General features: G+C 43.7%; 3 protein-coding genes across 4 annotated transcripts; 1 reads left to right on the top strand and 2 right to left on the bottom strand.

Annotated features, from left to right (window-relative positions):
• The first annotated feature begins 33,400 nt into the window (after nt 1-33,400).
• On the top strand, nt 33,401-55,691 carry RELL1 (RELT like 1). The gene is made up of 7 exons (XM_083755064.1): nt 33,401-33,630; nt 45,247-45,474; nt 46,914-46,985; nt 47,635-47,692; nt 48,553-48,792; nt 50,344-50,600; nt 51,602-55,691. The coding sequence occupies exons 1-6, from the start codon at nt 33,540-33,542 to the stop codon at nt 50,561-50,563; spliced, it is 909 nt and encodes a 302-aa protein (XP_083611190.1). The 5' UTR covers nt 33,401-33,539; the 3' UTR covers nt 50,564-50,600; nt 51,602-55,691.
• Nucleotides 55,692-64,271: 8,580 nt separating this feature from the next.
• On the bottom strand, nt 64,272-128,539 carry PGCKA1 (PDCD10 and GCKIII kinases associated 1). Its single transcript, XM_083755063.1, has 4 exons — nt 128,347-128,539; nt 73,383-73,440; nt 68,181-68,235; nt 64,272-67,313 (listed from the first exon to the last, which is right to left on the bottom strand). The coding sequence occupies exons 3-4, from the start codon at nt 68,210-68,212 to the stop codon at nt 66,398-66,400; spliced, it is 948 nt and encodes a 315-aa protein (XP_083611189.1). The 5' UTR covers nt 68,213-68,235; nt 73,383-73,440; nt 128,347-128,539; the 3' UTR covers nt 64,272-66,397.
• An 11,225-nt stretch (nt 128,540-139,764) lies between these two features.
• NWD2 (NACHT and WD repeat domain containing 2) lies at nt 139,765-201,870 on the bottom strand. 2 transcript variants are annotated; one of them, XM_083754816.1, is made up of 7 exons: nt 201,474-201,863; nt 174,270-174,358; nt 163,984-164,100; nt 154,730-154,933; nt 150,605-150,749; nt 148,901-149,490; nt 139,765-145,191 (listed from the first exon to the last, which is right to left on the bottom strand). In XM_083754816.1, exons 1-7 carry the CDS (start codon nt 201,622-201,624, stop codon nt 141,253-141,255), a joined length of 5,235 nt encoding a protein of 1,744 aa, XP_083610942.1. In that variant the 5' UTR covers nt 201,625-201,863; the 3' UTR covers nt 139,765-141,252. The 2 variants fall into 2 exon arrangements, with proteins under 2 accessions (XP_083610942.1, XP_083610943.1); XM_083754817.1 differs by having other exon boundaries at nt 140,492-145,191; nt 163,998-164,100; nt 201,474-201,870.
• Between the last annotated feature and the right edge of the window lie 73,890 nt (nt 201,871-275,760).

Below are 275,760 nucleotides of genomic sequence, written 5' to 3'. Positions count from 1 at the left end.
TTTTCTGCTTGAGGTGAATAGCAAATGTGCAGAATTTTGGCATCTGCATTCTGGAATCTGACATTCCTACTGGAATTAAAACTGTCTGCCCGAATGCCTTAACAACCACCAAACGGAACTTCTCTTTTCTGCTCTTCCCTATACACACACGCCTTAACATGCTGTTGTGGAAGTCAATAATATGCTAAATTGCCTCGGAGCCTGGATTAAGTTAGCAAATTATAGACCATACAACACTGTCCAGACAGCAAGCATTATAATCAAGGACTTCCCCCACATACTTATTTTCAATTAATTAAGGGGAATTTTAACTGTAGAGGCAACGTGGACATTCCTATATTTTCCCTTATTTGTGTGGAGCCAGAGCAGGATGGGATAAGACATGATGGAATAAAATATTTCCACTCTGGGAACTAGTTTTAAGACTGCATACTACTGTGTTTGTATCTTGAACTCCATCCATAATAACAATCATAGTTTATAGATTGATATCTCTCTAGAATGTCTCCAGCTGATGGAAAATAATTATTTGGGGAGGTATCCAACTAACCTGTCCTGTCAGCACAATAATTTCTACTTGTACAACAGAACTTTCTTTTAGGCATCTGGTCCAATACATTTTTATTTACTCAGCCTTTTAATCTCTGATTAATCTTCCACCACACTTCCATGCAAATTTTGAATTGAAGGGCAGTATAGAAATGTTTGAAAGTGACCAAAAGTGGAGTTGACCTGTACAAATTACAGTACACACCTGCAATAATAATAATAATAAAATCACTGCTAGGGGTTATCAAGTGACCAAAGTCTATACCATGACTGTAAAGGTAAAGGGACCCCTGACCATTAGGTCCAGTCGTGACCGACTCTGGGGTTGTGGTGCTCATCTCGCTTTATTGGCCGAGGGAGCCGGCATACAGCTTCCGGGTCTTGTGGCCAGCATGACTAAGCCGCTTCTAGCAAACCAGAGCAGCGCACGGAAACACCATTTACCTTCCCGCTGGAGTGGTACCTATTTATCTACTTGCACTTTGACGTGCTTTTGAACTGCTAAGTTGGCAGGAGCAGGGACCGAGCAACGGGAGCTCACCCTGTCGCGGGGATTCGAACCACCGACCTTCTGATCGGCAAGTCCTAGGCTCTGTGGTTTAACCCACAGCACCACCCGCGTCCCTTCGGCGCCACCCAAGTGTGTTAATTATATAAAGACTATATCCAAAGTGCACAAACTCTGCCTGGCAAATAATACAAGAGAGGAGACAATCCAGCCTAAGCATCACACAGATCTTTATTGTGTCACTCAATAATTAGCAGGATTAGTCTTCCCACACATGGATCCTAGCTTCCTGTGCTTTGTAGATAGAAAGTGTGGTGTGGAAGAAGATTGGAAGAAATTTAAAATCTATTTACAGAAACATTGTAAAATTTTTGAATGTTGATGACATTGAAATGAAATGAAGGGGTTCTAGTAATAAGGTAAAATAAGAATATGTAAGAATGGATTGACATTAGATGAAAATTTGAAGCTATATGTGAGGAAAAATAATTAAGGATTAACTAACAGGATATGAATCTTTATGAACCAATCTTTAAATGGAATACAAAAAAGGGAGGCGTGAGGAAGTCAGGAAAATAAGTTAATCAAAGATGAAAAATTTAAAAAGAGGGATTTTTGCTTTTTCTTTTTTCTTTTTTTCTATGTTAAATGTTTGTATTTTTGTATTTTTGTACTCTTGTATTTTTGTGTTTTTCTATTTTTCTTGTGGTCTTTCTTCTATTTATTGTCTTATAACCTTTTTACTGTTAAAATGCAATAAAATATCATTTTTTAAAAAAATAGGAAAGCATGAGAAATTCAGTCTTTGTAAACTATCCTGCTCTGCAACCCCAGAATAGTATGTGAATGGCAACAAACTTTTCTTTTTTAAACTTTTCTTTTTTAAAATAATTTTTATTAATAATTTCAATATAACAAATTATCATAACATATCATCTTCATCATCCCCCAATTTTCCCCTCCCCCTCCCCAAAAAAGAACCCTCCCTCCCCTCCAAAACTTCCCTCAGTTCCTCTCTCTGATTTTTCCGCACATGTTGTTCTCTGCATATTGTAAAATTGTAAAGATCCTTAAATTGTCTGTCTATCATATTAACAGTCAATAAATTTGTGTATGTTTATTCAAAACCTGCCAAGGAGTCCAGTTCATTCTGTTGTTTTTTTTAAGTAGTTTGTAAAAAGTTCCCATTTTTCTTTAAAGTCACAGTTGTCCTTGTCTCACAGTTTGTATGTCAATTTCGCCAGTTCTTCATAATCCATCAATTTCTCTTACCATTGTTCTTTTGTCGGGGTTTCCTCTTGCCGCCGTTGTCACATACATAAATAAATTCTTTATTTTCCTTGGCAGGTCTTTTCCTACAATCCCTAACAAAAATGCCTCTGTTTTTTTTTACAAATGTTAATTTAAACACTTTCTTCAACTCATTATATGTCATTTCCCATAATTTTTTAATTTCTCCACATATGATAAAATGTCCCTTTATTTCCTTTACACTTCCAACATACATTTGACCCAGTTTTGTACATTCTTGCAATCTGTACTGGAGTTACATACATCTATACATCATTTTCATATAGTTTTATTTCAAAAGGGAACAGTCTGTACATTTTAAATCCATTCTCCGCAGATTTTCCCAATCTTCAGATTGTATATTATGCCCTATATCTTGTGCCCATTTGATCATGACCAATTTCACCTCCTCATCTTTTGTTTCCTATTCCAACAAAATACTATATGCGCCTTTCAGCAGCTTCACTTTCTCTTCTATAACTTCCTTTTGAAATCTAGGAATAACTAAATCCTTTCTTACTGTCTTCTTTGTATATCTCATGTAATTGCCTGTAATGTAGCCAACTCTAAAAATGGTCTTTTATTTCCTCGTACTCTTTTAGCTTCCATTTTCCTTCTTGGTCCTTTAGTAAGTCTGAATTGCAACAAACTTTTCAATCAAAAGTTTGCACTTCTCTGAATGTTACGATGCTGTTCATGGCTAACAAAGAGAGTATTAATTAATATGCATTTAAACGTGAAAATTTTGAGAAGAAAACATATTTAAAAATGCACATTTTGGGAGAAAATTGTTTGGAGAAAAGATGTTCAGAAACATGCATTTAAATAGGTTTTTAAATGTGGATTTTCATGCAGATTTGGTTGAAGAAATGGCAGATTAATGTGGTAGTGGATGAAATGGACCGATGAATGAATGAATACAAGCGAAAGTGACGTAGACTAGAAACAGAGGCATTGGGGCTATAAGTCACATAAGGCTTTATAAATCAAAAGCAGCATTATGAATTGAGTCTCAAAACTAATCAGTAGCCAAGGCAGTTGGGCCAGAATCAGTGTTATGCTTAGAGACCGTCTGGTCACAGTCAAAAATCTGTCTGCTGAATTCTGCACAAGCCGCAGTTTTCAAACAATCTGCAATCATCCTTCACCTGTTTTCTCCCGCCAGTGAGAGAGATGCTACCATCTCTCGAGTTGGCATCACCCTCTGTGTGCGAAATCCCCCAGCTTTCAGAAAGCCTAACAATTACATTCCATTGCGAAGAGATTTGGAATGGCTAGCCAGAAGCCATAACAACATATTTCCCATCACTGCTGCTCTGGGAGATCAGAACAGCTGAAATACCAAAGATCCTGGCAGCTTGTTGGTAAGGTACGAAGCCCAAGCAGAAAGCTAACAGCACATTGCTCTTAGTGCTAGGAGAGGACACCATATTATTTTCCTTCACACAGCATATATCTCCACCCCATCGTTCTGCCCGGACACTGAGGTCCAGCGCCGAGGGCCTTTTGGCAGTTCCCTTGCTGCGAGAAGCCAAGTTACAGGGAACCAGGTAGAGGGCCTTCTTGGTGGTGGCGCCTGCCCTATGGAACGCCCTCCCACCAGATGTCAAAGAGAAAAACAACTACCAGACTTATAGAAGACATCTGAAGGCAGCCCTGTTTACGGACACTTTTAATGTTTAATGAGAAGAGAAGACTCCCTGGAAAAGACCCTGATGTTGGGAAAGATGGAGGGCACGAGGAGAAGGGGACGACAGAGGACGAGATGGTTGGACAGTGTTCTCGAAGCTACCAGCATGAGTTTGACCAAACTGTGGGAGGCAGTGGAAGACAGGGGTGCCTGGCGTGCTGTGGTCCATGTGGTCATGAAGAGTCGGACATGACTAAACGGCTAAACAGCAACAACAAGTAGTAGCAGTTGCCTGGACATTGTCCTGTTTGCCTCTGAATAGTTCCATCCTTATTTCAGACATTGTGGTAGATTGCAATGTTTAGCTGGTGATATTGTGAGGTTCAGCTGCTGATAACATTGCAGTGTTTAGCTGGTGAGTTATCGCGATGTTGACAACCAGATATCACCTAGCCCTTACACACATTGCGATTCACGATATATTGCCAGCTCAAATATTTTGAAACAATTACCACGATGCAAAATTCAAACCGGTATTGGATGATATATTGATCAGCCCTACTCTCCATAGGCATCTGGTTGGCCACTGTAAGAACAGAATGATTAGTATCTCCGCTGCCCCACTGATTCATCATAAAGCCATACAAAGTAATACTGGTTTGTTCCACCAACTAGTTTTTGTTTCTAAAAGCAAGATGGTCAAAATTGCCGTTCTCTTCTTTTGGCATTTTGTATGCGCATTCCAGCTTTTTTTGAGTTCGAAGAAAAACAAGAAAATATTTAATGCAGTTTCCTCTTTTGTGCCTTGTAGCCTCCCATTGAGAAGGATTTTGTAAATACAAAATTGAAACAGTAATTATGAAAACTTCCTATGATAAATATACTTTGTTACCAGATTAAATCCACCCCCCCCATGCCATTCACAGAAAACTCTTTTTTCAACGTCACATGTCCTCCAAGGAAGATTTAAATAGCTTCCTTTTTCAAGAAAAGAAGACATGTAAAACTTTTTGAAGTGCTGGTTCTTTGGAACCAATAACATGAGAAGCAAAACCCACTGAACCAGTTATGCACAAAATATTTCGTGAAGAGTTACCATGTCCCCCTCTTTGTTTTTTTCTTAAACTGAACCCCCCCCCCCAAAATATTCTAACTTTTCCTTCTAGAGGAATTGTGTGGTCTTGCGAAATAAAATTGGTATTTAGGATTGGCTACTGATTACACATGGGTACCTGTTCATTACCCGAAAAAACCAAGGTCTGTCTTAGTTTTGAAAAACCTACCCAAGAAACTTGAAAATCTGCCAGTGACTTATGCATTTTGCCATGGCTAAATATATTTTCTGCCCCTGTACCAGGAAATAACAGTAACCTGGGCTGTCCCACATTGCCAATAAGTAGAATTTATTTCATCAACGGAATGTCCCCCAGCCAGTCCTTTCAACTGGAGATGTGAGAGTCACCTGGGAATGTCTGTAGCAAGAATCTTGATGGCTAAGTATTGGAAAGGGAATCAGTTACCCACTAGGGGAGAATGGTTATGTAAGCTTTCAGAGTACTTAGAATTAGCCAATTTGACAGATATAATAAGACAAAAACCTAAAAGTGAAGTGAAAAAGGAATGGGAGTGTTTAAATGAATACCTTAAAAGTCAAGGTTCAAGGACAGAAATCTGGCTGAGTCTGGAATAACCTTGTGAAGTGAAAGAAAGAGGAATTTATATCTAGATGCTAGGACAGAGATGATAAGGAAAACAGGAAGACACAATGAGAGGTAAAGGAGGTGTTGTGGGTTTGGTGGAAGTCAATGCTTGTTTTTCTTTTTAGTGTTTATATTATTAACTTGTAAGATATGGATTTGTGGTTTTTTGTATGTTGGTTTGTGTTTTGTGTATTGTTAATTTTCGATCTTTTTTGTGTTGTTGTTGTGTGGAAAAATATTAATAAAATTTAAATAATTAAAAAGAGAGAGAGAGCGCGAACCTGGGACCTTAGACATACAGTGGTACCTCAGGTTAAGTACTTAATTCATTCCGGAGGTCCGTTCTTAACCTGAAACTGTTCTTAACCTGAAGCACCACTTTAGCTAATGGGGCCTCCTGCTGCCGCCGCGCTGCCAGAGCACGATTTCTGTTCTCATCCTGAAGCAAAATTCTTAACCTGAAGCACTATTTCTGGGTTAGTGGAGTCTGTAAACTGAAGCGACTGAAGCGTATGTAACCTGAAGCGTATGTAACCCGTGGGATGTAACAGTGGGAGCTGCAGCAGAATGTTGCAGTGTGGAATGTTCCCCTTCAGGATTCCAGCTGCGGCAGATGGATCAGCCACACCTTCTCTCCAGATAATCTATTCCCCAACTTCCTACAGACTCTCAGCATTGCGTGCCCACTGCACATGCTCAGTACTCACTGGATTGTTTTTGAAGAGCTCCTTCCCCCCCAGGGTTTTTATTTTATTTTAATTTCTTACTTGTGCAAAAATGTTCCAAAGTATTCGAGCAGTGATGCTTCTGGGGCAGAATTCTGGGCAAATCCCGTTTTGTAATTGAAAGCGTGCATAAGCCAGACATGATGCTGCTTTGAAGGAATGTGCCAAGTCAGCTGCATGGATGCCATGAAACCACTGAACCATTGCACTTCGTCAAATGCTTGTTTTTTCGATGTCTGCTGTAATAATATAGTTGGTATTGATGGATGCAAGCCCTCCAAACAGCCTGCTCTTGGCTTCCCTGGATGGATACATTTAAAATAACGATAAATGATAAAATGAGAAGACGTGCCTCATTTTGGATTCATTAAAAAATAAAAAACATTACAGAAGCAAAGCAATGCTTAGGAATGTGAGCCATAAAGGAAAGCTCTTCTGGAAGCTACTGTTCACCTAGCAGAGTGCCTTCAGAAATTACCTAACATTTTAAAATACAGTGGTACCTCTGGTTACATACTTAATTCGTTCCGGAGGTCCGTTCTTAACCTGAAACTGTTCTTAACCTGAAGCACCACTTTAGCTAATGGGGCCTCCTGCTGCCGCCACGCCGCAGGAGCATGATTTCTGTTCTCATCCTGAAGCAAAGTTCTTAACCTGAGGTACTATTTCTGGGAGTCTGTGGAGTCTGTAACCTGAAGCGTATGTAACCTGAGGTACCACTGTCCAGTCGTAACTTGGTTCTCAAATGCCTTGTGAGCTGAACGTTTTGGCTCCTGAATACTTCAAACCTGGAAGTGAGTGTTCCGGTTTGTGAATATTTTTTGGAAGCCAAACCTCTGACGTGGCTTCCGATTGAGTGCAGGAAGCTCCTGCAGCCAATTGGAAGCCGTGCCTTGGTTTTTGAATGTTTTCAGAAGTCGAACAGACTTCCGGAATGGATTCCGTTCGAGAACCAAGGTATGAGTGTATATAGTTTAGTTTTAAGACCATAAGAAAAGCCAACTTTGTGTTTTCACAGTGGCCTACCAGATGGTCATGGGAAGATACGGAAAACAGGACCTGAGCGCAACAGAATTGTTAGAGGTTAGTAAGCTCCCTTGAGAAAGCCCCTGACTGAAAAGCAGCCTATGTGTTTGGTAAATGAGTAAAACAGATTCTGAGTGATCTGAAATACAGTGGTACCTCTGGATGCGAACGGGATCTGTTCCGGAGCCCTGTTTGCATCCTGAGTAGAACGTAACACGTGACTGTGTGTCTGCACGGTCGCGTTTCGCCCCTTCCGCACATGCGTGTGACATCATTTTGAGCGTCTGCGCATGCGCGAGAGGCAAAACCCGGAAGTAACGCATTCCGTTACTTTCGGGTCGCTGTGAAGCGTAACTTGAAAACACTCAACCTGAAGCATATTTAACCCGAGGTATGACTATATTAGGGGCACGGGTGGCGCTGTGGGTTAAACCACAGAGCCTAGGACTTAACGATCAGAAGGTCAGTGGTTCAAATCCCTGCAATGGGGTGATGAGCTCCCATTGTTCAATCTCTGCTCCTGCCAACCTAGCAGTTCGAAAGCATGTCAAAGTGCAAGTAGATAAATAGGTACCGCTTTGGCGGGAAGGTAAATGGCATTTCCATGCGCTGCTCTGGTTCACCAGAAGCGGCTTAGTCATGCTGGCCATATGACCCGGAAGCTGTACGCCGGCTCCCTCAGCCAATAAAGCAAGATGAGCGCCACAACCCCAAAGTCGGTCATGACTGGACCTAATGATCAGGGGTCCCTTTACCTTTACCTATGACTGTATTAGAACCCAGCCACCTGCTAACTCAAGCTAAATATTTTATTCTAGATAAACCGATTCAATGGACAGCAGCAGACCTCAATAAACTGAAAGAGGTTTGTTTCATTTTGCTTTTTAAAATGTGCTCTTAGGAGCATCACATTTTTCCTCTTAGGATTCATACAGAATGGAGACTATCTGTACACACAGATAGTCTTCTTTGTTTCCAACAGCATGAAGATCAGAAATTCTAAGGTGGGAGGACAGACAAAATCATCTAATTTCTGCCATAGTCGCAAAGTCTCACTTTTACTGGGCAGGGTGACTGGGCCAATCCTTTTAAAGAGGATAGTCCTCTATCTGAAGGTGCCGTGAAAAGGGAGAGCAAGGACCTTGAGGTGGGCTATCAGTGGTTAGCAGATGTGGTCAGTCTTTCCCACCATATAAATGCATTGTACAGTGGTACCTCGGGTTAAGTACTTAATTCGTTCTGGAGGTCCGTTCTTAACCTGAAACTGATCTTAACCTGAAGCACCACTTTAGCTAATGCGGCATCCCTCTGCTGCTGCGACACTGGAGCTCAATTTCTGTTCTTATCCTGAAGCAAAGTTCTTAACCTGAAGCACTATTTCTGGGTTAGCGGAGTTTGTAACCTGAAGCGTATGTAACCTGAAGCGTATGTAACCCAAGGTACCACTGTATTTAAATTTAAATTATAGCCATTATTTCTACGTTTGCATCTATACATTTACATCAGAATACAGTGGTACCTCAGGTTACATACGCTTCAGGTTACAGACTCTACTAACCCAGAAATTACTAACGAATTAAGTACTTAACCAGAGGTACCACTGTATGCACAATCTATGCAGATTTGGCTTCTCTTTTGTACTTTTGGGGGGTCATGTGATGCTATAGTGGTCACCAGGAACAGCTTACGCAGTGGGCCAGAGCTGCGCTACTATCCTCCTGGCAGGGGTATCACTCTTGCTTAGTCGAAGGAGGAAGGGCAAAGCATTGATAAGGCTGGGGCTGCAAAAACCCTTTGGTGGAAAAAACAAATTGGCTCCACCAACCTCGCTGCCGCCTCCCAGTCCCCCCACATGGTGAGTGGCAGTGACTCCGCTGCCGGGAAGCTATTCCTATATCTTAAAGGGATTACTGTATTTTTTGCTCTATAAGACTCACTTTTCCCCTCCTAAAAAGTAAGGGGAAATGTGTGTGCGTCTTATGGAGCGAATGCAGGCTGCGCAGCTATCACAGAAGCCACAACAGCAAAAGGGATTGCTGCTCTCGCTGCGCAGCGATCCCTCTTGCTGTTCTGGCTTCTGAGATTCAGAATATTTATTTTCGGACTTCCGGAGGCGGCGCGAAACAGCAATGGCGGTCCTCTTTACTTTGTGAAGAGGGGCTCCGCGAAAAAGGGTCGTCCGCTGCGGCAAAGCGGAGACCCATCAAGAAAAACCGCAGGCAGAGCGAGCCTGCGGCCGTGGGACTCGGCGGGCGCCTTGAGCCCCCCCAGAAACGGAGAAGGAGCCTCGTAAGAGGCTCCGGAACGTGAAAGGGGGAGCGGCGCTGTGAGTTCATCGCTCTTTTCGTGGAAGCAAAGCCGCGCTGCTGCTGCTGATGAGCGCTGACCTTTCATCTTGAAAATATCGGAATTGGAGCAACATACCCGTGAGTAAAGGGCTTAAATTTTTAACTAAATTGGAGAAATTCGGCTGAAAACGGGAGGCGAGTAACAGGAAGTCCGCCTCCCGACCCTGCTAATCAGATCAAAGCAAGGGCTCTGAAGCGAGCTGAAGTGCTTAAAAGGGATTGTAAAAGTGGAAGAAAGAGTGCATTGATAGACTTTGCATTTTGAGGATAAAAGGGAAAGAATTGTGAAATTTATGGACTTTTGCCATAAAGTCCCCCTATTTTTGAGCTAAACGGAGTTAGAAGGGGTAACCCCGTCGTCGGGCTGCCAGCGTATAGAAGAGAACTGTCAAACTGCTGTCAAATTGATGACATTGTAGCAGAGACTTAAACTGTTGCATAGACTGAGATACTAACGTTTAACATTGTTGCTGGGACCTCTCTTGACACCTTGTGGCTTGATTATAAGAAACTGGAAGCTTTGGAAACCTTCCTTTTGTGTTTTGGAATTACAAAAATCTAACATGGGGAATATAGGAACTTCAATGGCGGAAAATAGTTCTTTCTTTCTTTGAAACTTTGAAATACCCCCCCTAGAGGATTGTGGAAATATAGTGGCCTGGGAATTGAACTTTATTGAAACTCTTTGTGGTTTAATTGTTTATACTCTGGACTTGTCTTTCTCATGGGACAAAAGATTATTTGACCTTGAATAGAGGCAGGTGTGGAATGAGCGGCTCAGGGAGAACAAGAGCAGCTAAAGCCAAAGATAAAGAAAAAGAGAAAAAATCTGGGCAACTTATGCAAACAACTTTAACTCATCATCGCAGATCATCCGTCCCAACTGTGCTGACAGCACAGGAGGTGGAATTTGTACAGCCTGCTGCAGAAGATATGGCAACTGGAGGATCTGAAACAGTCTTGAAACAAATTTTGGAACAACTGGCAGTTTTAAATCAAAAAGTGGATAATCAAACATCAAAAATTGACCAAGCTACATCCTCTATTGGCACATTAACTGAACAGGTTTCGCAGCACACCCAGGCAATTGAGAAACTGCAAGGAGCTACGGGTGAAAATTACAAATTAGCTGTGGAAGCCAATCAAAAAGCAGAACAGGCGAACATAAAGGTTGATGAGATTCAAGGGGAAGTAAGGCCTCTGAAAAGACAGGTAGGGGAACAACAAGCCTACCTGTCATTGGTTGAATTGAAAAGTAAAGAAAATAATCTCAGGATAAGGGCCATCCCGGAACTGGAGAAAGACAACCTAGAGGGATTTCTGACACTTTTGTTCTCCAAATTCTGGGGAATTGAGGAAGATAAGGACTTTAAAATTGTGACAGCCTTTAGACTGGGAAGATCTGTAAAGAAAGACAAGTCCAGAGACTGCTTAGTTATCCTGAGATCAAGAGAAGAGAGGGATAAGATATTAGGCCTACATTTCAAGAAAAATCTTTGGAGATAGAAGGTAAAAAGGCTGAAATTTACAGAGATATACCCAAATATCTCTTGGATCTTAGGACCACCTATATAGACTTGACCAAATTGTTGAGACACAACGGAATTCCTTATAGGTGGGAGTTTCCACAAGGACTATCATTTACTTACAAAGGAAGGAAAATAAAAATTAAATCACCTGAAGACCAGCAGAAGTTCCTACATGACCACGAGGAGGACCTGCAAAAAGGAGCCGCAGCTTCTTGGCCTCCACCACCACCGGGACCACCTTCAAAAGTTACACCATCTGGATCTGGACCAGCACTACCACCTCCGGGATCGGAGGGAAACCTAGATACCCCATTGTAGGACCTGCCAATTGAACCAGGATGTCTCTGCAGCTTCTTAGCTGGAACATAAATGGCGGAAATTCCCCGGAAAAAAGAAGAAAAGTTTTTCATATTTTGAAAAAAGAACAATTGGACGTTATTTGCCTACAAGAAACACATGTGACAAGGCTCCACAGAAAAGTGCTAATTAATAAAAGACTAGGCCAAGAATTTATTTCTTCGGATAAAGTTAAGAAAAGAGGAGTGGTGATATATGCAAAGGAGAGCCTGTCACCGAAATTTTTATTTAAAGATGAACATGGCCGAATTTTGGCGATTGAAATACAGACACAAGGAGAAAAATTTTTGATATTAGGAATATATGCTCCAAATGAGGGAAAATCGGAATTTTTCAGGAAGCTGCATGAGACTATGCTGGATTACTTGGACTACAATAACATCATTATGTTGGGTGATATGAATGGGGTTGTGTCTGTAAACATGGATAAGTCACAAAGTGTCAACATATCGAAAGATGGCAGACTACCTAAAACTTTTTTTGAAATGACTGACAATATGGACTTAATTGACATATGGAGGGTTAAGAACCCTCTAGGGAAAGAAGGAACTTTCTTTTCTGAAGCTCATCTGACATGGACACGAATCGACCAAATATGGACAACTAGAGGACTGGCACCTAAGACTAGAAAAGTGGAAATCTGCCCAAAAACTTGCTCCGACCATAATGCTTTGAAAGTGGAACTGAGACTAAACACAACCGGATCCTTTAGATGGAAAATGAATGACACCATATTAAGAGATCAGGAGATTGTTAAGAAGGCCCAAAAAACTTTAAAGGACTATTTTGAGATAAATTTGAATACCACCGTGGAAAAAAGAATAATCTGGGACGCAAGTAAAGCAGTCATGAGAGGGTTTCTAATACAACAAAACACGATTAAGAAAAGGCTCTGGAATGAAAAGAAGGAGAAGATATTGGAGAAAATAAGAGAAGGAGAGAAAAAATTAAGATCTAGGCCTAAGTCGAAGGATGTGCTAAGAGAAGTCAAATTTTTCCAGGCGCAATATTCGAAATTGATAAATCAAGAGGTGGAATGGAAAATTAAACAAATGAAACAAAGATCCTTTGAATCAGCGAATAAGTGTGGGAAACTGCTAGCATGGCAGTTGAAAAAGAGACAAAAACTTAATACAGTTACAAATCTAGAGATTGAAGGGAGAATGGTTCAGAAACCTGAGGAAATTAGAAAGTGTTTCCAGAGATATTTCAAAGAACTCTACTCACAAGGGCCGCAAAAAGCTTCCGAGGTGGATCAATTTCTTAAAACTAATGGATTACAAAAAATACCCCAGGAAATGAGAACAACCCTGAATTGCAACATCACACAGCAAGAAATTGAAAGTGCCATTCAGAATCTTCAATTGGGCAAGTCTCCAGGCCCTGATGGACTAACCTCCAAATACTACAAGGTTTTAAAGGATTATTTGATACAACCCTTGATGGAGGTTTGTAACCAGATCATGGAGGGGAGGAAGGCACCGGAAACGTGGAAAGAAGCTTTCATCACATTGATACCTAAACTAGAAACTGAAAAGACTCAGCTTAAGAACTACCGCCCCATCTCACTCCTAAATGTGGATTACAAAATTTTTGCGGATATCCTGGCAAGTAGATTTAAAAAAGTATTAAATGAAGTGATCCATAAGGACCAGGCTGGCTTTCTCCCTGGTAGGCATTTGTTTGACAATACAAGAAACATTATTGATATTTTGGAGCTTCTACAAACAAATCTTAACACTAGAGCGGTCTTAATCTTTATTGATGCAGAGAAGGCCTTTGATAATATTTCTTGGATGTTTATGAAGAAAAATTTGGAAGGGATGGGAGTGGGGCGGGGGTTTGAAAATGGTATAGAAGCAATCTATTCAGAACAAAAAGCTAAATTGATAGTAAACAATGTGGTGACAGAGGAGTTTAAAATTGAAAAAGGGACACGTCAGGGGTGCCCCCTATCCCCCCTATTGTTCATCTCAGTTCTGGAGGTGTTGCTAAACATGATTAGAAAGGACCGGTTGGTCCAAGGAATTGAGGTCGGAGTGAAACAATATAAATTGAAAGCATTTGCAGATGACCTGGTATTAACATTACAGGAACCAGTCTCTAGCACTAAAAGAGTGTTAGAATTAATTTCTGACTTTGGTCGGGTGGCGGGGTTTAAGTTAAATAAGCAAAAAACTAAAGTTTTAGCAAAAAATTTGACAGTTACAGAAACAGATGAGTTCTCTAAAGAAACAGAACTAAATGTGGTTAAAAAAGTAAAATACCTAGGGGTGTATCTGACCTCCAAAAATTTGAATTTGTTTAAAGATAACTACGAGAAATGTTGGTCAGAAATCAAAAGAGATTTGGAAACATGGTCAAGATTGAAACTTTCCTTGTTAGGCCGAATAGCTGCTGTAAAGATGAATGTATTGCCGAAAATGTTATTCTTGTTTCAGGCCCTACAGATCGTGGACAAGGTGGAATGTTTTGGAAAGTGGCAGAAGGATATATCTAAGTTTGTTTGGCAGGGCAAAAAGCCCCGAATAAAGTTTAAAATATTAACTGATGTGAAAGAAAGAGGGGGATTTGCCCTGCCAGACTTGAGGTTATATTATGAATCTGCAGCCTTCTGCTGGTTGAAAGATTGGATTTTATTGGAGAACACTGATGTCCTAGATCTGGAAGGGTTTGATAATGCGTTTGGGTGGCATGCATATTTGTGGTATGACAAGGTTAAAGTGCACAAATTGTTTAAAAACCATATTGTCAGAAGAGCAATTTTGATGGTCTGGACAAAATATAAAGACTTATTGGAGAGTAAGACTCCGAGGTGGCTCTCACCGGTGGAGGCCAAGGCACGTAAGAGACTTAACATGGAGGCCCATTGGCCTAAATATTGGGAAATAATCGAAAAAATTGGAGACAATTGGAGGTTGCTGAGCTTGGAAAAACTGAAAACCAAGGTGCGAGATTGGTTGCACTATGCGCAAATTCAGGAGGTCTTTAAAATAGATAAAAAGGTTGGATTCCAGGTGGAAAAATCGAAACTAGAGACAGAATTGTTAGAGCCAAAAACTAAACTACTTTCGAAAATGTATAACTTGCTGCTTAAGTGGAATACACAGGATGAGACAGTCAAATCCGCCATGATAAAATGGGCGCAGGATGTGGGGCACAACATTATGTTTGTAGACTGGGAAAGGTTATGGAACACCGGTTTGAAATTCACGGCATGCACTGCCTTGAAGGAAAATATTATGAAAATGGTATACCGGTGGTACATGACCCCAGTCAAGCTAGCTAAGATATACCATCTGTCTGACAATAAATGTTGGAAATGCAGAGAGGCGGAAGGGACATTCTTTCATCTCTGGTGGACTTGCCCGAAAGTGAAGGCCTTTTGGGAGATGATTCATAATGAACTAAAAAAGGTACTTAGATTTACCTTACCTAAGAAACCGGAGGCCTTTCTTTTGGGCATCGTAGACCAGAGAGTACTTAAGAAAGATAGAATTTTTTTTATGTATGCTACCATGGCAGCTAGGATCTTGATTGCAAGGCATTGGAAGACACAAGATCTACCCACGCTGGAGGAATGGCAATCGCAGTTGATGGACTACATGGAATTGGCCGAAATGACTGGCAGAATCCGAGACTTGGGAGAAGAAACAATCGAGGAGGACTGGAAAAAGTTTAAGGACTATTTGAAAAAACACTATAAGCTGTATGAATGTTAAAAAAAATGCACCTTTTAGGAAACTCTAGCTTCAGCAAATGTAAGTTAATGAAATGGAAATTAAGACACAAGAATTTAGAGGTAAAATAATGAAACAACTTTATTGTGTTTAATATAAAACGTACAAGAATTGAGTTACAGTATATTTGAAATTAGGGAACATGATAAAATGGAAGATACAATAAGCTTTGAAATAAGTTAACAAATTGCTGATGTTTCATATTACAGAGAATGCAGGGTTTGGAGGATGCGGGGAAGTCCTTTAGATTTGATGAAAAAAGAACATGGAAATTTGTTATTCTTCTATTCTATTTTCTTATATCTATCCTTTATTCTTTTTTCTGTATTTCTTAAACTCAATAAAAAAATATTATGAAAAAAAAACACAGAATATTTATTTTCATGTTTTTCTTCTCCAAAAACTAGGTGCGTCTTATAGAGCGGAAAATACGATAAATATACGAAATAGCATATCTGATGATACACCGTTGCAGTTCAGACATACCTGCATTGTGGAAAATGGCAGGCTGTGCACTAAAATGAGACTGTGCATCACACACACAATTTTCTACCTGTGTTCTAGAGACAAGGAACAGCCATTGTCCACTGAGATCCTGCTGTGGTTCCACCCCCTCTGGGTGTCAATCCGTGCTAGCTTTTAAAGTTGTATCAGTGTCCCCCTAAACAAATATTAAGTCCTTAGAGCCATTTCCCTAAGGTTCCTTCTGGCTAGTAACGTGTAAATACTCGTTTCCTTCACTGGCTTCAGCCCAGCTGCCAAACTGGTTATCACTAGACGTGTGATGTGTATGTTCAGTAGCTGGGAGCCACCATTAAGCAAATGTCTCTAACTATCTGCTTAGCAGATATAGAAGCCCAGAGATAGCTAGCGCTTCATTTGGCACAACACAGCAGCACTCTAATTACATTTAAGGATGCTAAGCAATTGTATGGTTCTAAATTAAGAACAGTTTTCGGTTTCCTTTCAAGGGCAAGAGGGTTTGCAATCTAAATAGGGTACAGCCAGAGCCAGTGAACTCCGGCCCTCCAGATGTTTTGGGACTACAATTCCCATCATCCCTAGCTAACATTACCAGTGGTCAGGGATGATGGGAATTGAAATATACTCGGAGTCGAGAGTGGATTTCATGCTCTTTATTCAGTTCATAGTGGTGAGGAGGAATGGAAGTTCCCCCACAATGTCTGCTTTATATACATTATTTACACAATGGGCTGCACGTGATTGGCTAATTCCGGGATTCTCCTGTAGGCCAATCAGGTTGTGGATTCACTTCCACCTGGAGCTGGATTGGGTGGCTCCTGCGGACCAATCATACTGCTGCATTGTTCTAGGACCAATCAGGCTGCTGCATTCTGAATCCTATTATTCTAGGACCAATCAGACTGCTGCATTTTGGATCCTATTGTTCTAGGACCAATCCAGACTGCTGCATTTTGGATCCTATTCAACTTAGTACATAACAGGAATTGTAGTCTCAAAACATCTGGAGGGCCGGAGTTTGCCTATGCCTGAACTAGACTGATATTCCCAGATTTCCCACAGATGAAAATAATGACGCCTTTATAACACACCTCATACCTATGATCACAGCCTGAGGCCACCCGCAAGCCCTTACACAATACTGCAAGCTCTGTTCTGTTGTGTGCTGTATTCATTTATCCTTCTCCTCCACCAATTTGAAATCCAACCATACCATAACTCCAGTCTGTCTCTGACCCATCTGCACATGAGTTTTTTTTTTTGCAATGCCAAACTATGCGACCAAGAGAGCACATCTAGTCTTGCTCTCATCAACTGAGCTCTGTGATGCAGAAGAATTACCGCTCACTGATCAAGGCAGTGGGCGGGGTAAATGGAGAGATGGTTGGCTGGAGCCCTGCAATACCTGCAATACCTGGTCTTTGCTCCGCCCCCCAGCCAGCAGCCGATTGGGTAGCCAGGGAGGGGACAGAGCAACAGACAACAACAACAAAAGGGGGTGTCACCCTGGCTCAGGAAGACCCCACAGGGTTCCAAACCCCACCCACTGCCTTAATGAGTGAGTGGTAACTGTGGGCAAGCAGACCTGGACTAGTCCCTAATAATAATAATAATAATAATAATAATAATAATAATAATAATTTTATATTTATACCCCGCCCATCTGGCTGGGTTTCCCCAGCCACTCTGGGCAGCTCCCAATAGAATATTAAAAACACGATAAAACATTAAACATTAAAAACTTCCCTAAATGGGCTTCCTTCAGATGTCTTCTAAAACTCAGGTAGTTGTTTATTTCCTTGACATCTGACGGGAGAGTGTTCCACAGGGAGGGCGCCACTACCAAGAAGGCCCTCTGTCTGGTTCCTTGTAACCTCACTTCTCACAGTAAGGCTACCTCCAGAAGGCCCTCAACATCTCTCTAGGCACTTCCAGATTGTTGTGTGCTTATATACTGGCAAATTCAGGTTGCACATTATAGCTTACTTTGACATCTTGTGCAACAAAGCCTGCTGCCCCACAAGACTGGGCTTTTTTCAATAAGGAAAGTGACAGGAAACGGCACTGGAAACTGTGAGGTAAAACTAGTTTTGATGCAAAGTTGTCTAGCCTCTCCACAGAAAAAACCAGAATGAATACTCAATAAAAAGGTCCAGAAGCTCCCAGTATCTCTTCTTATAAATCCAGTCACAGTGCTAAGCATTCGCCCTGATTATCTGCAGAGATCAGCTGCAGGCTTTACATTTATTGGAATATAAAAATTGCAGCCAAGACAGTTGTTTAAACTGAGTGTTCTCACATCCAGAGTTCTCCTGAACCTTGTCACAACTTCCATGTGCAGTCCCTCCTAAGTATGTAAACATTTGTCTTCCAGGAAGGCTGCGAGGAATGTCATAATTACATAGCGGTGCACTGAACATTTACTCCTCACACCATGCTGCACGCTTCCTGTTTACTGGGCGTTCTAACATAGCTCTCATGGAAATGCCATCTTGAAGGAGGCAATTTAAGTCTCTTCCGTTACATGGAGAAAAAGCTGATTATCTGAAATAGAAGGATGACGAACATAACCGCCGCATCTCAGGAAAATTGCTTATAATAGATCCTTTATACTAAGAGCCAATTAATTATTTGAGAGTCTAGATCTTTAAGCAGCCAGAATCCCAAGATTTGCATAAGTACAGTGGTACCTTGGGTTACATACCCTTCAGGTTACATACGCTTCAGGTTACAGACTCCGCTAACCCAGAAATAGTAGAAGAAGAAGAAGAAGAAGAAGAGTTTGGATTTGATATCCCGCCTTTCACTCCCTTTAAGGAGTCTCGAAGCGGCTAACATTCTCCTTTCCCTTCCTCCCCCACAACAAACACTCTGTGAGTGAGTGGGGCTGAGAGACTTCAGAGAAGTGTGACTGGCCCAAGGTCACCCAGCAGCTGCATGTGGAGGAGCGAAGATGCGAACCTGGTTTCCCAGATTACGAGACTACCGCTCTTAACCACAACGCCACACTGGCTCTCTAGTACCTCGGGTTAAGAACTTTGCTTCAGGATGAGAACAGAAATTGTGCTCCAGCGGTGCGGCAGCAGCAGGAGGCCCCATTAGCTAAAGTGGTGCTTCAGGTTAAGAACAGTTTCAGGTTAAGAACGGACCTCCAGAACGAATTAAGTACTTAACCCCAGGTACCACTGTACACATTTTAAAGAAGATGAAAAACCTTAACATGAGAGGGACCACGTAAACAGGCCAAATGAGGCCTGAACATGCTCAGTGGAGAGAGAACGCTGACTGACCATTGCATGGGTAGAAAACCAGGAAGGGCAAATAGGATAGGATCGCTGGGATCCTAATGAGGAACACTAAATGCTACAAAATTTTGTGTGTGTGATTGTGCATATGTGTATGTGTGCAATAGTTACACACCTACCCCGTATAAAATGGGGCAGTGCAAGTGAGTGGACAGGGCTATGCCGCTTGGAGAAGGCATGAACATCGATGGCTGGGGCCATGAGACTATGAGGGATAGGGAGAAGATTTGTGAGGGAGCGCCAGCAATCTTTGGTGGTCAACAATCCCTCCCCGTGCTGGAGTGTGGGCCATGAAAGGTGCCTGGCAGTACAAGTCCCTATCACTAACACTCATAGCTGTCAACCGTCCCTTATTTGGCAGGAAACTCCTTTATCCCAGCGCCGTGTCCTGCTGCTGTCCCTTATTGATGATGTCCCTTAACTTTCCCGGGTTTCAAAGGAAGCAGCTCCTCTTCCTCCCTCCCTGCCGGCCAGGGAGGAGGGAGGCTCCAACTGTGTTGCTTGGCTGCATTGCTCACCCAATAAGAACGACTGGGGGTGGAGCTTGCATGCCTTGTGCCAATCAAATCGGCTGCGTTGCCTGGGGACTCGCCTTTGCTCAGTGCTTCCCAGCGGAGAGGTGACGGTGGTTTTCCTTGCTGCATCCCCTTTGGCGGGTTGCTGCGCTGTGGGAACCATAGCTTGAGGCTTCGTTTGGCTGCTGGCTGGGCTTTCTGCCTTTGGCTCAGAGGGGCTCAGAAGTTGAACATACCTGTGCTTGGAAAATCCCTTATTTTGGCTGCTGATCCCTTATTTTCGAGGCTGCTGGTCTCTTATTTTCAAATCTGTAAGTTGACAGCTATGCTAGCACTACAGAAACTCAATTCACCTGTCTACCTAGGGATGTCAGGGATTGGACTCAAGAGGGCGAGGCGGATGAGGAGTGGTGGAGATCACACACCCCCTTCTTCTGACAAGACAGGAGGAGAAGAATGCGGCATTGAATTACAGCAGGGGTTTGAGCAAGGACACAGCTCAGAGAGTTCCCAGAACTCAGCGTTCATTAAGGGTGCAGTAACAATGGAATCAGAGACATTTGGCCACAAGCAGCCACCGTAGAGGAAGATGTTCTTGCTAGGGAGGAGCGGGGAGGAGTCCAGTTTGGATCAATGCCATGTTAAGGCTTGTTGCGTTCTTTTGTCTCTCGCTATTAGGATTGAATGAAACTTATTAAAAAGGCCTCTCCTTGTTTTCTCTGCTTTCGCTGCAACCGGGAAGGAACAGCTTTCCCGAAGCCTTGGCAGAGCCTTGACAAGAGACTACGTTTGCAAAGTACAGTGGTACCTCTAGTTATGAACTTAATTTGTTCTGGAGGTCTGTTCTTAACCTGAAACTGTTCTTAACTAGAGCCGTGCTTTTCTAATGGGGCCTCTTCCTGCCACTGCACCGCCGGCACGTGATTTCCGTTCTCATCCTGGGGCAAAATTCTCAACTCGAGGTAACTCTTCCAGGTTAGCAGAGTTTATAACCTGAAGCGTTTGTAACCTGAGGTGTTTGTAACTCGAGGTACCACTGTACTTCCAACATGACATGCCCTCCAACATCTCCCAGAAGAAAACTGGGACAAGGCATCTTTTGGGATGTCCTAGTTAAATCAGGACAGTTGAGGGGTATTAGTATAGTTTGAATCACAGCACCATTAATGCATCATGGCACTGCATTGCATAGCAGGACAGGACAACTGCAATGATCCAAAAAGCATATTTTTATTTTTATTTCTATTTTTGAAAAGGCAGCTGAGTCCTGCAACATATCACAGAAGTACAGCACATATCTTCTAAGTACCCCACATGAGCCTGTCTCATTGAAACACACTCACCGTGTGTGTTGGCCCATCGCCATGCCACTCTCGCCTACTTTTTAGGGTTGCTGATTGCTGATATGTTAACTAGATGTCGTAATCTCATTCCATCCTGATAAGTCATGTTTGGGTGAGTGCCTTCCCCATGGCTCACATCATATATAACTCAGGTCTCCTCAGTAATCATGTTAACTTTGCCTGTGCACAAGGACTCCAGGTTCACAACAAAGTGTTCTGCCAGTGTAGATTCATGCAGGAGTAGAGCTTCATGCAGCATGAATTTTAAAGAACAAGGGCACAACCTGCATGGAAGTGCTCCTATAGAAAAGCAAAAACACCATTTGTTATGTACTGAAGTTCTCACCCTGGGCCAGCAGGGGGATACTGTAGATAGTTATGCAAATAAGGGACTGAAAGTGACGTTCAGTGATTGGATAGTTTTAGAAAATTGTTACAGTTACGTTGTACTGGAGCTCTATATAAGCAGGCTGGCTGAACCCTTCAGTTCAGTTCTGTTCTGGCCTGTGAATAAACAAGAGCTGTTTGAAGAATCGCTGTGTCGTCTGATATGTTCAGCCACAACTTAACACCACTGACATTAATGGGAACTGTAGAAGGACACAGCTCAGTGGGATTTACTTCAGTGGGGCTTAGGCAGGAAAACCTGCCAGGAGGTTATGGCCCTAAGTCAGCATGGAATAATTATATAGGTTTCTCTGTAAAAATATGTGCGTCAACTTAATCAGAACTGCTTGACGACAAACCCTTGACTATTTTATCAAGTATTTCCGCATACAAAATCCACTGCTTATAGTACCCTGTGGTATAACTTGAGGAACATTAAGGGATGGATCAAAATAAATAGATCCTATAAATCACAAGGGTCTCCTTTTCCTGCTATGAACTGGCCCTAAGTTCAGATCATGGACCAAATGTCTGATGAGCTTTATAGCTAGTGATAGCAGATTCATTCCCTGCGACTTCCAATGAAACTAAAACCAGCCACAAATCTTGATCTCTCATTTGGGATGTGTCGTCTCTTGCTGCTGTGAGTTCACTAGACTCACACCATGAAGGACGAATGGAACAGGACGGAACATTCCAAGAATTTTGCATTAAAATTTTCATGTAAAGGCACATTCGGAGCTGTAGGGAAACTTTTTCAGAGTATCCATGGTGTACTTTTAATAAAACGAATTGGAATGTAAATTGCACAGGCCAGTAGTTTTCCTTTCGATGTTCCCATTCTGTGGTATAGATCCACGATCATGGCAGAAATCCAGTTCTCATTATGAACCGGTAAATCCCTTCATCCTGAAGCAGGAAAGGGAAGTCAGAATTAAAGAAGGGTAGCTAAATTAGTAGCTTGCAACAAAAATACTTGGGACACTCTCAGCAAAAGATTTATTGTGACAAGGGACTACATCCAACAGATTAAAATATTATCTATTACACGGGTGGCGCTGTGGGTTAAACCACAGAGCCTAGGACTTGCCAATCAGAAGGTCGGCGGTTCGAATCCCCATGACGGGGTGAGCTCCCGTTGCTTGGTCCCAGCTCCTGCATACCTAGCAGTTCGAAAGCACATCAAAGTGCAAGTAGATAAGTAGGTACCACTCAGGCGGGAAGGTAAACGGCATTTCCATGTGCTGCTCTGGTTTGCCAGAAGCGGCTTAGTCATGCTGGCCACATGACCCGGAAGCTTCCTTGGCCAATAAAGCGAGATGAGTGCCACAACCCCAGAGTTGGTCACAACTGGACCTAATGGTCAGGGGTCCCTTTACCTTTACCTTTATTGCGATCCACAGGGATACCCACGACTGAGGAGAGGTGATGGCTTAAGCAAGGGGAGGACAATATTTCCTGTTTCCTAGGCAAGGCAAAAGGCAAACCAAGGATCAGCACCTTGAAAGGAAATCCAGCTGTGGGTGCAATATTGCAGAAAAGTGATTCTGCAGATGAGGACGAACACCCAAGTTGACTCAAGAAGGTCCTCGAGGGTTTTTGCAGGCTTTTTCAATGGTTTTCCCAATAGACATGATTTCCCTTAAATGCATGGTGCCTTAGAATGTAACTAGGGGTGTAAATATATACAATTTTTTATTGCAAAGGGTGTTTAAGGAGATAACAGAAATCACCGGGTTAAAGCTGACCAAAAGCCCAGAGCACTATTATCAACTTCCGATGGGGTGGAAGATTCGCAGGCTACGAAGGACTTGCTCACAAATTTATCGACAGCCACACGAGTTATTAAAGCTAGAAAGTGGAAGGGGCAAAGCAGAACATAAAATGGGAGAATGGTACAAAGAGATTTGGGATATAACTATTAACGATAAATTAACATGTGCCATTAAGGTAAGATGGGGAATATGTAGGAGAAATGATTTTTGAAGAGATACGGAGGGCGTTTGTAGAATTTGTATTGTCAAAATGAAAAGGGGTTAAAGCAGAGCAAGAGGTCTTAAAAGTTTGGGAGGTTGGATAGTTATAATGGCATGTTCTCGGTGGTGGGGGTGCACATTTTTATGCTTATTTGTGCATGATTAATGGTTAATTTAATAAAATAAGTTATTTATTTTTAAAAGAAAATAATGTAACTCCCGTGTAAATGGGGAGTTGCCTGTATTGACTCCTAGCAGAGTCAGACCAGGATGTTTTGCTGCCCGTGAGCATGCTCATTTGTTTCTAAAGATGCTTTTATTCATCTTGGGTTTTCCCCCAGTCTGCTAAAACAGGTGGTGAACATTTTGGGCATGTCCAAATGACACGTGATTGCTGACCCATGGGTCCTTTTGGACCTGGAAGAGGACAGATCGGGGTGGGATGGGCTTATGCATGCTCTGCCCATATGCAACCCTCACCCTCACACGAAATGGTCACCACCTGTAGCACCTCTTCTTCTTGGATGGTCATGCTATAGCTACATAAAGATTAGCATATGGAGAACTCTGATTGCGAATAGTACTATACAGTGGTACCTCGGGTTACAGATGCTTCAGGTTACAGACTCCGCTAACCCAGAAATAGTACCTCGGGTTAAGAACTTTGCTTCAGGATGAGAACAGAAATCGTGCTCTGGCAGCGCGGCGGCAGCAGGAGGCCCCATTAGCTAAAGTGGTGCTTCAGGTTAAGAACAGTTCCAGGTTAAAAACGGACCTCCAGAACAAATTAAGTTCTAAACCCAAGGTACCACTGTACATGTTATAGTCATCACCTTTCTAACCAATTGTCAAAAACTACTGAAGGGATGCGTCAACACACAAAGATTTAAACATAACCGTTACTGTTTATGTTAATGAAGATAGCTATTCAAAAATGTGTATATTGAAGGGGATGTTTTTATCTTGGCAACAAGGCTCTATGCAAATGAATGACCTTTACACATCCCAGGGAAAATAACTTTTCAGTGTTGGAACAACATGCAAGTCTTTGACCTAGCTAATTTTGCATTTCTGCATAGGAAGTTACCTTTCGAGTGCTGTTTGAAATACCCTTCATTTACAGAGAGTTTGAAAAAGAGTTTCAGTCTCGCTCATTGCACCATGCCAAGTCTCACATACATCTAAGAAATAGTGAGATCAAACATAACCAGAATGCTGGAGTTTTTACGATTGGACAAAGTAAGCAAACTGATGCCTGTTCATAGCAGAACTGCATTCCTTCTGTGCATCGGCTGAAGAAAACCAGCAAACATAATAAACGAAGGGCTTGCATCTTCTCCTATGTGCTGCTGTTTTTTATGACTGCAGAAAAAAGTTAATGATTCACTTAAACATATATTATGGATAAAACACTATGGCCTACTTGTTGGATCACAAGCTAACGAACACTATTAACGAGGTTCACAGTCTTCTCTCAGGGAACAAAACCAAAGGGATACATATGCCTCAGGGTCTTTCACTCACAGTTCCTACTATTTGCAAAGTATTTCCTACAGTGATTGGACTTGTGGAATCATTTTTAGTTTGGCACTCTGGTTTTCTTTGGCTTTTTAGAGTGGTTAGATGCAAAGAGGGAACGGGGTTCCTTCGCCTCTGATAGTTGTATAGAGGAGAGAATTTTAACAGACATTTGCATGACATGGAACACCTGAAATTTTCCCCTCCTCTGTGCAACTATTCCAGCTGATCTTCCTACTTTTTATAGATATTTATGTTTTTTTTAAGTTTTTTTATTAAAGATGTTCTTGTTTTACAGAAATATGTGTAATGTCTCTCGTATTTTTTCCATGTAACATTTTTACAAATCCATTTCATTTGTTGAGACATTAGGGGGAGGAAAAAAAAAGAGGTGTGGGGGGGAAGATGGGTGGGGTTGGGGTCGGGTGGCGATGTTTCTATTATGCTTAATGTATGTAGGGTTTGGTGTCAGCGCTGCTTGTGCTGTTCACTTGTGTTCCTTTGGTGGTGAGAGAGGTTGGGGTTGGCCTAGGGTGTGGTTGTTTGTTTGTGATTGGCTGTGGTGATCTTTGTTATCGTGTGTGAGTGGGGTGGGTGAGTGTTTTGGATCAGGTTAGCCATATTGATTTGTATGCTGTTGGTGGATTATTGTCATTGTCTTGTTGGGCTGTGTATGTGATAAAGGGGAGCGATACCGGGGTAAAAGCGTCTTCTTCTGTTTGTCCCCATGTTAGTTTCAGTTTATTGGTTAATTTTTCTAGTAGGGCTGTTTCCCATACTATTTGGTCCATGCTTACTCCTGACAGGTCTCTCCAGTGCCTGGTTATGGTGTTTCTGGCTGCTGAAAGTGGTGGGTTATGAGTTCTTTGTGGTGTAAATGGGCATTGTTGTCTTGGAAGATGTTTAGTAGGGCCAGACATCACAGCCCTCTCATCACGCTACAAACAAACAGAATCTAATAAACTCCTCAAACTTATAGAACAAAAAAGGAGAGAACTAGACTCCCTGGAAATCAACAAAACAATGATCAACATTCTATACTCTAAACAATGTTTCTATGAATATGAAGGGGAAAACTCCAGATTACTAGCAAATAGATGTAGGAAAAAACACTCAAAACAAGAATACACTGCATAACCAAAAAAGATGGCAATATAGATATTTATGTCTTCTCCCCTTCTGAGAGCTGAATGAGCATTTTCTTGACATTTAACTGTGCAGGAAGAGTGCTTCAGATTGCCCCCCTTTGCAGAGCATGTATGTTCATGAAGATAGCTATTCAAAAACGTGCATATTGAAAGGGATGCATTTATTTTAACATCCGAGGCTCTATCTATGACCTTTAGGCATTCTAGAGAATATAATTTCCCCTTGACTACTAATTTTAGTAGTCACCACCTCTCTCTAGGGAGCTTTGAGAAGCGCAGTTCTTTGAGGAGGCTAGGGATCTTGAATTGAGCTTTGTCAGCATGCTCTTCAAATTACAATACCCAGAATACTGAAGCCAAGTCATTTAAAATGGTATATAGCCAATATTAGCTTGTTCTAGAGGTATCTCTAAAGAGTAAACTCCCAACTTGCATTTTACTAAATTGTAAATGTAGGGATGAAGAAACGCTCCAATATTTCTCTGATGAAAATTGAGATGTCTCCTCCAACATTTCTCCCATGAAAATAGGGACGTCTTAAGGAAAAGCGGGACATTCCAAGATCAAATCAGAAACTGGGAAGGCTTCTGTAAATCTGGGAAATAGGCATAGCTGTCAAGTGTCCCTTATTTGAAGGGACAGTCCCTTATTCCAATGCCATGTCCTGCTGCTGTCCCTTATTGAACGATGTCCCTTAAATGTCCCTTAAATGATGTCCTTTAAATTTCAAAGGAAGCAGCTCCTCTCCCTCCCTCCCTGCCGGCCAGGGAGGAGGAAGGCTCCAGCTGTGTTGCACACCCAATAAGAAGTCTAAGAACGACTGGGGGGTGGAGCTTGCATGCCTTGTGTGTGGCTAGTTAATGCAAGCTGAGGGGTTTTTTGAATGCTGGACGCCATTTTGTTGCACGTGCTGCTGCAAACTTTGCAGTGCAAAGCCAGGCCAGGGAGCCATCTTAAGTTGAGGCTGCATAGGCCTTGTGGTGCATGTGATTCAGATTCTATTCAGTTGAACCTCTGGTTACAAAGTTGGTTGGACAGTGTTCTCGAAGCTACCAGCATGAGTTTGACCAGACTGCAGGAGGACAGGAAGACTGGAGTGCCTGGAACAGGTGAGGCTGCAGGTCCCTTATTTTGGCTGCTGGTCCCTTATTTTCAAGGCTGCTGGTCCCTTATTTTCAAATCTGTAAGTTGACAGCTAGGGAAATAGGGACACTTGGAAGGTCTGCATTCCTAATCGACAAAAACTGGATTAGGAATTTAAGGAATATTGGGAATAAGCTCATAGTTCTCCTAATCAACTGCTTATGTGTCCAAAAGACAGTTGCTCGCAATGAGACCATGTTCAAGTTATTGAATTATCACCTAAATAAAATATTTAAAGCTGCCTCAGAACAACAAAGCACATTTCATATGGTGTCTATTCAGTGGCGGTGGAATAAAAGGTGCTGCGGTTTAGACATTGCTGTTTGAAACACAAATGCATTTGTTTGGTGTCTAGTACCATTTCCTGGAAAATTTCCTGCCTGGGGACAATAGCTGATTCTTCCTCTATTACCGTTCCAGCCAATTTCTATGGTGGCAGGCAGCATGACCCTGGACGCAAATAGGCAGAAAAAGATTAGAGTCACGCTCTGGATTATGTGGTTAATTGGACCTATTAGACCCTATTATCATCTCGGGGGATGGTAAACTGTTAACAAGAGATTTGAATTGTTTATCCTTTCAAATAAGGGTCCATTCTTAAAGGCATTTGATGTGTTCATAATGCAGGACAGTATATCTGCTGTTCGTACCTCCCCACAGCTCTTTGTTTGGATTGCTCCCACTACTTTTCGCTCATCGCAACAAAGCTGTGAGAGGCTAAGTTAAGCTAAGGAAGGCAATTTGCTTACAGTCAACTAGTGATTTTCATTGGTGAGTAGGGAAGCAAAGTTCCTACGCTCCAAAGCCAGCTTTTCCCACCGCATCACAGTGATGATATCTTCCCTCAATATTTTAAAATTCACCCTGAAACACAATTATAACCCCGGGCATGATGAAACTAAATAAACTAATTTATTTCAAATATACTTGAAATATACTTCTTATATTGTAAACCGCTCTGTGATCCTCAGACGGAGGGTGGTATAAAAATTTAATAATTAATAAAACAATAAAAATGTATATAACCACTGCGATGGCTCCCTTTCAAGCCAATCTGACATATGGATGATTCTGTGGGTAACACCGAGATTTATCTCCACCTAGCAGTTGCTTTTAAAGGTTGCAATGTAAGGTTGCTCATCCGTTTTCTTACCAGCAATACAGAACTTAATTACATGATTTTCAGAACAGATAATGATAGTTTTTGAGTACAAATAATCCTTCTCTTTCCTCTTCCATTTCCGTTGATCTATACTTTGTGGTTTCTAATGATATAAACAATGTTAGCTATTGGTACTGTTCCAGACTGGTTGGTATGCAGCATGAGGCTATCAGAAAAATTCTCCCTTACAAGTCTGTTTCACCTTCCCCACTGGTCATTACTGGGCGCTACCAAGAGTTGCTAGACCTTTGGGGCTGACCTGAAGTCTCCAGGTTTCCCTGGCTGTCCCCAAGAGGCAGAAGGAGGTCCAGAGGAAGTGGGCAAGACCATCTTGTTTAAAATATGAACAAATATGAGCATGCAACTGGCAAACGTCAGCCTGGCCGGAGCCAAGTGCAAATTATTGCATAGACTCTGTGAGGAGTCTGCTGTCCTCTCTTCACCCAATTAACCTTCCCCTCTAAGGTGCTACGGTGGGAGGGAGTACAGAGGAAGAAAAAGAACTGGGATGGCCTCAAGAGAAGGAGGGAGTTTTCTTCTGTTTGTCCCCGTGTCAGTTTCAGTTTATTGGTTAATTTTTCTAGTAGGGATGTTTCCCATACTATTTGGTACCATTGGTCCATGCTTACTCCTGAAGGGTCTCTCCAGTGTCTGGTTGTGGTGTTTCTGGCTGCTGAAAGTAGGTGGGTTATGAGTGCTTTGTGGTGTAAATGGGCATTGTTGTCTTGGAAGATGTTTAGTGGGGCCAATTCTGGGGTGATATCTAATACTTGCTTAGTTATTTTACGTATTTCTCGTATGGCTGTTGTCCAGAATAGTTGGATTTTGGGGCATTCCCACCACATGTGGAGGTATGTCCCCCCCCCCCAATGTCTCAACAAATGAAACTGATTTGTAAAAATGTTACACGGAAAAAATACGAGAGACATTACACATACTTCTGTAAAACAAGAAAATCTTTAATAAAAAAAGAGAGAAAGAGAGAAGGAGGGAATTATAAGTGCACATGTAGACCTGAAACAGGGCTGCAAAAGCGAGCAGAACACATGAGCGGGAGCAGCCTTTCTTGCCAAAGAATCCCTTTGGATTAATGATTTGACAGGTGTATAAACCACATGTCTGAAATAGTACAGGAGAGCAATCCTGAAGCCAATTTGACTCTCCCAAACCATGTTGACTTTCCCAAATTAATTGACCTCAAATATTTCTCTGCAGGGAGAAAGGTTAATGGGAAAGCCTCCACATTGCCTTTTGCTTACAAATCCTGTCTCAAGGGCGCATTTGTGTATGAATAGTGTGAGCCTGTGACTTGGTTTCAGGAACTAACCTAACTAACATCACGAAAAAATGGCCAGGCTGCCCAGGTAAAGCAATCAGTGACCATTGTCAGGATTCCTGGCAAAACAGGATTTCTGCTGTAGACCGCCTCCTCTGCTGTAGACTGCCTCCTTCTGTGATGCATGTGTGATGTTTAGGGGGGTGGTCTTGGACTACAGGGTGGGCAATTTCAAAAGTCTATATAAGGGCTTGCACACCATCGTTCGGGGCTCTCCTCCCTCCCTGCGTGGGGTGAATGAGGACCCTGTTGCAACAGTTTAATAAAGATCAAGCTTACTAGTTGCTTTGCTTCTCAATATTCTCTGGTTGGACTCTGCTATTTTCTCCTACCAATAGTGAACTCACTTAAGGACTCTATACAGGCTCTTGGATACCCTATAAGGGGAAAGGAGCAAGTTTTTTAAAATAATGGTTAGGAGAAAGAACAGGCAATTTACTACCCTTTCCCAAGTTGCTCAGGGTTTTGTAAACGAATACAATATATGTGCAGAGCCAGCCTGCCCATGAGGCAGGATGAAGATTTGCAAGAGGCAGTGCCCCAGCCATCCCACCATTTCCACCACCGGCGAGAGGGAGGCATTCTGGTGTGTGGTATTGTCACTCGTCTTCTTTGCCTCTGGAGCAAAAGCCAAGCGTCTTTGAGAAGCGCCCCAGCTCCCGCCAAGTTCAGTGAGAGCTGGGGTGCTCCTGCATGCCATGTTGCTGATCAGCTCCCACCCAATCCCCGTCCTGAAGAGAAGCTGAGTGCCAACACTTTGAGGAGCACCCCAACTCCTGCTGAGTTTCATGAGCGTGGGGGCATGATGGTGGGCAGAGGCAGGGGGAATATAAGGCAGCGATTCCCATTTCTACTCTGGTGGCAAAACGGGATGGGCCACCCATGTATATGTTGTTGTTGTTGTTGTAGTCGTTTAGTCGTGCCCGACTCTTCGTGACTCCATGGACCAGAGCACGCCAGGCACGCCTGTCTTCCACGGCCTCCCGCAGTTTGGTCAAACTCATGCTGGTAGCTTCGAGAACAGTGTCCAACCATCTCATCCTCTGTCGTCCCCTTCTCCTTGTGCCCTCCATCTTTCCCAACATCAGGGTCTTTTCCAGGGAGTCTTCTCTTCTCATGAGGTGGCCAAAGTATTGCAGCCTCAGCTTCAGGATTTGTCCTTCCAGTGAGCACTCAGGGCTGATTTCCTTAAGGATGGATCAGTTTGATCTTCTTGCAGGACTCTCAAGAGTCTCCTCCAGCACCATAATTCAAAAGCATCAATTCTTCAGCGATCAGCCTTCTTTATGGTCCAGCTCTCACTTCCATTCATTATAGGTAAAGGTAAAGGGACCCCTGACCATTAGGTCCAGTCGTGGCCAACTCTGGGGTTGCGGTGCTCATCTCACTTTACTGGCCGAGGGAGCCGGCGTACAGCTTCCGGGTCATGTGGCCAGCATGACTAAGCCGCTTCTGGCGAACCAGAGCAGCGCACGGAAATGCCATTTACCTTCCCGCCAGAGCGGTACCTATTTATCTACTTGCACTTTTGACGTGCTTTCGAACTGGTAGGTTGGCAGGAGCAGGGACCGAGTAACGGGAGCTCACCCCACCGCGGGGATTTGAACCACCGACCTTCTGATCGGCAAGTCCTAGGCTCTGTGGTTTAACCCACAGCGCCACCCATGTCCCTACCCTTGTATATACAGTAATGTAAATTTCACTAACCTGCAACCAATTAGCAGGGGTGGGGACCCTGAGGCCAAAGGGCTGAATGTGGCTCCCACTCGATTACTGAGATTATCTGCAGGAGTGCCACTGGTTGTTCCTCAACTTGGTGAGGCTCATTTGACCCCCCCCCCAAAAAAAACAAGAAATGGAGCCTTTGGCGACATTGGCCCAGTCCTGTGAAATACTGTGCCAATAGAGATTCATTGGGTCTCTTCTGTGCCAAATTTTAAATGCCTGCCAAAAGCCTTTTCTATTCTGCCAGGCCTATGGAGGCAATCCTTCTACAACAGTTAACCGATGCCTGTTTATAGCTTTTAATGGTTTTTATTGCACCGTTTTATATTTAATTGCTGTTAACCACTTTGCTATATTTCTTATGACATAGCGGCTTATGAATATGCTTATAAACAAATAAATAATATTATATGGCTGGACTCTGCAGGCTTTTCATGTGGCTCCAGTCTCCCCCAGCAAAGTAGTTTTATTTGTTTGTTGAGAGAAGGGGGGAAGCATTAGAACAGAAACAGTTATCTAAATTGATGTTTCCTAGCTGAATATTATGCCTGCCTCTCTGGAAAAGTCTTGAGCTTCAAAAGAGGCTGTATCATATGAAATCTCCACCTGTGGCTTCATCCCTGTCTAGCTAGGCACAACACTGAGCTGTCAAATGTGAGGGATGAACATGCCTACAGTGGCATGAATTTGTCTCGAATGAGATAAGTTTTCTGCTCACCATCACTACTTAGATCCCCCAAAGGACAAAACCTTGATTGTAGACACACTCTTTTGCCAGAAACATATTTTCTTCTCCACTTCAACCCATTCCTCCTCCTCCTTTTCTTCTTCTTCTTCTTCTTCTTCTTCTTCTTCTTCTTCTTCTTCTTCTTCTTCTTCCTCTTCTTCCTCGCCAGCCACATCAAAGCTTAGCAGCTTTCCTAAAGCAAAGCCCTTTGAGGTCAATAGATGGAGGGACGCTACATAGGGATGCCATGGAATTAGTGCCCTGGTGGAATTTCAAAAATTGGCTGGATCTTTGAAATCCCCCCCAAAAGCTCAACAAACTGAAGAACTTTCATCAATGACTTGAGAGTTTCTTAACATTTCAGTGTGGAGTTTGAGGCGCAAATGCAGCATGTCCTGATTCACTCCTTGAGGTGAAATGGAATTTGCTGCCCTGCCACCCAAAAATGTGAATTAGCTCTTTGTGATGTGAGTGGACATTATGATCCTGGAAGATGTTTAGTAGGGCCAGTTCTGGGGTGACTTCTAATACTTGCTTAGTTATTTTGCATATTTCTCATATGGCCGTTGTCCAGAATTGTTGGATTTTGGAGCATAACAAATGAAACCGATCTCTTGAAAATGTAACTTGAAAAAAGAGCCATTGCCCAGACTTTTGTAAACCAAGCACTCTTTAATAAAAAATACGTTTTAAAAAATGTGTGAATTAGACACTAGTTTCCATTTGCAGAGCATGTGGAAGGCAGCAATGGGTTGCTTGACTCTTTAAATTAATTCTCTTTTCCTTCCTATAAAAAACTACACAAGGCACACTCTCTTTTGAAGGATGAACTAACATATTGTGTAATTTTTTTCTCAGTGTACTTGCAGTTGCAGATTAAATACATACAATGCAGGTAGGCGATACTGAAATTTGTGAAACGTCGTCACAGACTTGTTACCAGACACTCACAACCACCCCAAATCTCAAATATTTTATTCAAGTTGACACCCCTGCTCCCCAGAAAGTGCTTTAGGGTTACAGTTGCTGCACTCCTAACTCGAGCAAAGTAACTGACTGGGACTTTGCTCGCTCCGAGAGCGCCTGACTGGACAGCGCCCGACTGAGGCAAAAGCAGCCTGCTCGCCTCCAGCTGCCTTTTCCACAGTGAAACTCCGCCTTCCCCTCAGCCTTGCCGAAGAGCGGCGCCGTCACCGCGCATGCTCAGTCGCTCTCCCCCCCCCGGGAGGAATGGAGAAGAGGTGGGCGGAGCCTCGAGGCCAGAGCCGCGCCCGGGCGGACAGGGGGAGATTTCCTGCGCGCGCCGCAGACGCCCCAGCAGCCCAGGCGCCCCAGTGTCCCGGGACGCGGGTGGTCTCCTCGCCCAGGGATGGCTCCTCAAGGACCGGCCGCGACGCCCGCCTACCCGGCTGCTTTCTTCCAAGCCGCGTCCGCCCAGGCGGGCAACCTCTCGGCTCCCGGTGGGTGCGGAAAAGGCTTCCTCCTTCTGGGCACAGACTTTATATTTTGCATTTTGGGATGGGGAGGGGAAACATTGGGGTGCAGTTGCATTTTGCCCTCCATCGTGGGGGCTTATCTCTCTCTCTTCCCCATGAATTTCCGTTATTCATCTGCTTTTTTCCAGCACTTCCCAACTTGCTGTTGATTAATTTTTTATTTCCACTCCCGCCTGACTTTTGAAGCCCTCCCTCCCTCCAGCCCCGCTCCCTTGCTTCTCTCTCTTACTCCTTGCTTGAGGTTGGCGCCACCTTTTTTGTTTTTAATTTTCCCAACTGGGCCATCCTGTTATGCAGAAACTAAGCTTTTCCTGGCAGATTAGCAAGCAGAAGCTTATCCCTTAGGTGGATCTCAGCTGCTGTACGTCAGGCTGCTGTCAAACCCACAGCAATGGGGCAGTTGTTGGTGTATGTGTGTGTGTGTTTTAAATTGCACGTCCGATTCTAGTTCAGTCTTTTTCTTTATAGGGTTTTTTCTTTCTTTCCCCTAAATGGTTCTTCCTCAACCGGAAAATAAATACATGATCTCCAAGGGTTGGGCTTGTTACAACCTCCGTTGTGCAAAAGGACAACATCTGGCTTCGGCCGCTGAGTTCAAGTTCATTTCCAGAGGCTATTTTGACTCCCAGCTCAGCTCAGCTGTGAAACTGTGCTTCAGGGCATGTGCAAAGAGCCGCTAGCTTTCTCCAGATAACAACAGCTGTTCTTGCACTCTCTAGGATTAAGACTTTGAGACTGGTCGACTCTGCCTCACTTCATAAAAGGAGTCAAGGCGATATATACAGAACAATCGGCAAAATTGATAGTAGACTGTGCCTCACAGGTCGTTGCATTTTTCATTCTTTTTGCAACCAATCACTGTCTTCACCTAAAGCTTTGTTCCAAAGAAATTATCCATCCAGTAATAGCACTTTGGTGTCTTCTATCCCCAGCCCCCTATTGCAATCCTTCTGCTGTTTCTTGCTGTGTAATTACTTCTGAATAATTTCAGTTATCCTCATCTTATTACCAGATTTACAGTGAAATAGTGCCAGATGCCACTGTGAGCCCACGTTACAAGATTCCTCCACGGGAGGCACTTATTTGTAGGAATACTAGAGTGTAAATTATGTGTAAATCAATTCTCTGCAACAGTACCACATGTATGCATTTTTCTGTATGCAAGGAAGTTCCAACTGAGTGCAATGAAACAGATTGCTGCATTTGGGAAGACTGTCAGATTGCATGCTGATTCCTTAACATACAGGCTTTTTTTTTTTTTTTTTTTTTGCAATGCCTCCATTGACTTTTCTTCAGTCAAAAGTTCAGTCCACTTAATTGTGCCCCACTAGTGCATGTTCAAGATAACTAAAAAGAAATTACATAGCTGCTTTATTTTATGTGTTAACCACCTTTGAAGGGTAGTTAATAGTTGTAAATTGTATTATGTTTATCAATATATTTGTATGTGGAGCTGTGATGGAAAGATAGTTCAGTGAAGCAGCTGCAGAATTGGGTTGGTAAATGGTGGCAGATAAACTATGTTAATATAAAGTAAAAAGTAGCCATTAGTGTGTCCCTCCTTTAGTCTTTTTAATTCATTTCTGCCCTCTATCACCTTTTCAAGTTCTCTATTTTACAGGATACTAAGTCACGATGGTTGGACTCTGTCTGCTTTCATAACTGTCATTCTTTCCTATAACAGCAATAGATCATAGAACTGTGACTCATTGGTGTTGTGTTATGGAGGATTAAAACGGTTACATTCGTTGGTTAATTAGTTTTTTTGGGATGGGTTAATTTAGCGAATACTTTTTGTGATTTGCTGATAGTGTACTATGTTGCTGAAAATCAAGGGTAGTCTCTGTCTATCTCTCTCTCTCTTGCAATCTGCTAATTCCCTGTTCTGGATTTTAGACACAACACTGGTTGTTGGAATAAGGAAATCTGGCCTTGGAGTACTTGCATTAAAACCCAAACACTATTAAATTGTCTAATGTACAGCTGTTCCTTCTCTACCATCTCCCTTACTTTCCCTCACCCCCAGTATTTTGAGCTTCCCTGACCTTGTAGTACGCAGACCGTGCAATGAGAGCCTACTTATGGGCTGAAACTGTGTTGGGTTTTGAAAATGAAACTGCTCATTGGCTGAGTTACATTGGAAGTTGTTATTGGAAATCTGCAAAACTTTTTCTGTGGACTGATGTGGTCAGGGATAGCACAAATTGTTAAAAAGTGATTAAACTGGAGCTCATGCTTTTCTTGTGGGTATCTCGTATGGCTGTATTGACATGAAGACATTTCCTGTACTTTAAAAGAAGGAGCTTATGTTTTATGTATGCATGTAGCTGGCATATACATCTTTAGACTAAAGTTTCTTTTTAAAAGTCTGCTACAGTTGTTTCAAATGTATATAACTGAAAAGGCAGCTTCATCAAATAGCTCAGTCGGGTCGTGGGTTCAAGCCCCAAATTGGGCAGAAGATTCTTGCATTGCAGGGAGTTTTGAGTAGATGACCTTCGTGGTCCCTTCCAATTCTACAATTCATTGATTAGATGATTCTGTATGAGGGATCTGATCTGCCACAAAATGTTGTAGTTTGAAGTTTGCCTGCCAGCCTGGCCTTTTTTCAGGGCATTGCATTATATTTCTCCCCCAAACCCAGTTTTTCTATTTTTAGCCCTCACAACAGACACTTGACATTCTGAGCATGCTCAGTCGTTGTTTGGTTTTCTCCCAATTTAGGGTTTTTTCCCTGAAACGATTTCTATTTCTGCAATGACTTGGGCTCTCTCAGTCATTCTGAAAGCTCCTTGCCTTATTTCGGCTATATAATCATATTATTATTATTATTTTCTATACCACTTTATATTTTAAAGGGAAAAAAAATCTCAAAGCAGTTTGCAACACATCAAAACATCAAACCAAACAATCCAGAATAAAACAAATTTACAATGAAAATATTTCAGTGAAAATATTTTAGATCTTTCTCTAAGTGACATTTTGCTTTCCCCATATTTATTTACCTAATTAATTCATAGAGTTGCCCCATAGCAGAAGTACTCTAGGAAGCCAGTGTGGCGTAGTGGTTAGAGGGCTGGACTCAGACCTGGGAGATCAGGGTTCAAATCCTCATTCAGTCAAGAACATGGGTAGGCAAACTAAGGCCCGGGGGCCAGATCCGGTCCAATCGCCTTCTCACCCCGGCCCGCGGATGGTCCAGGAATTGGCTTATTTTTACATGAGTAGAATGTGTCCTTTTATTCAAAATGCACCTCTGGGTTATTTGTGGGGCATAGGAATTAGTTCATTTTTTCCCTTCAAAATATAGTCCGGCCCCCCACAAGGTCTGAGGGACAGTGGACTGGCCCCCTGCTGAAAAAGTTTGCTGACCCCTGGTCAAGAAGCTCACTGGGTGACCTTGGGTCTGTCACAGTCTCTTATCCTACCTCACAGGGTTGTTGTAGTAGGGTGTAACTGAGGAGGGTGTGAACCATGCAGCGCTTTTTTCCCTAGTAAAATAGGTGCCAGTTCTCACCATGTTGTTGCAGTGCCACACTTTTTGACAACAAAAAAGGAGGTGTGCTGGTACTGCATACTCTTAGAGTACTCCCTGGGGGGAAAAGGACTGTATCTATGTGATATAAATCAATAAATAAGCTTCTGCTTAAGAAAACTGGAGGGGCCGGCCAGCCAGCCAGAGATGTCAGTCGCCATCCTGGCATCCAGAAATCTCCACGTGGTTGCAATTGGACACATGCCAGTCACAAAACATGCCTGCGTCTGGCTAATTTTGAACACCGCTGTTGCCGTTTGTTCTGATTTGGTGGCAAACAGCAGGTTTTCCTGGGAAAGTGACTGGACAAGCCTTTGGACTGAATCTGTATATTCCAGGAATATACATGTTCCTTTACCTTTTTTTATTCCAGGAAGGTGTTTAGGGTTCTTGGAACGACGATCAGGAAAATGATTCTGTTTCCATTCTCCATCCTAATGAAAGTTAATTGGAATAAAAAGTGTGGCACTTAATAGTTATAGCAAGAAGGATAGCATTTCTAACTGGGCCTACCCTCTCTGGTTCTCCTAACCATGAATTAAAAATATTTCTGGGACAAGTGAGGTTGAATGAGAAGCAGTAACTGGTGGTGGGGAAAAACCAGGCCTTGTTTTCCTTAGATAAACATGGAACTACATATTGACTGCTTGCTTGGTGTCAAAATAGAGTTTTGCCCTTTGAAAGCGAACACCAGTAATTTCTAACAAGCCAGTGTGTGATTCTCAGGTTCATTTCAATTTTCTACTCCTTTATATTCAAGAATGAGGCGCTGAAAAATGTTGCTGTCTTTTTTAGCCTTCAGCTTTGCTCTTAAGTTTTCTTGGCATAGTTTGATCTAATGATATTCTGCAGGGCTGATATATTTCATAACATGCTCTTTTCGTTGTCGTAACCAGAATTTTGTTACGTTTGAAAGAAGAGCAGGATTTAAATAAAGCAATAAATGATTGGCCCACAATTAGTATGTTATGCATATGGCTGCTGAAACTGACACATGCTTAAATAGGAACTTGTTGTCCTTCTATGTACACATTTTGCATCAATCTATAGTATGCTCATTAATTTATTTTTTCATTAGGTACTTTGTCGCAAAGGAGTGCATCTCAGCAGCAGCGGGGGAGGGGAATGTGTGGCGCATTCTTTTTGCATTTGTTAAAAGCTCCGTCATTGCTTTGAAACTTTTGTAAAGAATCCTCGTCATGGAGAATTTATTTTTTGGTCCCATAAAATTATTGCATGTGCACGACAGATTTATGTACTGTGCTGGAACAGGATGTTTTAAGATGGGAAACTATCCATTATGTGATTTTTTAAAAAAAATCTATTGGCAAACAATATTTTTTTAAAAAATTGGAGGCTTTCTTTCAATAATAAGAGGACATGGAAAATTAGGAACAGCTTGATTTGCAAGGTTATTAATGGGGCACATGCCAGAAAATATGTGTCAGTTTATGATTAAGCGCTCTACATTGTAATTCTACAAAAAGCTGATTTGAGGTTTTTTTAGTGGACAAGTCTAGTCATATATTATGCCCACTGGCTTGCTTTGTTCACCTGAAATTTCATGCATGCTTATAAGTTGATGGTTCTAATATATTGCCATCAATGGGTTTATTAGGACAGGCTTGATAAGCTCTGTTCCACTTTTATAAACTATATGGATAATCGTGTGGATCCTCACCTCTCTGTACCACATCATGGGGGAACGTGGGTGTGTGTGAATGCGAATTTACCTGTGGATTGTGTTGCGTGGTGATCCTCGTAACAGGAACATACCTTACACATTTGTATGTATATCACCTTTCAAATCACATTGTAAATGTGTTGGGTTTGAATTGTGTTATTGTTTAAAAACCTTTAAATAATTACAGTTTCTTTTTTTGGGGGGGGGGGAGAGCAATGGGTTGGATCCAAAAGTTCTCTCCTTCCAGTGGAAGTCTTATGTCAGAGGAAGGGATCCTTTTGATCACCCGTTGGGCATGGTGCTTTACAACAACAACAACAACAACAACAACAACAACAATTTATTTATTTATACCCCGCACATCTGGTTGAGTTTCCCCAGCCACTCTGGGCGGCTCCCAATCAAGTGTTAAAAACAGTACCGTATATACAAACGATTTGATGACAGGTCCCTGCCCTGAGGAGCTTACAGTTTAAAATTTTACCGTGGGAAAAGAACCAAGGAAGGTGATGGAAATGGTAGGTGGGATAAACAGGGTGAGTGCGCATTTAATTCAGTTGCTGGGAGACTTTCTGGACAGGGATGTATCAGGATATAAAAGCAAAGAGATAATCAGGTTAATGGAAAGCATTGAAGAACCGTGAAACTATAAATGAGGTGCTTGTGCTGGATCTGGGAGTGAACAGGGTATTAGTGCAGGTGCTTATGTAGAACAATTGTGGTTGGAATGGGGGCTGAGGCGAGTGATTATGGTAGCTGAATTTTGAATAGACCTGGCGGCTGGAACGAGGGGAGGAAAAAACCCAGGCTTGGCCTTTTCACTTGTGGCAGCGTTAAAAGAATTGATTGCACAGAAATAAAATTAATGAAGGATAGCATCATGAAGACCTAGGGAACAAAGAGAGTTAGGCAAGTGATAACTTTGATCAATTATCAAAGGCAGTAGAGAGTTCAGGAAGCAGGAGAAGGAGGCCATAGGCTGCAGAAACCCTTGGATTTACCAGTGAGGAAATGGTTAGTGGTTTCTGTGAATGGTAGAAGCTACATTGCAGGGAGAGAACAGCTAACAGGGAGAGAAAAAGTTGAGACAGCAGGAGCAAGCAGCACATTTCTGTGGAGGCAAAGGACAGAAGAGAATTTGAATTTAACATAAGGGAGGTTGGGTCCATTTTAACCGTGAAGTCAAGTATGGATAACTTGATTACAGTTACCTTTTGAGACTCACGTTACAGCTTTTCTTTACTTGGCCATTACTTCCTGATCCTTAACTAACCATACAGATGTATTACTTAATCCCTATTGGGCTAGCTAAAGGATGCAAGATGAACTTCAAAGAGAGTTGTGATTTTATGGTTGGTTTATGTTTGTGTGAGAAGGGAAATCTAAATAAGTTCAAAGATTTGCTTTCTCTAAACATCAGACTGATTTCTGCAAATCTTGGCACTAGGGGAGAGGAATGTATCATTTACTGGATTTTAGCTTTACCTGGTGCTGATATGGTGTTTTTTTTTTAAATTGCAAAGTTTTTTTACTATAAAAAAAATCCATCACCTGCAATTTAAAGTGCTACAATCCAAGCGTGACTGTTTTGATTCTACTAGATCGAACACTTTGGCTTCATTTTAGGAAAATTGCTCTCAAAAATTCTCTTGCCTGTGTCACCCTGGTGCCCTCTGGTGGTTATGGGTTACAGTGGTACCTTGGTTCTCAAACTTAATCCATTCTGGAAGTCTGTTCCCAAACCAAAGTTAGTCTGGACACAGAGAGAGGAGAGTTTGGACTTGATATCCTGCCTTTCACTCCCCTTAAGGAGCCTCAAAGCAGCTAACAATCTCCTTTCCCTTCCTCCCCCGCAACAAACACTCTGTGAGGTGAGTGGGGCTGAGAGACTTCAGAGAAGTGTGACTAGCCCAAGGTCACCCAGCAGCTGCATGTGGAGGAGCGGGGAAGCGAACCCGGTTCCCCAGATTGCGAGACTACCGCTCTTAACCACTACACCACACTCGCTCTGGAGGGGTACCACATAGGCAGGGGCTGGTGTAAGAGGGCTGTCTCTGTCTATATGCATGTTCTTGGCTGGCAGGTGGGAGGCTAATGTTTACTGTTTCTTACTAGTTGATCAGTTTAGCTCCATGTTCATTCACTTCCCTCTCCTGTCTAGAGATGTGAATGTTCAGAAAAAAACAGCCTCCCTCTTTTCATCCCCCCAGGCCTCTTCTCCCGTCATATATTACTAGTGTTACATCAGATGTAGTCATAGTTTTCTTGGCATTTACAGTGGCACCTTGGGTTACAGACGCTTCAGGTTACAGACTCCGCTAACCCAGAAATAGTACCTCGGGTTAAGAACTTTGCTTCAGAATGAGAACAGAAATCGCGCGGTGGCAGTGCGGCGGCAGCAGGAGGCCCCATTAGCTAAAGTGGTGCTTCAGCTTAAGAACAGTTTCAGGTTAAGAACGGACCTCCAGAACAAATTAAGTTCTTAACCCGAGGTACCATTGTACTTAATGCCTTGTGTTAACTCGGTAATACTTATTAGCACCCTGTAAAATAGGCCACTACTTACACTTTTTATACTCACATAACTTCCCCTCCAAGGTGCTCAGCTATATATTTTTAAAAAGGAGCCACGATGCAGCTTCTGTTTCTGTCTGGTGTTTAGTGAATCTTGGTGTGTGTGTTTTTTTTTGGAAGAGAAAGATCAGCTTTGCTGAGCGTTGAATAGCGAATTCAGCAGGAACAGAAGCAGCGTGATACGCCTTACATTTTGCTGTTCTGTTAGTAAAGACAAGATCAGTTTCATCAACTATCTTTGTAAAGTCCAAAAGCTGTATTTATCAGGTCCTCTTAAAGATATTAACCACATGCTATTGGACCAACGTGGCTACTTTGATTTTATTGTTTTTTATCCCTCTCAGATTTCTCAATACTGCTTCTACATGATTTCAGCCGATTTGGTTAAATTTGGAGCACAAAAGAAAATATACAAATAAAAATGCCAGTAAACATCAAAGTTAAAATTTGTAAATTGATAGGAGCATAGGGGCCACTCAGCGAACTGCTTCGGTTTTTGTAAGCAGCAGCTGCTGTAGAGCACATGCAAGTTTGGGCATTTGATCAGTCAAAAATTAAAATGAAGTCAGCTGTGAATTACAGAAGGACAATTGTTCCAGGAAACTGGGAGATGATCTAGTATTCAGATCTAGTCCATTAGGCAGGAGTGATGAACTCCTATCGTCCAGTGGGTCAGATTATTATCTCCACCCAGCCCTGTGGGCCAACTTCTTCAGGTAGTTAAGACCACTCTCCTGTCCGTCATCTGGTGGTGGTGGTAAGGGGAGGCATGGCTTGTTCTCCACAGGGAAGTACAGAAGGAGCAGGGCGAGCAGGATTGAGCCCTCTGCTCAACAGCTGATGAGCAGAGGGTTCAATCCTGCTAGCTGGAGGGTTCTGCTTTGCCACTGCCTGGGTGATACGCTGGAGAAACAGTACCAGGATCAAACTACGAAGGCAGTGGCACCCACCCTGTGGAACGCCTTCCCATCAGATGTCAAAGAGATAAAGAACTACCTGACATTTAGAAGACATCTGTAGGCAGGGAAGTTTTTAATGTGTGACATTTTGATGTATTTTTAATTTTTGTTGGAAGCCGCCCAGAGTGGCTGGGGAAACCCAGCCAAATGAGCGGGGTACAAATAATAAAGTATTATTATTATTATTAGCTAAAAACTGTTTAATCCACTGACCGCCTTAAAGTAAAACACAAACATATATCTAGCGGCTATTCACTCTTGTTGCTTTTGTGACAGAACTTATGAACTTTATGAGCATCATTTTTCTCAGCCTGCGGAAAACATTTCTTGCCATTTGTCTGCCAGCTTCCCTTTTGTTTTCTGCTTGCAAGCTTCCTCAAGGGCTAGATTAGGAAGATGAAATGGCAAAGGAAAGCCTTGTGCCTTTACTTTGAGTGGAACTTCCTCCTGATAGAAGGGGCTAACTTTAGCCAGCTTGCACAGACAGACTTGTGGGTTAGCAGCATGAAAATCTGGCTGACTTTCATCACCTGTCTAATTTAGTTTGCATCAACTTAGGTCTCTGAGAGCAGCTTCTTCATATTTTAGTGGAAAAATAAAGATACTTGGTGCTGCAGAAAGTCTCATTTTTGCAATTATAGTCAGTGGTGCTGCTGAAAGTCTCATTTTTGCAATTATAGTCAGCCAGTCAAGAGAACTGTCTCCTCTTGGCTATACAGTGGTACAGCTATACAGTGGTACCTCGGGTTAAGTACTTAATTCGTTCCGGAGATCCGTTCTTAACCTGAAACTGTTCTTAACTTGAACCACCACTTTCGCTAATGGGGCCTCCTGCTGCCTCTGTGCCGCCGGAGCACAATTTCTGTTCTCATCCTGAAGCAAAGCTCTTAACCCATAGGTACTATTTCTGGGTTAGCGGAGTCTGTAACCTGAAGCATCTGTAACCTGAAGCGTATGTAACCACTGTACTTCAATATAAACATCTGTTTTGTTACACCTCTGCTCCACCCTAGGCATAGATCTGATGGGTTATATGAACCTCCAGGATGTATGGGGTATTAGGGAAGAGGAAGTGGTATTAGAGGGACGTGGGTGGCGCTGTGGTCTAAACCACTGATGTTGGGAACGATGGAGGGCACAAGGAGAAGAGGATGACAGAGGACGAGATGGTTGGACAGTGTTCTCGAAGCTACTAGCATGAGTTTGACCAAACTGCGGGAGGCAGTGGAAGACAGGAGTGCCTGGTGTGCTCTGGTCCATGGGGGTCACAAAGAGCCGGACACGACTAAACGGCTCAACGACTAAACAACAACAACTGCTGAACTGTCTCTGATGTGATTGACTGCGCTGTTGGATTCCTTATGTGATTCTATTTGTCAAAAAGAGAGAGGAACCCAAGGAAGGGGGTGGAAGCTACACATCAAAACCACAGTTTTGTCTAGGAATGGCTGTGAATTTTGGCAGCTCTCCTAATTAGCACATTGCAGATGAAGGGAAACCATAGCTATGAATTTCTGTCCACCTGCGGACAGACCGTTTGATCTATCCCAAACATCAGAAGCAATGCTGGATGTTCAGCGGGAAGTCACATTTGCAGTTTTTTTCAGAAATTGGGAATATATAAATATTGCTTGGGCTTTACCATTAGAAGCTCTGTGTAAATAAGTGTCTCTGCTGGTACTGTGGTTTTGTGAGGAAGGCATGATTAAATATTAGAGTGTTAGAAATTAAGTGGAGGTATAAAGTAGAAAGGGCTACAGCTTAGCTTCCTTCTAGAATAAGAGAAGAATTCAAAGAAGGTGTGAACTATTCCAGTTTTACTTAAAATGTCACATTTTCTCTTTGTGTACAAAGATAATCTGGTACAACTTGAAATACTGCGTACTACATTGTGGGCATTTCTGAAGCACTCAGAGGCTTTGTAAAGGCTCAGTTTTCTTTCTTTTTTAGCATTTGGAATAAGCAAACTGATTTACAGCTGCTTGTCTGCTTTCATTTCAACTCTTCTCAGCACTTGGCTTTCTTAATTTCACTCCTGTTTCCATGGTGCCTTTGGAGACGGAGGCATGACTGTGACAATGGTTTTTCCAAGGTTTTCTGGTGCTGGTTGTCATACAGAGTTGCGAACCATTGCTGGCCACTTTTGAACAAAGTAGAATGGTGTGATTGTATGAATTGAGTCAATAAGTTTGATTATATATTTCAGAGAGCCAGTGTGGTGTAGTGGTTAAGAGCGGTAGATTCGTAATCTGGAGAACCGGGTTCGCGTCTCCGCTCCTCCACATGCAGCTGCTGGGTGACCATGGGCTAGTCACACTTCTCTGAAGTCTCACAGCCCCACTCACCTCACAGTGTTTGTTGTGGGGGAGGAAGGGAAAGGAGAATGTTAGCCAATTTGAGACTCCTTCGGGTAGAGATAAAGCGGGATATCAAATCCAAACTCTTCTTCTATATATTTCCACGAGCAAGGCCCACTTCTTGTTGATTCGTTCTTTTAATGCATAAAAATACCAAAACATTGTAACACATAATAATGCAATGCAGTGGATAAATCAAATTTATAATTATGTTGTTAACTCTATAATTATGCTTAAGCAGAACAGCTAAATTAAAGTAATTTAAACAATTGCATTATAGAATTCAATTTTACTTGCCATCAAAATAAAATACATACTTGGCTACAGGATTCAGGATTTGCTCATCCGGTGCCTTGCTTTTGGGAAACATTTAGTTTCTGGACTGAGAAGCGCTGTAGAAAGCATAAAATATCAGCATTGCTGTACAAATCCCACTAATTTTGTAGTCTTTCTCCCCCCTTGTTTTCATAGGGGGCCCTCGTACCTTGGCAAGCCATAGCGCAGATGATGTCGCAAATAAACCTGAAAGTGGATCGTCAGGAAACGGGCAGCACCCCGAATATATTGCATATTTCCTGATTCCTGTCTTTTTCCTCATGGGACTCCTGGGGGTTTTCATCTGCCATATGCTAAAGAAGAAAGGATATCGCTGTACAACAGAATCTGAGCAAGAGGAGGAGCAGCTTGGGGAAAAGATAGGTAAGTGAGACTGATTTAAAAGACTGGTGCCTGTGCTAATGTGGAAATAAGGAACAGCAAACATTAACCCCATTTTTATAGTGCTTGGCTCAGAGGCTCTCAAACTATGGTCTATATACCACTGGTGATCTGCAAGCTCTGTTCAGGTGGACCTTGGAAACTTGCAAAACTGTGCTTAACCTTGCAATTGATTTATTTATTTCCCTGATGACCAGAGCCAGATCATTCAGCAGGTTAGCAAGGTTTTGGCCCAGGGCCTGTGATTTTCATAATATGATACGTGTGTAATAATAATAATAATAATAATAATAATAATAATTTTTTTAAAATTTAAATCCCGCCCTCCCCAGCTGAAGCCGGGCTCAGGGCGGCTAACAACAATAAAATAGTACAAAATCCTAAAATCATTCATTATAAAATTAATTCAAATCAAATTGATGGCAACCATTGGGCTACAGTTCTGTGAAGATTGCCAAAGGAGGGAGTCAGGCTGTGCCCTGGCCAAAGGCCTGGTGGAACAGCTCTGTCTTGCAGGCCCTGTGGAAAGATGTCAAGTCCCGCAGGGCCCTAGTCTCTTGTGGCAGAGCGTTCCACCAGATCGGAGCCACAGCCGAAAAAGCCCTGGCTCTGGTTGAGGCCAGCCTAACCTCTCTGTGGCCTGGGACCTTCAAGATGTTTTTGTTTGAAGATCGTAAGTTCCTCCGTGGGACATACCAGGAGAGGTGTGTAGTTTACTAATTTCCCGTATCTATTTCCTGGCTAAAGGTATTACAGTCGTACCTCTGCTCCTGAATGCCTTGGGAGTCGAACGTTCTGGCTCCCAAAAGATCAAAATCCGGAAGTGAGTGTTCTGGTTTTCAAACTTGTTTTGGAAACCAAATGTCTGCCGCAGCTTGTGCTATTGTTTCTGGCACACCTGCGCAATCGGAAACCAATTGGAAGATGCGCCTTGGTTTCTGAACGTTTCGGAAGTTGAACGGACTTCCAGAACGGATTCCGTTCGACTTCCGAGGTACTACTGTATTGCTGAACATAATCCAAGGCCAGAACTGATAAGCATTGCAACTGAACTTCACAGAATTGTCCACAAAAACAGGCCATATCCATCACACTGGAAAAGCAAGACTTCAGTTATTAAAATAGGTTATGTTCATACATTTTATTTTTATGGCAATAAAAGTAGTCTTACCTTTCACTCTGAGTAAATTTCATCAATATGTCAAATGGTAAAATTAAACAGTGCGTCTTATGATAAAGCAGCAAAGTAAGGTTAGATAAGGAGGAAAACATGGCATTGTTGCAATGTTTCTATTCCTCCCTGCTCAGGGAGACATTGCTCCCCAGCCACCATAGCTTTAACTATACCAGATTCTTTACATCTCCAGTCCTGGTTGGTTATTTATCCAGCCCACAAGCCGAATATTTCTTTCTCTTTCCAGAGCTGAACGAAAGTACGAATGATAATGGTGACACCGTGGGGAAAATAGTTGACTACATTATGAAAAATGAAGGTATGCGATACGGCTATTTAAAAAATATGAATGTGCAGATCATGAGGAGCCTCTGTCCCACAGCCTCCCCTCCTCACTATGCCGCCCATCTGCAGAATTTAGGCTCATTTTTATTAAGCGTCCTTTGGCTCCAGTTGGAGGCATCAGTTAGGCATATATCAGCAGCCAGAGGGAAGGGGGAGGAATATTTATGAACCACCCTACACCATATGCTGCTAGATCCACAATTATCACCCCCTGGCAATCATTTTTTCCTCCCCAATGCTTTTCTCAATCAAAATGGCTTCAAGATATATGTGTAAATGAGAGAGAGGTGGAATGGTGGGGGCCGGGGGGGGGGGGAGAGACCCCTCCCACTTTTTGAACTGCCTCTTATCCCCACCAATATGCAGCCTTTGGAAGTAATGAAGACATTTAATTTAGGGCTTTTAATTCACAGCACGCATCATATACACTTTCTCATTCATACATGCCAAACAGATATTTTCCCAAGGATTCAAACTGCTTTGGGGTCAGGAGTAGAACGAAAGTTATTTGTGGCATGTTACCTTATTGATATAAGTGTGCGTAATGTCCAAGTTAGGCCAACCGTGTTCAAAGAGATCAACTCCAAAATGTTAAGTATTTCTTATTTATGTCATTCTTGCAGCTAATGCTGATGTTCTGAAGGCCATGGTGGCAGATAACTCTGTATATGACCCTGAAAGGTAAAACCTTTTTTTCTTTTTATGCTCCACATTCAGTGGAGACAAGATGTTAGTGGTTTTTGAGGTTGTTGCAGAAATTTGAAGTTTGCAAACGCAAGCTTTCTCAGACAGATTGTACTGTAATAGTGAAGTTCTTCAAGTTTCATGTACGTGTCTTTAAAAGTTGGGTGCATGTTACATTAAGCCTTAGATAGCGGCATGTTTTTACAAAAATCCTGTCCGTGTGAGATAAGAAATATGCTCGCACATATGCATGGACCTATAATCGCATCATCAAGGTAAGTGTTCTGGCGAACTTTAACAATTGAAACATCCAGTAGAGCAGGAGAGAGCGTGAGGAGGCAAGGAAACATAGGTAAGGTGAAAGAATATTTCTGGTCACACATACTTGAACTTAGGCTGTGTACAGATGCAAACATTTGATGGGGGAGAGTTGTTCTGGAAGCAGACTCACTGTTCAAACCATTTTCCCTCCAGGGTCTTGCTCAGGAGAAACTGGCATTGCAAGTTTGTTGAGAAGCCAACTGTGGATTGACTTCTGTTTGTGACAGCACCTGCCCTCTTTAAATACAGTTTTTTATTGTTGTTATATTTTTCTAAAAGGTGATGAATGTGTACAAGCAGCACTGTAGATTGTTGTTGTTTAGTCATTTAGTCATGTCCGACTCTTCGTGACCCCCTGGACCAGAGCATGCCAGGCACTCCTGTCTTCCACTGCCTCCCACAGTTTGGTCAAACTCATGCTGGTAGCTTCGAGAACACTGTCCAACCATCTCGTCCTCTGTCCACCACATGTCCACCACCATACCACACTACGTTTCTGTCCTGTAACGTTTGCATTTTTTGCTCTTTAAATATAGCCCTACTAGTCCAACTACGCCAGGCAGTCCAACAAGTCCAGTGTCTCCCTCATCGTCCGGAGGTCCTCAGCTGAAACACACTTGCCGAGGCCGCCATTTGCATACGGTTGGTGGAGTTGCCGGAACGGGTGACTGTAGCCGCTGCAATCAGAAGAGGTGGCACCTGTTCAGTCCAGCTAAAAAAGCCAAAGAACCAAGGAGAGCCCGGCATGGGGAGGTTACAGTGTTGTCTGTTGGAAGGTGTGCCCGTTTATAATTTCATTTTAGGTGAAACCATGACTTGACTAGAGCCAGTGTGGTGTAGTGGTTAAGAGCGGTAGTCTCGTAATCTGGGGAACTGGGTTCGCTTCCCCGCTCCTCCACATGCAGCTGCTGGGTGACCTTGGGCCAGTCACACTTCTCTGAAGTCTCTCAGCCCCGCTCACCTCACAGAGTGTTTGTTGTGGGGGAGGAAGGGAAAGGAGAATGTTAGGCGCTTTGAGACTCCTTCGGGTAGTGATAAAGTGGGATATCAAATCCAAACTCTTCTTGATTCTCAGTACTGTGGTGGATTCGCAGTGTTGGTGGCGTGTGTGATCGTAGTGCACCTTCACATTTAAACTCTAGTTTAGGGTTGCCATACATCTGGGAAATCTCAGACATGCCCTCTTTTTGGTGGGGCATTCCCATGGGGGGGGGGATTTTTACATTTTAAAGGAAATGCCTGGGATTTTGGTATTAAAGGTCCATCACACTTTCTCCTTCTAACTTGAACATTTGGGGTGTTGTTTGTTTGTTTGTTGGGTGTTGGCTCAGGCATGGCTTCTGCCAGCCCAAGCTGGGGGAAAAGGCCTCAAGCTGTCCTCTTTTTTTTTGCTCTTCAAGATAAGGCAACCCTACATCTAGTTTAGTTCAACTACAATGTGAAACAGGCCAGTCTATCTCTTCAGCAGAAATTGGCCAGCTTCTTTTCTGTGCAGGCCTAGTCCTTTGTAATCCCAGATGCACAGCAACTGGAATATCGTTCCTTTTGTCTGTGGTTCTATCGAGGACGAACTGGTGCAGAAAATGAGTTTGGAAGCTCCATGTGAACGGAGAGGTTTCCCCGTTGGTTTTTGCGTTGGTGCAGGGAACTCTAGGGCATCCTGACTCTGTCGGGCTGGGCGTGCCCGCTTCAAAACTGAAAGAGGACACAAGACCCCTTGCTGCAACTGCTTTACAGGAAAAAGACAAAGACAAATTTGTAGGTGTGTTATAACACATTTGTTTCTGCGTGGTTTGTAAGCTCCAGCTTACAATCTACATTCTGATGAAGTCCCATATTTGTAGTGCTGGTAAGAACGGTTACTAAAGTGCAAAAGAGAGGTGGGGGAATAATATTTAGGGAATTAAAACAGTTGAATTGTGTTCCGAACTACCGTAGCAGTAGAATGTTTGAGACTCTGCTCTGGAGGGACAAATTCTTAAAAGAGCATCCATTAGTTTGGCAACAGAGTTACTCTTCTAGAATTTGTAATTGAAGCGCAGCCATAATTTCTAACCGCCTACTTCCTCACATACCGTTTAGATAGTTAATAATGATAATAATAATTTATTATTTATGCCCTGCCAATCTGGCTGGGTTTCCCCAGCCACTCTGGGCAACTTCCAACAAAAAATTAAAAACACGATAAAATATCAAACATCAAAGCAATAAGCCCCTCAGTCATTTCAAAACTAATACAATTGTAAATTTAGATAAACCTTTCCTAATTTTGCAGAGGCGGTAGTGAAATGCTGGATTGCTTTAATAGCTCAGCTTTGTCCCAACAGGTTTAGAGTCACAAAGGTTGAACACAAATCTGCTTCCAAGGAACGTAAGAATTTGGTGTCTGTCAGTGGCGTCGAAAGCCTCAATGGTGAAATGCCGGCAACCCCTGTCAAAGAAGCCTTGAAAGAGGCGCCAGGCAAACCTGCTGCCAAACAGGTATCAGATGATCAGCAGCGCAAACCTGCCAAGCAAGAGGATAGATCGAGATCTGGCTCAGCATGACAGTTGGACCCAGAAAGTGATGGGAGTCCAAGCAGAGGTCAGTATGTTGTCAGTTCTGAACGCAGGACTTGAAATAATTTATAGGTAGGTTTATAAAACACAAGATTGCCATGTTTCTGACAAAATTCAGGTCGGTGCGGGATAATATCATTACATAAACTCCAAAAGCGTCTTTTGTCTCTAGGTGTTAACGTTCTGGGACATGGGTGGCACTGTGGGTTAAACCACAGAACCTAGGACTTTCCAATCAGAAGGTCAGTGGTTTGAATCCCTGCAACAGGGTGAGCTCCCGTTGCTCGGTCCCTGCTCCTGCCAGCCTAGCAGTTCAAAAGCACGTCAAAGTGCAAGTAGATCAATAGGTTCTCTGGCGGGAAGGTAAACGGCATTTCCGTGCGCTGCTCTGGTTCGCCAGAAGTGGCTTAGTCATGCTGGCCACATGACCCAGAAGCTGTACGCTGGCTTCCTCGGCCAATAAAATGAGATGAGCGCTGCAACCCCAGAGTCGGTCACGACTGGACCTAATGGTCAGGGGTCCCTTTACCTTTATTAACGTATGCATGGAGATAATGGGTGGCATTATCACTTTGATTCAGAGCAGACCTGTTGGAATTAATGGACCTAGCGTAGTCATGTTAATTAATTTCAGTGGGTCTACTCTGAGAAAGTGTCCCTTGAAAATGTGAGCACTGAACTGCAGAATATTGATGCTTTGTACGATGATCAAGGTTATCGGGCCAAGTTTAATATTAAAGGAACAACAACAACAATTATTTATTCCGCACCCATCTGCCTGGGTTTCCGCCTACTCTGGGCGGCTCACAACAGAATATTAAACAGAATAAAACATCAAACATTAAAAACTTCCCTAAACAGGGCTGCCTTCAGATGTCTTCTAAAAGTTTCCTTGACATCTGATGAGAGGGCGTTCCTCAGGGCAGGCACCACCACCGAGAAGTCCCTCTGCCAAAGAGATGCACGTTGGAAAATGGCCGTTTGTCCCTTAAAGTGAGACACGTTTCTGTTTCTTTTCTCTTGCAGATGGAGGCTTTTAAGGAAAAGCACACACAATAGCTTTGGGGAAAATTCAAAACTGGGACACTGACGTCTCCGAAGAGAAGTATATAAATGCACTAGCGCTGCGCATAATTTTTGTGACTGAATCCATGCAGGTTTTGGTCCCAGGTATTTTACGTGCTCTAGTAACTAAAATTTTAAGGACAGTTTAGTTATTTGACAAGTTACTGGAGCACCCAGTCAGCAATTTTTATATTTATAAAACATTATGTTTTTCCACTTCGAATAAAGTTGAACCGAATGAAATCCTTCTTAGAAATGACAAACAATAATCAGTTTGCCAAGATGCCTCTGCTGCCATACTGCAATGTTAAAATGTGTTGTCGTGTGTTTGATGTACCAAGGAGCAAAGTCTTACATATTGGCTGTTTCTGTAAGGGAGGTGACCAAAGTCGAGCTATATTTTGCATTTATTGCTAAATGCCAATGATTGCTAAATTAAGCATTGCTTAATTGTCTTTTCTCAGTAGACTTACACAATTACCGTTTTTGTGCTCAAAGCAACCTCTACGACAGGCTTCCTCAACCTCGGCCCTCCAGATGTTTTTGGCCTACAAGTCCCATGATCCCTAGCTAGCAGGGGATGATGGGAATTGTAGTCTCAAAACATCTGGAGGGCCGAGGTGAAGGAAGCCTGCTCTACGATCTCTAACAAACCTGTTTTGGTCATGAACCTTGATAGATGTTGTATTAAATCCCCAAAACACCATATTCTGCTCCTGCAGATTTGTGATTGAATTACTGCGGAGGCAGCTGATGACTTTCTGCATGCATTGGCCTTAAATTATTGTCAATTTTTTAATTGATAATTTTATCTTTTTTTGTGTAAACCGCTATGAGGTTTTTGTATAATCAAGCGGCGTATGAATTTTATGAAACAAATAAACAAATATATATAGAGAGAAATATTTTTACTTTTGGTTGATGGTGCTTTTCAAGGCAAACTTTGAAGGCAATGAACCTTCTGAAATTCTCCACTAGTGGCATGTTTCAGAGAAGCTGCTACTGTTCATTGCCAAATGGCCTCTAAACTGTGAGGAATATTTTTCATGATAGTGGTAGGGCATTATCTGGGAAGATAACTGATTAGACTATCAGAGTTAAAAAAAAACCCTCATTCTTTTCTTTGCAACAGATTCGCTGTATATACATAACTAATTTTATAAATATGCCCAGATTAGGAAGCTGTCGTAACAGTAAATAAAATCTTGTCAGATTGAACTAAGCAAAAGTAGGAGGTTGCAATTCAGAGATTTGTGTTTTTTTTGGGAGCACTTTCCCTACCTCTATGTATTTTAAATTAGGATCTACTAGCAGAAATTGATTATTCATGCACATCAAAAAATATATTTGTAGCACAATGGAAATGGGCTCATATAAAAGGCGTGAGAAGTAATACTTCAACTTTAACCAAGGCTAAACCCTATAAATGTGTTTCAGGGAGGGGGTTATTGTTTCATTTTCGTTCTTGTTTTTATTACGCGTTTTGTGTTTTTTATCTTGTATTTTTGTGTTGTGAGCCACCACCAGCTCTATGGGTGAAGGGTGGTATATAAATTTAATAAATAAGGTAAAATAAAATAAACCAAAGCCTGTTTTGAAAATGCTGCATGTAGTTTTGTCCCTCCATTTAAGATTTAAAATAAAATAGCAAAAACAAAAAACAAACAAACCCAAAAGCCTTATTCACATAAGCATAATACAAGTTATGTGGGCTTCATAAACCTGAAATTTTATCATAATAACAACACTTAACAGTAATGGCTTCGAAGTAGACGAAAATATAGGTTGCACTGTATTGTGATAGTTCCCTTAAAATTAGGTATGACTTGGTTAAATAAACAGACCCCTTGCCAGATATCCATTTGTCTATTACTGAGCTGAAGGGAAGCACTTTTTGCAGAAAATGTTTGCCCATGGATGAGGGAATGAAGAATATCCCTTACCCCAAATTGGCTTTTTGATGTTGTCTCATACCTAAGATTGACAGTGTGGCATAGTGACCTTGCAGTGTCATAATAATTATGGTGCAAATACAAAGAAAGCGATTGTTTATCATAATTTTGTGAAGCTTGCTCCATAGTTCCTTCTCGTGCATAGACGGTATCCTTTGGGCTACACGAGGAACCAAACCCATCTCTTTAAAAATGGAGGATATGATGAATTAGTCACACCTACCCATAGGAGTTGATGCGGGTGGCGCTGTGGCGTAACCACTGAGCCTAGGGCTTGCCAATCGTAAGGTTGGCGGTTCAAATCCACGCGACGGGGTGAGCTCCTGTTGCTTGGTCCTAGCTCCTGCCAACCTAGTAGTTCAAAATCACGTCAAGTGCAAGTAGATAAATAGGTACCACTCCGGTGGGAAGGTAAACGGCACTTCTGTGTGCTGCTCTGGTTCACCAGAAGTGGTTTAGTCATGCTGGCCACATGACATGTACGCCAGCTCCCTTGGCCAGTAAAGCGAGATGAGCGCCGCAACCCCAGAGTCGGTCACGACTGGACCTAATGGTCAGGGGTCCCTTTACGTTTTACCCATAGAAGTTAAGGATCCGGGTGTAGTGTGGGGGTGCCAGGGGGGCCCAGGTGCACAGTTTTTGAGCAGGCATGGCCAGGTGACCCCACCTGCGGCCTGGTCAGGCTCCTCCTTGCCCAAGCAGCTCAGCATGGCCCTACTTTGTTCCGCTGGGGGATTGCTCTAGCAGTGTTGGTGGCAAGGGCTGGCGCCACCCTGGATGTTAGCAACAGATGCTACACCATTGTAAGGGTGGCCTAGGATTTTGGCTTATGCGATTCCTGGTTGGGTAGGATCACTTTGTCTCAGTACAGTGGAAGCTCGGTTTTTGAGCATTTCGGAAGCCGAACAATTCAGAACCTGAACACCGAGAACCCGGAAGTAATTCCTTCCGTTTTTGAACGGCTTCCGAGGCGTGTTTCCCAATTTTCCCCATTGAACTTGTTGATAGCCCATTGTGCCTCAGTTGTCGAATGGTCTTTCAGAACAGATTACGTTCGACAGCCGAGGTACCACTGTATCATAAATTGCTAATTTTTTTTTTAAAAAAATGGCCAGTAGAGGTGAATAAAGGTTGCTGAGAAAACATTTCACCCTCTTAAAGCACTACACCCATAACAGTCCTGCATTTTTAATGGGAGGTATTTTAAAACGCGATTATGCTTAACAAATGTGTTCGGTATGCAAAAAATGTGAACCCCAATTCCGGAGCCTAATCTACATGTGGAAACAGGATGCAATCCTACCTCTGAAGGGGAACCTTTGCATCTAACACCTGATTTATCCAATGCCTCTTCAGAAGGGTCTGATTCCAGATAAGGGATTGGTGAATCTGCTTCACTTTCTCAATTTACCAGTCTTAAATTCAGTTCTCTACATCAGTTTGCAATATATTTCTGAAAATTCACCAGCATTTTAGTGTGAATTTCTCCTACATGTATGTATGCGATTTTGCCTAATATACATATTTTTGTGAGCCATATTTTCCTTATATTATGATTTTCTAACATAACACATTTTTGCTCATTTTCACAATTGTATCCCCGCAACATGCATTTTTGTACAAATTACTTGGCTGGAGAACTGCTTTGCCAATTCTGGAAACGTGTGAATTTTGAAAGATGGCAGTTCACATAGCGTTTCGGGAAATGTGAATTCTCTTTATTTGCCTTTAAATGCGAACTGAATCAAATAGTTTCGCCATGCCTAATTCAGGTTTGTGATTGGTTGGGCCTAGAGCAGACTGCATTGAGGATCTGTTTAGTGGGGAAATGTTTGTGCATACTCTTGTGTGTGTATGTCTATTTGCTGAAGTTGACAAAAACATTTGGATTTCGGCTGTGGTGTCTGCTGCGCTTGAACAAGAGTGTTGCAGAACTGTCTTATAACACATGAAACTCTATTATGATTGTATGATAAACGGACTGACATAGTAAGGCTGAAGCTCGCTTTTCACATTGTGTTAAATGTATTTTAACAATACGGTTAGTATATAGATTTTGTACTACTTGAACAATAAAAATACAAAACTCTTTAAAAAAATGTTCTCCTGTTGCTTTTTTTCAAGTCAGACGTCATTTGCTTTCCAATAAGATGTTGACTTTTTAAATTCCTGGAAAAGCAGGGCTGGCCTAAGTGTTTTTTAACTGAGCCAAAGAAAACCCCTAGTACAACTTTAATTTAATTTAAACAGAAAAGACGGGGGTTGGAAATTGATCAAAGCAGCAGGACATAAAAACGCACATTTCATATAATGTGCATTGCCTTTCTAAATGAACGAACGTGTGGCGGGATTAAGCATGATGGATCTTGTTAATGTGGCAAATGAATAGAAACCGCACACTGAACAAATGAGCCTGAAATATGAGATCAGATGGGAGTTGAGCTCTTCCTAAGGTCTGAGGCAGAAATTGCTGTTTAATGAGACTTCTGAGGCCTTGCAATCCGGTCTGTTTCTGCTTTTAGCTTAGTCGGTGGTGGCTTCCATTCCCTGCTAGTCTGTTGCTTCAAGTGGCGGTTTGAAAATGTCCCCAAGACACCCAAAGGCCGATAGAGGATACTTTTTTCTGCCTTTTTGTTCCTTTTTCTCCTTTAGTCCCTGGCTCATTCCCACCATTTTGTTTTCTTATCAGCTTTTGCCTTCCCACTTGTTTGCTTTATGTAAAATACAAAAAAAGCACAAAGATTCCTCAGATTTTCCTCCCTTCTTTCCAACCCAGGCTGGAAGAAATTTGGCTTCACTTCTTTGTCTTCCCACTGCCTCCCGCCCCACGTCCTGCAAAGCTGAGAAGCAAGCCTCATTTTTGTGCTCTCATTTGCTCCCAAAGCTTAGCAGCATTGGGTAAATGCTAGCAAAAATGAATTGTGCCTGGAAAATTAAGCCGGTGTCTTCATGTCTCTCATGAACTGCTAAGTATCTAAGTATCTAAGTACTGCACTGTTCCAGTAGCAGAAGCAGTCGACTCTCTCACAGCACTGTGGCCTCTAGGAAATCTTTGTGCTCTTCCTTCTTTCCCTCTTCTCCCCACATCCTGAAGAAGGTGAGGGAGAAAAGGGAAGAAGACCTACTAGTAGCATCTTTTGGTCTCGGAAGCTTTGGTTTTTTCCCTCCTGACCTGTCTAGCAACGACTCCTCTGTGGCCTCTACCTCTTCAACACAACCCGTTGTTGCACGATCAGCTTCTCCATCCAGATTCAATGTAGTTGGACCTTCACGTTTGGAATTTGAACGAAAATGTTTCGTTGAGACTGGTCTCTCTACTTTGGTGGTACAAACTTCATTGTCTTTCAGACGGCCTTCCACACTTCATAGTTATGAAAGCACATGGAAACTCTTTTCTCAGAGGTGCTCATCACTTTTCCTTATTTTTACTCTTCTTCTGTGACTTCTGTTTCCTATTTGGAATTTTTATCAAGGAGTTCAAAATCTTTCTTAAACCCCATTTCCTTATCACAGTTCTCCTTTACATATCTGATGGTTTTTTAGGGTACAAATAATAAAGTTGTTATTATACCATTGTACCTCGGAAGTCAAACAGAATCCGTTCTGGAAGTCCGTTCGACTTCCAAAACGTTTGGGAACCAAGGCGCAGTTTCCAATTGGTTTCCGATTGCACAGGCATGCCGAAAACAATAGCGGAAGCTTCCAAAAAAAGTTTGAAAACTGGAACACTCACTTCCGGGTTTTCAGTCATTCAGGAGCCAAGGTACTACTGTATTTCATTACCCCTCTGTCCTCCAGTTTTCAGTTTCCTCGCCCTTACTGTTATTCAGCATTATGTACCCAATGCCCATAATCAGTATTCACTGATCCATAGCTGGTTTTTTTCTCCTGAGCTTCTTCACTCCCCTAAATATTTTCTTGTACTTTGCAAACCTCGAAGTTCTCCCAGGCCTGCTAATACATTTCTCTTTTGTGTGCATGATGCTACACTGACTACATATTTGACACTCAGATAGTATAATCAGAATTAAAATCTGTAGGGTAGCAAGGACAGCTAAATGGCACCTCCATGGTCAGAAATTATATATCCCCATACCACCATCTGTCGGGGATCAGAAAGTGACAACCATCGAGTACTTTCCCCGAAAAAAACAGGGTCCTTTCTGTTGGGGATAAGTCAGACTGAAATTCCCAGGTGTCAAAAAAGGTTATTTATGTATGCTGCTACTATGGCCCCTGTTTCGTTAGCCCCCAAATGGAAAACGAGTGAGGTCCCAACCAAAGAAGAATGGCAGCTTAAGTTAATATGCACAACTCGCAGCCTTAACAGATAGAATAAGAGAACAAGAAGAACATACGTTTAGAGAAGACTGGAAAACGTTTATTGAATATGTGGGAAATAACTGTGTACCGTTCGACTTCCAAAACGTTTGGGAACCAAGGCGCAGTTTCCAATTGGTTTCCGATTGCACAGGCATGCCGAAAACAATAGCGGAAGCTTCCAAAAAAAGTTTGAAAACTGGAACACTCACTTCCGGGTTTTCAGTCATTCAGGAGCCAAGGTACTACTGTATTTCATTACCCGTCTGTCCTCCAGTTTTCAGTTTCCTCGCCCTTACTGTTATTCAGCATTATGTACCCAATGCCCATAATCAGTATTCACTGATCCATAGCTGGTTTTTTTCTCCTGAGCTTCTTCACTCCCCTAAATATTTTCTTGTACTTTGCAAACCTCGAAGTTCTCCCAGGCCTGCTAATACATTTCTCTTTTGTGTGCATGATGCTACACTGACTACATATTTGACACTCAGATAGTATAATCAGAATTAAAATCTGTAGGGTAGCAAGGACAGCTAAATGGCACCTCCATGGTCAGAAATTATATATCCCCATACCACCATCTGTCGGGGATCAGAAAGTGACAACCATCGAGTACTTTCCCCGAAAAAAACAGGGTCCTTTCTGTTGGGGATAAGTCAGACTGAAATTCCCAGGTGTCAAAAAAGGTTATTTATGTATGCTGCTACTATGGCCCCTGTTTCGTTAGCCCCCAAATGGAAAACGAGTGAGGTCCCAACCAAAGAAGAATGGCAGCTTAAGTTAATATGCACAACTCGCAGCCTTAACAGATAGAATAAGAGAACAAGAAGAACATACGTTTAGAGAAGACTGGAAAACGTTTATTGAATATGTGGGAAATAACTGTGTATCGCTGGAAATGCTGGCAGCATTAAGATAAATTCAACAGTGTAAATAAGTTTTGATGGATGCAATAATGGCATACGGGATGGTATAGTTTTTGTAAAATATGCAGGGGTTTATGATATGTAAAATGAACCACAGAAAGAGAATAAGGGAAGTCATTGATATCTTAAGGATGTAAAATGAGTATTTTAAATTGTAAAACAGAAAATTTAATAAAAATTATATATATAAAAGAAGTGACAACTGTCGCTGCCATGGCATGCTTGAGAGCGAAGGACAACAAATGTTACGTCCACACCAGATTAGAGTCACCTTTCAAATGGGTTGCATTCGCAGGAAACCATGCAAGTTCAATTAAAACTGCCGATGAACTCCAACCATACCACTTCGTATCCTAGGGTGCGCATGAAGAAGGCTGATTCTGGGAAATTATGATTACCACCAGCTTCTCTTCCCGAATGCAGTCTTTTGGCTGAAGCAGGCTGCATATTTTGTCATGACGCAATTTGGAAGACAAAATGTTGCATGGGCCAAGCTAGAGTCCCTATGCTGTGTAATAGATAGATTTAGACCAGGCATTAAAAATAAGAGCAAAGGAACACTTCAGTCCTGTGGGATTGATTCATTCTCTCTCTCTCTCTCTCTCTCTCTCTCTCTCTCTCTCTCTCTCACCTTAAGGTCACTTTCTATTTTAAATACAGTGATCTTAATGTTGGAGTGAGTCTCGCAGGATTGAAATGTTCTTCTGCTACTTTCTTTGTGATCCATTTTTAACGTTTCTTCTATCTCCATCTATTACATAGAGAGACCCTACGCTGACCTGTTTAACCTTTCCTCTTCAAAATTGGCCCATGCCACAGATACAGTCTGCTTTAGCAAAAAGATCAGTAAAAATTAAAAAAAAACAACCTGAAATCGGCATTCAAAGAAATAATAATAACTGACACTTACCTGGTCCTGAACAAACGCTATTCCTTATTATTTGCAAAGTTTTTTACATTTGGTTCCTGGATCTCATATTAAATTGGAAGCCTGAGGCTGTGTACACACTACAAAGAACTTTCAAAGCACATTCTTCTCTCCCCGCCCCCCCCGAATTCTGGGCACTGTAGCTTTTAAAGGGTGGCTGGGAATGGTAACTATGTAAGTGGAAATTTCAGTGCCCAGGATTCTTTTGAAGGGAAGAAAGTGTTTCATATGTGCTTTAAATTTACAGTCGTACCTTGGTTGTCAAACGCCTTGGTACTCACATGTTTCGGCTCACAAACGATCAAAACTCGGAAGTGAGTGTTCTGGTTTTTGAACTCTTTTTGGAAGCCAAACCTCCGTGCTTCCGTGGCTTCTGATTGGCTGCAGGAACCTCCTGCAGCCTATCAGAAGCCGCACTTTGGTTTCCGAACGGTTTGGAAGTCGAACGGACTTCCGGAATGGATTCTGTTCGACTTCCAAGGTATGACTGTACAGTGGTACCTCTGGATGCGAACAGGATCCGTTCTGGAGCCCCATTTGCATCCAGAAGTGAACGCAACCCCATCTGTGCGTGCGCGGGTCACGATTTGCCGCTTCTGCGCATGCGCGTGACATCATTTTGACTGCGCATGCGCGAGCGGCGAAACCTGGAAGCAGCACGGAACCCGAGAATACTTATCCCGAAGCTACTTCAACCTGAGGTATGACTATATATTTAATAGCAATCAATAAACTTTGGTAATCATGAAAAAAAAACCTGTTCCAGTTGCTGCTTCCGCCTTCAGAAGGTTAAAAGTCCCATTTTCACAATAATGCCTCATTATTTCTATTTCCAGTGTTCAACGTGGATCTTTATATAGCCAAAGCAAGTGTCGTTCATGCACGACAGCTGTAGATGCACTTTTGTGACATTTTGGTTGGATTTTGGAGGGGGTTTTTTTTGCCTTCCTGTGAACCAGCACAGCTACCGTTTGCTTTTTAATGAACCTTTTAAAAGTAATTAATCCCAGCTGGTAGTCCTGGCTCTTGCTTTAATAAATGATTCACTGCTACCACATTAGAATTATTCCAGATGTGATAATAGCTGCAGTAATTATTCAGTCCTGCAGATGGCTCTGCTGTACACCTGCCGGGAGAAAAATGATCTGGAGTTTGGGCAACTGTGTTAACTTGTGTGGAGCATGCAAAAATACCAGGTGTTTTTATCCATTTTCCTTTTTCGTAGCATTGAACCGCAAAAACATTTTCCTACATGGCTTTTTCCTAGCGTGTAGGAGAGCGCTTTGAAGGAATGCTGGATGACTGGGCTATTTTAGGAAACAATAGTAATATTGGCCTTCCCCCTGTCCTTTCTTATACCGCCCCCTTCATTTATTGTCTGTTCCCCTTTTTCATGTATGGGGAAGATGGGGTGCAAGGAGTAATTAAAGCAGAGAAAAGGCAGTCATTTGTGAAATCGCTGCTGCTGGCAAAACAACTACATTGTCTGATACAGCACCATCAAAGTACGTGAGAGATCTGTATTCAAATCCTTGTTCAGTCATGAAAGTGACTGGGCTGTTGCACATTCTCAATCAATAAAATAGATTGGGGGAGGATGGGGGTGAAACACACACACATACAAGGACATTTTAGGGGGAAAAGAGAGGCTTTAAGATAAAAGTCAACTGATATCTCTTATTTATATTTAAAACAATTTATTAACAGTTTACAGTAGATTTTCTTGACAAATACAAAATCAGAGCTAACGAAAGGAGGTTAAATACAGTAGTTTGGAATTCCAGGGAATATCTGGCCAATAGAGAAGAAATATTTTCCGGAATGCCAAGTTGTCAGAGCTGCCCGAGGTCCCAGCTCACAAAGGACCAACGCCAGTTCCTTGTTATATACAAAAGTCTCTATTGAAGTTCAGTTTTGATTTCAAAGCCGTGGCGCGCAGCTCTACGTCTCAACCTCTAGACCGCTGAAGCTCCGTCTGAATCTCCTCCCCCCAGACACCAGTTTAAGACTCTAGCCTTGCTCCACCTCTTCCTTTGCTCTTTCCTCCTCTGGGCCCGTCTGTCCACTGGGGTCTCGCCCTTTCTAGACTCTTCTGACGCTGAGTCCCCTGAGTCTTCCCCCTCCCTCCGGCGGGCTTTAGGACCTGGTTCCCAATCCGGGTTTCCTGCTGTGCCGCTCGCCTGTACATTCGAACTTGGCGCGCGCGCCCAGCCGGCAACCTTCCTCCTGACCATTACACTGCTCCTGTCACTGCTTCCCCCTTCGGAGAGGCTAGCTGGACCTGACTTCCCCTCCGTTCCCTCACTCTGTGATGGAGGTGTGGCCAGCCCTGATTCATCTTCTCTCCCTGCTGGAGGAGAAGCTGGCCCTGATACATGGGACTCTTCCCCCCCACTACGCTCTGGTGGGGGAACTGGTCCTGATCTCCCGCTGCTGCTTTGGGAGTCCCCGCTGGCCCCTTGCTTCTGGTGTGTCCCCCCTGGGACCCCCCTTGCCCTGGTCATCGGCGCCCCCCTCTGGGAATCTTCTGATTCGCTGGAGAAGCTCATGGAATCTCTCGGGCTACTTTCATACTCCCCTACGCTGCCCTCCGATTCTTCCCCTTCGCTCTCCATTTCCTCTCTCCCCTGTGCCTCTGCTCCTGAGCCCCTGACACAAGTGTTTCTCAAATATCATCAGTAAATTAAATTTGGGACCAGGTTTCTATGGCTCTACTCTAACTGTCATAGGAAAACTGGTTCATGTCCTCACGAATCCTCATTGTACTGTTTTGGAGGCTGCTTTCATTGGGACACCCCTCTTGTCCTTGCCTACTCGCTTAATTTGCTGGTCAGCAACCCCCATTTTGATGCAGAAACCATGGAGGGAGGAGGGAGAGAAACCGGGAAAATCAGGCAGCAGGAGAGATCAGAGAAATTGGCTTTATCTTTGTCTCTCGGCTTCTAACCTTACTGCTTACCATTCTTCCCTTAGCCCAGACTGAAGCTGGTGCCACAATAAATTGGTTCATCTTTAAAATGGCCCCCAGACCCTTTCGTTAGTATTGTTGCTACACAGAGACTAACATGCCTAAACTTCTGGCAGTTTTAAAAACTGGGTGGTGGTCAACAGGTTGAGATTGAAGTAATGCTTCCGGGGGATAGGGATATTTCCAGATTCTGAACAGGAAAAATGTGGATCTAAAGGACCAGGTATGTGGCTGCATGCTCTAGTTATCGTCTGCTTGGACTACTGCAATGCGCTCTATGTGGGGCTACCTTTGAAGGTGACTTGGAAGCTACAACTAATCCAGAATGCAGCTGCCAAGTTGGTGACTGGGAGCAGCTGCCAGGACCATATAACACCAGTCCTAAAAGATCTACATTGACTCCCAGTACGTTTCCAAGAACAATTGGTTGGCGCTGACTTTTAGAGCCCTAAATGGCCTCGGCCACACCCATCGTTCAGCCCAGACCCTGAGGTCCAGCGCCGAGGGCCTTCTGGTGGTTCCCTCACTGCGAGAGGTGATGTTGCAGGGAACCAGGCAGAGGGCCTTCTCGGTAGTGGCGCCCTCCCTGTGGAACACCCTCCCGTCAGATGTCAAGGAAATAAACAACCACCTGACCTTTAGAAGACATCTGAAGGCAGCCCTGTTTAGGGAAGCTTTTAATGTTTGATCTTTTATCGTGCTTTTAATATTCTGTTGGGAGCCGACCAGAGTGGCTGGGGAAACCTGGCCAGATGGGTGGGGTATAAATAATAAATTCTTCTTCTTGTTGTTGTTAAAAATAATGTATTTTAGTTGGCCCTAAACAGGACTATTTCAGAGGGGGGAGGCACAGGAAAGCATTCTAAGGATTGCCCAGAGGATAATATCCTGAGATGTACACAATTTATTGTAATTGACACAAGTGCTAAATTCTCGTCCTCCATTGATTCTTGCTTTACTGAAATGTTTGTTTCTGTTTGTCGTGTTATATTTAAATTTCAATAAAAGCAAGTGTCTAAAAATGCTTTTCTGGGCATGTTTCTGCAATTGACAATGGGCTCTGATAGGGGGTAGCCCGGGGGGGTCTGAGGAATGGGTCTTTTGTGGTGGGCCCCAGAACATCTATCCCTTCCACTCACCCCCTTTAAAACTCAATTTAAAACATTTGCTTATAAGGGTGGCTAGGTGAGACTCCAGTCACCTGCCATTTAATCCCCCAGTCATCCATACATATAAATTAGCATATACAACTTCCTGGAGGAGCTGTGTCATGCAGCTCCATCCCAAGACTTTTAAGTACTGTATTTTTTGCTCTATAAGACTCACTTTTTCCCTCCTAAAAAGTAAGGGGAAATGTGTGTGCGTCTTATGGAGCGAATGCAGGCTTTGCAGCTATCCCAGAAGCCAGAACAGCAAGAGGGATTGTTGCTTTCACTGCGGAGCGATCCCTCTTGCTGTTCTGGCTTCTGAGATTCAGAATATTTTTTTTCTTGTTTTCCTCCTCCCAAAACTAGGTGCGTCTTGTGGTCAGGTGCATCTTATAGAGCGAAAAATATGGTGCTTAGCAGCACCTGTGGTCAACAGGCACCGTGATTCTGCAGCTTGCTGCTATCAGTACAGTTGCATGTGTGAATGTTCAAACACACACTGGAGGCAGAGCTTTCAAACTGTCCCAAATGATGCTCTTGGACGGAGTCCTTTGAGGCATTCCCCCGTGAGCGCACTGAGCGATAAGGACACCGGAAATCAAAATGCATGTGCAAACCTGCCCTGTGCTCGCAACCATCTGACATTTCGAGTTTCATGTTAATTTGCACTTAATCGCGCTTCCAACCGCCACATGAAAATACCTCGGTCTCGTGCTGTTTCATTCCACAGGGCGGATCTCGTGAGCTTGCTGGAATGCTCATTTCTGGCACTGCCAAGAATTAACACTTGTCATCCTTAGCCCTAAGGAACCTCAGTGGCTCAATGGCACTTGCTGCCGCACGAAGACACATTCCCAACAGCATGGGAAGCGCCATTAGAAATCGGCAGAAAGGAGGCTGCAATTGGGTGGAACCTCTGTAGCGCATAATTAGCTTGGATTGATACTTTGATACCAACTGGGAATGTGTAGGCAGTGGTTCAAGATAAATGTTTAATCAAGATTTTTTTTAAAGTACTTTTATAAGGGGGGAAATACATGGCACTAGAGCTAAATGTATCCAGCCCTGATTTTTGTGCAGCAATCAGCGAAGCATCTACTATTTCACTGTGGCAGAAGTTTCCCCAAAGCAAGCTCTGCGTGCATTTGGATGTGGGGAATATTGTATTAGTTTTCCTGATTATAATGCTAGCACTTGTGTCCTGTTTTCGAATGTTCCTTTCACACTGCAGTACCTGTTATGTTATGGAACTGTGGCTCTTCGACTGTCACGCTAAATTTCATTCACACCAGTGAACATACTGTGGCACAACAACAAATATTTTTGGACAATGCCACCACTCCCCTCAGCCTTTCCGCATGTGTGCTTTTGTTCCCCCATGATGCCTCTTTGACAACAGCTGGAAACAACTGTATGCCATCATACCAGCCCAAGTTTTTCACTTTACTCTTGCAATTTTCCAGGTTAAGGGGCCTCAAACATATTTTTTTCTGGAATCAAGTAACACAGAAATGGGCACTAAACATGGACCATATTCTGTTGGTTCTCCAGAAGTGGCTTTTACATCAAGCGAAAGCTCAAATATAATGTGTAAATTAACAGTTAGGGAAAGGTCAGGGCAGTGGAATAAACTATCATGTGAAGGCAGCCTTAGACCGTGCAAATATCCATTTATATACCTGATGCTTTTGAGCACCCTGGTTGCGGCTGCTTCCAGCTTTCGTGAGTTAATCATTAGTGACTGAGCAGCAAGTGTGATGACACCATAAACCGGCGCATTCAATTAGGTTTGTCTGTCTGGTGATGTCACTCAGGTCCTCGTAAGCAAGCAAACAAACATTTTCACCTGGAGCACGAGAAGAATGTCAAAAAGGCGAGGAACGTTTGGCACTGCTGAAAAATCTCACAAAGAGCAGCAGTTTGGGGTGAGCTCTGTTTAAAAGTGCCACTTTCCAGGTTTGCTTTGAGACATTTTGCACAGCCTAGCGTGTAAGCCCTGGTAGATCAAGAAAAGGACAAACCTTCAACATACTGGCTTCTCTGAGAGGTCAATATTACTCCCCGGTGACTGGACTAAAGGGAAGCTTGGGGTTTTCCTTAACCAAATATTTCCTCCTTTTTCTCCAGTTGGAAGCAAACTTGACCCAGAGGACAGTATTCTCCCTAGAGTGGGACATATTTGGTAACTATTCTTGGCAGCATTCATAGCAGCCAGACTGGTCATGTTGGCTAACAAGAGAGACTGCTTTGGCTGGCAGTAGCAGGTACCTCATGGTACAGGTGGGCTGGTACGTAAGCATTAGATCGGCTGATTTTAATTGTGATATATCAGCTTAGGTGCAATGCACCGGGCACAACACTGGCTGCTCTTGTTAGCTCACCTGGCCTAGTGATATATCCCGCTCTGCTATTTGTGGGAGTCCTGGGCAAAGGCTTACACCACAGTTGAAGGCCTCGGAAACGCATTTCACACAGCCCCAGAAGCGAGGCTTATTACTGGCGTCTTGGTTGTCAGCTAATAGTCCTCTTCCTCCTCAAAATCTTCTCCTGCCGTAGCAGCCTCCAGGGCTGCGAGAGCCTCTGCTACTTCGGCATCAACCTCCTCCTCCAGTTCTCCATTAATGTCATTATGGCAATCAAATCTAGCTTCTCGCACCGCATCCGCCTTGGTCCTTGGAGACGGGATGCCGTCGGATACATTGTCTTTGAAACACACCTTTAGCTGGCCTGTTCTACAGGCTTTGTCTGTTGAATCCCAGCTTTTAGACTCACCTAATGGCAGGTCCTGCTGGCTGCTTAACGTGGTGTGTTCTGTGCTTTGGCCTGTATGTATGTGGTTATTTGATGGACTCTCATTTCCCGCAGCTCTCTGTTTTCCAGCGTAGCCGCCACTGGGGGGATCAGTGGGTCCTGGCAGGTGCGTGTCATTTCCTGGAGCGCTCTGAGATTCCTCATATAGGGCACTTCTTTTTTCTGAAGATGCCTTTGCGAGAACTTCAGTTTCCAGAATCTCATGGTTATTGCGTGTGCTTGGCTGAGGCAACCCTTGGACTGAAAAACCGGCTCGCTGAGCAGAGCAGGTGTGTGTGCTGATCTCTCTGTTTCGGTTTGCGCTGGGATTGGGATGAAGGTTCGCACCAGAATGGGAATGGATCCCATTCACATTGAAACGGCACTTTTCGGCAAGATTCCCAAGTCCTTCATCACGAAGAGCGCCGCCTCTGTGGTTCAGAACGGCCTCTTTATTGTTGTTTAATTTGTGCCTGTTTGCTGCTGTTTGTAATTCCCTGGTCTGCAGCTCGTTTTTGTGTACTTGGATGTCGTTGTTCTGCTTGCATTTGAATTTGCCTCCGTCTTGCTCGTCGGACTTGAAGTTGTTTATTTCATTGATGTACCCAGATGTTGGCACGTCTTGGGGTTCAAAGATGTAACTAGAAAAAGGTTAAGAGCAACAGTTAGCATTTTCTTTTTGAGACAGATAAAAAAAGGGTCAGTTTCGTGCTTCAAACATGCAGTCTTTGTTGCAAGTTTCAGAAATGCCACCAATTTTTACTGTATTCTTTGCTCTATAAGACTCACTTTTTCCCTCCTAAAAAGTAAGGGGAAATGTGTGTGCGTCTTATGGAGCGAATGCAGGCTGCACAGCTATCCCAGAAGCCAGAACAGCAAGAGGGATTGCTGCTTTCACTGCGCAGCAATCCCCCCTGCTGTTCTGGCTTCTGAGATTCAGAATATTTTTTTTCTTGTTTTCCTCCTCCAAAAACTAGGTGCGTCTTGTGGTCTGGTGCATCTTATAGAGCGAAAAATATGATAGCTTAAAATAATGCTAGGGCATCCTAGACCCTCTAGATGCTGCTGTTCTACATCTCTATTCACCTCTCACCATTGGCCATGGTGGCTGGGGCTTATGGGATCTGGAGTGCAGCTTCAGAGATATCCTTACAGATATATAACTATTATCATTTTCGCCCTACCTCAAATGACACTCAGGACTCAGCTACACAGGTCAATATATAACATTAAGAATGCATTATAAAAATGTGACACTAGATGGCACTGTAGAGAGGAATCCAAAGTCAATGGCATACAGCAGGCATCCCCAAACTCAGCCCTCCAGATATTTTGGGTCTGCAATTCCCATCATCCCTGACCACTGGTCCTGTTAGCTAGGGATGATGGGAGTTGTAGTCCCCAAACAGCTGGAGGGCAGTATTGCCTTGGGAGCTCCCCCCCCCACAATCTTTTCTCCCCATAGCATTTTTTATATCTGTATAGATCCAGCCTCAGTCTGCCTGTACCTTTGTATCATTTTACAGCACCTGCAACCCATCTGGATTCTTCTTTGTTAATTATCTGAAAAGACAGAAAACAGGCAGAGCGGACATGAGAAATCTGGTATTTCATGCAGGATGTGAAATGTTGCAAAAAGAAGCAGCAAGAGCTGGTTCCTTATTTTTGAATGGGATTGGTGGATTATAGATTATAAAATAGTAATATTAATTTATTATTATTCATTAAATCTGTATACTACCCTCTATCCATAGATCTCAGGGCGGCTCACAACATAAAAATACAAGTTAAAAACAAAACAAAATACAGACTAAAACCAAGCCAATATCCCCCTCTCCCTACCTACTCCCACATCACATTTAAAAGGGTAAAGGGACCCCAGACTGTTAAGTCCAGTCATGGACGACTCTGGGGTTATGCCGCTCATCTCGCTTTATTGGCTGAGGGAGCCGGCGTACAGCTTCCGGGTCATGTGGCCAGCATGACTAAGCCGCTTCCGGCGAACCAGAGCAGCGCACGGAAACGCTGTTTACCTTCCCACCAGAGTGGTACCTATTTATCTACTTGCACCTTGAGGTGCTTTCGAACTGCTAGGTTGGCAGGAGCAGGGACCGAGCAACAGTAGCTCACCCTGTCATGGGGATTTGAACCGCTGACCTTCTGATCAGCAAGCCCTAGGCTCTGTGGTTTAGACCACAGCACCACCCACGTACCAGATGTTAATCAACCAAAGGCCTGGTTGAAGAGGAACATTTTTGCCTGGCACCTAAAAGTGGACAATAAACGTGCCAGGCAAACCTCCCTGGGGAGAGCATTCCACAAACAGGGAGCTACTGCTCTTTTTACATAACGTATCTGCCCCACTCCTTGCAATGTCAGTTGAATATGGACATATTTGGGGAATGATTTCCATGCTGGCAGTCGTACTGGACCAGTGAGATGAATTTAAGTCCAGCTGAAATCAATGGGAGAGTCCCAGGTCCATCAACAGCATTCAAGCGAAGTCCCACTGATTTCAACTTGTCCCAATGACAAGGCATGGTGGTTAAATTGGCTAGGTTAGTGTATGGGAAATGAATCTGGAAGAGAAAATGTATTGAGGAGCTAGGATCTGACAGGGCGCCCTTCCTTGCCTCTGTTCCTTCCCCCTCCCTCCCTCTTGTTAAGTTTGTTGATGGTGTGAAAACAGTCTTTAATGTCCTGAGAACAGTTGGGAGGAAGGGGAGTCCCACACACAGCGGCCTTAATCAGTTGGGAGGATAATGCTGTGCACCTTCTTTGATGTTGGATGTTATTTTGAGAAAATGAGGTATATCTATAAAACCAGACGGTTTGGGCAGAATTTATTGGAAGCTCTTGCAAAGACTGATCGGCCACAGGGCCGTGCAAACTGTGGCTACCTGGGGGAGTCACTTCCCCGCTTCTTGAGGACTGTATGTATACAGTGGTACCTCAGGTTACATACACTTCAGGTTACAGACTCCGCTAACCCAGAAATAGTACCTCGGGTTAAGAACTTTGCTTCAGGATGAGAACAGAAATTGTGCTCCGGTGGCGCGGCGGCAGCGGGAGGCCCCCTTAGCTAAAGTGGTGCTTCAGGTTAAGAACAGTTTCAGGTTAAGAACGGACCTCCAGAACGAATTAAGTTCTTAACCCGAGGTACCACTGCACATCACTTGCTGTTTTAGAATAACATCTTTAATCTTCTCACTCCCTTGTGTATTTTGTTTTGCTTCTGAATCTCATTTTAAAAGAACCACCTTGCCTTTGGCAAGACAGCTAGGGCCACAGCTTTTACAAAGGCTTGAAACTGTTGAAAATGTAGTTTGCATGTGTATGTTGCACTTATAGATGGTCAGAAGGCACAGCGCCACCCCATTGCTGAAACTAAGCAGTGTGAGGGTCTGCTCAGTGTTTGGATGGGAGACCCTCTGGAAACTATAATAATTAATAATAATAATTTATTATTTATACCCCGCCCATCTGGCTGGGTTTCCCCAGTCACTCTGGGTGGCTTCCAACAGAATATTAAAATACAACAACCTATTAAACATTAAAGGGACGCAGGTGGCACTGTGGTTAAACCACAGAGCCTAGGACTTGCCGATTAGATGGTCGGCGGTTCGAATCCCCGCAATGGGGTGAGCTCCTGTTGCTCGGTCCCTGCTCCTGCCAACCCAGCAGTTCGAAAGCACCTCAAAGTGCAAGTAGATAAATAGGTACCGCTCCGGCAGGAAGGTAAACGGCGTTTCCGTGCGCTGCTCTGGTTCGCCAGAAGCGGCTTAGTCATGCTGGCCACATGACCTGGAAGCTGTATGCCGGCTCCCTCGGTCAGTAAAGCGAGATGAGCGCCACAACCCCAGAGTCGGTCACGATTGGACCTAATGGTCAGGGGTCCCTTTACCTTTACCAAACATTAAAAGCTTCCCTAAACAGGGCTGCCTTCAGGTGTCTTCTAAAACTACATGGATGCCCCTTTGGGTTCCATGATGGAAGAAAGGTGGAATAGAAATGCAAGAAAATAATAAATAAATATATATATAAAAGAAGGGTGTTGATGAAGGTGGGAAAACACAGTGGGTTTCAAAGATTTCTGAGATAAAAATCTAGGGAAGCAACAATATGTGAGCACAATCAGGAAATCTCTTGACCGGCTGGTCCAGGGGTCAGCAAACGTTTTCAGCGGGGGGCCGGTCCACTGTCCCCCAGACCTTGTAGGGGGCTGGACTATATTTTGGAAGAAAAAAAAAGAACGAATTCCTATGCCCCACAAATAACCCAGAGATGCATTTTAAATAAAAGCACACATTCTACTCATGTAACAACACCAGGCAGGCCCCACAAATAACCCAGAGACGCATCTTAAATAAAAGAGCACATTCTACTCATGTAAAAACACGCTGATTCCCGGAATATTTCAAGGGTCAAGTAGGAGATGAAAAGCAAAGGTGTTTCCTTGTTGTGCAGTGGGAGAAAACTGAAAATGGAGAGTATTTCCTTGGTTAAATATTAACCAGCGCCACCTTGCAAACAAGCCCTGAAGCCGGAGTTCAGATTAAATAGAAGTCCTTCCTGAAAAGCAAGGTGGCAGTAGGGAGATGCACATTCAGACTTCTGTAATTACATGCATGCTAATTACATCACTGCAGCAACCATTAGGAACGTTCGCCCACTCTCATTAAAAAGCTGCTCTTCGCTTTACGTGGCGAAGGCCTGTTTATCTGCACAACACAACCTGCGGTTTTAAGATAGAAATCAGAGAGGGAGCGTGGCAAACGCAGGTATGGGGACTGGTTCAAATTTTAACCCAGGTTGGTACGAAAGAGCAGAATTCAAATCTGAAATACCGGCACAAACCGCTTCTTAGCACTTTGTGGCTTTTTGTCGGAAATGAAATAGCCCTCCAAACTTGGAAAGCTCTTCAAATTTCCCCGAGAACATTTTGAAAACATGTAATTCTGTCAGGTGTTCAGAACTAAGGGTTTATTTTTTTGGATTTTTTAAAGGAGCTGGATTTTTCTTTTTTATATTTTTGTAAGCCTTTTCCTTGAATACTCGGACTTCTGAGTAACCAACACCATGTTTGCATATAAGTTAATCTTTCACAGAGCTGCTGGTTGACCCACTTTTATTCCCACCGTAAAGCTAACAAAGGCCGGATCGTCTTTGCATCAAAGATGTGTCTAGGTGACATGGCCGTCCCTGGACCACCTTTGGCCCACTGCTTTGACCCTTTGGCTGACCAAAAAGCCCCCAGATAAGCTCTGTGTTGTTCACAAACATACATTTTGCCAGTGGGGCTACAGTGTCTAACATGGAACCTGAAAATCTATGGACATATTTACACCACAGACTTAATAGCTATTTCCTCTGCTCAGGGAAGAAGCCATCGCTATTATTTTGCACTTCAGCTATATGCCTTGGAGGCACATTCTTGCCCTCAAAGAATTCTGGGCACTGTCACTGAGAATTTTAACTCAGTGAGAGGTAAACCATGGCACCTGGGTTTTTTTGAGGGAAAGAATGTGAAAGGTAGAGAGTTTTCACAGCCCTGGAGTCTATTTTTTCTCTGCACCTAGGTAGGTTGAGAAGTGGTTTTTGATCCACAGAACTGCTTTCTGGGGAAATCTTCATACATTTTCTCTTTAGTTAGCTAGCTTTGGTCTTTTAAGAGGTGCATCATTTTGACTTTTCCTGTTACTTCTCAAATTTTTCTCCCTGAAATCAGTGGCTGCCCTAAAAAATGCTCAACAACAATTGCTCTAATCTGAGGGTCTTAGAGGCCAGTTCCTTTACTGTTTTCTTGTAAGGGATCTCCTTCAACCAGACATACCGTATTTTTCGCTCTATAGGATGCTTGGCACATTTCTCCTTCTGCTTGGCTGAAGAGGCGCTGTGCAGCTCTCCCTCTCTGCTGAAGCCAGGAGAGTCTTGCTCTCCCGGCTTCAGCAAAAGGAACCCAAAGCCTTCGGAGCGCAGCGTGAGTTCCCGCTGCGCTCCGAAGGCTTCAGGCAGCTATCCCTGAAGCCTAGAGAGCGAGAGGGGTCGGTGCGCACTGACCCCTCTCGCTCTCCAGGCTTCAGTGAAAGCAACGGGAAGCCTCTGGAACATGGAGGGAGCGCTCCCTCTGCGCTTCAGAGGCTTTGTGTTGCTATCGCTGAAGCCAAGGAGCTTGCATTCGCTCCATAGGACGTACACACATTTCCTCTTAATTTTTGGAGGGGAAAAAGTACGTCCTATAGAGCGAAAAATACGGTAGTTCACTTTTAAGACAACCCCTTTATTGAGCATTCATCCCAATTTGTTTGCCCAAAACGTTGCGGGAAGGTTAGACGGCGCCAGCTCTGTTTTGAGCATTCATTCTGATTAGTTTGCATAGAGGTCAGACACCATTACATTGGGCAATTGCTATTCATCACTTTCCTCTGCATTTTCCTGTCACATTGCCCTGATTTTTAGGGAAGTGGGTTTGCTGCACTACAGCACCAGAAACAGCTGTAGCTGCACCACTTCAATTTCCTGGTATGTGATTTAATTCTCTCCCCCGCCTCCAAAATAGCAGGAATTTGGGAAGAGCCAAGACTAGTGCCTTAGAGGAGGGGACAAACATTATTTCAGCAAGGCATCAAACAAGAGGGACAGCTGGAATTGTTCACAAAACACACACTTTGTGCAGGGCCACAGCAGATGTAATTTAATATCCTACTTACCAATAAAGCAGCGAGAGTTGAAGGACCATGATTTTAACTTCTGGCTGAGCAGAGGCATCTGAAATGACAGTGATGTGATTTGATTAGTAGATACCCATCTGCTGTAGGCATACGGTTACCCTCATGCAAGATCCCAAACTACGTGCCAGGGCACAGTAGCAAGTCACAAAAACGAAGTTATTCTATGCCTATTGAAGTCTGCCTGCATATTCTGAGATTTTTAGATTCCCCTATGTTACACCTGGCAGGTTCAGGTCAAATTTTCAGCATTGCCCAGTTCCTGAGCCCTGCTGCGCTAGGCAAGAAGTTGCGTGTGAAGAAGAAGAAGAAGAAGAAGAGATTGGATTTGATATCCCGCTTTATCACTACCCGAAAGAGTCTCAAAGTGGCTAACATTCTCCTTTCACTTCCTCCCCCACAACAAACACTCTGTGAGGTAAGTGGGGCTGAGAGACTTCAGAGAAGTGTGACTAGCCCAAGGTCACCCAGCAGCTGCATGTGGAGGAGCGGAGATGCGAACCCAGTTCCCCAGATTACGAGAATACTGCTCTTAACCACGACACCACTACACCACATTGGCTCTCCCAAATCCCAAGACCCAAGACCCCAAAATCCCCTCCAAAATAAATCACACAGGAAACAGAATATTTGTTTAAGATTTTTGGCATTAATTTGGCCAAAACTTTATTGTTTACAGCATGTGAGTGGTTGCTTCGCCATTGGTTCGGAGTACCTGAACCTGCACTGGCAAAAACAGGACTGACAACTGGAACTTCCAGAGGTCAGTAAGGGAAAACATACTGGAGGAGCACAGAGGCAGATTTCCGCCTCTTAGTTCCCCCCAGATGGTCCCAGAAACTGTGGCATGGCCCTACCCCTGAGAGGGGATCGGACAGAGCAAATCGAACCCCTAGATTCCTTTAACGGAATTCCCTAGCAGCAGCAACAACAAAAATGAGGGGCAGGCACAGCCAATCCATAATCCCCTCCACCAAAGAATGAACCAATGCCTAACCGCCAACCTTACAAAGTTGTGATGATTTGCTACATGGTAGGCAAAAACCAATTCATCATGCGAAATGCAGAATTCATCATGCGAAAGGCTGGGCTGGATGAATCCCAAGCCGGAATTAAGATTGCCGGAAGAAATATCAACAACCTCAGATATGCAGATGACACAACCTTGATGGCAGAAAGTGAGGAGAAATTAAAGAACCTTTTAATGAGGGTGAAAGAGGAGAGCCCAAAAAATGATCTGAAGCTCAACATCAAAAAAACGAAGATCATGGCCACTCGGCCCCCTCCTGGCAAATAGAAGGGGAAGAAATGGAGGCAGTGAGAGATTTTACTTTCTTGGGCTCCATGATCACTGCAGATGGTGAAATTAAAGCCACGAAATTAAAAGACGCCTGCTTCTTGGGAGAAAAGCAATGACAAACCTAGACAGCATCTTAAAAAGCAGAGACATCACCTTGCCAACAAAGGTCCGTGTAGTTAAAGCCATGGTTTCCCCAGTAGTGATGTATGGAAGTGAGAGCTGGACCATAAAGAAGGCTGATCGCCGAAGAATTGATGCTTTTGAATTATGGTGCTGGAGTCCCATGGACTGCAAGAAGATCAAACCTCTCCATTCTTAAGGAAATCGGCCCTGAGTGCTCACTGGAAGGACAGATCCTGAAGGTGAGGCTCCAATACTTTGGCCACCTCATGAGAAGAGAAGACTCCCTGGAGAAGACCCTGATGTTGGGAAAGATGGAGGGCACAAGGAGAAGGGGACGACAGAGGACGAGATGGCTGGACAGTGTTCTTGCAGCTACCAGCATGAGTTTGACCAAACTGCGGGAGGCAGTGGAAGACAGAAGTGCCTGGCGTGCTCTGGTCCAGGGGGTCACGAAGAGTCGGACATGACTAAATGACTAAACAACAACAACAGGCAAACATCAAATGGCACCAGCCAATCATCCAAGTGGCAAAATTCCTACCGGGCCCCTGCTCCAAAAACAGACGACCCCTAGACAGGCACAGCAAGGTCAAAAACACAACCTTAAATTATAGGGAGGGAGGGAGGGCGGGAAATCCACTGCATGATGTGAAAGAGGAAGCACTTTGCCTCGCGCAGCTCCTTAAATAGCCCCTAGTTGCCAATCAAACCCCAACCGACAGAAAATTTTCCCCAGTAACAAAGGAGCGACCAATGAGACAAGGAGGTCATCCAAACGGGCCCGCCCTATCAACAAGAAGGCAGTTTGGTGATCTCACCGCAACACATGCCTCCCCATGATTTGGAGGACATGATTTGTGGCAGGATGCTGAGAGGAAATAAACTGGGCTAATTTGCTGTTGCAAGGAGGATCCCTGCCCCGCATTATTATGAGAGCGGATGTCGAAACTTTGCAAAACATTGTCTTCAATGTAAAAACGAAGCAGTCACACAAGTTTTAATCCAGATACACCACTACTATGCCCCTAGTGACCAGGTTTGGAAAGCACAAGTAGTCTGAATTATGTATTTCCAACCCCACATATTTGTACAGTGGAACTTCTGGATTTATAGAAAAATAGAATAGAAAAATCATACAAGAAGGGGGTAGAACTCCCAAAAATCATGAAGTATTTATAATCCTGGGTCGACAAAAAGGTTTGTAAATTCAGTATTAGAAATTGTACCTTGGAGTCCTCAATCCTTTATTGCTGCGCTTTACTTCACCAGGAATTTTGGGGAGTTCAGAATTTTTTCTGAATACTTCAGAATTTTTGGGAGTTCTACCCCCTTCTTGTGAATTTTGGTCATTTAAGGTTTATGATTTTTCTCTTTCCTTCTGGGGAAACTGTTCAGTGAAACAAAGTTTGTAGCCGGCATCCCGTGAAGGCTTTGTTCTATCTTATTTTCCCCTTAAACTCTTTGATTATTATTATTTAGTTTATTTTCATAAGATAATATTTCTAGTCGATTCCTTCTCGTTTCAGGGATTTTCACAGTATTTCATTTGTTTTGTGCAATTTCTCCGTTCCGTGACTGTCTTTTTTCTACTGGACTTTGGAGAGGAAGCTTTTTCTGCCATGACCAATCTTCTCAGCCATGAGCTCCTACAGGCCCCAGGGTCACCTCAAACGCAGTTTGAAAAAACAACAGTAGTCTACTCAAAAGTCACTGCGATTGCTGGAAGCTCAGGCATGTGGTCTATGTAGACCAAGGGTGGTCATCAACATTGCATCAAAGCTCCAAAAATACATGACCGGACCGTGCAACACAGAGCCAGTTTGGAGGTGAACCATAGCTGTGCCAGCAGCACAGCCTGTTTGACTAGCATTCCTAGGAGCTGACAACACCAATATACTGCTGTCGTATCGTTTCACCTCAGAACTGCAAGTGCTAATGGACTCATGCGCTGCTCTTTTGTTCAGCTAACCTGTTTTTCATCGCTGTTTTGTTCATCGGAGAGCCCCATGTCAGGAACTGCAGAATAAAAATGGGAGCACTTGCAGGCCTTAGGAGCATTTATCAGAGTAAGGGTGGTGTTTTTCTAAATAAATACCTTGGGCTCCTGAACGCCTTGGGAGTCAAATGTTCCAGCTCCAGAATGATCGAAAACCGGAAGTGAGTGTGTTGGTTTTTGTATGTTCTTTTGGAAGCCAAACATCTGATGGGGCTTCCATGGCTTCCGATTGCAGTAAGCTCCTGCAGCCAGTCAGAAACCGCACTTTGGTTTTCGAACATTTCAGAAGTCGAACGGACTTCCGGAACGGATTCTGTTCCGACTTCTGAGGTATGACTGTAAAAGGACCCCGACCATTAGGTCCAGTCGTGACTGACTCTGGGGTTGCGGCGCTCATCTCGCTTTATTGGCTGAGGGAGCCGGCATACAGCTTCCGGGTCATGTGGCCAGCATGACTAAGCCGCTTCTGGAGAACCAGAGCAGCGCACGGAAACACCGTTTACCTTCCCGCTGGAGTGGTACCTATTTATCTACTTGCAATTTGACGTGCTTTCGAACTGCTAGGTTGGCAGGAGCAGGGACTGAGCAACGGAAGCTCACCCTGTCGCGGGGATTCGAATGGCCCTTTTCTGATCGGCAAGCCCTTTTCACAGCGTTTTTAATATGTGTGTTTTTAACCATGGTGTTTGGGGCAATTGTGTGGCTTGGGTAAAAGTGCAAAGATATCCACATTGCAGTATATATGTCCAAAGGGCGGCAGTGAGAACCAGCAACTCCACTCATGCGCTATTATCAACACTGCATTTCCCATTACAATGTGGACAGCCCACTTATAGGTGTCCCCCCCACAGCAAAGCACATAGGGGCAACACATGTAGTGATGCTTCTCCCAAAGAGCCATCCTACACAAGAAGCCTGACAACGGCTTCAAGAACTACTTGGCCTCAAATCATCACAGATCCCAAAATAAAAAATGGTAATTTCTGCACACACCTCATGCTGTTAATACGGTTAACATGGTCAATACGGCCTAGAACGCTTGCGGTGCAATTTTGTGTAGTTCGACTAAGCAGTTCAGTGGGGCTTACTCCCAGGTAACTGGAGTACAGTCTTAAAGCCTTTTCTGCATTTCCTCTCCCCGTTCAAAAGCCTTTGCAATATTCAGGAGGTCCTAGAACAGGCTGTCAGATGACTTGGGTCCATGAGAATGACAGCTTGGTTAAGGGTTCAGGACAACCTGTCTGTACGAATAACTTCTTCCTCTGCAAGCTCAGCTTGACGCCATCTGAAGCCAGTGGCAGGGCAATTGGGCTGCCATGTTGCAACCTGAGTGTTAGCAGCTGATTGTTGACTTTCCCCCCTCCGGGTAGCGAACGCTCCATCTATTGCAGAAATATGCAGCAGAAGGAATCTCTTGAAGGCGCAGGAAAGAACATAGATTTTGTGATCTGCTTGGTTTGCACAGGATTCCCATGCAGGGCAGTTCAACATTCAGCTTGAGGAAGTTTTAGCATTTTCAAGCTGCAACCCCAGCTTTAAACACTTCAGACTCAAACTCCCAGGTGTCAGAAAAGGTTATTCATGTATGCTACTACTGCGGCCCACGTTTTGTTAGCCCAAAAATGGAAAACAAGCAAGGTCCCAACCAAAGAAGAATGGCAACTTAAAGTTGGCCGAATATGCACAACTTGCAGACTTAACATATAGAATAAGAGAACGAGAATAACATACATTTAAAGAAGATTGGACAACGTTTCCAGCTTTCTAATCCTGCTGTAAATAGGCAAATGAGATGGATTCTATTTGGACTCTGCTGTTTGTATTATCAACAGATCACTGTCTTTATTTGCATTTTTGAAGCACCACGGAACTGTAACAGAGAAATACAGATTGTCCTAGAGGTTACTGAACAGAAGCAAATGCAGTGTGATGTTCAGCATGTAGCAGGGTCAGTTTTTAGCTCATGGATAAAGAATTAATATAAAGGTAAAGGTAAATGGACCCTGACCATTAGGTCCAGTCGTGGCCGACTCTGGGGTTGCGGCGCTTGTCTTGCTTTATTGGCCGAGGGAGCAGGCGTACAGCTTCCGGGTCATGTGGCCAGCATGACTAAGCCACTTTTGGCGATCCAGAGCAGCGCACAGAAACAGCGTTTACCTTCCCGCCAGAGCAGTACCTATTTATCTACTTGCACTTTGATGTGCTTTTGAACTGCTAGGTTGGCAGGAGCAGGGACCGAGCAACGGGAGTTCACCCCGTCACGGGGATTCGAACCGCCAACCTTCTGATCAGCAAGTCCTAGTCTCTGTGGTTTAACCCACAGCGCCACCCGCGTCCTTAAAGAATTAATATAAACAAGATCAATTTCTAATCTGATTTTGTTTAGAAATAGAAGGGTGTCAGGAATGGAATTTTTTTTCCAGCAGAAGGAGAGAATTGACCTTCAGGTGCTATTGTTCTCTCCCACTCAGACAAATAATTAGTCTGAGGTTCCACTGGCAGAAAATATATATAATCACGTATTCTATTCCCTGGACTCATAAGCACACAACAAACATCTTCATCAAGTAATGAGAGGATTTTGTACCGCTGACAACTTAGGGTGCTTCTTCCAGCAACTACATAGTTGCTGGAAATGACAGGCATATTCAGATCTAGTCTGAGATATCTTAACAGTTGCAAGTAGTTGCCCTGGGAATTAGGGTTCTGCAACCACTGCTTAACTCCAAGGGTTGCTGAGGCACAGCTCTTGGTCAATATGAGATTAATTGATGCTTCGCCACAATATTAGTCCCCTGGCATGGGCAGCTTATTGGATGGCTTAATTATTATATTATCCCTTGGCAGGCTGAATCAACCCCCCTGACAATATACAGTGGTACCTCAGGTTAAGTACTTAATTCGTTCCGAAGGTCCATTCTTAACCTGAAACTGTTCTTAACCTGAAGCACCACTTTAGCTAATGGGGCCTCCTGCTGCCGCTGCGCTGCCAGAGCATGATTTCTGTTCTTATCCTGAAGCAAAGTTCTTAACCTGAAGCACTATTTCTGGGTTAGGGGAGTCTGTAACCTGAAGCGTATGTAACCCGAGGTACCACTGTAAAGGTAAAAAGAAAAAGAAAAAGGACCCCTGGATGGTTAAGTCCAGTCAAAGGTGACTATGGGGTTGTGGCACTCATTTCGCTTTCAGGCTGAGGGAGCCAGCGTTTGTCCACAGACAGCTTGCAGGGTCATGTGGCCAGCATGACTAAACCACTTCTGGAGCAATGGGACACTGTGACGAAAACCAGAGCACATGGAAATGCTGTTTTCCTTCCCACCGCAGTGGTACCTAATTATCTACTTGCACTGTTATGCTTTCGAACTGCTGGGTTGGCAGAAGGTGGGACAGACAAATGGGAGCTCAGGGATTCGAACCACCAACCTTCTGATCAGCAAGCCCAAGAGGCTCAGTGGAAGGGTCAGCAAACTTTTTCAGCAGGGGGCCAGTCCACTGTCCCTCAGACCTTGTGTGGGAGGTGGACTATATTTTGAAAAATATATATGAATGAATTCCTATGCCCCACAAATAACCCAACTGTCCCTATTAACTATTGGGGGGTCTCTATTTTCTGGAGGTTGTCCTTGGTAACATGCTCTCTATGTCACATTTTGTGAAGATGTTGGGACACCTATTAAAAATTTGATCAGTGTGCATACAGCATGAGGTTGCGTTCTGCAGGTTTCAGCTTGCAATGCTGGTATCTAGAAGTTTACTTTCAAGAGGAGGGTTGTTGCTTCTTGACTCCAGCATTCATTTTATTTCTGTGTTTAGAGATTACACTTCCACCTTTACCAAATGGTCACAACACGGTTTACAAATTAAAAATATCATAAATGTATGATAAATCGGGTCCTCCCTTAAAGAGGGCATGTATTGCGGTGAGACCTGGAGAACCGACACCCTGTGTTGTGGGTGAGTATGTCTGGACAGACACAACACCTGACTGGTAGGTCCCTCAAAGCGGGGTGCAATCTGGCCAATGGGATGGAGGCTAAACGGATCAATGAACCTATGCACATGACCCAGAGCTTCCTCTTTCTGCTCACCTCTCCCTACTTTTAGGGCTTTGTGCTTGACCTTGTTATGCCGTCGTTGCTGTTTGTCGCTGGGACAGGGGCATGGCAGGAATTTCCCCCACTTGGATTATTGGCTGTTGCCATTTGGGTCTTGGCTAACTTGACTGGGGTCATGTACCACCGGTATACCATTTTCATAATATTTTCCTTCAAGGCAGTACATGCCGTGAATTTCAAACCGGTGTTCCATAACCTTTCCCAGTCTGCAAACATAATGTTATGCCCCACATCCTGAGCCCATTTTATCATAGCGGATTTGACTGTCTCATCCTGTGTATTCCACTTAAGCAGCAAGTTATACATTCTCGAAAGTAGTTTACTTTTTGGCTCTAACAATTCAGTCTCTAGTTTCGATTTTTCCACCTGGAATCCAACTTTTTTATCTATTTTAAATACCTCTTGAATTTGCGCATAGTGCAACCAATCTCGTACCTTAGTTTTCAATTTCTCCAAACTTAGCAACCTCCAATTGTCTCCAGTTTTTTCAATTATTTCCCAATATTTAGGCCAGTGGGCCTCCATGTTGGGTCTCTTACGTGCCTTGGCCTCCACCGGTGAGAGCCACCTCGGAGTTTTACTCTCCAATAAGTCTTTGTATTTTATCCAGACCCTCCAAATTGCTCTTCTGACAATATGGTTTTTAAACAATTTGTGCACTTTGGCCTTGTCATACCACAGATATGCATGCCACCCAAACGCATTGTCAAACCCTTCCAGATCCAGGACATCAGTGTTCTCCAATAAAATCCAATCTTTCAACCAGCAGAAGGCTGCAGATTCATAATATAGCCTCAAGTCTGGCAGGGCAAATCCCCCTCTTTCTTTCGCATCAGTTAATATTTTAAACTTTATTCGGGGCTTTTTGCCCTGCCAAACAAACTTAGAAATATCCTTCTGCCACTTTCCAAAACATTCCACCTTGTCCACGATCTGTAGGGCCTGAAACAAAAATAACATTTTCGGCAGTACATTCATCTTTACAGCAGCTATTCGGCCTAACAAGGAAAGTTTCAGTCTTGACCATATATCCAAGTCTCTTTTGATTTCTGACCAGCATTTCTCATAATTATCTTTAAACAAATTCAAATTTTTGGAGGTCAAGTACACCCCTAGGTATTTTACTTTTTTAACCACATTCAGCTCCGTTTCTTTGGAGAACTCATCTGTTTCTGTAGCTGTCAAATTTTTTGCTAAAACCTTGGTTTTTTGCTTATTTAACTTAAACCCCGCCACCCGACCAAAATCAGAAATTAATTCTAACACTCTTTTAGTGCTGGAGACTGGTTCCTGAAGTGTTAATACCAAGTCATCTGCAAATGCTTTCAATTTATATTGTTTCACTCCGACCTCAATTCCCTGGACCAACCGGTCCTTTCTAATCATATTTAGCAACACCTCCAGGACTGAAATAAACAATAGGGGGGATAGAGGGCACCCCTGGCGTGTCCCTTTTTCAATTTTAAACTCCTCTGTCACCACATTGTTTACTATCAATTTAGCTTTTTGTTCTGTGTAGATTGCTTCTATACCATTTTCGAACCCCCGCCCCACTCCCATCCCTTCCAAATTTTTCTTCATAAACATCCAAGAAATATTATCAAAGGCCTTCTCTGCATCAACAAAAATCAAAACCGCTCTGGTATTCAGATTTGTTTTTGGAAGTTCCAAAATGTCAATAGTGTTTCTTGTGTTGTCAAACAAATGCCTACCAGGGAGAAAGCCAGCCTGGTCTTTGTGAATCACTTCATTTAGTACTTTTTTAAGTCTATTTGCCAAAATATCTGCAAAAATTTTATAATCCACATTTAGGAGTGAGATGGGGCGGTAGTTCTTAAGTTGGGTCTTTTCAGTCTCTGATTTAGGTACCAATGTGATGAAAGCTTCTTTCCACGTTTCCGGTGCCCTCCCTCCCTCCATTATCTGGTTGCAAACCTCCATCAAAGGTTGTATCAAATAGTCCTTTAAAACTTTATAATATTTGGAGGTTAGGCCGTCCGGGCCTGGGGACTTGCCAAGTTGAAGATTTTGAATGGCACTTTCAATTTCTTGCTGTGTAATATTACAGTTCAGGTTTGTTCTCATTTCCAGGGGTATTTTTTGTAATCCATTAGTTTTTAGAAATTGATCCACCTCTGAGGCTTTTTGCGGCCCTTGTGTATAAAGTTCTTTGAAGTACCTCTGGTAGCACTTTCTGATTTCCTCGGGTTTCTGAACCATTCTCCCATCGATCTCTAGATTTGTAACCGTATTAAGCTTTTGTCTCTTTTTCAACTGCCAAGCTAGCAGTTTCCCACACTTATTCGCCGATTCGAAGGATCTTTGTTTCATTTGTTTAATTTTCCATTCCACCTCTTGGTTTATCAGTTTTGAATATTGCGCCTGGAAGAATTTCACTTCTCTTAACACGTCCTTCGACTTAGGCCTAGATCTTAATTTTTTCTCTCCTTCTCTTATTCTCTCCAATATCTTCTCCTTCTTTTCATTCCAGAGCCTTTTCTTAATCATGTTTTGTTGTATTAGAAACCCTCTCATGACTGCCTTACTTGCGTCCCAGATTGTTCTTTTTTCCACAGTAGTATTCAAATTTATCTCAAAATAGTCCTTTAGAGTTTTTTGGGCCTTCTTAACAATCTCCTGATCTCTTAGTATAGTGTCATTCATTTTCCATCTAAAGGATCCGGTTGTATTTAGTCTCAATTCCACTTTCAAAGCATTATGGTCGGAGCAGGTTTTTGGGCAGATTTCCACTTTTCTAGTCTTAGGTGCCAGTCCTCTAGTTGTCCAGATTTGGTCGATTCGTGTCCATGTCAGATGAGCTTCAGAAAAGAAAGTCCCTTCTTTCCCTAGAGGGTTCTTAACCCTCCAAATGTCTACTAAGTCCATATTGTCTGTCATTTCAAAAAAAGTTTTGGGTAGTCTGCCGTCTTTCGATATGTTGGCACTTTGTGACTTATCCATATTTACAGACACAACCCCATTCATATCACCCAGCATAATGATGTTACTATAGTCCAAATAATCCAGCATAGTCTCATGCAGCTTCCTGAAGAATTCCGACTTTCCCTCATTTGGAGCATATATTCCTAATATCAAAATTTTTTCTCCTTGCGTCTGTATTTCAATCGCCAAAATTCGGCCATATTCATCTTTAAATAAAAATTTCGGTGACAGGCTCTCCTTTGCGTAAATCACCACTCCTCTCTTCTTAACTTTGTCTGAAGAAATAAATTCTTGGCCTAGTCTTTTGTTAATTAACACTTTTCTATGGAGCCTTGTCACATGTGTTTCCTGTAGGCAGATAACGTCCAGTTGTTCCTTTTTCAAAATGTGAAAGACTTTCCTTCTTTTTTCCGGGGAGTTTCCGCCATTTATGTTCCAACTAAGAAGCTGTAGAGACATCCTGAATCAATTGACGGGTTCTACAATGGGGTATCTAAGCTTCCTCCCGATCCCGGGGGAGGTAATGCTGGTCCTGGTCCTGGTGGTATAACTCTTGGAGATGGTCCCGGTGGTGGTGGAGGCCAAGAAGCTGCAGCTCCTTTTTGCAGGTCCTCCTCGTGGTCGTGTAGGAACTTCTGCTGGTCTTCAGGTGATTTAATCTTTATTTTCCTTCCTTTGTAAGTAAATGAAAGTCCTTGTGGGAACTCCCACCTGTAAGGAATTCTGTTGTGTCTCAACAATTTGGTCAAATCTATATAGGTAGTCCTAAGTTCCAAGAGATATTTGGGTATATCTCTGTAAATTTCGGCCCTTTTACCTTCTACCTCCAAAGATTTCTTAAAATGTAGGCCTAATATCTTATCCCTTTCTTCTCTTGATCTCAGAGCAACCAAACAGTCTCTGGGCTTGTCTTTCTTTACTGATTTTCCCAGTCTAAAGGCTGTCACAATTTTAAAGTCCTTTTCTTCCTCAATTCCCCAGAATTTGGAGAACAAAAGTGTCAAAAATCCCTCTAGATTATTTTGTTCCAATTCCGGGATAGCCCTTATCCTGAGATTACTATCTTTACTTTTCAATTCAACCAATGCCAGGTAGGCTTGTTGTTCCCCTACCTGCCTTCTCAAAGGTCTTACCTCTCCTTTAATTTCCTCCACCTTTAAGTTCGCCTGTTCTGCTTTTTGGTTGGCTTCCACAGCTAATTTATAGTTTTCTGCCGTAGCTCCTTGCAATTTCTCAATTGCCTGAGTGTGCTGCGAAACCTGTTCAGTTAATTTGCCAATAGAGGATGTAGCTTGGTCAATCTTTGATGTTTGATTGTCCACTTTTTGGTTTAAGACTGCCAATTGTTCCAAAATTTGTTTTAAAACTGTTTCAGATCCTCCAGTTGCCATGTCTTCTGCAGCAGGCTGCACTAGTTCCACCTCCTGTGCTGTCAGCACAGTTGGGACAGATGATCTGCGGTGATGAGTTAAAGTTGTTTGCAAAAGTTGCCCAGATTTTTTCTCTTTTTCTTTATCTTTAGCTTTAGCTGCTCTTGTTCTCCCTGTGCCGCTCATTCCACACCTGCCTCTGTTCAAGGTCAAATGGTCTTTTGTCCCATGGGAAAAACAAGTCCCAAATATAAATAAAAAGAACCACAAAAAGTTTCAATAAAGCTCAGTTCCCATGCGACTATATTTCCACAGTCCTATAGGGGGAGTATTTCAAAGCTTCAAAAAAGAAAGGAACTATTTTCCGCCATTGAAGTTCCTCAATTCCCCATATTGAGTTTTGTAATTCCCAAACACAAAAGGAAGGTTTCCAGACCTTCTAATCTCTAAAATCCAGCCATAAAGTATCGATACAGGTCCATGCAACAATGTTTAATGTTAGTATCTCAGTCTATGCAACAATTTCGATCTCTGCAACAATGTCGTCAGTTTGACAGCAGTTTGACAGTTCTTTTTCTATGCACTGGCAGCCCGGTGACGGGGTTATCCCTTTCAGCCCCGTTTAGCCCAGAAATTGGAGGATAGTTCTAAAGAATGAAAGTCTATACAACCCACAGTTCTTTCCTTTTTATCTTCAAAATACAGAGTCTCTCAATGCACCCTTTCTTCCACTTTTACAATCTCTTTTTAAATACTTCAGCTCGTTTCCGAGCCCTTACTTTGATCTAATTAGCAGAGTCGGGAGGCGGACTTCCTGTTACTCACCTCCCGCTTTCGGCCGAATTTCTTCAATTTAGTTGGAAAATTTAGAACCCTTACTCACGGGTATGTTGCTCCAATTCCGATAATTTCAAGAAGAAAGGTCAGCGCTCATCAGCAGCAGCAGCGCGGCTTTGCTTCCACGAAAAGAGCGATGAACTCACAGCGCCGCTCCCCCTTTCACGTTCCGGAGCCTCTTACGAGGCTCCTTCCCCGCTTCTGGGGGGGCTCCAGGCGCCCGCCGAGTCCCACGGCCGCAGGCTCACTCTGCCTGCGGTTTTTCTTGATGGGTCTCCGCTTTGCCGCAGCGGACGACCCTTTTTCGCGGAGCCCCTCTTCACAGCGCAAAGAGGACCGCCATTGCTGTTTCGCGCCGCCTCCGGAAGTCCGCGTTCTGCAGGTTTCAGCTTGCAATGCTGGTATCTAGAAGTTTACTTTCAAGAGGAGGGTTGTTGCTTCTTGACTCCAGCATTCATTTTATTTCTGTGTTTAGAGATTACACTTCCACCTTTACCAAATGGTCACAACACGGTTTACAAATTAAAAATATCATAAATGTATGATAAATCGGGTCCTCCCTTAAAGAGGGCATGTATTGCGGTGAGACCTGGAGAACCGACACCCTGTGTTGTGGGTGAGTATGTCTGGACAGACACAACACCTGACTGGTAGGTCCCTCAAAGCGGGGTGCAATCTGGCCAATGGGATGGAGGCTAAACGGATCAATGAACCTATGCACATGACCCAGAGCTTCCTCTTTCTGCTCACCTCTCCCTACTTTTAGGGCTTTGTGCTTGACCTTGTTATGCCGTCGTTGCTGTTTGTCGCTGGGACAGGGGCATGGCAGGAATTTCCCCCACTTGGATTATTGGCTGTTGCCATTTGGGTTTTGCCTGCCGCGTAGCAAATCGTCACAACTTGTAAGGTTGTGGATAGGCTCTGGTTCAGGTGATAGGAATGGGAGAATGGTCTCGCCATCCCTATGTGAAGGGTATTCCGTTAAAGGAATCCAGGGACTCAGTGGTTTGGTCAACCCCTGAGAGGGGATTGTGCCCATGCCTGAGTCCAGGGGGACATTTGGGTGGCGGAGTTAGCCCGTTACTGGCTTTCCGCTTATCCAGGTGTTCACCCTTGGCTGACCTATGCTGGAACCCTGGGTTAGCGCTACCTGCATGGCAGGTAGCTAGTCGAACCACAGCCTATGCAACCAGTCATTTTCTGTAATCAATAAAGTTGTGGCCTAAATTCTGCCAAAAACCAAAACCAAAATTTGAGTATTGTGTGTATTTATTTCGGTTGGAGGTTTCTGGATCTGAACACGCACAAAGAAAGAAAAAGAAAGAAAGATTTATTTAAAAAAACCAGCAAACCAAAATATTTACAATATCGGCAACTGGTATTAGCTTCCAAGGTGTAGCCCGGGTTGTTTTTGTTTTTAAATCAAAACCACCACCAGATGACAGAGCCTTTAAAGCCCTCCTGGTGTCCTCCAGTTGATTATACTACAACTCCCATAAGACCAAGCCAACATGTGACGGCAGGAGGCAGTTCAGAACATCTTCATTTCGGCCATGACTTACACCAAACTCCTGTGCTGGGACACTTGTTCTTTGATGGATTTTCTGCCACATTTCCAGTACTGGAGCTCCCATTTGGCTGCCATCTTAAAGCACCACAGCTTTGTACCAGAGGCTAATCACTGTCAGGATTTCCAAGCAACAACTCTCACCACACACAAACACACAGGAAGCATTGTTCTGAACCTGTTGGGTCAGCCTCACTACTTCTGACTTCATATCGTCCTTTAAAAAAAATAATTCAGGATAAAGGTAGCAAAATAATCAGATGATTATTACGCTTGTCGCCTTCTGACAATATAATTTCAGACGTAAGGAATCTCAGTGATGCCTACACAAGAAGATCCTTGTGTGACAAAGGATTGGTTGTTGTTATTGTTGGCATGAGTCTGTCTCCAGAGACAATGGAGTGTGCCTCTGGGGGTGAAGTCAAACCTCTGGAAAATCACAGCACCTGCTGTAGCTGCAGAGACCTTTTGCATGTTGAGACCTTTAAACCTAGCATCATTCTGGGGCATTATGGGAAATTAAGAGATCAGCTAGACCTGAGTACCAAACATTGCTTGGTACACTGTGACTGCAAGCTAATTTAGCCTGCCAGGGCCCACTGACAGCAGGGGCCGGTCAGTGGATCCTTCGTATCTGCCATTTCCTCCATTGAAACATTTTCACAGAGGGCTTAATTGTGCGTTCAGACCCAGAAATCTCCCCCCTAAATAAATTCAAATTTTGGTTTGGTTTTTGGCAGAATTTAGGCCACAACTTTAGTCAGTCAGTCAGTCAGTTTTATTGCACATAGCCAAAGGCTGCCACAATAATTCGCAATCATAGAATCATTCAACAATTAAAAGAAAATATACTGGATTGATACAAAAGTGAATAGTTGCATAGGCTCTGGTTTGACTAGCTCCCTGCACTGTTGAAGGTAGCCCTGACCCAGGGCACCAGCATAGGTCAGCCTAGGGTGAACACCTGGATAAGCGGAAAGCCAGGAACAGGCTATCTCCGCCACCCAAATGTCCCCCTGGACTCAGGCTCAGGCACAACCCCCTCTTGGGGTTGACCAAACCATCAAGTCCCTGGATTACTTTAACGGAATACCCTTCATATAGGGATGGCAAGAGCATTCTCCCATCCCTATCACCTGAACCAGAGCCTATCCGCAACCTTACAAGTTGTGATGATTTGCTACGCAGCAGGCGAAACCTAAATGGCAACAGCCAATCAACCAAGTGGGGAAAATTCTGCCGTGCCCCTGTCCCAACGACAGACAACACACGACGGCACAGCAAGGTCGAGCGCACAGCCCTAAATATAGGGAAAGGTGGGCGGGTGTTCCGATGCACAAACCGAAAGAGGAAGTTCTGGGTCTTGTGCATAGGTATATATAGATCCCTTGATCTGTTTAGCTGGCGTCCCATTGGTCTGATTGAACCCTGCATCAAGGGACCTACCAATCGGGTGTTGTGGCTATCCAAATGTACCCACCCACCCACAACACAGGGTGTCGGCTGTCCAGGTCTCACCGCAATACATGCCCTCTTTAAGGGAGGACCCGATTAACTCATAACTGCCACCTCACGCACAAGCCTGGGCAGTGTGGATCGAAGCAAGCTCCTAGGGGCTGAGGTCCCTTCAGCCCCCAAATATTTGAGGGTGCCAGGTCCCCCCAAAGTTGATGGGCATTGCCATTCAAATGGTTTGTTTGCACCACATCTTGTGATCAATTATGTGTGATGGGACCTGGTAGGATCATATGGAGGAGATGGTTCTAAGAGCTTTAAAAGATTATAACTAAGCTAGGTCCGTAATATGCAACTGCACAACCAGTTTTGATTAAAAGGCTACAATATCTACAATATCTCCCAAAGTCCTAATCTTGCCAGTACTCCTTGATGTTCTTCCAGGAAGCTGATAAGAATAGCCTTGGGCCATTTTGACAAGTTCAGAGTTATCTAGAAAAGCTATTGTTGTCTTAAGGCATACCCATTATGTTGAATATTGCTTCCTGCAAGTTATAGACACAAACTTCCCCTGCTGATAAAATAAAAGATAAAATATGAAATATGTTCTTTCAGTTTCATTACAGCCCAGTGCTCTTCCTTCCTTCAAGCAAATATTCCACAGACAAGTGACTGACCGGGAACTCAATCGTTCATGTCAGAGAACTGAAGCATCCCCTCCAACTTTTCTCCGATGAAAAAGGACATATTATTATTACTTCTATTATTATTATTTACACCCCATCCATCTGACTGGGTTGCCCCAGCCACTCTGGGCAGCTTCCAACATCTATAAAAACATAATAAAACACTAAACATTAAAAAACCTTTCCTATACATGGCTGCCTTCAGGTGGCTTGGGGGTCAGATTCACTTCATATTTTCCAACATTTCTCCGATGAAAATAAGGACGTCCTAATTAACAGCGGGATATTCCTGGATCAAATCAGAAACTGGGATGGCTTCTGTAAATCTGGGACTGTCCCTGGAAAATAGGGAGACTTGGAGAGTCTGCTGAAGGCCTAACACAAGAGTTCTCTGCCCCCTACAGATACAAGAACATTTAGGATTACTCAGGGTGTAAAGAATAATATTCAGGTAACAGGGGAAACAGTGTTGATCAATCTCTCCGTTAAACAGGTGTCCTGAGAATGTGTAGGTGTGTTGCCTTGTTGTGATACTGTGTTGGAAATTTGTTTCCACCTTCTGATCCTCATTATTTTATTCTGACATGCTTATGAGCCCTGGAGGCCCCGTATGAGCCAGAAAAGTGAGGCATAACACATTATAATACATAAAACTCACCCCACATTGTCAATGAAAGAGAAAAATATTTATAAGTCTGAATGCCTCTGAAATATACTCGGAGTCGAGAGTGGAATTCATGCTTTTTATTCAGCTCATAGTGGTGAGGAGGAAAGGAAGTTTCCCTAGAATGTCTGCTTTATATACATTATTGACACAATGGGCCCCACGTGATTGGCTAATTCCGGGATTTTCCTGTAGGCCAATCAGATCACAGATTCACTTCCACCTGGAGCCGGATTGGGTGGCTCCTGTGGACCAATCAGACTGCTGCATTCTGGAGCATATTGTTCTAGGACCAATCAGACTGCTGCATTCTGGAGCATATTATTCTAGGACCAATCAGACTCCTATATTCTGAATCCTATTGTTCTAGGACCATTTTGGATCCTATTCAACTCAGTACATAACAGCCTCCTAGAAGACTCTTCTTTATAGAAAGAATGGGAAAATGTAGGTGTTGTTCAACTCCAACTCCCATTACTCTTAGTCAGTATGGCCTATAGACTGGGAGTTGGATGATGGGATTTGGAGTTCTGCAACATGTGGAAGGTAACAGGTTTGCCTTAAGGTGAATCATTTTCATTGGTAGAAATGTTCTTTCGTAGCTGGTGCTACAAAACCCACAACAGAAGATCTTCCATTCATCACTTGTTGGCAAATGACATAGAGTCACAGCAAATACTATACGCCAGCCACCAAAAATTGTTGAGTCACAATCTCTTGTCCTAAATATTGCACTATGTGGAAGTTACACGTCTGAAAAACAGGAAGCTCACCAGATCATTTGCTGACTACAAAAGCGCTGGTGCTAGACAACAGAGCAGAGTTGGGACAACAAACATTTGAGTAGAATAAACATGCTCAGAAATTATGCATCCTTTTTTGGGGGGGCACATTGGCCTCAAGATCACACTTGAGGAAATTTCTGCCCCTTCTCGCTCACTGCATGTTCTTTAGATTATATGTTGACAGGTTTCACTGCAGCTTAATTTGAACCATAGCTTACTCCTGGCATGAATGTAAAGATCTATATCTGCAATATATAAAGTAATAACAGAACATTTTTTATCTGAGTAATGCAGGTGAGCCTTTCAAGCATCATCGTTTAATAGTCCCTAGACCCCCACATGCTTAGGTTTAAAATGGAATGACTTTCAGAATAGAGGCCGGCTGACTTTATGCAGAACGGACCCTTTCCATCTTCACTTTTTATGACTCTGAAGAGTCTGAAGACTCTGGAGTAACCGACACGGGCTCCTCCAGTTGTTTGTGGACTACATCTCCCATCAGCCCCAGTCTGCATAGCCAGCGGCCAGGAATTATGGGCGTTCAACAAGCCCTAGACGAGCACCATGTTGGCTGCTGCTGCAGTGCATGTGTTAAGACCACATGGACCATGGATCTGCCTATGTTACCGTGTCAAAAGCCTTTTCCATCATTTGATCACTGCATGGGTGGGATTATTTTTCCTACAACCACTGGAAATGACAAAAGTCCCAGACACTCTCACAATGCATTTTGAGCAGTCTTCGCTGGTTGTGAGTAATTGCCTACTGGTGGGGCAACAGAAACCACTGAAGAACTCTGGCACGGCATCTTGACCAAGGTGTGACATGAGCGGCCGACATGCAGAGGCCCAAGACCTTTGACAGATGTTTGATGTCCATTGTCTTGGCCGAAATCAGTAGTGCTGCTGCTGACTTGATGTTAAGAGCACGTGACCAGGGAAATTTAAAGTTCAGATCAGCGTTGGATTTCAGGCAGTGTGGGCCGTTCCCCTGCACAGCGTGCCAAGCCAAGGAGAATTGAGAAGATCAATAATTGAGAAGATCCAGGTTTATCCTCCAGCTGGAACACAGTGGAACTCACCTCTCAGGTGGGCATCATTTCAATTACAAGAGAACAAGGGAGGCATTCATGGCGAGTTCCAGACCTCTTTTTCTAGAAAAATAGCACTGAGAAGATCCATTTGGGGACGCCAGATTTTGGCCTCACACAGGCATAGGCGCCGACTCCATGGGGCCTGAGGGGGCCCGAGCCCCCTCAAAAATTCGTTTGGGGGGGGCTCTGCCCCCCCAATAATTTAAGAAAATTATTAGTTATATTATGCTTTGTAAAATCACAAAATTATGTTGGTATTTTTTATTTTCCTTGTTTGACGATAGTTATCTTTTAAAATACATTCAGTAATGAGTTAAAACAAATAATTATTACGGTAGTAAAAGAGGCGGCGCGAGTAGTTTTGCTCGGTGCGTGCGACTGGCCCAGCCCCTCTTTCCTTTTCCTCTCTTCTGCTCTCCCGCCGGGCGCCTGAGGGAGAGTTACTTAGCGGTTCTAAGGAGCCGCTGTTGTTTCGGCAGGGGAAAAACCGCCGCCCGCGAACCGCCGACCTCCCTCTCTCTTTCCAGCCTCTCTCTCTCTCTCGCTATGGCCAAGGAGGAGAAGAAGCCCTTCAGCCAGTCTATGGCCGAGTGGCGGAGGTTCATCTACAACCCCAACAGCCGAGTTCCTGGGGCGAACGGCCAAGAGCTGGGGTGAGGAGGGCAAGAGAGAGCGCGCGCGCGCGCGGGGAAGGGAGGGGAGGGGGCGGCCGTCACGAGGGGCGGTGGGAGGCGAGGCGCGGCGGGCACTTGCCTTGCCCACCACGCATCTCTCTCCTTCTCGGTCTCTCTCCCTCCCTCAGCTGGCGAGGCGGCCACGAGGCAGGCGGCAGCAGCAGCAACGGGCCGGGAGCGGCTCTTAGAAAACTTCCCGGGGCAGGACCCCGGTATGGGCCCCCCAATATTTTTTATAAGTCGGCACCCCTGCACACAGGGCACCATATCACAAAAGATTATCCAAGTTCACCCCTGTTCAGATCTCACTTCAGCCATATTGGACCAGGTAGCCTTGCACCAGCCACTATTATCTCAGCCTCGGCCACATATCTGCGTTGAAGCAATGACAATCCTGATCTACCTTGCTAGAATGCTGCAAGGCAGGCCTGTGCAATGTGTTGACCCAGCAAACAGCATGCCAGACACATGCTGTGGAAGTGACAGGCAGAAAACCTAAGGTTTACAGAGTTCCTGGGAGAACAAAGTTCGTGCATGCAAAGCCGTGTGGAGAAGGGCCTAGGGAGCATGTGGTGTGTGGTGGGCAGGTAGACTATACTATGTATTATGAGCACATGCTCTAGATCAGGGTTTCCTAAACTTCGGTCTCCAGCTGTTTTCAGACTACAACTCCCATTATCCCCAGCTGGCAGGACCAGTGGTCAGGGATGATGAGAATTGTAATCCAAAAACAGCTGAAGAAACCCTGCTCTAGATCTTTGGTGGGAACTGTCAATGGTTTGAGAAGATGTATGGTGTGTGTGTTGTAAATGGCAGATATTTTTCTGCACCTTTCTATGAGGATTATATATATAAAAAAACTGGAATTCTAGTTGATGGCAGTTCCTAGCACTTGCTATAATCTTCCATTTTGTTCCTGAATAATATGTTCTCTCTATGTCACATGGTTAAAATCTCAATGAAAAATGCTAAGCCAGCTTTGGCACGTTCCTGAGCTGCACTGCACTAAAGCCCATGTCCCAGCCTCCCCTCAAAGCATAGCAATGAACTAAATTGCTGTCATCAAAGCCGCAGTTGACTTGGCATTTGACCTTTTGCAGTCTCTGGGGGCAGGGAAGACATGGATGTACACTGATGTGTTCAATTTTCACCTGGGATCAAATCCCAGTGTTTTGGATTGCTCAAGTTGGTCTCTCTTCTCTTGCAGGCTATAGAACGATTTCCCTGCTTTCCTAAAGGAATGCTTTTCTTAAGGAAGTCTGGCCCCAGACTGGGACTCCTTTGTTATGCACAGTTACATGAAACCAGCTTGTGCTTTTCCGCAACCAAGTAGCATACCAGAATCCCTTTGAGGTAAGGATCAAGGAGGAATAATAAAAGAGCTTAACATTTTCATCCCTGATGTTATGTGTGTTTGTGCGCACGCTTCAAAAATTTATACCCCACTTTTAAAATAAAACTCAAAGCAGCTTACAAAAAGAAATAAAATATAGTAAGTGCCATTCAAATTACTAAAATCAGCATCATAAGGTAAAAAGGTAAAGGAAAGGTAAAGGTCAAGGACCCCTGGACGGTTAAGTCCAGTCAAAGGTGACTATGGGGTTGTGGTGCTCATCTCGCTTTCAGGCCAAGGGAGCCGGCATTTGTCCGCAGACAGCTTTCCGGGTCATGTGACCAGCATGACTAAATCGTTTCTGGTGCAATGGGGCACCGTGATGGAAACCAGAGTGCACGGAAACACCGTTTACCTTCCCGCTGTAGTGGTACCTATTTATCTACTTGTACTGGTGTGCTTTCGAACTGCTAGGTTGGTAGAAGCCGGGACAGAGCAACGGGAGCTCCCTCTGTTATGGGGATTCGAACCGCTAACCTTCTGATCAGCAAGCGCAAGAGGCTCAGTGGTTTAGACCACAGCATCACCTGCATTCCTATCTAATATCAGCATCATTGAAACCAAAAGCATGAATAAAACAATTCTGCATAAAAGCAGAGAGGCTGTACTTTAACCAAATGTGGCAACGATCCATTTTCTATTTACACTTTGCTTGCAGTATTGCATTTTAATTGCTCACATTGTGGGAGGGTTAGTTATACATCAGCTTTTATAGCTCAGTCCTGAGAGCAAGGAACTCAATGTCATGGTCATGGGTTCAAAGATTACTGCATTGCTGGGGGTTGCACTAGATGCTCTCATGGTCTACAATTCTCTGATTCCTCCAAACACGTTTCACACATAACGTGGTAGGAACCCCAGGCAGCGGTAAAAGGTAAAGGTAAAGGACCCCTGGACGGTTAAGTCCAGTCAAAGGCGACTATGGGGTTGTGGCGCTCATCTCACTTTCAGGCAAAGGGAGCTGGTGTTTATCTGCAGACAGCTTTCCAGGTCATGTGGCCAGCATGACTAAACCACTTATGGCGCAACGGAACACCGTGGTGGAAGCCAGAGTACTCGGAAATGCCATTTACCTTCCTGCCAGAGTGGTACCTATTTATCTACTTGCACTGGCGTGCTTTCGAACTGCTAGGTTGGCAGGAGCTGGGACAGAGCAATGGGAGCTCACTCTGTAGCGGGGATTCAAACCACCGACCTTCTGATCAGCAAGCCCAAGAGGCTCAGTGGTTTAGACCACAGTGCCACCTGCATCCCAGGTATGCCACTAGGTAAACACCTGACAGCTAGCCAGAGCCAAACTTGCCCTCTGATCAGCATATCTGTGTATAATACGTATTTGTAACACTGTCATTATTGCATATTATCTTAAAATATCATATATTAAATGGCTACAACAAGCATTTGTTGCCTAATTTCATCAGGGAAAGGAGGGTTTGTGGTTTCTGGAGAAGACCTCTGGAGGCACATGTGAACCATGCTGCTGGTGTCTCCTGAGGTAGATAAATGAGAAACTGTTATGTACTGAGTTGAATAGGATCCAAAATGCAGCAGTCTGATTGGTCCTAGAACAATAGGATTTAGAATGAAGCAGTCTGATTGGTCCTAGAACAATAGGACCCAGAATGCAGCAATTTGATTGGTCCACAGGAGCCAGGTGGAGGGTGAATCCGCAACCTGATTGGCCTACAAGAGATTCCTGGAATTAGCCAATCATGTGGGGCCCATTGTGTAAATAATGTATATAAAGCAGACATTCTGGGGGAACTTCCATTCCTCCTCACCACTATGAGCTGAATAAAGAGCATGAAATCCACTCTCGACTCCGAGTATATTTCAGAAACAGAGTCCTCTCTTTAGTTTGTTAACCTTTTAAAAAAGCTCTCCCAGATAGCTCTCATCAAACCAGAAAAGCTGGAGCTGAAGAACTGGAGATGAGGGGGGCAGCAGGACAGGAATTGCTTTGTCATAAAACACACAGAGTATTTCCTGAAGATTAACGACAAGACTGTGAGAAGAATATGCCAGACCAATTTACAGCCAAGGGCTATTAACCCAAGCCTGCTGTAAAGTGGTACCTTGGGTTATATAGACGCTTCAGGTTACAGACGCTTCAGGTTACAGACTCCGCTAACCCAGAAATAGTGCCTTGGGTTAAGATCTTTGCTTCAGGATGAGATCAGAAATTGCGCAGTGGCAGCGGGAGGTCCCATTAGCTAAAGTGGTACCTCAGGTTAAGAACAGTTTCAGGTTAAGAACGGACCTCCAGAACGAATTAAGTTCTTAACCCGAGGTACCACTGTATTCTGATCCTTTTGGGTACTATTTTATGAATCGAAGCATCTTGTCCCCACATGTGACATTCAGATAGAGGCAGGAACAGGCGCAGTTGGAACTTATCCCCTGGAGCTAAAAGCAAAAAGAAGCACACCAAGCTGGTCAGACTGCTTTCACCATTTGGCTCCTCTTGCCTGACAGGGATAGTTGCTGCCTGGCCCAGTTCCATCCCCTTTCAGAACTGGATGAATACTTGTCTATAGCAAAGCAGCTATAATAGCTTGTGTACACAGACAGGGAGCCTCCTGATAGTTGCTGAAGATGCAGGCAGTGAGCAGGTCACAGAGACTAGGCTGTAGTCCTGAGGATTGCAAGGAACAGGATGTTACACTTGGTCTTTGCTCCACTTTTCTCCTCAGCGATCAGTTTCTACTGCTGTTGGTGAGGAAAAGAACCCCACAGCTAGTTGTGGAAACAGTCTGTGTAATAGTGGCACAGAAATAAGAGCAGCATTTAGAGAATATTTGTCTTTGAGGGGCTTAATGTGACCAGAGGACAATCTTGAGTGTCTAAATCACATTGCAGCATTGATAATTTATGTTTCAATGTTGGAAAGAACAGGAGACTAATGCCTCATTAGGTAAAGGTAAAGGGACCCCTGACCATTAGGTCCAGTCATGGCCAACTCTGGGGTTGCGGCGCTCATCTCGCTTTATTGGCTGAGGGAGCTGGCATACAGCTTCTGGGTCATGTGGCCAGCATGACTAAGCCACTTCTGGCGAACCAGAGCAGCACACGGAAATGTCGTTTACCTTCCCGCTGGAGCGGTATCTACTTGATGTGCTTTCGAACTGCTAGGTTGGCAGGAAATGCCTCATTACAGCAGATGAAATTCCCTTTTCTGGCAAAGCAGCCAGAGGCAACTTCACACCTATTCATAGTAATGGAATTATACTACTACTGCTGCTACTTTGTTATTTATACCCCACCCATCTGGCTGGCTCTCTCCAGCCACTATGGGCTGTTCCCAACAGAGGACTAAAAACAGAATAAAACTTCAAACATTAAAACTTCCCTAAACAGGGCTGCCTTCAGATGTCTTCTAAAAGTCAGGTGGTTGTTTATTTCCTTGACATCTGATGGGTTAGCGTTCCACAGGACGGGCGCCATTACTGAGAAGGCCTTCTGCCTGGTTCCCTGTAACCTTGCTTCTTGCAGGAAGGGAACCACCAGAAGGCCCTCAGAGCTGGACCTCAGTGTCTGGGCTGAAAGATGGGGGTGGAGATGCTTCTTCAGGTATACTGGGCCGAGGCCATTTAGGGCTTTAAAGGTCAGCACCAACACTTTGAATTGTTCAGATATATCTGTTCTTATTCCTGCTCCATATGTGTGTTCAGCCTAAGTTGTGGAAGGGCATATGACTTTAGCAAAGGCATTCTCTAAAGATGTGGACAGGTTGCATGCATGCAGGCTTACATGAGTAAAGAACAGGAGGGAGGACCACTCCACTCATGATAACATGTGTAGAGGACCTCCAACTGAGTGACTTGTGGCTGATAGCAGTGTAGAATTCTCCCTGTTCAAAATTCCAGTTTGGATCTAGAAAGTGGTGGATCTCCCATCTACGATTGCCCTTCCTGAATTTCCTAAGCACTGAAACAATGAGAAATCACTCGAGGTGACAAGTGCCACAAGTTGTGGCTAAGCTACATACTAGTGTCCTTGGATCAAATGTCTACTTTGTCATGAACCAGGTACAGTCAAACCTCAGTTCCGAAACGCCTCCATTTTGGAATGTTTCGGCTCCTGAATCCCAAAAACCCGGAAGGAAGTTTTCCGGTTTTTAAACATTTTTTGGAAGCTGAACGTCCAATGAGACTTCCGCTTGAGTACTGGAAGCTCCTGCAGCCAATCGGAAGCCATCCCTTGGTGGTGAATATTTTGGAAGCCGAAAGGGCTTCTGGAACAGATTATGTTTGACAACCAAGGTTTGACTGTATAAGACTATGGAATGCAATAATTTCCACATCCTCTGGATTAGCTCCTCCATGTACAGGATCACAGAATATTAGAATTGTAAGGGACCACTTGAGTCATCTAGTCCAACCCTCTGAAACGCAAGAATCATTCACCCAAAGTGGGGCTCAAAGTCTTACCATTATAGTACCATCTATCTACCTTTTATGTGTCTCCTTTTTGAGATAAGGTCATATTCGTTTCTGACAACAGCAGGGCGAGTTGTAAATGAGGTTCTGCAGATATTTATGTAATTCCCAAGAAATTACAAGAAAGCATAATCAAATTGGTTTGCTTCTGTGGGTGAGGAAACTGTATTTATGAAGGACCCTAAGATGTACCGTATTCTTTGCTCTATGAGACTCACTTTTTCCCTCCTAAAAAGTAAGGGGAAGTGTGTGTGCGTCTTATGGAGCAAATGCAGGCTGCGCAGCTATCCCAGAAGCCAGAACAGCAAGAGAGATTGCTGCTTTCACTGCATAGCGATCCCTCTTGCTGTTCTGGCTTCTGAGATTCAGAATATTTTTTTCTTGTTTTTCTCCTCCAAAAATTAGGTGCGTCTTGTGGTCTGGTGCGTCTTACAGAGTGAAAAATACGGTACTCTATTTTGGTTCAGCATGGGAACAGTTCACCTTTCAGAATGTAAGGTCAGAATTTTGCAATGAATTTTTTGGGGAGGGTGCACTATGCTGACTAGTAGAAAGGCACAAGGTCTCAATTGCTAGCTTCTATTGCAGCTGCATTTCAAAAGGAAAAACAAAACAAAACACCAGCATACATAAAAGTTGAAAGTTTGCTTGCTATGGTAAGGAAATTTATTTTGGGCACCAAGATGTTGCAAGATCGGAGCTTGCACATGTGTTCCATGGAGATTTTATTAAACAATCCACAATACATCTCACAGCTGTGGGGATAGTTATTTTTTTTGGAATGCGGAAAGAATATAATAGTTTTGAATTCCTCTGCTGAAGAAGCCGCTATCTCCCACTCCCATAACAGACTCTAACTGAAAAAGACAAATGACTGTTAATACACTGTGTTGTCCCATGGTCTTGAACACTTGCTAGGTATGTTTTAACACCGATCATAAAATGCTCAGATTTTATGTAGCAGTCTTCAAATCCTGAAGTGCTTTACGTCAATTGATTTAATAATTCTTGCAGCAGCCCTCTAAATATATAATCGTCCCCCCTATAGTGAAGTTTTTTCCTGTGTGTGAAAAAATGAATTGGCCCAGTTATAAAAGGAGGAAGCACCATGGGTTTGTATAGAGCAACATATAGGGAAGGAAAAAAAGTCTAATTTCTGTTCTCTTAAAAAATATCATTGCCAGGGTGACTGAGTGGAGACTTGGAGCTTTAGCATTTCTTTGCAAAGATATCACACTGGCTTTTTATTATAATAAATAACAAGTTCCTTGCTTCTGCATGGGAATTCCATGCTTTTTCTGCATTGTTTGCAGAACAATTAATAATAATAATAATAATAATAATAATAATAATAATAATAATAATTACTGATTTTGTTAAACAAACAAATAAACCACCACCATAGTGGGGACAAATGTTGCTCTTGTTTTACTATTTGAGCTGCTTTCGAAAAAAAATGTTTCCATTTCAGTACTAGTCAGAATACATTTAAAATAACCTCCCCCCCCCCCCGTGGATGAATAAATTAATATTTGCATGTAGGTAGTATTCTCTGCACTGTGGCTAAACAATAGCATTTGAACCATTTCTTTCCTGCCCTGCTGGTGTAAAAGGACCACTCGGGGCAGCTTGCAACATCAAACATTAACATTTCTTTTAAAAAATATATGAAACAATTGCACAGAAAAGATAAACTTAAAATAAAGCTCATAAAATACTATCTGCCTCATAAAGTAAAAGCCTCCTGGAATGGAATGGTCTTTAGTGACGTGTAAAACACTGTGAGGTGGGGGGGGCAACCACATTTCATGTGACAAGGTGTTCTATAACATGGGTAAAGTCACCGAGAAAGGTCTCAGACTCTTGCACACCCCGTCATTTTCACTCTAAGAAGAACATGGAGGCAGATTTCTCCTTCTGATCTTAGGAAACAGGATAGTATTGGGAGGGGGAGAATCCCTAAGGTAAAGGTCAAGGGACCCCTGACCATTAGGTCCAGTCGTGCCCAACTCTGGGGTTGCAGTGCTCATCTCGCTTTACTGGCCAAGGGAGCCAGAGTACAGCTTCTGGGTCATGTGGCCAGCATGACTAAGCCGCTTCTGGCGAACCAGAGCAGCGCACGGAAACGCCGTTTACCTTCCCGCCGGAGCGGTACCTATTTATCTACTTGCACTTTGACGTGCTTTCGAACTGCTTGGTTGGCAGGAGCAGGGACGGAGCAATGGGAGCTCACCCTGTCAGGGGGATTCGAACCGCCGACCTTCTGATCGGCAAGTCCTAGGCTCTGTGGTTTAACCCACAGTGCCACCTGCGTCCCTTAATCCCTAATGTATCCTAGAGCAAAGCCATTGAAGTTTAAATGTTTGCTTTCACTCTGAATCAAGTATGGCCGTGTGTAAACTTCAGGGGTAGTTTTTTTTTTTAAAAAAAAAACCCACCGCACAAAATATTGCCATTAAACAAGCTTCTCTATATTGCTTAGTTTAAGAGTGTTTGTTCAAAGTTCTCCTCATTAGTGTTGTCAAGCATCCGGAAAACTTCTAGCTTAGAGGGCTTAAAAGGGCACCAAGGCAATGTGGTTTTTCCCACGCTGGCTTATCAAGTAGAGCTTAAAATAAACATTTTCACATTTTTATTAAAAAAATTATGCACAGTCGCTTTGCATTAAGTGCTGGGCTATGGATCTACAAGTTGTTGTTGTTGTTGTGGCTGCTATTTTAATTTATTACCCAGCCTTCACACTAAAGTCATAGGGCAGGTTACAACAATCAAAACACAACATTTCCTGCATTCCAAAGGGTTGGACTAGTATGATCTACATTTCTATGATTCTAACTTACAATCACAAAAACAGAGTGGATCTTAAAACTATACACTGCAGACATCAAAATTCAGGGGAAAGAGGTGTGTTGTGCTGGAGACGTAACTAGGTTGAGGGTACGTTTTATCATATGTGGTGGACTTGTAAAAGGGCAAAAGAATATATATAATGAATTGAAAAAAAATGTTTAAAAGTACCTTTCGGGGAAAAACCAGAGTCCTTTTCGTTGGGGATAATTCAGAGGGAAATTCCCAGGTGTCAAAAAAGACCATTTATGTACGCTACTACTGCAGCCCGTGTTTTGTTAGCCCAAAAATGGAAAACATGCGAGGTCCCAACCAAAGAAGAGCGGACCTAGCATATAGAATAAGAGAGCAAGAAGAATGCACGTTTAAAGAAGACTGGAAAATGTTTACTGAACATATGGGTGAATATTGTGTTTAAAAATGCTGGTAGCATTAAGATAAATTCAACAGTGTAAATAAGTTTTGATGGATGTAACAACAATGGATTAATGAACAGTTTAGTTCATGTAAAATATGCAGGGATGTATGGTATGCAAAACAAACCACGGAAAGAGAAGAAGGGAAGTCATTGATTTAAGGTTGTTTAAGGGAATATTTTGAAATGTAATATAGAAAATTTAATAAAATATATATATAAAAGGAAAGGAAAGGAAGAAAAAAAGAAAGGTGTGTAATCAACGTTCACTGAAAATCATATCGTGAAGTTTCCAGTTGCCCTTCTGTGGGGAGTCCCACAACTTAAGAGTCTGCAGAGCAAATGCCCTCTTACAGGGCACGCCACCCCCAGGTTCTGATGGAGGAACCAACCAAAAGGGTTCTTTCCATTGATAGTAACTCTCAATTATACATGCTAAGTCGGGGCAGGGTCAAATCAGGAATCAGGGTCGGAGCATCCTGTTTTGCCACCAGTTGAAATGGGAAGTCTCCATTGTCCTGTCCTGGCTCACCTGCTGCTGTTTGTCCCCACTTCCCTGCCTGCCACCTCTGCCAGTAGTGGAGAAGCGCGCTAATTTTGGCCGAGATCTTGCTCGAGACCATATAACACCAGTCGTGAAAGACCTACATTGGCTCCCTGTACGTTTCCAAGCACAATTCAAAGTGCTGGTGCTGACCTTTAAAGCCCTAAACGGCCTCAGCTCAGTATACCTGAAGGAGCATCTCTACCTCCATCATTCAGCTCCGAGGGCCTTCTGGCAATTCTCTCCTTGTGACAAGTGAGGCTACAGAGAACCAAGCAGAGGGCCTTCTCGGTAGTGGCACCTGCCCTGTGGAATGCCCTCCCATCAGATGTCAAGGAAATAAACAATGATTTGACTTTTAGAAGACATCTGAAGGCAGCCCTGTTTAGGGAAGTTTTTAATGTTTGATGTTTTATTGTATTTTTAATACTCTGTGAGGAGCTGCCCAGAGTTGCTGGGGAGAACAACCAGATGGGTGGGGTATAAATAAATATATTATTATTATTACATCTCGCAAGGTCTTGCCCACTTTGAAAGATCTGACGTGATTTTGGCCAATATTGGCACCACTTCTGCATTGGCGATGGGGCTTGGACAGCCTCCTCAGTCTCCCTAATGGCTGAGCTGGCTCTGTCAGGGAAATAAATACTGTATTTTTCACTCTATAAGACACACCACCACAAGATGAACCTAGTTTTTGGAGGAGGAAAACAAACAGTGAAAGCAGCAATCCCTCTTGCTGTTCTGGCTTCTGGGATAGCTGCACAGCCTGCATTCGCTCCATAAGATGCACACACATTTCCCCTTACTTTTTAGGAGGGAAAAAGTGAGTCTTATAGAACAAAAAATATGGTAAATAATGTCAGGGTTTTTCTCTTAGCCCAAGTTACTGACCTACATAGACACTTGTCAGCTACACCTTTACACAAATGAATTCTCTGGCCTTGCTTCCTTGGAAAATAGGAAGCTGCCTTATACTGATTATTGGACCATGTGCTGGTGTTGATGCCATGCACTGAACTCTGCTGCTGATCTGCATCCCTTCCTTTCCTTCCAATCTGGCTCTGAAACCCTGCTGCATCTCTGCACGTGACAGTGAATCATTCGATCGCTTCCGGTGTAGAGATGACCCGACATCAAAGGAGAATGCCTGCCCACAGTGGCGTAGCGTGGGGGGTGCAGGGGGGGCCGGCCGCACCGGGCGCAACATCTGGGGGTTAGGGTTAGGGGGCGCAAATCTACGGGTTAGGGGGGGCAAATTACTTGCCTTGCCCCGGGTGCTGACAACCCACGCTACACCACTGCCTGCCCATCGTTTACCGAAAGTTTTAGACTTCACCTAGTCAGCAGGTAAGGGACGTGGGTGGCGCTGTGGGTTAAACCACAGAGCCTAGGAGTTGCCGATCAGAAGGTCGGTGGTTCGAATCCCCGCGACGGGGTGAGCTCCCGTTGCTCGGTCCCTGCTCCTGCCAACCTAGCAGTTCAAAAGCACGTCAAAGTGCAAGTAGATAAATAGGTACCGCTCCAGCGGGAAGGTAAACGGTGTTTCCGTGCGCTGCTCTGGTTCGCCAGAAGCAGCTTAGTCACGCTGGCCACATGACCCGAAGCTGTATGCCGGTTCCCTCAGCCAATAAAGCGAGATGAGCGCCACAACCCCAAAGTTGGTCACGACTGGACCAAATGGTCAGGAGTCCCTTTACCTTTACTAGTCAGCAGGCACACCCAGAACAGGGATCCCTGCAGAAACATGGGGGCAGCTCTTCTGAGTGTGTTTATACTCCCCAAAACAAGTCTTTCAGGGCATATGACTGAAGTGTGCTTCAAAATGTTAACTTAGAAAAGTATGCCAGACCCTCCAAGTGTCCCTATTTTCCAGGGACAGTCCCGGATTTACAGAAGCCACCTTGGTTTCTGATTTGATCCTGGAATGTCCCACTTTTCCTTACAACATCCCTATTTTCACTGGAGGAATATTGCAGGACATGGAGTTATGCAACCCCTGAGCCAAGGAGGTAAGTAACTATGCAACTTTTAGAAGACATCTGAATGCAGCCCTGTACAGTGGTACCTCGGGTTAAGAACTTAATTCATTCCGGAGCTCCGTTCTTAACCTGAAACTGTTCTTAACCTGAAGCACCACTTTAGCTAATGGGGCCTCCCGCTGCTGCCGCGCCGCCGGAACATGATTTCTGTTCTCATCCTGAAGCAAAGTTCTAAACCCGAGGTACTATTTCTGGGTTAGCAGAGTCTTTAACCTGAAGCGTATGTAACCTGGGGCGTATGTAACCCGAGATACCACTGTATAGGGAAGGGTGTTTTGTTTTTATAAAGTTTAATGTTTTATTATGTTTTTATATATGCTGGAAGCCACCCAGAGTGGCTGCGGCAACCCATTCAGATGGATGGGGTACAAATAATGAAATTATAAGGATTAGGATTATGAAATAGGCTGCTCCTCTTTTCACTGGAAGGGACGCGGGTGGCGTTGTGGGTTAAACCACAGAGCCTAGGACTTGCCGATCAGAAGGTTGGCGGTTCGAATCCCCGTGACAGGGTGAGCTCCCGTTGCTCGGTCCCTGCTCCTGCCAACCTAGCAATTCAAAAGCACATCAGTGTGCAAGTAGATAAATAGGTACCACTCTGCCAGGAAGGTAAACAGAGTTTCTGTGCGCTGCTCTGGTTCGCCAGAAGCGGCTTAGTCATGCTGGCCACATGACCCGGAAGCTGTACGCCGGCTCCCTCGGCCAATAAAGCGAGACGAGCGCCACAACCCCAGAGTCTGTCACGACTGGACCTAACGGTCAGGGGTCCCTTTACCTTTACCTTTTCACTGGAGAAATGTTGGAGGGCATGGTATACTAGCTCATAGGGGCTTGGGAAAAGCTGTGTACTGTTGTCTGAAGTTATGTGGTTACTGGAATCAGAGCTGTGGTTCATGACAGGCAAGTGTTTTCCCTCTCTAATTGTCTCAATTGCTTAGCAAGTCCGGCTGCATTCCAAGGGTGAAGCTCTCTCTCTCTCTCTCTCTCCCCAATCTCTTGGAGATACAATCTGAAGGAAACAGCTGCAGGCCCAACTGACGAAGGTGGTGTCCTCATTGTGTAAACAGCAGAGAATCAATTATCATCCCTTTAACCTCCTTCCATGTGATTCTCACCTGTTTGTCTCAAGTCACTCTTTGTACCTTGTCATTATCCTAAAGTGGAGAGTTATTTGGGGCGTGGACTGGATTCTCATTTTGTCGCTGCTCCTGTATTATTAAGAGCTCACAATTAAATAAAGTCATATCAATCATAATTAATACTTCAGCAGGGGCGAGGTATTTGGTATTTGGTTTCGTATCGTCTCTTTGAAGTTCCTCTGTTGGAAGAACTTCCTGTCTCCACCTTCCGTGAATATTCTGGAGATTAAGGGTGCAATTCAAAGTAGCTCTGAGGAGACTGTGCTTTCAGCAGAAGCATTTCTGCTTGCTCGATTGGAACAAATTCCCCTCTCTTGCCCCTGCATGCTGCTTTGGGGCTCTCTTGACCCCCCCAGAGCACATCTGGAGGTTTCAAAGGGGTGTGTGTGTGATGGAAGCTCTATTGCGCTAGTGCTGGGAACAAAGTACAGTGGAACCTTGGGTTACATACGCTTCAGGTTACAGACGCTGCTAACCCAGATATAGTGCTTCAGGTTAAGAACTTTGCTTCAGGATGAGAACAGAAATGGTGCTCTGGCGGCGCGGCAGCAGCAGGAGGCCCCATTAGCTAAAGTGGTGCTTCAGGTTAAGAACAGTTTCAGGAACGAATTAAGTACTTAACCCGAGGTACCACTGTAGCTGAAAGACTCTCTCAAGGCAAATCTTTAAAAATGTAGTATCGACAACTGGGAAACACTGGCCTGCGAGCGCTCCAATTGGAGAACAGCCTTTACCAAAGGTGTCATGGGCTTTGAAGATGCTCAAACTCAGGAGGAAAGGGAGAAACGTGCTAAGAGGAAGGCACACTTGGTAAACCCTCACCATGTTCAACTCCTGCCTGGAAACCTATGTCCCCACTGTAGAAGGACGTGTGGATCCAGAATTGGTCTCCACAGTTACTTACGGACTCACTGTTAAAACTGTGTTTATGGAAGACAATCTTACTCGGTTATGAGTGATCGCCAAAGAAGAAAGAAGAAGTTGAATCAAGCCATATAGGTTCACTCATCTAGGTACACCACTCGGTACACCACATAGAGTGTAGATTGAAAGCTGTAAACTCAGTTTTTCAAAATAATGTATGTGTGGAATGTTCCTGCTCAAAAGTTTTGGATTTCAGGTGATGTGAAGCAACACAGATACACCATCTTGTGAGCGACACCTGATGCATCCCATTCAGAAGTGCAAGCCTTCATCTGACGTTGCAAGTGATAAATAGGTTTGTGAAACTACACCAGGAGGAAATGTCAGTGCTGTGATATGTGGCAGCCACCTACACTAGAAACTTTTCTCGTGCTCTGTAATTATCACACATTGTTGGGACAATCAATTTCAGTTTTAGAAAGCTACTGTTTACTTCTGCAGAGAAGAAGAAGAAGAAGAAGAAGAAGAAGAAGAAGAAGAAGAAGAAGAAGAAGAAGAAGAAGAGTAGTAGTAGTTTGGATTTGATATCCTGCTTTATCACTACCCTAACAATCTCCTTTCCCTTCCTCCACCACAACAAACACTGTGAGGTGAGTGGGGTTGAGAGACTTCAGAGAAGTGTGACTGGCCCAAGGTCAGCCAGCAGCTGCATGTGGAGGAGCGGGGAAGCGAACCCGGTTCACCAGATTACGAGTCCACCGCTCTTAACCACTACACTACACTGGCTTTCAGTGTGGTGGCTCAAATTACAGTAACCAAAAGGATATTACCAAAAGGATTTGTTAATGCCACAACCCACCTTTTAACAAGGACAGATAGTGCGGTGAACATACATTGAAGGGAAGAGTCTCAAACAAAGATTTGAGACTCTGTACTGCATTTGCAACAGCTTCGCACTCCTGTGTCATAGCATAGATGTCTATCCTACCTTGGTCCTGTCTGCAGAATGGAAAATGGCAGGATCCCCAAAGGACATGCTCTATGGGCACCAGGCCCCCTGGCAGACCAACTCTGTGTCACAAAGATGTCTGCAAACATTACACGAAGGCTGGCAACATCGACCGTGTAGCCCTTGCAGCTGATCACAACACCTGGAGACAGACAGTCAGGTTGTGCATCTGCAGCAATGAACAGAGGAGGAATGGAAGGAAGGAAGAACTGGAAGGAGTGCAGAGAGAAGAATCGCCTTCATCTACCCCAGCTGCAACAAAACATGTCTCTCCTGTTATCGGTCTCTACAGCCACAGCAGGCACTGCAACCCCACAATGGTTTGACTTTACCTCTGAGACAGACTGATGCTAACAGCAAGTGGTCTTTTGAATATAGAGCAAGTCAATCCATTGCAAGTGGAAGAGAATGTTGGGCTTTGGGAATCCAGCTCTTCAGAGTTGGCTTTGAGAGAACAGACCCTTCTAGAGACAGCAAGACAGCAAGAAATATATCTATGCCTGCACACTTAATTCACACATAATTTTTGCTTCAGGTTTTTGGCATAATGTTTGTTTAAGGTTTTTGGGATAATTTTTGTTTAAGGTTTCTGGCATAATTTTGGCCAAAATACATAATCTGTGAGTGGTTGCTTAGGCATTGGTTATGACTATCTGTCCCCACGCCCAGGGACAGAACTGACTTCCGGATTCCAGCGAAAGCCAATAAGGGAAAACAATATTGGGGAGAGCGTGGAGCCGGGCACCAGACCCTCATCGCCCCTCCCCCCGCATGCTCCCGGGGGCTTCCCTAAGCCCCATTCAGGGGTACGGACAAAAGAATGGCAAGCCCCTAGATTCCTTTAACGGAATTCCCTTGCAGCAGTAGCATTGGAGGGGCAGGCACTGCCAATCCTTACCCCTCCACCAACCAATTTTAACCAATGCCTAACCGCAATCTTACAAGTTGTGACGATTTGCTACACAGCAGGCAAAAACCAAATGGCACCAGCCAATCAGCCAAATGGACAAAATTCCTACCAGGCCCCTGTCCCAAAAACAGATGACCCCATGACAGGCATAGCAAGGTCAACACAATAGCCCAAGATTAGGGAGGGTGGGTGGGTGATCCGATACATGCAGCAAAAGTCAGTGCTGCGTGACTTGATTTTATAACCTTTGGCCCATCCCCCTAAATGGCAACACCAAAATTTGCCCAGTAACCCAACTGCCCAATCACTGTGGATGGTCATCCATACTAACATGCCCAGCAACAGAGGGGTGGCCTGTCAGACCCCACCGCAACACGTGCTCTCTATAAAGGAGAACACACTTTCCCAAAATTTATCCGCCCTGGGAGACAGTTTGACTCCCAAAACGGTTCGAGAACCAAGGCGCGGCTTCTGATTGGCTGCAGGAAGCTCCTGTAGCCAATCGGAAGCCGCAGAAACTGTGCCGGATGTTTGGCTTCTGAAAAACGTTCACAAACTGGAACAATTACTTCCAGGTTTGCGGCGTTCGGGAGCTGATTTGTTCAGCATCTAAGCTGTTTGGGAACCAAGGTTCCACTATAGTAGGAAAAGTATAGCACACATAGTGCATTGTGGGAGAGGTGGTGGTGTGTGGCTTAATTCTCTGCATAGATTCCCATGTAACCTTGTGTGTGCTGTTTCCCTAGAAGTCGCCTGTTTCCGACTCATGAATATAATAGCAATAATTAGGAATGAAAGCATTTGTGATGGTAATCACGCATTTCACTGAATAATTACTACTGCTTTGGCTGTGGCTCTTGAGTAAAACACTGATTAACACACACTGTGCCTCAGGGAGCCAGGCCTATCAGAGGGTGCATTTAGTTAACAGATATTGTATGTTTCCTGATTCTTCTGATATTACAAAACTGCACATGATCCGCAATGGGTCAGCCAACCAAAAGACCTCTTCATAAGACCAAGGTCTTGTTCACATGTGTGTATACATTATTTGATCACTGCGACGTAATGCGATGGATTGCAGGTGCGAATGGTGAAAGGTCACAGAACAGAGCCTGCATCTCACATCATCTCCAAAGTAATGCTTTTCAGTGGAGCTGGTTCCACACATTCAGCTGTACATCATCAAATCCATCTCAATCTAGCCTAGGTTGTTAGAATAAAAATGGGCCAGTGTTCAACAGGGTTCCTTGGTCAGCAGGATAGTGAACCAGGCCTTTTTTATACCCTGAACAGCAGCAGAGTAAATAAGGCCTGGTTTTGTTGATTATTAATGAAGTGTAGGTGGGTTCCCATAAGGCAAGACACAGTGATAACAGCAAGAATCTGTATTGAACAAACAGAACTGGAAAACAGGGGCAAAGGAACTGCTTATATACATTTCTGAAGGCCTGGGCCACTCCCACTCCCAACGTGATTGGCTGTCCAAACTTCCAAGCTGCGAATCATAAGTCAGAATTTAAGGGCCAATGGCAGAGGCCCAAATCCTGAAATGTTCTGTGACTGGATATCATGAATCAGAACACAGGGGCTCGGATTCCTTAGTCCAGAGGCTCCAGACTCAAGCTCAGGCAAACACAGACCACTGAATACATAACAATTCAATTCAATTCAAGTTGCAACTTGTTAAATTGACATTTAATTTTATTTATTCCCTCTTTTGCTCTTATAGCAAAACGGTATGCCATGAAAGCTTAACTTAACAGAAAGAGAGACTAAATAAAACTGCTTTAGTCAAAGAAATATCTGTGATGAACTTCATTGTATTTTGAGAGCAAAGAGTCATTTATCTAGGGTCTTTATAGAACAGAATGCAACCATACTAGCTCTTTACAGTGGTACCTTGGGTTACAAACACTTCGGGTTACAGACTCCGCTAACCTGGAAGTAATACCTCAGGTTAAGAACTTTACCTCAGGATGATAAAAGAAATCACGCGGCGGCGGCACGGCGGCAGTAGGAGGCCCCATTAGCTAAAGTGGTACCTCAGGTTAAGAATGGTTTCAGGTTAAGAATGGACCTCCGGAATGACTTAAGTTCATAACCAGAGGTACCACTGTCCTTGGTTTAGCTCTCAACTGCTAGGAGATTATCTGCACCTATTCCAAATTGAAGGTTTAGAATAATTCAGTTTTAACTTGTGTTAGGAACATAAAATGAGTATTTTCAATTTTTCAGCATCTTCTCCACATCAGACTGGAACAAAATTGGGGGGAAGGGATTTGCCATGAAGTTTGCAGAACTAATGATTTGCAGACCCAAACATCATGAGACATGCTTTAAGAGACTTAAACAGGATTTTGAAAGGGGAGAAATAATCCTAACTCCCTAAAAACTAAATAGGATATATAGATGGAGGCAGTGAGTGTTAGAGAAGAAAACAGTACTTTTTGTTATTTTCTAAGGAGACAGAGATAACAGCTGAGATTGCATTTTCAGTGTGACAGATTGCAAAACTTGAGAGTGTACTGTCATTTACTATCAACTCTCAAAGCTGGAAGGTAAACAGAAATGAAAATATTTCTGGGGTTCACTGGAACGCACTGCGAACACTTTGTTCCACCTGCTCTAAACTTATCGCTTCTTATGCTAAGGAAAAAATGGGCAGGATAGTTTAAAACAATGGCAACAACAGCAGGATAACTTCAGCTGTATCTTTCCACTAAAGGGCACAAGGCATGGAACCAATAATGACCCTGAGGACACAACATTCACCCTCAACTTGGGTTCAGATCCGTGACTTAGCTATTTTCCTGTTGGATGGCCTCAGGCAAATTGCTGCTTTAGGCCATTCCTCTGCAGAGCAGGAAAACAGTGACAGAGTTATTGGCTATCAGGTAAGATAAAGACAAGCACTGAAGACATGTCCAAGTGCTGCATTGTTAACAAAGCCTGGTTCTTGCTCACACTCTGCAATTAAATTCTTTTTACACAGTGTACAAGCGCTTTGCAATGTGAATATCCAAGATGAGTCCATGATCCATTGAGCCTACCATCTAGGGATGCAGGTGGTGCTGTGGTCTAAACCACTAAGCCTCTTGGGCTTGCCAATTGGAAGGTTGGCGGTTCGAATCCCTGCAACGAAGTGAGCTCCCATTGCTCTGTCCCAGCTCCTGCCAACCTAGCAGTTCAAAAGCAAACCGGTACGAGTAGATAAATACGTACCGCTGCGGCGGGAAGGTAAACAGCATTTCTGTGTGCTCTGGTTTCCGTTATGGTGCCCCATTGCGCAAGAAGTGGTTTAGTCCTGCTGGCTACATGACCTGGAAAGCTGTCTGTGGACAAATGCAGGCTCCCGCAGCCTGAAAGCCAGATTAGGAGCGCAACCCCATAGTCGCCTTTGACTGGACTAAACCGTCCAGGGTCCTTTACCTTTTCACCTTACCATCTAACACAAAGGCCAAGAATAGCTCACAATGGATCACTCTGGCCTAGGAGACGTTACAGACTGGTGCTTTGGGATACACACAAGACTTTCCAATTCCTTCTCCATTTGGCACAATCCCTATGCATCCAGTCCGTCTACACACCAGCAACTGTTCAGCATGAAAAGAAAGATTGCATACCCTCCAGATGTCCCTATTTTCCAGGAAGAGTCCCGAAAATACAGAAGCCACCCCAGTTTCTGATTTGATCCCAGAACGTCCCGGCTTCTCTTTTTCCTCCCCTCTATATCTTGGAGAACAATTAAAAGTGGTTGTGTGTGTGTGTAGGTGCAAGAAACTGAGTTCTGTTTATACTGAAAATAAAATTCCTGAAAGCGTAGGAAGCCCTTCCTATAATTTTGAAGGAAAATGTCACTGCAATGCTTCAGCTGCCAGCCATTTTTAAGGAAACATGTGGAGTGTTTATTCCTTTATTGTAAATGGAGGCTTACACTGTCTACTGAGAAGTACCGTATTTTTTGCCCCATAGGATGCACTGCCCTATAGGACGCACCTAGGGTTTTTTTTGGGGGGGGAATAAAGGGGGGGAATTATTTCCCCCCCAGGCATGGGGCTGGTGCGGGGGAAGCCCGAGCTTCCCCCGACCCCAGCCCCCAGAACAGCCTGCTATCCGCAAGCCTAGGGAGCTGCGCCGGTCTCCCCAGGCTTGCGGAGAGCAGTGCGAAGCCCGGGCACGCTCTTCAGTGCACCCGAGGCTTCGGAATGCAGGCAGCTCTGTGCAACCTTTGGAGGCCCGGCGCGCCTTCCCGCCAGGCTCCCGAGGGTTGCGCAGAATTGCGCGGAGCCCGGGAGCACAGGCAGCTCTGCGCAACCTTCCGGAGCCCCGCGCGGCTTCGCGCCGGGCTCCCGAGGGTTGCGCAGAGCTTCCTGAAGCCTGGAGAGCGAGAGGGGTCGGTGCGCACCGACCCCTCTCGCTCTCCAGGCTTCAGCGAAAGCCTGTATTCGCCCCATAGGACGCACACACATTTCCCCTTCATTTTTGGAGGGGAAAAAGTGCATCCTATAGGGCAAAAAATACGGTAAGTCCCACTGTATTCAATGGAGCTTACTCCCAGGTAACTGGGTTAAGATTGTGCAGTCTTACTTTGCAGTCCCTAAAAATATTTTCCCTTAGAACTAAGTCCCACTGAGTTCAATAGGATTTACTTTCTGGTATGTTCCTGATCATTCTCACAGTTGCTTCTTCTTCTTCTTCTTCTTCTTCTTCTTCTTCTTCTTCTTCTTCTTCTTCTTCTTCTTCTTCTTCTTCTTCTTCTTCCCCCCTGCCATTTTCCATGACAGGGACTCAAGTTAGCTTACAGCTAAAGACTTTATTTCATTCCCTTCCCTTGTACATTCTGAGGTAATTTTCATTGGATAAATGTTGGAAGGTATGAGATTGTGGTCTCTCAATACTTTTTTCACGGAAATTGTTTCAAATCGGTCTATTCCCAGTCCAACATCACGTTCAATTTTGTCTCTTTTTTATATAAAAAAGACAGGGTTCAACAACTGTGTAGAACATATAATTTAATCTGTATCTCAGACCTAAGATACTTTCCCCCAATTGGTTTATCTCTCTCAAAAAGAATTTCCTTGACACATTTATAAGAGATGTGACAGGAGGACTTGCATTCTTATAAAGCCACAACCATTTGGAGTAAAATGTTCAAATCCAAGCAATTGTGTCTTAGTGAATTGCAAAGCCAATTAATTGACCCAAGGGGCAGGTTGCAATCCATATATACAGGGGAAAGACTATAACGTTGAGGCCTCTGTGAAGCACAGTTTCTATTTCCATCCTGCTATTGAATGGAAAGCTGTTTGATTTCTTTATCTTAATGCTATTTACAGTCTTTTGCAGTCCTGCAGTGGAACAATGCTTAAAAGCTGAAGAAAACATTTGTTCCTTTAAGAGATTTAGCATTGTCTGGAGTCCGGCCAACTAGCCATTTAATCCATTTTTCCCTCTCAAGAAGAATAGGCTCTCTGTTCACCTAAAGTTACCAACAAAAAGTGAGGCTCCAGCCCCTTGCGAGAGCAGTTTGTGATGCCACATGCTCAGAAGTAGTATGTAAACTTTTCCAATGAGATCTTGTTGTTTAACTTCACGGTGCCAATGAACAGGAGTGGCTTGTATACACAGGGAAATACTCTCCCTTCTCCTTTATTCCACTCCTCTTGTTTTTCTCCCAGCTGAGCCTTTAACAGCAGGTTGCCTCAAAACAATGAGGAGGGTTGGCTCAAGAAATTTTGCTGCCTGAGGCAAAGGACAAAATGGTGCCAAGTCAAGGCGCATATTACCCAAGGTCAACAGGGTTATTTTGGCTTCTGAGGCAGAAAAATAACTCAAATACTTCTCCCCACTACCTGCTGTTAAGGAGGCAACCACAGCTAGTAGGCAACAAAGAAATTGCCACCCTTTCAAGACATTCATCTATACCTTGGTTTTCGAACAACTTAGTTCTCAAACGTTTTGGCTCCTAAAAGCCACAAACTCGGAAATGACTGTTCCAGTTTGCGAACTATTTTGGGAAGTCGGATTGGGCTTCCGCAGCTTCCGATTGGCTGCAGGAGGAGAAGCCATACTTTGGTTTCTGAACGTTTTGGAAGTCGAACGGACTTCCGGAATGGATTCCGTTCGACTTCCAAGGTATGGAAGCTCCTCTCCACTTCCATCACGGCGTGTAATAGCTTCACTTACTTATATAGAGGGATGCAGGTGGCGCTGTGGGTTAAACCACAGAGCCTAGGACTTGCCGATCAGAAGGTTGGCGGTTTGAATCCGCGCGACAGGGTGAGCTCCCGTTGCTTGGTCCCAGCTCCTGCCAACCTAGCAGTTCGAAAGCACGTCAAAGTAAAAGTAGGTAAATAGGTACCACTCTGGCGGAAAGGTAAACGGCGTTTCCGTGCACTGCTCTGGTTCGCCAGAAGCGGCTTAGTCATGCTCGCCACATGACCTGGAAGCTGTACTCGGCCAATAAAGCGAGATGAGCACCACAACCCCAGAGTCAGCCACGACTGGACCTAACGGTAAGGGGTCCCTTTACCCTTTACTTATATAGATACCGCAGTATTTCACCTTAGGGTGCATATAATTATGTGCCTTAATGACATTTTCCAGGACATGCAAACAAATGATCTATGGTATGCCATGCTAGGCCAAAGGTTGGGAAGAAGTTTCATTTTTGAAATGAAGCGACTGTAACTTTAGTCTCAGGATTATATTGTTTTAAGTTTCTTTGTTGGAAGCTTATTTAATAGGAAATTGGGAGGGGGGGAAACCCAGTCTACACTGTGATGTTTCTTCCTTGTCACAACATGATACATTACAGGTTTCCAAGCCTGCCATTTCTTGCGCTGAAATGTGTGACACAAGGGCAAAGAGGAGGTAGATTCTGTTTTTAAAAACAATTATTTTGTTGAATGCTCATTCACTCAGATAATTCCTGTATTGAAACAGGGTTGCAACCCAGAGAGAGAAAAAGAAAAAGAGCACAAATATTTAAATTTCCCACTGTCAATGGGGATGAACACCCATGGGAAGAATGCCCCACCGTAACAAGGGACCTGCAGTTTCAAACCCACACCAAACTCTTGTGTGGATAAGCCTGAAAAAACTAAGTGGCACAGGATACCCAATTCTGCGTTACCAAAAAAGAGAGGAAACGCAACATAAAAAGGGGGGGAAAGGGAACCCAGTTTTGCATAAAATTTGCATATGCTAATTTATTTGGATAGACGTAAATTTATTAATATTTACAAAACTATATATATATATATATATATATATATATATAGTTCCATGTACAGTGGTACCTCGGATTAAGTACTTAATTCATTCCAGAGGTCCGTTCTTAACCTGAAACTGTTCTTAACCTGAAGCACCACTTTAGCTAATGGGGCCTTCCGCTGCCGCCACACCACCGGAGCACGATTTCTGTTCTCATCCTGAAGCAAAGTTCTTAACCCAAGGTACTATTTCTGGGTTAGCGGAGTCTGTAACCTGAAGCGTCTGTAACCCGAGGTACCACTGTATTCTGACAACTGAAACAAAAGCCTGACATAAATCCATCTGGTCAATTTGGGGGTGTGGGGCAAGTGAAGACAACATACAAGCGTGAAAAGAATAGAACCACAAGGCAGGCAAATATTGTCTTTTCCATGCCCCACCCAGAGGAGGCAAACCAAAAATACATGCTGATAACAAGGACCTTTTTTTAAGTTTTAAAGAGACAATAACCTCTTTCAGACAGTAGAAGTGAAGTTTATTTATCCAGCAAAACTTTGAAATCCAGGGCACCTTATTTGGCTTCTCCTTTATAAATTCTATAATCAGTGCTATAATCATGAAGGACGATTAGGCCCAAATCCAGTTTTCCAGAAAAGAACTCTGCTGAGTGGAGCTCTAGAAATGGAAACAGCATTGACTTCACAGCTTCTTTAGTTTTCTTAGGAACCTAAAAAGTACAGCAGACCAAGGGGCAAAAAGATGACATGATGACCTACGTCTCATGGAGGAAAGGGCTTCCCCAGGATGCAACAGCTTTGCCTGTTCAATTTCAGCTTGTTACACACTTGCTAAAAAGGCACAGGGGCCTTGCAGAAAAATGTGACTGTCTGCCCAAACCCAGAGAAGGATGAAGGATGCTCTCACTGAGGTTCTCCCACCACCTGACATTAGGCAGGTGGTAACTGGAAATGTAGTGATGTATGGAAGTGAGAGCTGGACCATAAAGAAGGCTGATCGCCGAAGAATTGATGCTTTGGAATTATGGTGCTGGAAGAGACTCTTGAGAGTCCCATGGACTGCAAGAATATAAAACCTATCCATTCTGAAGGAAATCAGCCCTGAGTGCTCACTGGAAGGGCAGATCATGAAGCTGAGGCTCCAATACTTTGGCCACCTCATGAGAAGAGAAGACTCCCTGGAAAAGACTCTGATGTTGGGAAAGATGGAGGGCACAAAGAGAAGGGGACGACAGAGGATGAGATGGTTGGACAGTGTTCTTGAAGCTACCAGCATGAGTTTGACCAACTGCGGGAGGCAGTGGAAGACAGGAGTGCCTGGCATGCTCTGGTCCATGGGGCCACGAAGAGTCGGACACGACTAAACAACAACAACTGGAAATGGCTTTCTTGGCGATTAAATATGGTAGCCTTCTTGAATTAAGTTTGTAACTAGAGGTACCACTGTACTCTTTTGTAGAATTACGTAAGAGGAGCCTGCTAGAAGGCCCTATCTAGTTCAGCATCCTGTCAGTGCAGTGGCTGAACAGTTTGAATATGGAACTAAAACTGAACTGTAATTCGCAGGAACGTGATTCACAGTCGTATAACAGTTCTAAAATAGTAGTATTGAAATACTTCCTAAATAAATTTAATATTAAAATAGGAGATGTAATGCCGAAAGCAGGTGAGGAAAAAAGGAAGCAAAACCACTCTAAATATACTAGCCCTCAGTGTTAGAAACTGAGATATGAAAGCTAGGAGCTATATGGCATCTTAAACCTAGGTTATGGGTGCAACAACAGAATGTCTAGGCGTGCTTTTTTATAACATGAATACGAAGCTGAAAATGAATGAACTGCAGCTAAAGGCTTATGTTCATTTTTCACGTGGTCTATTCCTCATCTTGTTATGTACTGAAGTTCTCACCCTGGGCCACAGGGGGATACTGTAGATAGTTTTCACTCAGGTCCACATATGCAAATAAGGAATTGAAAGTGACGTTCAGTGATTGGATAGTTACAGAAAGTTGTTACTGTTGCGTTGTAGTGGAGCTCTGTATAAGCAGGCTGGCTGAACCCTTCAGTTCAGTTCTGTTCTGGCCTGTGAATAAGCAAGAGCTGTTTGAAGAATTGCTATGTCGTCTGATACATTCACCCACAACTTAACACATCTGAAGACTGCAAACAACAAAGCCATACTTCCCCTTCCCACCCCCCTAATATTCTTCTGAGGGTCCCTTCTCTAGCCCTCAGAGAGTGGCTGGAAGTGGAGAGGCAGAAAAAGGTCCTCCTTTCGTTCCAGCAGTGGCAGTTTTAATCTGAAATCTTAGGTGCGCAGTACTGCTCCCAGAGCTCAGAAACTGCTCGCATTCATCAAATTCCCTGTCCCAAAACATGTGTAGAACAATGGGAGTTTCAAACGCTGCTAGCTCTGAATGGTCATCAGCTTTTTTCCCTGCCGGACTCCTGTGCCTTTAATAGCTGAATGGCAAGCAAAATACAAAAGACATACACTACAGGTGCAGTCTTACCTGGCGTGGGAATACAATGACAGGTAAAGAATCGCCTTACTGAATTTCTACCTGTCAGGCAACTGTTAAAGGAACTCTGCCAGAACGAAAACAAAGTGCTTGCTTTGCTCTTAATCATCAACTTGCAACCAGGAAAAAGTACGGCTGGGTAATCTGCTCAGCTTTTGTTTTCTGCTTTGGTATTCCGGCAGTAAGAAGCTATTCTTTGTTAATTATCACATTGTCTGCGACCATGCAGTTCACTTGCAGGGCTGTACGGTGTTACATTTGTTGTTTGGCTTTTAAAATGTGACAGGTGTGCGGTGTTACGGGAGAAAACCATTGCTAGGTGGGCATTAAGCTGATGTCACTGAGCAGGGAGGAAATAAGAACCGCTAAGGGCATATAGCAGGTCAAGAAAAGAACACAAAATTCTTCTTACCAACCACAGGTACCACAAACATCTCTTTAAGCAAAGGGATTTTGGGCTTTGGCAGACATTCCTAATCCATTTAATTGCTTACGACTGCAGTCACTCAGTGTGTAGAGTCTGCCTCATTTTAATTAATTCCTTTTATTCCTTTTATTTTATTTATTCCTTTTATTAACTTGCTTCAACCATTTAACACCAGTTAAACCATTAGCCAGCCTGTCATGCAGACTCTCTTAGTGTCCCTATTTTCCCAGGACAGCCCCGGACTTACAGTAGCCATCCCAGTTTCTGATTTTATTCCAGAATGTTCCGCTTTTGCTTAGGGTGTTCCTATTTTCATCAAAAAAATGTTGGAGGGAATGGAGTTATGTGACCCCCTGAGCCAAGGAGATAAGTAACTATACCACCTTTAGAAGACATCTGAAGGCAGCTCTGTATAGGGAAGGTTTTTAATTTTAAAAATGTTTAGTGTTTTGTTATGTTTTTATTATGTTGGAAGCTGCCAAGATTGGCTGAGATAAGCCAGTCAGATGGATGGAGTATAAATAATAAAGTTGTTGTTGTTGTAGGAGAGCGCAAAATATGGTCTGAAGCTCAACATCAAAAAAATGAAGATCATGGCCACTGGGCCCATCACCTCCTGGCAAATAGAAGGGGAAGAAATGGAGGCAGTGAGAGATTTTACTTTCTTGGGCTGCATGATCACTGCAGATGGTGACAGCAGCCACAAAATTAAAAGATGCCTGCTGCTTGGGAGAAAAGCAATGACAAACCTAGACAGCATATTAAAAAGTAGAGACATCACCTTGCCAACAAAGGTCTGTATAGTAAAAGCCATGGTTTTCCCAGTAGTGATGTATGGAGGTGAGAGCTGGACCATGAAGAAGGCTGATCGCTGAAGAATTGATGCTTTTGAATTATGGTGCTGGAGGAGACTCTTGAGAGTCCCATGGACTGCAAGAATATAAAACCTATCCATTCTGAAGGAAATCAGCCCTGAGTGCTCACTGGAAGGACAGTACTTTGGCCACCTCATGAGAAGAGAAGACTCCCTGGAAAAGACCCTGATGTTGGGAAAGATGGAGGACGACAGAGGACGAGATGGTTGGACAGTGTTCTTGAAGCTACCAGCATGAGTTTGACCAAACTGCGGGAGGCAGTGGAAGACAGGAGTGCCTGGCGTGCTCTGGTCAATGGGGTCATGAAGAGTTGGACATGACTAAACAACTAAAGAACAACAAAATTTTCATCAGAGAAATGCTGGAGGGTATAGCCATGCATTTCTTTCTCCAAGCCTCGCGCCTTTAACTACTGCACAATAACTTCTGCCATCAGTGGGTGCAGGGTTCCCTCAGCACACAGCAATAGGAAAATGCTGCCCCTGTTATACATCTGCCAGGAGTGCTAAGTGTACGGAGCCTTCGCCCAGAAAAAAAAACAGTGGCAGACGAAAGGCACCCTCGGATGATTCAAACCTAGAAACATTAAGATTGCAATGTTTAAAGGGCTCGGCTAATCGATTAAATCTTGTTTAAAAGTCAACCAGAGTCCGATGAATTTGGGCAGTAGATTTATATTTATAGAAATAATTAACTGAAGATAGCATGCGACAAGTTCCTCCTTTCCTCATACAGGTGACATCATTGAGCCCTACCTTTTGTATATAAAGTAGAAAGCCTGAAAAGGAAGATTGCTTGTGTACACGTACCTGTGTGTCTTCTGGGTAGCAAGTTCCCATCACACAATTTTTTATTGCTAACAGCATTTTTCTCTGCATGTTGAACCTGAACAGACCCTCCTTTAACTTAAGCCCATTAGATCCAGTCCAACAGAGAATTGCCCCTTGACTGTATTTAAGATCGAACGCTAATTTTTCCGTGGCACCTAGTTGGCCTATATAGAACTTTTTAAACCCTGCTTTGATTTTGCACACAGATGAGCGTTTCTGGAATTTATGACCGTGTGAAATGGAAAGGGTGATGCGTGAGTCACAATGGAAACAATTGTTAGCGATGACAGCAACAGATCATTTAGATTTCCCTCCTGCTATAAATTATGGTAGTGGGAAAATTAACTTGTTAAAAGAGAGAGCTCAGTCTTTAGAACACAAGCCTTTTAATCTCAGGGTTGTGGGTTTGAATCCCACACTGGCCAAAAGATACCTGCATTGCAGGGGGTTGGACTAGATTACCCTCGTGGTCCCTTCCAACTCTATGATTCTGTGAAACGGCTGCTTTTTGGCTCACCACAGTCTGTAGGAGAATAACAATCATAGATAGACTAATGTGAAAATCACAGTTGCGATGAAAGCGGGGAATTAGACCATGGGTAGGCAAAATAAGGGACGCAGTTGGCGCTGTGGGTTAAAGCCTCAGCGCCTAGGACTTGCCGATCGAAAGGTCGGCGGTTCGAATCCCTGCGGCGGGGTGCGCTCCCGCTGCTCGGTCCCAGCGCCTGCCAACCTAGCAGTTCGAAAGCACCTCCGGGTGCAAGTAGATAAATAGGGACCGCTTACCAGCGGGAAGGTAAACGGCGTTTCCGTGTGCGGCTCTGGCTCACCAGATGCAGCTTTGTCACGCTGGCCACGTGACCCGGAAGTGTCTCCGGACAGCGCTGGCCCCTGGCCTCTTGAGTGAGATGGGCGCACAACCCCAGAGTCTGTCAAGACTGGCCCGTACGGGCAGGGGTACCTTTACCTTTACCTAGGCAAAATAAGGCCTGGGGGCTGGATCCAGCCCAATCGCCTTCTAAATCCGGCCCCCGGATGGTCTGGGAATCAGCGTGTTTTTACATGAGTAGAATGTGTCCTTTTATTTAAAATGCATCCCTGGGTTATTTGTGGTGCATAGGAATTCGTTCTTTTTTCTTCAAAATATACCAGTAGTCCAGCCCCCTACAAGGTCTGAGGGACAGTGGACCAGCCCCCTGCTGAAAAAGTTTGCTGACCCCTGAATTATACAATCTGCAAAACTTTCATAGCACAGCCAACTCCAAGGAACCCTTTTCGTACATATGTACCACTTGAATAGGGACGCAGGTGGTGCTGTGGGTTAAACCACAGATCCTAGGGCTTGCCGATCAGAAGGCTGGCGGTTCGAATCCCCGTGACAGGGTGAGCTCCCGTTGCTCAGTCCCTGCTCCTGCCAACCTAGCAGTTCGAAAGCACCTCAAAGTGCAAGTACAGTGGTACCTCGCAAGACGAAATTAATTCGTTCTGCGAGTTTTTTCATCTTGCGAATTTTTCGTCTTGTGAAGCAAGGATTCCCATATGAATGCATTGAAAATCAAACTTGCAAGACGTTTTCGTCTTGTGAAGGAAGCCCATAGGGAAATTCATCTTGCGAAGCAACTTAAAAAATGAAAAACTCTTTCGTCTTGCAAGTTTTTAGTCTTACGAGGCATTCGTCTTGCGACGTACCACTGTAGATAAATAGGTACCGCTCTGGCGGGAAGGTAAACGGCGTTTCCGTGCGCTGCTCTGGTTCGCCAGAAGCGGCTTAGTCCTGCTGGCCACATGACCCGGAAGCTGTACGCCGGCTCCCTCGGCCAGTAAAGCGAGATGAGCGCCACAACCCCAGAGTCGGCCACGACTGGACCTAATGGTCAGGGGTCCCCTTTACCTTAACCCTTTACCACTTGAAAGCCAAAATAGCCTTGTTAAGCAGTCTACGTAGTATAAACCAGTTATGTGAACATCAAAATAAAAGCATCCATCAGTGAAACAGATCAAAAGGCCATCCACTTAAAACAACACAGCGAGTGGACCAGGAGGCTCAGGTTGAGAGATCAAGGGAATTCCTGTGTAAATAGGCAGCGTGAAGCAGCTGCCTCAGGGAAAAGATTTTGGACCAGCATTTGTTGGCACTAAAGTGCCAAATTTATCACTGTAATTCGCTGTAGTTCCAGTTCTAAGCATTCCTTTGCTCATGCAAGTGTAACCAAGTCACCAGTACCACCTTTGTCTAGGAGGAAGGTATTAGCAGACTCAGGGTCACTCTGAGGTTTTTTTGGGGGGGTACACACCTTTTATTTCTAAGGATAAAATCCTAAGGGCAGGTGAACCACAATAAATAATGCAATGAACAACATTCAATGGCCACAGAATGACAGCACACTGGCTACTTTCCACAACAGACAGTAAAACATGTTGGAATTGCAATTGTGCTATAACAGGTAGATCGTGATCTACTGGTAGATCACTGGACGTCTGTGGTAGATCACAGGTAGATCACTGGCTCTTAACTCTGTGAGTAGATCATAGTCTCTTGGGAGTTGGCCACCCCTGTGCTATAATAAGCACAAGCAATTTCATTGTGGGATTATGCATTTTCTTAAATGTTGGTAAGTTAAAAGCAGCGCTCACACACCATTATGGTCAGTTTACCAACACACTTTGCTCTGAAAGCCAGAGCAGAAGATGCTATTTATTTATTTATTTCACAAAATGTATGTACCGCTTGCTTTTGGGAAAACCTCAGATCAGTTTACAAAATAAAAATAACCGCTAAAAAATTGAGAGCCATAATTGATAACATACAGAAGGTTAAACCCGCAATAAAATAGACTAAAACAAATTAAAACTCCTACAAACTTTCTAAACATCTGGGTAGGCATGTTTAAATGCCTTCAGCAGGGACTCAAAAAAGTTTCGCTGGCGCAGAGAAAATGACTGTAAATGCATAGGAAGTGGAAAAGCGATTTCTGCAATGTGTAAGGAAGCCCTCAGGCAGGGAGAAAAGGAGAGTTACAAGTCCAGGAAGAGCACTCCTGGATAATATGCATTTAATATTTTCATAACGCTTTAGAGATAGTGTCCAAAAGAACTACAGTGGTACCTCGGGTTAAGAACTTAATTCGTTCCGGAGGTCCGTTCTTAACCTGAAACTGTTCTTAACCTGAGGTACCACTTTAGCCGCCGGAGCACGATTTCTGTTCTCATCTTGAAGCAAAGTTCTTAACCCGAGGTACTATTTCTGGGTTAGCAGAGTCTGTAACCTGAAGCATCTGTAACCTATAACCCGAGGTACCACTGTATTCCAGTATATGTTGGAGACGGTTTATAAAAAACCAGTTTATACTAAGCCCTGTTTGCCGCTTCTGAATAATGTGGGTATGAAATCCAGACTAAGACAAGATTAGTTTAGGAATGGTTTATCGGTGTTGTGCCAAAGACATTGAACAGTTGTATTTACCTCCCTGATCAAATATTTGCTATTCTCTTTTAAAGTGTTCCAGGAACATATGACGTCACTAAACATCTCTCTCACATTTACCTTTGAGTATCTTACAATGCTGGATGTCCAGGACCCACCCAGCCACTATGTACAGTCGTTATTTAAAATAAAAGTGAAGGCACAATAAAAGAGCTTGGTGGCCACTCCCTCCCCATACTGGCGACCTAGCAAGCAAACAGTAGCAGCAATCGTCTGTATTTCCTTAAATAGATATATATACGTACAGGGGCCATTCAGCTAAGCACTTCTTGTCCTTTACGTTTCAGTGGGAAACATTTATAAGTTTCAAGAACATAAAAACTGACTGAGAGTTCATTTGGCCTGGCATTCAGTGGCTAGCCACATGGTTCCAAATACCTTACAAATAGTCCATAGAAAAGACAACAGCCCATTTTTGATATTTATTCCCTGTACCTGGTGCTCAGAGACTATGAAAACAGAGATACCACTTCAGTATCATGCAAAACAGATTTTGATAGATATGTTCTTCTGTCACAATCTGCACCACCACCCTCCCTCAAAGTGAGTACAGGGGACACTTGGGTTGCGAACGTGACTCGTGCGGGAGGCATGTTCGCAACCCGCAGTGCCGCATCTGCACACGTGCGGGTTGTGATTCAGTGCTTCTGCACATGCGCAAAGCGCGATTTAGCGTTTCTGTGCACGTGCGAATGCCGAAACCAGGAAGTAACCCATTCCAGTACTTCCGGGTTTCAGCGCGTCCATAACCCAAAAAAAAACGCAACCTGAAGAGTCTGTAGCCTGAGGTATGATTGAATTTGATACTGGTTAATAGTTCCAGTCTAAGCTGAAACTGATCCTACGATACACCATCAGTTCTGGCAACAACTGCAGAGTCAAGATCACTCCAAAGTCAAGGCTTCATCCATAGCATGCCCTAGATTTGAGTAGATTGCCAGCTTCCTCTCCTGCTTTCTTTCCTTAGTACCAAAATGTGGAGCCGCCACCGAGAAGGCTCTGCCCTACATCAGGGGCTTCCCCTGTAGACCTCAGAAGGTTGGAGTAGGCTCCTCACAAGATAAGCAGAGCCCAAGCAATATAGGGCTTTGACAGACAAGACCAGCACTTTGAAACTCAGTTCCTTCAGCATTGGTGAAATACAGTAAGCAAATTTCTAATGTAGTTAGGTAAAGGTAAAGGGACTCCTGACCATTAGGTCCAGTCGTGACCGACTCTGGGGTTGCGGCGCTCATCTCGCTTTATTGGCCGAGGGAGCCGGAGTACAGCTTCCGGGTCATGTGGCCAGCATGACTAAGCCGCGTCTAGAGAACCAGAGCGCATGGAAACGCTGTTTCCCTTCCCACTGGAGTGGTACCTATTTATCTACTTGCACTTTGACGTGCTTTCGAACTGCTAGGTTGGCAGGAGCAGGGACCGAGCAACGGGAGCTCACCCCATCACGGGGCTTCAAACCGCCAACTTTCTGATCGGCAAGCCCTAGGCTCTGTGGTTTAACCCACAGTGCCACCCGCGTCCCTTCTAATGTAGTTAACAAGATATAAAACAGTCCTTTCACTTGGCCGCCACAAGGGGACCCATGAATACCAAGATGGATGCTGAAACTCATTTCAGGCTGCAGTTACCTCACCTTTGGAAGAAGAATGACTTCATCTAGAATGGTCAAGACCTCTACTCCTGAATCAGAAACCACCAATCACCACAATCTCGGGCATAACTAGAAAAAATGGCAGGAGGTTCATGACTGGATACCCCTCCCTTTAAAAATAAAAATAATCAGTAATACTAGGGTTTCTGATTCAGATCAGTGATCCAGGACATTTACTGGTTGGTCTGCAGCCAGCATGCCCATATTGTTTATTAAACTCAGACAGCAACACTTTCTTTTTAGAGTTTTGCAAACTTTTCTAAGATGCACACCAGAGCCACTACAAATGCATGAGCTACAGTATGTAACACACTGTAGCTAATTTTTCGAGGGGACACCTCAAATGTTTTATGCAAACATCTACAAGGCTGCACAGTATGTGCACAAAGTCTCTTTAAATCCCCAATGGAAATAACTGATAGAAAAATAGATACCAGGATTGTCAGACACAGCAACTAACAAGATCAGTGAGTGGAGCACAGCAAAACAGCATTGTGCTCTAGAACAATCATAGCATTAGATTTATAGGCCGCTCACTCCCAAAACAGAACTGTCCCGAAGGAGAAAGGTGACTGTTTTTTCCCCTGCAACAGAACTAAGAGTCTGGCAACATCTTAAATACTAATACTTTTATTATATATCACATGCTTTCATTGGTTTATGTCTAAAGGACAATGCTAGTTCGTGAAAGCTTATGCCATAATAAGTGTGTTTCAGAGCAATCCTAAGTACTGTATAGGAGGCCAGGGGGATTTATGCTAACATAAATTCATCCTATTCCAAACTCTATTCAGGATTGAGACAACTGACAGCTGAGGTGGCCCAAGTCTGGCAGAAAGAAAACAAGCCTTTCCAATAGAACTTGACGTACAGCACTCTGTTTGCCAGTATAAGTTCGGCTAATTTACCAGTTGTGCCTGATTTAGTGCGGGCGCTGTGGGTGATTTGCCCCTAAATTGCACTGAGCCAAGAGGGTGCCAAATTGAGAAGATCCATAATTGAGAAGATCTATTTGGGGGCGCCAAATTTTGGCCTCACACAGGGCGCCATATCACGAAAGATTCTCAAAGTCTACTCTTGGTTGCCATGTCACATGACTGAGCTAAAAGAAGTTTGGAATACAGTTGTACCTTGGAAGTCAAATGGAATCTGTTCTGGAAATCTGTTTGACTTCCAAAATGTTCGGAAAGCACGCGGCTTCCGATTGGCTGCAGGAAGCTGCTGCAGCCAATCGGAAACCGTGGAAGCCCCGTTGGACGTTCAGCTTCCAAATAGTTCGCAAACCGGAACAGTCACTTCCAGGATTGCGGCATTCGGGAGCCAAAACGTTCAAGAACTAAGCTGTTCGAAAACCAAGATATGTCTGTAGTTGTAAGTCTCTCCTTGCTCATCCTGCCCCTGCTATACCCCAAACCACACTTTTGGGGGACTTACTCCAGCGTAAGTTTCACTGGCTTAAGCTGGCTGAGCCAGTATAGACCTGGTTCAGCTGGGCTGAGCAAGTTCTGCCAATGTGGTCCCAGCTGAGCTCAGCCAGCACAGCCCGGAGTCTCTGTCTGTTCTAGGCTTGATCATGCCAGCAGATCTTGGCTATGGGTTGTGTGCTGTTAGGTGTAATTTTTTCCATTCCCAAAGTGGTCGTAACAAAAACAATCTCCTAAAAGACATAAAGTTACATAAAATGGAAAGCACCAGTGGAGGAGGTGGGAGAATCTCCCTTTCTCCCGCCATTGTCCTTCTTTCACAGGACATGTAGAACTTGACAGCAGCAACTCAAGACAATCATTGCCTAAGTTCACATTCGTACATCCACCTGATTTAGAATCAGAAGCGTGCTATTTTTTCAGACTCTATAATTATTCACTTTTCTTCCTTCCAATCCCATTTACACTCCAGCCACCAGCTTCTTATGCGATATATTTTCGCCCACGTTCCCTACCACCCACTCATCAGAGCCTCATCTGTGTATCTGTTATCACACACAAATTTGCAAATGTGCATTTAATGCATTCACTCCCCCCCCCCAATTGTAAGAAGAATTCTCTTGAATTTCATGGAATTTGAAATCAATAGGCAAAGCCACTTTTCACACAAAACATATCACAAACTTTCGAGATACATGTGCCAAATATATATTATCCCCCCCCAAGCAATTCCCACCAGTTGCTGCCCATCCCCATGCATGTTACAATTTAAAGTCAGGAGTCCAAATTTGGGGCTTAATTTGCAAACCGGTAGTATCACAAAGAGGTCTCCGACAACAGATGGTCTCCCCACTTTACAAGATCCCACCCCAAGGGTAAATCTGGATTAAAGTGCCAGGGAATTGGGGACAGGAAATATAGGCTGGCACCTGATGCTTTCAACATTGTGTGGGTGCTGTAAAAAGCCTTTCATGCACGAGTAGCCCTGCTCCCACGATAAACACCTGTCGACAGCGCCATTCAACCTCAACCCATCTGTTGAAGAAATGCACAAACGAGAAGTTTTCAAAAGTCTGGAGCCACTGATGGCTAGAGGAACGTACTTGCTGGTTTTAAAGTAGAACCAAACAGTGCTTCTTGCAGCAACAAGTGAAACTCTTAACAGGTTTCTATCCAAAGGTAGCATCACAGTCCTTCTGCTACAACACAGAACATTATGCCAGGTGTCTCAGTTTCAAAAGCCTCGCAGGGAAAGTGGCAGAAGTTTTGAAAGACAGAAGAGCTTCGCTTACCTGTAGCTTCTGCGCTGTTGGGGAAACGGAGTTGGCTGCTGATTAGGATCTCCCATAGCTTAAGCCCGGCTTCTGCATTTGAATGCTAAATATGTAACAAATGCCTCCTTTAGCAGGCGGGAGTTTGCATGACCTCCTAATGAGAGACACTGTCGCGAGTGTCATTGGGCACCCAGGAGTCATGTGACGGAAGATGAAAATAAAAGCCTTTAAAGTTTGCATTTAATACTTCCTAGACTCTGTAACCCTTTACCTGCAAGCTAGGAAACCTGCCAAACTTCATTGCTCCTGCAGGATGAAGGGGGGGGGGGGGGAGAGGGCAAACAAACCTCCAGCAGGCCACGTGATGGCTTTACTACACAATGGCTATTTCTGTAGCAATCCGAGCAAGGTTCTTGTGACCGTGCTTTTGTGTGTTTTCGGTACTTTCCTCCCTCTGGAAGTCACAAAATCGACAGCTCTCTTCCTGCTGGGTGAATTGAGCTCAGGAACTGGAAACACCACTATTCTTGGCAGTGCTCTATGGAAATAAAAGCTCCCCCATGATCTCCTTTCCACCCAAGGGGACACCTGAGCAGACAGGTGTAGCATTGGAGAGCACTGTCAGAAGTCTCTATTGGATATTTCCCTTCCAAAGAATACCACCGGCATTGTTTACATGAGGAGACCCTGGGACAAGAAGTGCCTTTGGAGTGTGTTATTTCCATCAGCAGCAAGTAGGGTTGTCAGGTGACCAAAACAAAACACCAGCCTGGACTTGTGACTGTTATCAGCAACCCGAGGGGCAGAAAATCATAGTATAGTGGTACCTCTGGTTAAGAACTTAATTTGTTCCGGAGGTCCGTTCTTAACCTGCAAGTGTTCTTAACCTGAAGCACCACTTTAGCTAATGGGGCCTCCTGCTGCTGCTGTGCCACCGCCGCACGATTTCTGTTCGCATTCTGAAGCAAAGTTCTTAACCCGAGGTACTATTTCTGGGTTAGTCTCTAACCTGAAGTGTCTGCAACCTGAGGTACCACTGTACAGTGGTACCTCGGGTTAAGTACTTAATTCGTTCCGGAGGTCCGTTCTTAACCTGAAACTGTTCTTAACCTGAAGCACCATTTTAGCTAATTGTTTGTATTTCTTATGTTTTTTGTTTTCTTTTTCTTTTTTATTGTTCTTTTTTGTAATTTTCAAAATTTGAATAAATATTATAAAAAACACATTTTAGCTAATGGGGCCTCCTGCTGCCACCGCGCTGCTAGAGCACGATTTCTATTCTCATCCTGAAGCAAAGTTCTTAACCCGAGGTACTATTTCTGGGTTAGCGGAGTCTGTAACCTGAAGCATATGTAACCTGAAGTATATGTAACCTGAAGCGTCTGTTACCTGAGGTACCACTGTATACACGTAACCACATGTGAATAACTCAAGGGCTGTCACATGGAAGACAGAGCTAGTTTGTTTTCTCCTGCTCTGCAGGGTAGGACTCAAACCAATGGCTTCAAGTTACCAGAAAGGAAATTCCGACTCAACATCAGGAAAAAAATTCTGACAGTAAGGGTTATTCGACGGTGGAACGGTCTCCCACGGGAGGTGGTGGACTCTCCTTCCTTGGAGGTTTTTAAGCAGAGGTTGGATGGCCATCTGTCATGGATGCTTCAGTTGGGATTCCTCCATTGCAGAGGGTTGGACTGTATAGCCCTTGGGTCCCTTCCAACTCTATGATCTGCACATCAAATTGCTATTAAAGACATAGCTACAGAGGTGATTGAAGAGCTGGCAAGCTTATGGGAAGCAAAGGCTGGCTTTCACAGCCTTGAGCCTAGCAATGATTAATCTGCTAATTATGTGCCATTGGTTTCAGTCACATACCTCCTTCCAGGTAAGGGCTGTAGCTTCAAAGAGATACACTTGAAGGGAGCAAGGTGCACACATCCCACAAGGAACTAGGCTGGCTGAGGTGTTCCTGTGCACCCTTCTGGCATGTAAGAGTTCTGCACGACTAGTTGCCAAAATTTGGGTGCTGGTTTTGGCAGACGGCATGAGAGCTCCTTCACTGTACGGACGGAAGAAAATGAGGACTGAAAATGATGTATAGGTGGTACTTAACACCAGTCAAGCTATCACAAATGTATAAATCAGAAGATAAGAAATGTTGGAAATGTAAAGAAGTAGAAGGTACATTTTATCATATGTGGTGGCAGTGTTAAGGCATAAAAATTTTGTGGGAAATGATATATAATGAACTGAAGAAAATGTTTAAAATAACCTTCCTTTAAAAAAACCTTCCTATTAGGAATTAAAGAAGCCTCCCTATTAGGAATTATGGGAAGAGAAGTACTAATAAATAAATAAAAATCATTTCATGTATGTGACTAGGTAAAGGTAAAGGGACCCCTTTAGGTCCAGTCGTGGCCGACTCTGGGGTTGGGCGCTCATCTCGCTTTATTGGCCGAGGGAGCCGGCATACAGCTTCCGAGTCATGTGGCCAGCATGACTAAGCCACTTCTGGTGAACCAGAGCAGCGCACGGAAATGCCATTTACCTTCCCGCCGGAGTGGTACCTATTTATCTACTTGCACTTTGACGTGCTTTCAAACTGCTAGGTTGGCAGGAGCAGGGACCGTGTGGCGGGAGCTCACCCCGTCGCAGGGATTCGAACTGCCGACCTGATCGGCAAGTCCTAGGCTCTGTGGTTTAACCCACAGCGCCACCCGCGTCATGTAAGTGACTACAGCCGCACAAATATTGAAAGCCCAATGCTGGAAAGAGGGAAAAATTCCCACATATTTTTTTTTGGGCAAATTAAGTTAATGGAATATGCAGACGTGGCCAAACTAACTGGTAGACTTAGAAATCAGGATCGGTAACAAATTTGAAAATGAATGGGGAACTTTTATTGCATATATGACAAAGCATGGTATACAAGTAAATACAACAGCAGGATTCTAAAAAAACACTTGCAATACTATCATAATAGATAAAAATAGATATTAATGGATGGAAATATGATTTGGACATGCTTGATTTAAGAATGAAATGATGGAGGGGGTAGAGGAAAGTCGGTGGATTGGAGAAATCCCATATTGAATGTACTGTATTGAATGTACATACATTATGCAAAATGATACAGTTGTTCAATTTGTTTATTTCTTCATGTTTATTGTTATGTTTGTTAAAATGAAAACCAATAAAAATATTATTTAGAGAGAGAGAGAGAGGGGGAGAGAAAAGAAAATGAAGACTGCAAGTGTGGAGTAAGAAAGGGCTACAGAATTGCAAATCACATAGCCATTCTTTCTGTTCATTGCTGTAGGCTAAGGAACTTCTACCCTCATGGGTTTAAAAAAAGCAGCTGTTGTTTTAATTTAGGTAATAATGCAAATGTTAAGCCTACATTGAGCTCCTTTGCATAAGCCATGGGTAGGCAAACCAAGGCTGGGGGCGGGGGCAGATCTGGCCCAATTGCCTTCTAAATCCGGCCCACGGGCGGTCTGGGAATCAGTGTGTTTTTACTTGAGTAGAATGTGTGCTTTTATTTAAAATGCATCTCTGGGTTATTTGCGGGGCATAGGAATTCATTCATTTCCCCCCTCCCCAAAATATACTCTGGCACCCCACAAGGTCTGAGGGGCAGTGGACCGGCCCCCTTCTGAAAAAGTTTGCTGACCCCTGCCATAACCAACACCCTGTCTCTGGTCCCCCCCCCCATGAAATCAGATGTTGGTGCAATTAGCATTGGTTTTATATATTTTCCCAGGTTCTTCCAACTCTACAGTTCTAAGATTCTATGATTCTCTCTCATAGAATCATAGCATAGTAGATTTGGAAGGGACCCATCTAGTCCAGCCCTCTGCAATGCAGACTATAGTGTTCTTATGTTAAATTGTTATGTTATGTTGTGGTGTTTTAATATAGTTTTTCCCCATGGCAATACAGTGGTATCTCGGGTTAAGTACTTAATTTGTTCTGGAGGTCTGTTCTTAACCTGAAACTGTCTTAACCTGAAGCACCACTTTAGCTAATGGGGCCTCCCGCTGCTACAGCACCGCCGGAGCACAATTTCTGCTCTTATCCTGAAGCAAAGTTCTTAACCTGAGGTACTATTTCTGGGTTAGTGGAGTGTGTAACCTGAAGCATATGTAACCTGAAGCATATGTAACCTGAAGTACCACTGTGTAGTGTTTTTATAGGGTTTTTAAACAGTATTTCGAGAAATGAAATGATTCCTTGGCTTGTGATGGTCAAACTGCACATTACTTTTTCCATGCTTTAAAAAGTGTGCTTTAAATTGGCAGGGGCCCTGTGCAAATTTCGTACTGCAAATAAACCTTTGCCTTGACTGTAAACTCTATATCTGACTTCCTTCAGATTGTTTTATTGATGTTTTAATATTCTGTAAACCACTTTGAGATTTTTCTTAAAAATGTAAAGCGGTACAGAAACAAAATAAATAAATAAAATAAATAAAATCCCCACAGAATAGTATTTGCCCTTGAAGTTGCTGTTACTGCAAACATCTTTAGGAATAAATATCAGACAGATGAGATTATTTTAAGCAGAACACAATTGGCATGGAGTCCCAATCTGAGAGCACATTGTGGGTTAAGGGGGCGCAGGGTTGCATTCAAAATAAAAGTGACATGTTAAGTATACTTTTAAAGAAATGCTTGAGAAATTTTAACATAGTTTGGCCATCACTGAGAAATTCTTCTCAGTGGAGCCACTGGGTTTCTAAAGACACTAAAAAAGCATTGTACTATAGATGGAAGAACGTGGAGGAAATTTACAGAATCCAAACATTTAATTTGGCCCCGAGAAGGCTGCGAACGGCACAAAAAAGTGATACCCAAGATATTGCTGTTACCTGTTTTGTCTTGTAGGGCAAAGGTGAAGAGGAGTAAATAGGGCAGAGCCAAAATTTGTGTTCAGCAACCAAACTGATGGGATGCCCTAGAACAGGGGTAGGCAACCTAAGGCCTGGGGGCCGGATGCGGCCCAATCGCCTTCTCAATCCAACCCGCGGATTATCTGGGAATCAGTGTGTTTTTACATGAGTAGAATGCGTCCTTTTATTTAAAATCCACCTCTGGGTTATTTGTGAGGCCTGCCTGGTATTTTTACATGAGTAGAATGTGCTTTTATTTAAAAGGCATCCTTTTCCTCCTCCAAAATATAGTCCGGCCCCCCACTAGGTCTGAGGGATAGTGGACCGGCCCACGGCTGAAAAAGGTTGCTGACCCCTGCCCTAGAACATGAGTAGGCAAACTAAGGTCCGGGGGCCAGATCTGGCCCAATTGCCTTCTAAATCCAGCTTGCGGACAGTCTGGGAATCAGCATGTTTTTACATGAGTAGAATGTGTCCTTTTATTTAAAACACATTTCTGGGTTATTTGTGGGGCCTGCCTGCCTGGTGTTTTTACATGAGTAGAATGTGTGCTTTTATTTAAATGCATCCTTGGGTTATTTGTGGGGCATAGGAATTTGTTCATTTCCCCTCCCCTCAAAAAGAATATAGTCCACCCCCCCACAAGGTCTGAGGGACAGTGGACTGGCCCCCTGCTGAAAAAGTTTGCTGACCCCTGCCCTAGAATATACTCCAGAATCCTCCATAAATGTTCCTTTGCAGAAAAAAAAAATGGAAATAATATTCATAGAAAGGAAGTTTGGAAATCTCTGGCATAACAAGGTATGGTTCTAGTAAATGGCACCAGAAGTTGCTTTCGGAAAGCTGGCTCATTCACTCAGCTTCTTGTTGTAAAGTAGGAATAGCAGCAACCAACGTCAATGTTGTTTTCCATGAGGATGAATAATGGAGTGTTATCTGCATACAACCTTTAGGATAATAGGGAATATGCCGCAAGTAATTTAGCTATGAGCAGGGCTGACCTAAGACATTTTGGTACTTGAGGAGAACCTCAAAATGGTGCCTCTCTCTCTGCCGGAGAAGAAGGGGTGAGTGAAGATTGACATCAGGAACAAGGGGATCTACATTGGGATCTGCTGCCTCTGTGGATCCTGCCACCTGAGGCAATTGTTTCATGGGTTGGCCGGCCCTGGCTATGAGAATTCATGTTTCTAGTTCTCCAAACTCAATTTACTACATCCTTGATGAATTAAAGGAATGGCTATCATGCCAAACTGTGGAAAATAAAAAAGCTATTAAAATTTACTCTTGCACGTGGCTGTTTTTATTGGCAGTGATAAAGGTTGAGTAGGATTTGACATCTGGTTCTCCCCATCTCCATATGGATATACAGTTGTACCTTGGAAACTGTTCTGTAAGTCCGTTAGACTTCCAAAACGTTCGGAAACCAAAGCGCAGTTCTGATTGGCTGCAGGAAGCTTCTGCAACCAATCGGAAGTTGCATCAGACATTTGGCTTCCAAAAACCGTTTGAAAACCAGAACAGTCACTTCCGGGTTTATGGTGTTCGGGAGCCAAAACGTTCGAGAACTAAGCTGTTTGAAAACCAAGGTATGACTGTATAGAATATTTCAAGGGCAGACCCAACTTGCTATAGTGTGAGTTTGGACACTGACTTCAATGGCAGGTAAGCAGTGCCCTTTTACTTGTGTCTTCAGTGAATATGCCCTGACAGGTGTTCAGAGAGGGGAAAACAAGTCAGCTGCGCCATCTAGCTGCAATATACAGCTGTTTACCTTTCCTCCCAAATTATGAAACCCAAACACTCCATACAAACTGGGGAACAAAATTATAATTGTGGCCACAATAGCAAATGTATTCCAAAGGTGGAGGGCAGGTTCTCGCCTCTGCTTGGTGTGACCCACATCTTCACTATATCTCATGGCAGTAGAACTCTTGACATGTGACCTCCCCACAGTTTCTTCTGCTTTCCCTCCTGCGAAGCATTGCTATCAGCCTGGTCTTAAGTCTACCAAGACCCAGTTCTCTACTGCAACCCACCGTTTTGCAAACTGTAGTCCAGGAACGTTTGCAGCGGTTCCATTTGTGAGTTGCGAAGTGGGAAGTTCACATCAATTCTCTGCCACCATCAATTCTCTTAGCCAAGCCCCCATGTGTTGTTGGCATCCGTCTGTCTCGAAAGACAATGGAGTGCGCCTCCGGGGGTGAAGTCAAACCTCTGCATTAGCAGCACTGAAGTCACCTTGCCAACAAAGGCCTGTAAATTAAGAGACGTCTGCTTCTTGGGAGGAATGCAATGACAAACCTAGACAGCATCTTAAAAAGTAGAGACATCACCTTGCCAACAAAGGTCCATATAGTAAAAGCTATGGTTTTCCCAGTAGTGATGTATGGAAGTGGGAGCTGGACCATAAAGAAGGCTGATTGCCGAAGAATTGATGCTTTTGAATTATGGTGCTGCAAGAAGATCAAACCTATCCATTCTTAAGGAAATCAGCCCTGAGTGCTCACTGGAAGGTCAGATCATGAAGCTGAGGCTCCAATACTTTGGCCACCTCATGAAAAGAGAAGACTCCCTGGAAAAGACCCTGATGTTGGGAAAGATGGAGGGGACAAGGAGAAGGGGACGACAGAGGACGAGATGGTTGGACAGTGTTCTCAAAGCTACTAGCATGAGTTTGACCAAATTGCGGGAGGCAGTGGAAGACAGGCATGCCTGGCATGCTCTGGTCCATGGGGCCACGAAGAGTCGGACACAACTAAACAACAACAAGTCTTTCCTTCCTTTCCTTCTCCTGAAGATATACCACAAGGTAGCAGAAGTTTAGGACCAGCGTTTTCCTTTTCTAAGAAGGGCTACCTTCCCAGGTTGATGAGCCCCATCTGCCCCTCATTTCCCTCTACACCATGTGCAGAAACCACATTTTTGACTGTTGGACCCACTATTGGCCATGTCTGTTCAATCTGTTGGAGCCTGTCTTTGCATGCGGAGGAAACCTGTAACTCATTGAGGGTTTGAGACCCATTGGCTACCCTTACCTGGTTTAGCCAACCAGTTGAAACTGTTCCTGTGATGCGGCCACTGTTGTACACCAACAGCTTCTAAGAGCCACAGGTGAGATCTGACTGCAAGGTGCAGACCAAAGGTGGACTAACTACCCCAGAAGAAGCACGATGTGTCCCCCACAAGAGGTACTAACTCTCCCCTAACACCCCCAAGTCACAATTAGCTCTTGTTAATATGGGCACAACAGCACAAGGCTTTCTTACAGGGTATTGTCGTGACTGCATATGTGAAATGCTTTGAAAAGTTAAGGAAAAGACTCACTGTACAAAAACCATGTATTGCTATTATATTTGCAACATGTCCAGCCAGGTATATATGATTTCCAGAGAAATCTTTATCAGGGAACAGCTGATCATTTTACAGTTATACCTCAGGTTGAAGTAGCTTTGGGTTAAGTATTTTCGGGTTGTGCGCTGCGGCGACTCGGAAGTAACGGAGCGCATTACCTCCAGGTTTCGCCGCTCGTGCATGTGCAGATGGTCAAAATGATGTCATGCGCATGTGCGAATTGTGACCTGTGCACGCGCAGACATAGGTTGTGTTTGCTTCTGGATGCGAATGGGGCTCTGAAACAGATCCCGTTCGTATCCAGAGGTACTACTGCAGTGTAATACACAGTGGGCAGATTCATCCTTCCACTGCAATCCTTAAGTGAAGTACTTTCTTTCCATAGGAGGAACTGGCGGCCATTAATTTATCTCGGAAAAGTAATATAGCTAGATCAGGAAGAATAAAAGTTGTATAGTCCATGAGCCGAGGGCTTAGCTTCACCTTAACCTTGAACCAGTGTTCCAGGTTTTTAAGAGGAGCAAGTGTACCTCCTCCATCTACAATCCGATACGGAAGGGGGGGGGCATGTCTTCTTCACCTTCTTCTTCGCTACAATATATCAATTTATTTCCAATTGTCAATGTCAAAAGGGACTAAAATCTATAAAATTCATAGAAAATCAACGTGCCAATTTGCTCAATTTCTCTAGGACTCCATCACACCTCCCCTGTCCTCCATAATCCCTCAAGCAAGGTGTCAAGACCCTAATCCTGTCAAATCACTCTGCTAAATCTTTCCTCCGGGCAATGCCAGTACATGGACCATTGTCTTCTCATCACCGGTACTCAGGATGTGCTTATCTGCGCATATCTCCAGCTCTGCATATTCCCCCCTCCCTCCTCCATATGTTAATCCATGTAACCCAACCTCTTCTTAATGTATTCCTGATGTAATCTGTGTAACCCAACCTCTCTTTAATGTATTCATGATGTAAGTGGGATGTATTTTGCACTGTATTCTGGGACATGGAGGGAAGTTTCAAAAGTTTATGTCACCCCTTTCTCGCTGTTCAATCTCGCCTTGAACCTGTTGCGCAATAAACTTGGATCTTCTGCTGCTTGCTCCTGTCTCCGGCTGAGCTCATTTTCCTCCGCAGGGACCCGTGGACTTTGTCCGACAAGCTGAGTGGCAGAGCAGTCTTGAACTCAGATTTTACCGTAACAAATCTAACCAGCTGTCATGTTCTCTGTCTTATAGAACTCACTGAGTATCATTCGGAACTATGCTCCTCAGCCGTCTGAAAATCCTTCCATTTGATTTCACACCTTACCATGATTTTAGCAAGTTACAAAGCCTTGGGAATGGGATTTTTTTCAGACTAAGTGATGATTACTGCTCATTGCCACTGGTCAGCAAAGCTGTGGGACACCGGCAGAGAACTTTGAAATTCCATTTGCACTGTGCTACTCATCTGGACCGACACCAGGAGGAAATTTGCTTTTTCGAAATAAAAAATCCCGCCCTAGTTTCATTATGTAGTTTATATTTATTCATACAAACAATGCATACACAAGACTGTATATTGTTTGAAGACAGCAATAGATTTCTAATTTAAACAACTCTGTAACAAAATTTAACTAAATTTAACATTTATGAAAATATAAATCTCTGATTGGGTAGTTCTTCCCCAACGATACAAAGTTTACATAAAAACATTCAATATGATCTATTGGTTGCAAACAAGTTAGGAAAATCATTCAAGTCACTTGATATATATATATATATATATACTAGATTGGCTTTTACATAGAATAGTCACACACTGTAGTTATTCCCTAGTTTAGGTATTTGTTTCCTGGAAATTTGGTCACTAAGACTCAAAACAGAAGTGATAGTGGCAGACCCATCTGTTTCAACTCGGGTCTGTCCCAAACATGCATAAAGCGTGGCTTGCGCATGTCCAAATTTTAAAGCCAACGGGTATATTATCGGGGATGCACCTATAGTTAACCTCTTTTGCCAAAGGTGTTTGTATCTTGACTTGACTGGTATTAAGAGCCCAGTTAAGGGAAAGAATTGACACTGGAGAAATAGTTGTTGGGAGCAAAGGTTTAGCACCTCCACTCCTGAAACCTTTTCCCTTTTTTAATAAATGAAAAAATCAAGCCACTTTCCGCCACTTTATATGTAATTAGGGCAGACTCCAGCCTAAACAAACAGGTACCCTACTCTTGAGTAGTGCCAGAGTTCAGTTTTCAACATCTAAGAATACAAGCAAATCGGTTTCATTCACATCCTTTGAAACGTGTGCCAAGGACATGCCACATTTAAGATAAGCAGTAAGGAAAACAAACTTCTCACCATTCCACAGCTCCATTAAACTGCCTACAACAGACACCCTGATCCTAAATTCTTGGCTCCATTGTTCTGCTGCTTACACCAACTCAATGCCCCTGTAATGCTAACTCTGTGTTTCAGTTTGCTGAACATTGTGCTGGTGTGCTTATCATATAAGCACTTGCAGCAAAATCGTTGGGCTGGTTCTCACTTGCATGTACACTGTCTGACCCCGCGTCACTTGACAATTCAGCACTTGATGAATCTTGGTGGAATGTGTGAAGTATCTGAATTGAAAAATACTGAGTTTGAGTTGTCGTCGAGTGGGAGACACGAATGGTCTGCCTGTGATGAATCTGTGGTTGTGGTCAATTAGTGACACAAATCCTGGTGGGACTCAGCTCCCAGGGCTGGGTTATTTGAAATTTAGAGATGGATATTCTACTGCAAAATGCTGCCTGGCAGGAATGGCTCATGCGTGCGTTATTTAGCTCTCTCGCTTTAAAATACATATGAGCTGTGATTAGGCCTGGATGAGGTCCCCACTCTCACACACAAGCCATTCAGGCTTAGGCAGCTCATGTAGTTTGCATCTCCCATAAGAAGCACCGTATTTTTCGCTCGATAAGATGCACCAGACCATAAGACGCACCTAGTTTTTGGAGGAGGAAAACAAGAAAAAAAATATTCTGAATCTCAGAAGCTAGAACAAGAGGGATCGCTGTGCAGCGAAAGCAGCAATCCCTCTTGCTGTTCTGGCTTCTAGGATAGCTGTGCAGCCTGCATTCGCTCCATAAGACGCAGACACATTTCCCCTTACTTTTTAGGAGGGAAAAAGTGAATCTTGTAGAGCAAAAAATACGGTACTTTCCCCTTAATAGAGCTGTGGATTGGGGCGTCAGAATGTATGTAGCTCGTTTCTGGGTTCAACTGAGTGAGCCAAGCAATCAGAAACAAAGAAAGGTATCCCACAACTTCTGCCTTGAAATTGATAAAGTTTTATAAAAAGGCCATGAAAAGTCCTACAGCAGGAGGTGAAGAGGCATAAACACTGTATACAGAAGTAAGAAATTCATTAGAAAGTCGAACAGGAAAGACCCCTTTGGGGCAGCCAGAATCTCGCCCCCCCCCCAGCACATACAGAAGCGTAATGTTAGTCCCAGAGTATTTGGTCATCTGATCTGTGTTTCACACAGGGAAGAACAGGAATGATAGTAAGGCAAACACTACAAGAATCAAGAGCGACGCACGGCATTTCTGAATGCTTCCTGTTCAGACTTCTGCAAGGAGTGGAATATTTGGGACAACAGAACTAATGATACCGTGTGGTTTTTTTGGACAACAAAAGATATAATGGAACAGGGTGGGTGGGTTTGACTCTTAATGCCCTTTTTCGTTGAAAATGTTATTTTATACACAGTACTAAAATACAGTGTGAAAGAGACAGAAAACAACACTATTTCAGGAGTTAAGTTCCTTTCTTACATGATCTAGCAGTTCCTATGATTTGTAATAGAAAAACTTGAATAGAAGTCCAAACGTAGAAACTTTGTAACTTTCAGTTTGTTATTATGACTGATTTGTTGTGTCACATATGACTGATTTGTTGTGTCACATGTGCCTATCTTTGATTTGTAGGTTATCAGGGTTGTAGCCAACCAAAGTTGTACTCAGAGCAGACCCACTGAAATTAATGGACCTACGTCCATTAGTTTTAATGGGTTTACTGTGTTTATTACTAGTACTGGACACAATGCTCAGCTTCTCTATTCTTTCCATACAATGGGCGCAATCCAAGCAAAGTGAAGTCTCACTGATTTTAGTGGCAGCGATTCCTATGAAGCATTTGACCCGAATGAAATCAGCAAGACCCTGGAGTTCTGTTTACTGACCGAATTGTGCTTGCCCCCATTTCCCCCCATAATACAAATAGCTACTACTTCAAAAGCTTACAGAATGCATCTGGACTGACATGTGACATTGTCATTTGCACCATCAGAAGGATAATTTTTTTTTTTGCACGTGATAGTAATTCGAAGTAGCCAGAGATTTAGGCTTATGCCCACCTGGATTTTAAAATTTTTGAACTACCTCATTCCAATATGAAATGTAGTTTCATTTCTTGTCAGAAAGCTTTACAACATTTTCTTCCTCCAACATTTTAGGTTGGCATAATAAATGATATTGCTAGAAATTTTCACTCAAGGCATTGCAGGAAGCCTTATATTTGAATATTTCTTTCTAAACTCTGCAGCCACGAATTAAACTTGCTTTAAATTTGCTCTTTCCCAATTTGTTGGTAGTAAAATATAAATGGGATAAGCAGAGATTTGTTGAACTAGTTTCTTATTAATTTGTGATCAGTTGTCAGGGGTGAACCCGTGGCTTCTGCAATCTATGGCAGAGCACACTTTGTCATAACAATAGTTGTGTTTTTTGGTTGGAGTTGCTTCACCTGCCTCGGGGTCTGTCACCGTGATGGGACTGTCCCTTGCAAACACCTCTGTAGACTCCCTCCATATACAGTCTGCTGTCACCTTGAAATTATAATTGTGACACTTCGGTCTAATCACTTGTGTTGCATTGCTGAAAATCTGTCGGCTATTTGAAGTAGCAATTTTAATTTTCAGCGCTGCATCCACTCGATCCACTACAGTATAAGTGCCTATGCTTCCATCATCAAAACCTACAATGATGTTCAAATGCCTCTGGGATAGAGCAAGGAAAGTTGGTGTTTTGTAAAGGGAACAAGCACCAATGTTTTTGCCATCTGCTAGTCTCATTACAATCAAGATAGAGATTGCACCATTATCATCATCCTCTTCACCAGTGCGAAAACAAATGTATACAAGGTAGCGGCCGTCCCGAGACAGCTTCTGCCTCCAGATGATACCAGAAGCATGGACAACGCGAAGTTTGCCACTGTGAAGATCAAGTACGTTGATATTCTCATCGCCGCGGGATATGATGCCCAGTTTTCCGTTGGGTGATATTTCAAAATCTTCCAAAGTCTTCAAGAAAGTGTTGGGCAGTTGCACACGTCTACAAATTACTTCTTCAGTAAGACTCCAGATGTTTACAGTTTCAGTAGATGTTATGAAGACTACAATATCAGGGCAATCTGGGATCAGTTTAATATCGACGATGGCAATGCCATCATCGCAACAGAACTTCTTGGTTATACTCCCTGTCCACAAACTCACTGCCAAGACTTTATTTTTTGTCATTCCAACTACAAATGTGTTAGCGGTAGTTATAAACGCATTCTGTAAGGCTACAAGAATATTGCAAACTCTGTGGCCTGTTGCCAGTCTCCAAACTCTTGATGCATTTTGCTCACAGAGGGAGACGACAAACTGATCGTTGTGTGTTATCAAGAGCTGACATATCTTTTGTCCGTTGATACGGAACAGATTTTCACCCGAACCAGTGTGCCATACATACTGACTGCATTTATCATCAGACGTAATCATCAAATCACCAGTGGAAGTCAGCACACAGTTTTCAACAATGCTTTCATGCTTAAACACAGCTTCAATGAACCCCGTGCCAAAATTCCACTTATGTATAGTTTCAGACCCATCGAGTGTATAAATCACTTCACCCCGGGCAGACAATACCAATCTTTGGATTGGCTTGCCTGTTTTGTCAATGTTGGACATAGCAGTTATGATATCTATATCCCATACAGAAAGGACACCACTGGTAGATAAGGATAGCAGCATGTTATGATGGTTGGATTTAATTAATCTGACTATGTTTCCTGAGATTTCTTGTAAGCTGGCCATGCACTGCCCCGTGTCTCTCCTCCAAACAAAAATGGCAGAGGTATTTTCAATAGAAGCAACAATGCAGTCACCATTTTTGGACAGTACAGCTGATACAAATCGCTCGTTATGTTTCGCTCTAAACTTTTCAACTATTTTCCACATGGCTGTGTCAAGAAGTTCTATATTGAGGGCCTTACATATTAAAATTGCACTTTGATCTTCAGCCAGTTCAAAGCTGACAAAGTCGCTGTCCCCTCTCTTGCAATCAAAGTCATCTGTTAGTTGGGGGTTGGCGACATCCTCCGTGTTCCAAATGGAAAGACCACCTTCGCTGTCCACCATCACCATTTCTTGAGCTGTATCTAGGACAAGAAGGAACTTGACAAAGCCACCGGAAAACTCAGAGGTCACAGTGGCCAGCTTGTCCCCACTACCTAAATGGAATATAGACGCAGTATTCAAGTACTGTCCGCAGAAAGCATACATTCCATCTGGGGAACACTGGACACAAGTCACTTCATACCAGCAATGGAACTGATAAAGTGGCCAGCCATAAAGTAGATCGATCACCGTAACATCTTTGCTAGCTTCCAGCCAAGACAGTGCATGGTTTACTGACAATGTAAATCCATTTATAAAACTAGAACCTACACCAATCCCACCGTGCTTTGATCCCTTAATCTCTACCTCAGACAGAAGGCAGGAATTTAGGTTGTCATAAATCAAGAGAGTGTTCTTTGTTGTGGCCACCACAAGGTATTTTTCATCACTTGTAAGCTTCATGCCCAATATCACTGACTGTGCTGTTGTAATTTGCCTCAGTAGCTGGCGGGTCTCTACATCCCAGGTACTGATGGAGCCGTTTTCTAGAGCCACAATGACCGTATTTGGATTAAAGGTGGGCAGGATTTCTGTCACTTGAGTGCAACTGGAGGACAAAGGCAATCTCTCGGGGCTGTAAGTCACATCCATAGAGGAATGCAACGGAACAATGGAACAATATTTAGGGCCATCTTTGTCACATTCCAGAAGAAGCTGCCTCAGTTTCGGCAAGGAGCTCGCAACTGGGAGAAGCCTCTGTTGCAATTCAGCGGAGAGAGTGCCTGGGTATTTCATCACTTTGTATTTTATAGCACGGAGCGTGGTTGCAAGGAACTTCAACTCTTTTTCCTGCGAGTAGTTATAGGCCAACTCCACATCAGAGAGGGCTTTGTCAAACTGCCCAATTTTGATCATGGTGTACAGCCAACTAAAGTTCATAATGACACCATACAACATGTCATCTGTTTTCCCACATCGTGTGAGGTGGTGCAGAAGCTCTGTCATTTTCCTGTGGTTGACAAAAAAGATGTCAGGCTCTAAAGGGTTGCACTGGAATACCCAAGGCTGATCAGGTGACTGCCTATCGAAATTTGTCTGGTCCATGATGTGCCTCTCGTCATCATTCATGCTCTGACTGTCGCTGTCAAGGCAACCATTCAGATATTGATCTTCACTGTAAAGAGATTTCCTTCTGCCTCCAGACCAAACACCCAGAAAATACTCTGCCATCACGGTATGCATTTCGTGAACGTCCTCTTCGTTGTGAAGATACATCTTTTGGGCTATAAGTTGCAGGTGCCTGTTTGCCCAGACTAGTAATGTAACGTTTTTTACTTGCCTTTCTATCAGGTAGCCTGTTAGTCCTTCTTTCAGCTTTGCAATGTAGATGTAAGGTACCCTCAGAGGGTTATGTTGCCTGATGCTTTCGCTTAATTCAAACATAACCGTGTTGTCAAGTGCTAAAATGTCTTCCAGTTCCATTTCACTCAGACCGGATTTTGCCATGGTGATGTAGCCAAGGGCTCGGGACAAAAGTCTTGGCCCACAACTGGTCTCTAGAGACCAGAACATCTGCTCTATGCTATCGTGAACAGTAACACAGAGAGAAGACTCATCAACATCCTTGTGAGATCTCCAGTTTCGGACTTCTCGGAAGGTTAGATTTACAAACATGGGCAGTGTGCATTTGGAAAAAGCTTCGTTGACATAAATTTGTTGGCCTGATGTTACTTTTCTCTTGACTTGGAGCAGCTGCTGCTTGAGAACTTGACTACACATCTTCCTGTCCCTAGGAGTCAACTCAATATAGTTATCATCGTCGTGTATAAGGCACCTCAGTTTTTGCAGTATTCCATGTTTGTTCGGCAGTGTTGACAAAATAATTCGGACCGAACGGGGCAGATGAACAGGGAGCCACCATAACTTTCTAGCATCATCGTTATCCGAAAGCTGCTCTAGAGCATCGAATATCAGAACCAGAGGTCTATGAAATGAAGACTCATTCAAAAGGTTTATAAACAAGTCCCGAAGGTCGTGGATTTTTTTGGGGTAGCTTTGTATGAGGCATCGGTAGTTAATTGCTAACTGCTCACAAATACTTTGAAGGAGATTCCTAAGATCTGTACTCATCTCTGTGGATCCCAAAAACCTTATAACTACCACAGGGTCAGATTCTGGTCCCATTTCTTCCTTTAGCCAAGCATAAGCCTACAAATGCAGAAGTATAAATAGATTAATATGTGGACTAGCAGAGCTAATGCAAATCAAACAATAAAGAAAGAACAATAACAATGTGACAGACATAAAGCAGTTCTACTCTGCTTTATGAACAAATATTAAGTAGTACAGATTTAAGGGTAATATCCAACTAAATCATATTCATCCAGTGATGTCAATGACTAACTTTCGCCCATTGATTCAAATGGATCTATTCTGAGTATGACTTAGTTAGGTAGTAGTAATAGTAGTAGTAATAATAATAATAATAATAATAATAATTTATACCCTGCCCATCTGACTGGATTTCCCCAGCCACCCTGGGCGGCTCCCAACAGAGGACTAAAAACAGAATAAAACTTCAAACATTAAAAATTTCCCTAAACAGGGGTGCCTTCAGATGTCTTCTAAAAGTCAGCTAGTTGTTTATTTCCTTGACATCTGGTGGAAGGGCGTTCCACAGGGCGGGCACCACTACCAAGAAGGCCCTCTGCCTGGTTCCCTGTAACCTCACTTCTCACAGTGAGGGAACTGCCAGAAGGCCCTTGGAGCTAGACCTCAGTGTCTGGGGTGAACGATGGCTGTGGAGATGCTCCACCCTTAGGTTGCAATCCTAACCCCATTTGCCTGGGAGTGAGCCTCAGTGAATTTAGTAGGACTTACTTTTGAGTCAAGGTGTGCTGTAAGTCTGTGTTGGGGTTTTCCACTCTACTATGGAAGTAGATGCTACTACCAAGTGATCCCTAGTACTTCAACCTTGTCAGCACCTTCTTACTTTCCCTACCGATAACTTTGGAAGCCATAACCCACCATTTGGCTGGCCCACTGAGCAGGTGAACAAAGTTGGGTGCTGGAGACTGCAAACATGATTATTATTCTATTCTGTGATATTCAAATGAGCGACAGGAATATTGCAAGGCATATTGTTTAAGTCTGCAGGTCGTTATTGCTAATTAATTACATCATGTGGCTTTCTCTTTTATTCTCTCTCTTTTTAATAAATGGAAAAGTCAGAGATGTACTAATTTTTTCTGGACATTCTATGCAAGACCTTTATATGAATTCATGTTTGGGCAGTGTAAATTCTGGCAACTAGACAGGAACTTAGGGCTTCACCGAATGGCAGGTTCTACATGGATCCTACTGAGGTAGTCATGTTGAAAATAGTGGGTTGGATCCATTTACTCATGCAGATAGATATAATTTTTAGGAAAGATAACCAAGTGGTGGTAGGACATTAGAGTTAAGGTACGTGGTTATTTCTGGGGTGGAAGACTCACCTTCCTCAAATTTCACATTATAAAAAATGGGGGAAATATCCTTATGTGCTACAAAAGGATTTCCATAAAGCATTGACTTTACTATATTGTGCAAGGTTATTTTAGGTCAGGAAAGCTGAGAAGGAAAATCACTTTGTGGTGCTACTTCCACCACACAATTGACTAGCATTTACTTCTTAACAGTATTTATAGGTTGCCCTGTGGCAAAAAACCACAACAACTCTTAAAGGTAAAGGTAAAGGGACCCCTGACCATTGGGTCCAGTCGTGACCGACTCTGGGGTTGCGGCGCTCAACTCACTTTACTGGCCGAGGGAGCCGGCGTACAGCTGCTTCTGGTGAACCAGAGCAGCGCACGGAAACACTGTTTACCTTCACGCCGGAGTGGTACCTATTTATCTACTTGCACCTTAACGTGCTTTTGAACTGCTAGGTTGGCAGGAGCAGGGACCGAGCAACGGGAGCTCACTCCGTTGCGGGGATTCGAACTGCTGACCTTCTGATCAGCAAATCCTAGGCTCTGTGGTTTAACCCACAGTGCCACCTGCGTCCCACAACAACTCTTAGGGTGGCTCATAAGAAGAAATAAAACCATTTAGAATTGAACAACAATAAATCTAAAGATACAATACAGATAAAAACATTATGTTTTTACCTATATATTTTCCCTGAAACACTCTCCGCCCCCACGTGGATGATCAGTCCCAATGCTAACCATTCCACCAGAATGATTTCAGGAGCCTGCCCACAGTGACAAATGTTGCATGGGAACCAGTCCTCTGTCACTGTTATATATGGCAAATCATTAAAAGTGCTACTAACAATTCAAGAGCAGCATTGTTTGCAATGGAAGTGTAATTCTTGTACATTTGATGAAGTGAGTGTATGGCTGCCTAGCTGGATTTTATTTTTTCTTATCTGCTGTGGCTTGAGCAGGTACTCAGTTCAACAGCGGAGGAAGTCTATACATGCATCTCCCTCACAAGAAATTGATGGATCACAGCATGCCAGCAATTTTAATGCCTGCAATAGAAAATAAGGGGGGTTTCTCAGTGATGAGAAAAATAATGGCCCGCAGGTTTTCCTGAAAAACAGTTTCAATGAAAGCCATGGTGGACAGTTGGATATATTCCTAGGTAAACGTTCAGTTCACAAATGGCTACGTTAAGGCATAAGAAGCCAGCATATTACTTTATGTGAACTGACTGGGCATCCTAGAACACACTCAAGAATTTTCTGTGCCAGATGAGCACATGCTCAGGGGTTTCTTGGTGCAGAAAAGATAAAGGTAAAGGGACCCCTGACCATTAGGTCCAGTCGTGGCCGACTCTGGGGTTGCAGTGCTTATCTCGCTTTATTGGCCGAGTACAGCTTCCGGGTCATGTGGCCAGCATGACTAAGCCGCTTCTGGCGAACCAGAGCAATGCACGGAAACGCTGCTTACCTTCCCGCCGGAGCGGTACCTATTTATCTACTTGCACTTTGACATGTTTTCGAACTGCTAGGTTGGCAGGAGCAGGGACTGAGCAACGGGAGCTCGCCCTGTTGCAGGGATTCGAACCGCCGACCTTCTGATTGGCAAGTCCTAGGCTCTGTGGTTTAACCCACAGCGCCACCCGCGTCCCTCTTGGTGCAGAAAGAATAGTATTAAAAGAAGGACAATTTGCCAAACTGCTGGATATTATATATGGGATGAAATGTACCCCTTCTTCAAAAAGATGTAAAGAAAGCAAATATGTCTTTACAAAACATACTTTTATTTTTTAGCAAAATGAAGAATGTGGTCACTAAAATGATCAACCCACCCTCAGAACTTCAGAGCATAGGAAAAAGAGGGTGTGTTGACGAATTTATGCAGCTGCAATTTTTGTACCAATCTGCTCTAAGAATAGCACACAGTGGGAAGTCTTTAGGAGCACCTATAATGATAGCTGGTCATAAAAATATATAGATGTAATGTACTCAAATTAAAACATAGTATTTTTGCAGTTGAGGGACACAGGTGGCGCTGTGGGTTAAAGCCTCAGCGCCTAGGTCTTGCCGATCGAAAGGTTGGCGGTTCGAATCCCTGCGGCGGGGTGCGCTCCCGCTGCTCGGTCCCAGCGCCTGCCAACCTAGCAGTTCGAAAGCACCTCCGGGTGCAAGTAGATAAATAGGGACCGCTTACCAGCGGGAAGGTAAACGGTGTTTCCGTGTGCGGCTCTGGCTCGCCAGAGCAGCGATGTCACGCTGGCCACGTGACCCGGAAGTGTCTCCGGACAGCGCTGGCCCCTGGCCTCTTAAGTGAGATGGGCGCACAACCCCAGAGTCTGTCAAGACTGGCCCGTACGGGCAGGGGTACCTTTACCTTTACCTTTTTATTTTTGCAGTTAAATTTACAGCAGCAAAATAAATACACATAGGTGTTTTTGTGTTTTTTACCTTCTTTGCCACTTCCGCTAATAAAAATGTTTTTCCTGTGCATGGTCCTCCATATATGACAAGAGGGTTAATGTGGCCCATTTTCCTAGGTAGAATGTATTTGTGCATAATATTCCTAGCATCACATCTGTACTCATAGAATGACGCGTAGGTTCTACATAGTGAGGAATGTTGAAGGACTTCATCATACAGCCAGTCTGTCTCTATGTCAAAATTCTGTTGCACGGTTGCCTGGATTATATCCACCATGTCTTCGTAGAACTGTTTGCCAAGCCCTTCGATATAGTGGTTCTCCACTTCTTGGGTGTAACCATGTTTGATGTCGCAATGAGTGACAGAGGTGTAGACTCTCAAATTCGATGAAGCAACAATGGTAGGAACAAATTCATCCCTGAGTTTGATGAGTTTCTCCAGCGCTTCCGGGTCCCGCAAAAACTTTCCACCCGTATGAAACACGTCCATGTATTTCTCCATCTCGGGAATTTTAACAAAACGTTCTATGTTTGCAATCTTCCGAATGTAGCAAACGCACTTCTTCAGGAAAGCTGGGGTTTGTTTTCCTAAGGCAAAATCAAATTCATCTTCGATAGCTGGGAGGGGAACAAAAGAGCAAAGAGGAAATCTAAAGTCAACGCAAAACAGAATGAAAAGTGCTCCGTCACATTCAAAACTGAAGTGGACCACCTAAGCTTCCTCCAACCCTTCCCTTATATTCTGTTGCTGGTGATAAGGTTCCACAAGGGAGGAATCGATGTACTTAGTAGTCTCTGCCTTGCCTTCTCTGTCTCTTGGTTGCTCAGCCCCATGACCAAGAGACAGAAACTAGGCATGGTCATAGTCAATTAATAATTACACACAAGTATTACATTCAAGGGGACGCAGGTGGCGCTGTGGGTTAAAGCCTCAGCGCCTAGGACTTGCCGATCGAAAGGTCGGCGGTTCGAATCCCTGCGGCGGGGTGCGCTCCCGCTGCTCGGTCCCAGCGCCTGCCAACCTAGCAGTTTGAAAGCACCTCCGGGTGCAAGTAGATAAATAGGGACCGCTTACCAGCGGGAAGGTAAACGGCATTTCCATGTGCGGCTCTGGCTCGCCAGAGCAGCGATGTCACACTGGCCACGTGACCCGGAAGTGTCTCCGGACAGCGCTGGCCCCCGGCCTCTTAAGTGAGATGGGCGCACAACCCCAGAGTCTGTCAAGACTGGCCCGTACGGGCAGGGGTACCTTTACCTTATTACATTCAAGGGACGCGGGTGGCGCTGTGGGTTAAACCACAGAGCCTAGGACTTGCTGATCAGAACGTCAGCGGTTCGAATCCCTGTGACGGGGTGAACTCCCGTTGCTCGGTCCCTGCTCCTGCCAACCTAGCAGTTCGAAAGCACATCAAAGTGCAAGTATATAAATAGGAACTACTCTGGCGGGAAGGTAAACAGTGTTTCTGTGTGCTGCTCTGGTTCGCCAGAAGCAGCTTAGTCATGCTGGCCACATGACCCGGAAGCTGTACGCCGGTTCCCTCGGCCAATAAAGCGAGATGAGTGCCGCAACCCCAGAGTCGGCCACGACTGGACCTAATGGTCGGGGTCCCTTTACCTTTACCTACTACAATCAAAATAAAAGGAAAATGTTTCCTTTTTTGCATGTACTTGACTGATCACAGAAATATATGTAAGACCATCTGTACCCTGCATGCCTGAATTCAATGTTTACCAGAGGAAAGATATCTCTTTGCTTGACTGTGTTTCATTTTCCCCTTTTCATAAAGCATCTTCACAGCTGTCTTAATCATCGTCTTAATCTCTTCTGATATCTCCTGCCATTTGCTGTCACTGACAGGGTTCGAAGATGCTTCCATCTTTAAAACAACAACAAAAACAAATAGTTAATTAAAGATGTAGATGCCAGCATCGATTTCTTCACCAACCACCAGGGTTGCATTTAAGAGATCAGGCAACAGTAGCTAAAATAACATAGCAAAGATGAAGTTCCCCCATAGTCAGACATTTCTCCTTTTTCCTTATTTCCAGGAATGCCTGGAATAGATGGGGCTTACACCATGAAGGTTAGGTAATAAGGAGTATAACACCTACTGAAAATAAGGAAAGTCTCATTACAGAGCTGGTCTGTACATCCATATCCCTAACAAGATTACTGCAACATCAAGTGACAAATTGAATGTTATAATTGGATATCAGATACTCTAGAGAGAACTGTGATATAATATTTCAGGCAGAACTTTCATGCTGCTTCATGTCACCTGATATGCAGTGCATTTCAATGGAGTCAGTTCATACATTTAGCTGCTGTTTATCAAAGCTGAGTCTACACACACTTCCAGTTCAGAATTCTAGTTCAGCATGAGGTGAAAGGGGTAACAGTACCACTTCTGCCTACACACATTGAAGACTCTCTCACATTAAAAAAATACAGAAAATAAAGGCTAACAAAGCACAGGGAAATGTTCTAGGTTAGCCCATTCCCTGCTGTGGGAGTTTTCTGTTTTCAGAAAAGCAATGCAAATTTCTCCCTCAGTTGCCTTGATTTTGAAGTGGCCCTATCTATTCTGCTGCACACATAGATCAATCAATGTACAGAAATTTGTACATGCAAATTTGAGCAAGACTTATGATTAGAGAGTGATAGGTGTGTGAGGCTTAACAGCACACAATAAATTACTACTGCGTATTATCATAAAATTGCACAATAACACTGTTTTAATGGAAGGAGTGAAAACCCAGTCTTCTATCTCGCACATTAAAATCAACATTGCATAAAAACCCTTATATCTGGCTAGTTTATGTCTCTAATGTCATATAGTGTTATTCAAAATACATCTACATTCAGCACAGACTTCAAGGGGGATTGCAAGGTAACACACAATTTCAGCAAACTTAACAAATGTGAAAACGAATAAAACATCTGGATAAAAAACCAGTAACAAACATAGCTGTAACATTCCTTTTTTTTAAGCAACAAGATTTATAAGTCCAAAATAACAGATGTGGGGAACCTCAGGTCAGGAGGTCAGATATGACCCCCCCCTAAAAGATATAAAAATCGTAATCCTAGTTGTTATATCAAGGAGTCCAGTTCATAAACTGTGCAGCAGCCCTGTACTCTCTATGCCTGAAAAAGAATCTGAGGCCTCAGTGTACTGGGGTTCTGTTTCAGACCTTAAATCTCCTGTAGCAGCTCCAGGGGCACCAACTTGCCCCCCACATTGAGGGGGTGCGGTCAGGCGATGTGTCACATGACATGTCACATGACGCATCATGTGATGCCGCCCAGATGATTGTGGCAGAGAGCGGCCTCTGTGCTTGTTTGTCCCAGCTGCCACCTGGCTTCTGGGCTGTTGGATGGAGGCTGGGGCGTGTGGTGGGCGGCGGTCCTCTAAATATTGGGGTGCTGCTGTTCTCTGCCCCAAAATATTGGGGCCACTGAGCAGCTCAAAAGCCTGACATCTCCGTATTAATCAAACTTAACCAGGTTAACTCTTGTTTCAATATGTGGTAACTGTGCCCCTGAAGGACCAGGTGCACAGCCTGGGAGTCATTTTGGACTCACAGCTGTCCATGGAGGCACAGGTTAATTCTGTGTCCAGGGCAGCTGTCTACCAGCTCCATCTGGTACACCGACTGAGACCCTACCTGCCCACGGACTGTCTCGCCAGAGTGGTGCATGCTCTGGTTATCTCCCGCTTGGACTACTGCAACGCGCTCTACGTGGGGCTACCTTTGAAAGTGACCCGGGAACTGCAATTAATCCAGAATGCAGCAGCTAGACTGGTGACTGAGAGTGGCCACCGGGACCACATAACACCGGTCCTGAGAGATCTGCATTGGCTCCCAGTTTCCGAGCACAATTCAAAGTGTTGGTGCTGACCTTTAAAGCCCTAAACAGCCTCGGTCCTGTATATCTGAAGGAGTGTCTCCACCCCCATAGTTCAGCCCGGACACAGAGATCCAGCGCCGAGGACCTTCTGGCGGTTCCCTCATTGCGAGAAGTAAGGTTACAGGGAACCAGGCAGAGGGCCTTCTCAGTAGTGGCGCCTGCCCTGTGGAACGCCCTCCCAGCAGATGTCAAGGCAATAAACAACTATTTTAATTTTAAAGGACAACTGAAGACAGTCCTGTTCAGAGAAGTTTTTAATATTTAACGCTGTATTGTTCTTAATACTTGATTGGGAGCTGCCCAGAGTGGCTGGGGAAACTCAGCCAGATGGGCAGGGTATAAATAAATTATTATTATTATTATTATTATTATTATTATTATTATTATTATTATTATATATTTCAATACAGTCATTCATGCATAAAACAAAAAATATATAAAAGAAAGCTGCTTTTGTGTTTGTCTAACAACTGAACAAGTTTGAAATCAGTTTGAAGTTCAACGGGATTTAGCTTGGCACAGTGTTATCGCCCTTTGAACCTATTAGTTTACAGATTTCAACTCTGCTAGGAGCTGTGGACAACTTTAGGGAGGGATCCCGTTCTGCTTTACAAATGTATCTTGACTCTGTAGCTGAATAAGAGGATAATTCATTCTCATGAAACATTGGCTGTTCTGCTGAGTGCCAGGAAGAATGCCAACCCTGGGATGGTGTGCATGTTTCTGTGTGTGCTATGGACTCTTGCCAGCTGAGAGCTGGATTGCAATCAACAATTTATTTTGCTCAACAGCCGCTAGATATGAATGCCTCCCTATCTCTTCAAACCAGCGCAGTGTTTGAACTTTTTATTCAAGGGTGGTCTGGCTTGGGCTCTTGAACTGCACTCACAGCTCCTGGCCAGCAAACCGATGCAGAAACAGATGGAGGAATAAGATGGAGATGTAACAGTAATAGAAGCTAGATTGTGATAACAGAAGGGCCTTTGAGATGTCTGTGTAAGCATACGTCTACACAGTAAGTTTACCACGACTTTAACTACTACGACTTTCCCAGTGGAATAGGATGCTGAGAGTTCTGTTAGAGACCTCTAGCTTCCTTGCAGTCCTACAATTCTGACAGATTCTTGGAGAGAATTGCCGAGTTCACATAACACGGTAAACCTCCTGGTCCCTTCCAACTCCAAAATTCTTTGGAAAAATAGTGGAGACATCACCTTGCCAACAAAGGTCCGTATAGTAAAAGCTATGGTTTTCCCCGTAGAGATGTATGGAAATGAGAGCTGGACCATAAAGAAGGCTGATCGCCGAAGAATTGATGCCTTTGAATTCTGGTGCTGGAGGAGACTCTTGAGAGTCCCATGGACTGCAAGAAGATCAAACCTATCCATTCTTAAGGAAATCAGCCCTGAGTGCTCACTGGAAGGACAGATCCTGAAGCTGAGACTCCAGTACTTTAGCCACCTCATGAGAAGAGAAGACTCCCTGGAAAAGACCCTGGTGTTGGGAAAGATGGAGGGCACAAGGAGAAGGGGACGACAGAGGACGAGATGGTTGGACAGTGTTCTTGAAGCTGCCGACATGAGTTTGACCAAACTGCGGGAGGCAGTGGAAGACAGGAGTGCCTGGCGTGCTCTGGTCAATGGGGTCACGAAGAGTCGGTCACGACTAAATGACTAAACAACAACATGGAAAAATATATGATTGCTAAGTCATAGGCCAAACTTTGCTTTACACATTGTGATTTGTTTGGTAGCAAAATAGATGATGACCCCCCAGTTTGGAGGCAATACCAAGCCATGAAGTTTGTTCCTCCTGCTCACACTGGGGAAGAAGCGAAGAAGAGGTTATCTCCATAAACATGGTAAATTGTTAACTATAGACAACTATGACATCCAATGACTATGAAACAAATGGAAACCTATACATTTCAGGAAGGTGATTTACCATGTTGGGATTGTTCCTCGGCATTTCAAATTTTGGTTTGAGGTAATACATCGGTGGCACTGAGTTCTCGTCTCTGCAATACCACTCTTCCAAAATCTTTGTTTCCAGCTTGGCCTCGATAGCAGCATCCAGAATCATTTCAAATTCGGATGCTTCCACTTCTCCTGGTATTCGGATGCTGCCATATTTTTCTCCCAGAAGGCCCTGTGGACGTGCAAGACAAAGTAAAGTTTAGTAACAAAGCTAAAGACATACTAAGTGATGTCTGAGTTACCTAGTTTGTGCATGGCTTGCTTGCTATGAAGATACTGTTGCCCACTGGGGAGGAAAAAACTCTTTGTTTCTGTTGTGGTGTTCTGTTCTGTATGCTAAAGTGTTAAGGTTTAGTCTTATTATAAGTACAGTTATACCTCGGGTTACAGATGCTTCAGGTTGTGTTTTTTCAAGTTATGGACCCACCAAAACCCGGACGTACCAGAACGGGTTACTTTTGGGTTTCAGGGGTCACACATGTGCAGAAGTGCTAAATTTCACCTTGCGCATGTGCTGTGGGTTGCGAACGTGCATCTCGCATGGATCTCATTCGCAACCCGAGCGTCCACTGTACAGTGGTACCTCGGGTTACATATGCTTCAGGTTACAGACTCCGCTAACCCAGAAATAGTGCTTCAGGTTAAGAACTTTGCTTCAGGATGAGAACAGAAATTGTGCTCCAGCGGTGCGGCAGCAGCAGGAGGCCCCATTAGCTAAAGTGGTGGTTCAGGTTAAGAACAGTTTCAGGTTAAGTACGGACCTCTGGAACGAATTAAGTACTTAACCTGAGGTACCACTGTATTGTAAGTTTCATTGTAAGTGCTGCAACTGGATTTTTATGGATTGTGCCAATCCTGAATGTATTGGATTTGTGACCATTATGCTCATTTGCCTTCAGTAGCAAGGAAAGCTCTGCTGGATGAAGTACAATTTCCTCTGGTCTATTTTTGGGGAACTCTGCATCATGTTCATGCAAACTGACAGATACAGGCCTGGTTTGCACATTATGCTAAACTAAGCCATGGCTGGAATGAACAAACCGTGGCACAACGTGAGTGTGCTGCTACTTTGCTTCTTTGGTTGTTGGTCATCCTCCCTCCCTGCAGTAAAGATGTATCAATAAAATTTAACAACAGACTGTTGCTATCGTTTAAAGCAGTGTTGCAAATAGCAATTGTTGTAAATAGCAATTGGGCTGCTTGTGTGTGGTAAGAAGAGACCAAGGAGGGAAGCTTCACAAGATAATTTTTCTACAAAGCGAAGGTAGGTAACTGGTGATTCTCTCGAGCACCTTCAATACTAGGTCACATCACACTAGATCATAATTTAAAACAAACCATGGTTTAATATGAACAAGCTGTGTGGTGATACGTGCTGCTCTGAAGTTCCCACACTTCTCTAAAGCTCCCACAGTGCTCCTCTTCTAGTTCTGCTACATCACAGATGAAACAAGATAGAAGATGATTGTCATGCTGTCCAAATCTGGGATCATGCTTTGTTTCCCCCAAACCACAGGTGGTAAGCTACGGACAAACCTTGCTTACCATTTGTGGTATTGTCAGGGAACTGCCATCGGCTCAGAGGCGAGAGATAGAGAGGGAGTTGTGTTACAGGGAGCCTCCGGAAATCTTGCGAAGCAGTTCCTCTTCTGGCGAGGAGGAAAGCCCCACCTCCAGTGGAGAAGAGGGGCAGCAACCAGAGGATGCTAGAAAGAGCCTTAACACTGCGACTGAGCAAGCCGGAGAGGCGGGGAGCACACCCTTGCCATTGCCCATCATGCGCAGTAGTTTGAGGCGCAGGGAGGAGCGGAAAAGGCAGGGGGTGACGAAACTTTTATGTTGGGGGAGGTTCAAGAACAGACCACTCCCGGATTCTGCTAGCGATTGAGCCAGACATGAACTTTTGATGCTCTTCACTGTAAATAGCTTGCACCGAAATAAAGCCTGTAAAAGACAGGTCAGAGTCCTGCCTGGTTACTCTCGAGCAATCACACGAGCAACTGACAGGTATGTTTGGAGGAAGCAAGCCATGCGCCTGAGCTCAAATGACATGGATGCCAGCCACTGGTTTGTTTTGGTAGCAGAGAAAGTGGGTGCTGTGGGAACTTTTAAGCACCGTGCGTTAGCACATTGCTCGTTCACATAAGCCCCATAGCTTGCTTTAAACCATGCCACTGTATTTTTATCCACCCCCTGCAACCTGGTGACATTTGATTTTCTGTCTGCCACTTAAAATCACAGACTTTTGGTTAGTTAGGAAAATGGCAAGTAATGGGAAATGGGTACTTCTGACTTAAACAGCCAAAGCTAATAACTACGAAATCTACTTACCTACCTACTTACATTTTAAAAGGCACTATTAAACAACACAGTGAATGCATAAAAGTTGAATTCCCAAGGATTTCTGAAAAGTGCCTCTTTGTCTTCTGGAAAAGTCAAACTGAAATAATTTAAAGTGCTAAGATTTTAAGCTGAAGACCATTGTTCAAAGCAATTAAAGCTAAATTACTGGGGAGCTTGAAATGACAATAGAAGTGGAATCTGAAGGCGCTTCCAGATTGTCAGTATTTTGGGGAAGGGATTCAAGGGTATAACCAGGATATTTGTGAATTAAGATGGATTAAGGTGCTCTGTTGCCACAGAACAACAAATACACTTAAAAAATAATAATCAACTTTTTGTGGTTAGGAAAGCAACAGGGAAACACACAGATACTCCACAAGTACCGTAAATCAGGATGAATGCTCTTTGCAATGTAACTTCCCCACAAACAATTCCAAAGGAATGCTCAATAAATAGGTAATCTGGATGAGCCCCAAGAAGGCTTTTCATCCTGAGGTGCTTTAATATCCCGGGTGAGTCATGATGTTGATGAAAAGCACCACACATACTCAACAGACTTTGAGGTAGATTATCTTCCTAATTTATACGCAGATAATAGTAGCCCCTCTTGACTTGATTCCTGTACAGTTGATTATTAACGAGCATAATCAAAGGGGAAAGTGGGACTACAAACAACTTAGCTCCCAATATAAAACCTGCCACAAATGTTCCTGACAGCGAAGTGAAACCAGAGCAGAATAAGGTTCAAATCTTCCAGTCACACACGGAACAGTAATTTATAAAAATAATGGAAACAATCCCATGTATAATTTCTTGCTATTGAGTAACTGCCACCAAGTCAGTGGCACTTACTTCTGTGTAAACATGCAGGATTGAGTAGTAAGAATAGCAGGGTAAGGAGAGCCTGAAAATAACGCCAATATATTTCAAATCTGGCAACCCTTTGGTTTCAGATAGTACATAGGTAGGGTCTAAAGAGCCTGGAACACAAATTTTCACAACCCTCTAGCAGCTATGGTGAATCATTTACCAGAAGTAATGTATTTAGCGTTAACTCTGGAAGTGTATAGAGCAAAATATGCATCAGGAGGCTTAGTTTGGTCAGAATCGAGTATACATTTCCAGTATTTAACATAATGAGCAGATTGGCCCTTAAACAAATTTTAAAAATTTCAACAATCACACATGGAACCAGCATATCATATTGAGCCACTAGATGGCACTCTATTAGAACTAGTTGATTTTTAGAAATTAGAAAAAAAATCATATTCAAAGCTAGTAGGAATGTCTAAAAGCTGTTATGTAAATAATTACAAATTCTTATTTATCTCAGCAACTGAGTTATTGAGGTGAAAAGGAAATGAGTTTCTTTCTTTTTAAACCAATTTATTATATTTTTATCTCACCATTCCTCCAAGAAATTCCAACACAATTTATGAGGTGGGTTATTGTGAGAGAACGTCACCAGTCCAAATTCAGCTACTAAGTTTCATGGTGGAGTAGGGATTTGAACATTCCATCCACTACCACACTAACTTTAAAAACGTAAAGATCATGGGAAAATGTTCCCACTGAACTACTGAAGTAGTTTTTCTTATAGAAGGTTTTTAATATAAGCTTTATATGCCACCTTTGTGCAGCTTCCAGAGTGATTTAAAAAAGCAGGATGGAATATGCAAATAACACATAGAATCAACATGTTAAAAAGAAAAGTACTTTCTCTAGCCATTGAAAAACTTGAGGAAATAAAATCTATTTTCTTAGCTACTTTGAAACCACCTGTAGCAAAAGCAGATGTTTCAAATACTGCCAAAGATTTGTTTAGAAGAAGAAGAAAAGTTTTGGATTTTAACAAGCTGAACTTGGAGAACATTACGCACAGTGACCAAATTTTACATGTATCTAGAGTCTGTTGAGAACACAATGCAGATGCCCCACTCTTCCCTTTTCTATTCCTTTTGTTTCTTGTCTGTTCCACAGCAACCAGCTAGCAGGGATTTATTTTCATTTCAATTGTTTAGAATTCAGAGCATCATTTAGCAGTTTATAAATAATAGTAATGGTTTTACAGAAATTCAATTTTTGACTTTTAATTTTTCACTTCCCCTCTCTAAAAAACAAAACACACCATTGTATATTTCTGCTTTGTCATAGTCTGGAGCAAACAGTGGACATGATTCGGAAAACAGCTGCACTGACTCTGTCTTCTGCCCAAACCAGAACAAGCAATCCTGGCAATCGAGGGGTTGAAGGATCAACAGCTCTCAGTTCCATTCCCTTTTATTTAGGGCTCACTGTTAGTATCCAAGCCAATGCTAAAGAGAGGCTTTGAATAGCAGGACATCATGACCCTTAAGCAATACTTTTCTGCCTCTTGGCTGTCAGACCAAAAGATGAGAAAATAGTGCTTGGTGTTTCTCTGTTTAATCATGTTTTGTTTCTCTGAAAATTCAGGCACATGTGGCCTGAAAATAATAATATTTTGCCTTCATATTTTGAAATGACATTTGATCAAAGTGAGGGATGGCTAGGCATCGACCTTTCTGCTACAAAGAAGAACGGAAGCATCAGTGTGTCCTTGTGACATACTGGTGTCTGTGTGTGGGAGAGAACGACGACTTCTGCACAAACTGAAATTGCGATGCTGGAAGAGCACGTGATGCTATACAAAAACCTGGCTCATAAAGAGATTAGCCTCTCAACAGCAGTGTGACCAAAAGCTTGTAGGAAATGACTACTCCATTTGAGCAGAGCTACGGTAGCCTTTGGGACGCGGATGGCATTGTGGTCTAAACCACAGAGCCTAGGGCTTGCCGATCAGAAGGTCGGCGGTATGAATTCCCGCGACAGGGCGAGCTCCCGTTGCTCGGTCCCTGCTCCTGCCAACCTAGCAGTTCAAAAGCATGAAGTGCAAGTAGATAAATAGGTACCGCTCTGTTGGGAAGGTAAACGGTGTTTCTGTGCGCTGCTCTGGTTTGCCAGAAGCGGCTTAGTCATGCTGGCAACATGACCCGGAAGCTGTACGCCGGCTCCCTCGGCCAATAAAGCGATATGAGCGCCGCAACCCCAGAGTCGTCTGCGACTGGACCTAATGGCCAGGGGTCCTTTACCTTTACGGCAGCCTCATTGAGGAAAGGAATGCCTACCAGCAAAGTTAAAATTATAGGCAGTAAAGAAGCAAATGGATCAAACAGCAATGGTAATGCAATTTTCTCGCCAACATTGCTGGTCCAAAGCTCCAAGGTGGCTGCCTAACTGCAGAAGATGGTAGAGGCATCTAACAATCAACCATCGGCCATGCCAATTACAATACATTTCAAAGATGGAGGTGAGCTATACAAGCAGCTCACGATTGTTGAATGTGTTGTGAAAGAAAAAGTCATTCCACTGAATTGGTGTTGCATTCATTGGGATGGCAGGAGGTCAGGAAATCTCTGGGTTAGTTGCACACATACCGTATTTTTTGCTCTATAAGACTCACTTTTATCTCCTAAAAATTAAGGGGAAATGTGTGTGCGTCTTATGGAGCAAATGCAGGCTGCGCAGCTATCCCAGAAGCCACAACAGCAAGAGGGATTGCTGCTTTCACTGCGCAGTGATCCCTCTTGCTGTTGTGGCTTCTGAGATTCGGAATATTTTTTTTCTTGTTTTCCTCCTCCAAAAATTAGGTGAGTCTTGTGGTCTGGTGCATCTTACAGAGCGAAAAATATGGTATCTGCAGGGAAGTTGCTGCTACCCACCCCCTGCCACCCAATTGCTTTGCTGAATTTGCTGCTATGAATAGAGAAGACACAACAAACATGAATAGAGAAATATCTTCTATTACTTTCCTATTATTCCCTGCTATTCTTTGGTACAGAGCCTTAAAGAAAAGAAAATTCACACAAAGCTATATTAAGTGCTTATCAGTGTCCCGTACTACAATTCTTCCTCCAATTTCTCCACTTTTTTTTTTTTAATGAAACGAATCTGTTGCTTACAACTTTGTAATCCAGGATGCCCATTAACAGATCCAACAAGGAAAAAATATGAAAGTATCTCCACAAAACTGAGCCTGTTCCAAATACTTCTTGAGATGGGATAATCTATGAATGGAATTGTTCTTTTAACAACCACTTTGATTCAGCACTCTGCTAATCTCTGCGCTCTGAGCATTCAAATTCTAAGTTGTGATTGGAAAATTGTTAGAAATGAGCTACAGCTCAACTTCTTTGAATGCATTAGCATAACCAGCAATTAAAAGCAAACATAAGTCTGCATAACACAAAAACTGCCAACAAGTGACAAAGGCAATTTCTACATTTTCCCTTCAGATCTGAAATTGGGGTGAAACTCTTTATGGCCACACAAAAATCTTAGCGAAGTTGTCTTGTTTAAGATAACTCACTGGCTAAGAAGCCTATGCTATATTTGGCAGTTTTAATATACTCCTATTGATGGTCATCTTCAAACAATAAAAAGCCAAGATGGTTCTTGAACCTTCCACAAAAAACAGGTGACTCTTTCTCCCTCTAATATTAAAAGCATATATCTCTAAAAGCCACAGGCCTACAGCATATGAAACAGCAAATTTTCACCAATTGCCTGCATGTGAGCAAACCATGGGTGACTAGAATATTTAGTTTATCCATTTTGATTTATTGCTTATTTGTATATTTCTCTCTCTCCCTCCACCAACTTCTTCTCTCTCTCTCTCTTCCCCCTTCTCTCTTTGCTTATCTGCTCATTTCTTTCTCTCTCTCCTCGCCTCATTTCTCACAGCACCTATTTTCCCAACCCCCTTTCCCCCTGATCTCCTTCTTGATACAAACAGTGTTTCTGGTAAAAATTCACTGCCACAAACACAATCCCTATGGTAACTTTTTCACACCTCCTGCTTATTTCCTGACACTCCCAATAGGTCCACCTGTAGTATGTTCACTTGCCAGATTTCCTCCCTCATCAAGCTGCCATAGGGAGAAAACAGGCCAAGGCGAAGAAGGTGGCCCCAGCTCCTGCTGTGGTCAAGAAGCAGGAGACCATGAGGGCCGTCAACACACTCTTTGAGAAAAGGCCCAAGATCTTTGGCATCAACTCCCATCTCTTGCGGGGGCGCAATTAGTGCCAGCACCGTCCGTTAAGAGTTTGGGTGTAATCTTCGATACCTCCCTCTCTATGGAGGCGCAGATTACAGCTATAACAAAGGCGGCATTTTTCCATCTCCGCCAAGCTAAGCAGTTGGCTCCTTACCTCTCTCACCCTGACCTAGCCACTGTGATCCATGCGGCGGTCACCTCCGGACTGGATTACTGTAACTCGCTCTACATGGGGCTGCCCTTGAGACTGACCCAGAAACTCCAGTGGGTGCAGAATGCCGCGACAAGACTCCTTACGGGGTCCTCGCCGCGGGATCACATTCACCCAGTGCTATACCAGCTGCACTGGCTCCCGGTGGAGAACAGGATCAGGTTTAAGGTGCTGGTTTTAACCTCTGAAGTCCTATGCAGCCTAGGACCCTTGTACCTATGGGACCGCCTCTCCTGGTATGTCCCACAGAGGACCTTATGGTCTTCAATCGAAAACATCTTGGAGGTCCCAGGCCACAGGGAGGTTAGGCTGGCCTCAAGCAGAGCCAGGGATTTTTCGGCTGTGGCTCCAATCTGGTGGAACGCTCTGTCTCAAGAGACTAGGGCCCTGCAGGACTTGACATCTTTCTGCAGGGCCTGCAAAACAGAGCTGTTCCGCCAGGCCTTTGGCCAAGGCACAGCCTGACCCCCTCCTTTGGTAATCCTCACAGAACTCTAGCCCAATGGTTGCCATCAATTTGATTTGAACTGATTTTACAATGAATTCATTTTAGAATGCTGTATTATTTTACTGTTGTTAGCTGCTCTGAGCCCAGCTTCGGCTGGGGAGGGCGGGATATAAGTAAATTATTATTATTATTATTATTATTAGGCAACATAGCCAGCCCAAATGGGATCTGACCCACTTTGGGAAATGGTCTTGTTAGGTCTGACCAGGGAACCATCCTCTGCAAAAGTCTGAAGGTGCCCCTGGCAGTTAAATAGCTCCCACAAGCTACTTGGCTTCTGAAACTGGCCCTCAAATACAGGCCTGAGAGAAAGCAAGAGAAGATGATTCTGGCTTGAGTGGAGCAAGACGCTGCAAAGAAAGGTCATGCTTCTGCCAAGAGGGCTCCTGGTCTCAGAGCAGGCATCAATGCAATTGCAACCCTGGAGGAGAGCAAGAAGATACAGCTGGTGGCGATTACAGATGATACAGAGCAGGGATGAGAAACATGTGGCAGTTGGAATCCAACTACTGTCAGCTCCAGCCAGCAAGGCCAAGTATCAAATTTGTTACAGCAAGACTTCTGCTGCTGAAAATTTGCTATTCTGCTGCATCTGTTTGTGGATTACCGCAATAGTTTTATTGTGGTGGCGGCTGGTGTGGTGTCTTCCAGAGGCTGCTATACTGCAACTCCCATCATTCCTCACCACTGGCCATCTTGGTTGGGGCTGATGGAAGCTGAAGTCCAGCCAAGATCTGTAGGATCTGTTTCAGCCCCATCCAAAACATCCAAAACCTGAAACAGTTGCTCTAAAAACAAATCTGCAAGCGTTACGTAAAATATATACTCCCTCCGATGAAGCAGCAAAGACTGAGGTCAGCTCCTGTGCAGCATAATTTACATAACTAATTTTCACAGGGGTGTCAGTAACATCATGAGGTTATTGGAAGGGTTGCTGATATATAGGCACTCTGTAGTGGCTGCAGAGTGAGGTTAAAATAAAGTGAACTATTAGGTTGTTTGTTAAAGGTATGTCCTTAGGAAAGCATCTATAACCACACTACGGCTTGTAGGTTAATTAGATAAAGCATTATTTTTATACCCACAACAAAACATGGACCTGCAGATGTTTTCAAGCAATCTTCTAGGAGCCTCATACGAGTTTTCTGCAACTCTGGTCTGTCCCATTCTTCTGGTTCCACACCCCAGTATAGGTCAATGACCTGGAAATCCAACAAACAATGTGGTTGTTAATACGCTTCACAATTTAACATTCCAACATGTAACAATGAAGCAATCAGAGATTTGGTGTTGACTTTGTTTACTTGTTTGAGCTTGATCCCTCTTTTAATCTTGGGTGGTAGGGGACTCCAAGCCATATCTGTCAACTTTTCCCTTTTCTTGCGAGGAATCCTATTCAGGATAAGGGAATTTCACTTAAAAAAAGGGAAACGTTGACAGCTATGCCCCCAGCAGCACAGAACAAGAACACTTTGGGGGGGGGGCCCTCCCAGAATCCTAGAGACTGAAGCTATTTACCTGTACAGTGGTACCTCAGGTTACATACGCTTCAGGTTACATACGCTTCAGGTTACAGACTCTGCTAACCCAGAAATAGTACCTCGGGTTAAGAATTTTGCTTCAGGATGAGAACAGAAATTGTGCTCTGGCGGCGCGGCAGCAGTGGGAGGCCCCATTAGCTAAAGCGGTGCTTCAGGTTAAGAACAGTTTCAGGTTAAGTACGGACCTCCGGAACGAATTAAGTACTTAACCTGAGGTACCACTGTACAGAGCCTTAATTGCTACCAGCAACCATTGATAACTATGAGGGCTAGAATCTTTTTAAATGGAAAAAAAAGATAAAGTTTCTCAGTATCTCAAGTGCCCATGAGAGAAAAAGTTCTTTGGTATAACATTTTGCATATGCCATTCAGGTCTTGAAATATATATATTTTTTAATGTTTGGTGTTTTCTGGGGCCTGATCTTGGTGTGGGTTCATTGGGTGGAACCACAGAGCTAGTGTTGGTTAGGTCTGAAGATGAAGTCCAGAATTTGGGGGCAGGTTTGAGTGTGGATCCCATCACTCTGGGGAAAGATCAGCCTCACGTCTGTCTCTACATTTAAGGCCAGCAGTTTGAGAAGAAAGAAACAGCCTTGCTCACTTTCGGCAGGTGGCTCAAAAGTTAAAAAGGAAGAACGGAGAAATGAACGAAGCAAAGGAAATTAAAAAGAAGCCAGGTTTGAAACCTCCACTGTACCTTCCATAGAAGACAAACCACTACAACTCAGACCCCCATAATGCCATTCCCCGCCCCCCCTTTAATATTTTGTTGTTTTGGAAGCAATAGTCTCAGTGAATATAAAATGACAGATGGCTTGCTGTTTAGACTTTCGATTTTGCCTAAAGATCTAATTTGAATAATGTTAATAAGATGCAAGTTAGTGTACGTGTGTTTGTGCGGGGGGGGGGGGAAGCTGTTATATTTATTTAAAGAGATTAAGTGAGACAGTGTGGCATCACTTCACTTCATAATTTAGCTCAGATGGAAAAGAGGGACACTGCTGTGTTTAAAGGAGCAAAGACTGGCAAAATAATTTCGGGCAGTATGTTTTGCCTATACAGTGGTACCTCAGGTTACATACGCTTCAGGTTACAGACTCTGCTAACCCAGAAATAGTACCTCAGGTTAAGAACTTTGCTTCAGGATGAGAACAGAAATCACGCGGCGGCGCGGCGGCAACAGGAGGCCCCATTAGCTAAAGTGGTGCTTCAGGTTAAGAACAGTTTCAGGTTAAGAACGGACCTCCGGAATGAATTAAGTACTTAACCTGAGGTACCACTGTATTTGCTGCTGCTGAATTGCACCGTTTCCCCTGTGCTTGCAAATTCTGACATCCAATTTACACATTAGGGCCCCAATGCGGAGATCAGCTAAAAAACCCAAAACCTTTCCCCATGATGAAGTATGGGGGATATTTGCAGGGTGTGGGGGCTAGGACTATGCAACAGGAGGAACAAGGGAAGGTGTGGGAACAGGAGAGAAGGAGACTGCATGTGGAGTGCTCTGAGAGGGGGTGTTGCAGCTGCTATTATCAGCTCATCGTTTGTCTGGTGCCAACAATGTGCTATGAAATGAGTCATAACAGGAGAAAAGCTGCACTCTACAAAGTTTTCGGTCTGCTATATGCTCCAGATGCCTGGAATGAAACTCCACTCTGTCATTTGTACAACTCTACAACAGTACAGTCCTATGCATGCTTACTCAGAAGTTAAGTCCAGAAGTTAAGTCCTTAAGTAAGAGAGTACAGAGGTACCTCGGGTTACATACGCTTCAGGTTACCGACTCCGCTAACCCAGAAATAGTGCTTCAGGTTAAGAACTTTGCTTCAGGATGAGAACAGAAATTGGGCTCCGGCGGTGCGGCAGCAGCAGGAAGCCCCATTAGCTAAAGTGGTGGTTCAGGTTAAGAACAGTTTCAGGTTAAGAACGGACCTCCGGAACGAATTAAGTACTTAACCTGAGGTACCACTGTACAGGACTGCATCCTTCAAAGCCTTGAAAAACTACATTATGAGATGAATTCACAATCATCATCACCATTACCGTTTATTCAATTTCTATACTGCCCTTCATCTGAGGGCAGTGTTTACAATATAAAAATGCAAAATTACATAATAGAGTAATAAACAAAAACAATACCTCCTGCAGTTTCGAAGGGCCCAATTGTTTAATTAGACAAAGAGGCCTGGGAGATGAGGAATATTTTTGCCTGGCACCTGAATATATGTAATGAAGATGTTGGGCAAACTTCCCTGGGGAGAGCAAACAGGGAGGCACTTTAGAAAAGGGCCCATTCTCACGTTGCCATCTTCCAGACCTCTCATGGAGGAGGCACACAAAGAAGGGCCTGAGATGATGATCGCAAGGTTTGGGTCATCTCATGCAGAGAGATGATCCTTGAGGCATTGTGGCCCTGTGCCACTGACAGCTTTATACCGTATTTTTCGCTCCATAAGACACACTTTTTTCCCTCCTAAAAAGTAAAGGGAAATGTGTGTGCATCTTATGGAGCGAATGCAGGCGGGAAAAGCCCCCAAAAGCCGCACACACGCTCTGCGTGGCTCTTGCGGGCTTTTCCCCAAGAGGGAGAAGGGAGTGACTGTCCGCGTCAGTCCCTTCTCCCTCCTCGTAGAAAAGCCCGCAGGAGCCACATGCTCTTTAAAGGGTACGCGGCTCCTGTGGGCTTTTGCGGGAGGTGGGGGAAGGGACAGAGGGCAGCCCCTCAAGCCCTTCCCCCACCTCCCGGAAAGCTCCCAAGAGCCACACTCCCTTTCACGAGCCGCGTGGAGCCTGTGTGCGGCTCTTGGGGGGCTTTTCCCCCAGAGGAGGGAGAAGGGCTCCTGGGGAAAAGCCTGCAAGCACTGCACACACACTCCACGTGGCTCGTGAAAGGGAGCACTGAGCAGAGCCTGGGAGGCATACAGGCTCTGCTCAACGCTCCCTTTAAAAATATTTTTTTCTTGCATTCCTCTTCTAAAAACTAGGTGCGTCTAATGGTCAGGTGCGTCTTATGGAGCGAAAAATACGGGTAGGTCATAACCAGAACTTCTGAACTGAGCCCAGAAAGGAATTGCCAACAGTCCCCTCCCTGATAGTTTTTATCAGTCAAGAGTGTCAAGGGTCCAGAGCACAAGTGGTCGCACCTTGTCCACATCCTCAAGCCTTACTAATTGAAACTCATCCAGCACAAAAGGACTAGACAGTGCTCTGCACACACACCTCTCAAAAACCATCTGCTGTAATAGTGCAGTCAAGGTCCCAGTGGAGGCAAGCAATTTTATCCTCAAAATTCTTTGCAAAACAGCAAAACTACTGTTGGTTCTGCTAACTACCCTGGGCCAGACTGTAAAACGCCCCACGCTACCCAGGAAAGCTCTGCGGGGTGGCACAATGAGGATGCAATGAAGCGAGCAAAGTCATCTTTGACAACATGGAATTTACATGGGATGCTTCTTTTAAATTTGGAATAATCTGCTGAAGAGCCTGTAGGCCACAATTTAGGGATAAGCCAATTGTGCCCCATGACCTCAGTCCCACCCCTAGCAGAGACCTTATCAGAAATAAGCTTCCTCCCCCCCCCCCATACACCTTAGCTTTCTCTGGTACCACACAGTGGGGGAAAAGCTGTTTCTCAGCATGGAGAGAAAGTGGAGGTTCTCTCATAGCTTTTGCTGCTTATGCAGTTGCTTAATTCATATACACAAACCAAGACAATGAGAAGCAGAACTGAGTAACTGAAGAGTCTTAAGAGGAGGGGTTGTGATAGAGTCCCAGGGCACAATCCTATACTGGCTGAGGAGCCTTGTCAACTTTGGGTATCAATGCTGGGTGGTTGTATTCCAACAATATATTGGGATCCAAGGAAGGTATCTTAACCTTTGCCCAGGTGGGTCTCCAGAATGCCTGCTCTGGGACCTTTGTGGGTGCTGTGCTGTCCCAAACAATGGATACTTGGAGTCACTGAAACAGAGAGGGTCTTCAACTCTTGCAGGAATGAGAGAACAGGGATAGCCCATGTTATTGCTTCTCCAGTCTTTCCAGAATTTAAAATATAGCAACTGTAGTTAAATCAGTTTTAGTTACTAACAGGGGTAATCCTATGCATGTTTATTTGGAAGACATGCCGTGGAATGCAGTGGAGTTTGCATCCTACTAAGTGTGCACACCATGCTCCTTGAATTAGTTGCAAAGATTTGCATATTATCACCAGAATGATAGCTTCTGCATTGGGTATGTGTGTGTTCCTGCTGGATAACATAAGGACTGCAGAACAGTTTTGCTAAAGATCATGGTCTTCTTAACAGCACAGGCACTTGAATATCTTTCTTGTTTATATTTACATCCCCACTACTGCCATTTATTTTTTTCTGATGAATATGGCCTACTATTGTATTCTTCAACATCTATTGTGCATCACAAGCTTCTGCCAATGTGCTAACTCTTGGATTCAGAAAGGTTTGAATTAAACAGCTCTTTTAATTATCTCAAGGACGTGTAATTTAAAGAAGGAAAGCAGAGAACTGTGAGAGGTTGGGGGACTAGCCTTTTTTCCTAAATGGCCTGTCTGATAAGGAACTCTATTACCAGTATCTGAATGTAGCGTAGGACCTATTGAAATAATGCTAGGATTTATTTAGGATTTCTATTGAACATAGTTTGCAGGCTAATCCCCCAAATAAGGGATCTAGTCAAGGCTTGTGGAAATAAAACCTTATGGTATGGAAGCCACTGAAGGTACCAATATTAAAAACACAACAATTATCTTCTTGGATCAGATTGAGGGGCCATTGTCAGGGAACTGCCATCGGTTCAGGAGGGAGAAGGAAAAGCCGAATGGATTACAGAGAGCCTCCAAGGATCTTGGCAAGCAGCTCCTCCTCAGCGGAGGAGAGTAAACACGCCTCCAGTGGAGAGGAGCTTCAGGGCTCGGAGGAGGCCAGGACACCTTGCCTGAGCAAAGCGGAAAGGAGAGAGGTCTTCCGTTACCCATGCCCTCCCTGCGCAGTAGGCTTCCGCGCAGAGAGGGGAAGCGCAGACTGGGCATCAAGAAACTACTCTGCTGGGGAAAGTTTAAGGACCGCCCACTCTCGGATTCTGCCAGTGAATGAGCCAGCCACGGGAGAGTGGCACTCGGGACAGATAAAGTTATTTTTGCAGCTAAAGCTAGGCTTTACAGCCGAGCAGGCAGGTATTTACCTGCTTGCTCTCGAGCAACCACTTGGAACCTTTACAGCCATGTATTCTGGTTTTCCATTAATAGCCAGCCACATGCCTCTGAGAGTTGCCAGTGATAAAAGCTAAGCCCTGTTGCTTGTCACCGACATCTGGCACTGAAAACAGGTACTAAACGTGTAAGTCAAAAGTGCAGATTTTTCCCTTTTGCCCTTGAAGGCAGCAAACCTCTGGATTTTTACTGTTGATATATTGGGAACTTCTTATGGTAATGGGTGATGGGATTTCCTCTTAATATTCAAATTTGCTAATGTTTCTGAATCCAATAATATAACCATGTCTAAGAACCTGAAAAAATAGGTGATGTGTATAAATGCCACAAACTATAGCATCAGACACACGTAACTGCACGAATCCTTTACATTATCAAGTTAGAAGGGAGGGTGTAAAGTAACAACAACAACAGCAACAACAAAAATCATCCCCAAACCAACAACTACTTAACATCAGTATTCACACAACGTGCAACTGAAAGGCAATTTGTTGACCTTTAAAAAGAGAGGAACTTGCAAATGAAAAGCCTGCCCTTCAGCATAAGTTGGCATACTACTGTCCCAGTTCTGGTTTCCATGTGCCAAGCATAATCACATCATTGCAATTCAGTATTTTTGGCCACTGAACAGCAATACTTGGATGCCTGATTAGGTATGCACACATTCTGTTGTACAACATAAGAACCTAGTCCCATTTTGTGTGCGTGTTCCCCGTTCGTTAAAAATTATGCAAAGCTGATGCTTCTGTGTCACAGCCCTACGACGTTAATGTTGTGGGAGAAACCAGGAGGAGCTGAGAAGCATCTGATTCAAAATCATTCACCCCTTACGGCTGATCAGCTGAATGTTCTGGGTTTTCAAACTGATGACAAGGTACCAAGCCTGTAGAGACAATAGACAGCCAAGGAACTACAGTGGTACCTCTGGTTACATTCTTAATTCGTTCTGGAGGTCCGTTCTTAACCTGAAACTGTTCTTAACCTGAAGCAAAGTTCTTAACCCGAGGTACTATTTCTGGGTTAGCGGAGTCTGTAACCTGAAGCATATGTAACCTGAAGCGTATGTAACCCAAGGTACCACTGTACTGAAAATTGTATGCACAAAAGGTCCATAAAGGGTAAGATATATTGTATATATTTTCAAGGCATTTGTATGATGCCTTATGTTACCTTATTGGGTTACAATTTACACAGTTACAATATGTAACAAATTACCAAAATCAGCCTTTTTTTACCTGATGATTAGAAGGTAACTGATTTTATAAAAAAATTAGTTTCAAAATAACTTTTTCTAGGTACTGGAATTACTCCCTCTAGTAATGTAACCTGCTGGTGAACGCTGACAGAATTGTAGCCAAAATCAGTAAGAAACAAGATGAAGATATCAGCATTGTTACGCTAAACCCCAGGTTTGGCAGAAGTACAAAGGCACACAGGAATGTCGCTTCCAATGTCAGTGAATACTTTGAAAACAAAACAAACATAGCACACCTAATGGAGCAAACCAAAAATAGCCCAGGGAGAACTGAGCATGTACAGAGGTCACAGATAATGGCCACAGATACTGCCCTTCCATTGAGTACATCATATATGTGTCTTATTACAAATGAGAACTTGGAAAATTGTGGGTTCCCCTGCCAATGGGAATATCCCAAAAACTAGCCCAACTAATCCACTGTCAATAAACCATGATTTCTACACATCTCATTTGGATTAGTGTTAGCCATGATTGGTGGAGTTATTTCAATTTTTAAAAAATGCATTTATTTTTCTTCCTAGTTGCTTATTGTTTAGAGACTATCTTTTGATATCTTGTAATCATGTTAAGCTCAACATCAAAAAAACTAAGATCATGGCCACTGGTCCCATCACTTCCTGGGCTCCATGATCACTGCAGATGGTGACAGCAGTCACGAAATTAAAAGACGCCTGCTTCTTGGGAGAAAAGCAATGACAAACCTAAACAGCATCTTAAAAAGCAGAGACATCACCTTGCCAACAAAGGTCCGTATAGTTAAAGTTATGGTTTTCCCAGTAGTGATGTATGGAAGTGAGAGCCGGACCATGAAGAAGGCTGATCGCCAAAGAATGGATGCTTTTGAATTTTGGTGCTGGAGGAGACTCTTGAGAGTCTCATGGACTGCAAGACGATCAAACCTCTCCATTCTGAAGGAAATCAGCCCTGAGTGCTCACTGGAAGGACAGGTCCTGAAGCTGAGGCTCCAATACTTTGGCTACCTCATGAGAAGAGAAGACTCCCTGGAAAAGACCCTGATGTTGGGAAAGATTGAGGGCACAAGGAGAAGGGGACGTCAGAGGATGAGATGGTTGGAGAATGTTGCTGAAGCTACGAACATGAGTTTGACCAAGCTGAAAGAGGCATTGGAAGACAGGAGTGCCTGGTGTGCTCTGGTCCAGGGGGTCATGAAGAGTCGGACACGACTAAACAACAACAACAATCTTGTTTAACTGTGAACCATTGTAGAAAACCTAAAAGTCAAATGCATTTGGTCAAAATTCAATATCCCTGTTGTGTCCAACTCATGAATCACTTCCCCAACCTGGTGCTTTCCAGATGTTTGGCGCTACAAGTCTCATCAGCCCCAGCAATCGTCCCGGCTGGTTTGGCTGATGGGAGCTCTGGTCTGAAGAGAAATGTCTGAAGGGGGCTAGGGGAGTTGAAAACGAGTTTGTGATCTCCGCTGAGTGAAGGAGAAGCTGGCAGGAAAACTATGGTGCCCACCTAGATTTGACACAGGAGCTCATCTTTCGAACAACACCTATGTATGCAAGAGCAGTAAGTGTTTTTCCCTGCCAAAGCCACTTTGCTTGTTGAATAATAATAGGCACAGTCCAATCATTATAAACTCAAGTCTGACTGATACGTCCAAGTTGAAATTCATCCCCACGATTTAAAGACTATTTGAATAAATATCGTCGCATTAAAAATTAGAAATTACTTGAAAGTACTAAATAGGCCTAGGATGAAAGTAAGAGTTAGTAAAACAATAGAGATTTAGAACTTCAAGAAAAGTTAAGAAATTTGATTTTAATTGGAATATTGCTACATTTAAATACAAGGAAATTCAGATGGGAGGGCTCAGAGGAAGTCAAAACCATGTTAATGACATAAGAAGTTTAAATAGCCAGTTAATTTGTATTGTTTGGGTGTTTGTCGATATGTATTTTTATTTTCTTATTTTCTCTTTTGTTTACATTTGTGGTTTTTTTTTGTAGTATGTGTTATATTTGTAAGAAACTTAATAAAAACTATTTTTTTTTAAAAAAAAGAAATTCATCCCCATGGGGTCAAAGCAAGTGATGGATTTGGAAGCCTTCATTATTACGCTAACCTGTCTGGCTCTCAGTCACTCACACACCATAGCATGCTGGCCATTACTTGCAACAGGAGTCCAGCGCATGTCAATATACGATATACAATATCTTTATTGTCATTGTCCCATACAGAACAATGAAATTGAAAAACTACATAAAACATTCAAAAAACCCTAAAAACTCTGAAACTCCATTTTAAAATACACTATACTATACTATAAAAACCTCTAAAAACTCTGAAACCCCATTTTAAAATACACTATACTAAAAAATACACTACAGTGGTGCCTCGCAAGACGAAATTAATCCGTTCCGCGAGTCTCTTTGTCTTGCGGTTTCTTCGTCTTGCGAAGCAGGGCTATTAGCGGCTTAGCGGCTATTAGCGGCTTAGCGGCTATTAGTGATTTAGCGGCTTAGCGGCTATTAACGGCTTAGCGGCTTTAAGAAAAAGGAAACAAACTCGCAAGAACTCGCAAGACGTTTCGTCTTGCGAAGCAAGCCCATAGGGAAATTCGTCTTGCGGAACGACTCAAAAAACGGAAAACTCTTTCGTCTTGCGCGTTTTTTGTCTTGCGAGGCATTCGTCTTGCGAGGTACCACTGTATGCTATTGAGACCCCTTATGCTGTGTTTAGAACCAGAATTGCATTTGCGTAGAAACTGTTTCTCAGGCGGCTAGTCCTGGCCTTTATAACCCTATATCTTCTTCCAGAAGGCAGAAGCTGAAAGAGATCATTTCCGGGGTGTGCACTATCCTGCGCTATCTCTGCCGCTTTCTTATGGCACCTGGCAGCATAGATTTGATCTAAGGTGGGAAGAGTGCACCCAATTATTCTCTCTGCAGTCTTTACAACCCTGGATAGCATTGTTTTTTCCCTGGCCATGTCTTGTACATGCTCATCCATTTGTCCCCTTCTCTTCTGTAAGGCCTCCTCAAATTACTGGGCTGGAGACAAAGAAGAGCAGAGGAATGGGTGGAGGTATATAGAGGCATGTGACACTCTCCTCATGGAAGTAGTAGCCAGCGGCATAGGATGTGTCTGTAGCCAAGAGTCAGCCAGGGAGAAGGAGAGAAGAGAGGGTTGCAATGCGCTCAAGCTGATCCTTCCCACAAGTGTAGGTACACCTGCGTGTGGAATGATCACACCCCCTTTTATGTTTTTAAACAAATTCTGCATAGAATGATACCTTAAGGTCCACCGTACAGCATCAATCTAAAAGATTCCCTGCATGTGCATCACAACTTAAATATTTCATGAGGAAAATGCTACCTGAAATTCAAGTCCGTAGTTTTCCCTGCAGAATTCTCGTAGTTTAGGATACACATGTTCTCGTAATGCGCTTCTTTCTGCTACTGTATCTGCAGGCAACAAAGAAACGAAGCTTGTTAACAATAGTTGTGACAACTGTGGGCTTAAATAGCGCTGTAGTTTCATGCAGGAAAGAACACTAATCTTAAAAGCTGTGAGCGCAAGCTTAATGCAGCAATCTGAATTCGATGCTCTAGGGAACATCTTGTTGAGCCAAAATGCTTGTTGTGACATTTACCAATATTTAATTTAACACTCACTCCAATAATTCAACCTTGTGCTGTTGTGTATAATACTACTTCTTCTATTATTATTATTATTATTATTATTATTATTATTATTATTATTATTATTATTACAGTTAGCAAGGAAGAAGAGACATTCCAAAGGCTAGCAGCAGCCCAGCAGTTACGGTTAATAAACATTTTAAAAGATTTTCTATTATACTTTATCATTTATCAATGCTACATTTTTTATAAGTATACTCTTGCAAATGTAAGCTGGCAACAAACCTGAGTTTGCAAACTTAGGTATGATACACATATAACCATTAATGCATCGGAATTGACTATAGCCCTGTTAAGGGCATTCTTAGCACTAGACTTGAGTTTGCCATGAGTAGTGTGTCAAACAGTCCACTACGGTAGCTCACCATAGCACAATGAAAGTAGATCCAGTCTTTCTCAGTAACTACTTCAAAATGTTGTAAGAATGGAAGATTTTTACATTTAACTGAAAGAAAAAGTGAAGGTTACCTAGGCTTACAAAATCCTTAGCAAATACCCTTTGCTAGACCTAGAGTCTTGGCCCTCCAGTTGTTTTGGGACTACAACTCCCATCATCCCTGACCACTGGTCCTGTTAGCTAGGGATGATGGGAGTTTCAGTCCCAAAACATCTGGAGGGCCGAGTTTGCCTATGCCTGCTCTAGGATCACTCACAACGAGAGATCTAAAATAAAAAAGGGGATATGCAATTCAGCTCAAATGTGTATCAGAATGAAACAGTGATCATAAATAAATAATGATAAAATGTTTTGAACAGTCCAATAATCCACAATCAGAGTTATTCCAGCAACAATCAATTATCCGGAGAAGGTTTTGGAGTGGATGAGGTTGAACAAGCTTAAGCTTAAGTGGTTCATCTGGACAGAAATGCAAGCAGTAGATCCTTTGTTTCTACTTATGACCTCATAGTGGGCCAAGCTAAGCATGTACTCTTGACATACTGTATTTCTTGCTCTATAAGACGCACCAGACCACAGGACGTACCTAGTTTTTGGAGGAGGAAAACAAGAAAAAAAATATTCTGAATCCCAGAAGCCAGAACAGCAAGAGGGATCGCTGTGCAGCGAAAGCAGCGATCCCTCTTGCTGTTCTGGCTTCTGGGATAGCTGCGCAGCCTGCATTCACTCCATAAGACGCACACACATTTCCCCTTACTTTTTAGGAGGGAAAAAGTGAGTCTTATAGAGCAAAAAATACGGTAGATTGAAACAATAGTCGAGAAGTGAATCAAGCAGAAGGCAAGATCTGTAGATGATTTTGACGGGTGGATGGGGCTACCCACCTGTCGATTACCTGCCACCATAGAATCATAAAATTATAGAGTTGGAAGGGAACCTAAGGGTCATCTAGTCAAACCCCCTGCAAGAAGAATGATCTCATCACAAGAGAATAATTTGTGGACATGGCTTCAGCCACACCTGCAGAAGAAGAGCCACTCTGTTGCCAACTTCAATTAAAGCCAATGCAAGGGAATATTGGTGCTTAAAGCAGGGATCAGCTATGGATTGGCACTTTTGCACATGTGTTTATTCTGCAAACCACCTAAAAGGCAGAATAACTCTTCCTGCTTAAATAGAGCGTGTTGACGATTCTTATATGTATGTATGTTAGAAATTCCTGCACACCCTCCTGTCTTTCCAGGGTCTGGTGCTTCTGAGCTTGGCAAGGAAGTGACACATAATTAAGATGGAACGAACTAATTAGGTTGCATGACAGATAACCTGGTTTAATTACATACAAATCTAAACTGACTTTTCATGATAAGAAGTCTGTGGGATTAGCTCACTCTAAAATAAAACAAGAAAGAGCTGTGCCAGAAGGGAGGTTTTCAAACGCCAGCCTTCTGCAGAGGAAAATACATACTTAAATGTCCTTTTCCTGCTGCCAAAATAGAAATGGACCACAAGTTATTTTTGTACGGCGTTAATTAGGCATTCTGAAATCTGCGTGTTAGTGGGCATGGGAGCCTGTTTGTAAAAAAAAAAAATGAATTATGTGCCAAGAATCTTTTAGTGTCTTTGAAGTCTCAAGTCACATAAGAATGTGTACAGATAACAGGTTTTTTTTCAGACTGACAGAACAATCCTACAAGTTTAAAATGGCGCTTTCTGTTGCAGCTTTAACAACAGTGTGATGTGCACCAATTAGCAAATGATAATGTTTCTCCCCCTAATTCTGGGAGGTCATCTGCTGTTTAAAAAAAGCACAGCTACAGGGCTGGTTGAGCTGCTGAAAATCCTTACTATGACATGTTTGCGCAGGGACTGTATCAGAGATGACAATATAGCAGATGCAAAAAATAGAGCAGAGGCAAAAGAGAGAATTTCAGCAGATGTAGCTTGTAATGCCTGCTCTTCTGTGCACCTTTTAAAAGTGAACAAGTCCTTGTCTACTTTTGCTTCTGGCCATTCAATCTCAACACTACCGCTTTTAAGATCCTGTGGCGCTGTGGGTTAAAGCCTCAGCGCCTAGGACTTGCCGATCGAAAGGTTGGTGGTTCGAATCCCTGCGGCGGGGTGCGCTCCCGCTGCTCGGTCCCAGCGCCTGCCAACCTAGCAGTTCGAAAGCACCTCCGGGTGCAAGTAGATAAATAGGGACCGCTTACCAGCGGGAAGGTAAACGGCGTTTCCGTGTGCGGCTCTGGCTCGCCAGAGCAGCGATGTCACGCTGGCCACGTGACCCGGAAGTGTCTCCGGACAGCGCTGGCCCCTGGCCTCTTAAGTGAGATGGGCGCACAACCCCAGAGTCTGTCAAGACTGGCCCGTACGGGCAGGGGTACCTTTACCTTTAACGTTATCTTATGCTGCCTGTGTTCAACCTTCCCACCAACCTATACACCACACTGTTTGTCTCATTGCGCTTAAGAGGCAAGGATTAAAGTATAGCCTTTCTCACGATCAACAGGAGATGAAACACAAAAACAGAACTCACAAAAGGGCTACGCAGCTAGTGACAGCCTTGTTCAGTCCCGGCTTCATTTTGAATGACAGACTGGCAAAATGAAACACTCAGTTATCAGTCTTACCGAGTCCTCAATGCTTCAGGCAGGCTGCTCACAATCTATCATCTATCTCTCTCTCTATCTATCTATCATCATCTATCTATCTATCTATCTATCTATCTATCTATCTATGCCAAATTCACCCTTGCCATATTAATGAAATTCATTCATTAATATAACAATTAATATAACAAGTCCCCCCCCCAAAAAAAAACACAAATCAGTAATTTCAGCAGGCATTTGAAGTCATTTATGATTTTATGGGTAGTTTTTAATTGATTTTATCCTTATTGTATTTGTTACATTTGTTGTACGCAGCTTAGAGATGATTACAATTGTAAGTGGCATATACCGTATTTTTCGCTCTATAAGACGCACCAGACCACAAGACGCACCTAGTTTTTGGAGGAGGAAAACAAGAAAAACAATATTCTGAATCTCAGAAGCCAGAACAGCAAGAGGGATCGCTGCGTAGTGAAAGCAACAATCCCTCTTGCTGTTCTGGCTTCTGGGATAGCTGCGCAGCCTTCATTCACTCCATAAGACGCACACACATTTCCCCTTACTTTTTAGCAGGGAAAAAGTGAGTCTTATAGAGAAAAAAATACGGTAAATAGCATGGAGGCTGTAAATAGTGCAGAATGAAGCAGCCAGAATGAAGTCCGCCATGCTTGTAAAAACTCCTATTACACCTGAGGCATCTGCATTGCTTTTGAGCCCAATTCAAGGTGTCTATGTTAATGCATGAAGTCATAAACAACCTGGGGCTCAAATATCTGAAAGAGCAGCTCCTCTCCTCTCGTGCCAGCTGGCGTATTGAGATCAGCAAAGGCCCTGCCATCCTTAGATGTCTCAGGGGGCAGTAGCTCATGGAAGGGCCTTTTTTTTATATACAGTGGAACCTTGGTTCCCGAATGGCTTCGTTGCCAAACAAATCGGCTCCCGAACTCTGCAAACCCGGAAGGGTGTGTTCCAGTTTGTGAACATTTTTCAGAAGCTGAACATCCAACACGGCTTCCGCTTGAGTGCAGGAAGCTCCTGCAGCCAATTGGAAGGCGCACCTTGGTTTTTGAACAGTTTCGGGAGTCGAACGGATTAATCCTGGAACGGGTTAACTCCAAGAACCAAGGGACCACTGTACTCTGGCCTTTAAAAGCATAGTGTGAGTTTTTCACTGACCTCCCTGTAAATGGCGGTATCAGTTACAGTTTATGCTTCATGCTTTTATTGCTGGTTTTATGGTTTGTTTGTTATGCATTATTTCGTGGTTGAGTTTTACTTCATTGAACCCACCCTGGGACCTCAAGGTGAAGGACAACTAAGAAAAACTAGGAATAAATAGGTCAGTAAATAGATCACCAATTACATTCATTAGTAGATCATGTTGTGTATGCTCTATTCAGTCCACTGCTGTTTGTAACTGGGAAAGATCGGCTTGAATCTGTTGTTAAATATAGGGGGCAGGGAGTGACATTTCAATCACACACAACAATATCCAGCAACAAATAATTCCCACTAAGCAGCATTTCTTTCAGAGAAATTGCTTTGAATCGCTGTGTGCTGCTCATGTTACAAAAAGCTTTTGAACACCACCAAGGAAAATAAAGCTGTCAGTCTTCTAGTGTTATGGCAATGTTGTCTCTGCATATAATGCCCCAATAATCACAGCTATCTGAATTTCTACACACTCTTTCATCTGAATCTCTCAACCCCCTTTCCCGACATTAGAGATGCTGAAATTGTAGGAGCTGCCATTGTATAGAGAATACTGCTTTTATTTTTTTTAGGTATAGCATCCTTCCTTCAGGAGATCCTTGAGCTCCAAGTCCAAACTCCATCTAAGGCTTTGGCGAAGCTTTCTTTTGCCCTTTTGAGCCGATCTGTAAATGTAGAGCACTTGCAATTGGAAGTCACAGATATGGAAAAACTTCAGAGGGGAGATGTACTTGGGTGGGTTTTTCTTCTCTTTTCACCGTTCTTCCAGGCTTTCTTTTCCTCCTCCCAGCTATCTTCAGATGTATGCTACCTTCAAACAAGTAAAATAGTCTGAGCTGGAGGCCAAGGTGATGACCCCACACTTCACCATACTGTGATTGCTTGGCAATCGCGGGGGTTATGTTTCACATTGCTCAAGAGGTGCCTGGTTGAAGACCAAGTATATATATATATATATATATAAATTACCGTATTTTTCCATCTATAAGACGCCCCCATGTATAAGATGCCTCCTATTTGGGGGGACTCAGATTTAAGAAAATGGGGGAAGATGGCCCAGAGTATAAAATGCCCCCTAATTTTTGACTTTTTTAAAAGGAAAAAACAACCAAGTCTTATACACGGAAAAATACAGTAGATTCAAAGGTGAGTTGGCTCTCATAGCTCCAACAGGACGGAATTTAACCTGGGCTCCCCAGGACTCAGGATACTTGTGTTTTGCTTTAAGGACAGGTATACTTTCCTCCCCACATTTATCTCTAGTTCTAGTCTATGGTCACGTATCTGTAGACCTTTTAGAAAAGTTATGGCATCCTTTGCTCTTTAATTAAGGTGCGTATGTATTGTAATCTGCTAAGATCATGGCCACTGGTTCCATCACCTCCTGGCAAATAGAAGGGGAAGAAATGGAGGCAGTGAGAGATTTTACTTTCTTGGGCTCCATGATCACTACAGGTGGTGACAGCAGTCACGAAATTAAAAGACGCCTGCTTCTAGGGAGAAAAGCAATGACAAAACTAGACAGCATATTAAAAAGCAGAGACATCACCTTCCCAACAAAGGTCCGTATAGTTAAAGCTATGGTTTTCCCAGTAGTGATGTATGGAAGTGAGAGCTGGACTAAGGCTGATTGCCTAAGAATTGATGCTTTTGAATTGTGGTGCTGGAGGAGACTCTTGAGAGTCTCATGGACTGCAAGAAGATCAAACCTATCCATTCTGAAGGAAATCAGCCCTGAGTGCTCACTGGAAGGACAGATCCTGAAGCTGAGACTCCAATACTTTGGCCACCTCATGAGAATAGAAGATCCCTGGAAAAGACCCTGATGTTGGGAAAGATGGAGGGCACAAGGAGAAGGGGACGACAGAGGACGAGATGGTTGGACAGTGTTCTTGAAGCTACCAGCATGAGTTTGACCAAACTGCGGGAGGCAGTGGAAGACAGGAGTGCCTGGCGTGCTCTCGTCCATGGGGTCACAAAGAGTCGGACACAACTAAACAACGAAACAACAACAACAACAACGAAACCTGCTTATATTGTAAATCTGCTGTCCATAGCAGCATTTTTATATATTCTGTCACTCCTGTTTTCTATAGTAAACAAGCTTACTTTGTGCAAGAGCTTCTTGCGGGCATAGATTAACACACATCCATAACAAGCACAAGTGATAACTCCAGTGAAAGATCCTAAACCTCTCAGCACTGTGTATAGGAACATACAATAGTGCTGGCTGTGTACATGCGAGTCAAGACTCATAACAGACTTTCTGAAAGTAATTACCGCTCACTCATCAAAGCAGTGGGCAGGGTTTGCGACCGTGAGTGGGCTTCCCATGCCAGGGTGACACCCCCTTCAGTTGCTGGCTGTTGCTCTGCCCCCTCCCCAGCTACCCAATTGGCGGCCAGCTGGGGGGGTGGAGCAAAGACCAAGTACTGCTGGGATCCAGCTGACCATCTCTCCCTTCAGTCTCTGGAGCATCACCCACCCATCCCTCCCTCTAATTTTAATGTGGTTTTCTTGCAGGCTAACCCTTTCCTTTTCAGGTCCATGGGCATTGCTACAGTCGCATGATGGTTGCCGTTTCCCAGAGCCAGGAAGGAATATTCCCTGCTCTGCGGGTTTTGCCTTGCCTGTAGCAATTGTCACAACTTTGGAGGTTTTTAGGCCTTGGATAGAATCCTATAATCTATCCAGAATGGGGGGAGGTAGCACTGGCCTAGATCGGCGCTGTAAGGTCAAGCTCCCTACATCAGGTGAAGTGGGGGACACACTGCGTAAATTCTCATTTTACAGTCCCCTTCACAACACCTGTCTGCCCTGCGCATCCCCAGACCCAACCAGGACTGAGAGGGATGCCGCCCAATGCCTAAGTATATCTGAAGGACTAGTATATCTGAATGAGCGTCTCCACCCCCATCGTTCTACCCAGACACTGAGGTTCAGCTCTGAGGGCCTTCTGGCGGTTCCCTCACTGCGAGAAGCCAAGCTACAGGGAACCAGGCAGAGGGTCTTCTCGGTAGTGGCGCCATCCCTGTGGAATGCCTTCCCACCAGATGTCAAAGAGAAGAATAGGACTAGGATAAATTGTGGTTGCTGTACCCGTATTTTATACAGTTTGTATATGATGTTTGTTTGTTAATGTGTGGTGTGCTATGCCTAATAAAGGATTTTGAATTGAATACTAGACTTTTAGAAGACATCTGAAGGCAGCCCTGTTTGGGGAAGCTTTTAATGTTTGATGTATTACAGTATTTTAATATTTTTTTGGAAGCCGCCCAGAGTGGCTGGGGAAGCCTGGCCAGATGGGTGGGGTATAAATAAATAAATTATTATTATTATTATTATTATTATTATTATTATTATTACTAAGCCAAGGTTTTCTACATCTGAAAGTTTTGGCCTAATTTGTTCCCATACATTTGTTGTCATGTCTCCTTATTTACTCAATCTGATAATAATAAACAGAACTCAATGGAATCTGAAGGATGTCTGTCTTTCTCCCTCCTCCTTATTCTAGAGATGTTAGAATATCAATTATAACATTTTTGATAACCTTACTCACCATGGAAGAGAATACATCAATGTTTTAGGTATTCCCCCAAACCTCTAGTAACTAACAGATGATTTTCTCCACTCGAAGGTGCACTTGACTCACCAAAAAGGTTGCTTTTAGAATATGAAAGCTGCTTATCCTCAGAGGAATGTGCAAACTTTCCTGAGCAGCAACCCAGGCGCAGATTAATGTTTGGAGTGACAGATTACTAAATATACCCATAGTGATTTGGGATTTGAAAAGTGCTCACAATGGGATTTTCACCTATTGTATAATTCCAGCTTGCCTGGAACATATAATATGAGAATATCAAACACTGGTGCACTCACCACTTTTGCCCTTCCCCCTGAAAATAATGTAAAAGGAAATGCATGCTGTTTGTGTGTTTGGCTTGCTCACATTCATTCTTTAACAAGAAATATTTTTTAAAGATTCTTGTGAACCAGATTTTTGTGATGTCACAGGAACAAAACAAATGACACCTAGCACAACACCCTATTCAAGCTGAACCGTTCCAAAATGCTTCAGAAAACATTGTTACATACATTAAGGCTGGGTGCAGTGAGAAGGCCACCAACTACCTCATGATCTTCAAATTTTATATCAGGCACCTGCATTTTATTACATGCTCAGATTGTCTGGCTTACTGGTGCAAAGAAAGAGAGAGAGTGCTGGCAGAATATTAATGAAGAATAACAAAAGCATTACACTTTTGCTATGCAGTCTTTCGGGTTTCAAAATATATCTCCTTCTGTATTTTAAATACAAATAAACGATACACAGTGTCTCGTTAATTCAATAGATTTGGTTCGTTGCATCCATCTACTTTTTAACTGCAATATTACTTCTGATTATCGTTATGTTGTTGTCACACATTTCTTTTCCTTTTAGAAATCACCCAGGAAACATATTCTGAGTACAAGGAGTACTTGTTTTTACAAATTAATTTTGATTGCGGTAATTCTGGTCCTTGTAGACTTTTCTTCAAAGAGCTCAAGGTTCACGCTAAGGTGTCTGGTGTGTGCATATGAAGGTTTCGGAAAGGATTCCCTCAGGAATGAAGGCATGCTAACATGTTAATCATATTAATTTTATTTAAAAATATTGATTTCATTTATATTATTTTTGTTAACGCAGATTGTTGAATGGCATTATATAAAGGGCCATAATAAATAAATAAATGACAATAATAAAGTAGTTTGGGCTGCTGGAGCTAGCTGACAAGATGCATCTTCAGGGAGGTTCAAAGTGTGCTGTCGCATACGGGATCCAACACTGCTTTAGGACTAACAATGCCTGTTTGTGCGTCCACTTGCTTTCTACTTCATCTGTTGTTGTTGTTGTTTAGTCGTTTAGTCGTGACCGACTCTTCACAACCCCATGGACCAGAGCACACCAGGCACTCCTGTCTTCCACTGCCTCCCGCAGTTTAGTCAAACTCATGCTGGTAGCTTCGAAAACACTGTCCAACCATCTCGTCCTCTGTCATCCCCTTCTCCTTGTGCCCTCCATCTTTCCCAACATCAGGGTCTTTTGCAGAGAGTCTTCTCTTCTCATGAGGTGGCCAAAGTATTCGAGCCTCAGCTTCAGGATCTGTCCTTCCAGTGAGTACTCAGGGCTGATTTCCTTAAGAATGGAGAGGTTTGATCTTCTTGCAGTCCATGGGACTCTCCTCCAGCACCATAATTCAAAAGCATCAATTCTTCAGCGATCAGCCTTCTTTATGGTCCAGCTCTCACTTCCATACATCACTACTGGGAAAACCATAGCTTTAACTATACAGGCCTTTGTTGGCAAGGTGATGTCTCTGCTTTTTAAGATGCTGTCTAGGTCTACTTCATCTACATATTTGTAAATATATAACACTTGCAAATATGACAAACACGTAATAGATCTCCAGTGTTCTCTCCTCACAAGGAAGCTGACCTTGCTGTCAAATGTATCCCCACTGAAGGACCTGGATGGGGGTTACGGTTGCTGAATAATATTGGCCTCCAGGCTGCAGTCATGGCCAAGACAATGACTACATACATGTGAGGCTGTGCCTGCAATACAATATCCTTTTCTGCATGAGGAAAGTTATATGCATCATTTTATGGGCTTGACAACCAAGTATAGGCTTTTTGGTTTCACCCGGTTTTTGACCATCTATTGTTTCGCCCAGGTTTTCCTCCATATGCAACAAGTTTCAGAAAAGTACATAATTTGGTAAAGTAATCTCTGCAGCAGCAGGAGTCCACTGCACACTTTTTAAAATGAGCAACATATGAGAAAGCACATGAAATGCTAAATACAGTCAGTAAATGTAGTTGTGAAAAGTGCTCAGAGGGAAGATAATACCTTAAGAGTTTTGAGCCCCGGCTTCAGTTCAGGGATGACCTAATTACAGTGTCTTTTTTTAGTAGACTCCTACTTTCACAATATGCCTCTGTCGGTAAAGTGTACCGGTTTAATTCCCTCAATTTTACGTCTGTCTATCTTTTCATTTTCATAATGCTGCATATCAGGCACATAAGAAACCAACTGTTTATTCACTGTTGTTGTTTAGTCGTTTAGTCGTGTCTGACTCTTCGTGACCCCATGGACCAGAGCACGCCAAACACTCCTGTCTTCCACTGCCTCCCGCAGTTTGGTCAAATTCATGCCCGTAGCTTTGAGAACACTGCCCAACCTTCTCTTTCCCAACATCAGGGTCTTTTCCAGGGAGTCTTCTCTTCTCATGAGGTGGCCAAAGTATTGGAGCCTCAGCTTCAGGATCTGTCCTTCCAGTGAGCACTCAGGGCTGATTTCCTTCAGAATGGAGAGGTTTGATCTTCTCGCAGTCCATGGGACTCTCAAGAGTCTCCTCCAGCACCAGAATTCAAAAGCATCCATTCTTCGGTGATCAGCCTTCTTTATGGTCCAGCTCTCACTTCCATACATCACTACTGGGAAAACCATAGTATAGTTATGTGGGGGCTTTTTTTGGGGGGGGGAGAGTTTTAAGGAGTGATTTGAGGAAGACACAAAGATGGCACGCAAGGGCCAGCAAATGGGTAGTTTAAGATTGCATTCAGCTTTTCATGACTGTGATAAGAGTTGGATGTGCTGATGCCAGGGGCACATCAGGAAGCAAGGCCACCTCTTTTCTGAAGCAATCACTAGCACCGTAAATTGCAGGTACTCCGCCCCACCCCCAGGATGCCCAGTGACGACCACCAACATCACTTATGAGAACCACATACGTAAGTCAATAATTAGGCACAATGGATGATGACTCAAGTTGCAGTAAACAGAACTAAATGACCCATAAATTCCTTTCCAACTTTATGCTTGTATGAGTTATTCTAGATTTATTTGAACTTAAGCATGACTGACTCTGCCCTCCGATCTGATCCTCTGTTATCCTCCCTTAATTAAATCCCCAGAAAAGAGGATAAAGTAGCTATCTTAAACTCTGCTTACATTAAGGAAAATGCTCCAAGTTCTAAAAATATTCCTCGATTATTATTCTGGCTGAAATCATCAAACTTTTTCCTGTAACCTAGATTATAAGCACCAAAGCATCTTGAGCTACTCCAATGCTATTAGTAGAGTCATAACATGACATGTGCTAATTCTTCTACTGCCACTAAAAATAATGCTTACAGGGACCTAGACAATGATCACGTTTTCCCCCCAGAAGCCTTTTTTTATCAGAAGTGTATCTGCTGGGCACTTTAATTTTACGAAATTAAAATCAACAAAGGAAATGTCTTTCATTTCAAACTGAAAATCCTGGTGCTCAAATCATATACCGTACTTGTGTGTACCCATAACCAGATTCCAACAATATATGGTGGCAAAGGCACATGTCAGCAATGATGCCAAGTCAACAACGTACAATACACAAGCAAGAATTGTTTGTGGATTTATTACATGCTATTCACGGCAAATGGAAACCAGTTTAGGCGAAAAGCAGCATAAAACTATCTAAATAACAGGTGGGGGCTTGTTAGAGAAAGGATAGTAGTACCCCTGGTGTGGGACATGCTGTGTTTCTTCTGGAGTAGTTTGTCCACCTTTGGTCCATAGCTGTCAACGTTTCCCATTTTTTAAGGGAAATTCCCTTATTCCGAATAGGATTCCTTGCAAGAAAAGGGAAAAGTTGACAGCAATGCTTTGGTCCCACCCTGCACACAACTCCCACCTGTGGCTCCAAGAAGCTGTCAGCATTCGACATTGGCCACATCCCAGGAAATGGCTTCAATTGGCTGGCTAAACCAGGTGAGGGTAGCCAATGGGTCTCAAAACCTCCGTGAGTTAGGGAATTCCCCTGCATACAAAGACAGGCTCTTGTGGGTTGACCAGATAAGACTAATAGAGGGCCCAATGGTCAAGAAGGGGGTTTCTGCATGTGCTGTACAGGGAAGAGAGGGGCAGATCATCAGCCTGGGAAGGTAGTCCACCTAGGAGAAGAAAAACTCTGATCCTAAACCTCTGCTGGACCTCCATACACGCTGCCCAGGCTTGAACCATGGGGAAGTAACTTCAGTACAACTAACAAGCAGTTTGGATTCACCCCCAGAGATGAACTCTACTGTCTTTTGAGGCAGATGGATGCCAACTCCACCACAACAACAACCATCACCCGACAGATTGAGATCTGAATAATTGTACAATAGGTTCCAAATGCTCCACGGCTGATGTTCCCTCCATGTCAAGCACATGAAGGTCCTGTACATATACAAAGAGGCATAGAATCATAGAATCATAGAGTTGGAAGAGACCACAAGGGCCATCGAGTCCAACCCCCTGCCAAGCAGGAAACACCATCAGAGCACTCCTGACATATGGTTGTCAAGCCTCTGCTTAAAGACCTCCAAAGAAGGAGACTCCACCACACTCCTTGGCAGCAAATTCCACTGTCGAACAGCTCTTACTGTCAGGAAGTTCTTCCTAATGTTTAGGTGGAATCTTCTTTCTTGTAGTTTGGAACCATTGCTCCGTGTCCGCTTCTCTGGAGCAGCAGAAAACAACCTTTCTCCCTCCTCTATGTGACATCTTTTTATATATTTGAACATGGCTATCATATCACCCCTTAGCCTCCTCTTCTCCAGGCTAAACATGCCCAGCTCCCTTAGCCGTTCCTCATAAGGCATTGTTTCCAGGCCTTTGACCATTTTGGTTGCCCTCCTCTGGACACGTTCCAGTTTGTCAGTGTCCTTCTTGAACTGTGGTACCCAGAACTGGACACAGTACTCCAGGTGAGGTCTGACCAGAGCAGAATACAGTGGCACTATTACTTCCCTTGATCTAGATGCTATACTCCTATTGATGCAGCCCAGAATTGCACTGGCTTTTTTAGCTGCCGTGTCACACTCTTGGCTCATGTCAAGTTTGTGGTCAACCAAGACTCCTAGATCCTTTTCACATGTACTGCTCTCAAGCAGTGGGACCATGCCACTGGCTCAGCCCTGGCCCTGTATGCCTTCCACACACCTGCTGCTGTCCGTGCTTCGCCATGGATGTCTGCATTGGTGAAGCCTATGTGCAAAGTCCTCAGTGCAAGTAGGCTTCAGTGTAGGCTGGAACCCTATTGCACAGAACCAGCTTGAATCCTATTTATTTCTGCAAGCTTTTATGCGATGTATATGATGTATTTTTAGGGAACTGCCAACAGTATCTGTTGGCTTTAGTATGAATTTTTCAGGTGTGCTTATCTGCTCTTCTAGCGTATCACTGTATTATTTATGATATGGTTTTATATGTTTATAACCCACCAACAACGATGAGTGAGATATCCCACCCTCAATAACTCAAAGAAGCATGACTAGAACAATTTTATATGACCTGGTCTCCATGTACTACTTATTAATTTGTGTTCTAAGAAAGCCAGCAAGATAGTAAAGATCTCCATGTTGCATCTAAACATAAAATATTTGTTAACAGCTTAGCATATGGCTGCTGGAGCTTTAATAAGGAAATAAATAAAAGTTGCTCTGCTGAAACAGCCACCACAAAAGGAATGGAATTCTTTTCTCTGCAATGTCAGCTGCCTTGTTTGTGAGCTTTATTTATGTTATGTTGCTCTTGCATGCAGCTGTGCATACAGTTATGAAGAACGAAACCTACTGCGCCACTACACATGGATGTTTAAGGATGAACAGGTCCAGGAAATCCTCATTAATTGGGCTAAAAGTGGGCCAACTATTTGGCAGAAAGGGCACTCTGTTGTAGACTATGGGGAAACTGGCTGTTTGTTATGATCTGCCAGAAGAGGATGTGCCCCCTTTGCTCCCAATACATTATGTCTTCCCATTAAAAGCTGGGGCTTTTGTGTTGAGGGGATTACTGAGGGGCACAAAATCATTACCTCTCTGTGTAAAGAAAGATTGGCAGTGCTTTCACTGTCGCTTCAGATCGATACAGATCCAGGCAGGTGCTGTTTGTGTTTATACTTCAAAAGTACCTGGAGACTGTGCTTGTATTTCTCAAAAACCCCAGGGAGAGAGCTAAAAGAATCTGGAAACAAAGCAACTGACAGTTTTGTATCTTCCATCATGTGGGAGTGTAGAAACCTGCACTTGGGAATTAAGAAAAAGATATGAAATAGGTGGATCTAAGGAACGCTGTAGTCAAAACCACAGCAGCCTTCTGCCTCTCGCCATAAGGAGGTAAACACAGTTAAAGATGTGAATAATATATTCCCCCCTCCCAAAGGCTCACATCATGTTAATCTGAAGGAGGATTTCTTCTTCCAACAGAAATTCGGAATCTTTAGCATATAACTGACAGGCAGAAATGGAATAAGTGCAGTGTTTCCTGACACAGAGATGGGAGATGACGCACGTGTTGAATTTCTGTCAGTCATGCAAATATTGAAGTCACGGAGATTTTCTCAAGACAAGTTGATTGGCAACCTTAAGTAAGGAAGACTTACAAGTGCCAGAAAGAGTCAAACAGTATGAGCAGGTTGTTTTGAAAAAGAGACACTTTCTACAAGTTGAAATTTTAAAATCTGCTTTTCTTAAGAAAGCATATAAATATAAGATTACTTTTTTAAATGGCTTATTTTAAAATTCGCCCTGCAAGGTCAGAGGTTAAGTGATACACAGCACTTTGTCCAATGAACCCTTTCCCCATTACGCCATGCTCTTTCTTTGATTCTGAATGTACACACCCCTCTAAATGCAAGGGTTCTTTAGCATTGCTGAAACATTGATCTGCCACAACAAGCTGGAAATCCAATTATAACTGTGGTTCCAAATGGCACTTTTATCATCGTTAATATCCACAAAATGTGTGCAGTGGGAGATGCAAAAAAAGTGGGTGGTACTGCTGACCTTGGATTTCAGTAAGTTCTGAAAAATGCTTATTAAGAAGTCCTGTTCAGTGCAAGAAGACATATTTCTTAGGACTGCAGCCTCTCCTATGGTGCAGGATTTTTTTTTAAAAAAAAATTACACTGCCTGTGCTGTGCCTAAGCATTAATAGAAGTGAAGAAAAACATTAATACTTAGCATCCTTGAGCTAGTTTTATGGAGCGCTGGTAATATTTACTCCTCCTTGTTGGTCTATACTGTGCAATGGGACTTACTCCCTGGAAGGTGTGCTTAAGTTTGCTTCTGGAGAGCAAGTCAGCCAGTGAGAACGGTGTGTGCCATCTGAAGGACAAAAGGCCACTGTCACTTGTTCCTGCTCTATTTCCTACTCTCTGGAAGGGCGCTGCTATCCCTTTGTGCAGATGGTATGGCTACAATTAAACTTCAGAGAGTGCAGAAGGACTTGCCATGTGAGGATGTGCCAGCAACTGTCCCAGGGCTGAAATGGGCTTCTCACTGCCTCAGAAGAGGACCTGGCTCCTGCAACCCTAATAGTTGTGAGGAAGGAATTTCAGCAGGTGTAGCAGAAGTGTGTGTGTGTGTGTGTGTGTGTGTGCGCATGCATGCATGAGAAGAAAATTCAGACAGAAGGAAGAGAAAGGAGGATATATATTGTAATTTTTAAAAGTGTATTCCATGTTTCAGGTCTGGAATGGTCTTTATGATATATATTCACTGAAGAAAAAACTTTGTTTTGTTTTGTTTAAAGGCCAAAAAGGAATTTGCATATTTAATGCTTGTTTCTGATTACTCAGAGACAATGTTGTGTTCTGTTCCATTAGGCAATGAAACACACTCTTGTGCTCTCAAAATATTGATTGAAACATTTCCCTCCTAGCTGCATAACCTAAACTATGCCATTTATTATTACGACTTGAATCTTTTGTGACGCTCCCTAATAAATATTTCACCACAATTTGCATGTGAAAAGATGAGGACCAAATGCTAATTGAGCCGAAGCGTGAAAGCAATGTCTAACTTAAGACATGATTAACAACGCACAAGCTTGATCTTCAAGTTGTTATTTATCGCTTTTCTAGCACTTCTTCAGTATGCAAAGCTCCAGTTCTGATCTAATTTACATTAAGCAATTTAAATACACAACACTAAACATGCACTGTTGGATCAAAGCAAAGAAGTCACGTCTGCTAAGCTCATTCATAAAAATATTCAAAACACAGTATCCCTAAACTCCATTAGAATATGTTCTCCAATTTTATGCAAATTACTGAGCACAGTAGGTGGTATAGCAGCTACATTCTCACACAACACTAAACCATGCTTAGGAGCTACATATGTGGATGAGCCTGAACAAAGTTTCTGGCTCACATGTTGTTGTTTAGTCGTGTCTGACTCTTCGTGACCCCATGGACCAGAGAACACCAGGTACTCCTGTCTTCCACTGCCTCCCACAGTTTGGTCAAACTCATGCTGGTAGCTTTGAGAACACTGTCCCACCATCTCATCCTCTGTCGTCCCCTTCTCCTTGTGCCCTCCATCTTTCCCAACATCAGGGTCTTTTCCAGGGAGTCTTCTCTTCTCATGAGGTGGCCAAAGTATTGGAGCCTCAGCTTCAGGATCTGTCCTTCCAGTGAGCACTCAGGGCTGATTTCCTTCAGGATGGATAGGTTTGATCTTCTTGCAGTCCATGGGACTCTCAAGAGTCTCCTCCAGCACCATAATTCAAAAGCATCAATTCTTTGGTGATCAGCCTTCTTTATGGTCCAGCTCTCACTTTCCTGGCTTACATGCGACACCCCTATTGCTACACTTCCACAGAGTTTTGTTTCACTTTTAAAAAGTCATAGCTTAGCATTAAACCAGGGTTCCTGACTTAAAACAAACTCTTTAAAGAAGTTTAAACTTTTAACAGCACAGAGATTCATGACCCATGGTAAAACTTGGTTTGTTATGAAGCCTAACAGAGCTTGTTTAACCAGGATCCCTGGTTCAAACATATCACCAAGTCAGGAACTTCAAAAGAAAAACTCAGCTGCACAGGAGGAAGTGATGGATGGAAGAGGAGAAGGAGTGTGCAAGCTCGACGCTTTGCTTGGACTCATTCAGGCACTGCTAAACCATGGTTTAGTGCTCTGTACTCACTATGTTGTCAGCAGGAAACAATGGTTGTTAGCATTTAGCGGGTAGTGGTTTGCCAGATGGGTTGAAACTGCAAAGACTACTTCCTGGCAACGTTGTCACCACTGCTTACTGGGAGACAAAGGGACAAGGTGGTTGTGCTGGTGCGCGCACGCTGGCAGAGCCCCAGTGCAGTTGCACAACCTCGGCTTCACTGCCATCTTGCTTCTGACAGCTGTGCTAATGCCAGGAAGCTAGCAACCTGAAAGCTGTACGCTGGCTCCCTCAGCCAGTAAAGCGAGATGAGTGCTGCAAACCCCAGAGTCAGCCACGACTGGACCTAACGGTCAGGGGTCCCTTTACCTTTAGCATTGGAGCTCTACACCACCAGGCAAGATGCTTATTCTGTATAACTATGCAGCCAATGCTTAAAAGCCTACACCACGCTACACCACCAAGGCACGGCTTCCGATTGGCTGCAGAAGCGTCCTGCAGCCAATCAGAAGCCACGCCGGATGTTCACCTTCTGAAAATCATTCGAAAACCAGAACACTCACTTCCGGTTTCGATCATTCGGGAGCCAAGGCATTTGAGACCCAAGATATAGCTGTAAATGATGTCAATTTTTATCAGTTTCCGCCACAAGGCAGTTATGCTAGACTACTAAAGTTTAAGGTGCTTTTGCAATTCCAGGACTCTCTCACAGGTTGAGAATGGGGTCTTCACAAACAGGCTGTGCGGTTATTATTAAAAATTGTTTTAACAATGTCTCTTAGGGGTGAATGAGACGGAGAATTACTATATTAATCTGGTGTGTGTGTGGTGTATCTGTGCCAAACACCAAAACTTTACTGAGCTTGCAGGACACAGTTGTTTTAACGCATTCTGTGTGGGGCTGCCCTTGAAGATGGTTCAGAAGCTGCAACTGGTGCAGAACACATCCGTTCTTAAAAAAAGCTGCACTGGTACTTCTGAGCCCAATTCAAGATGCTTATGTTGACACAGGTAAAGGTAAAGGGACCTCTGACCATTAGGTCCAGTTGTGACTGACTCTGGGGTTGCAGCGCTCATCTCGCTTTATTGGCTGAGGGAGCCGGCGTACAGCTTCCGGGTTATGTGGCCAGCATGACTAAGCCACTTCTGGAGAACCAGAGCAGCGCACGAAAATGCCGTTTACCTTCCCACTGGAGTGGTACCTATTTATCTACTTGACGTGCTTTCAAACTGCTAGGTTGGCAGGAGCAGGGACCGAGCAACGGGAGCTCACCCTGTTGTGGGGATTTGAACCACCAACCTTCCGATCGGCAAGCCCTAGGCTCTGCGGTTTAACCCACAGCACCACCCGCGTCCCTCCTATGTTGACATACAAAGCCCTAAATATCATGGGCTCCGAATATGTGAAGGCGTGCCTCTTCCTATATACACCTGCACAGGTGCTGAGATCTTCCTATATACACCTGCAACAGGTGCCCTGCTGGCACTTTCGCTGCTCTGTGAAGCTTGTGGTACAATGGTGTGTAAGAGGGCAGCTTTGGCAGTAGGATTCTGCCATGCTTCCTCTTCCACAGTGCTGTGCTGTTATCCCTGGTCAGCTGAGCAAGCAGGTGGGAGAAGGGAGTTCCTGTTGCAGTTCCCTCCTGCAGCTAATTTTATCAGTGATAACAGCTCAGCAATGGGGAGAAGGGATGCAAGGAGACGGGGTGGGGTGGGCCTGGGGACAGCAGTCAGTTCTGCATCCTTGCCCTAAAGAGGCAATTGATTTTTAGATTAAAGTGTGTATATCAGAGTTTTGCAGTGATTTCGTCTCTTATCAACCAATTGTAAACTTCCACAGAATTGGTGTATGTAAAAGAGTGCATGTAACAGAAAAATAGCTTGAAAAAAACCACATGAAACATTTAAGCTGCCAAGTAATTCATGTAGCTCATTGTTGATTTGGCAGACGGTCTTCAAAACATGCTTGAGCTGCTGATTATTCTCAACAGCACACATATAAAAATAATAAAAGGTAGACTTTTGAAAGCATTTGTTCCAATCTAACAAAAGTTGGGACACAGGTGGCGCTGTGGGTTAAAGCCTCAGCGCCTAGGACTTGCCGATCGAAAGGTCGGCGGTTCAAATCCCTGCGGCGGGGTGCGCTCCCGCTGCTCGGTCCCAGCGCCTGCCAACCTAGCTGTTCGAAAGCACCTCCGGGTGCAAGTAGATAAATAGGGACCGCTTACCAGCGGGAAGGTAAACGGCGTTTCCGTGTGCAGCTCTGGCTCGCCAGATGCAGCTTTGTCACACTGGCCACGTGACCCGGAAGTGTCTCCGGACAGCGCTGGCCCCTGACCTCTTAAGTGAGATGGGCGCACAACCCCAGAGTCTGTCAAGACTGGCCCGTACGGGCAGGGGTACCTTTACCTTTACCTTTAACAAAAGTTAGAAATAGCTATGGCTGTACTCCTTTGCACACTTAACTTGGTAGTGAGACTCACTGAACACAGTGAAGACTTACTTCCAAGTAAATCTACATAGAATCGAGCTGCAGTCCTCACTGCCCTATAAAGGACTGCAGCCTTACAGTCAATAAATCTTCGGATCTTTGCCAACAATGACAGATTGCTTTATCATTTTAAGTTCCTGCAGTTATTGTTTTCACTATTGAGATTTTTTGGGGAGTACAAGTTACTTGCGACCTCCAGCCTAATTCTATGCGTGTCTGCTTAGTAGTAAATACTTATTCTGCCTACTGTATTTTTTGTTCTATAAGACGCACCAGACCACAAGATGCACCTAGTTTTTGGAGGAGGAAAACAAGAAAAAAAATATTCTGAATCCCAGAAGCCAGAACAGCAAGAGGGATCGCTGCGCGGTGAAAGCAGCAATCCCTCTTGCCATTTTGGCTTCTGGGATAGCTGTGCAGCCTGCATTCGCTCCATAAGACCCACACACATTTCCCCTTACTTTTTAGGAGGGAAAAAGTGAGTCTTATAGAGCAAATCCATATGAACAAGCTTGCAGCCTAATTCAAGTCTCGTTGATTTCAGTTGAGACTGGCTTTGGCTGGATTGAAACTAACTGTCTGCTTTTAAAACTAATTCATTGCTGATTATTCTGAAGTAGCTTGCAAATGAAAATGGCAACAGGCAGCTTGTCTAATGCACGCTAAACTAGTGAATACATAATTGTGCTGACATATACACTGCATCCAAACATATCAAGTCTATAAGTATGCAGTAGTTTCTCTTGCAGACCTATCATATGAATATAAATGATTTGGTTTAAATGGTATATGCCCTATCCAAATTGCAGATGAACACCTCCCGAAATGTTTAGAAAGTTTTGTAATTAGCAATTCCAGAATTAGGATTCCCAAACACTGGTGGCTGACAATGAAATTGTCTAAGTGAGTTGACAAGATAACTTGGTTATCTTTGTCCTTGACTTATGCATGTACAATAGAAATTCCTCCTAAGTTTGTGTATGCAGAATCACTGCATGACAGCCGTTAAATCTTAGGATCTTTGCTATCCATGCCTATTGCTCTATCACTTTAAGAGTAATATTCAGTTATTGTTTGCACTATTGATATATTTTTTAACTGATGAAATCAAAGATCCTGATGAAGGCATAGCACTATGTGAAAAGCACAGGGCTTTCACTTTGAAAATGTGCCACAAATCATAGGTTTGAATCCTGATTGCAGAGAGGGAACATGTTTTATATGCAAAAGGCTCCAAATTCAACCCCTGTTACCTCCAGTTAGAGGACCACAAGAAGCAGGCCTGCCTGTGGCCTTGAGACAGCCACTGCCAACCAAAATAGTCAATGAGTAGCTGTATCAGTGGTTTGGCTCAGTGGCCTATTTTGACATAACACTAAATTATGAATGAGTGGGCATTAACCTTGGGCTCATACACTCCCCTTGGCTGTGAGTGTTTGGAAGCATCCATTTCCTGCCTTTCACTAAGTATTGTTTATTGTGTCTAAAAATGGTACCAACTGTTGGCTAGTTTAAACTAGTGGAAGGCAAAACATAGACCAGGTTCTAATGGTAGTTTTCTGGATGACTTACAGTAGATCAGCAAGGGTTTCTGATTCCTAATAATTTAACCATAGCAAGTAAAATTTTATCTCCCTGCCTTTAATGTCACTTATTAGTCTCTGTGTTCCTCTCCTGTAAAATTTGAATATAAATCATTTGCCTTTGACCAAGTCTTTGTGCATACCCGTATTTTTCGCTCTATAAGACGCACCAGACACACTTAGTTTTGGGAGAAGGAAAACAAGAAAAAAAATATTCTGAATCTCAGAAGCCAGAACAGCAAGAGGGATCGTTGCACAGTGAAAGCAGCAATCCCTCTTGCTGTTCTGGCTTCTGGGATAGCTGCGCAGCCTGCATTCACTCCATAAGACACACACACATTTCCCCTTACTTTTTAGGAGGGAAAAAGTGAGTCTTATAGAGCAAAAAATACGTTATATTGTTGGCACAAAATTTTGTATTCCAAACCCCTGATCTGTACGAAGATGTAGCTATGTACTCATATCTTCAGGTTATTCCAGTGTCTGATTTATGTCAGACAGTTCCAGCCCGTGAGCCACCATGTTGCACCTGGCCCTGGTTTCTAGGAAAAACACATTGTAGATACCACAAGCCTGAAGTCTGAAAAGCACTGGTTTAAATTATAGTTCATTAACAAGCCAGGTTCATAAACCATAGTTTGAGATATGGTTTAAACTAATCACAGTCTGTGTGATGTACCAAGAAACTGAAGTTAGTGAAAAACAGGAAGTGGATGCTTTGAACTTCCTCATTGCAGCCTTTTATGGTTTAGCATTATACCTGAAACAGGGACGTATATGGGAGACTCATAAATTCCTTACCTAGATATTACCTCTGTGTAAGAAATTCTGCCCCAATTCCTGTGTGCAACAATTACATGCTTACATATTTGGCTGATAGCTCATGTAGCAAATTATATGGATATGCAATTGAAGAAATAATGGCCCATACGTGGGTTACAATGAAAGTTCTATCCAGCTAGGAAAATGTATCACAATCAAATTTGACTAATAGTGGAAAGTGATACATAATTTGCAAATTGTTGCCACTTGGGAAGGGTTCTTGAAGAGTGGATTTATTTCCTCAGATTTGGACTACTTTGTGAATTGTTTTCATTGTGAGCTTGGGAGCTATTACAACCAAAAGGTCACCAATAAATAAAGTAACCAAAATAACAATATTTTTTATATGCCTTCATCTACAACTACTTTCTAGAGTGGCAACCTGTAATCAGCGTAACTGGTAATCAACTAAAGCGGGCTTGCTGCTACCTTTTTAAAGGATTGGGCTCAAGTTTGCCAGTCATCCGAAAGCTATTTGCCAGCATGGGAAGAAGAGTGATCATGGCCAAAGTGGTTGTGTACACAGAGAGATATACACCACAAATTCACACCACACACCACATAGATGAAGGAAAACTCTTTCACTCTCTCACACTCCTATCTTCAAACACACATCAACTCACTTGCACACACAACACTTGCCCCCACTGCAGTGAAGATTCAAAGTGCCCCTCCCATCATCCTAGCAATTCAATTGGACAATGCTTCCTTCATAATGTTGAGAGGAGAACTTTAAACTTCTCTTGTCAGCCTGGTGCTGTGATGGTGATTCAAATCACCAGCAGCTGTTGGGCCACTTGTAGTGGTTTGGCAGGCTGGACTCAGCCTAATGGGCCACGGTTTGCCACCCTTCAGTCTTCCTCAACCTGTGGGTCCCCAGATGTTGTTGGACTACAACTCCCATCATTCATAGCCAGCATGACCAGTGGTCAGGGATGATGGGAGTTGTAGTCCAACAACATCTGAGGACCCACAGGTTGAGAACCACGTTAACCAATTTAAGAGTCATCTTTTTTTCAGAATGCAGAACCGCTTGTAACCTGAGCTGACCCAGCAGCACAGGACGCACATTTTGGAACGATTTTTCTGTCTCTACATCACAGATGAACAGATGCAAAGAAGGACAGGGCTCCTATACCTTCAACAGCTTTATGGAAGAGCGATTTTGGGCAAGTGCAGTTTGCTGTGCAGGAACGAGCAGCGAGGGAGGGTCACGAGAATGCTAACTCCAGTGGAGTAGCGTGGGGGGTGCAGGGGGGGCCGGGCGCACCAGGCGCAACATCTGGGGGTTAGGGTTAGGGGGCACAAATCCACGGGTTAGGGGATGCAAATCCATGGGTTAGGGGGCGCAAATTACTTGCCTTGCCCCGGGTGCTGACAACCCTCGCTACGCCACTGGCTAACTCAACTCAGCACTGGGGGCTGCTTCAGAGGCAGTAACCATACAAGGAAGAACACACACACACACACACACACACACACACGGCTGCAGCTAAATGCACAGATGTTCCACATACTAGAACTGAGGAGGGTTCATCAAGAGAGACTGTAAGCATCTTCCTCTTATTCCCCACTACTCTTCCTGTAAGTAATGGGCTAGGCATCAGTGCTCCCTGGGACACCATGTACTGCAGCCACCAAGGTCCCTGTTTTTAGCTGTGCTTTTGTCTCAAACTAGGAAAATGAGCATGGCAATAAAAAGGCAGGCAAGTGAGGAGGTCTCCTGCTAGCAAGGCCACCCGATTGATTAGGATATTTCCTTTAGTGTGCTTTAGCAGCCAAGGCTGAAGTAAAATGGGGATGGGGAATAGCGCAGTGTCTATCCCCGAAGGAAACTGACAAAGAAGCGTTTAATGGAGTTTGTCTTCTACATAGGTTCGGAAAGGATTTCAAAACTGACCTAATCTGCCCGTTTAAATATGACACTCACGTGCCAGAGTGCTCCACAAACCTAGACTAATATATATGTCCACACAGAATAAATACCATAAACTGCCAAATGAAGTCTGTTGGATTCTGAGTTTAGAAGATACTCACTGACATACATAACGAAGTGGAATTGTAAGGCAAGCTATTTCCCTTTAAATACTATACAAGTCCCAAGTGGCAACCTGCTCTAAATCTAATGATTGCCTCACTTACTGACTGACTTAATGGCACTTTAATTGCAATGGTACTTTCAGGTTAGCTAGACCCTTCAAATTTGGGCCATGCACAGTCCAACTGATTCCCCCCACCCCCCACTTTACTAGAAGTTTGAAAGGGGGAAATGTGCAGATTAGAAATGGAGGGCAAGGAGTGAAATGATATGGGTGATTCCAGGCCAGGCATTCAAGTACAAACACAACACTAGGATTACACAAAAAGTCTAAAGGCCCCTCCAGACTGTTTTTTTGGGGCGCAGGTGTATTCTACAAGATGTCATTGGTGCAATAATAGCGCAATCCACACATCCATTCCACTTTATTAGTTGTTCTGTTGTCACATTATTGCCATCTGGAGGGGCACTCTTGCACTATAGCGCAATAAAAGCAGGAGGGGGTGGGAATAAACCGGAAGATTTGTGCTATAAAAAGTTACAGGATTTCAGCAGGAAGTTATAGGATGGGCAACGATAGCAAACAAAGTAAGTGGGATAGCTCAGTTGGAAGAGCATGAGACTCTTAATTTCAGGGTTGTAGGTTCAAGTCCCAGGCTGGGTAAAAGATGATGATGCTTGTGGTCCCTTCCAAACGCCCCCCCCCCCCAACACCATGAAGGCCCAATAAAAAGGACACCCAGAGGAGTCCTCAGAAGATGTTCACCTACCCACAAAAACCTCACATATATACTAGGTAAAGGATAAAAAGTTTACTATCCCCCTTATCTCTCACCCCCCATCTCTCTTCCCCCCTCACCTTATACTGAATACAATATCGAATGACTGCTCTGTAAAGAGGACTGTATGATCTGAAAATAGAGACACTGCATGTACTTTCATACAGTGCTTTTTTCGGGGGGGGGGGGACGCAGGGGAACACATACCCCTAAACATTTTGTCCATTTACTGTATTTATCTCCCCCAATTTGAACTATAAAATGGTGATTTTCTTGAGCCAAAATGAAAGTACCACTAAACTTTATATATATATAATAGTACTGCTTTTTTAACCCCAGAAAATCTTTCATAAGAACAATTTAAAAAGGAGCCGTTCCCTTTCCCTAGAAGGGGGAAGGCTAAAGGTGTACCCCCAAAAGGCGGAACCACTCATAGGCCACCCTGAAAGCTGAAACGTGGTAGTCCATGGACACACAAATAAATAATAAAACTAGTTGGAAGTTTATCTTCCCCCCCCTCCAAAAAGCAAAAGTGGTCAGAGATTAGGGGAATTGTAGTCCAAAAACAGCTGGAGACCTAAATTTGGGAATCCCTGCTTTAGCTTCACACCATTGTTTTATCCCCTGCAGTCCACATGTTGGGCAATATCGATGAGGCCAGTGGCAGCCCTGTTTAGGGAAGTTTTTAATGTCTGATGTTTTATTGTATTTTTAATATTTTGTTGGAAGCCACCCAGAGTGGTTGGGGTACAAATAATATATTATTATTATTTATTATTATATCTTGGGACATGAAGCTGACCTCGTGACAGAGGCCAGCATTCCATCCAGCCCCCACCCCCAAGCAAAGCCTCACGTGGGACAAAACGTCGCCATGTGGGCTGTTAGAGGCACAGCGGCCTCTCAAGGCTCAGCTCTGGGGTGTCCAGAGCGCATGCCCAGCAACCCTGAGGGGTGACACATGCGTCTGGACTACGTGAAGCCTCCCACCAAGCGCGGAGCAGGCCGCACTGAAGTAACTGTGGGGTAACTGTGCCCCTGAAGGACCAGGTGCGCAGCCTGGGAGTCATTCTGGACTCACAGCTGTCCATGGAGGCATAGGTCAGTTCTGCGTCCAGGGCAGCTGTCTACCAGCTCCATCTGGTACGCAGGCTGAGACCCTGCCTGCCTGCAGATTGTCTCGCCAGAGTGGTACATGCTCTAGTGATCTCCTGCTTAGACTACTGCAATGTGCTCTACATGGGGCTACCTTTGATGGTGATCAGGAAACTACAACTAATCCAGAATGCAGCAGCTAGACTGGTGACTGGGAGCGGCCGCCGAAACCATATAACACCAGTCCTGAAAGACCTACACTGGCTCCCAGTACGTTTCCGAGCACAATTCAAAGTGTTGGTGCAGACCTTTAAAGCCCTAAACGGCCTCGGCCCAGTATACCTGAAGGAGCATCTCCACCCACATTGTTCAGCCTGGATAGTGGGATCCAGCTCCGAGGGCCTTCTGGCGGTTCCCTCCCTGCAAGAAGTGAGGTTACAGGGAGCCAGGCACAGGGCCTTCTCGGTGGTGGCACCCACCCTGTGGAGCACCCTCTCATCAGATGTCAAGGAAATAATCAACTAGCTGACTTTTAGAAAACATCTGAAGGCAGCCCTGTTTAGGGAAGTTTTTAATGTTTGATGTTTTATTGTGCTTTTAATTTTCTGTTGAGTGTGGCCCAGAGTGACTGGGGAAACCCAGCCAGATGGGCGGTGTAGTAGTAAGTAATAATAATAATAATAATTATGATGATGATTATGATGTCATAATCATCATCTCCAGGCTCGGCTCCGCGGCATCCAGAACGCGCCCAGCAGCCCCGCGAGGCGGCCCACGCGCCTGGCCCGCGCTAAGCCTTCCGCCAAGCGCGGAGCATCCGCTCAGAGGTAAAAAGGGACGGTCTCCGGGGCTGCCTTCCGAGCCCCTCGGGGAAGCGCAAGCTTACCTTCGGGATTGGCGCTGATGAAGACCCTGACGCTTCTCCCGCTGGGCGCCAAGTGCAAGGGCAGCGCCGAGAGGTTCCCGGAGAACGCCGCCCTGCGCAGCGCCGAGTCCCGCGGGGAGGGCAGCTTGCCGGCCGCGCCGCCCGGCCACATCGCCGTCGCCGTCTCTCTTCCTCCACCTCCTCCACCTCCTCCTCCGCCTCGCCGTCCTCCTTTCCCGGCCGTCCTTTCGCGGAAGGGCGAAGGAAGCGGCGGCCGCAGCTTCCCTCAGGGCGCTCGCCTCTTCTTCTCCTTCCTCCGCAGCCCGCCCGGCTCACCACCACCACCGCCGCCGTCGGCGCTCTCCGGCCATGCGGGTCCTCGTCAGCCCGCCGCCGCACCGCCGCCAGCTCCCCTCGGGGGCCAGCCGCGGCGGGGGCGGCGGGAGGTCACGGGGCGACCGGGAAGAGGGGAGCTTTCAGGCGGCGCTGCTGCGGCGGCGGCTTCGGGAGAAGCAAGAGCGCAGCGCTCTCGGCCGGAGAGGAAAAGTTTGCGCCCCGGGCCAAGCGCTGGGGCGCGTCGTCGAGGCGCGGAGGATAGGCAGGGGCGCGCTGCAATGTCAGGGCCACGCCGGGGCGGGCTTCCCTTCGGCGCCCTGCTCGACCCCGCCGCGCTCGCTGCTCTTCCAAGGCCGCTCAAGTCTTGCAACTCTTGCTCTAGTTCAATGCAAGCGGCGCTTCGAGAGACGACGCCAGTCGGCCGCTTCCTTCTCGCGCGCAAAAACGCACAAGCAAAAAAAAAAAAGGAGATCTGTTTGGATCAGGCGCTAGCCGCTGCTGCGGTTTCCCTCTCGGCTCGGGAAGGCTGCGAAATGGTTTTGCTGAATTGCAATGCCACTTCGAAATCGCCAGGCAGGCAGGCAAGCCAGCCAGCAAGCTCGGGCTGAGCTTTTTCTCTTGCAACTCTTCTCTCTCTCTCTCTCTCTCTCTCTCTCTCCCTGATCCAAGTCGTCTTCTCGTCGAAGTTGCTCGTGCAATCTCTCTCCTGCAAACGCGATATTTTTATAGTCCTGCACGGCTCGGGCGCTCCAAATGGGGGGGAAGAAAAGAAAAGAAGAGGAGGAGGAAAGAGTTCAGAGAACCCCCTTGGATGTTTTGTTGCAAGGGCACGGCGAGCGCGCGGAAAGCAGGAAAGGTTAGGTATTCACCAAGCGAGAGAAAAGCCCGCTTTGAAGCGTCAAAGCGGCAGACGGGAAGGAAGCGGCGCGCACAATGGAAGCCGGCGAGCTGCTTTGCAGCGGTCAGTGTCCCGGTGTCCCGGCGAGCAGCTCCAATGAAATATGCAGAAAGGTTGATGATGTCTGGCCGGGCTCAGACAGCCGCCGCCGCCGCCTTGCCAGCCTCCTATTGCCGAGACACAAGTCCATACGCAGAGAAACACCCCTGCGCTTCCTCCAGGGGGCGGAGGCGCCTGCCCGGCCCCCAGCCGCAAAGCGTGCCAGGAAAAGACCGCGGCGAGGAGAGCCTGGCCCGGATGATCCGCTGCGAGAAGAAGGGGGGCGCCGATCTGGAATCGTCTGCCGGGCTTGAGTGTTTCCCCTTGAGGCAAGAGAGAGACTGTGGGCTCTGGCCTCAGATCAGCTGGGCACGGGCAGGGTAAGGAAGCGGGTGCAGAGGCGCACCATGCAGCCTTTGCAGTTGCTCAGCTGCTTTCGGGAGCACTTTGGGCTCACCCAAACTTCGCAAGGTGAAAGTTGTGGGTGATCTCTTTGAATCTCCTGGAAATTTCATAGCACTCAACTCCTAGGGTTCCCCGCAATAAAATATTTGAGAGGGCCAAGTCCCCACCCCAAGCTGATGGTCATTGCCATTCAAATAGTGTGTGTGTGTCCATTGCATATTGTGATTGATTATGTGGGGCGCAGTTTACCTGCCCCCCATTTATTCAAGTTGGCACCCTTGCATAGATTTGGAAGGGAGGGCCATCTGTGCCAACCCCCTGCAGTGCAGGAATCCTCCCCACAGCCATCCCTGGTTGGGCTCTAATCACCAGCCTTCTGGTTAACAGCCGGCGCCACAGAGATGGCTGAATGTCAGGTGCTGGGAATCACAAGTGGGGAAAATGCTTCTGTGCTCGAGAGCCAGTGTGGTGTAGCGGTTAAGAGCGTCAGACTCATAATCTGGTGAACTGGGTTCGATTCCCCGCTCCTCCACATGCAGCTGTTGGGTGACCTTGGGCCAGTCACACTTCTCTGAAGTCTCTCAGCCCCACTCACCTCACAGAGTGTTTGTTGTGGGGGAGGAAGGGAAAGGAGATTGTTAGCTGCTTTGAGACTCCTTAAGGGTAAAGGGACCCCTGACCATTAGGTCCAATCGTGACCGACTCTGGGGTTGCGGCGCTTATCGTGCTTTATTGGCTGAGGGAGCCGGCGTACAGCTTCCGGGTCATGTGGCCAGCATGACTAACCAGAGCAGCGCACGGAACCAGAGCAGCGCACGGAAACGCCGTTTACCTTCCTGCCGGAGTGGTACCTATTTATCTACTTGCACTTTGACGTGCTTTTGAACTGCTAGGTTGGCAGGAGCAGGGACCTGAGCAACGGGAGCTCATCCCGTCGTGGGGATTCAAACTGCCGACCTTCTGATCAGCAAGTCCTTGGCTCTGTGGTTTAACCCACAGATCCAAACTCCTCCTCCTCCTCCTCCTCCTCCTCTTCTTCTTCTTCTTCTTCTTCTCCTCCTCCTCCTCCTCCTCCTCACACCAGAGGTGCAATTTAGGGCAGCGTGACCAGTTTCACCACACCATGACATAGTGAATTGAGCAGAACAGAAGTTTGGCCTTGCACAGAGCACCACTGAAATCTGAAAGACCCAAGTCCACCTGCGGGCTTCCTATGGGCATCTGTTTGGCCACAGTGTAACTAGGATGCTGGCCTGATCTAGCAGGGCTCTTCATAATTTCTTATGGCCCTATGCAAACCTAGAAGCACTTTTTGCATTCAGTTTATAGCAGGATAAGACACAGAAGGTAGGGTTGGGCTAAGATCACAATGCAGCTAAATCGTACATTCTGCAGTAGAAGGGCTCTCAATTCCTCCCACTCCCATATTAAATCCCATCCTTCAGACTTGAGCACATAATACTGGAAAGGTTCAAAGATGACGTTAGGCTAATGAGCCAATGTTGACTTCATATTATATGTCCGTCCTGTGGACCCTTTCCCAGTGGCGTAGCGTTGGTTGTCAGCACCCAGGGCAAGGCAAGTAATTTGCGCCCCCTAACCCGTAGATTTGCGCCCCCTAACCCAAACCCCCAGATGTTGCGCCCAGTGCGGCCGCCCCCCTGCACCCCCCACGCTGCGCCACTGCCCTTTCCTGGAAGTATCATTCTTATTATTGGAGACGCATATCATTCAGGTATTCATATAAAGTGCTTCAAGATTACTTTTCTCTTCTAAGGAGATATTTAATTATATTTTTAAAAGCCTCGGTAGACATATATTAAACAGCTCATTGTATTATCATTGTTCTTTTGAAACTTGAACTTGCGTGGCACATGGATCTTAATGTTAGAACAGTGTAGATGATGGGTAGCAAAGGTTGAAGTGATACAGTAATCCTAGCAGTTACAAATCCAAGTCTACGCCATCATTTTATTTATGGCTGAAACAGATGACAAACCATTCAGCAAGGAAGCAGGTAGTGTTCAAGAAACAAACTAGAAGATGCATTTCTTCAAATCTAGACATGTATAAAGGGACACAACCAAAGAGCTTCTCCCATCCCCTTTGTCGTTCTCTTCTTTTATTTAACTCCATTGACTTTATACTTTGCTATAAACACATATTATTTGCTGATTAAAATTATTTAAAAACTGGAAGTTACCAAGGCAGTGTAAAACATAATAATTTAAGACAACCCACTAGAACAACATTAACAACCATTAGAATACAAACATTTACTCCCACCATATATGCATCTATTGATAAACGTTGTTAAATGTTTTATAATACGTCCTTGAAAGTGGAGTGGCTTGGTACTAGTGTTATTTGATATTATTAATGCCTATAAAGTGTAGCATAGCAGTCTTGCCAGCATACATAGAATCCACACAGGTTTTGGATTTTATTTTGTATTTTGGAAACCTGGGTAAATGATTAATAATGGATTACGTAGTTTAGATGTGGCCTTTAGGTCCCCTGTCTTTTAGAGAGAGCTGCCGTCACTCCCTTTGTGGCCTTGTATGAAATGGAGGGAAAAAACACCTTGGTACTTCTGATGAACCGGCGAATGAAGCACGGCTGACCTTTGCTTAGCTTTGCAGATCTAAGGCACACAATGAGATAGTAATTGCTCTAATGATGCTGTTCTTTTCCCCCTTCCTCATCTTACTGGGTAGTTGCATTCAGCTGCTGCTGAAACATCTTGTCAGCAACAAGTCATTTTCCTAGTGTGTTACGCCTTACCTAACAGCAGCTTCTTGAAACAATGAAAACACATAATTCAGCTACATGTCATATTATTGTACCTGAAGATGTATTTGCAGAGCATTATCTTTTTCTGCCAAGGCGGCTCAGAATGAAAGGCAAGCTGCAGTTACACAAGAGCAGTGAAAAGGGGCTGTGCTTTGGGATTTGAGGACCTGCCACCCGCTTGAGGATAAAAAAGACACATGGACACGGTATATTAGGTTAATGGGCTAAAAAAGGCCACAACTTTATTGATTACAGCATGTGAGAGGTATTGGCTTAGGTACAGTGGTACCTCGGGTTACATACGCTTCAGGTTACATACGCTTTAGGTTACACATTCTGCTAACCCAGAAATAGTGCTTCAGGTTAAGAACTTTGCTTCAGGATAAGAACAGAAATCGTGCGGTGGCAACACGGCGGTAGCAGGAGGCCCCATTAGCTAAAGTGGTGCTTCAGGTGAAGAACAGTTTCAGGTTAAGTACAGACCTCCGGAACGAATTAAGTACTTAACCTGAGGTACCACTGTATTGTATAAAACAACAGAGCGTGACTCCACCCCCTCAGGGAGGGGTGAGTCTATCAAGGGTTAACCACCAGTGGGAGGAGCCTGTTGATGCAATTACAACTGAAAGCTCCCCCTGATGTCACTGGGGGTCGTGCCATGGCCCTAGCCATAAAATGGAGGGGTAGGCAATGTCCACACCCTGCCCTCCAACACACAACCATATTCCCATGCCTAACCGCCATCCGAGCCAAAAGAGGCTCGCCGCCAATACCCTAGGAATTCGTTCATTTCCCCCCCTTCAAAATATAGTCCAGCCCACCACATGGTCTGAGGGACGGTGGACCAGCCCATGGCTGAAAAAGGTTGCTGATGTTATGTACTGAAGTTCTCACCCTGGGCCAGCAGGGGGATACTGTAGATAGTTCAGGTCCACATATGCAAATAAGGGATCGAAAGTGATGTTCAGTGATTGGATAGTTACAGAAAATGGTTACTGTTGCATTCTAGTGGAGCTCTATATAAGCAGACTGGCTGAACTCTTCAGTTCAGTTCTGTTCTGGCCTGTGAATAAACAAGAGCTGTTTGAAGAATCGCTGTGTCGTCTGATATGTTCACCCACAACTTAACAGCTGACCCCTGCTGTAGTGGTGTCATTTTAGGACCTGGGAGATCTGGGTTCAAATCCCGACTCAGCCGTGAAGCTAACTGAGTGACCTTGGGCCAGTCACTCACTCTCAGCCTAACCTTCCTCACAGGGTCGTTGTGATTATAAAATGGGGAGAACCATGCAGACCCCCTTGAGCTCCTAGGTGGAAAGGTTGGGATATAAATGTAGATTATGTAATAAATAAATAATAATAATAAAACAATCCATACCCGTTGCTTACAAAGCATGTGAACCTAGAATCTCAAACAGTAGAAAATGGTTCCAACAGTAAAGTGCTTCATTTCAGCTGCGTTCTCGCTGACATGGCAGTACAGATAGTGCTCAGCTGAAGTGTTCGAATGTAGACCCATTGAATGCCAAAGGTGGGAACGTTCCCTTAAATTGTTAGCCCTCCAGGAGCAGTGGTAACTTTGGTAAAATTACCATGACCTGTGCTGAGTCCATGGGTTAGGATGGGGTATAAACATACAGTGGTACCTCGGGTTACATATGCTTCAGGTTACATATGCTTCAGGTTATAGACTCCACTAACCCAGAAATATTACCTCGGGTTAAAAACTTTGCTTCAGGATGAGAACAGAAACTGTGCTCCGGCGGCGCGGCGGCAGCAGGAGGCCCCATTAGCTAAAGTGGTGCTTCAGGTTAAGAACAGTTTCAGGTTAAGAACGGACCTCCGGAACGAATTAAGTACTTAACCCGAGGTACCACTGTAATAACAAAACGATTAAAACACAACAACACTTGTAAGCTGTGCAAGAGATGTGTGAAAAATATTCCTATGAGGTCATGAAGCACTACAACATTTCAGATCTAATATTTGAATTATTTCATATTAGGAAACAGACCAAACCCAAGAAAGGAGCACTACCGAACTTCTCCTCTTAGCTACTGCTGCTGAAATGCAAATGCAGAAATATTCCCCTTTCATTTCTAAGTTCTAGTATGGTCTGCCAGCTGGCAGTGGTACAAGCAATGTTATTTCATCTTCAGCTTTAAAGAAAATCTGCCTTATCTTCTGTAACTGCAGAAGTGTTGGTAAAATGTCAAATGGAGTTGTTTTTCCTTTTCAAAAAAAAAAGGAAAGGAAGAAATGTGGCGGTCTAAAATTCTCAGCTCCCTTCGAAGCTAGATAAGTAAAACCTCATCATGTTTTCCTCAAATTCTAAATGTAGGTGTTTAAATCATATCAATATGGCTCATATCCATCCCTTGTTACTGGTGCTTCTTCCATTCCTCCCCGTTCTCTGTTTTCTTTTTAGTCATTCCCCCCTTCCCCCTCCTACACCGGTTGTCTTCCCCAATGCCAAATTTAGATATGATCCAGCCAAAGTTAAGCATTTAAGGATCTCGTTGAGAGAGCTTGAATAGCCGTCATTTAAATCAGAGGGATTTTAAAGAACTGAATCTTGCCCTAGATTGTTAACTCCTTGGGAAAGGAACCACTTGTATTCTAGAGTATGTACCGTATTTTTCGCCCCATAGGACGCACCGGCCCATAGGACACACCAAGTTTTTTTGGGGGGAAATAAAAAAAATATTCCCCCCCCAGGCGCTTGTGGGGCCGGCAGCGGGGAGAAGCGCTCTTCTCCCTGCCTCCCGCCTGCAGACCAGGTCCGGGGACAGCGGGAAGACGCGCTGCGCCTCCCCGCTGTCCCCGGAGCTTGCGGGGCTGGCGGCGGGGAGAAGCACGCGTCTCCCCGCCGTCAGCCTCCAAACCACATCGGGAGACAACGGGATGGCAGTGTTCCGCCTCCCCGCTGTCCGCCGACCTTGTGGGGCTGGCGCTGGGGCTCTCCTGAAGCCTGGAGAGCGAGAGGGGTCTGTGCGCACCGACCCCTCTCGCTCTCCAGGCTTCAGCAAAAGCCTGCGTTCGCCCCATAGGACGCACACACATTTCCCCTTCATTTTTGGAGGGGGAAAAGTGCGTCCTATAGGGCGAAAAATACGGTAAGCATTTTTATCCTTATTCCCCTCCCGCTTTAAAATGTTTCTATGGCTTTAATACAAATGCCTTTTCTCAAATTTCTAAATATTTGTGTTCAAGAAAAGGTATTATTGAGTTGGATGTAGACTTTATCTTCTGCTAATGGAAAGGCTCTTTCTGTCCATGGAAGCTTTTATTATGATCCAGAAGGGGATTCCTGTTGAAGAAAGCGAGCGATGGGGATGGCATGCAGTGCCAACAACTTAATTCTAATTCTGGATAATTGGATGGAATGGTGGCAATCAAATGGATAGTTGTTATGAGGTATTACAGTATGTGTGCAGGCACCTTCTAGAGGGTTCCACAAATCTCGCTGACAAATCTCACGAGATCCTGAAATCTCAGGTCCTACGGGATTTGAGCCATAGCTGTCAACGTTTCCCCTTTTTAAAGGGAAATTCCCTTATTCCGAATAGGATTCCTCGCGAGAAAAGGGAAAAGTTTTTCTTTTAATTTTTTTTTTATTTTCAATGCTGAATTACAACAAAAATTACAAACATTGACTCCAGAATAATACTGTACAAACAAGAAAGAAAAACAGAACCCACAAAAAAGAAAACAAAAAAGAAAAGAAAAAGCACACATCTATAAATAAAACCATATCTTCATTCTAATCTAGTCATTACATACATATACACATATTGACTTCCTTCCTTTGTTCTAAGACCTCAAAAATGTTACTCTTTCTACAGTCCATTGTTGTGTCTAATGTAGATTACTTCTATCTTTATACTTTTTGATGCCATTTTTATTTTTCTTTAACCCTGTAATGCATCATTCATTACATACTGAAAGGCTTACTCCAGAACAATGTTTTTTCATATACTCTTTAACACATCCCCATTCTTTCAATAATTTCTGGTCCGATTGTCCAAGAAAAGGGAAAGGTTGACAGCTATGATTTGAGCTGCCAAGCTCTCATGATGTCACAGAACCTTGCAACAACTTGGCAGCCCAGTGGGTCGGGGCAGAAGTGGTACCAAAGCCACCAATCTCCTTTTGCCCCTTAAATCCCCCCTCCTGGAGGTAATGCAATGGTTCAGAGAGGCCCCTTTGACCAATTTCCCACCCTACCCCAGTAGCTACTGAAAAGTGTGGGAGGAGGTTGCAGAGGGAGGAGGAATAAGCAAAAGTTATTTGCTTCCTGTGCCAGTAGGATCAGTCCCCATAGTTTATAGCAGGGGTCAGAAAACTTTTTCCGCAGGGGGCCGGTCCACTGTCCCTCAGACCCTGTGGGGGGCCAGACTATGTTAGGCAAACTAAGGCCTGGGGGCCGGATCCTGCCCAATCACCTTCTCAATCCGGCCCGCGGACAGTCCGGGAATCAGCGTGTTTTTACATGAGTAGAAAGTGCCCTTTTATTTAACATGCATCTCTGGGTTATTTGTGGGGCCTGCCTGGTGTTTTTACATGTGTAGAATGTGTGCTTTTATTTAAAATGCATCTCTGGATTATTTGTGGGATATAGGAATTCATTCATTCCCCCCCAAAAAAAATATTTCAGCCCCCCACAAGGTCTGAGGGACATTGGACCAGCCCCCTGCTGAAAAAGTTTGCTGACCCCTGGTTTATAGCCTTTGTAGCACATGTTTTTCCCCCTCCTGGTTCAGGTTACTATTCCCATTTTACAGAAGGGAAAATTGAGGTTTAGAGGAAGTGACTTACTGAGTCTGTGGCAAAGGTAGGACTTTGACCCAGACCACACAGATTCTCTAAGGTGGCACAATAGGGAATCAGAGCTCAGTTAGGACATAAAACCAGGGAAAGGAAGCTCACGAAAATGTTCTCATGCACTTCATTCAATCTTGCTTTGTCCCCGCTCTTGAAGAAAATTGTTATGGCAAGTAATCTTACAACAGAGTTTTGAAACGGCAATTAGGAAGATGCTAGATTCAGGGAGCACATAACATGCCTGCAGTCAAGCTAAGAGAAGACCATCTGTTAGGGAGAATATCATCAGCATTTTCCTCCAGTTTAACTGAGCTGCACCTTCTGTACATTTGGTAATTCAGAGCTGCAATCCTAAACATCCTTACTTGAAGAAGAAGGTGCTCATTTAAAACAAATGGCACCCCGACACAAATATGGTTTCGGGTTGTGGTACATACTTAAGATAAAATAGCCAGTATTCAATTATTAAGCTTATGAGCAGAATTCAAAGCACACACTTAAAAAAAATACAGGTCAGTATTATTGTTATTGTTATTGTTATTGTTACTTCCCTGCCTTTATTTCTACCCGACCTTTTTTCCTGAAGGGATTCAAGGCACTTACGGATAAAAATAAGAACTGCTAAAAACATGGGGGAAAACAATTAAAAACAATTAAACATTGAAAGAATTAAAACTATATATATATATATATATATAAAATCTATGTACATATATGCAATTATATCACTGTTAAATTAATTGTTCCACCATTTCTCTGAGGTCGCAGTCCTTCTGCACATTTATTTGGGAATAAGACCCACTAAACAGGATTCACCTCCAAGTCAACAGGCTTAATGCTAGATTGTAAATAAAAGGTGGATAAAGAACCATGTTAATATCTCATGATAGTTTCTGTGGGCACCCCTGCAAAGATGTTCAGAGAAGTGTCATCATCATCATCATCATCATCGTTGAAAATGTCCTTCTCATTGCTAGGGTAGCTTCTCCAGATCTGCTAAGGTTCGTGAAATCAGTCGGGGAATCCAATGCAACAGCTGCCAGTATTTTTACACTCATTTAGCTGCGTGTTTAGGTTATCCTTTTTCATTGCCTATCTCGTGACTTGCTGCCGCAGATGTGCCAAAAAGCCTCTACGCCTGTTCCAGATCTGGAACAAAGCACTTAATCTCAGAGACAATCCTTGCAATCAACTAGGAATTTCACTGTGTGATTCTAGGTTGTCTTTTCCCCCCGTGGCAGAAATAATAATCAGTAGGATTTCTGGCTCAAGTCTACTGTACCTAATAGAAATTTCTGTAAGCTGATGGAGCATGATGCACTGCCTTACTAAATGCCGTCTTGGATATGTTCTGCAAGCGTGGCTGTGCCAGAGTTGTGCTCTGAAATGTGATGAAGGGAGGACTAGGATAGGAAAAAACACTGAATCAACCATTTGCCTTCTAGCATAGCACGTGGCTTGGCTCGCTTGCTAAAGACATCTGGAAAGGGTTTCCACTTCCCCAAAAGGGAAGCCTGGATATGATGAATAAGCTAGAAGTCTATCCACATTCAATGGTGTATTTCACAAATGCATATCTTTTGGATTTAACTGCAAAAAGCTTGCTTGAGGAAGGGAACAGCATTATCCAGCTTTCTGCTCAAATCATTGCAATAGAGATCATATTCTGCACTGTAACAAGAGGCATGCAGTTTCTCAGACCATGTGCAATTATTAGCTCTGAAATGAATAGGAATATTTTTGGATTGGGGAACTAGCTGACACAAGGTTGTCAGAAGATAGATTCATATAAATATAACTAAACATGTGCACATAATAAACTTAGTTGGTTTCTAGGGATGCGGGTGGCGCTGTGGGTTAAACCACAGAGCCTAGGACTTGCTGATCAGTAGGTCAGCGGTTTGAATCCCCGCAACGGGGTGAGCTCCTGTTGCTCGGTCCCTGCTCCTGCCAACCTAGCAGTTCAAAAGCACGTCAAAGTGTAGATAACATGTCTGGTGGGAAGGTAAACGGCATTTCCATGCGCTGCTCTGGTTCGCCAGAAGCGGCTTAGTCATGTTGGACACATGACCCAGAAGCTGTATGCCGGCTCCCTCGGCCAATAAAGCAAGATGAGCGCCGCAACCCCAGAGTTGGCCACGACTGGACCTAAAGAAAATGAAGCAAACAATTGAAAGGTATAAACAAGATGTGGAGCGATACCATGAACATAAACGCCATCTGGATTTAATTGCAATGCTTGGGAGAAAAAGGCCCTGGGTGGTATATGAAGATGTCCGCAAGCAATATGAACAGGTGAAACAAAACAGAGATTGTCAAAAGGAGGAATTAAATGCACTAAGAACGCACTAAGAAAGGGTCAGGGGTCCCTTTACCTTTACCTTTAAGGTGCTACTGGAAGGAATTTTTTAAAATTTAGTTTCATGTGCACATACATTTGCTTGGATAAGCTTCAGCCAGTTTCACCTGAGAATTCAGACTTGATGTTTGGAGAAGTCTGTTCTACAGCTATGTTCCTCATCAAGAGTTGCTAATCGGTGGCCTTCCAGATGTTATTAGGCTGCAACTTTAGTTGACATTGGACTAGATCAGTGTTTCCCAACCTTGGGTCCCCAGCTGTTTTTGGACTACAATTCCCATCATCCCTGACCAATGGTATTGCTAGCTAGGGATGATGGGAGTTGTAGTCGAAAACCAGCTGGGGACCCAAGGTTGGGAAACACTGGACTAGATGACTCTTGAGATCCCTTCCAGCTCTACAGTTCTAATGCTTCTAACTCTCGTCACATCTAGCCAGGACGGCCAGTGGTCAGGGATAATGCAAATTGTAAGTCCAGCAACGTCTGGAGGGCCCAGGTTGACCAATGCTATATCTGGTCTGTATCCGATATCCAGGTGGGCAGAGCTGTGTCAGGTCAAGCCCATTCTGCTCCCTTACTCAGGTCTCAGTTTGAGTTGCCCTTTGTTGTTGTTTGTTGTTTAGTCGTTTAGTCGTGTCCAACTCTGCGTGACCCCATGGACCAGAGCACGCCAGGCACTCCTGTCTTCCACTGCCTCCCGCAGCTTGGTCAAACTCATGCTGGTAGCTTTGAGAACACTGTCCAGCCATCTCGTCCTCTGTCGTCCCCTTCTCCTTGTGCCCTCCATCTTTCCCAACATCAGGGTCTTTTCCAGGGAGTCTTCTCTTCTCATGAGGTGGCCAAAGTATTGGAGCCTCAGCTTCAGGATCTGTCCTTCCAGTGAGCAATCAGGGCTGATTTCCTTCAGAATGGATGAGTTGCCCTACCTCTGTTTTTAGGATAGATGTTCAGAGACACATGGAAATTCTCCCTTTGAAAATATAAAAGCCAGCGATAATTTCAGGTCTGCCTCAACTTAGTCCTTTTTCATGGATCAATGCCATTACCTGTAGTTCTTGATGGAACTGAGATCACTGATTCTCTGGGAAAATAGCCTGGGGAGAAGATAATGGAACATGTCTCAGCAACTGATGTCTTATACGGAAGTGGAGAAACCTATGGCCATTCCTCCTAGGTTACAGACTGATTGGTTCTGGGTACTATAGGTGAAGGAACTACAGCATGGCTGGCATGTTGACATTTTGGACCAGTCAGGTACTTCTCTTTCAGGCTGGACTGAGTTGTGTTTCAGAGGCTGATCTTGAAGGTTGCAGCATATGGCAAGGCCAAATGCCTCTTTGCAGTGTTTCCATTCATCGTTAGCAGCCAAACCTCAAGAAAGAGCCATTTGCCCCTCTGGTTTGCACCGTCTATTTATTTGTCTGATTTCTTAGCCACCCACCCTTTACCATGAGTTCCCTGGGGCCATTTATGACAAAAAAGGGAATATAAAAAAATCAGTTTAAACAGTTGCAGTAACTCTGAAGAAGACAACTTATGTAAAGTGATATTTTTATTGAACTTACGAGCCCCTCATCAGACATTCTATGTATATCTAGGAAGAGTCCAGCTTTTACTGTGGGGATGCAGAACTTTTCACTGCCTACCTCCCTCTGTTCAGCTGCCTCTGTTGTTGATTGGTACCTCTGGCTTTTATTATTTATAGTCCTTTATGTGATGGTCCTCTCAATCCTTCAAAGAGATTAATGAATTTGTTCTCCTGCTTCCTTTCCCTTATATTAGTTTTACAGACTAAACCAGAAAGTTCTTGAATATGGAATGATTCATCAGAGGAAGTGTGTACAGAACCTTTCGCCTCTCATTTTTTGCTTCACCACCTTATTTTCTCAAGTAAAACTTCCTTTGTTTTTGTTACCTAGACAAGGCTGAGGGCTGAATTACAATGGTTTCCAGCAAGGGATTCATGATTCACTAGTGCTTCCTCTTTCTGAAGATCCAGAGTGGAGATTTGCACTGATCTCTACTAGGGCCCAGTGACTGAAGATATGGGGTGCTGATGTTCTAGTTCAGTGGTGTCCAAACTTTATTCAAAGAGGGCCAGATTTGATGAAGTGAAGGGCCGTGGGGGCCAACCATTTTAATGTATTTTTAATCTTTGTTGGAAGTCGCTCAGAGTGGCTGGGGAAACCCAGCTAGATGGGCAGGGTACAAATAATAATTTATTATTATTATTATTATTATTATTATTATTATTATTAGTATTAGTATTAGTATTAGTATTAGTATTATTACCAAAGGGCTGACCAAACAACTTTGTTGACCTTTTTTTAGGATTGAAGTGGTTGAGCTTCTTTTAGGGTTGGAGTTGTTGAGGTTTTTTTAGGATTTTACCCCAGGAAATCAACTGCCACAGTGGTCGGGATAAACCCCCAAAACAGACTTTGGACATGCCTGTTCTAGTGCTACTGGCAATGTCAAACCTGCAACAGATTTCAATCTGGCACATGCCAGGGGCAAGGAGAAGTAGAAGGTTCATGTGGGCAGTCCATCCAGACGTATGGAGGAATCACTTCCTGGCTTCTTTCACTGTCAGATTCAGGGAGGATAGTAGACTTTAGAGCTGTAAAATTGACACTGGGCATGAGATTGGTTCATGGAGACTACCCAATTCAAAAGTCCAGAAAGATTCAGCTCTTTGCTATTAGGAATCACAGAAATGAAGAGTTCAAAGGGATCCTGAGGGTCCTTTATTCCAACCCTCTGCAATGCAGGAATCTCAGCTAGATCATACATGACAGATGGCCATTCATCTGCCTCCAGGGAAGGAGAACCCACCACCTCTTGTGAGAGTTTCTTCCACTGTTGAACAGCTCTTACTATCAGAACATTCTACCTGATGTTTAGTTGGCATCTCCTTTTTCTGTAACTTGAAGCCATTGATTCATGTCCCATCCTCCAGAGCAGGAGAAAACAAGCTAGTTCCATTTGTCAGCCCTTAAGATATTTGAAGATGACTATCCTGTTTCCTCTGAGTCTCCTGTTTAGCAGACTAAATATACCCAGCTCCTTCAACTTATAAACAATGACACTTTTAATCAGTTTTCACCACAAGGTAGTTATGCTAGACTACTACAGTTCAAGGTGCTTTAGGGAGTTTAAGTCAGGTTAACTTTGAAATTTTCTTAGGAAGGTCTCTTTACTAACAGAACCCCATGATCACTGCAGATGGTGACAGCAGTCACGAAAATAAAAGACGCCTGCTTCTTGGGAGAAAAGCAATGACAAATCTAGACAGCATCTTAAAAAGCAGAGACATCACTTTGCCAACAAAGGTCCATATAGTTAAAGCTATGGTTTTCCCAGTAGTGATGTACGGAAGTGAGAGCTGGACCATAAAGAAGGCTGATCGCCCAAGAATTGATGCTTTTGAATTATGGTGCTGGAGGAGAGTCTTGAGAGTCCCATGGACTGCAAGAAGATCAAACCTATCCATTCTGAAGGAAATCAGCCCTGAGTGCTCACTGGAAGGACAGATCCTGAAGCTGCGACTCCAATACTTTGGCCACCTCATGAGAAGAGAAGACTCCCTAGAAAAGACCCTGATGCTGGGAAAGATGGAGAGCACAAGGAGAAGGGGATGACAGAGGATGAGATGGTTGGACAATGTTGCTGAAGCTACAAACATGAGTTTGACCAAGCTGAAGGAGGCAGTGGAAGACAGGAGTGCCTGGCATGCTCTGGTCCATGGGGTCACGAAGAGTTGGACACGACTAAACAACAACAACAACTAACAGAACCTCTAAGTCAGAGCAGGACAGGATATTACAAGGTAGAATAACAAAGAAGGATAAAGCAAGCAGAAAACAGCCTCAGTGTGTAATTGGAGGGTCCCCCAGTAGTGATTTTAGTATGAGAATAGGTGTTACAAAGATACAAATGTTCCTATATTCATCCATGAAATGTTGGAGGGAGGTGGATGTCAAAGAGACTGTTTGTTTAATCTTCAAGGAAGGAGGCCAGCCGAACTGCTCAGACACTGCTCTCTGCCAGATAATCCATTGAGCAAATAGCTAAGGTTGCACGGCTGTCATTGCAAGGTTAAGACATTGTAGCTGTGAGCTGGAAACATCCCTACAAAATGGCTGGAAACTGCAAGGGGAGAAAAAAAAATCCAAAAGTGTTTTTTTGCAAATGAAACATTTATCTCTGTAAGTGGCTTGTTAACTACTTCTGAGATCACACAAAATGTTGCTCCAGTTATTAATAATAGAACATTTTACAGAAACGTATCCTGTATCGTGAGTTTTTTCTAAACACTTTAAATTGGGTTTCAGCACTATAACTGTATTATTCTGACACATGTAACGTTATTACAATTTAATTTATAGACTGTTTAATTGCCAAGATGGGCTTCTAAGCTGTTTACATGAAATCAGAGGCTGCTTGATTCAAATGCAAACATGCTGTCGGTGCACAATTAGGCAGTTTAACTGAAAAGTGGGTAAGAATGTTGACAATTATAGAGGTGACCACACTGTGCTCAGCAGTGTCCCAGAAAAGAGATCACAGCATCTCTTGTGGTTCCTCAGCATCCTCAGGCAGCTGCTGCAGGTCCACCACAGCAGTGGCCATCTGGTGCTCCTCTGAAGAATGCCACTATCATTGCTTCCATCATCCCTCTCCTCAGGTATGTCTTGCCTCTCTCTTAACATCTAGTTAAATAAGAGCCAGAATAAATAAATAAATAAATAAGAGTCAGTCAGTCACCAACATGGGGAGAAGCACAAAGGTGGTTCATGCCATGATCCCCTCCAATCTGGAATCAGCCTTGAAAGATTTTCAGCTCTGGTGCTACTACAAGAGTGAAATGTGAGGGAATTGAAAAAGTGAGTCTGAAGAACAATAACTTCATATCTTCATCCATCTCATTGCTGGAGATGTTTGGACACCTCATTTTCCTCCTTGGACCATCTCCTTGGAGCACAGTTCATGAACTTTATGTTTCCAAATGTATGAGTCAGGCGGAGGATTATATTTTACTTCTTGTGTCAAAATCTGAAATGCCCTCCCTTCAGTAATTGATGAGGCAGATTTAGTACAGTGGTAAAGGTAAAGGGACCCCTGACCATTAGGTCCAGTCGTGGCCGACTCTGGGGTTGCGGCGCTCATCTCGCTTTATTGGCCGAGGGAGCCGGCATACAGCTTCCGGGTCATGTGGCCAGCATGACTAAGCCACTTCTGGCGAACCAGAGCAGCGCACGGAAACGTTGTTTACCTTCCCGCCAGAGCGGTACCTATTTATCTACTTGCACTTTGACGTGCTTTCAAACTGCATAGTTGGCAGGAGCAGGGACTGAGCAAAGGGAGCTCACCCTGTGGCGGGGTACAGTGGTACCTCGGGTTAAGTATTTAACTCATTCTGGAGGTCCGTTCTTAACCTGAAACTGTTCTTAACCTGAAGCACCACTTTAGCTAATGGGGCCTCCTGCTGCCACCATGCTGCTGGAGCACGATTTCTGTTCTCATCCTGAAGCAAAGTTCTTAACCCGAGGTACTCTTTCTGGGTTAGCAGAGTCTGTAACCTGAAGCATTTGTAACCTGAAGCATATGTAACCCGAGGTACCATTGTAATGCATGTTTAATGCCTCTTTAAAAGTTACATGTTTACCAAAGCTTTCCTAGACACAGGCTGCTAATTTTAATTTTTTGTTTTGTGTGGTACTCAATTTATTTTATCTATCATCTATCTATATCTATCTATCATCTATCTATCATCTATCATCTATCTATCTATATCTATCTATCTATCTATCTATCTATCTATCTATCTATCTATCTATCTATCCATCTATCTATCATCTATCTATCTATCATCTATCATCTATCTATCTATCTATCTATCTATCTATCTATCTATCTATCTATCTATCATCTATCTATCTATCTATCTATCTATCATCTATCTATCTATCATCTATCTATCTATCTATCTATCTATCTATCTATCTATCTATCTACTATCTATATCTATCTATCATCTATCTATCTATCTATCTATCTATCTATCTATCTATCTAATCTATCTATCTATCTATCTATCTATATCTATCTATCTATCTCTATCTATATCTATCTATCTATCTATCTATCTATCTATCTATCTATCATCTATCTATCTATCTATCTATCTATCTATCTATCTATCATCTCTATCTCTATCTATCTATCTATCTATCATCTATATCTATCATCTATCTATCTATATCTATCTATCTATCTATCTATCTATCTATCTATCTATCTATCTATCTATCATCTATCATATATCATCTATTATCTATCATCTATCTATATCTATCTATCTATCTATCTATCTATCTATCTATCTATCTATCTATATCATCTATCTATCTATATCTATCATCTGTCATCTATCTATCTATCTAATCATCTATCTATCTATATCTATCTATCTATCTATCTATATCTATCTATCTATCTATCTATCTATCTATCTATCTATCTATCTATCATCATCTATCTAAAGACATAACACAATAAAACTTTAAATATATTATATTTTGATTGTTTTTATGTAAGCCACTTAAAGCAGGAATGAGGAATGGAGGTCTTCCAGATGTTGTTGGACTCCAACTCCCATCAGCCTCAGCCTGCATGGCCAACTGCTATGGATGATGGGAGTTGGAGTCCAACAGCATCTGGAGGACCAGAGGCTTCTCACCCCTATCTTGGAGGTTGTGAGTGTTAATAACAGTTTATAACTAAAGAAAGTAATGAAATAAAAGGCAGTTGATGTTCTGATCTCTAGGTAGCTCCAATATGACCTCCAGGTAGCTGCTGGGGATAATTGCTGGAGGTAAGGGAATGTGCTTTTAAAAAGCAATTTTCCCTGGTGGAGAAGGGACTAAAAATTGTATTTTCAAACTATGTGAAGAGTCGCTTTCAACATTTATTCTAAAACACATAATTTATGTAAGGAAGCTGTGCTATGGAACATGTATTTTAATATTAAATGCTTGTGGTTTTTAAATAAATGCAGCACTTAACATTTGTCTGAAAGTGCCCAGATTCCTGGAAAAATAATTTTGCAAAATCCCTCTAGGCATAAATCTCTGGATCAGGCTGACATTGTCTCCGGAAGTTCTGAGAAAAGGTGATTCACTCTTGCTTTTAAATGTATGCCAGAGTGAAACTCGTTTTCAAGGTGCCATGAGATTCTGTTCCTGTTTTTAAAGAATTTTCTTCGTTTCAGATGGAATGCTGACCTTCTTCTTTGAGTAACTTTTTTTTTTTTTTTGCCTCTCAGGTACATTCCAGGCAACCTATCCATATGTTTCTTCTATTCTCAGTACGGTAAAGGTAAAGGGACCCCTGACCATTAGGTCCAGTCGTGGCCAACTCTGGGGTTGCGGCGCTCATCTCGCTTTATTGGCTGAGGGATCCGGCGTACAGCTTCCGGGTCATGTGGCCAGCATGACAAAGCCGCTTCTAGCAAACCAGAGCAGCGCACGGAAACGCCGTTTACCTTCCCGCTGGAGCGGTACCTATTTATCTACTTGCACTTGGACGTGCTTTCGAACTGCTAGGTTGGCAGGAGCAGGGATCAAGCAACGGGAGCTCACCCTGTCGCGGGGATTCGAACTGCCGACCTTCTGATCGGCAAGTCCTAGCCTCTGTTGTTTAACCCACAGTGCCACCCATGTTCCTTCTATTCTCAGTAGCCTCACATTATTCCAGTTTTGGATATATATATTGTAGCACCTCACCTCAGACTTTGCACCTTCATAAAAGTGGCTCTTTTCACCCCCACCCCAGTTTTTGGCATATATTTTGGCACTACCAATCTCATTCTTGTTGGGTAGCTAGCTTATTGTCAGTTTTTGATCAGAGGTTCTCTGCTTTGTTTTAGGTACATTTCCCCACTATTTTGATGCCAAAAAGTGTTTCTCCAAGACAGTGGCTTTATTAACAGCAGTAGTTGAAGAATGCTTGGTGAAATATACTCAGAGTTGCAAAGTGATTTCATGCTCTTTATTCAGCTCATAGTGGTGAGGAGGAATGAATGAATGTCCCCTCAAAGTATCTGCTTTATATACATTCTTTACACAATGGGCTGCACATGATTGGCTAATTCCAGAATTCTACTGTAAGCCAATCAGGTTGTGGATTCACTTCTATCTGGAGCATGATTGGGTGGTTCCTGCCAACCAATCATACTGCTGCATTGTTCTTGGACCAATCAGACTGCTGCATTTTGGATCCTATTGTTCTAGGACCAATCAGACTGCTGCCTTTTGGATCCTATTGTTCTAGGACCAATCAGACTGCTGCAGTTTGGATCCTATTGTTCTAGGACCAATCAGACTGCTGCAGTTTGGATCCTATTTCTGCAGTCACACAATCAATCAGTAGCTGAACTGGGTTCCACACAGTCACAAAAACAAATTAACCAGAAAAGCCTCAAAAACAAAAACGCAAATAGCAAAAACAAAAGCGCCTAACTTAATCCATTCCGGAAGTCCGTTTGACTTCCGAAATGTTCGAAAACCAAGGTGCAGCTTCTGATTGGTGCAGGCGCCCTGGAAACAATAGCTGACAGCTGCATCAGGCGTTCAGCTTTCGAAAAACGTTTGAAAACCGATACATACACTTCTGGGTTTTTGGTGTTTGAGAACCAAGATGCTTCTTGATGGTTGCATACTGTGAGTAGCTGGTGCAGATGAGGTTTTAAGTTTGGGGGAAGAATTGCCAGAGATCCAGCCAGGTATCTATCTTATCTATCTATCTATCTATCTATCTATCTATCTATCTAATCTATCTATCATCTATCTATCTATCATCTCTATCTATCTATCTATCTATCTATCTATCTATCTATCTATCTATCTATCTATCTATCTATCTATCATCTATCTATCTATCTATCTATCATCTATCTATCATCTATCTATCTATCTATCTATCTATCTATCTATCTATCATCTATCTATCTATCTATCTATCTATCTATCTATCATCTATCTATCTATCTATCTATCTATCTAATCTATCTATCTATCATCTATCTATCAATCTATCATCTATCTATCTATCTATATCTATCTATCTATCATCTATCTATCTATCTATCATCTATCTATATCTATCTATCTATATCTATCTATCTATCTATCTATCTATCTATCTATCTATCTCTATCATCATCTATCTATCTATCTATCTATCTATCTATCTATCTATCTATCATCTATATCTCTCCATTGAGGCAACACCTGATGTTGAAATTTTGCACCCCTAACAATTTTGCACCCCTATGTGCCTCCTCCATGCTATGCCACTGACTGCAGCCAACCTCCTCAATGTTTACGGTATGTAGAATCATAGAAACGAAGCATCACAGAGTTGGAAGGGACCACGACGGTCATCTAGGAAACATACTGCAATGGGTACAGAAACAAGGTGTGCAATAGAGGTCCTAGGTGTTTATTATCTTGTTTGTGCCTCATATTCTGTTGGATATACATTCAGCTCACATTATGGCACATGCCTGTTAGGGTATTCATGGATCGCCTGTTTTGGAGGAGGTGTGAAATCTTGAAGCACAAAACTGTCACTTGTTCATCTGGACGGAAAAATAATGTTCTATTTTTGGTTGAGTCCATTGCAAAAATGAAGAAGGAGCACAAGGACAGTCAATGATTAATAGACATGCTCCAGGATGCTGTCAGCAGGAAGCCAATCTAAGTGCTGGGGACACCTAAATAATTGAAGGGAACAGGTGAGAGAGGCAGCCATTAGTTATAGTTGATAAGGGAGGCTTTCTGCTTGGGCAACCTGCCCAGTTGAAAGGGCAGGTTTCCCAATTGAGAAGATTTGTCTTCATGAATGTTGTGATATGCTGCAGCACCCTTTAAAAGAGAACCCATTTTTAAATCCAGAAATCTACCTACTAATTTTCCATGCAGCAGCGGTGCGCAGCTCAGCATGCTTAAAATGCAGCAAGCCAGGAGTAATAGTGGGTGAAGCTACTTAAATGAGATATTACTGGCTTGCTAGCAGATTCTGTGGTTTTTTTTTATAAAAAAAATACAGTGGAACCTTGGTTCTCAAATCCAATCCAATCTGGAAGCCCGTTCAACTCCCAAAACCATTCAAAAACCCTTGTCAGTATACTTGTAGTAGTCAGATCTTGCATTCCAGTTTTTATCCGAGCCCCTGTGGGTAAAATGCCAATGTCCAGATTAGTTACCTCTTCTTAGGAAGCAGGAAGAGATTGTGTCAGGGACAACTTCAGAGGGAGATGGTTAAAATTCAAAAGCTACTATCAGGTTGTTCACGAAAGCTTTGCATGTTTGAAGTTTTTTTCAGAAATTTGAGAGGACAGCTGGTGGGAGAAAGTACTGAACTCAAAAGAGACTCATGCATCTTCTTTTTTTCTTGTTAACTGTCAACATCAAACAGCAAGGAGTTTGAGTGACAATAGGCAATAGCCCAATTCTATCCACAATGATTTGTCGCATTCACACATGAAAGTCACTCTTTTGATGTTACAGCCAATAACAGGGCAACTCCAACCATGTTTGCTCAGCATTCAGCACCACCGAATCCAGTTGGGCTTACACTCATGTAACTACTGTTAAGATTTCAGCCTACAACTATAAACATACATGTGTGAACTGACTCTGCTAGAATTCCAGGAAGCGTTGAGCTGGAACATGCCTAGTTGTCTTTGACATGTCAAAGCATACGTGCAGTGTGTTTTCCCCTAAAAAATAATAATGTTTAGGGGTAATCTCATTTTCCTGTTGTTGTTTAGTCGTTTAGTCGTGTCCGACTCTTCGTGACCCTATGGACCAGAGCACGACAGGCATTCCTGTCTTCTGACCACATCCAACTTGCCAAGGTTCATGGTTCTTACATTCCAGGTTCCTATGCAATATTTTTCTTTACAGCATTGGACTTTCCTTTCGCTTCCAGGTGCAACTGAGCGACCTTTCGGCTTTGGCCCAGCTGCTTAATCAGCTCTGGACCTACTTGTGCTTGTCCCCCGCTCTTCCCCAGTAGCATGTTGGACACCTTCTGACCTGAGGGGCTCATCTTCCAGCGTCATAACTTTTATATGCCTGTTGTCTTTGTCCAATGAATTTTCTTGGCAGGGATACTGGAGTGGCTTGCCGGTTCCTGCTCCAGATGGATCATGTTTGGTCAAAACTCTCCACTATGACCTGTCCATCTTGGGTGGCCCTGCATGGCATAGCTCATAGCTTCTCTGAGTTATTCAAGCCCCTTCGCCACGACAAGGCAGTGATCCATGAAGGGGCCCATTTTCTTACTCATATGGAAATACTGCCCCACAATGAGGCCAAACTTAGATTCACAAAATGTTTAGGGGTATGCGTACCCCTGTGTCCCCCCCAGAAAAAAGCACAGCATACATGTAAACTTTTTCTACCCTCCAGTTCCCCCAGTAATGTTTGTAACCCTTCTCAGACTGGAAGTAAGCCCCATTGACTTCAGTGGGACTTTCTTCTGGTCAGACATGCAAATGATTTCACTATTAATCATTCATCTCTATTCACCCTCAACTGATGCCGAAACATTTCTGTACATGAAAGCACTTCAGATTGTTTCCCACCTGTTTATTTTGCTTCTTTATTTACATCTTCCACCCAATGCTACCAGCTGCTGCTCTTTTGATGCATGCTTTTCAGCAACACATATTGTAAAAGAGAACTGGAGCGTTTTTGTTGTCGTGGCAGCTAATGCTTGGATCTCAGAGACTGATATCCTGAGGCATAAATCAAGTTAACCATGATAACTTCAATCTAAGACAGGCAAACCCATTGGGGATGTGTTATTGTTTGTGCCACTGATAACCAACTTTTCTAGACCCTCAGCTGCAGGTGTGCTACTTGTGGTACTGAACCAGCAATTTGGTCCTTGTCCATGGTCCTGATCTTCCTTACCTTATGCTTCCAGTCTATTCCAGCACCTACCAGTCTTCCTCTTGCTGGAGCCATCATATCACAATGGATCAAGACAGACTAAAGCTTGCCTTGCAGAGGTAGGGCCCTGTCTTGAGCTGGATACCAGAGATCACTGATCTAGAAATGATAATTCACACTACCCCAACAGAAGGAGTTATTTGCTCATTCCTAATTCGCAGTCACCAAGCTTTGTGTGCCGTTGGTAAGCGATATAGAATAAATTTTTCCACGAGGAACTGCTAACTAACTCCTTGCCTTGGGCTAGTTGAGACAAGTTTTGTGATGGAAATATTCTTTTAAATTCCCAGAAGCAAATAAATATATAATGGCTCAGTGGACTACAGTGTGTACATCAAGAACAATGAGAGTCTGTTCCAGATAAATTATAAATGAGACACCCAATAATTTCAACAGATGCTACCTTCAGGCCAGAGTGACACATTTCATAATTTTGTTGCCACATGCTTTGTCTCTAAATAAGTGCTACGCCGAACATCTGCATGGAAGGTATCCGTCTGTTTTTGCTTCAATAGCCCAATTGAATGCCAACAAATATAGACAGCTGTGGCTAGTGCCCTTGTTCTGTTTTATCTTAGCTTAGCTAGTTTTCATTTAAATTACAGTTGTTTCAGATTATAGCAATCTTCTCAGTGATTTTGAAATGGAAGTGCATATTTGATAAGATACACTGAAGCTAGCCTGAAAAGTCCTTGGCCCCTGAACATGGGTAATGCTTTTTAAAATGAGGTTTTAAAAAATAAATAAATCAGGAGGCCATGGTTTTTAAAAATTCTGTTCTTTTTAAAAAAATCAGTAACTAAGTGACCTACTTTTCTCATTAAGTTCTTCTTGTCACAGTCCAGAGGTAGGACTGGCATCTGAAAGACTAAACGACTGATCCAATTAAAACTTAGAGACACCACTACCATTTCAGCTATCTTATCTTCTGCAAGAACACAATACAATACAGAAGGTTCATGAGTAGAAGATTGACAAGGCAGTTTAGACTGGATACCGTAAATGTCAATTGGAAAGGGGGAGATGGATGTCTGTTTCTCTTGCAGTTGTAAAAAACCCAAAACTCTTACATGTTGTCCTTGTGATACTGGCAAAGGGGGGGGGGGGATTATTGCAATGTGGACATATATTTCAGCTACTTTATAACCCTGTGACAGTGTTTGCTGTTTTGTTTTACTATAAAAATGCTTTGGAAAAATGCCTAGACTGCCCTGTCAAAAATTTTGGCGATATATTGTTTTAGGTTCTCTGTTTCTCATTTGCTAGGAAGCATAAAGCAGCCTTTGCCGGGTAAGTTTTCTGTGGAGAAGGGAGCATTGAATACATATGGCACTAACTTCCTAATAACCTGTTTATTTACAAACGTATAAGCAGAAGCAAGCACATAAGCACATAAGCAGTAACAGATTCAAAGCAGCATTAATTCAGATTCCTCTGGAGCCCACACTGTTTCTTTAGAGTTTCCGCACATGTCTTTAAAAATGCAAATAGCATCAATGGAGAGGGGACTGATAATTATCAGGATCCTAGCAGCCCTGCCCCAAGCAGATCCTTTTTCTGTAGTTTGGCCTATGCTTCATTTATAACCTTTTAAATTAATTTTTCCATATCATCATTCTCTTCTTTGTTTGTTTAGTTGTTTAGTCATGTCTGACTCTTTGTGACCCCATGGATCATAGCACGCCAGGCACTCCTGTCTTCCACTGCCTCCCGCAGTTTGGTGAAACTCATGTTGGTAGCTTCACGAACACTGTCCAACCATCTCGTCCTCTGTCGTCCCCTTCTCCTTGTGCCCTCAGTCTTTCCCAACATCAGGGTCTTTTCCAGGGAGTCTTCTCTTCTCATGAGGTGGCCAAAGTATTGGAGCCTCAGCTTCAGGATCTGTCCTTCTAGTGAGCACTCAGGGCTGATTTCCTTCAGAATAGAGAGGTTTGATCTTCTTGCAGTCCATGGGACTCTCAAGAGTCTCCTCCAGCACCATAATTCAAAAGCATCAATTCTTCGGCGATCAGCCTTCTTTATGGTCCAGCTCTCACTTCCATATACCACTACTGAGAAAACCATAGCTTTAACTATACGGACCTTTGTTGGCAAGGTGATGTCTCTGCTTTCATTCTCTTAAGTACCACTAACTGATGGTTTGGGTCTGAAGGGTGACATCAGCCATTTGCTAATGACTTGGATGCAGCCAGAGGAATTCTAAAGTTCTTCTCTTGAATGGCTGATCTTCTTGCTCAGTGTGTTTGGAATCCTCATCACCATCTGGCAGAATACATTTTGAGAAATACAGGACAAGTTCAAGCATCCCTGGAACTACATGAGAGCTCCTTTGGTTCTAGGCCATTCTTCTTCTGAGAAGTTGTTTCTTGAAAACGTTGAATGAATGAACTCATGTATCATATGCACATATTGTGCCATAACCAATGTTGTCTGTCCAGTAGCTAATCAGCAGATGGCAGAGCTTAAATGGTTGGGCCACCAAGGAACCCAATGCAACAGTTGTTCTAGCAGAAGCTTGTTGTGTAAGAGCTGATTCTTGCTGTGAAATAGCTTGCACAACAATATTTGCAAAGTTATTTGTGTTTTCCCTTATGCAATAGCTGTTTCTTGTTGTGCAATCTGTCGGACAACGCTTGATGAACACCTTGTTCAACGTTATTCTGATAGCACAAATTTACTGCTAAGTGACTTTAATTTAGTGATACATTGGGTACCACCCATTGCTGTTTTGTACATGTTTATTGTTTTGATTGCAACCTGCAGGCTGTCAAGATTCAGCAAAGTTTGCAGAACTATTTTGAACTGTGGATATTGTACACATGTGAACCTAGAAAAAGTGAGACCTTTCAGCTGACCACACAATAATCTGTATAAAGAAAATAATTGGTGACTTCTTTCTTACACAGTGAATGGCCATTCCCAGCAGAACTGCAGGTGCCACAAACTGAAGTGGAACAGAATGATCTGAAATACTTTAGCAGCGATTCTTTCCTTTCTTAGGTCTCAGTATCTAGGGCATTCTTTTAGAGATGCTGAGTTCCTACAGGCTTTGGCTTTTGGCACTGTATTGTATGACAATACTTAAATGACATTTTTATTCTTGGAAAACCACATCATTTATCCTATTCTTTCAGTTGATACATTATAGGCTTGATTTGCTGCATTCAATTGTCACACTCGGGATTTAGGTTTAAAGAGACAGGACATGTTGTATAATTCAGACTGTAGGCATTATCAGAGTGTTACACAGATCCCAGAAGTTGTCAGGGGAAATAATGGAAAACTTTTTAATTATTATTTTAAGGAAGAGAATAGGAGATGAGAGGCTAAAGTGCCAAACCAACGGCACTTGTAATAGCAAACTCATGTCGTGCCAACATTATTCTAGCCACAATTGGGCTACAGAGGCATAGGGAGGAGTCAAGGAAATGCCAAAGTTTGCACAAAAATTAGGGATAAAACCTGTAAGGTTGCAAACACACACAAAAACCTTCCACAACAGCCCAATGAGGACTAAGCACACTCAGTAGACAAAGAATACTGGGAATTTAGGGGGGGGGAATGAAAAAGTCCCCTCCCGGAAATGGAATATTTTATCATGGGAGAGGATGAACAGGATCACTCCACGGTATACAGTGGTACCTCAGGTTAAGAACTTAATTAGTTCCGGAGGTCCGTTCTTAACTTGAAACTGTTCTGAACCTGAAGCACCACTTTAGGTAATGGGGCCTACCACGCCACCACCGCACGATTTCTGTTCTCATCCTGAAGCAATGTTCTTAACCTGAGGTACTATTTCTGGGTTAACGGAGTCTGTAACCTGAAGCGTCTGTAATCTGAAGCGTCTGTAACCCGAGGTACCACTTTATATATTTTCCCCTGTGCCCTTTGTCTACAGGGGTGGAATTGGTGATCTTTCATAACATGGCGCCCTGTGCGAGACCAAAATTTGGTGCCCCCAAATGGATCTTCTCAATTATGGAGCTTCTCAATTTTGCACCTGCTCATATTGGCACCCTGTGGGGGGGGGGGAACCACCCCTAAATCTGCACTGCTTGTCTATAATTTGTTTGCCAGCTGGGGCAGACTGAATATAGGTGCTAGAGGGAAGGGGAGGACAACAAAGGAGAGAAAGAGAAGACATGAAATTACACCCCAGTTTTGTGTTGTTAGTGCTTATATGGATGTTTGTGAGAGAGGACCATTGGGAGAAAGATAATCACCCCATGAAATAATATAGTTCACTGACCCTTGAAGCCTTTTCTCTGATATAGGAGGTGTGCACACCAAGGGAGGGAAAAGTAAGACACAGACTTTTCCATACTTATGTATACATGTACCCTGTATATGCATTGCATCTTTAGTTGCTGAGCACATCAATTTTAAAATTAAACATATTTTTGTTTTGCTTTTGCACAGTCACTACAAATTATGCAGTTCTCATTCTCCCCCCTCAACACTCCCAAAAGAAAAAAATGACCTACTATAGGCTGCCTCGATTTCCTCCACTACAGGCAAAGACCATTTTGACCATGGGTTCTGTTCCTGGCCTGTGTGTGTGTTGGCACAGCGATCATAAGCACAGTTCTGCCCTGCCCATTTTCACCCCCTGTTCCACCCCCCCGTTTCCCTCCATTCTTCCCTCTTTCTTGTCCAAAAGTACCTGCATGTTGGTGATCGTGTGCCATTTGTACACACTGAAAATGGTTGCCATCTGCACAAGTAAAATAACAGCCAGCTGCTTAAAGAAATAACAATATTAGTCTTAACTGCTGAGTCAATCAGAATTGGATATTTGATAGTGGTACCTCGGGTTAAGTACTTAATTCGTTTCGGAGGTCCTTTCTTAACCTGAAACTGTTCTTAACCTGAAGCGCCACTTTAGCTAATGGGGCCTCCTGCTGCCGCCGCGCTGCCGGAGCACGATTTCTGTTCTCATCCTGAAGCAAAGTTCTTAACCTGAGGTACTATTTCTGGGTTAGCAGAGTCTGTAACCAGAGGCGTCTGTAACCCGAAGCGTATGTAACATGAGGTACCACTGTACTACAGATGGCTTTACTGGAAACACTATGCACTTAAAGCAGACCTGGTGTGAATTTTTCAGACATGTAAGAGGACAGGGGAAGTAGAAACTTTAAAATTTCTGATAAAAAGTTTCAGTATTTTGTCACTGCAGAAAAAGAAGCTTACAGTGACAAGAAGCTTTCAGATGCATAACCTTTGATAGTGCCGCAGAAGCAAGGGAGAGATGCAAGGGAACCTTTCTTCTTGGAATCTCAGGTCATCTGATAATAGTCAGGCCATTTTGACACACTGAGGTTTGCCGCTGTTGCTGCTGCTGTAGGCAACAACAAGTTGGCTAGCTCTTGGCAGAAAATGAGAGGGGGAGCAAAACCCTGATGGTTTTCACACAGGGGAAAGAGAATCTCTCGCTTGCTGGCTTGCTATGCCTCATCTCCATTACCTTTTTCTTCTCTCTAGGGTGCCAACCTTGCTTGGTGGCTGAGGACACAGTGCAGGATGGCCCCAGCACTCATTTTTATTAGTCTTAAGTCATAGTCTTAAGTCAGTGGCTGTAGCAGATGGGCTCTCTCTTGACGCGGCAGCTAAAAAAGCCAATGCAATTCTGGGCTGCATCAATAGGAGTATAGCATCTAGATCAAGGGAAGTAATAGTGCCACTGTATTCTGCTCTGGTCAGACCTCACCCAGAGTACTGTGTCCAGTTCTGGGCACCACAGTTCAAGAAGGACACTGACAAACTGGAACGGGTCCAGAGGAGGAAAACCAAAATGGTCAAATGCCTGGAAACGATGCCTTATGAGGAACGGCTAAGGGAGCTGGACATGTTTAGCCTGGAGAAGAGGAGGTTAAGGGGTGATATGATAGCCATGTTCAAATATATAAAAGGATGTCACATAGAGGAGGGAGAAAGGTTGTTTTCTGCTGCTCCAGAGAAGCGGACACGGAGCAATGGATCCAAACTACAAGAAAGCAGATTCCACCTAAACATTAGGAAGAACTTCCTGACAGTAAGAGCTGTTTGACAGTGGAATTTGCTGCCAAGGAGTGTGGTGGAGTCTCCTTCTTTGGAGGTCTTTAAGCAGAGGCTTGACAACCATATGTCAGGAGTGCTCTGATGGTGTTTCCTGCTTGGCAGGGGGTTGGACTCTTCCAACTCTATGATTCTATGATTCTATGACCTCCTGACAGCTAAGTCACTGCTGCTTACCAGGAAAGAAAAGAGAAGCACCGAGTCGGCAGGGAGGTTGGCATGGTGCGAATGCACTGGCAGGAGGCTGCATTGGCTCTGCAGGTGTATTTGAACTGCATCATCCTCCGCGCTGCTCTGCCCACTGCTTCCTGGTAAATTGCAGTTATTCAGCTGTTGGGAGGTCAGGTGAGCACTGCTGCTCCATTCTGCTATCTGCTACTGCTCAGGAGGCATAAAAAAATGGGCTTGGACACTAATTCTATTTATTTTATTTCTTGCATTTGTTTCCTGTCAGATTATCTTGCAGTAGGCTCTTAAGCCATCGTTCGTTGAAATCTACAGCATTTCAGTTATCTGTATTCATGGCTAGAGCCTTAATATGAGCCTCTAGAGAGCCTAAAATTGGAATCAAAGAAGGAAGATTCCTTCACTGTGTGGCTCCCAGGGAGAAACTCCATTAAGCAAATTTGTAGCCAGAATGGCTACCAAAGAAGAACACCAATGGACTCTGGGAAATGGGTGGGCAACCCTTTTTCTGTCAAGAACCACAATCCCTCAAGAGTAATCTGTCAGGGGCCACATTCTGGCATTGGTCAGAGCCAGAACTTATGAAGGACAGTGCGAGAGACAATGGTATTAATCTGGACTCAAGACCACCGTGGTTCAGTTTTCATCATGGCTACCTCAGATAAAATCCTCAACCCTGCACAGGACTACTCAAAACTAAGCCTCACTGGGTTTGATAGGGTAACTGTCAAAGAAGAAAAATAAGGAAATTAAGAGAAGGCAGGGACTAATGGGATGGAGGAAATGGGGCAGCATCGGGAGGTGCTGAGGCTGCATAAAATGAGGTTGACCCCTCAGGGCTACAGGTTGTCTACTTATCTCTCTCGTCCTGACCTAGCCACTGTGATCCACGCGACGGTCACCTCCAGACTGGATTATTGCAACTCGTTCTACGTGGGGCTGCCCTTGAGACTGACCCAGAAACTCCAGCGGGTGCAGAATGCCGCGGCGAGACTCCTTACGGGGTCTTCGCTACAAGATCACATTCACCCAGTGCTATACCAGCTGCACTGGCTCCCGGTGGAGTACAGGATCAGGTTTAAGGTGCTGGTTTTAACCTTTAAAGCCCTATACGGCCTAGGACCCTTGTACCTACGGGACCGCCTCTCCTAGTATGTCCCACAGAGAAATTTACGGTCTGCAAATAAAAACATCCTGAAGATCCCAGGCCACAGAGAGGTTAGGCTGGCCTCAACTAGAGCCAGGGCTTTCTCGGCCGTGGTTCCAATCTGGTGGAACGCTCTGTCTCAAGAGACTAGGGCCCTACGGGACCTGACATCTTTCCGCAGGGCCTGCAAGACAGAGCTGTTCCACCAGGCCTTTGGTCACGGCACAGCCTGACCCCCTCCTCTGGCAATCTGCACAGAATTTTGCTTAATTGGTTGCCATCAATTTGATTTTAATTAATTTTATAATGAATGTTTTTAGAATGTTGGATTATTTTGATTGTTGTTAGCCGCCCTGAACCCAGCTTCGGCTGGGGAGGGCGGGATATAAATAATTTTTATTATTATTTATTATTATTATTGTAAAACACTAAGCACACTGCTGGTGCAATATAATCAATTTATTTACTAACTGCAGAAATGCAGTGAGACGCTCATGCTGATCACAGGAGGTCATGAAACTGGTTGTTGAGGTTTCAAAGTAACCCTGAGATTTATTGAAAGTGAAAGGAGAAATAGGTCAGGATGACCTTGAACTTTCAAGGAAGTGCTAACTTAGATGTGATGAAGACCCGGGAGGCTTTCCCCACATCACATCAAATTTGACCTTTCATCCTCCTCGTCTGTTGTTGCATTACACAAGTGCATTTCCTGAGAAATTCATGTCAAACAAATATTTCCAGTGTCGGTTGTCCATGACATCTTTGGCCGAGAATGGCAAACATTGTTTTGGCCAACTAGAGTACATTTCACACAAGATAACAATCATTTTAGAATAGAATACAGTATCATTTTAGCATAATGCCTTGTGGGGAGTCATACTGATTCTGAATAATGTGCACATCTGGGCAAATTATTTCAAAATAGTTTCCAGAAAAGAAACTGCAGCCTATTGGCAAAAGCTGGACATAGATGTCTTCACTTGTTGCTGGAAAGTTACTGCTCTAAGCACCAGGTGATCTTCTGTAGGTGGAGAAATCCTACGGGTGGACCAGCTGAAATGTCCTTTCCCCAAGTTGTCTGCTGTCTCAATGCTGGGTTGTTGTTGTTTAGTCGTTTAGTCGTGTCCGACTCTTCGGGACCTCATAGAATACAAGCTGTGTTTGTGAGAGAGAGAGTGTTCCCTGTTTCATCAGCAGTGGAAGAAAATAAAATTAAAGAGATTCATCATTCTATGCATCATTAGAAAGATGGTTCCCAATTTTGAAAGCTATTTCCAATGAAAATGAAAAGCAGATTGAAAACTCTGTTTGGAATCACCTTTAACAGGGTGTCTTAATGGATCTATGTGAATGCACACATTCCTGTTGTTGTTTTACTTTGCCAAGGAGATGCAGTTTATGTCCCACGGTTGGAAAGGCAGTGGAAGATAGAGAAATACATTAAATAAAAAATATAGTGGAAATTCAAATTGTATTTCATTTTAAAAAACAACAACAAACCACACATATCCAAGTCTTAGCAATGTGATAATAAGTTCTCTAAATCTCCATGCAGGTCTTCTTACCGGCTTCTTCAAGAAAATTTGGCTTAAGAAAAGACAATAATAATTTCTGCTCAGCACTCTGGCTTGGTATTATGCAAAACTATACAGTGCTATCGGGACGCGGGTGGCACTGTGGGTTAAAGCCTCAGCACCTAGGGCTTGCCGATCGAAAGGTTGGTGGTTCGAATCCCCGCGGCGGGGTGCGCTCCCGTTGCTCAGTCCCAGCACCTGCCAACCTAGCAGTTCGAAAGCACCCTTGGGTGCAAGTAGATAAATAGGGACCGCTTACTGGCGGGAACTTAAACGGCGTTTCCGTGTGCTGTGCTGGCTCACCAGATGCAGCTTTGTCACGCTGGCCACGTGACCCGGAAGTGTCTCTGGACAGCGCTGGCCCCTGGCCTCTTAAGTGAGATGGGCGCACAACCCCAGAGTCTGTCAAGACTGGCCCTTACGGGCAGGGGTACCTTTACCTTTACCTATACAGTGCTCATACTTACAATAATATGCTTTTCAGCCATCCTTACATGTTATATAGTCATCTATGTTTGCCATGTTCCCAGATGGTAAAGTAAAGGTAAAGGGGCCCCTGACCATTAGGTCCAGTCATGACCGAATCTGGGGTTGCGGCACTCATCTCGCTTTACTGGTCGAGGGAGCCGGTGTACAGCTTCCGGGTCATGTGGCCAGCATGACTAAGCCGCTTCTGGCAAACCAGAACAGCACATGGAAACACCGTTTACCTTCCCGCCGGAGTGGTACCTATTTATCTACTTGCACTTTTGACGTGCTTTTGAACTGCTAGGTTGGCAGGAGCTGGGACCGAGCAACGGGAGCTCAACCTGTTGCGGGGATTCGACCTGCCGACCTTCTGATCGGCAGGTCCTAGGCCCAGATGGTGGAATGTTGAAAATGAAATGAAAATTTTAAAAAAAGAAAATATCAGTGCATCTTTTATTAGGGGTGGTATCCTAGCACATACTGGAGATTTATGCTGCCTTCCTGTATTTTTATTTACAAGTTGAGCAGGATGGCACCTAGAAAGGCAGCACAAGTCTTTTAATGCAGCATGTTCCACTGAAAGCAACCACATAGCTTTGCAGCCTTCCATTCAGGAGGCTCCTTGATGCAAAACTCATCTGGTGAAAGAATAGTGCTTTTTCTGAATATATTTTTTTGCAAAAAAGGGGAAAGAAACAAAAATTGCATCCCAGCCATGGGAGCAAAAACATCCTCATTCGCTAAAATACTATGTGGCTGTGGCTCCATGTACCATTCAATAAGGTTGATGGAAAATCCTAGACACAAGGAATCCCTGTGTTTCCAGATAGCAACCATAAAACCTCTCTTTTTCTTTTTTTCTTTTGACTAACATTATTTGTTGATGCTACCCTATGACCTTTTAATGAGGGTGAAAGAGGAGAGTGCAAAATATGGTCTGAAGCTCAACATCAAAAAAACGAAGATCATGGCCACTGGTCCCATCACCTCCTGGCAAATAGAAGGGGAAGAAATGGAGGCAGTGAGATATTTTACTTTCTTGGGCTCCATGATCACTGCAGATGGTGCCAGCAGCCACGAAATTAAAAGACGCCTGCTTCTAGGGAGAAAAGCAATGACAAACCTAGACAGCATCTTAAAAAGCAGAGCCATCACCTTACCAACAAAGGTCCATATAGTTAAAGCTATGGTTTTCGCCGTAGTGATGTATGGAAGTGAGAGCTGGACCATAAAGAAGGCTAATCGCCGAAGAATTGATGCTTTTGAATTATGGTGCTGAAGGAGACTCTTGAGAGTCCCATGGACTGCAAGAAGATCAAACCTATCCATTCTTAAGGAAATCAGCCCTGAGTGCTCACTGGAAGGACAGATCCTGAAGCTGAGGCTCCAATACTTTAGCCACCGCATGAGAAGAGAAGACTCCCTGGAAAAGACCCTGATGTTGGGAAAGATGGAGGGCACAAGGAGAAGGGGACGACAAAGGACGAGATGGTCGGATAGTGTTCGTGAAGCTACCAGCATGAGTTTGGCCAAACTGCAGGAGGCAGTGGAAGACAGGAGTGCCTGGCGTGCTCTGGTCAATGGGGTCACGAAGAGTCGGACACGACTAAACGACTAAACAACAATCAAGCATGTCTTACGGTTTTAAACTCTTTACTGATTATTGTATTTGTACCACCAGCCCACTCTAGCCAGAATGGGAGGACAATTCCCCCCCCAAATGTTTTATTTTTTATTTTCCTTGCTAGCCACACTGGGGTGGGGTGGATGACATGCTCCTATTTGGGTACTTTGGGGAAATGAGGGGGCTTTGGATTCTGTTGGCTATCCTGACACCACCCAATCTCAGCCTTGATCAACCCCAGTTTGGTTCCTACCGCTCACAAAAGACCAGCATACCCCCTGTGGAACAACATTTACCCAGATTCCAAAGGTCCCTCAGCTGGACTCCTGGCAAACAGAGGCTTGCTCTGTCACTGCTGTATCTTTCGGCAGCAATTAAACTGAAGGCAATGCTGAAGTACCCATAAGTAAGCAATCCTACTGGACCGCAATCATTCCCTCTGGCATTTCCAGCAGAATAAATAAAGCAGAAGGCAAGCTTCAAATCTGATTTGGAGATTAATTTTCAACTGTATTGTTGATAAGGTTGTAAGAGGATAGTTTCCTAGGGGCATATGAATGTGTTATGTGAAAGCCCAGATGGGAAGACTACAAAGAAAACATGATACCTGAGCCTCCTCCTCTCTTTTGTAATAACTGTTGTTAATACACAGCGGCATATGGGAATCTTGTAGCACAATCAATTGCATGATATTCAAGATTCAGCATTGTTGGCCTCTCTGTATTCATTCTGCGGTTTCTTTCCAGAAATTTCTTCCAGTAGCACTCTAAGTATAAACAACCCAGAGTCCCCCTCTCTTGAAATGTTCAGCAAGCATGTTGACGTATCGGCTTCATTCAAGGTCAAAATGGCAAGAAGCAGAAGCAATTTTTATCTAGCCATAATGCCTGGATTCTCAATGAATATTGGATAATTTTGTGTGGACACAAGTTATAAACCCAGCACCGGGAATGCAGTGAGTTCACAGTAAACAAGAGTGTAAACACAGTCATAGCTGAATATACTGCACGGGAATTGGCAGTAGTGGCTCATGCCTCAATAATCTATTCGTGCACAAAAATCCTTTGCAAAGCTCTGCCCATCTGTTGGCTCCATCCCAGATAAAGCCACTTTGAATACCACCTTGTTGCCTGCTACTCACAAACTCCGAACCACAAAAACGTCAGCAGAAGTTGTGTCTATAGCAAACTGCTTTTTTAAAAATATCAAAAAAAATGTAAGGTAAAGAAAAGAAAGATTAAACAGTACAACATCTAAATCAATTTGCAACCTAAGTAACTACACCCTGAGACTAGAGAGGGGAAACTCTCCAACAATCAGGTATGTAATAATAGAACCAATTTGTTCTACCAAGCTGTCAGGTAGTTAGTGGACAATTCATGTTAAATTAGAGAACAGAGACCCTGCAGTGAGACATTTTATAAGAAGTTTTACTTACCCATGCATTCCCAAAGTACTAATATGCATAACCATATATGTCTGCAGCACATTGCTTGGGGGTAATCATTATGCTGTCTATTTCTTTTTATAACTGTTTCTTTGCCAACTATAATAGCTGTTCTGTAAATGCCAACTATTCCTTCCCCTCCCCCACAATGTCTTATATTTCGTAACTATCTTGAACTCCAGCACACTTGGCTTCACAGAAGCTTTAGAACTTCCCCCTCCAGAATTGAAAGGCCATAAATGCACACTTTCCCGGTGACTGACACTTTTGTAACAGCTCTGTCGCTCACCAGGTAGTTAATTCTGATTAGCTAAGTCAAGGCGCTTGGAAATTCATCTGTTTTCGCTGCCCTTGGCTCCTGCTCATATGCCTTCTGAAGAATTCTTGATGCTGCCTTTTCTTTAATGCCATTAAATTGTCCATTTTCAGCCAAGCCAAGTGTCATTCAGGGCCAGCCTACCCGTTAGGCAGGTTGAGGAAACTCATCAGAGGCAGCAGATTTTCGTTAAAATGGGTGGATAGCAGTTCTGCCGCTACCTGGAGAAGTCTGACATCATGGAAAGCCTCATCAAAGTCCTGGTGGCCTTATACGAAGAACCGGAGAAACCCAGCTGTGCCTTGGACTTTATGAAACATCATTTAGGAGCTCCTGCTCCAGAAAATCCGGAAGTGGAAGCCCTTCTGTAGCCTTCCAGACCTTTCCCATTGGTTGGGTCTGCGTTGCTCCTGAGAGGGGAGGAAGGAGTCAAGAGACACCGAGGTTTGGTTCAGAGAAAGAGTCTTTATTTCTGCTCTCCGGAGCAGCAGAAAGGCACTGTGTGAATCGGTTCACAGCAAGCACAAAAGAAAGAGAAATTGCATACAGTATATATCCTCTCCAAGCCCCCTTTCCCCCTTCCCCAGGAATCCAGCCTCATGAGCCTGTACACGTAAGTTGACATCCTTGAACATGAACAGATATCCCTGTTCCTGTGTGCTTATCTTGGGTCAAAAAGGTCACCCAGCTACAGGGGTACTCCTGGCAGGCCTGACAGGCAAGGTCTGTGGTCAGGATATTTACAACCTACAAGATAAGACCCGGATCTTCCATCCCATCTCCACTTGGAACTGACAAGGCCATCCGTCGTTAAGCCTTCATGGATTGATAAGGGAGACAGCTATGTTTGTACAGCTGGGTTCAATGCTTATACATTGGCTCAAGTTAATGGACTTTAGCTAATGGATCCTTGCAGAAGGGATTTGGGAGTTATTGGGGCCTGATTTGGGTAGCTCTGCACAAGCAGGTTTCAGGCTTGGTTAACCTGTTCCTTCACGTCGCTTGGAAGTGGCAGAGATGAAAGAGAAGTATGAAGCCATGTTGGAAGAAAATAAGAAACTAAAAGCAAAGCTCACTCAGTATGAACCACCAAGAGAACCAAGAGAAGTGTGGGGAATAAGACCCTTTTGTATTACTTGAATCAAAGACCCTGAAGCACACAAAAAAAGTTAAAACAGGGGTGGATAACATTTTATGCCCCAAGCGATGACCAAGAGAATCAGGCAGAGGATGGTGAACAGCCTAGATATGAGGATTTAACAGAAGCAGAAACAGAAATGGCACAGGCAACCGACACTTCATTAGACAGCGTAGGTGACCTGCCTTCCTCTCAAACGCGAAGATTTTTAAGGATACGAGAGCAGCGTGTGCAGAGGAAATTGTCCAAGAGAAGACTCCGTAGGAGCAGGTGTTGCTGGGAAAGAGGGAAGGAGGCGCAGTCAGAGTGAGCAGCTCATCTTGTCTGTTATCGCAGAGACTGAATAAATCTTACTTAAAAGCATTCTTGTTTCCTCCCGGCTCCTTGAATCGCTAGGGAGGGGAGGGAGAGGTTTCTCAGGCCTGACACCACCCATGCATGAAAGAATTGCAAAATCTTAATTACTTTATTTCAATTATTTTTATTTTTCCCAGAGGGCCAATTTATATTTTTCTTCAGCAGGTACCAACATACCTTGGGCAGCCTTTGATTACATCAATGCTTAAGATATGTTTCCTGCATACAGTGACAGCTCTGTCTCTGCAGAAGTGCAATAGAAAGAGAATGTTGCTGCAAGGCAAAAATGGTTTAAACAAGCAAACAAATGTGCTTTAATTCTCCTCTTCCTCCTCCATGTCTCACACACTGTATCTTGTAGTATTTCAAATCTTGTAGGGAACTGAACCTGCATTCTCCACTTCACATCCCCATCATGAAAACATAACAAGATCCCTGATGGATGAAACAAAGGGTGCATTTAGACCAGTATCCTATTTCCAACTTTAGCTAGCCTGATTCTTCACAGCTGTGGGTTCCATATATGTAAAGGTAAAGGTAAAGGTACCCCTGCCCGTACGGGCCAGTCGTGTCCGACTCTAGGGTTGTGCACCCATCTCACTTAAGAGGCCGGGGGCCAGCGCTGTCCGAAGACACTTCTGGGTCACATGGCCAGCGTGACAAAGCTGCTCTGGCAAGCCGGCACCAGCGCAGCACACAGAAACGCCGTTTACCTTCCTGCTATAAAGCGGTACCTATTTATCTACTTGCACTTAGGAGTGCTTTCGAACTGCTAGGTGGGCAGGAGCATGGACCAAGCAATGGGAGCTCACCCCGTTGTGGGGATTTGAAACGCCGACCTTCTGATCGGCAAGTCCTAGGCTCTGTGGTTTAACCCACAGCGCCACCCGTGTCCCATGTCAAATCCCCAGTTATTCATGGAGCTCATTGGATGATTTTGAGCTAATCACCATGTCTCAGACTAACCTCCCTCAGAGTTGCTGTGTTACTAACATGTATGCCACCCAGAGCTCCGTGGAAGAAAAGCAGGATAAAATGTGATAAAGTATTCTTAATAAATAACTCAGACGGGTTCTGTTGTAAAACACATCCGCATTTCAAAATGTACGAAATGTTCACGCCTCACCAACTGTGTCTTCTTTGATCCAATTTGGACCTTTGTATCTGGATGGCTTACAACTAATTGATGAAGGGTGACAGGTATTAGGTAAGCTGTCACTTATTTTCCGCCAAAGAAGATTATAAAGATGGGCATAGTAATATGGTTGTCAGTCATTTTGTCATCTTAAATGTGACTGTTGCTGACAGGCTCATAAACAGCCCAGACTGGAATCCATGTTAGAATGTTAAAATGCAAATTAGTATGCTAAGAAGGGCTCTGTTTCTTATTCAGGTCTTCTGGACTTTAACCAGCTATTGCAGCTACAAAAATTTCTTCCATCAATCACCACAATCTTAGTTTTTCAGCAGCTGGGCTAAAGTCATATCCCCAGCAATCTTCCTATGTTGGTTCCAAGACCGATATTAATTGGAACAGCATACTTGCTGTCAATCAAATATCCACCAAAAGATATTTGAAACTGATTGAGGCAAGGCTCTTTTAAAAATCCAAATTACAACATTTGCACTGAACACCTAAGGCGTCTGGGAGAAAGGCTTGTCTCAAAAAATCTCACCAGAATCTGAGGAGGTAAAGAACTACAATAGGATAGGAAGAGAGCTTCACTCACCAGCTGCATAACAGGGGTTGTTCCTCAACTTACAGTAAAGGTAAAGGGACCCCTGACCATTAGGTCCAGTCATGGCCGACTCTGGGGTTGTAGCACTCATCTCGCTCTATTGGCCGAGGGAGCTGGCATACAGCTTCCGGGTCATGTGGCCAGTAAGACTAAGCCGCTTCTGGCGAACTAGAGCAGTGCACGGAACCGCCGTTAACCTTCTCGTCGAAGCGGTACCTATTTATCTACTTGCACTTTGACGTGCTTTCGAACTGCTAGGTTGGCAGGAGCAGGGACCAAGCAATGGGAGCTCACCCCGTTGTGGGGATTCGAACCGCCGACCTTCTGATCGGCAAGTCCTAGGCCTTGTGGTACCACACAGTACCACCCGTAGGCTCTGATTATGGTACTTGTTGGTATAACCTTTTTCACTTAAGACTTGGGGTTATCACTGAGTTTGCCTGCTGGTCTTAGAAATCTCCATAGCATTTCTTATTTTGTCCCCTGCCTAAAAATCCCCTCCTTGTCCCCAAATGTACTTACTGTAACATCCACTATCTAATGTCAATAAATGAGTGGTTTGGACGTTCTGATTCCCTTCCTCACATAAACCAGTTCAGTGATGATGGTGATGATGATCTATTGAATTTACATACTGCCCTATACCCGGGGGTCTCAGAGCGGTTCACAGAAAAGATCACAACATATATAATCTGAATAAAAACAACCCAATAACGCCCCCGGAAAGAGCCACATTTTAAAAGGGTATAGGATATCAAACAGATCAACCAAAGGCCTGGTTACAAAGGAATATTTTGCCTGGCGCCTAAAGGTGTGTAATGAAGGTACCCGGCGAACTTCCCTGGGGAAAACATTCCACAGATGGGGGGCCACTGCAGAGAAGGCCCCGTTCTTGTGTTGCCACCCTCCGGACCTCTCAAGGAGGAGGCACATGAAGGAGGGTCTCAGAAGATGATCTCAGGGTCTGGGTAGGTTCATATGAAAGAGGTGGTCCTTAAGTTACTGCGGTCCTGAGCCTTTTAAGGCTTTATAATGATGGCATGGAAAACAACAGCAATGGGAATCTACTATCTTTGACTGGTGTTGAGAGACTGAGGAGGCCTCTTCCAATCATGCCCTGCACTTTTACTTGAACAGAAACCCCAAACTCAACCAGTGTTGGGTGAAATGACCGTTTGTGATTTGGAGTTACATCACCAAGAAAAATGTTCCCATTGGCACCAGTGGGAAGTTGCGTGGCAAGTCCGCTCGGGGGCGTGCCGGAGGCCCTTACCTCCCTAGGTTTCAGACAAGGCAACGCCCCCCAGAGTCCTCTACCGGACTACCCTTTTCATTGGGGGAAGGTGATGGCGCTTCCTTCCCCCCTCATTTGCATAACAATTACCCCTGCCAATGCCTAACCGCCAATACCGAGGAGAGGAAGTTGTGACGTTTGCTACGAGGTAGGCGAAAAAACCAAAAGGCTGGAAGTGTGCCAAGTTAGAAAAATTCCTACCAGGCCCCTTGCGGCGACCAACTGGAGTCCATAGCAAGGTCATACCTAGCTAAGCCTAAAGGGTGGGTGGGATGGGAAAACCGGTCAGCTGGAATGGGGCAAAGAGGGCAGTCCCTGGTCGTGCCTGGCCTTAAATGGGCTAAGCCACGCCTCCCTAGCCCGCTGATTGGTGGGCAGGGTTGCAGGCACGCCCGGGGATTCCCCTGTACTCGCGGGGGCAAAAGGCCAGCCCCCGCGAGTGTGGGAGGGGGTAGCCCGCAACCCCCTCTCCTCTCCAGTTCGGAAATGGCTCTCCCAACCCCTTAAGCTATCTGACCACTGGGGTCAATTTTTAGTTCTGATCACACTGGGAAGGGAAGAGATAAACCTCCCCTCCATGAGTAATGCATTTCCAATAGGAATTGCCCCTCTGTAAAATATGTGTGCAATGTGTAGTCACAGGGCCTGATTTATGAGTCCAGTGGTATATTCTTGAACAAAACATTCCTATATTATCAATTTCAGAAACAGCCAAATTTTTAGTGCATATGCATCAGGCAAGTGCAACTTTCTTCACCTGTGTGTATCATGAGCCAGGAGGCACCCTTCTTTGACCAGCCAGTCTTATCACGTGTTTTGTTTGCAAACCAAGGAGACAGCAGGCATGAAGAAACCAAAAACAGAAGCACCACATTGTTCATCAGAGAACCTAGTGTGTTGCAGCTCCTACCAGTCTCATATTCTGTCCTTGCCATTTACCAGGCCCTGGTGGATTCTGACTGCTTAGTAATGCCCGTCTCCCAGACCATGTAGGTGCAAGGGGGGAAAAATGCAACAGTATTCAGTTTTAATTATGGACATATTACAATTTCACTGTCTCGCAGTCAGAGATGATTATACATCCTTCTCGACTTGAAGGATGGACAACATAATTAGAAGTTTTGCTGGTGTCACTAGTCATATACATGGTTTCATGTAGAACCATAGAGTTGGAAAGGACCCAGAAAGTTATCTAGTCCAATGCCCTGCAATGCAGGAATCTCAACATGCAGTCCTCCATCAAGTTTGCTTAGCTTGGCAAATGTGCTAGCAGTTTTACTGCTGCACCACTATGTTGGGCCGTAGCAGGGCTGTTGCTTGAATGCAACTTGAATGCTTCCACCATCTTTCTGCTTCATCAAAGCCATGGCTGCTATGGTTGTCAGCACAATGGGTTTTTTTACTGACAAGATCTCTATGGCAACAGCAGAAGCAATGAAATGAGGGAAGAGCAGGAATATTCAAACTGTTCCCTAGGGAGTCACCTTCATGTGATGACACTTTAGAGAGAAACTGTGATGGCCTGGGATTCGGACTTGGATGCTGAACCTGAGGGATCCCAGCCTGCACAGGATTCCCTGCCTCCAAAACCAGCTGAGCCGGGGCTGGGGGCTGAGCCTGAAGGGTCCTCACCTGTGCTGGATCCTCAGGTGCAGGCATCAGTTGAGTCTGCTCTGGCTCCTGAGGTGATGGAGGACCCATTGCCTGCAGTTGCTCCACTCTCAGCACTGTCAGAGGAAGCTGGGGTTGCCTAGGGTCTGGTAACCCTCCAGCCTCTCCTGAGCTACAGAGGCTCAGGGCAGACAGGCGGAGGGAACTAGGTTCCCGCAGGAGGAGTGCTCGCCTCCAGGCCAGGAGAGGCGAGTCACCAGAGGATCGGGGCCGCCCTATGCCTTGGGGCAGATCAAAGCGGGCCAGCCCCAGTCCCAAGTTGAGGGAGCAACATTGTTGGTTGCTAGTTCCTGCCTGAACCCTGTCCTGCTTTTCTGCCAGAGCTCCTGACCCACCCTGGTTTCCTGCTTGCATGCCTGTTCCTGACTTCACCCGACTCCCTGCCCTGCACCCAGCTTCAGCTACTACAGACTGCCTCCATATGCACCTTGGACCTTGGACCAGACTTGGACCTCGCCTTTCGGGTAACCCATGGGACCAGCACAGAAACTTGAATGTCTACACTATTGTTCCAGATCCAAATACAACTGATGGAGGCGATTCTCACATGGTTCCCTTGCAAACCCAACCTTCACATTCCAACCTTCACATACTTTCCAGAAACATACTGTTACTTGTTCTCCAACATTCTGGATTGGAAGACGCTGTCTAGGATTTAGGGAAGTGCAACTGGTTCCATCACCCTGTGTGCTGTGCCGAGGGGGTGCTGCAGGGCACCACAACTGTGATCTTGTGAATTGAACAGAATGGAAGGCAAGGTGTGTATGGGAGTGAATTTTGGTCTTGCACAGGGCGCCTCTGAAATTTGAAATACCAAAGTCTGCTCCTGCCAGGACTAACTAGCTTGTCCCTCCTGAAATTCCTGTGCGGAAGTCCATTGCAGTGGTACCTCGGTTTACGTACTTAATCCATTCCTGAAGTCCATTCTTAAACCAAATCCGTTCTTAAACTGAGGCCCGCTTTCCCTAATGAGGCCTCTCGCTGCCAGTGCCCTTCCACTATTCAGCTTCCGTTCATAGACCAAGGTAAAGTTTGCAAACCGGAACACTACTTCCGGTTTTGCGGCGCTCATAAACCAAATAGTTTGTGGTTTAACTTAATATGTAAAAGTTATTTATTATTTTATATTAAAAATGGCAATTAATTCAAGCAAAACCTTTCTATAATTCCTAAAAATAAATGTCAGAATTGCAGGTTTGCTCTCTCCACCTTAAACGTGTACTACGGTGTTAGAATTCTTCATGTTTGGGTATGTGTGTTATTTTCCTAAACAAATCCAGCAGTGTGCACACCTCCTAATTGGACCGGTGTTTAACAATTTTGAAATATTCACATCAGCACAGGAACTGTTTGAAGCCATGTGTAATGAAAACATGTTGCTATAGCTGTCCTGTCTTTAATACCCTAAATAGATCTTGTTTGCTAAATTCTTGTCAAATGGTGTCTAATTGTGAAGAGTATATTTTTAACACAGGCACAGCTTTGTACAGAACATTTCTGCATGAACTGTCCAAACTTCTACATGAATATTGATCACTGCCCCAACTTAACCTGCCTGACAGCCTTCTGAATGACCCTGTGGATCCTGCAGGTTTAGCACATCCTCTTTGAACCAGTTTCTAAACGTTCTCTAGCCTGTTTCTGAAGCAACATTCACACTTATGAACCAGAGTGTCAACAGGCCCATGCCAGCTAGCCCCACACCCAACACCACACAGTAGCAGCTTGCCATGTCCCCTGACTAATAATAATAATAATAATAATAATATTTATTGATACCCCACCCATCTGGCTGGGTTTCCCCAGCCACTCTGGGCAGCTTTCAACAAAATATTAAGGATACATTAAAACATCAGTCATTAAAAACTTCCCTAAACATGGCTGTCTTTAGATATCTTCTAAAGGTCACGATCCACATATTGGTGAGAACTTTGCCAGCAACGGACATTTTGTGTGTATTTACATTCTTCCATGCAATCTGGAAGCCTGGTTCAAGCAGTGAGCATCTGTCAGAAACTGTGCTGAGCCACCCCCTCCCCCTGATCCCGAATCTTCCCAGGAGCAGGAGGACAGTATAGATTTGAAACAGTGGTTTGCAGAGGGTCATAGTTCAGAAGGGAGAAGCTGGGAAATACTGGATGGAGAACAGCTAGCAGGAGAAACACTGGAAGAGAGAGAGAGTTCACAGATTCACAGTCTCTGGAAAGCATTCACTCCCCGTCTCCAAAGTCACGGAGAGCTCAGAAAGTATTAGAACAGAAAGCACAGAGGCAACAAACTCAGATTACAAGACGTAGGAGTGATGTAGATTAATAGGAATGGAGCGGGGGAATGATCCTTAATTGTGAGCACCGCCATTTACAGGAGACGTGTTCTTTTTTCTCGCACTGTGATTATTAAAAATTCTAACTGGTAAGATGTTCCTTTTGTTTGATCTTTTGTTTACTACCACAGGGGAGGAAGCTGATTCCCCGAAGCATGACAGCATCACTCCTGAAGAGGGCTTTTTACAATATTTGACAGTGGGTTGGCTAACCTGTGACCCTTAGATGTTATTGAACTCCAAGTCCTGACAGCCAGCATGGTGATAATCAGAGATGGTGGGAAAAATGTAGGCTAGCAACATTTTTTTTTTGGGGGGGGGGTGTCACAGGTTAGCCAGCCCCATTTTAGGAATATGCCTACAGAGATCATAACTTGGAGCCAAATGTTCTTCAGTTTTTTAGGGTACATAGTACTTCCCGGAGGCAGAAATATTTCCAAATAAATCACTATACTGTGTACCATTATCTTCCCTTTATTTCCATGATCTTTGGCAAAATTCTTTGGCAAAATTCTGCCCCATTGTCTTCTTCCCAGAGTGATCACAGCTAACCAGGGATCACACCCTGAAATTGACAACATTACAATGTTATGTAACCACTCAGATTTAGCTGCATAACGACATCACAGAGCGTTTACAAAATCATGTTAGAGTGAAGGCAAAGCATCCTTGACAGGTCACATGAGCAATCCTAGCCAATGAGGGATTATGGATTGGACATATGAAGTCATTGAAAACAAACCGGGACTCATCCAGCAATTCTGCCTGAACTGGCAAATAATTTCATTATTTTTAGAGCTCTGTCTGGAAATTTGTGGATTTATTTTTCAACAATGATAAAAAATGCTAATTTTAAGTCCCCCTCACATGCATACAAAACTGAAAACTTTAGTCACTGAACATTACCCAAAGAGATATGTTAGTATTGTTTTAAGCTTAACGCAAAATGGATCTCTCTGAGCACATCATAGCTAGGACATATACCACAAATGAGATTTAAAATAAAACTTAGTCTATGTATCTATAAAACGGGCACCTGTTACCTAGCTGTCTGAAGGCATAGTAGAAAGCCTGAAAAAGTTACACTGAGTGGATGGAGGCCTCCAACACTACAGGCACAAGAAGAACACTTGAGTCTCCCACTAAAATAACCGGAAAAAGAAAATGATTTTACAAATATAAAATTATAAAAATAACATAACATATATCCACAATCACAAGGTTCTTCCGAATCTCTGGACTTCCAACCTTCCCCTCCATGGGTTCTGTTATTAAAACTTTTCTACTGCATCTTTTTCAATACTATCTATATCTATCTATCTATCTATCTATCTATCTATCTATCTATCTATCATCTATCTATCTATCATCTATCTATCTATCTATCTATCTATCTATCTATCTATCTATCTATCATCTATCATCTATCTATCTATCTATCATCTATCTATCTATCTAATCTATCTATCATCTATCTATCTATCTATCTATCTATCATCTATCTATCATCTATCTATATCATCTATCTATCTATATCTATCTATCTATCATCTATCTATCTATCTATCTATCATCTATCATCTATCTATCTATCTATCTATCTATCTATCTATCTATCTATCATCTATCTATCTATCTATCTATCTATCTATCTATCTATCTATCATCTATCATCATCATCATTATCTCAATAATACCCATTACCTTACAAATAATGAATTGGAAAAAATGTTCAAAATGACTTCTTATTTAAAAAAACAACAACAACCAGAGGCCTTTGTATTAGGTATTCTAGGTGCTGATATCCCAAGGGAGCAGAAAAGACTTCTTATGTATGTGATGACAGCAGCACAGATGCTATTAGCCCAGATATGGAAGAAAGATAAAGTCCCTACCAGAGAAGAATGGCAAACTAAATTGTTGGACTATGCCAAAATGGCAAAACTGACTGGAAAGCTCAGGAACCAAGAAGACCAAAACTTTAATAAGAGGGGGAAATTATGATTTATCTTGGAGACCACTGTAAACAGATGAAAACATTAGCAGGATTGCAATAACACATATCATTAATTTATTGTATTTCTATGCCTCCTTCCGGCAACTCCTGCAGCCAAGCTGGTGCCGGAAGTTTTGCTCTGCTTTCCTTTGGACCACATCAGTGAGCCTGAGTCGAGAGTGGATTTCATGCTCTTTATTCAGCTCATACTGGTGAGGAGGAATGGAAGTTCCCCCACAATATCTGCTTTATATACATTATTTACACAATGGGCCCCACGTGATTGGCTAATTCCAGGATTCTCCTGTAGGGCAATCAGGTTGCAGATTCACTTCCACTTGGAGCTGGATTGGGTGGCTCCTGTGGACCAATCGGACTGTTGCATTCTGGGTCCTATTGTTCTAGGACCAATCAGACTGCTGCATTCTGAATCCTATTGTTCTAGGACCAGACTGCTGCCTTTTGAATCCTATTGTTCTAGGACCAATCAGACTGCTGCATTTTGGATCCTATTCAACTCAGTACATAACAGAGCCCTAGAGGGGTCTTTTGTCGTCTGAGTAGCCCAGAACCTCCTTACACACTGCCAAGGCTTGTGCCATGGGGCGGTCACTTCAGTGCAGCTAAATGGCTATTTAAAGTGATAATATAGTCATAATATTTCCCTACTGATCGGGATGCTAGTCCCGATGGTTATGATGGGTTATGATCTATATCCCTTTTGCCACACCACTCTCTAACAACTAAGGGAGTTACTCAACTATGATAATATCAAGACAATGAAACAATTAGGATTGTGAGACTTTAGCCACTTTAACTGATAATGAGGCAGATCCAGACCAGGTGGGATCATACTGAATGCCAGAGCTGTGGCTCGCTGGGGTGGGGGCAAATCACCCTGACAAGTAGATGACTCCCCCTCTTGGCCCTTTCTTCCCTGATGTTACTCAAAGGAAAAATAAACAGTACTCTGCTTTGCAAAAAATGCGTAAGGTAAAGGGATCCCTGACCATTAGGTCCAGTTGTGGCCGACTCGGGTTGCGTCGCTCATCTCCCTTTACTGGCCAAGAGAGCTGGCGTACAGCTTCCAGGTCATGTGGCCAGCATGAATAAGCCACTTCTGGCGAACCAGAGCAGCGCACGGAAGCGCCGTTTACCTTCCCGCCGGAGCGGTACCTATTTATCTACTTGCACTTTGATGTGCTTTTGAACTGCTAGGTTGGCAGGAGCAGGGACCGAACAACAGGAGCTCACCCCGTTGCGGGGATTCAAACCGCCGACCTTCTGATTGGCAAGTCCTATGCTCTGTGGTTTAACCCACAGCGCTACCTGCGTCCCTAAAAAAAATGCGTACGTTAGGACAAATTTGCAGGAAAAACGCTAATGAATTTTCGCAATGACTTTCGTAAATTGATGAGGAAATGTGAACTGGAGAAGAAGGGGGATATCAAAATTGGCAGACTCACCCTCCCCTAGTGAGGAAGGTCGGGGCTGCCTGAGGACAGAGTGAGAATGGTGGGGCAGTGCCCCATTTGCCCCAATGTTCCCCAGAATGGAGATCTACAGGAATTCTTCTTGTCTCGTGGGCTCTGGTAACAGCACAGCTCACGTTCCTCTCTCCTCCTTTAAGTCATTCTGTCACTTCAATGTTATCTGCACAATCCCTTTGCCCACTGGTTTCCATTGTGAAAGTAAAAGCTCATCTGGATGCATGAAGGAACAAATATCCCCTGCTACCCTTTGTTTGAATCCTGATCTGTAGACTCTCAACCTTGCTAAATGCTTTGTGAAGCTGAATACTCTTGGCAAAAGAATGGGGCTTGAACAAAATTGTTCCCGTCTTCAAAAGAGTGCCAAATTGGACTCAGAAACGCTTTGATTAGATTGGATAAACGTTGTTAATAGAAACAGAGTTGGAGCTTTAAAAAGATCACATGAGTGCGAGCTTAAGCTGATGCCCCTCCAATGCTTAATAGCTACTTGGGCACTGAGTCTAAATGGTAGCTGGTGTCTATTGAATTTCTAATTGATGAAATATTGGAAATTAACAATCAGAGCTTACCTGCTAAATGCACTTATATGGATTTCCCAGTATAGCTGGCTCTGTACTGGGGGCGAAAGTTGGTATGATTAAGTAGCATTAAAAGCAGCCTAATAGAAATTATAACCCAGTTTATGTTCCGTCTGGGACAAACCAAAAGTGTTAAGTGACCACAAGGTGATTATGACCATGGTGTTGGGGACAGGGCAAAAAGTTAACAGCCTTGCCTTTTTATTTAAATGGAAGGAAACTGCTTTGTCTCTCTTGACTGGCATGAAGTGAAAAACCCACTGTCACTCTCAGAATTCTCTGCAACGTTCAGAGGAGGAAAGGGGCCCTGTAATTTCATGCCACGTAGTTGGAGCAGGTGGTCCCAATTTATGGAATCACATTTGTGTTTTTTTGTTTTGACAAAGTAATAATAAAAAATAAATAAGAATAAAAATGTGCACCCCACCCCCAAGACCATTCCATTGTAACTATCCAACCTCCCAAAATTTCAACACCTCTTGCGATGGTTTGACCCCTTTCTGTTTTAACGGTACCAATTCTAGAAACACCCTCCATATCTCCTCAGAATCATTTCTTCTGCATATTCCCCATCCTACCTTAATGGCACATGTTAATTTATTAATAGCTATATCCCACACCTCTTTATAGAGCGACGCGGGTGGCGCTGTGGGTTAAACCACAGAGCCTAGGACTTGCCGATCAGAAGGTCGGCGGTTCGAATCCCCACAACGGGGTGAGCTCCCATTGCTTGGTCCCTGCTCCTGCCAACCTAGCAGTTCGAAAGCACATCAAAGTGCAAGTAGATAAATAGGTACCACTCCAGCAGGAAGGTAAACGGCATTTCCGTGCACTGCTCTGGTTCGCCAGCAGCGGCTTAGTCATGCTGGCCACATGACCCGGAAGCTGTACGCCGGCTCCCTCGGCCAATAAAGCGAGATCAGCGCCGCAACCCCAGAGTCGGCCACGACTGGACCTAATGGTCAGGGGTCCCTTTACCTTTACCTGTTACACTTCTTTATATCATTCTTCCATTTGATATTCTGCTTGCCCCTTCCACTTCCTAGCTATCATAATGCGTGCAGCTGTCAATAATTTTGTGAGCAAGTCCTTCATAGCCTGTGGACCCTCCACCACATCGTAAATTGATAATAATGCTACCTCTGGACTTTCGGTCAGTGTTACCCCAGTGATTTCTGTTATCTCCTTAAACACCCTTTGCCAGAAAAATTGTACATATTTACACCCCCACCACATGTGAACATAATTCCCTGTTTCCTGGCACCCCCTCCAACATAACACCAGATATTCCTTGTTCATTTGATTCAATCTGACTGGCGTTAAATACCATCTCCAAACTAATTTATAATAATCTTCTTTTATTCGTATAAACAGCATTTTCAACGTACGTTTCTCCCATAATTTCCCCACACCTCTTTTAATTGATCTTCTTGATCCTCCATTTCTACGGAATCACATTTGTGTACACCTATTTCCTCGGCTTAAGGAGCTGGCACACACCTCAGATTGTGGTCTGTAATGCCTTTCCCAGGATTTCACAAAGAAAATGCTCAAGAATGTGCTTTTACTCAGAGGCCATTAACTTTTTATCTAATAGTATTTGAACGAGGCTGGCGAACAGTCCCGTATTGATCAAAGCAGCTTCTACTAACACAGTGGTGTTTGTTAATTCTCCTTTTCTGTAACTGAAAATGATTCAGTCTGACACCAGGCCGCATTTACGCTTGTGTTTTGTGAACTGGGGCAGGAATTGTTTGACAGTTCCTTATATCTGCCTCTCTATTTTTATTTTTATTTAATCCTATGATTATAAGATGTGACTGCGGGCATGCGATATACATTTCACAGGCTGTTTGCCAGGAGCACTGTTACAAGACACTCACCTCTTTTTAGCTGTGACATGGCAGCTAAAAAAGCCAATGCAATTCTGGGCTGCATCAATAGGAGTAGATCAAGGGAAGTAATAGTGCCACAGTATTCTGCTCTGATCAGACCTCACCTGGAGTACTGTGTCCAGTTCTGGGCACCACAGTTCAAGAAGGACACTGACAAACTGGAACGTGTCCAGAGGAGGGCAACCAAAATGGTCAAAGGCCTGGAAACGATGCCTTATGAGGAACGGCTAAGGGAGCTGGGCATGTTTAGCCTGGAGAAGAGGAGGTTAAGGGGTGATATGGTAGCCATGTTCAAATATATAAAAGGATGTCACATAGAGGAGGGAGAAAGGTTGTTTTCTGCTGCTCCAGAGAAGCGGACACGGAGCAATGGTTCCAAACTACAAGAAAGAAGATTCCACCTAAACATTAGGAAGAACTTCCTGACAGTAAGAGCTGTTCGACAGTGGAATTTGCTGCCAAGGAGTGTGCCAAGTCTCCTTCTTTGGAGGTCTTTAAGCAGAGGCTTGACAACCATATGTCAGGAGTGCTCTGATGGTGTTTCCTGCTTGGCAGGGGGTTGGACTCGATGGCCCTTGTGGTCTCTTCCAACTCTATCATTCTATGATTCTATAAAACAAAACAAAATAAAAAAACCCCATGCACTCTGCAACAAGGACAATTTGAGCAAGATTTGTTTGCTATTTTTAAATTGTTGCTAAGATCTGCCTTTCTAGGTAGCGTTCCAGGACTATAATTTATCTTTATGCAATCCTACGTCACTTTACCTAAGAGAAAGCACCACAGGATTTACTTCTGAGTAGACATGGCTAAGCTTGCACTGTTAGCTGTCCTTTGCCTTTTGCATTGTTGTGCTGATGAACTAGCAGTTTTGTTTTGTCTACAGTGGTACCTCTGTTTACGAACTTAATCTGTTCCGGAAGTCTGTTCTTAAACCAAAGCCGTTCTTAAACTGACGAACGCTTTCCCTAATGAGGCCGTGCTTAAACTGAGGTAAAAGGTAAAGGTACCCCTGCCCGTACGGGTCAGTTGTGTCCGACTCTAGGGTTGTGCGCCCATCTCACTTAAGAGGCCGGGGGCCAGCGCTGTCCAGAGACACTTCCGGGTCACGTGGCCAGCATGACGAAGCTGCTCTGGCGAGCCGGCACCAGTGCAGCACACGGAAACGCCATTTACCTTCCCGCCGGAGCGGTACCTATTTATCTACTTGCACTTTAAGGGTGCTTTCGAACTGCTAGGTGGGCAGGAGCTGCGACCCCAGACGGGAGCTCACCCCGCCGCGGGGATTCGAACCGCCGACCATGCGATCGGCAAGCCCTAGGCGCTGAGGATTTACCCACAGCGCCACCCGCGTCCCTAAACTGAGGTACCACTGTATTAATGTAGCATTTTTATTTGTAAGCTGTGCAGGGGTCAGCAAACTTTTTCAGCAGGGGGCCAGTCCACTGTCCCTCAGACCTTGTGGGGGGCCAGACTATATATATATATATATATATATATATATATATATATATATGGGATGAACGAATTCCTATGCCCCACAAATAACCCAGAGCTGCATTTTAAATAAATGGACACATTCTACTCATGTAAAAACACACTGATTCCTGGACCGCCCGCAGGCTGGATTTAGAAGGCGATTGGGCCGGATCCGGCCCCCCCAGCCTTAGTTTGCCTACCCATGGCTTAGAGCATCCCATTTGGGCAAAACCAACCGGACAGACTCACTAGATGTTGAATTTGAAGTTCTCACTGCATTTGCTCTAACTTCTATTGCCTCAGCAAACACAATTACTACACGTGCTGGGAATGGTTGATGCCAAGTTTAAGGTAAATTTATTTTTTTAAGAATAGTTTTTTATTAACCGACCAATCACATCAAATCAAACCAAATTACATAAATTCCAAATTACGCAGCCAAATTTTAAATTTTTGTTGGGGGTACCCATATTTCAAGTTCTGAAGGGGATCCAATCAACTTCTTGCTTCTTACTGCTGTTTTAATGTCCACAAATCTAACCTTATGATGTTCACAGTACTATCCAATCCTTTCTTCTTGTTTTTCCACATCTCTTGTTGTTATTTTCATATATTTTTCCTTTCTCTTTGTGACCTCTGATAGTCTCCACAAGCTGGTTAGACAGTTTGTAATCCTGCGTGGATATTATTATTTTTTATCCAGTAGCCATATCCAGACGTTTTCCATGTAACATCACTTCCATACATCAAAACAGTCTTAGCATCATTAATCTTCACCAATCTGCCTCCTTTCTCAAAACCTCTGAGGAGATTCATCAGCAATGCAGTCTGAAAACAAGTCCGTTCCTTCTCTCGGCTATAAATCCTTTGGCAAGATGGCGACTCCGAATTAATTGCTGCGCCATTCCAAAAGCTCTTATTGCTTCTTGATCTCCATAAAGCATATTTTTGGTTAAAGTTTATCTCCACACAGACCTTAATCATCCTGCTTGGGTCAGTTCAACCGACGATTCTAATGAGAAGGGGTTCTTGTAAATTACATAGAAGGAAAGTAAAAAAGGTTTCTCCCCCATTCATTCCCGTTGTCAACATACCCAGCCTTTGGTGTATCTTCATCGTAAAATATTCCTGTTTCTCCAACCCGTCATCTTCTTTCTCAGAGGTCACTTGAATTAGCAGACTTCACTCCCCTTCTTCACTTGAAATATGTGCATTTGCTTCTTTTGTAATTAATTATTCCAAATTGCTGCAGCTAGTGCGCGATCAGAGACAGCGTCCAGGAGAGCCGAGGTCCATACAGGGGCATTCTGCCTAGGGCCCTCACCCCCTTCTTTCAAATTAGGGGGTGATTTATGGGCACATCAGGCAAGGGCAGTGTTCCCCATTTCCTTGGGGCAACAAGGGAGGCTGCCTACTCTCATAACAGCCTCTTAATTACCCCGTGTGGGTCGGAGAGATGGTATTGTTGGCCATCTTCCAATGCGCCCCCTAGTGGCCCCCCTAAGTTTAAGGTAAATTTAAATGGATTCACATGTAAAAAAAAATTCACTGCCACAACATGTGGAGTTGCTGCTAGATGCCTTGGTGTCTTTCACAATGGGATGAGGGAACTTGATGCAAGGAAGGGTTTATCAAAGGCTTGTAGGCAGCTGCACCCCAAATGACAAATATAGATGTGGATGGGCCAGCAGCCTAGATCAACATTTTGTGGATCAGAAAATGTTGGGAGCCTATTTGTAAGGGAGACCTAAAACTGAACCTCAGTGATCAGTGGCAATATATTTCTGAGTAACAGTTGACAAAGAACATGATGTTCTCCCAGCAGGGATGGGAGAATATTTTAAAATTGCTTTCTCTCATTTACCCATTCTTAAATGTGGTCCTCCATATTTCCACATCAGTCTGCTTTTTTTTTTTTTAAGTCCTTCCAAAATACCATCAATATTTGAGTATGGATTTCTCCTAATACACACATTTTTTTTTGTATGCAATTTTGCCCAATATACATGTTTTTACACAGCAGTTTCCCCAAAGGTAATGCATGTTTGTATGCTATTTTCAGTAATATATACATGCACATGCACATTTTGTATTTTTCTACACTTTGCTTGGCTGCAGAACTGCATTGCAAAATTTAGAGAAGTGCAAATTTTCAGAGGATGTGTTTTGCTCCACAGCTTTTCAGAAAGTGTGAACTAGGCAGGTTTCCCTGTAAATGCAAACTGCTGCCTCATCCTTAGCTGCAACTGGATGTATAGTTCTTCCCACAAAGATATGATCATCTGTCCGGGCTCTTTCCCCACAACTATCAGGGGACCAGTTGTCTCCTTTAACACCTTTCGCTATCTTGACCACAGGTTGACAGCACATGGTCAAAGAGACATTGGGGAATGTTCTTCAATGCAGTGGTCAGTACTGATTTCCAGGGTCAAACACTGTGCTAGAAACAACTTTAGTTGAGATATTAATTTCTGAGAAAGGAGACAGGGTTACGAATCGAAGAGGGTCAGTAGTGGGAGTTTCTGTTGTAGCCTAGAATAGCAAGCTTTTGTCATGTTATACATCGAAAGAAAAATATATGAAAATGATGTACGATTGTACCAGTGGTATTTAACTCCTAGCAAATAAGAAAAAATGGGACGCGGGTGGCACTGTGGGTTAAACCACAGAGCCTAGGACTTGCGATCAGAAGGTCGGCGGTTCGAATCCCCGTGACAGGGTGAGCTCCCGTTGTTTGGTCCCTGCTCCTGCCAATCTAGTAATTCAAAAGCATGTCCAAGTGCAAGTAGATAAATAGGTACCACTCCAGTGGGAAGATAAATGGCATTTCCGTGCACTGCTCTGGCTCACCAGAAGCGGCTTAGACATGCTGGCCACATGACCCGGAAGCTGTACACCGGCTCCCTCTGCCAATAAAGCAAGATGAGTGTCGCAACCCCAGAGTCGGCCACAACTAGACCTAATGGTCAGGGGTCCCTTTACCTTTAAATTAGCAAAAATGTATTTTTAAAATGTATAAAACATGCTCATATGTATGCTGGAAATGTAAGGAAAAGGAAGGCACCTTTTATCATATGTGGTAGAATCGTAAGGTGGTAAAAGGATTTTGGGAAATGATATATATTGAGGTTTTTTTAAAAAAAATGTTTAAAATAACCTTTGTTAAAAAGCCTGAAGCCTTCCTTTTAGGAATTATAGGGGCCAAAATCCCAAAGGAGCAGAAAACACTATTTATATATGCGACAATGGCTGCATGGTTGTTACTGGCCCAGAGATGGAAAGAAGATACAGTCCCTACCAGAGAAGAATAACAGATGAAATTAATGGACTATGCTGAAATGGCTAAATTGAGTAAGAAGAGTAAGAAATCAGGAAACATACTGGGAGCCAATGTAGGTCTTTCAAGACCGGTGTTTTATGGTCTCGGAGGCTGCTCCCAGTCACCAATCTAGCTGCCGCATTCTGGATTAGTTGTAGTTTCCGAGTCACCTTCAAAGGTAGCCCCACGTAGAGTGCATTGCAGTAGTCCAAGTGGAGATAACCAGAGAATGCACCACTCTGGCGAGACAGTCCGCAGGCAGATAGGGTCTCAGCCTACGTACCAGATGGAGCTGGTAAACAGCTGCCCTGGACACAGATTTGACCTGTGCTTCCATGGACAGCTGTGAGTCCAAAATGACTCCCAGGCTGCGCACCTGGTCCTTCAGGGGCACAGCTACCCCATTCAGGACCAGGGAATCCTCCACACCTGCCCGCCTCCTGTCCCCCAAAAACAGTACTTCTGTCTTGTCAGGATTCAACCTCAATCTGTTAGCCGCCATCCATCCTCCAACCGCCTCCAGACACTCACTTAAATTTATAACTTATCTTAAAGACCATTGTAAACAGTTAAAATCATTAGTAGGATTGGAATATCACTTGTAGTTTAAGGCTGAATTCTGGACATAATGGAGATGTAAAAGATTTGGATTATCATAAAAGGGAGATGCGGGAGGAAATGATTAATAATAGGACCCACAAAGGGGAGGATGGTAGTCCAGGGATTCCTTGGAGTCTTGTTTTTATGATTTATGTTTGATATATCTCTGTAAAATTCTAAGTTGCAAAACCAAATAAATAAATTTTAAAAAGAGAAAAGAATAGCAAGCTCTCTGTATGGTGAGCTGATGAACAGAGAAAGAATAGCCAATGATCAATAATAATAATAATAATTTTTTTTATTTATATCCCACCCTCCCCAGCCGAAGCCGGGCTCAGGGAGGCTAACAACATTAAAATAATACAACATCAAGAAAAAGACAAGTGGAGATCGCCAAGACCAGAATCAATTCCTGGAAAATTGATAGTCCAATCCTATACATGTTTACTCAGAGGTATTCACACTGTGTTCAAAGGGACCTGCTCCCTAATAAGCGTGTTTAGAATCGCAGCCTCAGAACACAGACACAAAAGTGGGACTGAGGAAGGAGTCAACATTTCTCATTTTAAAAAGCCGTGGTTTGGTAACAATTACACAAAGCAAACAATTAGCCACTTTGTATTGTTGGATTAGCAACCAATTAAACTTCATTAATGATTAACTCTCATATTGTCAACACGCTAGGATGTAATAGCGGCTGGTTGTCCTGTAGCAATATCAAATGTCAAAGTGCAGTATCACTACGCAGTAGGAAACATATTGGTGTTGGATGACTCAGGGATCTGGTGTCTGTACAGTGGTACCTCGGGTTAAGTACAGAGGTCCGTTCTTAACCTGAAACTGTTCTTAACCTGAAGCACCAATTTAGCTAATGGGGCCTCCTGCTGTTGCCGTGCCGCTGGAGCACGATTTCTGTTCTCATCCTGAAGCAAAGTTCTTAACCTGAGGTACTATTTCTGGGTTAGCAGAGTCTGTAACCTGAAGCATGTGTAACCTGAAGCTTATGTAACCCGAGGTACCACTGTATCTGGAATGCTGGAAAACCTGTAACGACTGTGCTCATGTTTGTGTACAGATGCAAATCAAGAAATATTTCTCTCCCCAGAATAGAGAGAAAGGCATTACACAAGGTAGGGACGTCTGTGACGAGGTCAGTAGCATGTTTGATCAGTTTGCTGTCCATGTGCAAACTCGTTATTTTATTTCTTGAATTTATATACCACCCTATACCGGGGGTCCCAGGGTGGTTCACAGAACTGTTGATGGGAGACTTAACCTTCCTGCTCTCTTCTTTCTTGATCTTTAAAACAGACTTGGACTAGGAAGATCTTTGAATAGAGGCATGTCCTCTGCAAAGCAGGACACATGGCCACCACAACTGTGATCCACCAAGCTGAACACAGCCCATAAGGCTTACACTTTTTCCTTGTGCTGGACAACACACTCATTCTTTTTTTTTAGCAGTTCTAGGCAGGCAGCAAAGAGAGGACATTTACTGAGGTTCTCCTGGGCCACCATACTTGACTGGTCAGTTGCCATGTTGGCTCCATGGCTGACCAGCTGTGTAGGCCCAAATTCAGATATCTAACCTAAGAGCAACTATTTGTGTGAGCTGGTTGTGTGGAAGTTCCTTCTGAGGGGAATCACAGACTGCATTCCACTTCCCTTCTATTTCTAGGGCTCTCTCGCTCTCTCTTTTTATACTCTCAGGTCTTAAGTGATGTGGAAAAGAGGCTCCTGCTGGGATGTTAAATAGCATCTCAGCAGCTTGCTGCCTCTTGAAGCTAGAGGTGATGAGCTATTAGCATTTGCCTTCCGTTAGGATTAAAACTCAAAAGGTATAGCCAAAACAAACATTGTCAAATTGGCCTGTGATGAAAATTTCATAAACCCTTTCCTTTGAACCTTGCTCTCAAATTAAACTCTTCTTTATCCTTCCACGAGAGGTGGTCTGTGCAGGGAAGAGGTGATGAGCAGCCTCTCCTGTATATTTTCCCCAAAGCCAGGAGGAGGGTAGAATTCATTGTGACTGTGCTTTATTCCAGCTGGGATTTAAAAAAAAAGGGGGGGGATTTAATTAATATGAATTATGCAATTCACAGCAAGATGGTAATGTGCCTGCTAAAAAGATAGAGGGGGGGGGGAGAGAGGAAAGAGACTGTAGAGCTATAAACATGAAGTCATTCCCCTACGCCAGAAATCAATTTATTGTTGTTTAGTCGTTTAGTCGTGTCCGACTCTTTGTGACCCCATGGACCAGAGCACACCAGGCACTCCTGTCTTCCACTGCCTCCCGCAGTTTGGTCAAACTCATGTTGGTAGCTTCGAGAACACTGTCCAACCATCTCGTCCTCTGTCATCCCCTTCTCCTTGTGCCCTCAATCTTTCCCAGCATCAGGGTCTTTTCCAGGGAGTCTTCTCTTCTCATGAGGTGGCCAAAGTATTGGAGCCTCAGCTTCAGGATCTGTCCTTCCAGTGAGCACTCAGGGCTGATTTCCTTAAGAATGGATAGGTTTGATCTTCTTGCAGTCCATGAGACTCTCAAGAGTCTCCTCCAGCACCATAATTCAAAAGCATCAATTCTTCGGTGATCAGCCTTCTTTATGGTCCAGCTCTCACTTCCATACATCACTACGGGGAAAACCATAGCTTTAACTATATGGACCTTTGTTGGCAAGGTGATGTCTCTGCTTTTTAAGATGCTCTAACTTTAAAACAGGGAGGAAAAAACCATCTGGTATGGTGGCAAACAGGAATGTAATAAAAGTAGTAGTTAACAGTGTAGCAACAGGAAGTTTTCTTCTACTGAGTCAGGGCATTGGTATGCTGTCAGTATGACATTGCTGTCAGTATGACCGACAGCAGCTCTTCAGAGTTTCAAGCAAGGGCATTCACAAACCTATCTGGAGATGTCAGGAATTGAACTCTGGACCTTCTTTTAAATAAGGCTTGCTGAAGGCACTTAATTGGCAGGCTACCTGACCTTTCACAAAATTCCCTCTTGTAAACATACACTTAATTTAACTCAGGAAAAAAGATGGTCATGTGGCCAGCATGACTAAACCGTTTCTGGCGCGACAGGACACCGTGATGGAAACCAGAGTGCACGGAAATGCTGTTTATCTTCCCGCCACAACGGTACCTATTTATCTACTTGCACTGGTGTTCTTTCGAACTGCTAGGTTGGCAGGAGCTGGGACAGAGCAACGGGAGCTCACCCAGTCGCAGGGATTTTAACTGCTGACCTTCTGATCGGCAAGCCCAAGAGGCTCAGTGGTTTAGACCACAGCACCACAGCTGCAAGACAGGAAGTCAGAAGTCCTTTTATTCTTCTTTATCTTTTAAAAAACTTTTCTCTCTCTTTCTCTTCTTTCTATTTAGTTCTTTCTTTTCCTTTTCCTTCCCTTTCCCCCTTTCTTCCTTTTTTCTTTTTTAGCAGTTTTATTTCGTTATATATCTTTTTAAATAATATTTTTAATAATAATAATAATAATATAATAATAATAATTTATTATTTATACCCCGCCCATCTGGCTGGGTTTCCCCAGCCACTCTGGGCGGCTTCCAACAGAATATTAAAATAATCTATTAAACATTAAAAGCTTCCCTAAACAGGGCTGCCTTCAGATGTCTTCTAAAAGTTTGGTAGTTGTTTTTCTCTTTGACATCTGGTGGGAGGGCGTTCCACAGGGTGGGTGCCACTACCGAGAAGGCCCTGTGCCTGGCTCCATGCAACGTGGCTTCTTGCAGTGAGGGAACCGCCAAAAGGCCCCCGGTGCTGGACCTCAGTGTCCGGGCAGAATGATGCGGGTGGAGATGCTCCTTCAGGTATACTGGGCCGAGGCTGTTTAGGGCTTAGTAAACACTTAGTAAAACCTGGGCACCATGAAGGTGTATCACATGTGTATCACACATACACACACCCTTTGCCACTGCACTTGAATGAGCATAGGCACCAAAGTATGTGGGGATGGGGCTGAGTGGGGCCTCCCCGGACCTCCCCACGGGCCTCACCGGGTCTCTCACAATGGTGGCAGGCCTCTCTGGGCCTTGCGGCCTCCTTCCAAAGTGTGTGTTGCACACACACATGCACACAACGAGCCCCCCCCCGTGCCAATGTTGATGGGAACTTGTCACCTCTGAAAGTGGGAACGGAAAAGAGCAGAATTAGAAACAAAATGAAGGTTCCAATTTGACCACCTGGAGCATGTGGCCGATGCCCAGCCTGGCAAGACAAGAACATTGGAATGAGTTGCCCAATACGCAAGCTTAATATTATTGCCAATTAAATATTTAAAGGCCCAGAATGTCTTCAGTCTGGTTGCCAGATGGAAAATAAACACAGTTGTTGCCATGGAAATTCATTTATTTTCCATTTGTGCTTCTCTATCCCATTACCCAAGATCCAACATTACTTCTTTTTAAGAATTCTTTCCAGAATGTGCTTCCTCTCTTTTCTTCCTCTCTTTCTTTCATCGTGTCCTGATGCTTTTTTGTACAATTACGCTTTATCAATATTTTAATAAGGCATTATCTGCTCTGTGACTTATTCACTGGGTGGCATCCAACTTAAGTTACACTCAGAGCAGTCCCATTGAGATAAATGGACGCAAGTGAGTAAAATTTCAACAGTTTCATTGTGATTTGCACTAATTTTGGAGAGAGTCCTCTGGATGGTAGTCAACTAAGTTTTACTTAGAGGAGACCCACTGAAATTTATGAACATGACTAGCTTAGGGACACTCATTTTGATACGTCTACTCTTAGTAAAACTTAGTTGAATACCACCCTCTGTGTTTATGTGTAGGGCCAAATTGTCTTTATTCATACAATAAATGTTTAAAATAATAGATATACAGTGGTACCTTGGTTTAAGAACAGCTTAGTTTAAGAACAGCTTGGTTTAAGAACAACTTGGATTAAGAACGCTGCAAACCCGGAAGTAGGTTTTTGGTTTGTGAACTTTGCCTTGGAAGCAGAACATGTTCCATTTCCTGTTAAATGTGTTCCATTTGTAAACTGAGTCCCCCACTGCTTTGGGAAAGCACGCCTTGGTTTAAGAACGCTTTGGTTTAAGACCGGACCTCCAGAACGGATTAAGTTTGTAAGCCAAGGTGCCACTGTATATAAATAAAACCAAAAAGTACTACAAAGCATCCACGTGGAAGTTTGTATTTAAATATATACTTAAATAGTATTGTATCACAAAATGCACATCTGTAAACATACTGTATCCCAAGGACTCACTTTCTAAACATGTTGCATCCTAAAATACACAGTTTAATGCATTCTGGTACTTTTTTTTAAAAAAAAACAACCTCTAGAATTGTATCACAAAATTTGGAAAAGTTCAAAATCTAAAGGATAATGATGTTCCATTTGCAGATTAATCTGGTAGATGTGGAGCAGGCCAGTATTCATCAGAATTCACAGAGCTGAATTCTTTAGACTTCCCTGGCTGGAGGTTTCTGCATTTGCACAGATGATACCTTTAATTCCTGAAAACGATGCTTCTGTTAACTGGCATTGTGCAGCCAATTTCATTGTGCTTTCGTTACATTTTGCAGTTTCCTTTTCACACTTGCTTGTGCCATTCCTTACAGGCTGCTTTAGGCTTGTCACAAGGGTACTGGTGAAATGAAGTCATAGGATTTGAAAGGAAGGGGTCTAGATGGAGACATTGCCCGAGACCAGGGAAGAGAAACGGCGGAGGAAGATTGTAGAAAATTTAAGGACTATTTAAAGAAATATAGCAAAATTAATGAGTGCTAAAATGATGTTGGATTAGAGACTAAGTGGTTAGTAGCGGTAACGGTTAATTTAAGGAGAATAAGCAATATTAAAAGTAAGTTAAAAATAAGGGAAGGATTTGCTGAAAATAAATTTGAAATGGGAATACAGAAAGGGGAGGTATGAGGAAGTCGGGAAAGTAAGCTATAAGAAATTAAGAATTGAACTTATATGTTTTATGTTTTATTATGTTTTGTGTTGTGTTTTTCATGTTTTGTTTTGTTATGAGAAAGTTTGCTGAAACCTTAATAAAAAAATATTTTTAAAAAATATAGATGGAGTCATTGCGTACCTACAGGACCACCTCTCCTGGTCTGCCCCGCAGGGGACCTTAAGGTCCATTAAAAACCATAGTTTAGAGGTCCCGGGCCCTAAGGAAGTCAGACTATCCTCCACCAGGGCCAGGGCCTTTTCAGTGATGGCTCCGACCTGGTGGAATGCTCTGCCCCATGAGACTAGGCCCCTTCAGGATTTTACCTCCTTCCGTCGGGCCTGTAAGACAGAGCTATTCCTCCTGGCCTTTAATTTGAATTCAGCCTGATCTTTTATTTCCCTTCTCTCTCCTCCCCCTCCCCTTTTATGAAGATCACCCGCTCTGAGACCCCACAGCTAATTCTCGCCTGGCCTCCTCGCTGGCCCAAGTAGGACCAATTCAGCCAGCTAGCCCTGGGGATTATCTAATGCTTATTTCCCCTAAAATTTTGATTTTTGAATTTTATTGTTATTTATGCTTTTATACTGTATTTTATGCTGCTTTTAAATTTGTTGTTAGCCGCCCTGAGCCCAGTTTTGAACCGGGAAGGGCGGGGTATAAATAAAAATTTATTATTGTTGTTGTTGTTTATTGCAGTCATGGACTGGATGAAGGCTAACAATATGGAGTCCTTACAACACAAAGTCCCGATGGATGGGTGGCTCCCCAGGTCTGAGTTGTGTTACCTGGATAGAGTTGCACCCCCTGAAGGAACACTTATGTAGTGTGGGAGTGCCCTTGGAGTCATCTCTGTCATTGGAGGCCCAGGTGGTCTTGGTGGCATGGAGTACCCACTATCGACTTCAGTTGCTATGACAATTGCATCCATTCCTGGATAGGGATATGGGATCGTCCTCAGAAGCCGGTCCTTCTTGCGACTGGGCCCCCGGACACACCCCTGACTAAATAGGTTTCATTTCTAGGTCTAAGTTTCATTTCTCTAAATAGGCATCATGGGTCACAGCCAATCAGGAAAGGGGTGGGGGTGGTTAAGGAATTATATAGGCACTTGATTGGCGCTGCTGAACACCCGCCCTCCCACCCTTAGTGTAGGTTCTCGGCTTTGCTTTGGATTATGTGTGAGTCGCCTGCCTTGGGACAGGGGCCGGGTAGGAATTTTCATCCATTTGGCAAATTGGCACTGGCTACTTGGTTTTTTGCCTACCCCCTTAGCAATCGTCACAACTTTCCAGGTTGGGTGGTTAGGCATTGGCTTAATTTTGTGTGTGGAGGGGAGGTGTGGCCATCACCTGCCCCTCAATGATCAAAAGGTATTCCGTTAAAGGAATCTGGGGGGTCCTGGACCTCGTCCAAAGTTCGCTTGATGGGCTAGGGCCATGCCGGGATCACAGGAACCTCGCGGCAAGCTTCTGTCAGGCAAAACCCCGATGTTGCTGCCCCGATGGGTTTACCTACGTAAACTCTGCCAACTGGGGCAGTAGTCTGTTATAGTCTTCAGCCAACGCCTATGCCAATACCTATCACATTTAATTTGCAATCAATAAAGTTGTGGCCTTAATGTTACCCATCAGCCTTAATTCTGTTTTTTTTTTAAAAAAGATATTTATTAAAATTTCAAAGGTTATACAGAAAAAAACACAATAATAAAAACAAAACACAAACACAAAAAATAGAAAAATACAAAGCTAAAAAAAAACAATTTAAAAACAAATAAAATTTCATTCCCTTATTTTCTTATAACTTACTTCCCAGACCTCCTCATACCTCCCCTTTTTGTATTCCAATTCTAATTATTAATTCAGCAAATTCTTACCCTTAATTTTCAATTTATTTTCAACCTTTCTTTTCTTTTTACTTAATCATTACAGCTGGAAACCACTTAATTTCTAATCCAACATCATTCTAACATTCATTAATTTTGCAATATTTCCCAAGATAGTCCTTAAATTTCTTCCAGTCTTCTTCCGCCGTCTCTCTTCCCTGGTCTCGGATTCTGCCAGTCATTTCTGCCAGTCCCATATAGTCTATCACCTTCACCTGCCATTCTTCCAAAGTGGGTAAATCTTGTGTCTTCCAATACTTTGCGATGAGTATTCTTGCTGCTGTTGTAGCATACATAAAGAATGTTCTATCCTTCTTTGGCACCAATTGGCCGACTATGCCCAGGAGAAAAGCCTCTGGTTTCTTCAGGAAGGTATCTTTAAATACCTTTTTCATTTCATTATATATCATTTCCCAAAAAGCCTTAATCCTTGTGCACGTCCACCAGAGGTGAAAGAATGTGCCTTCATTTTCTTTACATTTCCAACATTTATTATCGGGCAAATGATAGATTTCCATCAACCTTAATTCTGTGTCCGTGTGTAGTTATTTCATGGGGGCTGGCTTGGTTCCTTAAGACACAAAGCCTAGCTATGGTGGTGGTTCATCATCATCATCATCATCATCAATTTATTATTTGTACCTCGCCCATCTGACTAAGTTGCCCCCGCCACTCTGGGCAGCTTCCAGCATATACAGAAACATAATAAAACATCAAACGTTGAAAACGTCCCGATACAGGGCTGCCTTCAGATGTTTTCTAAAAGTTGTGTAGTTCTTTATCTCCTGGACATCTGTTGGGAGGGAGCCACTGCTCAGGAGGTCCTCTGCCTGGTTCCCTGTAACCTCACTTCTCACATCTGGGCTGAACGATGGAGGTGGAGACACTGCTTCAAGTATACTGGGCCGAGGCCATTTAGGGCTTTAAAGGTCAGCACCAACACTTTGAATTGTGCTCAGTAACGCACTAGGAGCCAATGTAGGTCTTTCAGGACTCGTGTTATACTGTCCCAGCGACCGCTCCCAGTCACCAGTCTAGCTGCGGCATTCTGGATTACTTGTAGTTTCCGAGTCACCTTCAAAGGCTGCCCCATGCATGCTTGGGTAATAAAACAGTTAGACTACTAGAAAGGTACTAGAGTACCTGTTCCCTTTCTTTGGAAGTTTAAGCTAGTGCATAATGCAGCAGCTAGGATATTCAGTGCATAGCCCCTTCCTATGCCTGTGCTGAAAGAACTGCATTGTCTGCCAGTAGACTCACATACAGGTGGATGAACATGTAAAGGTAAAGTGACCCCTGACCATTAGGCCCAGTCGTGGCCGACTCTGAGGTTGTGGTGCTCATCTCACTTTATTGGCCGAGGGAGCCGGTGTACAACTTCCGGGTTATGTGGCCAGCATGACTAAGCTGCTTCTGACGAACACTGTTTACCTTCCCACCGGAGCGGTACCTATTTATCTACTTGCACTTTGATGTGCTTTCAAACTGCTAGGTTGGCAGGAGCAGGGACCGAGCAGCGGGAGTTCACCCCGTCATGGGATTCAAACCACCGACCTTCTGATTGGCAAGTCCTAGGCTCTGTGGTTTAACCCACAGCGCCACCTGCGTCCCTAAATGGATGAACATGTACACACACACATTTTTTAAAAAATAGTGTTGTCACTTGGGGTAACTTTTAGACACTGAGTCTAGAAAGCAGTAGTTTATCGTTTGCACGAAAGCTACTTTTTAGGGGGGTGGGGAACCCAAGCCATTTTAGGTAAACATATAATTAGGAGCCCCTCCCAACACACTGATTAAAAAGACGACAATTCAGCCAAAAACAATACTTGCTTGTTTGAAGAATTTCTAGGCTGTGGTGCAATTCTCTAATGAGGAGAGGAACCAATTAAAAAGTTAAAAATAAACGGTGGTATGTGTACTGCTGGGGAGTTTATACTGACAGTAGAGCTTCTAAGCTATGAAATTCTTCCTCCTCTACCCGATTATTCAAGATGTAGGGTCCCTGCCCCCCTTTTCCATCTTCCCACCCTATGTTGCAGGTGTCAGTTGCAACCAAAAAAAGCAGCTCCTGTCTCTTACTTCTCTTCTCCCCACTGAAAAACACAAGCAGTCACCTGGCACGGAGTCAGAACGTGGGTTCATTTAGCTCAGCATTGTCTGCAGAAAGAGCAGGCAGACTTCAGGCTTGTGAGAAGAACTGATGCTTTTGAATTATGGTGCTGGAGGAGACTCTTGAGAGTCCCATGGACTGCAGGAAGATCAAACCTATCCATTCTTAAGGAAATCAGCCCTGAGTGCTCACTGGAAGGACAGATCCTGAAGCTGAGACTCCAATACTTTGGCCACCTCATGAAAAGAGAAGACTCCCTGGAAAAGACCCTGATGTTGGGAAAGATGGAGGGCACAAGGAGAAGGGGATGACAGAGAACGAGATGGTTGGATAGTGTTCTCGAAGCTACAAACATGAGTCTGACCAAACTGCGGGAGGCAGTTGAAGACAGGAGTGCCTGGCGTGCTCTGGTCCATGGGGTCACGAAGAGTCGGACATGACTAAACGACTAAACAACAACAATCAGCTGAAGCCAAGTGTTTACATAGTGGTTCAGTGGGGCAGACTTAGAATCAGTGCCAGATCTACAAATTTTGCCTTAGGAGTAAAAGCCTGCACTTCTGACCCTCTCTCACCATTGCATCCAACTAAATTATACTCAGCATACACCCAATGAAACCCAAGATAGTCCTGTCCAATAACTTCAACGGGTCTCCTTGGAGTAGGACTAGTATTGGAACACAATGGTGCGCCTGCATTGCATTTGAAATTGTTTTTATACATGTTTCCCTTGTTCCATCACTTGTTTCATAGGAAGCAATTCATCAATGGACTAAATAAATCTGATGTATATCAGATTTAATCGTTTGATTGCTTTAGGAAGCCTGTTCTGGTCATCTCGTGTTGTGTTCATTTCTAAAGGACCAAGTGCTCTGTGATGGCTCCTGTCATTTGACATGGAACTCTCTGGTAGGCATGATCACATAATTGATCACACACCCCATTTGAATGGGAATCCCCATCAACTTTGTGGGGCCTGGCCCCATGTATTATAATAATAATAATAATAATAATAATAATAATAATAATAATAATAATAATAATTTATTTATATCCCGCCCTCCCCAGCCGAAGCCGGGCTCAGAGCGGCTAACAACAGTAAAATAATACAGCATTCTAAAATCAATTCATTGTAAAATCAGTTCAAATCAAATTGATGGCAACCATTGGGCTAGAGTTCTGTGAAGAATTACCAAAGGAGGGGGCCAGGCTGTGCCTTGGCCAAAGGCTTGGTGGAACAGCTCTGTCTTGCAGGCCCTGCGGAAAGATGTCAAGTCCCGCAGGGCCCTAGTCTGTTGTGGCAGAGCGTTCCACCAGATCGGGGCCACAGCCGAAAAAGCCCTGGCACTGGTTGAGGCCAGCCTAACCTCTCTGTGGCCCGGGACCTCCAAGATGTTTTTGTTTGAAGACCGTAAGGTCCTCCGTGGGACATACCAGGAGAGATGGTCCCGTAGGGGCCAAAGCCCCCACAGCCCGTAGGAGTTGGCTGTTATGCTGGTAGGTAAAGAATTCTAGTGGCATCTCTTCCTATGTGGAACCATCCCAGAAACCTCCTTTGTCCTAAACCATGAATGAGCCAAAGAGTAAAGGTGAAGAAGCAACACGTATTGACAAAACACAGATGAAAAACGCTGGGTGTTTTTTCCCCTGGTATGGTTCCCATTTGTCTATGTGTTAAATGCCATTGATTTTCAGTAGGGCATCATCATCATCATCATCATCTCAGTGCCAGACTTCTAGCTGTTGAAATTCTTGCAACAAACAAACAAACAAACAAATAAATAAATCTCATTGAGCTGCTGAAAAAGTTGGCCAAATGCCTAGATGAACTTGTGAATTCTCAGAGTGGTTTTGGCTATTATCCTAATGGACGGAGAGCAGAAACTGCCTTGTGCTTCCTGCTGGTCTACATCGTAATATTGTAAATGAACCTTCCACAACTTCCCCATTGTGTGTGTGTGTTTTGGTATGTGAGTGTGGGCTGATTAGACATGCATAGGATGATGCAGTACTTATGTAATGCTGCAGATTCATTATATGGCCTCTAATTCTAATTCTAATTCTAATTCTAATTCTAATTCTTCTTTATATGCCCTAGCCACTCTGGGCTGCTCCCAACAAAATATTAAAAACACAATTATGTATCAAACATTAAAAACTTCCCTGTACAGGGTTGCCTTCAGATGTATTCTAAAAGTCAGATAGAGTGGTACCTGGGTTCTCGAACATCTCCATTGACGAACATTTCGGAACCCCAATGCCGAAAACCCGGAAGTAAATGCTTCCGTTTTTGAACGCACCTCAGAAGTTGAATGGCTTCCGCTGTGTGTTTTTCAATTTTCTCAGTTGAATTTGCAGACAGCCCTTTGCGCCTCGGTTTTTGAACATTTTGGAACTCGAACAGTCTTCCGGAGTGGATTATGTTTGGGAACTGAGGTACCACTGTAGTTGTTTATTTCCTTGACATCTGATGGGAGGGCATTCCACAGGGTAGGCACCACTACCAAGAAGGCCCTCTGTCTGGTTCCCTGTAACTTCACAGTGAGGGAACCACCAGAAGGCCCTTGGAGCTGGACCTCTGTGTTTGGGCTGAATAAGAGAGTTGGAGACGCTCCTTCAGGGGGCCAATGCAAAGGACCAAGAAGTGCAATTCTCCATTCACATCATGCAATGTTTTCAAAGCTCTTCAGAGGTAGTCAGGATGAAGACAGGCAGAAGCTTCTAGAACATTTTCAGATACTGAACCACTGTAATCTGAAAATGTGCTCCTGTACCAAAAGCCAATTCAATATCTCAAATATATATAGACATTGGCAAGATCAGGTACAGTGGTACCTCAGGTTAAGTACTTAATTCGTTCCGGAGGTCCGTTCTTAACTTGAAACTGTTCTTAACCTGGAGCACCACTTTAGCTAATGGGGCCTCCTGCTGCTGCCATGCCTCCAGAGCACAATTTCTGTTCTCATACTGAAGCAAAGTTATTAACCTGAAGCACTATTTCTGGGTTAGTGGAGTCTGTAACCTGAAGCGTATGTAACCTGAAGCATATGTAACCTGAGGTACCACTGTATGTCCTTTGTTCTTGGCGGGGGGGGGGGAGAGCCAGTCTGCCATAAAGAGAGAACTATACAGAGCAGATTCATTTATTCTGTGTTCACTGGAGAAAAATGCTGCAGACTTATCAGCTGAAGATAATTCTGAAATTTGGAAGCCTGCAGCTGCGTAAAGCCAGCTGAGCTGGCCTCTGGTGTGCTACCACCCTGGGGTAGGGTGGGAATTCTCTGTGGTAACACATCAGGAGTAGCTGGGAGTCTGTCTTCATTGCCATTAAGCTCTTAATATGAATCATAGAATTATAGAGTTGGAAGGTCATGTGTAGACCAACCCTTTCAATGCAGGAATCTCACCAAAAGCATCCATGACAGATGGCCATCTAACCCCTGTCAGTTTGCTTTTTTTAGTGCAGAAAGTATTGATCTGATGTGTAGAGATCTTTCCTATTGTACTTAATTCAAGAGGTTTCTGGAAGCTTCTGGAAGCTTCTCTGTGTGAAAGAAGCAAGCAGAAGGTTCCTGATGTTTGGGTTATTCCTTCAGAGAAGCTGAGTACAGCGGGTTTAAACTGGCTTTCTTATCTCTTTCTGTCAAGGTCATGCTGACTATAAAAGTAGGGCCAGAAGGAACCTGGGTTTCATTTTCTCTTTCTATATCTTTTTCTTCTGATGTGATGTTCAGCACATATTATGCTTCCTGTTAAGTTTTAGACATCTTATAAGTTATTAAGTTCCAGTTAAGTCTGGTGCCACTGGATTTCTTATGGACAGTGCCAATTCTGAATGTATTGGATTTGTGACCATCGGGATAGATATAAAACACATGTTCAAAAATACAGCAAAGGTTCGCTATCTATGCTGGCATTTGATTGACGTTGGAGTGAGAATGAGTTGAGAAATAAGACTAAGAGCACATATTGATATAGGAATGTATTAGATAAAATGCAATGAAATATACAATAATAAGATTACATTCATTTGTAAAAAAAAGAAAATACAACAGGATAGAAAGGAAGTCTAGTGTTTATATGATATATGTATATGATTTTTTTATTTTTCTCTTTGTTCTTTTTTGTTTGTTTGTTTCATTTTCTTTCTAGGTATATAAAATTTTATATAATTTTTGTATACATGTTGGAAATTATATTATAGTAAGTCCTGTAATGTAATATGACAGTGTTTACCGGTGTAATATAAGAATGTTAACAAATAAATAAAATGCAAATTATTTGTGACCATTATGCTTATCTGCCTTCAGTAGCAGTAAAGCTCTGCTGGATGAAATACAGTGGTACCTCAGGTTAAGTACTTAATTCGTTCCGAAGGTCTGTTCTTAACCTGAAACTGTTCTTAACCTGAAGCACCACTTTAGCTAATGAGGCCTCCTGCTGCCGCCGCACCGCCGGAGCCCGATTTCTGTTCTTATCCTGAAGCAAAGTTCTTAACCTGAAGCACTATTTCTGGGTTAGCAGAGTGTGTAACCTGAAGCGTATGTAACCTGAAGCGTATGTAACCTGAGGTACCACTGTACAATTGTCTCTGGTCTATTTTTGGGAATCCTGCAACGTGTTTCAGTTGTTACTCTGCTGACTATACATTGAAATCTACTCTGGATCAATACTGAGTAGAATTTGTAGAACTGGTAATATTGAATAGAATTGGTAATACTGAGTAGAATTTAAATGACAACCACTGCTTAAAAACCTCTAAGGAAAGAGAGTCCACCACCACTTGTGGGAGTTTGTTCCGCTGTCGAATTGCTCTTACTGTCAGAAAGGTCTCCCTGGTGTTTGGTCAGGAAGATTCCTACCCAAAATCCTTCTGGCATTGTTCAGAGTAGCAATTGCAACTATGGAAGTAGACAGGGGGGAAGGTAAACCTCCTCACAGGCCCTGGTGTCACCTTGCTTAATTCTGCCTCGGTCTACTCTACAAAATTTAGTTTACAGTCCTGCTTATGTTTATTTGATTTTGTAACTGCCGGTTGCGCCCAAGATCGCTCAGAGTTTCCCCATGAATCCCAATGAATTGGAGGCAGTTTAAAATCTCGCCCCATCCTTCTTCGGTTTCTCTGGAGGAGGCGGGAAAACGAGCTGGATTTTGGATTATGAGACTGAGGGTGAGCAGCCTTATGTTGCAGGGAGTCTAATTCCTTTTTGGAGAGCGAACTCAGATGATATTCTGTTTTGTCACTGTGCCCAGAGTGCCCAATATAAGTTTTGTCCACCTGCCCAGAGCCCTTTTAAGTAAATTGAAACAGAGAGACACACATTCCAACTGCATATTTTAAAAATCGGCAGAAGAACACATTGTCCTCAATAACTGTGATTTAACTCTCAAGTGAGAAGAAGCAGTTAACACTGTGTGGGGGTTTGGCAGCATCTAGACATATAAAATTATTCAATTATTCTACTTCATGGACCTCCCAAACTAAGGAGTGTATGAAACACTTTATTACAAACATTCTGTATAATGACCAAGAGGGGTGATTGCTACTGATTTTTCTCTGTGTGTGTTTGACTATTAAGGAAAGTGAATTGATTTCAGACTTTTTCTTAACTAAGGGAACAATTCTCTCCTATTTCAATTACCCACCAGAAAGCATCCTTAATGAAACATGTATATCATTCCCCAGTGTAGAGAGTAAAGCTAACATTTATTTTACTACTCCCTGTAGGCATAAGCGCTGAGATTATCATGTGAAACAAGTAATGCATTATGCACTGTTTGCAGGGACACAGACAACATTGGTAGTTATTAATTTAATGCATTGCTTCTCAGAATCTCAGAGTACCTTGCTTATAGGATAGTCAAAGAGGTGACTGAAAATCATAATATAATGTACCTAAGGTATTGGTCTTAGTTTAGGATCAATTAGTTAAGAGGGGTTTTTTTTTCTTTTTCCTGATGGTGATGTCTGTGTTCCAAACTGGTAATGGTGGCAGCACTGGGATTCTGGTTTTTCATTAAAAAGAGGCTTACTGAAAAGAACCAGATTTCTTCTTCTTCTTCTTCTTCTTCTTCTTCTTCTTCTTCTTCTTCATCTTCATCTTCATCCAGTTTTTTCATATAATATTTACAGTCCAATATCATCAGTTTAATACATATATAGGAATTCCTTAATCCCTGGACTTCCCTCCCGCTCCATCACGGTTTCCACTGCAAATATTTTCTCTACTGCATCTTATTGTATTTATCCAAATTTTGTTTGTATCCCATTTTAACCATCAAATTCATACATCACAAGTGTTATGTCAATCCTGCTAACGTTTTCAAAATTTTACAGTGTTCTTTAAGATAGTCTATAAACTTGTCCCATTCTTTATTAAATTTCTTGTCTTGGTTTCTGATTCTCCCGGTCAATTTTGCCATCTCACATAGTCCATCATCTTGATTATCCATTCTTCTCTGGGTGGGACTTTATCCTCCTTCCATCTTTGGGCAAAAAGCATCCTTGCAGCTGTTGTCACATACATAAAACATCTTTTCTGCTCCTTTGGTATTTCTTCACCTGTAATTCCTAGTAAAAAAAGCTTACCTTAAACATTTTTTTCCAATTCATTATATATCATTTCCAAGAAAACTTTTGTTATTTTGCACAGACACCACATATGGTAGAAAGTGCCTTCTTTATCATTACTTTTCTAACATATATTGGTAGCAGTTCTGTACATTTCTGCTAACCTAGTAGGAGTTAAATACCATCAGCGCATCATTTTCATATAGTTCTCTTTCAGCGTACAACATGCTGTAAATTTTAAATCTTCCTTCCATAACTTTTCACAAGATGACAATTATATCATACTCAAGATCTTTTGACCAGTGGAATTGGACCAGATTTCATTTGGGTCTAGCATCTAGTCCCATGTCCAGCTAAATTTCTCTAGTCACAAGCCGAGGCCATAGCTTCCTCTTGCTGTGTCCTCCAGCAATGACGCTCATTGGCATATTGCCTTTGAATCTGCAATCCCATATAATTGCCATAAGGACAGCAGCCACTGAAATACTTAACTTCCATGATCTCTTCTTAAATCTGCCTAAGCTAGTGACTGTCACCACATCTTGTGGGAGAAATTCCCATGTATTAATTATGAATTGTTTGAAAAAGTCATTTGTCTGAGCTGACTCTGCTGCCTGCCAATCAGTTTAATTGGATGACCACAGGTTTTGCTATGTTGGGAGAGTGACAGAAATGCTTTCTTACTTGAACCTATGAATAAGGAGGGGGTAGTCAATTTTTAAAAATGCAAACGGGATGCATGGATGAGGAACATAACCCCCAAGCATATATTATAACCCAAAGCACAAGTTTTGCATCCCAGATCTTGACGATCAGTGATTTGTGCAGATTCTCAAATTGACACTGCTGGCTTCAGATGCCCAGTGTTTGAATCCTCGTGATGTTTTATTACAGTACTAATTAAAATTGTTTGTACACAGAGAAAACTGGAGGGGAAAGGTCACAGCAACTTGAGAGCGGATGAGATTCAGGATAATGATTTGCCCTTTTCACTGCAGACAGAAGGTCCGGCAAAAGTCCACATTTTAATTCTTTGAAATGAGGAAATCTGTCACAATGCACCATCTGTACCCCTTTCTCTGCTTCTGAATTCAATGAACATTTTCATGCTGTGAGCATTTTTTAAAAAAATGTTGCATGTGTTCCTCCAAAACATTTTATACTGCCATCTATAAATAACAAGAGTACTTTTCACACCATCATTGCGGGTACAATGAACACATGTGTATGTGGGAGAACTGGGATTGCTATGGCAAAGCATTGCTCTCAGAATACATATATTTATCAGATTATATACCTGTATGCCTGAAGGAGTGTCTCCACCCCCATTGTTCAGCCCGGATACTGAGATCCAGTGCCGAGGGCCTTCTGGCGGTTCCCTCATTGCAAGAAGTGAGGTTACAGGGAACCAGACAGAGG

This window comes from Podarcis gaigeae (assembly GCF_964106915.1).
Source record: "Podarcis gaigeae genome assembly, chromosome: 9".
Taxonomy (NCBI): Eukaryota; Metazoa; Chordata; class Lepidosauria; order Squamata; family Lacertidae; genus Podarcis; species Podarcis gaigeae.
This window is presented reverse-complemented; position numbering and strand designations above follow the sequence as displayed.

What these genes read in the sequence shown, in the direction of transcription:
- RELL1 (XM_083755064.1), top strand. Translation starts at nt 33,540, where the DNA reads ATGGCTCCTCAAGGACCGGCCGCGACGCCCGCCTACCCGGCTGCTTTC. An exon ending in GGGCAACCTCTCGGCTCCCG is followed by an intron (nt 33,631 to 45,246) that starts GTGGGTGCGGAA and finishes TTGTTTTCATAG; the next exon opens with GGGGCCCTCGTACCTTGGCA. An exon ending in GCAGCTTGGGGAAAAGATAG is followed by an intron (nt 45,475 to 46,913) that starts GTAAGTGAGACT and finishes TTCTCTTTCCAG; the next exon opens with AGCTGAACGAAAGTACGAAT.
- PGCKA1 (XM_083755063.1), bottom strand. Translation starts at nt 68,212, where the DNA reads ATGGGTTGCAGGTGCTGTAAAATGATACAAAG. An exon ending in TGCTGTAAAATGATACAAAG is followed by an intron (nt 67,314 to 68,180) that starts GTACAGGCAGAC and finishes ACCTTTTTCTAG; the next exon opens with TTACATCTTTGAACCCCAAG.
- NWD2 (XM_083754816.1), bottom strand. Translation starts at nt 201,624, where the DNA reads ATGTGGCCGGGCGGCGCGGCCGGCAAGCTGCCCTCCCCGCGGGACTCG. An exon ending in CTGCAGGTCCATGTTTTGTT is followed by an intron (nt 154,934 to 163,983) that starts GTGGGTATAAAA and finishes GCACGTCCACAG; the next exon opens with GGCCTTCTGGGAGAAAAATA. An exon ending in TAGCGGAAGTGGCAAAGAAG is followed by an intron (nt 145,192 to 148,900) that starts GTAAAAAACACA and finishes CTGCATTTGTAG; the next exon opens with GCTTATGCTTGGCTAAAGGA.